General features: G+C 39.7%; 1 long non-coding RNA gene across 4 annotated transcripts, besides 1 other annotated feature; it reads right to left on the bottom strand.

Moving 5' to 3' along the window:
* Positions 8882 to 9417: an enhancer, noted in NCBI's record as "NANOG hESC enhancer chr15:94372653-94373188 (GRCh37/hg19 assembly coordinates)". NCBI's record gives its function as "activates a minimal SCP1, AML or CMV promoter by ChIP-STARR-seq in naive H9 embryonic stem cells {active_cell/tissue: H9 hESC(naive)}" and the evidence as "EXISTENCE:reporter gene assay evidence [ECO:0000049][PMID:30033119]".
* LOC107983974 (uncharacterized) lies at positions 77939 to 285505 on the bottom strand. 4 transcript variants are annotated; one of them, XR_001751681.2, is made up of 6 exons: positions 285081 to 285505; positions 281156 to 281369; positions 269321 to 269403; positions 250604 to 250761; positions 246108 to 246259; positions 77939 to 78174 (listed from the first exon to the last, which is right to left on the bottom strand). It is a non-coding gene; the product is annotated as an uncharacterized LOC107983974 (long non-coding RNA). The 4 variants fall into 4 exon arrangements; XR_007064771.1 differs by lacking the exon at positions 77939 to 78174 and adding an exon at positions 237898 to 245541; XR_001751679.2 differs by lacking the exon at positions 77939 to 78174 and having other exon boundaries at positions 237898 to 246259.
* Positions 285506 to 288358: the final 2853 nt, after the last annotated feature.

Genomic DNA, 288358 nt, shown 5'->3' with positions numbered 1-288358 from the left:
GGAAGGACTAGATAGGTTGAGTCTTCCAGCCTTCATCTTTCTCCCATGCTGGATGCTTCCTGCCCTCAAACACTGGACTCGAAGTTCTTCAGCTTTTGGACTCTTGTATATATAACAGTGGTTTGCCACGGGCTCATGGACCTTCAGCCACAGACTAAAGGCCGCACTTTTGGCTTCCCTACTTTTGAGGTTTTGGGATTCGGACTGGCTTCCTTGCTCCTCAGCTTGCAGAGGACCTATTGTGGGACTTCACCTTGTGATTGTGTGAGTCAATACTCCTTAATAAACGCCCTTTCAAATATACATCTATCCTATTAGTCCTGTCCCTCTAGAGAACCCTGACTAATACAATAGCTAAAAGAGACTAAGAAAGATATCCATTATCTACACAGTCAGTGAACAAGAAATCGAGCCCATGGCTAAGTGGCTTTATGTAAATACAGTTTCTACCCATTAGACGCCATTGCTGGCATAAGCATCATGGCGTCTGTCTGGAACAAGGCAGGGAATTCAGGGCATATCTACCCAAGCACTGGCAACTCTGACCATGAAGAAATCTATTTAACCTTTTCCACTCACTAGATACTATTTAAGCGTCATTCACATATCAAAGAGTAGCTTTCTGGGAAAATAATCCAAAGTGAGAAGAAGTGAGAAAGGGAGTTTTAAATCATTCTATGGATGACAATGGCAGGGATGTGTAATGAAGGGGCCAATCTTCCTGGGAGCCACTAGCAGTTGCAGCTGACTGCCTTTAACTTCAATCCACACATTCAAAACAATGGTTGCAAGGAGAGATGTCTGCAAGGCCAAGCATAGCAACACTGGCTTCCACCCTTGGTAAATGGTGGCAAAGACGGTGGTGGGGGAGAACAGTGTGAAAAGAATAAAAACTATATGGCAGCCAGATGTTCAACTCACAATAAGTAATTTTTCAGTGTCACTTTCACAGCTCACAGATCCTGGATCTTCTGCTTTGAAGAAAGTTTGGGCTTTGGCAGAATCGGGTGCTATTAGCCCAAAGAATGAAGCTCATGACTTAAGAGTTTCCATCACGACTCTTGTCAGGGGAAGCATTCTTTCCCAGGCACACCTCTCTTTGTCTCTGGGTTTCAGGAGCAAAAGTTCTGCAAGAGTCTCTAAGGTGAGTCAGTGCCTGTGAGCCCTGGTTGCTCTTCCAATTTAAGACCTCAGGGTTGAAATAAAGCCAGACTATGGAGCAAACCCTAATCCCTTGGAGTTTGGATGTTTGTTCATGCAGAATTTAGTGCTGTCTCAACAGACAGGCACAAACATGTTTCTTAAAGCAGGGGTGAAAGGCATGTGAGGCAGGAAGAAAATATCAAATTGAGCGCTTAGGAGAAGCTTCAGTTCCCTTCTCTAGTTCTACAAGAGTGTGTAGAAAACCAATATACATTGTAAACCAAAAATAAAATCCTACATCCCCCAAATGACTGAATGGACCCCTCTGGGCCAAGGGGAAGCTGAAAAACTGAATTCCTGACCATGATGGGAAAAGAGCTCAGACATACCTCATTATACCCCCTCACTTTTGGAATTTAGGCACAACTGACCAGCATTAACATTAAAATAGAGATCATGTAACTGCTAAAGCAGACTCTTTGTGTCAACAAGATACCAAATTCTAACCTGAATCTGGGATAGCATCACATGACACATCGCATGCCCTAAAGGAAATCAAAATATTTTACCCCAAAATATAATATAGTTATATAGTTCTCTGACATATATTTCTTTTTCTTTTTCTTTTTTTTTTTTTTTTTTTTTTTGAGACAGAGTCTCACGCTGTCACCCAGGCTGGAGTGCAGTGGTGCAATTTTGGCTCACCGCAACCTCCGCTTCCTGGGTTCAAGTGAGTGTCCTGGCTCAGCCTCCCAAGTAGCTGGGTTTATGGGCACCCGCCACCACGCCCAGCTAATTTTTTGTATATTTAATAGAGACGGGGTTTCACTATGTTGGCCAGGCTCATCTCGAGCTCCTGACCTCATGATTTACCCACCTGGGCTTCCCAAAGTGCTGGGATTACAGGCTGAGCCACCTCACCCGTCCTCTCTAACATATTTTTAAATGGCCCTGCAAAGCCCTCTCTTGTGGCAGAAATTAGCCTCTGTATAGAATCTCCTCTTACTAGGTCTTTACTGGATCCAGAAGAGATTTAACTGAGATTCCAAAACCTTTTAATGTCCAAAGAAAGGCATTTACCATCCTTTCTCTCTGAAGCCTGCTGCTTAGAGGTTTCATCTACGTAACAAGAACCTTGGCTTCTACAGCCTTCCCCATCTTAACTCAAGCATTTCTTTCTACTGAATTCAACTTTTTCGACAAAGCTTAACTCTTTCAAGCAATTACCAATCAGAAAATCTTTGAAATTACCTGTGACCTGTAAGCCCCACCCCCGCCAATTGCCAATCTGCACTTTCTGGGCTGAACCAATGTATACCTTACATGTATTAATTTATGTTTTTGCCTGTAACTTCAGTTTCCCTAAAATGTATAAAACCAAGCTGTAACCCAACCATCGCAGGCACATTTTCTCAGGACCTCTCAAGATTGTACCCCACGCCATGGTCAGTCATATTGGCTCAGATAACCTCTTCAAATATTTTACAGAGTTTGGCTTTTTTCATCAACATCAAACATAATTCTCTAAATAAGTTTTATACAGAATTTCCCAAGGTTTAATTCACTGTAAGAACACAGATTGAAATATAAAGCTTCTCTCTCTGAGTGGTGACATTACGGGCAATTCTACTTTTCCTTTGCATATGTATTTCTCAAGTTTTCTGCAATGATATTGCTTACAAGAGAATGACAGAGGAAGGAAGAATGGGAGGAAAATCAGATAACTTCAAACCTCACTATCTAGTACTGCTCAATTCTACCTTGGTAACTGAAGCTGGACATCCATTAGTATATTTTCCAAATATGCTTTTGTTGACAAGACACAAATTAAAATGTGACTATAAACTGGCATGGGAATCTGCACCTCAATTTTAATAGCAAGAAGAAAAACAAGGCGTTGAGCAAATGAAAGAGCATAAACACAAGGAAACATAGGGGAAAAAACAACCCCGGGAAGAGCATGGCAGAAATAATGGGACTCACCAGCATCCATTCCAGTCTCTAAGTCTAAACCAATCATAGCAGTTTCACCCGCTGTGTGTGACTGGTTCAGGAACGGGTCTCTAATCCCATTCTGACCTAAGAGACTGGAGTCTACCAGCCTGAGGGTGAAGATGACTCCCAGGCTGGCAGAGCAGAGGCCTCTAAAAAGCATGATGGTATCAGGAAAGCTCTGATCAGCCACTGCATTGTCTGCCCCTCTGTGATGTAAATAATGCTTGCCATCACTATTTGAAGCCAATTTGAGGTGTGTGTTCTGCTACTTACTACCCAACATGCCTTATTTGCACAAATGGCCATGCAGACTTCCTCTTCTTCACAATTTTACCTAAGGAATGAACTTATTTTGCAATCCTGTCACACTAGTAATCTTTTCTTTTGAAAAAAGTGGGGTATTGGTTACTCTGTCATGATGATTTGTGCCCTATTTTTTGTATTTGTCCTTTTTCTTCAATCTTGCATATGCATCTTGTTATGACATTCCACCTCCTGATTTTCTTATGATTGTTCATTGCGCATGGTAAAAACATAACAGTAATTTATTGCCTGTAACTGAAGAATTATGTACATAAAGCACACATTAACATGTTAACTTATTAGGACTAATATAGTCAATTAAAATGGAAATGTTCATTTATTCAAAGGATCATGTGTCAATCTTGCTTTGGAAAAAATACTGGCATGAAATCTAGCAATAAAGAAACACACACACACATACACAAATATTAACCACTTAATTAGTGCATTTATAGTTTCCTTGACAATCTTAAAATTCTGAATTACTTAGTAAAATACAAAAAGTACAAAAAATGTAAAATTTACTTGTGTACCAGAATTAACAAATATTAACATTTTGCCAATTTTTATTTCAAGCACTTTCTATTAAAAAAATAGGAGATTAAGGATGAAGTTGAAGTTTATTCCTCCCACAACTCGTTTCTCTATTTTCCTTCCTAAAAGTATCATGAAGTTTTTAAAAAATGTTTTAATATACACATTCATCCCAATGAACAAATTATAATATCACTTTATTTCTCCTTTTCTTCTTTTTAATTTTAATTTTTTTAGACAGAGTCTTGCTCTGTCGCCCAGGCTGGAGTACAGTGGCAAGATCTCAGTTCCCTACAACCTCCACCTCCAGAGTTCAAACAATTCTCCTGCCTCAGCCTCCCAAGTTGCTGGGATTACAGGCATGCACCATCACATCCAGCTAATTTTTGTATTTTGAGTAGAGACAGGGTTTCACCATCTTGGCCAGGCTTGTCTCGAACTCCTGACCTCAGGTAATCCACCAGCGTCAGCCTCCCAAAATGGGAGTAATGCCTGGGATTACAGGCATGAGCCACTGTGCCCAGTCCCTTTCTCCTTTTCTGATGGTTGTACAAAAATTCTTTCTATAGCGTGGATACGATCTTAAATCTGCTACATGTGTTGTAAATACATTCTCCCAGCCTCGTCTTTTAAATTTGATTATAATGTACTTCTTTCTTTCTCTTCTTTCCTTTGTTTTTGTTTTGATAGGGATGCTTTTCATTTGATTTAACTTATTTACCTTTTCATTTGTGTCTTGGGTTGTTTCTGTCTTAAGAAATTTTCTATTTTAAAACTATTTCGACTTTCATATTTTCTTACACATTTCTAGAGTATTTCCCTTGGGATTCGTGTGTGTATGGATATGTGTTTATTCTAAATGTCTTTTTGTAAAGTATTTTAACTATGAATTTATTGTTCATTTTTAATTTAACAGAATTGTGATCAGAGTATATAATGTGTATGATATTAATACTTTCAGTTTATCAAATTTTTTTATGGTCTCATGTGGTCAATATTTATTTTAAAAGTTACATATGGACTTGAATATAATGGTTTCTATTTGTTGGTTAAGATGTATATGTATGTATATAAACTGTGCATGTGTAATGGTTATGTATAGATACGTATAGTTAGGTAAAGTATATTTATATATTAATATATGTGTGTGGTATATATAATATATATAACATATTACATATACATACATATGTATTCATAGATACTACAATTATATACATGTGCACAAACACACACACACACACAGACATATAGAACACAGTTGTTAAAAGTGTCATTCAAATTTTTTACTATCCTACTAATTTTTTGTGTATTTCATCTGTCAGCTTCTGAGAGGTGTGAATTGAAATGTTCTTTACTGCAGATCTGTCAATTTCACCTTTTAATTCTGTAAGGCTTTCATTTCAATACCCATTTCTGTATTTTTGGGCATGCAATTTCGCATTTTCTATGTATCTCTGGGGATAAGCATCACTTTTATAGAGTATTCCTGTTTATATCTCTTGATGCTCTTTATCCTGAATAGATTTTCTCTAATATTATTACTATATCAGATTTTTATTAGTGCTTGTATAATACATACTTTCCTACAACTATATTTTCAACTGTCTGTTATTTTGCATCTAGTATTTCTCTTGCAGCAACATATAAGATTCAGATCTTACCCATTTTCCATGTAATTGTTCACCATTATTTTAGCCTCACCTGTTTACCTCTCTCAAAAGTCATTTTAGTTTTTATAGTCAATCAATGCTAGTTTACAGTTAACAACAATTTGTTCTTTTTATTTTTGTGTGCCAGTCTTCTATGTTAAATTTTCTTCTTTGAGAGATTGCATCTTATTGTCTAAAGGTGTCATTATTTTCCTCATTTTGTTGCAGGTTTTGTGATTCTAAGTTGATAGTTATTGATCTTCAAATCTCACCTGTCATATTAGACTATTGAACGGGAGTTGTGTCAGAGTCACTGGCAGGCAGTTTTGAATTTGCCTGAGCTGGAGGAACCTATGGGTTTCATTAAATCAGGAGCTTTTGTTGCAATTTTTTTTTTTTTTTTTTTTTGGCGACAGAGTTTTGCTCATGTTGCCCAGGCTGGAGTGCAGTGGTGCGATGTCGGCTCACTGCAACCTCTGCAACCCAGGTTCAAGCGATTCTCCTACCTCAGCCTCCTGAGTAGCTGGGATTACCGGCATGCGCCACCATGCCTGGCTAATTTTTGTATTTTTAGTAGAGACAGGGTTTCACCATGTTGGCCAGGCTGGTCTCGATCTCCTGACCTCTTCATCCACCTGCCTTGGCCTCCCAAAGTGCTGGGATTACAGGCGTGAACCACCACACCCAGCCTAATTTTTTTTTGGCTTGGTGTCACCATATCACATTAGAATCCTGGATTCAGAACTCACACCTACTTATGAAAGTGGCCAGGCCAACTTTTTTTCCGCACTGGTCCTTGGAAGACAGTAGCTTCATTTGCCAAGGACAGGAATCCCTTCTGTGGGCAGCAGTGGGACCTTAGCCCCCAGCCGTTGGAGCCTATGCCATTCCCTAGTTCCCCCATGAGCCTGCCGAGTGGCTTCAAGTCCCATGCACCATTGGCTTTGAGTTACTTATCCTTATTTTGTTTTTGGGTATTGCCTTCTTGGTGGGAGGCAGAGGGTTAAACATCTCTATACACTGAAATTTGTTTTTAAATTCGGCTTTTATAAGCGTTTGAAATGCGAAAGGAGATTTTCCCCAGCACCTTGGCCTGGTATCCTCCTTATTAGCCTATAGCTCTCCTAGAGCATGCCTCTGAATGGCGTGAATCTAAACAGCTAAATAGTGGGAGAGACTCTTATCACCTTGCAAACCATATAAGTGATTTTGATTAGAGGGATATAAAAAGATCAGTTCTGGTCATGGCTAATGTCCCCACAAGAGACTGGACTCTTGGGCTGTATGCCCACTATGAGAAACACTAGGTTATTATTGTATAGCACATGGAGAAGCTGGTATCAGCTGAGGCCTGTAGGCACTTCCAGCCTGAGCATGTTGGAGCCTGCAGAATACCATGGCCTCACCTTCTCCTTGCTTCAGCCAAACTCTACATGTGCAACAAAGTCCAGGCTCCTGTGTGTGGCATTCAAGAACCCTGATTAGCCCCTTTGGCCTATACAGAAGTTCTTATAGTCCTATGAACTAAATGTTTGCATCCCCCCAAATTCATACGTTGAAACTCTTATCCCCCCCCAATGTAATGGTATTTGGAGTTGTGACCTTTGGGAGGTGATTAGGTCATAAAAACAAATCTCTCATGAGTGGGATTAGTGCCCTTATAAGAAGAGATACTGTTTACCACAAGAGGACACAGCAAGAAGATGGCCATGTGTAAACTAAGAAGAAGGACCTCACCAGAACCCGACCACACCGGTACCCTGATCTCAGATTTCCAGTCTCCAGAACTGTGAAAAATAAATGTTTGTGTTTAAGCCACCCAGTCTACAGTAGCTCAAACTAAGACATCTAGTTTTCTGAAAGCAACATCCTCTTCTTCACCACTGTGCCTGTCCATGTGCTATTCTCTGTCCAGCTGACTTCCCCATCCCTGTCTTGGAAAACTTGCACTCATGCTCTGAGACAGACCTCAGGGATCACTGCATTTGTTAAGCTTTCCTGTCCTTTCACACTTCGACCCTGGCAGTGGTTAGCATTCCCTCCTGTCTAAGGCATCTTTGGCCTCTACAAAAGAGCTCATTGCAAAATGTATTCATAAACTTTTCCCTGCCTCCCTAACAACAATGTAAGCAATGAAAGGGAAATAATGTGTTTTACTTGGTTTTACATCCCAGGCATTTGACATGGTATCTGGTGCAAGACTGATGCTCAGTAAAGTAATGTTAAGTGAAAAGGGCATCTGTGCGAGCAAAGACTTCTAATTCCTTTCTGGTCTCAACTTGACCAGCCTTTTACACACAGGCCCCTGAATCCCTGCTTTCATCTTAGGGCTGAAACCCAGCCCTGAACCTCAGCTCAGTCAGCTACTAGCTCTAATCCTGAACTCCTCCTGGGAATGTGGCCCATGAGATAATTTATTGTCTTTGTGTATCTCAGCTTGAGCCTAGGCTATAGGCTTGTCTTTATATGTCAGGAGGCCCAGGGAGTAGGAACAGCCCAAGGTAAATTTATATTAGAGGGTGAGCAAACTCTTCTCAATGGAAGGAGTCAGGCACAAAGAGCCTCATCTTTTCCCAAAGCACAAATCTGCAAGGATGGACTTGATTCATTCAGTCAATGTTGTTTTCAGTGTCCACTGTATTCTGGAACTGTGCCCAGGAATGGGGTGTTGAAATGAGCAAGGCAGGTGTGATCTCTCACCTCCTGGATCCTGGATGAGAATCCATTAAAACAATTTAACTTCAATCTCCAGATCTCACCAACTGTGACTGCAAATATGTCACGTAACCTTTAGTATTCAAACCAAAGCAATCTGGAGCAGTCTACTTGGACAGATTTCCTAGAATCACACCTTGCCCTCAGGTTTGTTGTTCTCCAAGTTCCCTCACAATCTGTTCTCTGCCCTGCTCTGTGCCCCCAGGAGGGCTACTCACCCTCTACTCTCTAGATTTTAGCTAACAGCAGCCATAAGGAAGTACCTATGGGGTATTGGAGGACAGGAGGAGAGAGAGATAGGGTGGGTGGGGAAAGAGAGAAAGAGAGCAGGGAAGGGGTAAGAGAGAGAGGAGAGAGGGGGTGAGAAAGAGAGGAGACAGAAAGAGAGGGAGAGAGGAGAGAGAGAAGAGAGAGGAGAGAAAGGAGTAGGGAGAGAGGAAAGGGAGAAGAGGGGGAGAAAGGAGAGAGAGAGGGGCGTGTGTGTGTGTGTGTGTGTGTGTGTGTGTGTGTGTGTGTGTGTGTGTGTGTGTGTGAAGGTTCTTAATCCCCTTAGGCTTTTCCTGAGTCACTCAGTCCTCTGTTCCTCTAATTATGCTCATCTGATTCTGTTTAGCCTTAGGGATGGCACCTCCTTCCCCTTGGACCTGTAGCCCTAGTTTAGTAACAGCTTTTTTCTGTTGATAGCCCTGGGGTGCCTCATTATCCCTTGTTGACTGGCTGATAGCTGGGCTATCCAGGCATCTCGAGTTAGGCCTCACTGATAGAGCTTGTTGTGCTCTTGCCTAACTTGGTTTTCTCCCCACACTGGGTGAGATCATCTGCCAATAAGATAAGACTGGGGAGTGTAAAACTGTGACTCATTCATTGACAGTCTACAGTCAAACCCTGTGCTAGCACTTTATTCCTGCCTACGCCTCTGCAAAAAGTTGCTTCACTGGACACTCTCTAGTCATGCTTTTGAATGCACCATCAGTTTCCTGCTGAGACCGTGATTGACATATGCACCATGCTTCCCCCTCCCTCCTACACACACCCAGCATGTTCCCATGATCCTTGAAGATTCTCAGGTGAGTCACATTGTTCACAATGTCCTTGTCATTCGTGCTGTTGTAGGGTAAACATACCTGATAGCAATAACGCCAGCATAACCTTAGGATGACCCCGATGGCAGATGCACCTGAATGTGTGTTCTGAGCTAGGGGATGTGGGAGTGGCCAACCCAGAGCTTCATTTCTTGTCTATGAGTAACATTAAGCTCCAGGCCCAACCAATGGAACACGGGCTATACAACGCATTAAGGCCCTGAGTTTTGGATTAAATGAATGTTGCCCGGTGGAGGTCGTTAAGGGGAGGATGTTAAGTGAAAATGCTATATAAGCTGCAGGCTGCTTGCAAGCAGTTGCAGTTTTCCTCCCCAACCCGATACTATGGGGGCTGTGCGTTTATCTTGTTCAGCTCACGTCACTGGACCATAGGACTGTGGATATGTTGTCCAGCCTACTGCCACGGGGTCATTTCTGTAAGTAGGGTGGTTCTCCGGTCCAGCCTGCCACCCTGGACCCTCTCCCCTGTATGTAAGCCCCTAGTAAAACCCCATGTCCACTTCCTGGCTCTGGGTCTCTTCTTCTACCTCTTGAACCTGTTGCCTTCCCTACTGAGGTTAATAATGGAGGCTGGGCACAAAAACTGGTTTCTCTCACTTTATTGCAGAAGCTGGACTATCCAAGCATCTAAAATTTTGCCCTGTCGATACAGCTTTTTCTACTCTTAAAAACTTGGCTTTGATTCCTGTCATAGGTTGAATAATGGCCATCAAAAAGTATATGTTCAAGTCCTCATTTGTGGAACTTATAAATGTGACTTTATTTGGAAAATGGTCTGCAAGGCTCTTGCAGATTAAGGATCTTGAGATAGTTATTGTCCTAGGTTATCAATGTGGGCCTTAAATCCAATAGCAAGTGTCTTCAGAACAAGGAAGTGTTCTGGGCCTTGAACTCAATCTATCATAAGGTAATAGCACTGCTATTTACATTTGCCCCCCTTTCCCTACAACCTATAACCTTCCTATATTAATGGGCATGGAGATTGGGGTGGCAGGAACGCATTGGCCAGCACACGGTAGCCCCAGCACAAAGGGTGGTTACTGGCTATGGATTTATAAAACCAAAATATCTGTTCTGCTGCTTTTCTTAAAGGAAATTTGGAGAGATGAAGTTGACACTTCTATGGAGTTGTAAATGACACTACTGCAGTTTAGAAAACATGCCACAGAAAACCATGCAACTGAGATAAACATCCAGGAGGTCTAGAGTTAGTTGAAGTTGGAAAACTTGTTTGTTTCTTTGTTTTAGACAAAGTATCACTCTGTCGCCCAGACTGGAGTGCAGTGGCGCAATCTCAGCCCACTGCAACCTCTGCCTCCTGGGTTCAAGCAATTCTTAAGCCTCAGCTTCCGAAGTAGCTGGCATTACCGGCACCTGCCACCCTGCCCAGCTAATTTTTGTATTTTTAGTAGAAACAGGGCCTCACCATGTTGGCCAGGCTGGTCTCGAACTCCTGGGCTGAAGCGATCTGCCCGCCTTGGCCTCCCAAAATCCTAGATGACGGGCCTGAGCCACTGTGCACACCCAGAAAAACTTGTTTCTAAGCAAATGTCAGATATTTCCTGGGGGCTGCCCTGATAGGAAGGACACAAAGTCCAGCAGACTTGCATTAGGGGTATGTGGAAGTGGAGAGTCTTATTACATATAGTGAAGACTGGAAAAATGTGGGCCACACAATCATTGTTCCAACCAAATGTTTCTTGAGGACCTAACATGATTGGCATTTACCAGTGTCTAAAAGACAAATATATGCCCCATATACATAATTAGAACTGGTCTCTACCCTTAAAAATGGGGTCAGTAATTTGAACTATGAGTTACTAAATATTATAGATGTTATGCTAGAAGTCTCTATAGGGTACAGTGGGAATAAGATAAAAAGGAGGTAGAAAACTCAATGGGAGAATGACACTAGTTCCTGCATTCTCCATGGGGGTGGTATAGCCCCACAAGAGGGTGAAGATTGTTTCATGGGTGGATGTGGCAGCAAAAAACCATAATTGCATTTTAATAGCTTGTGGCTCTCCAAAGGGCTGCATTACATAAGCCAATATAAAGCACACCTGTGTTACTAAAATTTCATAGTGGCAGTTCCAAAAAGTCTTAAGTCTGCTGGGGGGTGTCAGTAATGAATAAAAGTGGTTGGGAAATCTTTAAAGAAGAGGGCTTATTCCCTAGACAATGGAGAGTGGGAAGAAGCAGCAACAGCATAGCACTGAGCAAGCCTAACTGAGGGCAATGGAACGGCATCACTGGGGCTAGGAGGGAGTGGGATTCTTCAGGAAGATTAGTCAGCCTGGAGAGGTGGGTTCAAAGAGACGGCAACAAGTGATAACCCTGGGGAGGCAGATGGACCTGATTCCACTCTGACATTTCTCAGAACAGCTGGGACTGCTATGTTGGATTCAAGGCTAAGACATGTGCTAACAAGAGCTGGGATTGTCAACAAGCCTTGCTGCCAAGGCTTTCCCTTTGGCTTTGACCCGTCTGACGTTGATATTGGCTGGTCCATACCAGATTAGCTCTGGACCCCTCCTGTCAACAGATCATTGTTTGTTTCCACCAGTTAACACTATTTGTTTCTGGACCAAAGTTGTCTCCCTCCTCTCTTTGCAGACCTTATGACTAGGGAGGCCAGCCATCCCATTCTGCCCAGGACATGGGACTTTGAGTGTTAAAACCAGGATGGTCCAGGGCAAACCGGGTGGCTGGGTTACCCTGCTTAGGACTGAGACTACATCCTTTTGTTCTGCAACAGGTCAGACGTTTGACAACCGAGCATCTTTTCCCTCATGTCCTACACCCCACCATTCAAGCCCTTGTCCTGTTGCTGCTTAGAGCAGCAATTCTCAACCACGGCTGCAAATGAGAATCACCTGGAGAACTTTTACAATCCCTGCTGCTTAGGGCACACCCTAGGACAATTAAATCAGCATGTCTTGGAGTAGAACCAGGCATCTATATTTTTTAAAAGCCTCCCAGATGATTCCCATATATAGCCAAGGTGGAAACCATTGGCTTAGAGCAGCAACAGTGATTAACTATTAATGTAAAATAACCATCACTGAGTTGACTCTAATTTGGAGGGACTGTCACTTTTTTAACCTTGGAGATTTAACACATATGCCTCAATATTAGGGTCATGAGTACATTGGTCTGTCAATACTTTGGAAATTAGTCATTAAGTCAATAGTTTAAACTGAAATTAGACATAGAAACACTTTTTTTCTAGTACCTATATGTCTGGTTTTTATCTCTGCATATATTCCTTTTTGGCAGGTTAGAATTAATGAAACAAGGCAGGCTCCTTTTGCAGGAGTTTACATCACATGAAAAGGATCTCAGATTTAAAATCAACCATAATACTTAAAACTAATGGTTTACTGCTGTTAGCAGCTGGTAGGCCTCTCTGAAGCTGGCATGAGTAATCTCTAATCATTCCCATCAATAACCTTCCCTGTGGTGGTGTCCCTGGGGATGCTGTCACCATTTGGAAAGATCGCCCATCTATTTGAATGGTTAGCATTCATGGAACCGCTTGCTAACATATGAAAGAAATAAAGGAATTAGTTTACAGCTGAAGCGCAGACTCACAAAACGTTAGCTTTGAGAACAGCTACTTAGGCATTGCACTAAAGCCCACTGAATATTCCTGGGACCTTCCATAAAGTCAATCTTATTAGCATGTTTTGTTTGTATTATCTAGCAACAACCTAAAACAAAGACAGAGAAACCTCAGCCCCTTGTAACTACAAGTGTATCTGATTTGAGCTTGAGTCTGATTCAGAGTATTTGAAAACGTTTTTCTTAAGGATTTTTTTTAAACCAATGGGATTTAAGTGGGAAATAAACATAGTAGTGTTTGTCTTCCTCTATGAAGAGGAAAAGCGTGACTATTTTGTAATGATAATATTTTGAAAACTATTCAACTATTGCATTTAATGGGAGCACATCCCTAGTCTCTGGCTGCCCCTTGGTTTCATGTGAACTAGTCTGAAGCACTCAAATTGTTCACCTATAAAGGAGAGAACATGAGGCCTCCACCCTGAGGAAAAAGAGCATCTCTCAATAGACTGGAAGAAACAGGTAGAGAATCTGACCCTGCTGATCACTGAATGTATAAAAAACAGAGACACCCTCTCTTCCTCCTCCACCATTGTGGTGTGCGCTTGACTCCGCTTCTCGCCATGTCTTCTCACAAGACTTTCTGGATTAAGAGATTCCTGGCCAAGAAACAAGCAAAATCATCCCATTCCCCAGTGGATTCGGACAAAAACTGGTAATAAAATCAGGTACAACTCCAGAAGGAGACTTTAGAGAAGAACCAAGCTGGGTCTATAAGGAACTGCACTGAAATGACACACGTATTTATGCTATCTGAAGTTCACAATCACGTTACCATATCAAGCTGAAAATACCACTATCTGAAGAGTTGGACATGTTTTATTGGGAGTATATGTTTTCAGTCTGAATCTGTTATGAATATGTTGGTTGGCTGGGTTCAGTAATAAATATGAGACCTTTCATTTAAAAAACAGATGAGGCAAAGAAAGGGGTCTCATGTCCTCATGGGTGTCTCTGGGCCAAAATCCTGGGAAGGGGTGGGGACTAGAAAGGGTCTGAGTATTCTAGTCATAGTACTTCCTTCAGAGTCTCATAGTCACTGTCCCTTCCAGGGTCCAATTAGCCCTGTGAATTGTGGATGACAAAGAGAGCGGGACAGTGCCAAGTGACTATGAAAAATCTTGGCCTTCATATGTTTTGGCTGATGTGAGCGGTTTGTGTAATAGAAGCCACATTGCTGATATTGGTTCATCAGAGCTGTATGTTGTGTGAGTCTCTATAGCCACTACAGTATATTAAATCCAGAGCATGGGGGCAGGACAAATATAATATAATATAATATAACATAAAGCAGTCCTGGCCCCTGTTCCACATGGGATGTGCACAGCAGCAGACGACAGAAGAATATCGTGATGGGGCAGATAAGGGACAACATATTGGAAACTAGCAGGCCCAGAAGACAGCACGGGGCCCCATGCACTGGAGCAAGGACATCATTCTCATCACTCCCAGGAGGTCAGTTGAGCCCCATCATGCGCCCTCAGGTCATCATTGGTAGAGCAATGGAAAGAGGAGGAAATGTAAAAGGCTGAGTAATTATCTGAAGGGAGACTGTGTTATCTTAATGACACGGTTTAACCAGAAGAAGTTGAAATACATTGACTAAGTTAGTGCTTCTCACCACCACTGCCCCTCCCTCTGCCCCAAACCCACCCCAGTCAGGACTCAGAGGAACATGAGAAAGGTTAGATCAGTTATACAGAAACGAAAACTACGTCTTCAACAGAATCAGCAGAAAATGAATTCTGTTTCTCACTATGTGACTGTGGGCAAGTCATGCATGTATTTACTCACAGGTACCCTGTACTTGGTATCAGACCAGGCGCTGGCAATACAGCGAAAAGTGTCTTTAGATAGGCCATCCACTGTCCCCACTTCCCTCGATCTCTCTCTCCTCTTTCAAAACCTAGGGCCTGGAGTCAATATTTCTTAAATCTTTTCTCTACCTCAAAAGCAGTTTTGTTTTTTTTTTTTCCTTTAACTTTTAAAAAAGGTATACTTAGGGAGGCCAAGGTGGGTGGATCACAAGGTCAAGAGATAGAGGCCATCCTGGCCAACATGGTGAAACCCTGTCTCTACTAAAAATACAAAAATTAGCTGGGCGTGGTGGCACATGCCTGTAGTCCCAGCTACTTGGGAGGCTGAGGCAGGAGAATCGCTTGAACCCAGGAGGTGGAGGTTGCAGTGGCTGAGATCGGGCCACTGCACTCTAGCCTGGGTGACAGAGCGAGATTCCATCTCAAAAAAAAAAGTATAAAATACATTTCACTCTTGAGGATTAAAGAGTGGATAATTATAGTTAAGACTACAGGTGTTCTGGTGAGTTTACTTTTTCTTCCCAAAAAAATCAAAAGTTTTTGAAATAAGCTCCCCTAGTATATATTAACCTCAATATTAGCATTTCCATCTCCCCAGTGTCACTTTCCTTGTCATATATCTGGGGGAAGGGAATCATCTCACTTTTTCCTCCTGCTTTGCTGGCTGCCTGTTTCATATGGTGGGCTTCTCTGCACCTTTACCTCAGTCTCACCCACGAACTGTCACTCATGTTTCTCAGTGTCCTTGTTTCTTAGATCATTTCCACTATCCCAAAGATCCCAAGTACCACTTACCCAAAAACGTGTGCAGTTTATATAATTCATTGCAAGACTTGAATAAATGAAAAGATTGGAGGGAGGACACTTAAGCATTTGATTAGACACCTGCTTACATTCACCCCCGCCCCATTACCATGAGCATTGCTTCTCTGTCTTGAAATCTACCTCATGCTCCCACTGCCAGAGAATCGTGATGCTCAAAGTTTACCTGTGAGATCTCTTAACCTCTTTAGAAAAGTTTTAGCCCCTATCCAGAGAGGCTTTTTTTTAAAAGATTCATTTTACTCTCCCAATCGGGGAATCTGGGACACTAAAATGCTCCCAAAATACATTTCCCCAATTGTGAATTATTCAGTGTGTTGTAATAAAATGTGCAAAAGGTTGGCCAAGAATAATATAAAGCACTTCAAGTCCAGCGGCACCTCCTAGGAAAATGTTTATGTTCTAGGGTTAAGCTTTCTACACCACTGTAATGTGGACATATATAGCCTTCTCTTCTTTTTCAGGAACTTTGTCAGATCGAAGACTTGTACTTCCATGGTAGCAACACGAAACAACAGGATGGGGAAAAAATATCAGTTATGTATAGTGCTATTAAAGAGTGGGGATTAAAGGAAGTCTTAATAAATTTCAGAGGATGACTTCTTCTTAGGCAAGAGAGACACATGGCAGTTTCAGTACCCGGGGGCAATAGTCCGATGTTCCCTAACAAAAATTTAACCTACCCAAATGCCCACTAGCAGGAGAATGCTTAAACACATCATGGTAAAATCATACCACGGAATATTATTCCATAATACAAAACAAAGTACTGATGCATGCGATGTTACAGATTAATCTCAAAACCATTATGCTGGGTGAAAGAAGTCAGACGTAAGAGTGTGTGCTGTAAAATTCCATTCTTTCTGAAATCGAGGAATAGATGAGTCTCCTTTATGTTCATAGAAATAAGAAGAGTAGTTGCCTATGTAACAGGGATGGACTGGAAGGAGGCTTGAGGGAACTTTCTCAGTTGATAGAATTGTTTCATATCTTGTTTGAGGTGTCATTGACACATGTATGCATTTGTCAAAGTGTCAAATCACAATAATGTGCATATCACTCTATATATAAATATATTGCATGTTTATTGTGCATTTCACTAAGTAAATTATACCTCAATTTCAAAGAATATATTTCAAAAATCATAACTTTTCCTTAGATATACAATGTCCTCTAAATTGCTTTTGAAAACATATTCTAGGTTGGGTGCGGTGGCTCATGCATGAAATCCCAGCACTTCGGGAGCTCCGAGGTGGGTGGATCACGAGGTCAGGAGTTCGAGACCAGCCTGACCAACATGGTGAAACCCCGTCTTTACTAAAAATACAAAAATTAGCTAGGCGTAGTGGCACGCGCCTGTAATCCCAGCTACTCAGGAGGCTGAGGCAGGAAAATCTCTTGAACCTGGGAGGCAGAGGTTGCAGTAAGCCAAGATTGCACCACTGCACCCCAGCATGGGTGACAGAGCAAGACTCCATCTCAAAAAAGTAAAAAACAAAAAAACCCGTATTCTTCATAACACTTTGCAGTGTTGTGAGAGGCCCATGATAAGCACTTAGCAGATGCATTTGAACACACAGAATCTGTAGCCTTTCTGGTCTGACATCTATGATGGCATTTCTGACCCCATGTCCTTATTCAGTGAACCCGTGTGATAGGGCCAGTGGGGGCAGTTCAAGGAGCACAGATGGGAAAAAGGCTACTGTCTGAGATGAAGCATGTCACTTATATGCCATACTATCTGCTGGCACATCCCTAGGTGTACATATTTGTTCATAATGGTAATCAAGGCTTAACAGGTGGAAGATTTTTACTACTCTTAAAACTCAGCTAAGAGTTAACTTTCCAAAACCCCAGCTTCCTGATCAGAGAGGCAAAGTCATCATAAGCTCAGATAAACCAACAGCCCGTGGACACTCCCTTGTTCTATAAAAACTCTAAATCTGATACAAATAATGAAACTGGATAGAGACATAAAGGTTAGTTGTTTCTTGATCAGCAAAACTAGACTCTGCTTTCTTTTCTGCTGTAGCCTTCTGGAGGTGAGACCCGGGAACACCAGGCAGAAAAAGCAGGAAGATCATTCTTCAGGGAGCTTGTGTGCCTGCCTGAAAAGCTGGCTAGGCATTCATCAATTGACAGGTACACTATTTCCTCTGTGAAAAGTAGCCCATAAATGCAATAAATCTTTTCTTAATGCAGTGACAAAGGGTTGAGAATGAACTTCAGTTTTCAGTCTCTGAAACAAAAGTTCACGGAATTCCATGTGGTCTAAGGGGAAGGAGTAGCGGTCAGGCAGGAGGTGAGGAGACATCTGTTGGGAATGTTTTTTCTCACTTGTCTGAGAGATTTTCCAGAAGTTAGTCTTTGTCTCATGCCCTGAACATCCAAATGCACAAGTATAAACTGGAAATGCTGCAGCCTTCGTGCTAAGCTTGAGACTAACATCAGTACAGGGAGGAAGATGCCATCCAGAGAAGCACAGAGAAACAGGCCAAGACCATTAGATTAGGTCTAACTTAGAGGCCACTCTTCCGACTCTCCAATCTTGTGAGCCAAAAACAGTCATTATTGTTTATGCAAATCTCAGCTTTTTTCTTCTTAGGTGCCAAAGAATCCCACCTCATATTGTACTGACTATGTATTTGTTGAAATCACATATGGTATTTTCCTGAAAATTCAGATACGTTTTGGAAAAGATTGATTATAATTGTTACATATGCTCTAAAGATGCTCTCCTCTATATTCTGTGAAAAGGTATTTTTAAGTCAACATATGGAACAATAATAACCTTGTGTTCAGAGTGAGCATGAGAAAGAATGTGAGGATTACTTCCTAAGTAGCTTATATTGTATAAGACTTTGCTAATGAGTTTGCCAGAATTACCTAAAACTATGTTAGTGATATCTAATCTGTAATTACAGTGTTCTTGGAGAGCCCTTGCGTGTCATACAAACTGGTCACTCACTGACTAGAATCATATGGTCTCTTTTTGAGCAACGGTTCTTCTTACAAATCCTACAGGATGAAGATAGCAGTGGGGATCAGGAAAACCCATCACCTTGGTGCATATGGAAGCTATCGCAGGCACCTCAACTGCAGTGCCTGTTTTTCACAGCATGAGTTCACTTCCCTTAATCATACTTTATGCTCTCCAAAAATAATGTGGAGGAAGCATACATTATGTACTTAAAGATACACCATCTGTTTTCTTTCTCTGCCAAGAGAGGAATTCCTTACTAAAATGAAAGCCTCGGGTCATCATAGGAAGCAGAAAGCTAAGATGAATGCCTTTTCTTTTTTTCACCACAAACATAAGTATAAACTCTTTCCCATGGCCATTCAATAAAACAGGTGAATATGCTTAACTTTCACACACAGGCCATTAACTAAAAGCAAACTCAAACAGCCAAAGATTCCATAACACAAAGGTCGTGCTTCTGACTGAACAACAGGAACAAAAACTGGAATTTTGAAATTACTGCTAATAGATTATGAGGTCCTCTAGGGCAAAAAGTAAGTCTTATTAATCTTTTTATCTCCCAAGCGTAGCTCTACCAGGCATGGAGCAGGTACAGTAAATGCTCAGCAAATGTATAAAAATACAAAGAACTACTTCTTTGGTGAAATAATATATTAGGCCAGTGATTTCAACTGCTGCACATTAAAATCATCTGAGTCACTGCTAAACTATAAAGGTGGCTAAGATTATTCCCAGACCAATTACATCAGAACACAATCTGCACAGGTGAGTCTTACAAGGTAGCCATCTTTATATTTAGCCTATATGAAGGAAATTTTCTAAAAAACTAGGTTCATGGGTCCATGTGCAGGTTTGTCATATAGGAAAATTATGTGTCACAGGAGTTTGACATACAGATTACTTCACCACCCAGGTAACCAGCATAGTACTTAAGAGGTAGACTTTTGATCCTTTCCCTCTTTACCCTCTATCCTCAAGTGGGTCTCAGTGTCTGTTGATCCCCTCTTTGTGTTCACGTGTTCTCATCATTTAGCTCCCACTTATAAGTGAGAACATGCAGTATTTGGTTTTCTGTTCCTGCATTAGTTCATTTAGGATTATACCCTCCAGCTCCATCTACATTCCTACCAAGGATATGATCTCATTATTTTTTATGGCTATATAATATTCCATAGTATATACATACCACATTTTCCTTATCCAGTCTACCATTAATGGGCATTTAGGTTGATTCTATAGCTTTGCTACTGTGAATAGTGCTGTAATGAACATTTGCTTGCATGTGTCTTTATGGTGGAAAGATTTGAATTCCTTTTGGTATGTACCCAGCAATGGGATTGCTGGGTTGAATGTTATTTCTGCTTCTAGATCTTTGAGGAATCACCACACTGTCTTCCATAATGGTTGAACTAATTTATATTCCCACCAGCATAGTTTAAGCATTCCCTTTTCTTCACAACCTCACCAGCATCTGTTATTTTTCGACTTTTTAATAATAGCCTTCCCCCTCTCAACGGGTGTGAGATGGTGTCTCATTGTGGTTTTGATTTCCATTTCTCTAATGATTAGTGATGAGAGTTTTTTCATATGCTTGTTGGCTGTAGGTATGTCTTCTTTTACAAGTGTCTGTTCATGCCCTTTGCCCACTTTTAATGGGGTTGTTTTTTACTTGTAAATTTGTTTAAGTTCCCTATAGATTCTGGATATTAGACCTCTGTTAGATACACAGTTCACAGATATTTTGTCCCATTCCGTGGGCTCTTTTCTCTGTTGATAGTTTCTTTTGCTGTGCAGAGGCTTTTTGGTTTAATTAGGCCCCATTTATCAATTTTTGTTTTTGTGGCAAATTTTGTTTTGTTTTGTTGCAATTGCAGTTGGCATCTTTGTCATATATTCTTTTCCAAGTCCTCTGCACGGAGAGATATTTCCTGGGTTATCTTCTGGAGTTTTTGTAGTTTTATGTTTTACATGTAAGTCTTTAATCTGTCTTCAGTTGATTTTTTTATGTGGTGTAAGGAAGGGGTGCAGTTTCAATCCTCTGCATAAGGCTAGCCAGTTATCCCAGCACCATTTGTTGAATAGGGAGTACTTTCCCCATTGTTGGTTTTGTTGACTTTGTTGAAGATCAGATGGTTGTAGATGTGTGGCTCTATTTCTGGGCTTTCTATTCTTTTCCCTTGGTCTATATGTCTGTTTTTGTACCAGCACCATGCTGTTTTAGTTTCTGTAGTCCTGTAATATGGTTCAAAGTCAGGTAACATGATGCCTCCAGCTTTGTTCTTTTTGCTTAGGATTGCCTTGGCTATTTGAGCTCTTTTTGATTCCATATGAGTTTTTAAATAGTTTTTTTCTAATTCTGTGAAGAATGTCATTGGTAGTAGGATAGGAACAGCATTAAATCTGTAAATTGCTTTGGGCAGTATGTCATTTAAAAAATATTGTTTCTTCGTATTCATGAGCATGGAATGTTTTTCCATTTGTTTGTGTTTTCTCCAATTTCTTTGAATAGTGTTTTGTATTTCTCATTGTAGAGGTCTTTTACCTCCCTGATTAGCTGTATTCCTAGGTATTAACTCTTCTTCTATCATAAATGGGATTGCATTCTTGATTGGGCTCTCTGCTTAACTGTAGTTGATGTGTAGAAATGCTACTGGTTTTCGTGCATTGATTTTACATCCTGACGCTTTGCTGAAGTAGTTTATCGGATCTAGGAGCTTTTGGGCGGAGACAATAGGGTTTTCTAAGAATAGAATAATATTATCTGCAAATAGAGATAGTTTGACTTCCTCCTCTCTTTTTATCTGGATGCTTTTTCTTTCTCTTGCCTGATTTCTTTGGGTAGGACTTCCAGTACTATGTTGAGTAAGAGTGATGAGAGTGGCCATCCTTGTCTTATTCCACTTCTCAAAGGGAATGCTTCTAACTTTTGTCCATTCAGTATGATGTTAGCTGTGGGTTTGTCATAGACAGCTCTTATTGAGTTACTTCAGTGCTTTCTTTGTTGAGGGTTGTTAACATGAAAGGATGTTGCATTTTATTGAAAGCCTTTTCTGCATCTATTGATATGATCCTGTGGTTTTTAAGTTCTGTTTATGTGGTAAATAACATATTGATTTGCATATGTATATTAAGCCAACTTTGCATCCCAGAAGTAAAGCCTACTTGATCATAGTGGATTAGCTTTCTGATGTGCTGCTGAATTCAGTTTACTAGTATTTTGTTCAAGGTTTTTGCATCTATGTTCATCAAAAATATTGGCCTGAAGTTTTCTTTTTTTGTTGTGTCTCTGCCAGGTTTTGGTATCAGGATGATGCTGGCCTCAGTAAGAGAGGAGTCCTTCCTCTTCTTTCTTTTCTTTCTTTCTTTCTTTCTTTTTTTTTTTTTTTTTTTTTTGGAATAGTTTCAGTGGGAATGTTACCAGCTCTTTTACAACAATTCAGCTATGAATCTGTCTGGTCCTGGGCTTTTCTGATTGGTAGGCTTTTTATTACAGATTCAGTTCTGAAACTAATTATTATTCTGTTCAAGGACTTAACTTCTTCCTGGTTCCATCTTAGGAGGTTATATGTTTCCAGGAATTTATCTATTTCTTCTAGATTTTCTAGCTTTTGTGTGTAGAGGTCCTCATAGGAGTTTGAGGGTTTTTGTATCTCTTTTGGGTCGCTGGTAACATCCCCTTTGGCATTTCTGACTGTGTTTATTTGGCTTCTGTCTCTTTTTTACTTTATCAGTCTGGCTAGCAGTCTATCAATCTTATTTACTTTTTCAATAACAAACTCTTGAATTTATTAATCTTTTGTATAGTTTTTGACATCTCACTTTCATTCAGGTCAGCTCTGATTTTGGTTATTTTTCTTCTATTAGCTTTTAGGTTGGTTTGCTCTTGTTTCTCTAGTTCCTCTAGGTGTGATGTCAGATTGTTAATTTGAGATATTTCTAACTTATTTTGGTGTGTAGTGCTGTAAACTTTCCTCTTAACAGTGTTTTAGCCATGTCCCATAAATTCTGGTATGTTGTATCTTCATTCTCATTAGTTTCAAAGAATTTCTTGATTTCTGCCTTAATTGTTTACCCAAAAGTCATTCAGGAGCATGTTTAATTTCCATGTAATTCTCTGGTTTTGAGCCATTTTCTTACCTATTGATTTCTATTTTTATTGCACTGTTGTCTGAGAGTGTGTTTAGTATAATTTCATTTTTTTTTTTAATTTGCTGAGGATTGTTTTATGGCCAATTGTGTGGTTAATTTCACAGTATATGTCATGTGCAAATGAGAAGAATGTATATTCTTTTGTTTTGGGGTGAAGAGTTCTGTAGATGTCTATTAGGCCCATTTGGTCAAATGTCAATTTCAGATTCTGAATATCTTTGTTAATTTTCTGCCCCAAACAATCTAATACTGTCTGTGGGGTGTTGAAGTCTCCTGCTACTATTGTCTGGTTATCTTAGTCTCTTCATAGGTTCCTAAGAATTTGTTTTACAAATCTAGGTGCTGCTGTGGTGAGTGAATATTTATTTAGGATAGTTAGGTCGTCTTGTTGAGTTGAACCCTTTATCATTATGTAATGTCCTTCTTTGACTTTTTTTATCTTTGTCAGTTTAAAGTCTGTCTGAAGTTAGAATAGCAGCCTCAGCCTTTTTGTTTTCTGTTTGCTTGGTAGATTTTTCTCCATCCCTTCACTTTTAGCCTATGGGTGTTACTGCATGTGAGATGGGTCTCTTGTAAACAGCATGCAGTTGGGTCTTACATCTTTATTCCACTTGCCACTCTGTGCCTTTTTATTGGGTCATTTAGCCCATTTACATTGAAGGTTAATATTGACATATGCAGGTTTGATTTTGTCATCATGTTATTAGCTAGTCATTAAGCAGATTTGGTTGTTTGGCTGCGTTATAGTGTCAATGGTATAGGTACTTAAGTGTGTTTTGTGGTGGCCAATAATGAAAATGGAAATATAGAAAATATCTTTCCTTTCCATATATAGCACTCCCTTAAGGATCACTTGTAAGGCAGGTGCGGTGGAAACAAATTCCCTTAGCATTTTCTTGTCTAGAAAAGGGTCTTATTTCTTCTTTGCTTATGAAGCATAGTTTGGCTGTATATGAAATTCTTGGTGGAAATTTCTTTTCCTTAATAATGCTGAATATTAAGGAAAAGAGCCCCCAGGCTCTTTTGGCTTGTAGGGTTTCTGCTGAAAGGTCCTCCACTGGTAGCCTGATAGAGTTCTCTTTGTAAGTGACCTGTCCCTTCTCTCTAGCTGCCTTTAATATTTTTTCTTTCATTTCAACCTTGAAGAATCTGAAGACTAGGTATCTTGTGAATGATCATCTTGTATAGTATCTCACAAGGGTTCTCTACATTTTCTGGATTTGAATGTTGGCCTCTCTAGCAAGGTTAGGTAAATTTTCATGGATGGATATCCTCAAATACATTTTTCAAGTAACTTGCGTTCTCTCCTCCTCTTTCAGGGATACCGATGAGTCACATATTTGGGCTTTTTAAATAATCTCATATTTCTTGGAGTTTTGCCCATTCTTCTTTGTTTTTTCTTTATTTTTTTCTGACTCAGTTATTTTGGGGAACCGGTCTTTAAGCTCTGAGATTCTTTCCTCAGCTTGGTCCATTCTGCTGTTAATGCTTCCAGTTGTGTTATGAAATTCTTAAAGTGAGTTTTTCATCTCTATCAATTCAGTTTGCTTCTTTCTTAAAATGGTCATTTTGTCTTTTTTTCTCCAGTATTGTTTTATTGTATTTCTTAGATTCTTCAGATTGGGTTTTGACTTTCTCCTGTCGATGATTTCATTCCTATCCATATTCTGAATTCTATTTCTGACCTTTCAGTTATTCCAGCCTGGTTAAGAACCATTGCTTGGGGACTAGTGCAGTTGTTTGGAGGTAAGAAGACACTCTGGCTTCTTTAGTTGCCAGAGTTCCTGTACTGGTTTTCTCTCATCTGTGTATGCTGACGTTCCTTCAATCTTCGAAGTTGGTGCTGTCCTTTGCTTTTTTTGTTGTTTGTTTTTATATTTTTTGATGCCCTTGGAGGTTAGGTTGTGGTATAGGGTAGGTTTAGTTGTCTGGCTTCGATTCTACTCCACTCCTATGTCTTAAAGGAGCCCTCTCCCATTACTATCTTTGTGCCCGTGTTTCTTTTATTGGCTGTTCTGGTCCATGTGGCTCTCTCAGGCAGGGGCTGCAGTTGGCAGATAACCTGTATCCTTGTTGGGTTAGCCCTAATCTTCTGTCCAAGTGCTTCCCAGAGAAACACAAGATTGTGCCAGCACACAGAGCTCAGGCAGTGGTAGGACTACGGGGCAGGAAGCTTTAGCAGGTGGGTCCCATCTGGCTACAAGAAGCAGGGGTGACTGAAGTTGCCTGCCCTGCCATCCAGGTGTTTCTGGGGAAACAGGAGGCTGTGCCCTTTAGCAAATTCAGGTAAATGCAGGGCTGCTGGGCTGAAAGTTTTAGCAGATGTGGCTTGTCCAGCTAGGAGAGGTGGGGGTAGGTAGAGTCACCCACCCTGCCATCTGGGTGTTTCCCAGGATAACAGGAGGCTGTGCCCACTGGATAAGTTCAGATAGAAGTGGGACCACTAAGTTGGAAGCTCTAGCAGGCATTGCCCTTCTGGCTACCAGCAGCAGGTATGGGTGGGGTCACCTGCCCTGCCATCCAGGTGCTTCCCAGGACAAAAGGAGGCTGTGCCCACTGGCTGAGTTTAGACAGAGGAGAGATTGCTGAGCTGGAAACTCTAGCAGGCATTGCCCACCTGGCTTCCAGCAGTGGGGGTGAGCAGGGCCACCTGCCCTGCTGCCTGGGTGTTTCCTGGTAAAACAGGGGGCTGCACCTACTAGCTGAGTTCAGAAAGAAGCAGGACCACTGAGCCAGAAGCTGGCACTGAGCCCCATCCGGCAAGAGGATGAAGCAATCTTACTGCCCCCAGGCACTATGACTGCAGCCTCTGCTGGGGCTGTGGCATTGGTGCTGGCCTGCTCAAGGGCCAAAGGCTTATAGGGGTCTTCCTGGACTCAGGACTTGTCCCTGCAAAATATCCAGGTAGCTCTCTGTCTCAGTCTAGAAGCAGAGTGGAGTCGTGGGGGTTGAGGGGCAGGGGTATTCTCCCATTTCCAGTCTTGTACAGGTTCCTGTGGACAGCACGAATTCCCCCAGGAGGCTCTCACTAACTCACCATTTCCTGTGTTGAAGAGGTTCTCCTGGCACCACGCTGAACACAGATAGGCTGGTGCCCAGCTTCTCTTCTCTCTGTTCTCTGGGTCCCCCTGTTGCCTTCATGGATCAAGATGTGGTTTCTCAGATGATCAGCCTGCAGGGTCACTGTTCACTAGCCCTTTTGTTTCCTCTTGGTAAGAGCATAAGAGCTGAGCACATGAGCCTACTTCCAGTCTGCCATCTTGGTCCCTCTCTCCAGGAAAATGTCTTAACAATTATGTCCTTTGTAGTTTATCTTAGTTTGTTTGTGCTGCTGTAGGAAAATACCATAAGACTGGCTAACTAATAAAGAATAGAAATCTATTTCTCAAGTTCTGGAGACCGGAGAGTCCAAGATCAAGGTGCCAGAAGGTTTTATGTCTGATGAGGACCTGGTCTTTGATTTCAAGAGGGCACCTTGTCGCTGTATCCTCTGGAGGGGATGAATGCTGTGTCTCCACATGGAAAAGTGAGGAAGGGACCAACAGCTCCCTCACACCTCTTTTATAAGGGTGCTAATTGCCTCCTAATACTTATCATCGCTTAATACTAACAAATTGGTGATTATGTTTCAATATATGTATTTTGAGGATATATTCAGACCATTGTAATCCCCTTCCAGTTCATGGCATCCATATCAAGAAAAATTTTTGGTTAAGTAATAGAACCAATTGTTAAATCAAAATTGGATATTAGTTATGAAATTTGAGAAATAATTTTGAAATTTTGAAATTTTGAAGTCCCTTAAATTAATCACAGCAAGCATTTCAGCAAAACTCCGGAATACTGTGAAAATCAATTGATTGCCATCCCTCTCAGATTAGACCAAACTTCATACATGGGATGTTTAATGAAAATAGTTGGTTTTATAGCATTTGCAGAACTTGAACGCTAACTCAGAGGATTTGTAGTCTTTCAAATTGCTGAGGTTCACCCATCCTGAAAATTATACTTTTTAATAAAACCTCTGAGAACAAATGCTGGTTTATTACAAAACACTAAACATACATATGAATCAGATCACTTTGTCCCTTTCCCTTAATATAAGTTTTAACTCCTGGTAAAATGTCTGAGAAGCCCTGTTCTAGACTAAGTAAATCCCGACCACTCACCATCTCAAGTTCTCTGTAGACCAGGTTCTGTGCACACAGAGGAATTGCGTTCATATGAATTGCTTGGAACTCAGCAAAAACTGCACTCAAATAGAAGCCCTTAAAATAAGAAATCTTTGCCTTTCCATCATCTGCCTTAAGAGTAGGCTTTATGGCAGAGGCTCACAATCCCCAAAACATTTCATGTCTCTGGAGAAGAAGACATCTTTCCCCGCCCCCGCCCCCCACCCCATTTTGCCTTTGGCTCAGGAGTGACTACCCTGCATTACGTTGTGTAAAGGTCTAGCATGTCAGGTGGGACTGAGAGCACAGCCCACGCTCCCAGTCATTGCTGAGTCTTCTTGCTCTGAAATGAATAAAGGGAGATACTCCCCTACATGAACTCATGGGAGAACTGACAAGTGCTTAGCCTGGAAACAGTTTTCCCTCTTTTTCAAGCTCTGAACTTGGCTCTTTTAGGGGATCTCCAGTAGAGGCAGCCCTATTAAGAAACATGCATTTCTAAGGTTAGCACGTTAATGAACCAATCTGTTCTGCTCTTCTCACCTTTCTAAGCCTTCTAAGAGAAATAAGAATTGTCTCTTCTGTACTCACCATTTTCTAATCCACCCCACAAAATCCCATTGTGAAATAGTTTTTGACAGCTCCCTGATATATTCAAGGTGTACTCTCTGTTCAGTTTTGGAATTTCACCTGCCAACTGGTATTTCTTTGGATTTTATAGGAATAGCCTCGAAATAGGTTTATGAACATTATATTAGGAAATTTGCATATTTCAACACAAAAGATAAATTCATCCAGGAAATATATACAGCAGAGCTTGTCTTTATATCCTCTGAGTATTCAGCTCCCCCAGCATTAAAGAGAATACTGCATAAACAGTGCAAGATGGAACAAAGAGACTTCAGCAGCTTGTATAACTCATTATACACAGATGCCCCATCACCCCCCAAAAAATTTGTCTTTACCTTATTAAGTCCAAACTTTTGTAATTAAAATATTTTTGGTTCTAAACATTAGTTAAAACATTTCTTCCTTTTCCCTCCATGCTTGTAATACGTACCAGTTAGGATTTTGGAGGAATGAGATATGTTGACAGCATGTCATGTTCCTACCATAGCTCCTGTATGTAGTTGGAGATCTATAAATGTTACCCTTCCCCTCCTGAAACATAGAGGATTGAGAAGAACTTCATAGAGGAAGGAGCATTTTAGTGGAACTTTAAAAGAAGTTCTTTTCTTGAAGTTGGAAATGGAGAGAATTCCATGTAGAGGCAAGAATTAAGCAAATTCAAATGCGTATGGAAGTAACCAGAAACAATAAGTATCATGTTGCAGGATACATCTAGAAATAGTGAGAAATGACTCTTGTAGGACAGGCTGCAGGTACTTTGTAATGAAAGTATCTCTTGCAATAAAGCAATCTTAATCTAACTTTAGAAGGATGAATTTTTTTTACATTCTAACAATATAGGTAATATTCTAAGTCCTTTCTTAGTACTATGAACATTTGTATTTGGAGATTTCTATTTGCCTAAGAAAATGAAGAACTGTTCTTTAGGATTGAGCAAGTCTATTCTGCAGTAAGGCAAATGACAGCCTTTTCAGGTCACCTTTCCATGGGCTTAGGTCTAAAAAATTGCAGCAATTATATCATTTCATCCCAAGATTGTTCTTTTTCACAAAGCTTGCTGCTGATGGGGAGATATGATTTCAAAAAATTTGAGACAGAATGAGTACTGGACTAGCACAGAGCAGGACCTAGCAGTTAGAAAGTCTTTAGTAATTTATTTTCTTTGACATAAAATTAATTGATTTTAGTCTTGCTCTAGCAGTTGTGGCCCATCCCTGCTACTAATTGTCTAAGTGCCTTTGGGTAAGTCTTGCAAAAATTCTTTAAGCCTCACTTTCCTCCTTTGGGAAAAAAAAAAAAAAACTGAGATTATAATAACAAAGATGCTGAGAGGTTAACATTGGAGGAAATATATGAAAGAACCAAGTCTAATCTCTGGCCATACAGAGCAGATAGATAACGAAAGGTGATTGGCTCACGAAAACTACAATCCATGATTCCAGGGTCAAGCAACACTGTGGATTGGAGCTCCTATTAGACCCCCTATGCCAAATCGCAACCAGATGGTCTTTAAGGATTCTGCCAAGGCAGTACATTTTCTTTTAATCATTTTCTTCCTTTTTTTTTTTTATTGGAGCTTAGTGATGAGTGTTCTTTATAAATTTATTCTTTCTGACCTGGCTCAGAGAAAGGAAATGAAGTAAAAATAACATAATACAATAAAAAATAACATAATAAAATTAAAATGTTAAAAATTAAACAAAAAAATAAAAAAACATACAACCACCTCTTCATTCTGTTGGGAAGATTTGTACCCTGGCCTCTATTCTCATCTGTAGAATGGAGAATATAATCAGGTGGGTGTCCAAGCATCTTTCCAGCTCTAATTCTCTGAACCACATTTTATAGTAAACAAGACAGGTACAGTTAACTCTTGATCAGCATGGGTTTGAACTGTGTGGGTCTACTTATATGCAAATTTTCCTCCACCTCTGCCACCCTTGAAACAGCAAAAGCAACCCTTCCTCTCCCTCCTCTTCCTCAGTCTACTCCATATGAAGATGATGAAGATGGAAGACCTTTATGATGATCCACTTCCACTTAATAAATTGTAAATATATATTCTCTTCCTTATGATTTTCCTAATAACATTTTCTGTCATCTAGCTTACTTTAATTTTAAGAATACAGTATATAGGCCGGGCGTGGTGGCTCACACCTGTAATTCCAACTCTTTGGGAGGCCAAGGCAGACGGATCACCTGAGGTCAGGAGTTTGAGACCAGCCTGGCCAACATGGTGAAACCCCATGTCTACTAAAAATACAAAAACTAGCCAGGCATGGTGGCATGTGCATGTAATCCCAGCTACTCGGGAGGCTGAGGCATGAGGATCACTTGAACCTGGGAGGCAGAAGTTGCAGTGAGCCGAGATCACACCATTGCACTCCAGCCTGGGCAACAGAGCAAGACTCTGTCTCAAAAAAAGAATACGGTATATAGTACATGCAACATACAAAATGTGTGTTAATCAACTGTTTATATTATCAGTAATGCTTCTGGTCAACAGCAGGCTATTACTAGTTAAGTTTTTGGGAAGTCAAAAGTTATACATGGATTTTGAACTGAGGGGAATCAGCAGCCTTAATCCCTGAGTTGTTCAAGAGTCAACTGTAAGGGAGCCAGAGGAGATGTATTCACATCTTTTTCTACCTCAGTTTATGTATTTTAAAAAATTAAATACATTTGAAAATATATTTTACTTTTTTACTTTAACTGTATGGTTTTCATCCTACAAAAACACTTTGAGGAGGGACTTGCAATCTCCACTTGTTTTTGAAAAAGGAATTGTGGCTCAGAGAGGTTAAATGACTTGCCTAAGGTCACACAGGGAATGAGCAACAGAGCAGAAACATGTATGCAGGTATTCTGATCAAATGTTTTTTTCTTTTTTTTTTTTTTTTGTCTTTTTTGAGATGGAGTCTCACTCTCTTACCCAGGCTGGAGTGCAGTGGCACGATCTCGGCCCAGTGCAACCTCTACCTCCTAGTTTCAAGCAATTCTCCTGCCTCAGCCTCCTGAGTAGCTGGGATTACAGGCACATGCCACCATGCCTGGCTAGGTTTTGTTTTTGTTTTGTTTTGTTTTGTTTTTCTTTTTTGGAACGGAGTCTCTCTGTGTTGCCCAGGCTAGAGTGCAGTGGCGCGATCTGGGCTCACTGCGACCTCCACCTCCCAGGTTCAAGCGATTCTCCTGCCTCGGTCTCCCGAGTAGCTGGGACTACAGGTGCCTGCCACCATGCCAAGCTAATTTTTGTATTTTTAATAGAGAGGGTGTTTCACCATATTGGCCAGGCTGGTCTCGAACTCCTGACCTCAAGTGATCCACCCACCTTGGCCTCCCAAAATGCTGGGATTACAGGTGTGAACCACCACGCCCAGCCAAATTTTTTCTTTTCTACAAAGTATTTCTGAAACTCAACTTTCCAGTACAATTTCTTTAGGAAACTTTTACGGTTTCAAAAATTGCTTTGGATGAGGAAAGAGTTCTCAGGTCTGCTTCTTGTGTTTGTGTATTTTTATATTTTTTCTCTCTTTCCTCCTGTTAAGCTGACAGTCATACTTTGTCTTTGTTATCAGTGTGTCCACGTGTAACAGTCTCCTCTGGCTAATCTTCTTTTTAAACTACTGTGGCTTTAAAGGCTGCAAAACAGAGGCTGTCAACAATGTGTGGAGAGTGCTGGATCTTGAAGAAGAGGGACCCAGGGTTTCTCTTGGAATAAATAACATAGGTGTGGGCTTCCTCAGACCTTTTTTGGGTAAACTATTTTCATTCCTTGGTGCTCAGAATAAATTAGACCAACAGATGGAATAATTACCGCTAAGTAAGGTTTTGTTGCAAATTTGTTAGTCCCAAGGTTGTTGGTTTTGTTTGTTTATTGGTTTTTTTTTTTTTAATTTTTATTTTTTGAGAGAGAGTTTCGCTCTTGGCTGGAGTGCAACGGCGCGATCTCGGCTCACTGCAACCTCTGTCTCCTGGGTTTAAGCGATTCTCCTGCCTCAGCCTCCCAAGTAGGTGGGACTACAGGTGTGTGCCACCACGCCCTGCTAATTCTTTTTGTATTTTTAGTAGAGACGGGGATTCACCATATTGGTCAGTCTGGTCTCAAACTCCTGACCTCTGGTGATCCACCTACCTCAGCCTCCCAAAGTGCTGGGATTACAGGCATGAGCCACAGTGCCCTGCCAGTTTTGTTTATTTTGTTACTGCTTTTTCCTCTCCCTCTGGAACCACTAGATTGTGAGTCATGCACAGCGTGTGTGTCTCTCTCATGCCCGCTATATAGTCACAGCAGCTGTTCTTTGATTCATTTGTTCATTCAACATATATACTTTGAGAGGCTGGCACAATGCCAGGCACTAAGTTTGATAGTGGAGACACACAAATTAAAAAGAGATTCATATCCTGACCTCAAGTTGATGACAATTTAGAAGGGCTATGCGTAGGAAAACAGAAAACTATAAGCAATAGACTCAGTGTCACGGTCCAGATATATCCAAGACACTTGGAGCACAGAGGGAGTCCTGCTCCAAGGGAGTCTTACGTCTTTTATTAGCCATAGATAGTTTCTAGAACACAATGTCAAAGATAATATTCCAGGCAGAAAGAGCATCGTATATAGACAGGAGGCATCAAAGAATGGGGATGGTCTAATTGAGAACTGCAACTCAGTTGCTATTGCTAGAGCATAGATCAATGGTGTACTGGCAACCTAAAATAAAACCCTGATTTGAAGTGTTTGCTGATAGCTTAGATGCAAATCCTCCCATCATACCCAATTTCCAGCTACTAGTGGCTTGACAACCACCTTGCAAAATTGCTGAATATTTAACAGTTGCCTCTCAAGAGTGGCTCCGGCACATGATTGAAACAGAATCACTCTCTCCAATGAGAATAAAATAACATTGTCCCAAACTGGCTATCCTGCATTCTCTGGAAAGTCCAATGACCTACCCTGGTTTATACTTCCCCCTCAGGATCTTGCACATTTATTGCCACACCTGCTTCATGACAACCCAACAAGAAACTTGGCCCTTTTCCTTGTTTTCCCCAAAACAACACTGTCATGGTGTAGAGATTTGCAATGACGATTTGGAATTCATGCAGCAGGAAAAGCAAATGGCCTAGAACAAGACATCTGACTTTGTTATTTACAAGTGTGTTGACCACTCTGCATGATGAGAGTGCAGGTATGTTTCTCTGTAGCCTCCAGGCACTTCTCCATCTCTCTCCAACCTCTTTCTGCAGGACCACACTGCTTCTTTCAGCTTCCTCGAGAAACTCAATCTCCCTAGGCTATCTACTAAAGCATTTTGCCTCCATACCTCCTGTGGATTTTCTGTGCATCCACAGGGGCTCAACTGTGAATTTTGCTAAACAAGGGATTTTTCTTTTGAATCTCACCATTCAGCAATACAGAAGCAAATATTTTGGAAATGCAACCTCTCCTTTCTTGTGCCTCCACCCATCTCTATACATGGAAGAGTGATTTTTTAAAAAAGAGCAGTTTCCTACTGATAAAAATGATGCCATACCTCACACCTTAGAAGACAGTAGCTATTACAGAGTATTTTATTTATAAGAGTACATTCTTAGCCATTGCAACAGAAGTAAGTTTTGTCAGCTGAAAGCATCTGTTAGGCAGGAGGAATAAGTTTTAGTGATAGACTGCTTTGCATAGTGACTATGGTTAATAATAATGTACATTTTAAAATTGCTAAAATAATAGATTTTGTTCTTACCACAAAAAAAGATAAGTGAGGTGATACGTTAATTAGCTTGATTTAATTATTTTACATGCATGTATCAAAACATCACATGGTATCCCATAAATAAATATAAATATGGATATATTTACACACACAATTATTATATATTTTATAAACAGTATAAGGAAAGAAGTACCAAAGGAGAGTGTGAACAGGTCTGTAAGACTATTGCAGACTTCAGTATTTGTTAAATCGATTACCCATTGAGGGATATATACCCTAAAGAGGGTCATACAAGGAAGCATAACTGTTAATTGAGCCAGTGCCTGTCCCATGAGTAGTTTCTATTTTTTTTTTATTTCATTTTGTCCTGGATACTCTCTATAGGTATAAGAGAAAGCACTGATTTGAAACCAATACTTTAATAAATCTTTTGCAATGTAGAATCTTCAATAAACTAATTTCCACACTTTTTTGTTCTGGAAAATCCGTTTTCACATGGTATAAAAAGTGTCCTGCCTCTCTCAGAGAACATCAGTGCAGCAAACAGCTATACAGTTTAATTAAAAGTATCTTTACTATATTACAAAATAGCTAGAAGAGAGGCTTCCCAATATCCTGAACAAACAGAAATGATAAATGCATGAGGTCATGGATACACTAACTACCCTGATTGGACCATTATACAACATAGATATGTATGGAAACCTCAGATTTAACCCCATAAATATGTACAATTACAATGTGTAAACAATTTTGAAAAACAGAATAAACAACTTGAAAACAGAGTGCTACGTATGCCAAGGGACATTTCCATTTTGCTTACAAAGAGATGGGACTTGATCGGAGGACAAAAGGGTTCTGTAGCAGGAAGAACTTAATTCAACAATCCCCAAAGCGGTGCTCAGTGAGATACTTTCACTGCCTTACATAATAACCTGTTGCTTCGGAGCCGGTAGAATGGATTGGTTTCTTCGCGGAATTTTCACATTTAGCAAATCCAAAGAGTAGGATAAATCCCAAATAAAATGAAAGGTGCGGTTGGGGGAGCTACCCGGGGATGTGTTGTAACATGTGTAGCTCAGCACTGCACGATGGTTCCACGTGACTTTTTTTTTTTTTTTTTTTTTTGAGACGGAGTCTCACTCTGTCCCCAGGCAGGAGTGCAGTGGTGCAATCTTGGCTCACTGCAACCTCCCCCTCCCGGGTGCAAGCGATTCTCCTGCCTCAGACTTCCCAGTAGCTGGAACTACAGGCACATGCCACCACACCCAGCTAATTTTTGTATTTTTAGTAGAGACGAGGTTTCACCATGTTAGCCAGGATGGTCTCGATCTTGACCTCGTGATCCGCCCGCCTCGGCCTCCCAAAGTGTTGGAATTACAGGCGTGAGCCACCCGCCCTGTCCCTCGTGACTTTTATGGAGCTAAGCCGAAAAGGGGTGGGGGACACTTAGAGATTGGGCCGGATATGCTTTGGGTGCCTGCCATGTGGGCCATGTCCAGTGCTTACACCCATAGGAGTGGCTATGTGCACACACATTTGTACACTCACCACCCCCACCACCACGTGCACGCACACACAGTCTTACAGAGTGCATTGAAAAATAAGGCTCTAGGTTTCATAAGGCACATAACGCGCTGGCTGCGGGAACCCCAGTGCAGAGCCAGGACTGCGCAGTTCAGATGGCTTTTCCTTCAGCCGGAGAAGCAATCCCTTCTAAATTAAATGCCAGGTGTGAAACAGGTTTCCTTGTCTCTGCTCCTCTGCTGTGAATAAACAGACATTCCTGCGCAAGTGCAAGGTAATCCATGCATAATTCATCCCGGGGCTCCGCTTTCCAGATGTGCAGCCACCCGTGGGTTCCGGTGGCCGCCTGGCTTTGTCTCCTGGAGAGGCAATATCGCCGGCAGCCAGATCTGATCTGACTCCGGCCAGCGGCCTCCCTGGCTGCAGCTGATCTGTGGCTGTCTTTGTGCCTGCCCGTGGCCCTGCCGCCCAAGCTCCCCGCCTGCTGCTGTCTGGGATCCCTTGTCGTTGGCTTACGTTGACTTCTCATACTTCACTTTTTATACTTCAAAGTTGAGATTGAATTTACCTTTATGAAGCAGACGTTTCTTGCTCAACGTGGAGGATTTATGGTTTCCTCTTGCTGGCCTGTTGGAAGGCCTTTTCCAAGACAGAAAGAACTTCTGGATGTTTAAAGATTATTGGTCCTTTTTATTGTGAGAGAAAGGAGCTAGAGAACTGGTTTCCATTGCCTCCTTTTGGGGGTGTGTGCCTTCTGCCGGCCAGGGACAGCTAAACATTTTACATGGGTCATTTACAGGTAATCTTTCAGGAAGACAAACATCAAATGCATATTCGGTGCTGCTCGGGACCTTATTCATCCCTTTGATGAATGTGCCTCAGAAAGGACGTGTGGAGGACATTGCAGCAGGCTGTGTGGGTTTATGTAGCCACCCTGTGTTCCCTAGCTTTGTGACTTCAGGAAGTTACCTTTCTTTCTCCTCACCTGTAACAGAGTTGCAAGGGTTGTTATAAGGGTCAAAAACAATACACGTCAAGTGCTTAAAATCATACCTGGCAACAATAAATGCTTCATAAATGTGCTCTTTTGCCATGTTATCCTGTTTAGTCAGCACTGAAGGCTGCCGTTTGTATCTTTATTTTTAGCTATAAAAACATTGAAGCTTGGACTCACCCCATGTCACAAACTAGGAATCCAGTAGCCCAGCTAAATTCACCGGCAGTATGTCTGAATTCAAACCCTGTGGACTCCATTTTATTCTGTACTACCCTTCTCTCTGGTTTTCCCTCCTGGAAATTAACCCCAGGATCCTGGATTTCCAAGTTGACAAGTAAAGCAACAACAACTAAAAGCTATACTCAGAAAATAAATTTTCACCACTGCAACCTGTCTCCTTAAAATGGGTGTGTGGTTATTCTTCTAATGTCTTGGCAATTTCAATGATATTTTGTTTGGATGAAACATTTCCATGTCTTCCCAAAGCAAGGTCAATCTTAGTAAAATTAGATTGTCTGCCTGGCCACGTTGTTCTTTATTCCACTTGGATATCACAGGTACCATTTTAAAGGGACACTAGCCTAGTGTAATTGTTTAGTTCCTGGAAACATTCACAGGTGTCAATTTGGCGATCCTGTCTTGATGACCATTTCTAATCTTTAACTTCCCTTCCCCAAACAGCCAACAATGACCTTCGCATTCTTGGTTCTGTAGCATTTATTTCAGATTTACTCTTTGGTTTTCCCAGCAACAGCGCATGAAAAGATATTGCATACAGAATGTCCGCTGAAAACCAATGAGGCCACCTACCATTACACCTCACAGACTGGTTTCACTTTAAATTGAGGACCCTGTGCTTCATATCATATGCAACACTGCCTGGCTATTTAATGCTACATAAATAGAACTTAGCAAAACTTAACATTATACAAAAAAATAATTTATAGGTCTCTGAATAAAAATGCACAGCAATGCATGATGTTTAATTTATTCCCATTCTATTAATTAGAAAGCTGAGGTTCAGAGACATTCCATGCACGGTCCACGGCTCCAGAGCTGCAGTGTGGCAGAGGAGACCCCATCAGTCTGACTCCAGTTCCACTCCCTCCCTTCGTATTACTAAGGTCATGGGCTTAACATAAGTTTTATCATTTCAGAACATGACAAGTGTTTGACTTTGTGAATGAGCAAAGTTAGAATTCCAAAACCTGTAAGAAATGAAGCAAGGGAAGCACTGCTCTCTTTTATTTTTCAGATGGTGAGAAAGGCTGACTCCTACTGCAGAGAAGAGGGAGGGGTAGAACCATATTTACAACCTCTTATTTTTCTTTTAATTCAGAGCTATGCTAACAAACACTGCCTTAATAAAATCAAATGAGGTGAATACTACAACACACAGGAAAGACCCTTGGCCTCTGGGCATGCAGAGCCTAAAATTTGGAGCCAGATGAACCTACCCACTGTGTGATTGCTACAAGTCAATGAGCCCCTCTGAGTTTCTCAATTACTTCATGTATAAAATGTGAGTAATACTACTTACCTCCAAGAATTCAGTGAAATAATGTGTAAAGTATGTGGCATAAAGTAGTCACTCAACATTTTTAACTTCTTGCCCCTGTGACTTCCCTAGAACCCTGAAGATGCTCCTGCAGAGGAGTCATCCAGGGCCCTGGACCATCAGATTGCCATTGGCCATGACTATTTGTCAACACTATGGTTTTGTTTGTGCAGAAGACTCTTCTTCTGGGAAATGATCCTTCCTCTACTCTAGCCTTTTTATATGAATGGGATATTCTAGATTGTCCCAAGAATGGGCATTTACTCAAATCAGAGCGATCCCTGGGATTTTGAACTTGGGGTCAGAAAGAACAAATCTCAGGCTATTGTTAAGCAAATCTCAGGCTGCTGCTGGCAGAGAGGAAGAAGGAAATGAAACTGCTGTCCCAACCTTTTCCCCCTTGTGGAGAAAGCAGGTCTGAGAGGTGAAAACAAGGGCCTATTAGAGAGATACCTTGAGTCCAGCTGCTCTCTACCCTTTGTTTTCCAGAACCTTCCAATACTTCACAGTTTCTTCTCCTCTCCTAAATCCTTGCATACTCTAGTTCAAATGTGGTGTGCTAGTCAGAGGCAGAGCCGGGATTCCTACACATGTCTCTTTGAAGGCAATTCCAGGCTGCTTTCACTCATGCTCAGGAACCCTACTGTTCACCAAGGGATCCCAGCCTGCTGGTCTTATCTGTATTCCCAGCCCCCAGGCTCCACCCTGATACAAGTCACATATTCCTGTGCCTGTTTATTACTCTGGTTGTGATGACTGGGCCAGCCTCACACCCAGTACCAGCCTCTCTATAACAGCTACGGATCTGTTCCAATGTGCCCATCTAACCAAGTTCACCTCTTCTCTGACAATGCCAGAGAGCTCCTTATTATGCTTGTCCTGAGGGTGGGGATGATCTGTTATTTATTTGTGCTTCTCTGGGGTCTGGCATATGTACTTGAGCCATAACTTTTGTTGCATGAAAGAATGCAAACCTGAGAGATGATGGACTGTGGAACTGAAGGCGGGGAAAAGATGCCTCTTCAATTCTCAGTAGTGAGGAATGATCTCTGGGAAGACTGTCTGCCCAAGGTAACAGAGCCCTGTTGTCAGGCATCTTTTTTCTTGTGCTCCCCACTATTCTCAACCCCTTCAGTCCAATGTTTCAGAAACTTCCAGCTACTTAGCTGTGTCTGAAAAGGCAAAGACTTTATTTATCTCAACTTCAAATTCCTATTCTACAAGAAAACCCCACTGTGACATTTTATTCTTCTTTATTTCTTCTCTGCATTACTACTTGTCCATGGGGCAGGTAGTGCAAAATAAGAACAGACTTATAGACAAACAAAGTTACTGTAAGGTTCCTGTACTGATAAGCAAGCGAAAGGCCTTTAACTGCCTGGGTGTTGAGTGTCCCTTGTGTATCCATTGTCTTGCCAATGATACATCTAACAAGCATTTTATGATCGCCACATGAAAGTTCTGGAGCACCACATACGAAGGCACTCAGAGGACAAGGAGAGGTCTTCTGCGGCTTGGAAGCCACATGCCTCACTGAGGGGACAGAACCAAAGCCAGGCTTCAGTTCACACTTGATGATGTCTTGCCTTTTGCTGCTTTGAGGCAGGCTCCCCAGCTAATACTGCCAGAGAAGGATGCAGCTTGGAACTGCAGCACCTTGTAGAGGCAGGTGTCTTCTCTCTGCACTCGTAGACTTCAACTTCATGGTGACCCGCTGGTGCTTGCTAGTGTGTGTCTGCAAGCTGCTCTCTTTATCTCAAGTACAGCTAATTCATCGCCCTGATATCAACACTGCCCTTGACACAAAATTTCAAGGGGAGAAAACTAAGAAGGGTGGATGGCGAAAGGGATGACATGACAAACTACACGCAGCTGACTCCTTGTTGAAAAGATGCCCCTGGAGGTAAATTTTAGATAGAAATCTATATAGTCTGGCATCAATGTGAACATACATCATTTTATAATTAATTTGGAGAGTTCAGAAGAAACATTAAGTATTGATTCCAATTAGCTTTGGGGTCTAAATTAATTGTTTTCTTACTTGAAAATTCCTCAGCTAATGGCTGGCGGGGAGGGGTAGAAAGAGCAATGCTAGGAACCCACAGCATGGAATTCTAGCATTAGCTCCGAGGATTCCTTTATCCGATCTTGCAACTGTTTTTTTCTGCCAACTCATTCCATGTTATTTCTTCAAAAAGTGCAAAAGTTTTAGAGCTCTTAGCCCATGTAGCTACCATAATCCCAGCCAAAAGCCAACATTTCAAAGTTCTTTAGAAGGTAGTAGGTTTTGCTATTTATAGAAAATTAGCATATGAAGGTTAGTGATCACTGCAATGAGATGTTTATGAAACACCCTTTATTATTTTGTATGGCCTGAAAAGTATTATATTTTGTGGATAATTTAGGTGTTCTCTTGAGGGCTGGTGTCCTTGATTTGTTCCTTTGCTTCCAAGTATGAAGTTCACCCTGCCCTCCAAAGCCCTTAGTTTTATTCACCCCTTCCTACAGCTGCTCCTGAGACCTAGTGACCTTAATATTTACCTCAGTGAGCCTCTTCCAAAGGGCTTTATTTATGGTTTACAAATGCATTCATTTCTCCTCTCCTGTTGAACCAGTCAGGGATCTTTTTCAGTTCTTTGCTGTCAAGAGAATAAATTCACACAAGACATAGAAAATAATCCGAGATGAGCACTTATTTGCAAATATTTAGCTTTGTTGAGGGAGAAATGGGTTTTTTGAGATGACGTCTTGCTGTATCGCCCAGGCTGGAGTGCAGTGGCATGATCTTGGTTCACTGCAAGCTCTGCCTCCTGGGTTCATGCCATTCTCTTGCCTCAGCCTCCCGAGTAGCTGGGACTACCAGCACACACCACCACACCTCACTAATTTTTTGTATTTTAGTAGAGATGGGGGTTCACCGTGTTAGCCAGGATGGTCTTGATCTCCTGACCTCGTGATCCGCCCACCTCAGCCTCCCAAAGTGACGAGATTATAGGCGTGAGCCACCACACACGGCCAAGAAAGAGTTTTCTTTTTTTTTTTTTAATTTAAGTTTTAGGGTACATGTGCACAACATGCAGGTTTGTTACATATGTATACATGTGCCATGCTGGTGTGCTGCACCCATTAACTCGTCATTTAACATTAGGTGTATCTCCTAATGCTATCCCTCCCCCCTCCCCCCACCCCACAACAGGCCCCGGTGTGTGATGTTCCCCTTCCTGTGTCCATGTGTTCTCATTGTTCAATTCCCACCTATGAGTGATAACATGCAGTGTTTGGTTTTTTGTCCTTGGTGATAGTTTGCTGAGAATGATGGTTTCCAGCTTCATCCATGTCCCTACAAAGGACATGAACTCATCCTTTTTTATGGCTGCATAGTATTCCATGGTGTATATGTGCCACATTTTCTTAATCCATTCTATCATTGTTGGACATTTGGGTTGGTTCCAAGTCTTTGCTATTCTGAATAGTGCCGCAATAAACATACGTGTGCATGTGTCTTTATAGCAGCAGGATTTATAATCCTTTAGGTATATACCCAGTAATGGGATGGCTGGGTCAAATGGCATTTCTAGTTCTAGATACCTGAGGAATCGCCACACTGACTTCCACAATGGTTGAACTAGTTTACAGTCCCACCAACAGTCTAAAAGTGTTCTTATTTCTCCACATCCTCTCCAGCACCTGTTGTTTCCTGACTTTTTAATGATTCCCATACTAACTGGTGTGAGATGGTATCTCATTGTGGTTTTGATTTGCGTTTCTCCGATGGCCAGTGATGATGAGCATTTTTTCATGTGTCTTTTGGCTGCATAAATGTCTTCTTTTGAGAAGTGTCTGTTCATATCCTTTGCCCACTTGTTGATGGGGTTGTTTTTTTCTTGTAAATTTGTTTGAGTTCATTGTAGATTCTGGATATTAGCCCTTTGTCAGCTGAGTAGATTGCAAAAATTTTCTCCCATTCTGTAGGTTGCCTGTTCACTCTGATGGTAGTTTCTTTTGCTGTGCAGAAGCTCTTTGGTTTAATCAGATCCCATTTGTCAATTTTGGCTTTTGTTGCCATTGCTTTTGGTGTTTTAGACATGAAGTCCTTGCCCATGCCTATGTCCTGAATGGTATTGCCTAGGTTTTCTTCTAGGGTTTTTATGGTTTTAGGCCTAACATTTAAGTCTTTAATTCATCTTGAATTAATTTTTGTGTAAAGTGTAAGAAAGGGATCCAGTTTCAGCTTTCTACATATGGCTAGCCAGTTTTCCCAGCACCATTTATTAAATAGGGAATCCTTTCCCCATTGCTTGTTTTTCTCAGGTTTGTCAAAGATCAGATAGTTGTAGATATGTGGCATTATTTCTGAGGGCTCTGTTCTGTTCCATTGGTCTATATCTCTGTTTTGGTACCAGTACCATGCTGTTTTGGTGACTGCAGCCTTGTAGTATAGTTTGAAGTCAGGTAGAGTGATGCCTCCAGCTTTGTTCTTTTGGCTTAGGATAGACTTGGCAATGTGGGCTCTTTTTTGGTTCCATCTGAACTTTAAAGTAGTTTTTTCCAATTCTGTGAAGAAAGTCATTGGTAGCTTGATGGGGATGGCATTGAATCTATAAATTACCTTGGGCAGTATGGCCATTTTCACAATATTGATTCTTCCTACCCAGGAGCATGGAATGTTCTTCCATTTGTTTGTATCCTCTTTTATTTCATTGAGCAGTGGTTTGTAGTTCTCCTTGAAGAGATCCTTCACATCCCTTGTTAATTGGATTCCTAAGTATTTTGTTTTCTTTGAAGCAATTGTTAATGGGAGTTCACTCATGATTTGGCTTTCTGTTTGTCTGTTATTGGTATATAAGAATGCTTGTGATTTTTGCACATTGATTTTATATCCTGAGACTTTGCTGAAGTTGCTTATCAGCTTAAGGAGATTTTGGGCTGAGACGATGGGGCTTTCTAGATATACATTCATGTCGTCTGCAAACAGGGACAATTTGACTTCCTCTTTTCCTAATTGAATACCCTTTATTTCCTTCTCCTGCCTGATTGCCCTGGCCAGAACTTCCAGCACTATGTTGAATAGGAGTGGTGAGAGAGGGCATCCCTGTCTTCTGCCAGTTTTCAAAGGGAATGCTTACAGTTTGTGCCCATTTGGTATGATATTGGCTGTGGGTTTGTCATAGATAGCTCTTATTATTTTGAGATACATCCCATCAATATCTAATTTATTGAGAGTTTTTAGCATGAAGAGTTGTTGAATTTTGTCAAAGGCCATTTCTGCATCTATTGACATAATCATGTGGTTTTTGTCATTTGTTCTGTTTATATGCTGGATTACATTTATTGATTTGCATATGTTGAACCAGCCTTGCATCCCAGGGATGAAGCCCACTTGATCATGGTGGATAAGCTTTTTGATGTGCTGCTGGATTCGGTTTGCCAGTATTTTATTGAGGATTTTTGCATCGATGTTCATCAGGGATATTGGTCTAAAATTCTCTTCTTTTGTTGTGTCTCTGCCAGGCTTTGGTATCAAGATGATGCTGGCCTCATAAAATGAGTTAGGGAGGATTCCCTCTTTTTCTATTGATTGGAATAGTTTCAGAAGGAATGGTACCAGCTCCTCCTTGTACCTCTGGTAGAATTCGGCTGTGAATCCATCTGGTCCTGGACTTTTCTTGGTTGGTAAGGTATTAATTATTGCCTCAATTTCAGAGCCTGTTATTGGTCTATTCAGAGATTCAACTTCTTCCTGGTTTAGTCTTGGGAGGGTGTATGTGTTGAGGAATTTATCCATTTCTTCTAGATTTTCTAGTTTATTTGCATAGAGGTGTTTATAGTATTCTCTGATGGTAGTTTGTATTTCTGTGGGATCGGTGGTGATATCCCCTTTATCATTTTTTATTGCGTCTATTTGAATCTTCTCTCTTTTCTTCTTTATTAGTCTGGCTAGCGGTCTATCAATTTTGTTGATCTTTTCAAAAAACCAGCTCCTGGATTCATTGATTTTTTGAAGGGTTTTTTGTGTCTCTATTTCCTTCAGTTCTGTTCTGATCTTAGTTATTTCTTGCCTTCTGCTAGGTTTTGAATGTGTTTGCTCTTGCTTCTCTAGTTCTTTTAATTGTGATGTTAGGGTGTCAATTTTAGATCTTTCCTGCTTTCTCTTGTGGGCATTTAGTGCTATAAATTTGCCTCTATACACTGCTTTGAATGTGTCCCAGAGATTCTGGTATGTTGTGTCTTTGTTCTCATTGGTTTCAAAGAACATCTTCATTTCTGCCTTCATTTCGTTACATACCCAGCTGTCATTCAGGAGCAGGTTGTTCATTTTCCATGTAGTTGAGTGGTTTTGAGTGAGTTTCTTAATCCTGAGTTCTAGCTTGATTGCACTGTGGTCTGAGAGACAGTTTATTATAATTTCTGTTCTTTTACACTTGCTGAGGAGTGCTTTACCTCCAACTATGTGGTGAATTTTGAAATAGGTGTGGCGTGGTGCTGGAAAGAATGTATATTCTGTTGATTTGGGGTGAAGAGTTCTGTAGATGTCTATTAGGTCCGCTTGGTGCAGAGCTGAGTTCAATTCCTGGATATCCTTGTTAACTTTCTGTCCCGTTGATCTATCTAATGTTGACAGTGGGGTGTTAAAGTCTCCCAGTATTATTGTGTGGGAGTCTAAGTCTCTTTGTAGGTCTCTAAGGACTTGCTTTATGAATCTAGGTGCTCCTGTTTTGGGTGCATATATATTTAGGATAGTTAGCTCTTCTTGTTGAATTGATCCCTTTACCATTATGTAATGGCCTTCTTTGTCTCTTTTGATCTTTGTTGGTTTAAAGTCTGTTTTATCAGAGACTAGGATTGCAACCCCTGCCTTTTTTTGTTTTCCATTTGCTTGGTAGATCTTCCTCCATCCCTTTATTTTGAGCCTGTGTGTGTCTCTGCACGTGAGATGGGTTTCCTGAATACAGCACACTGATGGGTCTTGATTCTTTGTCCAGTTTGCCAGTCTGTGTCTTTTAATTGGAGCATTTAGCCCATTTACATTTAAGGTTAATATTGTTATGTGTGAATTTGATCCTGTCATTATGATGTTAGCTGGTTATTTTGCTCATTAGTTGATGCAGTTTCTCCTTCCTAGCCTCAATGGTCTTTACAATTTGGCATGTTTTTGCAGTGGCTGGTACTGGTTGTTCCTTTCCATGTTTAGTGCTTCCTTCAGGAGCTCTTCAGGGTAGGCCTGGTGGTGACAAAATCTCTCAGCATTTGCTTGTCTGTAAGGAATTTTATGTCTCCTTCAGTTATGAAGCTTAGTTTGGCTGGATACGAAATTCTGGGTTGAAAATTATTTTCTTTAAGAATGTTGAATATTGGCCCCCACTCTCTTCTGGCTTGTGGAGTTTCTGCGGAGAGATCAGCTGTTAGTCTGATGCGCTTCCCTTTGTGGGTAACCTGACCTTTCTCTCTGGCTGCCCTTAACATTTTTTCCTTCATTTCAACTTTGGTGAATCTGACAATTATGTGTCTTGGAGTTGCTCTTCTTGAGGAGTATCTTTGCGGCATTCTCTGTATTTCCCGAATCTGAATGTTGGCCTGCCTTGCTAGATTGGGGAAGTTCTCCTGGATAATATCCTGCAGAGTGCTTTCCAACTTGGTTCCATTCTCCCCGTCACTTTCAGGTACACCAATCAGACATAGATTTAGTCTTTTCACATAGTCCCATATTTCTTGGAGGCTTTGTTTGTTTCTTTTTATTCTTTTTTCTCTAAACTTGTCTTCTCACTTCATTTCCTTCATTTGATCTTCCATCACTGATACCCTTTCTTCCAATTGATCGAATTGGCTACTGAGGCTTGTGCGTTTGTCACGTAGTTCTCATGCCTTGGTTTTCAGCTCCATCAGGTCTTTTAAGGACTTCTCTGCATTGGTTATTCTAGTAAGCCATTCGTCTAATCTTTTTTCAAGGTTTTTAACTTCTTTCTCATGGGTTCGAACTTCCTCCTTTAGCTCGGAGTAGTTTGATCATCTGAAGACTTCTTCTCTCAACTCATCAAAGTCATTCTCCGTCCAGCTTTTTACCGCTGCTGGTGAGGAGCTGCATTCCTTTGGAGGAGGAGAGGCGCTCTGATTTTTAGAATTTTCAGTTTTTCTGCTCTGTTTTTTCCCCATCTTTGTGGTTTTATCTACCTTTGGTCTTTGATGATGGTGACTTACAGATGGGGTTTTGGTGTGGATGTCCTTTCTGTTTGTTTGTTTTCTTCTAACAGTCAAGACCCTCAGCTGCAGGTCTGTTGGAGTTTGCTGGAGGTCCACTCCAGACCCTGTTTGCCTGGGTATCAGCAGCGGAGGCTGCAGAACAGCAGATATTGGTGAACAGCAAATGTTGCTGCCTGATCGTTCCTCTGGAAGTTTTGTCTCAGAGGAGTACACGGCCGTGTGAGGTGTCAGTCTACCCCTACTGGGGGTTGCCTCCCACTTAGGCTACTTGGGGGTCAGGGACCCACTTGAGGAGGCAGTGTGTCCATTTTCAGATCTCCAGCTGTGTGCTGGGAGAACCACTACTCCCGTCAAAGCTGTCAGACAGGGACATTGAAGTCTGCAGAGGTTTCTGCTGCCTTTTGTTTGGCTATGCCCTGCCCCCAGAGGTGCAGTCTACAGAGGCAGGCAGGCCTCCTTAAGTAGTGGTTGGCTCCACCCAGTTCGAGCTTCCTGGCTGCTTTGTTTACGTACTCAAGCCTCGGCAATGGTGGGTGCCCCTCCCCCAGCCTCGCTGCTGCCTTGCAGTCGCCTTGCAGTTTGATCTCAGACTGCTGTGCTAGCAATGAGCGAGGCTCCATGGGCGTAGGACCCTCTGAGCCAGGCGTGGGATACAATCTCCTGGTGTGCCGTTTGCTAAGACCATTGGAAAAGCACAGTATTAGGGTGGGAGTGACCTGATTTTCCAGGTGCCATCTGTCACCCCTTTCCTTGGCTAGGAAAGGGAATTCCCTGACCTCTTGTGCTTCCCGGGTGAGCAGATGCCTCGCCCTGCTTTGGCTCACACTCAGTGTGCTGCACCCACTGTCCTGCACCCACTGTCCGATAATCCCCAGTGAGATGAACCCGGTACCTCAGTTGGAAATGCAGAAATAATTCGTCTTCTGCGTCACTCATGCTGGGAGCTGTAGACTGGAGCTGTTCCTATTCGGCCATCTTGGCTCCACCCTCCACAAGGATCAAGAAAGGGTTTTCTTAGGGCTTCTAAGGCTGACCTTTTTATGTCAGGAGACAAGCCTAGCAAACTGGAACAAAGTAACTTGTTATATCCAAATGAATGAATCAGAGGAGAATGATATGTTAGAAAAGTTTCTCTACATTGGTGAAAGCCCTTCATGGCACTCAGTGGGAGACCCAGAGTCAGAGAGAGAGGGAAGAGGGCAATGGTTCTAAATGGAGTGTGCTGGTTTCTCCTCTAGAATTCAAGAACAGAAGGGAAGGGCCTTACTTCTTTCCTTGCGCATGGGCTGTCAATGGAGGCATAAAGACTTCCAGAAAGGCATGGTTCTACCTCCAACAGGGTACCCAGCGGAAATGTAACAATGACAAAGGAAGTTTGTTGGGATGGTCAGCCTTGAAACGGCAACATAATGTCCTGCTTGTTTCTCTATAATAGAGAAAAAATCATCCAGCGTTACTGGGACCCCAAGAGATACACAGAAGGGCTAAGCTGACCATGACCTGGAAGGGAACTCAAGTTGGAACAAGACCATAGAGCACAGGGACCTTGCAACCAAAGGCAGTAGCAAGAGCATCTGCCGTGAGTCGAAGTTGCTTACACGATGCCCAACTCCACATCAGCAGATAGAACCCAGATAAAGATTGAGAGCCAGAAATGAAGAGTGGGCAAAACAAACCAGCTCTCTTTTATGATGTTCAGGAACTTGGATCACCCCAGAAGAAAGGGCAGGAACACTAAAGAAACCCTTGAAGATTGAGTATTTATTACAAGTGACCAAAAATAGACCTGGACGGAGGCTGAGTTAATCATTTTAAGTTTCTGAACAATCCGCTCATCAGATGGAATAAACCAGAATGGGATAGATCAAGTTGTCTTATTCAAGAACATATATGCTGGAGGCTTGAGGGGAAGGTCAAACTCAGACACAGGAAGATTTACCAGGAAGACAATGATGCTTAACTCTCAAGACCTCTGCCTTGCATTGTGCTTGCCATTTTGTATTCTTTTTCCCCCAAGAGAATCTCACAAGATCAAGATCAGCCTCAGAGCTCAGATGCAGATATTAATGAACTTTGTAAAAAATCTGAGTTTCGATGTGTTAATTGAGACTTTCATTTCCTATCTGACATTTTATTGAGAATTTCAGGTTGTCATGGTTCCTGTACCATAAGCTTCGTGAAGTCAGAGACATGCCTACCTATTTCCTTATGCCTTACAAAATACACAATTCTCAGTACATAGTAGATGCTCAAATGAGTTTTAAATGAAGAAGCCAGGCTTGGGCAGAGCAGTCAGCAATGGTTTCTTGGAAGAGAAAGACTTAAATTGCTTTGATATTGACGTTCAGACACCTAAGAAGTAGCAAAAAACAAACCAGGTGACAAATAAATTTAAAGAAGGACCTGGGTATAAAACAACTGGCCAGAATGGAAGGTTCAAGAAGCCAAAATAGTGCAGTCTATATTAGTAGCCCTTAAATAAAAAACTCCTAATCACAAGAAGTGCTCTTAATGGTATATCATATTCTGAAACTTAATGTTGTCAGAAAGGAGGCTGGTCAAAGGACAGACCTATGCTATATATAATCTTTAATGTCCACTCAAATAAAGAAGTAAGATAATAGAGATGCTTTAAAATCTTGGTCTAGGTCGCTCTCTATTTGGACCACTCAGCTTTAACGAAATTTACTCAACATTATTTCCCCATGGAAGCAAAATTAAAAGGACAAATGAACAGCTACTTACAAATCTTTTAAAAAAGTGGACTTTGTTTTATTAAGGAAAAAAACAATGTGATGTATATAAAGCTGATATCTAGGTGACAGGTTCATGTTTCCTTCAAAGTTAGAAAATAACTGAAATTTAAAAGGATATGATATAGCTCAATATATTGATTAACTTCACTGACCATATGCTGGGGACTCATTGACATGTGTAAGAGGGTTCCTCAAGCTCTGTGGCACTGGTCAAGGCCAGGCAAGACCCCCTGAATGCAGAGCCAGACCCTGCCAGGGGCTTCCCCCAGGGGAAAACCCAGCCATCCTTTCACGCGCTTGGTTTTCTTCACCACCACACTATGTTATTTTCTGGGTCACATTAGCTAAGGCAACAAAAATAAAAAGGACTGTTGTTTAGGCAGATTTTCTCTAAAAGGGCAAGGAATAAACCTTTTGCTCCAACTCTTAAACGTACCTCAACTAACAATTTAGTTTGGCATAAATCCTGGGAGGTTTGAAAGGCATCTTTCAGGCCTAGCAGTAAGGTGCATTTCAGGAGATTACACAGTTAGGACTGAGATAGAAAAATGTTCCCAGCAGTGCAAATGGAGAAAAGTGTGTGTGATTTGTGCTTAAAGTCTACATGCCATGTCTAAGATGCATGTCATATATTTACTCGAAGGAACTCAGAGCAATCATTTTTTACTCTAGAAGAAAATACTGATACTTCATCCTGTTTCTAATATTACTAAACACTTCACATGTCACAGTTAGGGAAAAAATTTTAAAAAACAAGTTGCACTCTGAGGACTCTGAGACAAACCAAAAATAAAAGGGTCACGCTGACTGGCTCTGTTCCCACAAATCATAAACTTTTGAATATTTCCCATTAAGTCAGCTGCAATCATCATGTAAGATAGTTGCTGTTTTTCCACTATGAACAGACTAATATAAATTTAATAACCTTGGGAATTCCACTTTTTGTTTTCTTTAAATACTTGTTTTTCTTAGTTGGGGATGGAGGCTTTCAGTCCTTCAAAATCTTTCTCTCTTGCTCACACTGATGTCTTGATGTTTCTTTCTCTGAGTCTTCCTTTTTTAGTTATTCCTGGAGGTTCCATTGAGACAAAACTCAACCGAGTGTAACCTGTAACAATTTATTCTCTTTCCGATCAGAATATAAAATTGGGTACATGTGATTTATAAAATATAAGCAAGCCCAAAAGCTCATTTAATTAGGTTGTATATACTTGCTATTAAAAAATAAGGAATATGCTTCACAAGTAAAAATGATATCTACAAAGTCCTCCCAGTAAAAGTGGTCTAATACTAGCTCTAGGCTTATGAAATTTACTTAAGAAGATAAAGAATGTCATTACCTGCAAGCCCAGAAAATAAACAGGAAGGATATCCTATGAGCTTACATGTATGGTAGGTGCACCCTACAGAGGTTTCTAAGATGGTTCTTGGTTCTTAATCTCAATAGAGCTAATAAGGACAGTAAGATACTTCCGACACGTAAAAGTAAATTACAAACCCAGTGTCTTTTTAAAATTCCCGTCAGAAACTAATGTTTCAGTGTAACATCACGTGTCCCTACTTTTGTTAATTATACAAATAATGTACTTCAGTATTAATATCTCTTATGACACCTGCATACATAAACTATTTTTAAAACAACAATATCAAATTAGTGACACAAAAATCAGAAAATTTATTAGCAGCTTATCTGGCCAAATCCACATTTGATGGCAGGATATTGACTAGGAGAGAGAATTATAGAAGCAAAAAATGATACTTGTACCACTTCTAATATGACTAAGACCCTCACAAACCATAGGTAGACCATAGGCTTTGTACCTGAGATAAGACAGGTACAGCAGGTTCATCCTAACTTGGAATGGACCTCAAATAATGAAAGCTTCACTCATTCCCACACATCTGAACTCCTTTACAAAATCATTTATATTCTTGATCTTTGCTGTGCTGATGTCTGAAAGTATGTCTTGACATTTGTAAATATAATAGTATTAGACAACTGTTGTTTTTGCCTTCAACAGACAAATGTTACTTGGCAACCTTGGTATTTTTGCTTTTTTCTCCTTTAATTTCTGATTGCATTTTTTAAAATTTGGTAATCTAGTCCTTCTGCAGTCTGACTCCCTTATACTCATTTCCTTTATGAATGTTTCTGTCTCTGAGCCTTCCTTTGACAATCCACAATTACAAGCTCAAGTATTTCTTAAATGACTATTTAAATGAAAACCCACCTATTATCCACAGTCTAAAATAGTTACCTAAAGTAATTTCAGATTATACATTTTTTTATAGTGGAAGACCTTTATTTTTCTGATTAAAAACATCATGCAAGTACATTTTTAGAGAACAAAAAAATGAATAAAAAGCCTGTAAACCACCAACCAGAAAAAAACCTTACTCTAATATATAATCAGTGTGTGTGTGTGTGTGTGTGTGTGTGTGTGTGTGTGTGTGTGGTTTGTGTACTTATCAAATCCACACTGGTGTACATTTATGTTGTGTTTACATTTTTACCATAATAGGTTATTAATTCTTTTGTTCTCTACCATAATCCTGTTTTTCGTTTTTTTGTTTTGTTTTGTTTTGTTTTTGTTTTTTTGAGATGGAGTCTTGCCCTGTTGCCCAGGCTGGAGGGCAGTGGCGCAATCTGGGCTCACCACAAGCTCCGCCTCCTGGGTTCACGCCATTCTCCTGCCTCAGCCTCCCGAGTAGCTGGGACTACAGATGCCTGCCACCACGCCTGGCTCATTGTTTTTGTATTTTTATTAGAGACAGGGTTTCACCTTGTTAGCCAGGATGGTCTCGATCTCCTGACCTTGTGATCTGCCCACCACAGCCTCCCACAGTGCCGGGATTAATCCTGTTTTATTATAACTTAATTAGGAGGTATGATACCTTACCTGTTAAAAACTTAACCAGGCAGAATAATTTTGTAGAATATACACCAGAAGATAACCCTTAAATGCAAATTCTAGAGTAATGGATAGATACAGTTGTAAAAGTTCCCAAATTAAAGTGACCATTAAATGTTTTGGAAAATAAGTTTTATAATAACTGCTGTCAGGGGTGTAACTGGACACAACAAATTACGAAGGGTGATTTGATAGCATATTTTTAAAAGCCTTAAACATGGGGAGAGCTATCAACTTAGCAATTCTAAATCCAGGATATGTTCAGGCTTCTTCAAGGATGTTTGTGATAGCCTAAAAATTCACATGAGAAAAATATTTTTAAAAATATCCAACAAACGGCTATTATTAATTCTTATGCATCTGAAACTTTGTTCCCACTCCTCATCATTTTTAAGCTATAGTTCAAAAAAAGAGAATTGCTGAAAAAGTATTTCCAGAGTTAAAGCATTTGAAACATAGTCTCAAACTGTCCTGCATAAAGGTTGTACTAATGTATACAATTTATGAAATACTATACTTCCCTATCTTTGCCTTCATAGTATTAGAAAATTTCTTTTTCCCAATTATATGAAATCTGTCTAAATACATTAACCATGATATGAATTTTTAATGCTGGTATTTGGCCACATTGGAAAAAAAAATATGTATGTCTGGTTTTATTTACAAGTCTATTATCAACGTTTATTATAAATAAGTTCTCATACATGGCAGCGTTAGCACTCAAAAATACTGACTTTAGTATTCAAGATTTTATACTTTCGAATATACTTACAGAAATTCCGACATTTTTACTAAAAAAAAAGTTATAGCTACTGATAAGCACATTAAGTCACTGTGACTATCATTTAAGGAAACAATTATATTTGGAAATAGAAGTTTTAATCAAAACCACATGTGCAAATTTGCTAGCTATTCTTTCCTACTGTGTCCACTGATTGCCACTTGAGTTTTAGCTCTGATATATATTAGGCCTATGTATACTGCATGTATAAATATACAAACCATAGTCGTGGTAAAACCAAGTCAATCCTGAATTTTGATTTTCTAGGGATTTGGTTCTGGGGTCCATATTTGTGCTAAAGGTCATGCGAGTTATGGGATTGAGTAATAAATATTAACTCAATTTCCTGGTTGCTTCTCTTGTAGTAAAGACCTGTTGATAACTGGGCAATACAGAGGCGCCTCAGAGCTCTAATATTTCAGTAAGCCATGGTCCCTGCTCACTCATCCTATGCTAACACCTACAACACACTTTAAAATGAACCAGATGTAGAGTGCTCGGCTAGGGGCCTGTGCAGAGACTGCACATAGTGGAGGTTTGCTTCAGGGAGTGCCTTACAGTATTACAAGTGGCCAATTAATTTCCTTACAGTGCTATGCAAAATACTATGAAATACCAGGAAATCGGTTGGTTTTCTCTCCCTGTAATACTGGCAGGGGTGTAACTGGACACAACAAATTATGTTTTATTTCATAAAACATGTTCACATGTTTTATGAAATATGGCTTTAATAAAAAAACATGACAACGTAACAGCAGAGGTCAGTAAGGTCACCCACGTCATAGCGGGGTCATTCGGAATCCACGTTAGGAATTAATGTGGCCCATGTCATGGAATGGTGTGTGTTAGTGAGCACTTGGAGAAGCATGGCAGGATGAAGAGCTTGCAATGTCTTTGTTTACCCACTAATACTTGTAATCTTTTCAAAGCCCCCTAAGTGTTGTCCTAAAAATGCAAATAAAGTCACAAATTGAAACGTGAGAAGAACTCCAGAGGACACACCAAGAGGGTAGACTAAAGTAGTCACACTTGACTTCTAGGTGCCTCGTGCTGATTAATTAGCAGAAAAACAAATAAAACCTGATGATTGAGGAACACATAGGTTGCAACTGGAATGAAAGAGAGGGCATTCCTAGTTTGAAAAAACAAAACAGGGATTTATGCTCTTAACTGATAGAATTTTTGAAACAATTTTTATTTGTATTCTTTTTGAAAAAACCTTGTCTCTTATTTTGTCTCCATTTTATCTTCCCTGTGTGGCAAGTTTTCAATAAGGAATAAATTCTTCCCTTCTAGGTTTTGCAGAATATCCTTCCTTACTTTTTTTTATGTGTCTTTTAATTTTTCCCGGCTTCATTGAAGTATAATTGACAAAAAATTGTAAATATTTCAAGGATACAACGTGGTATTTTGATATAAGTATACATTGTGTAATGACTCCCACAATCAAATGTATTAGCATATCATCTGACATACCGTATACCGTGTGTGTGTGTGTGTGTGTACGCTAAAAGTTGATTCCCTTTAGCAAATTTCAAGTATTTTCAACAACATAGATGAACTTAGAGGGCATTATGCTAAGTGAAATAAGCCAGGCACAGAAAGACACATATTGCATGATCTCATGAATCTGTGGAACCTAAAAACGTTTAACTTAGAGAAAGAGCGTAGAATGATAATTGGCAGGTACTTAGGGGCAGGGGAAAAGGGATGTTGTTGGGCACAGGCTTTCAGTTAAACAATGAATAAATTCTAAAAAGGTAACATGCAGCATGGTTAATATAGTGAGTAATGATATGTTAGATGCTTCATGGGTTTAAAGACAGTGTTCATTCCCGCTTCCTATTCACAGGGGTTAGAAAGTCTCTTGAATAGCACACAAACACACACACACACACACACACATGCACACACCATTTGCTCCCTTATCTTTACTTGACATTGATTTGGAAAGCACTAGACATATTGTTTGCTCTTATGTGTTCTATAAAATAAACCAAGTGAGATTTCTTAAATTGTATTGACTAACATGAGGGCCTCCACTCTCCAAAGTAAGCTGCTAAGTCAGACATCCAAGATGCTCAGGATGGAGCCCTTAGGTGTTTCCAGAGTTGACTCTCAGCACCTGGCAGATCATGTACCCGGGTCATCTACACCGTAGCTCCTCCGCCACTCCTTACCCTGTTTTGATACAGTCGGTCTGGAAAGTCTTGATTCCTCCTGCCACAATACTCCTATGAAGCTTGTGCTTCTCAGGAGCTCCAGACTAATACCCCCAACTGCACACCTCATGTGCCAAGGCACCTCACCCTTGAGGAAAATTGTAACCTTCCCCCCAAGTCTGAGTGCACTCATCCATTCTCTGGTCCCTTACCTTAGTCCCCATGATCTGGCCCTGCCTCTTCCTCCAGGGGCCCTCCCTGCCACTTGTCCAGCCATTCTACCCTCCAGGCCTGCTGACATTCTGGATGTTCTTAGAATAGGTCCCTTGCTAGAGATGTCTGTGTTTCCTCCAGGGAATTTGCCCCTCCTCACAGTCCATGTGATGGGAAACGAGTGGCTATCTATCCCACTCTCCTCCAGGACTTCCTTAGCCTGTTCTTGATGAGTGGACTGAGCTTCCAACTCTACTTCGTATCTCACCTGGGACACAGCATGCCTTTGTTTGCATATTTCCATTACCCTCTGGGAAGTGATCACTGCAGGAGCCGACCGTGTCTGTCTTATTCATCTTTGTGCCTCAGTATCTAACCCAGTGCAGTCACTTAGATGATAATCCAACAGAATACATGCAGTCTTTCTTCCACCCTGTAATCTAAATTAATCTTTCCTTTAACTAGGCTCAAAGATGTAAGTCTGAGATCCTTAATATTCTCCGCACAACTGCCTTATATTAGACTTTATTGCATGCATGTTGGCTAAGAGAATATCAAACTCTTATAACAAAACTTAGCATGAGATATTGCATCTAGGAAGCACTCATCTGCAAAATGGTGGACTAAATAACAAGCACTGCATCAAACCATGGTTCTGTATATTAAAGAGAATAAAAATTGAAAAAACACATCTTGTAAATGTATTATAAACATTGATTAGTGATTAAATACTTAATTATTTAATGATTAAACTGCTAATTCATACTAAAATGCTTTATGAATTATCTTTATGATAGGATGTTATTACAGTGCTCCCAGAATTTATGTGGAAAATACTATTTGTTTTCAAATAGAAAACTTGAAGCTACCTATCATCATTCATCCAAAAGTTCTGGGTTTCTGTTAAGTGCCAGGATCTCTGCCAGACACTGGGAAACAGCAGTGAATAATTTAGACTCAGACCTTCTCCTAGGTCCAGGGAGACTGATTAGAAAACCAGGACATTAAAAGAGCATGTAGACTGATTAATGAAAGCAGAAAAAGTAGTCTGAACCTAGCCTTGGGTGGTCAGGGCAGGCACCGTCCAAGTAGAAGTGGCATTAAATCCTTGAAATATAGCAGGAAAATATCTTACTCTTGGGGAAAAAAAGCCAACTTTGGAGAAGTCCTAATCTCCAAGGTGACTGGGCCAACCTACATATGCTTCGGTGTGACTTTACAGCCCTTAAAGTAAGTCTAATCAGAGCAAACATGCAACAACAAATTAACACCTCATGTATGAGCCTGCTTGACTTCATATTTTTTGGGGTGAGTTTTTGTAGCACAATTACCTTTATACTTTGAAGAAACTAAAGGAAAAAAATCATATTTAAGAAATGCCATCTTCAATAAAATAGTATTAACATTTAAATCATTAGGGGATAAACGCCATATATTTTTGCATGAATTATTTCACCTGAATATTACAGCTCCATTTTACCATTTCAAAAATACCCTTTTCTAAGACGTAGGCCTTTCCAATCCCAAAGCCAGTGCCTTCAGTTTGCATACTATCTCCTTCCGGTGAATGGGAATTGTGACTTGCCCCCTCTCATTAAATGCACACTCAAGAATCAATAGTGCTAACAAAAAAGGTCAAGGTGTTTAAATATACATTTAATATTTAAAGAGAATATTAAAACAAGGCCTAAAATTTTTAAGACTTAAAATTTATAATTGGTTAACTCGATTTACATAGTCTTAATCTCAAATGTTTGCAATAAAAAACTCAAATACATACTACCTAGATGCAATTAAAGTTTGAAAACTTTTGGTATGTTGATCCAGAAAGCAAAGAGGATTGAAGCTATGAAAACAGAAGGAAAGGGTATTAACACAGGTAATGGTAAGTCCAGGGACAGGAGGAAAATGTTGAAAAGGAAGACTTCCTTTCACTTTCCAGTAAGATTTCACACACTCTAAGCAAAGAGTAAGTGATACATGCCTTCTATAAATATTCATCTTAAAATGTAGCATGTTGCTTTGGTCATAGGTCTATGCTTATTTTTGCATAATCTGAAGTTGATGAACCCTTTATTCAAGGTTGCTAATGTTTCATGTGTCCATTTATAAACTCTCTAAGTCCTAAAAGAGCATCTTTTAAAATGACTAGACAATGCTTCTTTCCAAGCCTTTCCAAGGCTAATTTAAAAAATGAAACCCATCATTTCTTCCTCAGAATATGTTTCTCCTTGCGATTGGGCTTAACATGGTAGCCCACATTGCTGTCACACAGACCCTTGCTTGCAAGTCATGAGTGGTTCCTATGTTCTTCCTTCCCCCAATGCCTACTTGGCTGCCAAGTCTGGCAGACATAACTTTGCAATACTCCAATACCCGCCAGCTGCCCCCTGGCTCAGGAGGCACCATCATCATTGCTTGATCCCCAGGGGAGAGCTTGATCATTTCTCCTGTTTCTCTGGATCTCAGGAAGAAAGGGACCCTCCAAACACTTAAGCTATCTCCACCCCTTTACTACACCTTTGCAGGTACATAGAGTGACTTTCTTGATTGGTACCTTTGGGAAGACTCAGCAGGCTTACATGGCTCAGTCCCGATTTCCTCTCCTGTGGAAGCAAGCTACTCTCCAGGCAGCCTTTGAGGTGTGTTCCACCTCTGCAGGGGATGCCTGTGCTGGTCCAGCACTGTGGAGACCAGGCTAAGTCCAACTGATGCTGGTCCTTCCCAGCCCACTCACCTGTCTCTCACACAAAACTGTATTCTCCAATGCAATTGTTATTAGGAAGAAAGGTGATTTGTCTAAATCTCCAATATGCCTTCTTGGTTTTGTTTTTTTCAATTTGTATTGAACTTGGACGTGAAGGTGGGTTCTCTTTTATTTATTGGGTACCATCTTAGAAATCCCAAACATCTCTATTTCTGTGAGAAAAATATTCAGTCTTCTTAAACTTTAACAACCTGAGAGGCACTAACATTATTAAAGAATGCATTCTCGGCCGGTCGCCGTGGCTCACGCCTGTAATCCCAGCACTTTGGGAGGCCGAGGCGGGCAGATCACGAGGTCAGGAGATCGAGACCATCCTGGCTAACATGGTGAAACCCCGTCTCTACTAAAAAAAAGTACAAAAAAATTAGCCAGGCACGGTGGCGGGCGCCTGTAGTCCCACCTACTCGGGAGGCTGAAGCAGGAGAATGGCATGAACCCGGGAGGCGGGGCTTGCAGTGAGCCGAGATCGCGCCACTACACTCCAGCCTTGGGCGACAGAGGGAGACTCCGTCTCAAAAAAAAAAAAAAAAAAAAAAAAAAAAAATGCATTCTCCGAGGTCAGTCAGACCAGGGTTTGATTGGAAGCACAATGACTTTGGACAAGTGGCTTGACCTCTTTAAGTGTCAGATTGGCATCTTTAAAATAAAAACCACCCACCACATAGGATTTAATGCAATAAAAGTCACACTGTGCTTAGCACAGTTCCTAATACATAATAAGCATTCTTTACATGATAACCAATAAATTAAAAATCAGCTTTTTAGTTTAATATTTATGACCTTCCAAAATATACTCCTAATCTATATATCCAGCCTCCTCCCCCACTAGTCCTTCACCAAGGCCATTCATTTAGGAACGATTCATCAGACACCTACTGTGTGTTTTGGTTTCAACAAGACCTTGAAAATATGGCAAATCAGACACAATCTCTGTTCTGAAAATGTTCTTTGGTTTGGTAAAGGGAAATACAGAAATAAATGTGTAAGAGCAAGCATTATATATACTTTCTAAATATACATATAGTATATGTCTGTATTTATATTTTAATGGAAGTATCATAATTTTATACTCACAGTAGAGAACAAAGGAGGGTAGAGTTCACATTAAATTAAACCAGAAGAAGGAAAAAGCAGAGGATGTGATACCAGAACAACATCTTGAAGATGCATAGGCATTCCTGAGGTATTCAAAGACATTCTAGCAAACAGCAGAATCAGCAGGCATAGAAACACACCCAGCTTGAGAGTTTGAAGAAATACAAGTAGTTCGTGGTCTCAAATTTTAATGTGCAAATGTGTCTCCTGTGTGTCTTGCTTAGTAATGTAGATTTTCAGTATACACACCCAGAAATTGACACAGTAGACCTAGGATAGGGCTTGAACATGACTAGTTTATGGTCATGACTATGTACAAATATACATAGTTATGGCCGGGCACGGTGGCTCATGCCTGTAATCCTAGGACTTTGGGAGGCCAAGGCAGGCAAATCACGAGATCAGGAGTTTGAGACCAACCTGGCCAACATGGTGAAACCCCATCTCTACTAAAATTACGAAACATTAGCTGGGCATGGTGGTGGGCGCCTGTAATCCCAGCTACTTGGCAGGCTGAGGCAGGAGAATCGCTGGAACCCAGGGGCAGAGGTTGCAGTGAACTGAGCTCATGCCATATATATATATATATACACACACACTATATATATATATAGTATAATTTACACACAATACAATGCACACATTTTAAATGTACTATTCAATGTGTTTCGGAAAATATTAACGTGTAGCCACTGCTCACTCACATTATAGAATTTTTCTAGCACCTGTATTTTTAACAGCAACTACATAGATGACACTGGAGTATAAGGCAATGAAGTTTATAGAGAACTTCAGATTGAAGGGATTGCAGAGGGCAGATTATGTGGGGACCCTGTATGCTCAGCTGAGGAATGTGGAAAGCCCTCCATGACCGTCCAGTGGAGATGCTTTCCAACCACATCTTAGGCTGCCCTGCTTTCACACTGATGATTATGGCAGTCCTCTACCTGAAACACTCATTGTCTCCTCCACCCACCTCTGCCTACGGGCAGACATGCTACCTATGCACAAGAACTGTATCAAATAACACATTTTGACAATAAAGAACAATGGGGAGGAGCTTTGAAGAGATGAATCACTGAGGAAAAAATACATATAATGGAGCTCTTAATTCTATGAAAAGATGTTCAATGTCACTCATTAGAAAAGAAAGATAATATGTTGTTGACAGCCGGGCACGGTGGCTCACGCCTGTAATCCCAGCACTTTGGGAGGATGAGACGGGCGGATCACATGAGGTCAGGAGCTCAAGACCAGCCTGGCCAATATGGTGAAACCTCGTCTCTAATAAAAACACAGAAATTAACTGAGCGTGGTGATGCATGCCTGTAATCTTGGCTACTCGGGAGGCTGAAGCAGGAGAATCGCTGGAACCCGGGAGTCGGAGGCTGCAGTGAGCCAAGATTGTGCCACTGTACTCTAGCCTGGGTGACAAAGCAAGACTCTGTCTCAAAAAAAAAAAAAAAAAAAAGTTGTTGAGATACCATTTCTCACCAAATAGGTGGAATCATCAAAAATTTAGAAGTTTGGCAATAAGCTTTGTGGCACATCTGTGGGGAAACAGGAACTCTCAAATATTCCTGAGGGAGATGCAAAATAGTACAACCACCATGGGCAGAAATTGGGTCATGTCTAGCAAAATTGTGATAGCAAGATTTTATAGACATGTATAGTTTGACCTACCCATCACCATTCTGGGACTATATCCAAAAATCCATTGCCAAAAATATATGAAACTTGCACACAGGTATTTGGTGCAGCATATTTATAACAAAAGACTGGAATTTTCTCCAATGTTCATTAATGGGGAGCAATAAAACCATGCCACAATTGCAAATGGACTACTATGCCATCAGGAAAAGGAATGAGGACTGCTTGTAGGCCCTTGTAGGAAATAACCTCTGAAACATATTGTTAAATGGAAAAACAAGGTGAAGGAAAACATTATAGTATAAAACTATCCATCTAAGAAAGGAAATAATAAAAATACACACATAGACATATTTTCTTATATTAACATAGTTCATAAATTATGTTTTTCTATAGTAAACCTAAAATACAAATATTTTCTTACATTAACATAAACATTTTTATACTCAAAATAATGAAAGGATAAAAAATTAATAAATTACTACCTTGAAAGGTAGAGAAACAAGTGAAGGAAACAGGGAAAAAAGCCAGATGTCTCTGTACCTTGTTTTGTAAATTTGATTTTAGAATCATTTAATATTTTATATAATTATGAAAATGGGAAGCAAAATTGGGTATCAATTTGGTAGTACAACTGCTCAGAAAGAATTTTTTTTTTTTTTTTTTGAGATGGAGTCTCACTCTGTTGCCCAGGCTGGAGTGCAGTGGCACAATCTTGGCTCACTGCAACCTCTGGCTCCCGGGTTCAAGTGATTCTCCTGCCTCAGCCTCCCAAGTAGATGGGATTACAGGTGCCTGCCACCACACCCAGCTAATTTTTTTTGTATTTTTAGTAGAGATGGGGTTTCACCATGTTGGCCAGGCTGGTCTCAAACTCCTAACCTCAGGTGATCCTCCCGTCTCAGCCTCCTAAAGTGCTAGGATTACACGGGTGAGCCACTGTGCCTGGCCCAGAAAGAAATTTGATTGACTATTCGTTCCTAGTGAGATATGCCCTAGGAACCAGGAAAAAAAATTTAACCTGTTTTCAGAAAACACTGCCACTGGTAGTATTTATGTTGTAATTTTGAGGCTGTTGAGTGCACTTCTTTGGATAAAAGAGATGAGAAACGATAGTGGTTTCTTCGATAGAGGGGATGTTCAGTGTGGGTGAACCTCGGTCTATTGAGGAAGTTAAGAAAAGCATCTGTGGTTCTGAATTTGAATTGAAGCATCAGTATGAACTTATGAAATATTTTATCTTAGAAACATTTCCTAGCTCAGCTAACTGATAAATCATAGAAAATCGAGACCAACTAAGTAGCAAAGATTACCCTTCTGTTTTCAAATGAGGTCTTTAAATAGGAAACCAGGGTTCCTTGTGTACACAACTAAGAATAACAAGATCTAAGAGAGGTATGTAAATGCGCATACACATACACACACACACATACACACATACACACACAATATGAAGACAAAAACAGGGATATAACTATAAGGGATATTTGTAAAATACCAGGAAAGAATATTCTTACCAATTATATGCCAATAATAGTTGAAGAAATTATACTTTACCAAAATACTCAGGTTATAAAAAGACTTTACTAGATTTTCAAAAAATACATTTTGTGTAGTCAAAACACAGCTATTCAAAACTATACGGATGTAACTTAAAATATAGATTATTCACCTCCACATGGTTAAAATTGTGGGTAATTTTTATATGCTTCTTCTTGCTTAGAAGCATTTTTAAATTCTTAAGTATACACATATATATGCAGTCAAAAATGAGTAAACCATTAGAAATTGACTTTTACAAATTTTGAAATATACAATACATTATTATTAACTGTGGTCACCAGGCAATTAATAAAAATTGAAAAATAGTAAAACAAAATAATACAAGTTATTTTTAAAAACCCATTTTTAGGATAGATTTTGTTCCTTAACTTTCTTAGCTTATATTAATGGTAATTTTTTTAATTTAATTTTTTTATTATACTTCAAGTTTTAGGGTACATGTGCACAATGTACAGGTTTGTTACATATGTATACATGTGCCATGTTGGTATGCTGCACCCATCAACTCGTCATTTAACATTAGGTATATCTCCTAATGCTACCCCTCCTGCCTCCCCCAACCCCACAACAGGCCCTGGTGTGTGATGTTCCCCTTCCTGTGTCCAAGTGTTCTCATTGTTCAATTCCCACCTATGAGTGAGAACATGCGGTGTTTGGTTTTTTGTCCTTGTGATAGTTTGCTGAGAATGATGGTTTCCAGCTTCATCCATGTCCCTACAAAGGACATGAACTCATCCTTTTTTATGGCTGCATAGTATTCCATGGTGTATATGTGCCACATTTTCTTAATCCAATCTATCATTGTAGGACATTTGGGTTGGTTCCAAGTCTTTGCTATTCTGAATAGTGCCGCAATAAACATACGTGTCCATGTGTCTTTATAGCAGCAGGATTTATAATCCTTTAGGTATATACCCAGTAATGGGATTGCTGGGTCAAATGGCATTTCTAGTTCTAGATACCTGAGGAATCGCCACACTGACTTCGACAATGGTTGAACTAGTTTACAGTCCCACCAACAGTGTAAAAGTGTTCCTATTTCTCCACATCCTCTCCAGCACCTGTTGTTTCCTGACTTTTTAATGATTGCCATTCTAACTGTATCTCATGGTGGTTTTGATTTGCATTTCTCTGATGACCAGTGATGATGAGCATTTTTTCATGTGTCTTTTGGCTGCATAAATGTCTATTAATGGTAATTCTACAGTTCTGCTCATGACAGCCTATTGCTGAGAATCACTCAATTTAACTTCTGGAGACTCAAGTGTACTTAAAGTACTGTCTGACAAGATTGCCCCACTTCACCCAGAAAATCCGGTTCCCGTTTGGCTTCGGTACCTAAAACACCTCACACAGCCTGCCCTCCCTCTTGCAGGTCTCCCTCCTCCTATGGCTCCTCACCAGTGTGTTCTGTTCCCCCTAAGCTGGAGAAGACACACTCTTCCACCTCGGCTCTTCTTTAGCAATGGGATCCTAGCCCAGCTGGCTCACTTGTCCAAACCTCAATTGCTTCAAAAGAGACAGCAACCTGGGGCGAAGCTTAAAGATGGAGTTTTCTGTAAAGCAACTAGCTGCCTTCCTGGCCCAAAGCAGATACTGAATACATTGTAGTTAATTTCACTGTTGGCTACAAAGGGGCATGGAAGAGCGTTTAGCACAGCTCCTCTGACCAGTCTCCCACTGAGCTAAGTGTCACAGAGACTAAAGTAAAAGTCACTGAAAAATATCGAAGCTGGAAGGGACACAGCTTTTCTTAGCACAATGGTGGAACTTCACCCCTTTGAAAGCCAGCAATGCATGGATTGCCATCCAGTGTGAGTGTGTGTATATGCCTGTGTGTATAAGTACATTATTTATGCCCAAGCATTGGGCTACAATTCCTGTCATCTTTTGCCTGGAATAGAGGAGAACATTGGGGGCCAGTGGTAAGTTGAGCCCACCCGCATTAAAAACATTTGACCCTGTCACAGTATCACCCAAATAAAACAACAGGAAAGGCCAGGCCCTTGCCTGCCATGTCTCTGGAGCTCCAGCCAAGCTGAGAATGGTAACACCGTTATAAAAAATTGACAGCACGCAACTCAGTAACAATAGTTCAGAGAAAATATCCCTTTCATAATAATCTTATTAGGGGAAGAAAGTATTTTTTTGTCTCTCCTTTGTGAGGAGCAATTTATTTTTATGGGTAGTGAAAGGAAATAAATTTTCCTAAAATGGTTCCTTTGTGGATCAGGGTCCACACAGCTCATTCTGCATTTATAGATAAGCAAAAGATCAATTGAATGGTATGTCATTTATATTGCTGCGTGCTTAGACATTGCACAGTGCAGTGTGGGGAGAGAACTGGCTGACTACTTCAACTCTTCTTCCAGCTATCTTTCCAGACTCGATTGAGGGCAGATTTCTGTGCCAGAGGCTGTCAGAGAAAACACCTATCAATCACCTGTCATAAGGCATTTGTTTTGCTGGTGGAATTTAATTCACTGTAGGAGATTAGAATGTGTTGCTTTTGTCACCATGCAAAATATACAGATAATTTTTCGGGCACACACTTGACAGGTTCCAAAGGAGTGGCATATGTGCCTGTGAATGATGTCTTGGTCCTGTGCTGCTGAGGCCATGTCAACAGTTCCTTAAACTTTAAGCAGAGACTTCTTGGGAGACAATGGAGAGAATTGAGGTCTACCACCCATTCTAGGGAAGAGACAGCGGGTTGTCAAACTCCGTTCTTCTCCAGACACCCACAGTGTGAAATCACAGCTGTCATGTAGGAGTTTCCTCGCTTTCCTGACCACATGGCTCATTTATTTAACAAATATTTAACTAGTAGACAGCATGCACAAGACTCTACATGCCAGACCCAGAAAGGACCCTGCCCTTAAAACGTTTAATTTCTAATAGAGGCAGGAGGGAGGATTAATTCAATAAGTGTGGAATGTCTTTTGTATGTGCACTTCGAGACTCTAGCAGGAAAAGCAACAAGAAAGGTCATTAATTCTGAGCAAGCACCTAGGATGGCTCAAGCAATATATGGTAACAGGCATCTGTACAACATTTTTTCATTTTATCTTCATAAATATTATCTCCATTTCTTCAGGTAAGAAAAACAAGACTCAAAGAGATCTTGGCCATAAGAGGCTATATCAGGATCTAAACCTGGATCGTCATATTTCAAATTCGAGGGCACTTTTTTGTGCCGCATGCTGCATTCAAAAGTAAAGTGAAAAAAAACAGGCATAGAATTTCTATGGGATGGGAGGCTGCCAGTGAGAGTTAGGGGAGGTGGGGTTAGGAGGTAGGTGTGGATGGGGGAGGAGGGGGGTGTGTGCACAGTGGGGAGTGGAAGGGATGTGGTGGGAGGTGGGAGAGGGCTGGGGTGGGAGGCAGGGCTGAGGCTGGGCATGCTCAGAGAGTTCAGAGGATGCAGCCGTTAATTTGAGTGCTAAAAAGTCACAGGATATAAAGGCAAACAGGTAGGTTCTGAGGATAAGGAAAGTGTAGGGCTGCTCTGTTGGACAGCAGTGACCCTCTCTGCACCCAGCCAGTGTTCTTGTTTTGTTTTGTTTTGTTTTGTTTGAGTTGGAGTCTCGCTCTGTCACACAGGCTGGAGTGCAATGGCACGATGTCGGCTCACTGCAACCTCCGCCTCTCGGGTTCAAATGATTCTCCTGCTTCAGCCTCCTGAGTAAATGGGATTACAGGCATGTGCCACCACACCCAGCTAATTTTTGTATTTTTAGTAGAGACAGGGTTTCACCATGTTGGCCAGGCTGGTCTCGAACTCTTGACCTCGTGATCCGCCCACCTCGGCCTCCCAAACTGCTGGGATTACAGGCGTGAGCCACCGCGCCCAGCCGCCAGTGTTCTTTTAATGTGGCAAAGAAACTAATGAAAGTGAGTACTTCTCTCCCTCCCGCTGAGACAGCCCAGCTCCTGGGAGGAGCACAGGGGTGGCAGGTGCCCCAGAACAGAAGGGCATGGCTGTCAGCTCTGACCAGTCCCAGCTCCTGAGTTCTCCCCATGATCCCTGTGCTTGAACCTCCCCGCTCCTCCTCCCCGCTCCTCCTCCCCGCTCCTTCATGCCCATCTCTCCACCTCCTACCTTGGGCCCCTGCAGCAGCCCTTTGCCTCTCTGCCCCTCACACTTTGTTCACCTCTCCCCAGGTGACCTTCCAAACTCTCTTCAGTCCTGACCTCTCCCTCCCGACCTTCTGAAATGTCACCTCTGACTATGAGTCACTGCTGTGAGTACTCCTCCTGTTTCCCCAGCTTAGTTCAAATCCAAATTTCATATCACCTGGCCTACAGTGGTCTCTTACTAGCTTCTCCTGGTTCACTCTTCAAGCCCATGCAAAGGTGTTGAAACTGTGTCCACATGCATTATGCATTTCCCTTATTGTTCTGTGAGGTCTTCTAGAGAGAGACCTGGTGTGGTTCATATTTGCAATCCAAGCATCTAGCACTCTAAGCTCTCAATGATGCCTGTGAGATGAATAATTTGTCCTGTGCCCTCAGCCTGTCCTGCACACAGCTGCAAATCCATTTTTTAACACCCTGCTGTAAAATCCGATGGCTGCCCATTGCAGAGAGTTTAGAGCTTAAATTCCATAGCCTTCCATTTGTAGACACTCACAAACTGTTCCTGGTGAACCCTTCCAGTCCTGTCTTCTACAACTTTCCAGAAGTAATTTTTTATTCCAGCAAATTCTGTCCCACCCTGCCCCATCACACTTCTACTTTCTTTTTTTTTTGAGAAGGAGTCCTATTCTGTCACCCAGGCTGGAATGCAGTGGCATGATCTCGGCTCACTGCAACCACCGCCTCCTGGGTTCAAGCCATTCTCCTGCCTCAGTCTCCTGAGTAGCTGGGACTACAAGCACGCATCACCATGCCCAGCTAATTTTTGTATTTTTAGTAGAGGCAGGGTTTCACCATGTTAGCCAGGCTGGTCTTGAACTCCCAACCTCAGGTGATCCTCCCGCCTCGGCCTTCCAAAGTGCTGGGATTACAGACGTGAGCCACTGCGCCCGGCCCATACCTCTCCTTTCTTGCCTGCCTTTACTGTGCCCTCTCCTCTTTTCTTCCTAATTCAATTTGTACCTCATTCCCAAGTCCTTACAGATTTCCGTAGCCTTAAGTCATTGCTCCCCTTCCTGAACTCTGTTGCCATTGAGGTCTAAAACACACACACATCTTTCACCAATTGCCTTTTCCCTTAAAACATCCTTGATGGGACTCAGGCTTTTCTCTGTCATTAGACTGTAAACACTCGTGAGGACCAGGCCCCTGTTCCACATGATCTTTGCATTTCCAGCGTGTTCTGCAGAATGCTCAATAAAGCTGTTATTCTATTATCACCTCCCAGAACTTACAAATCAGAATCATTCAAAATGCACCCTTTCTTTCTTGCATGAGTCAGATTCTGATCATTATTCAACAAGCACCACAATGCAAGTCAACTCAGATACAGCATGCCAAGGTTTTGTGAGGCTTCTTCTGAGCTGGCCATGTCTCCAGGGCACATACCTGCTCTGACTAGCAAACTTTGCTGGTGTATGGCATTGCAACAGTAGGGTCAGTCAGGGACTGTAATTCCATTACAGTGCTTGATATCTATAGTGGGAGCCACTTGTTCTTTTTGAGCAAATTTTTAAAAGTAGCTTTTTTGTCATTGGAAGAAGTTGCTGAGTCAGCAGTTGGTCCACTTTTCCATTTATGTCATTTCACTTCATATTAAAACTCATTTTATACTTTTGATACACGATGTCCCAGATAGTAAGTGGTCTATGCTAGAACATGCTGCCTGATGGATGGTACACTGACTTTCTCAGCTTAATTAAATATCTACCTCGAGGGATTAGAGCCAAGCAGCCACTGAAGCTTGAAATCCTACCCACCTGCTTCTGCATACTTTATGCACCTGAATGGCCAGACTGAAATGCCTCAAAGAAAGAAGGCTGTTGTTGTAAAAAGAGGTTGCATTACCTGCGCATCCAGTGGAATGGATTTTCATCATGCTGAAAATCTTAAGCTGGGCAAGACCTTAGGAACCTTGCAAGGGGAGAAAGGTGAATGGGAAGTTCCACTGACTTTGCAAACTAATCTCTTCCTGAACACTGATACTAGGGCAAACTCCCTGCTTCTTAACCATTTTAAAAAGAAATCCAGAAATTATGAAAGAGAATGGAATTTCAATCTCAGCCTCTTTTAACTCTTTAGACACCTGCACAATTCCTCCCAGACAATAACCTTGTGTTTTAGGGTCTCACACTAGTATCAGGTGTTCTTAAGTCCAAGATTTCCAGATGCATAAAAAGTGCTGACTAATACTAGTAAATCAGTCATGTTATTGCCCACGTTTCTCTAGCAGTGAGAAGAAGACAGCAGAGAGAGGAAATAGCTGAACATCCAGGGGTCCATGACACTTATGGTTTTCTAAACTGTATACTGGAAGCCTCTCTCTTATAGCCTGCTTTACCTTGGCAGTGGTTCATCCTTGCAATATCCCAATCTTAAAAAAAAAAAAAAAAAAAAAAAAAAAAAAACCGTGCAAGTAAAACCTTCAAAACTGGTCATCTCTTGGTTGAAGAAGAATATGACACTTCTGGGAGTGCATTTTCAAACATACACATTATTCTTTCCTCTGTGCTCTACACCACTTGGTGTATTGTGTAATCATGGCTTAATCGCTCTGAGTTCACAACATCTTGAGCTCAGGAATTATATCTAAAACCATTGTTGTACCCTTGGTTTAGTCTAGTGTTTGATACACAGTAGGTCTTCAATACCTATTTTTTTAATGCACTAATGGATTGATTTTTTGTTTGTTTTTTTGAGACAAAGTCTCTGTCGCGCAGGCTGGAGTGCAGTGGCGTGATCTCAGCTCACTGCAACCTCCACCTCCCAGGTTCAAGCGATTGTCCTGCCTCAGCCTCCCAAATAGCTGGGATTACAGGCGCCTGCCACCATGCCCAGCTAATTTTTGTGTTTTTAGTAGAGACGGGGTTGTACCATGTTGGCCAGGTTGGTCTCAATCTCCTGACCTCAGGTGATCCACCCGCCTCGGCCTCCCAAAGTGCTGGGATTACAGGCGTGAGCCACTGTGCCCGTCCACGGATTGATTTTTATAACTGAATTAGACAGGAGATAATTAGGAGTGAGACTTCAGGTTATTTGTAATACTTGCTCTTTTGTAATACTGAAGCACGGTGGATATCAGCTTTGAGGAACATGTCAAAGCATTTAAAAGGTTTTCTCAAATTTCTCTGATGATAAGAATCATTTACGATTTGAAGTATAAGTTAGATTAGACCATGTAAAATTGTTGTTTTCATAGATCATAAATAGCCATGTACTGGCAATTTCATATGGTTGAAACTATACAATTGAAGAGTTCCATTTTCATGTTTCTAGGACTCTCCCTCCCTAGAGACTTTGAGGTAGTGGATCTGGTTTGAGGCCCAGAAATGGATTCTCATTAATAAGATATTTTGGGAAACATCAAATTAGATATGTAAGAGTTATTTTTTAGGATTAATACAGCTGGATTTCTAAGGAATACAATGTTTAGGTCAATATTTTATTACCAGAGTGTAAAAAGGGCCAACGTCTTTCCCAAGAGTGATTGAATGCTGCCAGGACATGGTGAATGCCAGCGTGATGACTGGTTGAGTGAATCTGGGTATCTCATGTGGACTCTCTGAGCCTCAGTTCCTTTCCTGCAGAATTGGGACCAGAGAACCCACCTCCAAGGACAGTGAGGATACAGGATATGGACTATAGGCTCAGGGCCTAACATGCAGTGGATGCCCATGAGCAGCTCCAGAAGAGGCCTTGGGATCTGGGCTGCTCATTCTAAATGAGCCCCTGTGGCTGACCCAAGATTACTCACAGACCCTTGCTGGGAACCCACAGTAAGTTCCTTCCTACCCCAGAGTTGTACCTACTGCACCCGTCAACGTCTACTCCCCCTGTTATGCCCTGCCCACCCTTCCCCTGGGCTGCCTGTCTTAGTAACTGCCCCATTTTAACTCTGTCCTTTGGCTCCCACTGTTCATCTGCCCCCACTTCTACCCTCAAACTCTCTTTCTGCTGATAAGTTAAGATTCTGTTTTGCGTGCTTTTCTGTTTTAATCTTGGCATCCATCCAAGGGCATGGCTTTTGTATTTTCTTCTCTGGCTTCCTGTACCACAACCTTGGGTTATGGAGGGCCCCCTATTTGGATCCACTGGCCTTGCTTGCTAAGTCTGTGATATGGCTTGGATGTTTGTACCCTCCAAATCTCATGTTGAAATCTGACCTCCAATGTTGGAGGTGGGCCTGGCGGGAGGTGTTTGAGTCATAGAGGCTGATCCTCCTGAATGTCTTGGTGGTGTCCTTGCTGTAATGAGTGAGTTCTCACTCTATGAGTTCCCACAAGAGCTGGCTGTTTAAAAGGTCATAGTATTTCCTCCTCTTTCCCTCGTTCTCCCTCTCTTGCCATGTAACAGCTGCTCCCCCTTCACCTTCTGCCATGAGTAAAAGCTTCCTGAGGCCTCACCAGAGGGCAAGCAGATCCTGGCACCTTGCTTGTGTAGCCTGCAGAACCATGAGCCAAATAAACCTCTTTTCTTTATAAATTACCCAGCTTCACGTATTCCTTTTTTTTTTTTTTTTTTTTTGAGATGGAGTCTTGCTCTGTCTCCCAGGCTGGAGTGCAATGGCGTGGTGCAATCTCGGGTCACTGCAACCTCTGCCTCCCAGGTTCAAGCAATTCTCTGCCTCAGCCTCCTGAGTAGCTGTCACTACAGGCACCTGCCACTGCACCCAGCTAATTTTTGTATTTTTTAGTAGAGACAAGGTTTCGCCATGTTGGCCGGGCTAGTCCCAAACTACTGTCCTCAGGTGATCCACCTGCCTCAGCCTCCCAAAGTGCTGGGATTACAGGCATGAGCCACTGTGCCCAGCCTCAGGTATTCTAGGAACACAAAATGGACTGACACCATCTGCCTATTGCCTTATTCTCCCTCTCCTGGTTCAGGCAGGGACATCTTCCATGGGCTATGATTTTCCAAACAGATGACCCTGTGGTAACTGAGCCTGTCAACAGGATGCCAACCCCAAGAAGCTCTTTGAACTTAAATGGGAGAGAGGAGAGAGAGGCAAACCTCCAGGCTATGACATAGCAAAGGTGAAACTTGAAAGAAAAAGCTTTTAGTAGGAGATCCTCCTTGAGAGCTACTAGGGCTTACTTACTCACTTAAGATAACCCCTCCCAAGAACAGGAAGATATAGTTAGAGCCATTTCCAACCCTGGTTCCTGTGTACGTGGCTCCTTCCCAAAGATCCACATGCATGGACATGGGGAGATGATAAGAGCAGTACAGTGTTACTTTTAAGATTTATACTGCCTCAATACTTAGGCTGGCACCCCATGTACCAGCTGCATGACATTGGGCAAGCAAATTCACTACTCTGATCCACTCTGGACTTCAATAATTAGTGACTCCCCCATCCATCTGAAAGATGGGAATAATGGCCATCCTCATCTTGCAACATTATTGTAGGTGTTAAATAATGTCATAGACATAAGCTACTTAGAACAATGCCTGGCATACAGGAAGAACTCAATAAATATTAATGTATTATTATCACTCACATCTCTATAATTGCCAATTAATCTTTCTTTTCATATTTTTATACATCAAAATGATAAAAGCCAGAAAAAAGTGAATCTCCATGAAATCTCAGGATTCTTGTGGGTGACAATCTGAAGGGTCAGATATGGGACCTTGGTGAGACCTAGTAGACTAGACTAATTCTCCTTGTCTTGATTTCCCCTCCAGTAAAGGGAATAATAATAATCCATTGTGAAGTTATAAAATAAGATTGGAAAAACCTAGCCCAAAGAAGGTAACCAAACCCTGTTAATCCTCTCTCTTTCCCCAAGCTGGCATGTTCCCTGTGAAGGCCAACATGGTATCATCTCTCTCTCTCTCTCTCTGGTGCCCTTGAGACCTTCTTGCTGCAATCATCAGTGATTGTCCCTCGGTATCCTTGCTTCTCCTGCACTGCTGAACTAGGTCCAATCATGCTCTTTGTCCTCATGAGGCCTGCCACCACTGTCACTTGAGGCAGCATGGCCTTCATCACAGCTGGGGCTCTGAAGCTGCTGTTGCTTGGTTAGCAATAGTCTTTCTCCCCACCATTGCAGTTCTAATCACTTTCTCCACCAAGGTGACCACGTACTTGGTGCTTCCTATAGAAATCCCCGAATCCATCTTTATTAAGTGTGTTTTCCCAATATCGTACCATCTGTCCTCTCTGGGGGCTCAGGCCTTAGAGCTGAGAAGTAGACCTTCCTGGGTGGTGGCTCTCAGCATGGCAGTACCACACATCCTCAACTGTGCCTTCAACTTCCATAGTATAGTTTCCCCTGGGTATCTAGGTGAGGTCAAGGGCGGCCTGTCCTTATTTATTCATTCAATCTTCTTAATTGAAGGGCCAATCTCTAGTTCTCACATGAACATTTATTTTCCTTTCCAGAAGGCTGCTTGCAACAGCCTGGCCATGACAGCTTTCTTAGGGTGACATCCAAAGAGCTTGCTACCTTAAGAGGGGGCAATCAAATTTAATATCAAGATCTGTATTTACAACTCATCAAAGCTATGTAATCATGGTACTATTTCTAAACGAAAATTGTTTTCTCTCAAGTTACAAATTGTCCCCACATCTTACCAGGTATGCAAGTCTGTGACCATGAAATCTCTATCCTACATCTAACTTTACTGACGGCTCAATAATAATTTCGGCAAAGGCCATGAAGTTTGGGCTCCAATGAACCAGGGTCCAAATTGTAGATATTTAGGGGAGTTTCTTGATGTTTCTGAGCCTCCGTTTTCTCTTAATGGGGAAATAATACCTGGTTCCTGGGATTGTGTTGAGGATGATTGAGGGAGACCATGGTTTCAAAGGGCTTTGTGCCATGCCTGGCACATGGTAGGTGTTGAGTAAGTGGTACTTCATTTGTCCTTTCTTCTCCAGCAGTGAATTAGATGGTGTTCATATAATGCCAAAGTAGCTTGCTACTTTAGTTTGTCCACACTCCAATAATTTACTACCAATCAGTGACAAAAGGAAAAGTCATGGCTGGGGCTTAATACAGCTTATTCAGAATACAGTCATTTAAGTGTTGCCTGGTTGTGGTTATTGCATTAAGAGCAATATTTAGTGACTCCCACATTTGGTGGGAGTGAAGCGGTAGCTAAACAAAAAATAAAAGCCTTGCATTAAGTGCATTTATTCATTGAAGAAACGAGTGTTTTCTAAATCAGTGCACATGTGTGCTTATTCACCCTCCTTAATGTTATCACATCTGTCTTTCTCAATTGCTCAGCTGCAACATATTCTCAAATATTTTATGGTACTTAATTTCAAGAAAATCGTTTCACCATGGTAGCAAGATAACAACAAATGTAATGAAAAATGTATTAAATATAATTCCCCACCACATAGAAATTTATAAGTGCCATCAATATTTATACAACATTTAAGAGGAAAATCAAAGTTATCTGAGACTGAGGCAGAGAGCATATACACAGAGAGTCCCTTCCTGATAATGAGATTTTCCCTGCTTAGACTGGAGGAAAATATTCAGGGAGGTTTCTGTTATATAGCATTTTCTCCATTCTGTTTGAAAATTGTTCTCTAATATAAATGTATCCCAGTGATCTCGTCAGGTCAATTACTGTTATTTACCTTCTTAAAATGAGGATGCCTTTGGCCAAACTATTATGGTATAACAAATGTGACAAAGAAGGGGGTAGGGAGGAGTCAGACTGCAGATTAAAGCGTCTTATATAGGTATTCAGTTGTAATCACACAAGAGATCGCTCGGTAAAAAATGGAGTTCAACTTTTGTTGAGTCATGGGTTAGTAGGGTCTTTTTCATGGTAGCTATTAAGATCTAGCCGTGTTGTCATGAAACAGTATCTTTAAAATCATTGACTAAGGGGAAAGATGTGTTATTTTGATAATATTGTATTAAGCCACCATTGACATGCTATGCTCACATCAGGCGTCACAACCTCATGCCTTGACCTGGTTTGTGCTTGCCACTATGACACTTGTTTACTTTCACTTAAGACAGACAAGAAGCACATGTTCCTTTTCAATATCTAAATCACAAAGTGAATACTGAAACTCAAGTTTTTTCTTATCAATTGATTTTTAATTTGTTATTTGGAATTAAGGAAAACAAATAATGAGGTCACAACACATTGCCCAGTGGTGGTCAGTCCCTCTACTTCGAAAGGCGGGAGTGGTCACAGCATTAATTGGGCAGCAACTGTGCTTGGCATTTTCCACATGTCACTTCATTTCTTCCTCGCAACAGCTGTTTGAGATAAGTATTGCTGCACCATTTTACAGCTGAAAAAGCTGAAGCTTATCACTGCTATCCAACTTGTCAATGTGACACCAGAAGTGGCAGAACTGGGGTGCAGAGGCACGCTCAATTAGAGAGTCCTTGGTCTGTCTTCTCCATCATGTCACCCCTCACAGAATTATTATAATTGGCCTCATGTCAACAAAAGTTCCCCCAAATAGTTGGTGGTTTGTTTTCACCAGTGGCATTGCAGGAGATCTACCACAGAAATATTTTCAAAAGCAGAAACACATATAGAAAATAGATGGTATAAGCAATGTTTTTATTTTGGAGAATGAAAATTACAAGAGGCTTAATCTGCCATTCAAATCTGTAATTCTTTGTTTCACTGGTCTTGCCTTAAGTCTTTTTCCTCAACATAGGGAAATTCAGATTAGGCTATGAGCTCGGAAGCCACAGTTTTCCTAAAACAGTATCTTCTCAGAGAAGAGAAATCATATTGAATACTGCTGGCTGACATTAATCTAAGAACATGTACCTCAATTTCAATAGTTGCCAAAACAAGAAAGAAGAAATATGAAGAGGAGGCAGACTTTAAGGGAGAATGTCATCTCCAGTATTGCCAAGAGCTGCGTTAGCAAGCAATATTTATAAACAAGCTCAATTATGTTTTTTACCGCCTCTTCACAGCTGGGTCATCCTGAGTGCCATTCTCACAACCAGATGTGTTGAATCCCCAGTGCAATGTGCAGCTCACAGTGTATCTGACACACACATGTATTTAGTTTCAAGGGTCACCAGTCTCCCAGGTCAGCATTTTTCTCACTTTTCAAGTAAATCAAGCATGACAAACCACTGTGTAATCTGCTTTTCTCTCTCCCAAATATGCTGTTCAATCAATACAAATTCCCAAAGGGTTACAACAAAGGCGAGCGTTTTCACTGTGCGATGGTGTGCTCCCAGCCTGAGGCCTCAAGATGGTTGAACAACACTGAATGGACACATTGGAAATAACGTATCACCCCAAGATGGCACCCACCACCCTTAAAGTGCTACAAGACCAGAGAGGGCATGGTGGAGAGGCCCACACATTTACAATCCATTATTTTCCCACCTTGCTTTTCACAGGCCCTTGAAAATATTTCTCAACCAACCGGCTGTAATATGACATTTTTCAAAGTAGAAAGCACAGCAGAATATTGACTTGAAATTTTGTGAGGCAAATAAAACTGTATGACATCTAAATGAGAATCCCCTGATTATGGGAATATACTCATGATTGCCTCAGTCAATGTAAGTATCATGTATGTTTACCTATTAGCAACTGGCTTATTAAATCATTAAAACAGTCAGAAATTTTGTGCATTATATCTGCAACTAGTCCCAGGATCTGTCTTTTTAGCAGAATTGCAAATGATCACATGGTCACTTTTGCAAAGAAAACTCGTATCATTATATGTCTGTGTCCCTCCCTAAAATGTGTATGTTGAACCTGTAACTTCCAATATAATTATATCTGGAGATGAGGCTTTTGGCAGGTAATTATGGTAACATTAAGTCATCAGGGTGGGATCCTCGTGATGGAATTAGTGCCCTTATAAGGAGAAGAGAGAGAGCTCTCTCTCCATGTGCAAACACCTAAGAAAAGCCATGTGAAGATCTAGAGAGAAACCTGCAAGCCAGTAAGAGGACCCTCACCAAGAAATGAATTGGCTGGCACCTTGATCTTGGACTTCGCAGCCTCTAGAACTGAGAAATAAATCTCTGTTGTTTAAGCCTCTCAGTCTACGCTGTTTCGTTATGGCAGTCCAAACAGACTAAGACAGTTATAATATCAGTTCTAATCAAATGTAGCTAATAATGTTACCCAAAAATAAATTTAAAAATGTAGGAGCAATGGGATAAATTGCTGTGCAAAGTTGTGGTCTGGGTTAGGCCATCTTTAGAATGCTCTGTTCTTACCTAATCAGAACAGAACCTCTGAAGATGACTGTCACCATCTTCATCCCCAATTATATTTCTGAGCAAGAACAAATGTGATGGAGTTTGGATATAAATGTGTGTCCTGTGATTGCATGTTATGAAATGAAATTCAGAACACTTGGGTAGACAAGTGCACTTCTGGGAACTATAGGACAAAAAGATTAAGTTCAGGATAAGAATGCATAGCCACTGCAGTTATTATGCATGGAAAACATCTTCCCTTTTTCTTCCAAAGCACGTGTGTGAACAGGGTTGTCCTTAGCACTCTTTTGGTTGCAAGAAACTACAATGCATCCACAACTCCTTAAACCCCTGACCCAGGGGGCAGAAGTAGGGCTTCCTAGGCTGGGGCTGGGTGTTCTCTCCATGTCATTGGATGGCTGTTTCCCACCAGCCCACAGCTCTATTTCCCCGATGTTGGCTTTATTCTCAAGAGACTTCTTCCCCAGTTGGGAGAGAAGGACATCAAAAGCCCCTGGTCTATAATCCAGCCATCAGGGAGCCAGAGATTAGGGGCTGATGGTCACTGGGAAGGCTGGATCACATGCACCCTTGACTGAGCCTGAGTAACCATGGGCCAAACCTTAGACCTGCAACTACCCATGAGCCTGTAGTTTGAGGACAGCCATCCCCAAATCACAGCCTGAAGCCATAAGAAAGGTGTTTTTTCCAAAGAAATGTGATGCTATTCCCATGTGTGAGAGGAAAAGCAGCTGCAACAGCAGATGGCCTGTTGCTCACTCAGCCTCCTTCCATTTAGGCTGCTTTCTTCTGTTGCCTGGTGTGCATCGTCTCTGAGTTATGTGAGTTCTCCTAATAACAAATCTGTTGGGTAAAAACGTGCGCTGTGCTACAAACTCCACTCCAAATACATTAGCTTAGGGGCCATAATACAAACTCTGAAACATTTATTGAAAACTACTCAATTAAATGTTTTATATTTACACTTTTCTCATCAAAATATACAGCTTCCTACGTAAGTATATATGTATCTCTGTGTACATACATGTGCATGTGTATGCACATAAATACGCATTATGGTATTTACTATAAACCAACCTACCTCTCTCTCCACCATCTCTCCTGTTCTTCCTTCCTTCCTTCCTTTCCAGCCTGGCATTGTTCTAAAACTAGGAATACAGCATTGACCTAGAGATATCTGTTCCTTGCCTCATGAAACTTGCTTTATGGAGATTACAGGTGAGAGAGAAAATAAACAAGTAAATATGAGGAATGTCGTCCAGTGCTAGGTCAATCAGCTGAGAGATGGGTCTGCCCCTGTGGAGTTGGCATCTGGGCTTTTAAAGGATCAGGGCCTCACCCAGAAGCTGAGTTTCCTGCTTTACAGCTCCAGGGAGGCTCAATTGCTTGGAGACCTCGTGTGAGCTCTCCAGGCCTCTTCCTTTTCATCTCTTGCAGCTCCTCCTTTGAGGGAAGCTTCTCCCATGAAGGAAGAAGAGCCTGGAGAGGCTCCATGGACCCTTCCTCACCCTGCCCCACTATGGTCTTATTCTTTAAAAATTTAAAATTGTACACAAATAGAAACATATGATACACCTGGAGTTCTTTGCTGAATTCAAATCCCCTTTCGTGTTTGTGCATAATGTTACATATATCCTATAATGCCTCAAAGTATGATTTTTGATGCTTTTCTGTCTCAAATCATTGTGTCATTACATTTTAATCTCCAGGAGAGATTTAGACTCTCCAAGGAAAAAAGGGCACATAAAATGAGATAAGCCTCAGAACCCTGTGAGAGCTGCTATGTATGATTACCCCACAATACCAAAGTCTTCAGAGTAATGCAGCTAAGCCTTTATCAATTGCTTTTTCAGGTTTCTGCAGTTGGAGCGTAATCTCCCTGGAATGCTCTGAATCTTATCCTTCACGTGACCTTGTAAGAAACCAGAGTATGCACAGATTCAATATGGGAAGTGCTCAGCAACCTGTTTCAAAGCTCTCGGTAAAAGTTTGCAGGGATCAAAAGGAGTGGGTGACTTCAATTAAATCACCCTTGGAACCTGGTGTTATGTTCCTTAAGGATCAAGACATCTCAGCTGTTTTATTTTAAAAAAATGTATTTGGCATCTAACTAACAAGAGATAAAACCTGAGCAAGGAGACTCGCTCTCTGTCCCAACCTTGAGGCGTGGAGCCCAGTCTTTCAGATTATGTTCATCTAGGGCCATGCTGCATGGATTTTTACCCCAGTTGTGAGATCTTGGTGCAGTTACTATCTCAATTCTTCAGTTTCCACGTTGTAAAATGGGGTTGATAGCAGCATTCACCTGGGAGCACTGTCAGGAGAAAAGAAGAGGATTCACATAGTGAGCCTGCGCTGAGTCCACAGTAAGTCCATATTAAGTGCAAGCCTTCATACTTGTGATGAAAACATTTCCACTGCTCACAGAAATCATGTGCAGGGTTTGGGGTGAGGGAACAAGGAGGTTTTATGGGGAGAATAAGCTGGAAGTTGCATGCGATTAAAAACCTAAAAGTAATAATGTGGTGGCGAAAGAATTCTGGACCAGGAGTCAAGAGGTCTGGATTTAGTTCTGGCTCTGTATCCAATGAATTGTGTGACTTGGGCTGAACAAATACTTTCTGGGCACCTACCAATTGCCAGGTATTAGGATTCAGAGACCAATAAAACACTGTCCCTGTTTAACAGACATTCACAGACTTGTAGAAGAGAAAATTATGTGAACACAGTTATAAAACCCTGTGTGAACCACACCACAAAACAATTACAGAAAGGGGAATTCCTGTAATTTATATTCTCTGGAGGGTCAAAGAAGGCTTCCCAGAGGCAGGATTGAAGCAAGACTAGGAGTTAATAATGTGAGAACACAGTTGAGGAAGCTGAGTGAGACAGACTTGAGTTAAAAACTCAAACCAGCCTCTTGGAGTCAAGTAAAACTGGATAAGTTATTTACCCTGCTTTAGCCTCAGTTTCCTCCTCTGTGAACCACCTGTTTTGCTGGATTCTGAGAAGGATTAGAAATAATACATAAAAAGCATCCAGCCAGGATCATTCATGTTAGTTAAGTGTTATGCGCATGGTAAAACACACTTATATGTCCCTTTGCCCTCAAAAACCCTTTTCAGCCCTCACACTCTAAGCCTCTATGCATCAGACCCAAAGGAATGTTATGTTGTCACCTCCGGGTGCAGTTTTAAAGACTGCTATGAACTTTACTGGAACTGAAAGTTTAATGTGGAAAGTTTCACGAATGGTTGTTGGTTCAGGTAGAGAGCCTGAGTGAATAGAAACATGACTATATTTCTAAATTTCACCAGCTTTTCTGAGGGGCAAGGCAAAGGTTAGTCATTTATTCTGCCTTTTAGTTCTCTTTCATTTCTTGTGGGAAGCTGTTCCCAACTAACAAATTATCATTCATCCTATTCTCTCCTTTTTGATGGGCAAGACATACCACCCAACATTCTAAAACCAAAGGGAAAACATCTCTAGAGAAAATTTCATGCCTCTCACCGTACCCAAACCAAGAGAGACTTCCTTCCCTGGATTGAGAAGCCCGAATTGCAAACTGCAGTCTTATTCACAAACTTACTAGTTTGAGAACTCAACTGGATTGCAGAAATGAGCCCACATTCTACCATCAACTGTAAAGGAAGAAGGAAACTCAGAGATCAGAAACTCAGAGATCATTTAGCCCTTATTGTCCCTGCAAATGAGGAAACCCAGACTGTGACAGGTGCGGCAACTCACCAAGGTCCCAAGGCTAGCTTAGGAACAAAGTCAGGAAGAGAATTTTAATTCCAGACTCATAGACCAGTGCTCTTTTTCCCCTGCACAGTCAGTCTTTCCAAATAACCACCATGTTAATGTGCCTAGAAAACCCAAATGTAATCAAACACAGCCCTCAAATTGCATGTTTGGGAATCTTGATAAATACGATACTGACACAGCTGGAGAAAAGATGAAGATTAAAAGCATGCACAGGAGGTTAAGTCACGTGTTACATTCTAGCAAGATGCTTGCTATTTTTGATACCTTTCCATGGAGCCTGTGGAGATCATGGTATTTATGATTAGAAAAAATATTAACTATGAGAAAAGCTAAAGCATTTTGGGCTATTTTAAGAGGATAGTTATTTTCCTTAATTTCAATGTGAACATTAAAAAGGACATTAGGTAAAAACTAAAAAAAAAAAAATCTCAAGTATAAATTGTGTGACTTGGGCTGAACACATATTTTCTGGGCACCTACCAATTGCCAGGTATTTGTTCAGCCCAAGTCACACAATTGATCTCTGAACAATAAAACACTGTTCCTGTTCTACAGACATTCACAGACTTACAGAAAATTCTGTAAACACAGATATAAAGCCCTGTGTGCAATTCTTCTACATAGGAAATGTACCTACTTTTACCCATTTATTTATATTAGTATAAGGTATGAATTTTTCTTATACTCTGGGCTATATTTCAATACCACTTTATTTTGTTGCTCAAACCAGTCCAGATTTTGCCGTGGGGAGCTCATTCAGTTGACTTACAAAAGTCTTTTTTTACATACCCCCAAAATTATGTTTCTTCTTCTCCTTCTCCTGGTCCTTCTCCATCTCCTTCCTTCTTCCTTCTCCTTCCTCCTCCTTCTTTGTTTCTGTCCCTACTAGATGTTCTAGACTCATCTTGTATTATATTAGTACATGTCTTATTATAGGTACTAATATATAATTATATAATATATATGTACAATATATTAGTACATGTCTTAGTACATGCACTAAGTAGTATATTAGTACATGTACATGTAGTATATTGTACATGTAGTATATCAGTACATGTACATGTATATTGTACATGTAGTATAGTAGTATAATATACTATAGCATATAGTATAATATAGTATAATATACATTAGTATAATATACTACATGTACATGTAGTACATGTACATGTAGTATATTAGTATATGTCTTAGTACATGAATTTGCTATGTCTGGAAGAATCACTGGTCCTTTCACTGGAGAATAGTATTATAAACCAAGATCAGAGTATTAGGTGTATAATAAGTGGTGCATATATGCATATATATATATATATATATATATATATATATATATATATATATATACATATTTCCATAACCACTGTATCTCTGTTAAGCTAAACATGAGTTCATACTGAATGCTCCAATTCTAATTCTAACACAGTTCATTCTAGCCTGCTTCTTTTGCTTATTGGTAAACTGTCAGTGGAATGGTGAGAAACCCAGCTCCTACCATCTACAACCCATTTACTGAAATGTTCAATCCTAGGATACATTTATATACCAGTATCAAAATTGTTAACATCTATCCCTATGGAAAACAATTTATCAACTAGAGTACAGTGCTTATGCACAGTTTCATTTGCCTTTACTCTTACAGGTTTCACTCATTTTCAAAGTTATTTCGGTCAGCACCTGTTCTCCCACTACCCCCAGGGATATTGTTTCTCCAGCCTCACTGATGTTTATCTCAGTGAGGTTGTTGATTACACTTGTAATACAGTTAGATTCTTATGTTACTTTCTGAATTTAATCCTGGGATCCCTGGGCCTTCTACATGATTTATTTTTATGCTGCGTATATAAAGTTTCACTTCTTGTACTATAAATTTCTGTGGATTTTGACAGAAGTATTGGTGGCTTTATCACTCTACAAAATCTCTTGTGCTTCACCTATTCAACACTAGACCATGCACTGCTGAACTGAGAAAACCACTGATCTTGTAACTGCAGGAACGTGGATGGAGCTGGCAGACAACCTCAGCACACTGAAATTTTGCCTTTTCCAGATTGCCAAATAATTGAAACCATGGAACATGCAGCCTTTTCAAATTGGCTTCTTTCACTTAGCAATGTGCATTTAAGTTTCCTCCATGTGGCTTTTTGGGGAATGATTGCTTATTTTTTTAAATTACTGAATGCTACTACATTCTACAGGTATTTCAGTTTGTTCATTCATCTATTATATTAAAGATACTTTGGTTGTTTCCAGTTTGGGGCACATGAATAATGTTTCTATACATATTTATATACAGGTTTCTGTATGAGCATATGTTTTCTAGTCAGTTGGGTAAATACCAACGAGTGAGACACTAGATTGTATACTACAGTAATGACTCACATTATGAGAAAATGCCAAACTGTCTTTTTTTTCTTTTTTTTTTATTACACTTTAATTTTTAGGGTACATGTGCACAATGTGCAGGTTAGTTACATATGTATACATGTGCCATGTTGGTGTGCTGCACCCAGTAACTCGTCATTTAACATTAGGTATATCTCCAAATGCTATCCCTCCCCCGTCCTTCTACCCCCACAACAGGCCCCGGTGTGTGATGTTCCCCTTCCTATGTCCATGTGTTCTCATTGTTCAATCCTCACCTATGAATGAGAACATGCGGTGTTTGGTTTTTTGTCCTTGAGATAGTTTGCTGCGAATGATGGTTTCTAGCTTCATCCATGTCCCTACAAAGGACATGAACTCATCATTTTTTATGGCTGCATAGTATTCCATGGTATATATGTGCCACATTTTCTTAATCCAATCTATCATTGTTGGACATTTGGGTTGGTTCCAGGTCTTCGCTATTGTGAATAGTGCCACAGTAAACATACGTGTGCATGTGTCTTTATAGCAGTATGATTGATAATCCTTTGGGTATATACCCAGTAATGGGATTGCTGGGTCAAATGGTATTTCTGGTTCTAGATCCCTGAGGAATCACCACACTGACTTCCACAATTGTTGAACTAGTTTACAGTCTCACCAACAGTGTAAGTGTACCTATTTCTCCACATCCTCTCCAGCACCTGTTGTTTCCTGACTTTTTAATGATTCCCATTCTAACTGGTGTGAGATGGTATCTCATTGTGGTTTTGATTTGCATTTCTCTGATGGCCAGTAATGATGAGCATTTTTTCATGTGTCTATTGGCTGCATAAATGTCTTCTTTTGTGTCTGTTCATATCCTTCACCCACTTTTTGATGGGTTTGTTTTTTTCTTGTAAATTTGTTTGAGTTCATTGTAGATTCTGAATATTAGCCCTTTGTCAGCTGAGTAGATTGCAAAAATTTTCTCCCATTCTGTAGGTTGCCTGTTCACTCTGTTGGTAGTTGCTTTTGCTGTGCAGAAGCTCTTTAGTTTAATTAGATCCCATTTGTCAATTTTGGCTTTTGTTGCCATTGCTTTTGGTGTTTTAGACATGAAGTCCTTGTCCATGCCTATGTCCTGAATGGTATGCCTAGGTTTTCTTCTAGGGTTTTTATGGTTTTAGGTCTAACATTTAAGTCTTTAATCCATCTTGAATCGATTTTTGTATAGTGTGTAAGGAAGGGAACCAGTTTCAGCTTTCTACATATGGCTAGTCAGTTTTCCCAGCACCATTTATTAAATAGGGAATCCTTTCCCCATTGCTTGTTTTTGTCACGTTTGTCAAAGATCAGATGGTTGTAGATATGTGGCATTATTTCTGAGGGCTCTGTTCTGTTCCATTGGTCTATATCTCTATTTTGGTACCAGTACCATGCTGTTTTGGTTACTGTAGCCTTGTAGTAGAGTTTGAAATCAGGTAGAGTGATGCCTCCAGCTTTGTTCTTTTGGCTTAGGATTGACTTGGCAATGCAGGCTGTTTTTTGATTCCATATGAACTTTAAAGTAGTTTTTTCCAATTCTGTGAAGAAAGTCATTGGCAGCTTGCTGGGGGTGGCATTGAATCTATAAATTACCTTGGGCAGTATGGCCAATTTCATGATATTGATTCTTCCTACCCATGAGCATGGAATGTTCTTCCATTTGTTTGTATCCTCTTTTATTTCACTGAGCAGTGGTTTGTAGTTCTCCTTGAAGAGGTCCTGCTAGCAAGACTAATAAAGAAGAAAATAGAGAAGAATCAAATAGATGCAATAAAAAATGATAAAGGGGATATCACCACCAATCCCACAGAAATACAAACTACCATCAGAGAATACTATAAACACCTCTAGGCAAATAAACTGGAAAATCTAGAAGAAATGGATAAATTCCTCGACACATACACCCTCCCAAGACTAAACCAGGAAGAAGTTGAATCTCTGAATAGACCAATAACAGGAGCTGAAATTGAGGCAATATTCAATAGCTTACCAACCAAAAAAAGTCCAGGACCAGATGGATTCACAGCCGAATTCTACCAGAGGTACAAGGAGGAGTTGGTACCATTCCTTCTGAAACTATTCCAATCAATAGAGAAAGAGGGAATCCTCCCTAACTCATTTTATGAGACCAGCATCATCGTGATACCAAAGCCTGGCAGAGACTCAACAAAAAAGAGAATTTTAGACCAATATCCCTGATGAACAGCAATGCAAAAATCCTCAGTAAAATACTGGCAAACCGAATCCAGCAGCACATCAAAAAGCTTATCCACCATGATCAAGTGGGCTTTATCCCTGGGATGCAAGGCTGGTTCAACATATGCAAATCAATAAATGTAATCCAGCATATAAACAGAACCAAAGACAAAAACCATATGATTATCTCAATAGATGCAGAAAAGGCCTTTGACAAAATTCAACAACCCTTCATGCTAAAAACTCTCAATAAACTATGTATTGATGGGTCGTATCTCAAAATAATAAGAGCTATCTATGACAAACCCACAGCCAATATCATACTGAATGGGCAAAAACTGGAAGCATTCCCTTTGAAAACTGGCACAAGATAGGGATGCCCTCGCTCACCACTCCTATTCAACATAGTGTTGGAAGTTCTGGCCAGGGCAATCAGGCAAGAGAAGGAAATAAAGGGTATTCAATTAGGAAAAGAGGAAGTCAAATTGTCCATTTGCAGATAACATGATTGTATATCTAGAAAACCCCATCATCTCAGCCCCAAAATCTCCTTAAGCTGATAGGCAACTTCAGCAAAGTCTCAGGATACAAAATCAATGTGCAAAAATCACAAGCATCCTTATACACCAATAACAGACAAACAGAGAGCCAAATCATGAGTGAACTCCCATTCACAATTGCTTCAAAGAGAATAAAATACCTAGGAATCCAACTTACAAGGGATGTGAAGGACCTCTTCAAGGAGAACTACAAACCAAACTGTCTTTCAAAATGGCTATGCCATTTTGCACTCCTAGCAGCAATTAATACTTCCTTTTGCTTTGTGTCCTCTACCTTATTTGGCTTTATCAGTTTTTTCTATGTTAGCCAGTCTATTAATAATAGATATATAGTAAATAAGTTACTATTGTTTTAACTTGCAATTCCCTAATAAATGATAATTTGTGGTATTAATTTATAGATTAATTTCATTATTTTCTGAGAATTTGGTATCATTTCTACTTTTAAAATACTTTGTGTGCTTTATGCCTAGATTGGGTCTACTGGGTGAAGGTTCCATGAAAGCTTGAGAAGAATATGTATTTTGTTGTCAGATGGAATAGTCTATACATGTCAATTTGATAAAGTTGTATAATAGCACTGTTCAGGTTAACTATATCCTTACTGTTTTTCTGACTGCTTGAGCTATCAGTTACTGAAAAAGGAGTTATGAAATCTCCAGCTATAATAAGAAATTTTTCTGTTACTCCTCACCAATCTCAGTTTTTGCCTTATATATTTAGATTCTCTGTTGTTAGATGCATACATGTTTAGAACTATTTCCCGTTCTTGGAAAGTTAGTCCCTTTATCATTATGCAATGCCCCTCTTTATTTCTGTTAATTTTTCTGGTTCAGAAGTTTGCTTTGTCTGAAATTAACACAGCTACTCTGGCTTTTTTTTAAACTTAGTTTTAGCATGGTGTGTGTGTGTATATATATATATATATATAAAATTTACATATGTTATATATGTTACATATATAACATAATTTATATATGTAACATATATAACATAATTTATATACGTAATTTATATATATAATTTATATTATATATAATTTATATATTATGTATAAGTTTTTTTGTGTTTTCAGTAGAGACAGGGTTTCACCGTGTTAGCCAGGATGGTCTCGATCACTGACCTCGTGATCCGCCCACCTCAGCCTCCCAAAGTGCTGGGATTACAGGCGTTAGCCACCACGCCCAGCCAGCATCATGTATCTTTACCATGATATATCTTTCTACACCCCTTTTTTTTTAATCTTCAACTTTTAAGTTCAAGAGTACATGTGCAGGATGTGCAGGTTTGTTACATAGGTAAATGTGTGCCATGATGGTTTGCTGCACGGATTATCCCATCACCTATGTATTAAGCCCAGCATCTATAAACTATTCTTCCTAATGCTCTGCCTCCCTGGCCCCATGACAAGCCCCAGTATGTGTTGTTCCCCACGTCCCCCCTTCCCCCAGTGTGTCCACATGTTCCCATCATTGAGCTCCCATTTATAAGTGAGAACATGCAGTTTTTGGTTTTCTGTTCCTGCATTAGTTTGCTGAGGATAGTGGCATCTGAAAGCTCCATCCATGTCCCTGCAAAGGACATGATCTCATTCTATTTTATGGCTGCATAGTATTCCATGGTGTAAATGTACATTTTCTTTATCCAGTCTATCACTGATGGACATTTGGGTTGATTCTAAGTCTTTGCTATCATGAACAGTGCTGTAATGAACATATGCATGCATCTTTATAATAAAATGATTTATATTCCTTTGGGTATATACCCAGTAATGGGATTGCTGGGTCAAATGGTATTTCCACCTCCAGATCTTTGAGGAGTTGCCACACTGTCTTCCACAGTGGGTTGAACTCCCACCAACAGTGTAATAGCCTTCCTTTTTCTCTGCAACATCACAAGCATCTGCTGTTTTTTGACTTTTTAGTAACTGCCATTCTGACTAGCATAAGATGGTATCTCATTGTGGTTTTGATGTGCATTTTTTTAATGATCAGTGATGTTGAGCTTTTTTCATATATTTGTTGTCCACAAGTATGTCGTCTTTTGAGAAGTATCTGTTCACATCCTTTGCCCACTTTTTAATGGGGTTGTTTGTTTTGTTCCTGTCAATTTGTTTAAGTTCCTTGTAGACTCTCAGTATCAGACCTTTCTCAGATAGATAGATTGCAAAAAAAAAAAGTCTCCTATTCTGTAGGTTATCGGTTCATTCTTATGACAGTTTCTTTTTCTGTGCAGAAGCTCTTTAATTAGATCCCAATTGTCAATTTTTCCTTTTGTTGCAACTGCTTTTGTCATTTTTGTCATGAAATTTTTGCCTGTATCTATGTTCTGAATCATATTGCCAAGATTTTCTTCTAGGGTTTTTATAGTTTGGGGTTTCACATTTGTCTTTAATCCATCTTGAGGTAATTTTTGTATATGGTGTAAGGAAGGGGTCTAGTTTTAATCTTCTGCATATGGCTTGCCAGATATCGCATAACCATTTATTAAATAGGGAATCCTTTTGCCATTGCTTTTTTTGGTCAGGTTTGTCAAAGACCAGATGGTTACAGGTGTGAGTGGTTACTTCTGAGTTCTCTATTCTGTTTCATTGTTCTATGTGTCTGTTCTTGTACCAGTACATGCTGTTTTAGTTACTGTAGTCTTTTAGTATAGTTTAAAGTCAGGTAGCCTATCTCCAGGTTTGTCCTTTTTACTTAGGATTCCCTTGGCTATTAGGGCTCTTTTTAAGTTTCATACGAATTTAAAATTTTTTTTTCTAATTATGTGTAGTATTAGAAAGTATGTCAGTGGTAGTATAATAGCATTGAACCGATAAATTGCTTTAGGCAATATGGCTATTGTCACAATATTGATTCTTCCTATCCATAAGCATGTAATATTTTTCCATTTGTGTCATCACTGATTTCTTTGAGCAGTGTTTTGTAGTTTCCCTTAAAGATGTCCTTCACTTCCCTTGTTAGTTGTATTCCTAAGTATTTTATTCTCTTTGAAGCAATTGTGAATTGGACTTCATTCATGATTTGGATTTCTACTTGCCTGTTTTAGGTATATAGAAATGCTGGCAATTTTTGCACATTGATTTTTTATGCTGACACTTTGCTGAGGTTGCTTATCAGCTTAAGAAGCTTTTGGGCAGAGATGATGGAGTTTTCTAGATATAGGATCATGTCATCTGCAAACAGGGATATTTTGACTTTCTCTCTTCCTATCTGGATGCCTTTTATTTCTTTCTCTTACCTGGTTGTCCTGCCCAGAACTTCCAATACTGTGTTTAATAGGAGTGGTGAGAGAGGGCATCCTTGTCTTGTGCCAGTTTTCAAGGGGGAATGCTTCCAGCTTTGGCCCATTCAGTATGATACTGGCTATGGGTTTGCCATATATGGCTCTTATTATTTTGAGGTATGTGTCCTCCATACCTAGTTCATTGAGAGTTTTTAACATGAAGAGATGTTGAATTTTATCGAAGGCCTTTTCTGCATCTATTGAGATAATCATGTGGTTTTTATCTTTAGTTCTATTTATGAGATGAATAAAATTTATTGATTTGCATATGTTGAATCAACTTTGCATCCTGAAAATGAAGTCAACTTGATCATGTTAGATAAACTTTTTGATGTGCTGCTGCATTCAGTTTGCCAGTATTTTACTGAGAATTTTTGGTTCAATTTTCATCAGGGATATTGGCTTAAAGTTTTCTGTTGTTGTATCTCTGCCAGGTTTTGGTATCAAGATGATGCTGGCCTCATAGAATGAGTTAGGGAGGAGTCCTTCCTTCTCAGTTATTTGGAATAAATTCAGTAGAAATGGTACCAGCTATTCTTTGTACCTCTGGTAGAATTCAGCTGTGCATCCATTTGGTCCTGGGCTTTTTTTTGGTTGGTGGGCTGTTTATCACTGCCTATATTTTAGAACTCATTATTGGTCTATTTGGTTTCTTCCTGGTTCAGTCTTGGGACAGTGTATGTGTCCAAGAATTTATCCATTTAGTCTACATTTTTTAGTTTATGTTCATAGATGTGTTTGTAGTATTCTCCGATGGTTGGTTTATTTCTGCGGGGTCAGTGGTGATATCGCCCTTATCATTTCTGATTGTGTTTATTTCAGTCTTCTCTCATTTCTTCTTTATTAGTCTAAGCTAGCAGTCTATCTAATTTATGTATTTTTTTTATAAACCAACCCCTGGATTCTTTGATTTTTTTGAAGGGTTTTTTGTGTCTCTATCTCCTTCAATTCAGTTCTAATCTTGGTTATTTCTTGTCTTCTGCTAGCTTTGGTTTTTGTTTGCTCTTGGTTCTCTAGTTCTTTTAGTTGTGACGTTAGGTTGTTAACTTGAGATCTTTCTAGATTTTTGATGTGGGCATGTAGTGCTATAAATTTCCTTCTCAAAACCACTTTATAATCAAAGAGATTCTGTTACATTGTCTTTTGGTTCCTATTAGTTTCAAATAACTTCTTGATTTCTACCTGAATTTCATTATTTGCCCAGAATTCATTCAGTAGAAGGTTGTTCAATTTGCATGCAGTTGTGTGGTTTTGAATGAATTTATCTTGAGTTATAATTTGATTGCTCTGTGTTCTTAGAGACTGTCAGTTATGACTTCAGTTCTTTTACACTTGCTGAGAATGTTTTACTTCTGATTATGTGATCAATTTTAGAGTAAGTGCCATGTGGAATGAGAAGAATGTGTATTCTGTTGTTTCTGGGTGAAGAGTTCTGTAGGTATCTGTCAGGTCCACTCAATCCAGAGCTGAGTTCAGGTCCTGAATGTCTTTGCTAATTTTCTGTCTCCAATGATCTAATATGGTCAGTTGGGTGATCGAAGTTTCCCATTATTACTATGTGGGAGTCTAAGGCTCTTTGTAGGTCTCTAAGAACTTGCTTTATGAATCTGGCTGCTCCTGTATTGGGTGCATGTTTAGTTCAGACAGTTAGCTGTTCTTGTTGAATTGAACTTTTACCATTATGTAATGCCCTTGTCTTTTTAAATCTTTGTTGGCTTAAACTTTGTTTTATCAGAAACCAGAATTGCAATCCCTGTTTTCCACTTGCTTGGTAATTTTCTTCCATCCCTTTATTTTCAGCCTATGTGTGTCTTCACATGTGAGAGAGGTCTCTTGAATACAGCACACTGATGGGTCTTTACTCTTTATCCAGCTTGCCATTCTGTGTCTTTTAATTGAGGTCTTTATCCCATTTACATTTAAGGTTAATATTGTTATGTGTGTATTTGATCCTGTCATCATGGTGCTAGCTGGTTATTTTGCAGACTTGTTTTTGTAGGTGCTTCATAGTGTCACTGGTCTGTGTAATTCAGTGTGTTTTTGTAGTGGCTGGTAATGGTTTTTCCTTTCCATATTTAGTGCTTCCTTTAGAAGCCCTTGCAAGATATGCCTGAATTCCCTCAGCATTTGCTTGCCTGGAAAGGATTTATCTCTCCTTTGCTTATGAAGCTTAGTTTGGCCAGATATAAAATTTTGGGTTGAAAATTATTTTCTTTAAGAATGTGAAATATTGATCCCCAATCTCTTCTGGCTTGTAGGGTTTCCACTGAGAAGTCCACTATTAGTCTGATGGGCTTCCCTTTGTAGGTGACCTGGCCTTTCTCTCTAGCTTCCCTTAACATTTTTTTCTTTCATTATGACCTTGGAGAATCTGTTGATTCTGTGTCCTGGGGCTCATCTTCTCATGGAGTATCTTACTGGGGTTCTTTGAATTTCCTGAATTTGAATGTTGGCCTGACTTTCCAGGTTAAGGAAGTTCTCCTGGATGATATCCTGAAGTATGTTTTCCAGCTTGGTTCCATTCTCTCCATCACTTTCAGGTACCCCAAACAGTCATAGGTTTGGTCTTTTCACATAATACCATATTTCTCAGAGGTTTTGTTCATCATTATTTATTCTTTTTTCTCTATTCTTGTCTGCCTGTCTTGTTTAAGATAGTCTTCAAGCTCTGAGATTCTTTCCTTCACTTAGTCTATTCTTCAATTCATACTTTTGTGATTGCATTGTGAAGTTCTCTTGTCGTGTTTTTCAGCTCCATCAGGTCAGTTATGTTCCTCTCCAAACTTGCTATTCGGCATATCAGTTCCTCTAATGTTTGTTGTATCATGATTCTTAGCTTCTTTGTATTGGGTTACAACATGCATTGGGTTACAACATACAAGTTCATTATTACCCACATTCTGAAATCTATTTCTGTCAATTCAGCCATCTCAGTCTCAGCCCAGTTCTGTGCCCTTGCTGGAAAGGTGTTGCAGCCATTTAGAGGAGACGAGGCACTCTGGCTTTTTGAGTTTTCAGCATTTTTGCATAGATTTTTTTCTAATCTTTGTGATCTTATCTACCTTCAATCTTTGAGGTTGCTAACCTTTGAATAGGGTCTTTGTAGGGTCTTCTTTGTTGATGTTTGTTTTTTAACAGGCCACTGACTGTTAGCAACAATATGGTTACTATGGTTTTCTGGGGGTCTGCTCCAAACCCCAGTTGCCTCAGCTTTTCTCGTACCTGGAGGTATCACCAGTGAAGGCTGTGAAACAGCAAAGATGACAGTCTACTCCTTCCTCTGGAAGCTCTGTTCCAGTGGATACTGACCTGTTGCTGGTCTGAACACTCCTTTGGGTGGTGTCTGGAAACACCCCTGTTGGGATATGTCACCCAGTCTGAAGGAACGGGATCAGGGACCCACTTACAGAAGCTGTCTGGCTGTTTTTTGGTAGAACATGTGTGCTGCATTTGGGGGAACCCTTCCTTGTCTGGACAGCCCAGATTCTCCAGAGCCAGAAGGCTGGAACAGTCGAGTCAACTGAACCACAGAGATGGCAGCCATCCCTCCCCCAGGAGCTGCTTCCCAGGGCAAGTTCTGTCCATGTAAGCCTGGCCGGAGTGACTGAAGGCCCCCTGCAGGGAGGCCCCACCCAGTGAGGAGGAATTGTCTGGGGACCCACTTTAAAAATAAGTCTGGGCCAAATCTGGCAAAGCAGGTGTTCTGTGTTGGGGGAGGACCCTCCTTTTCTGGACTGCCTGGACTCCCCAGAACCAGCAGGCTGGTATACTGAGTCAATGAAACCACAGAAATTTCAGCTGCCCCTGCCTCCAGAAACTCTCCCACCAATTCAGGCAGACTCAACCTGCTGCCACTGGGTCCTAACCTGTAAGGTACCATGGAAGTGGGGCCCGCAGAATGACATTGCTTGGCTCCCTGGATTCAGCCCCCTTCCTAGGGAAATGTATGGATGGATCTTCCACCTCACTGGGGATCCTGGGGCCAGAGTATATAAAACTCCTGGGTCTCTGTGTGTGCCTGAGTGGCTGCTCACAGCTCTGTGCATAGGACCCAAGGCCCAGGTAGCGTGGGCTCAGGAGAGGATCTCCAGATCCATGGGAGAAGCATGGTTTCCCAGGGGGAATCACAGTCACTCACTGCCTCCCTTGGCTAGGGGTGGGGGTTCCTTTGGCTCCATGTTGCTCCGAGGTGTAGGCCATTGCCCCACCCTGCTTTTGTTTGCTCTCCCTGGGTGGAGCACTGCCTAGTTAGCCCCAGTGGGAGCAGAGGTTGCAGTGAGTGGAGATCATGGCATTGCACTCCAGCCTGGGCAAGAAGAACAAAACTCTGTATCAAAAAAGAAAAAAAAAAAAAAAAAACCCTGAGTACTTCAGTTGAAGGTGCCAAATTCACTTTTCACTTACTGCTCTCATTCCTCTTCATGAGTGCCACAGACTGCAACTGCCACTCACCCCTTTACTTTGAACATATCATCAGTGTCTTTATAGTTAAAGTGGGTTTCTTTTGTACACAACATGTAACTGAATCTTATTTTTTTATTCACTCTGAAAATCTGAGTCTGGTGCTTTTAGATGATTCACATTTTAAGTGATTATTGATACATTTGCATTAATATCTACCACGTTTGGCACTTTTCTATTAGTGATTATTTGTTCTTTGTTTTTCCCCGATTTACTGCCTTCTCTGATTTTACTTGAGCATTTAATATAATTCCATTTTATCTCTCCTTTTCCATATCTATTACACTTAAAAAATAGTGGTTACCCTAGTAGTTACACTATACATTTTATAACACTATATTACTTAACATATAGTATAGATATTTTATAACAAAGTATTCTTGATTCTTCTTTACTATCTCCTATGACACTGCTATAATTATTGTCACAATATTCTATATCCACCAAATACATCATTATTATTACTTCAAAAAGCAATTAACTTTTAAATCAATTAAAAATAAATCTCCTGAGGTTTGCTGTCTTAAGAATTCGTTCTATGTCCCTTCCCTTGAATTATTCATTTTGTTTTGTATAATAAACTTCGTTATCTCTTATTTCCAAGACCAGTTATGCTCTTTACCTTCTTTCACACGCTCAGTAACTTTGTTTGCTTGCTTTTTTGTTTTATAAGTCTTGAGTCTTCTCTAACCCCGGACATAATTTCCATGACCCAAAGCCCTAAACTAGTCCAGTCCAACCTGAAGTTAAGCAAAATCCTAAGATCCTTCCAAAAAAATTCTTAAAAGAAAGAAGATTAGAAGATTGGAAGAAGCCTGAACAAATGGTAATTTTCTAGTAAATTGCCTTCATTTAATGTATTTACTGTTAATTTAAATGTGTTAATATCTAAAAAGTGGTTTAAAAAATATAGGTAACAGTAAATTATTGGAGAGTTTACAAATTTCAACTGCCACTTGGATTCAGGGCAAATCAAAAATGTTCTGAAGCCTTCCCTGTTTTCTCCGTATGCATAATGACTACCATAATTCAACTTTCTGGCAGAACTGAATGCAGGATATGTGCTCAGTGAACATCAAAAGAATTATATGATTTAGTACTACTAGGCGGTCAATAAATATTTTGGATTATAAATCACTGAAACCGAAATCACTGAAACCTGGTAGATGACCAAACAATTATGAGAAATTAGGCTTCACCATAATTTAAGAATGCTGATCTTTGAATAGCACCATTAAGAAAATGAAAGACAAGACAAAGACTGGGTGAAAATATTTGCAAAACATATATCTGATAAAGATCCCTTAAATTAAAAGACTTTTCACCAAAAAATACATATGAGTCTCAAGCATGTAAAAAATGCTCAACATTAAGGGAAATGAAAATTAAAAAAGATGATGAAATATCACACCTACTAGAAAGGTTCAAATTAAAAAGATTCATAATATCAATACTGGTGAAGAAAAACAACAAGAACCCTTAAATATTGCTGGCGAGATGTGAAATAGTACAGTTGCTCTGAAAAAAAATTTGACGAATGTTCAAAGTAGTTTTAATCGTAAGAGCTAAAAACTGAAAATAATGCAAATATTCATCAATTGCCAAGGTTCAAACAAACTGTGGTATATTCACACAATTATATATGACTTTTAGCAATGAAAAGGGGAAAATTACTGATGCAAGCAAGATGGCTAAATCTTAAAATGTTTTGCTAGATGAAAGAAAATAGATAAAAAGGCCATATTCTGTATGGTTCTTCTATTTATGTGATCTTCTGGAAAAGGCAAAACTATAAGGGCAGAGATTCAATCATTTCAAGAGTTGGAGTGGAGGCAGTAAATTGATTTCAAAGGGGTATGGGGGAAATTTGATGGGACTATTCTGTATCTTGAGTGTGATTATGAGTGCACAACTATATACATTTCTCAAAACTCAATGAACTGTATACTTTAAAAAGGCAAATTTTACTTGTATAAATTATGACTTAATAAACCTGACTTGAAAAAGCCACACAGATAAATGTAATGCATTAGAAATAAAATAGACTTAGGTATCAAACATAATTGAGTGTGATTTCCAGCTTTTTTGTTTATGATGACCTTTGTGATTTAATCTTTGTTTATGACCGTTGTGATTTAATCATCTATTCATTGTACATCCATCCATTCAATCAAAATGCAAAAATATTCTAAATGATGAGGATGGTTAATTAGGACAGAGGAAATCATTGCCTCAGGATCCAGTATATTTGAACTGAGGCCCAAATAATAAAAAGGAGCAACATAGGGGCCATCTGGAAAAGACATTCTGGGGAAAGCAGAGGGAAAAAGTGAGAACCAGCATAGCATGTTTGAAAGTTGTATAGGGCACCAATGTGGCTGTAATATATAGTGAATGAGCTAAGAAGTAGGAGGAGGTGAGATCACAAAAGTGGGCAGTTACCAGACCATCATTGCATCTAGGGCTTCTGATAAGTTGTTGTTTTATTCTGAGAGCAATGATAAGTCACCAAAATATTTTAAGCAAGATAGTCACAAAGACATATTCAAAAATATGTTTTAAAAATGGACCATTCTAGCCAATGTATAGAAAACTGCCTGTGGCAGGTAGGCAAGACTTATGGTAAGAAATGGAAGTTAATGAATTGGACATGGTGAATAGAAATTAGAGAGGAACTCTTAGGATACTTTACTGAATCTACTGGAATCTTTTTGTTTTGTTTCTCTTAATTTTGAAAAGTGGGCCTAGTAATATATATTTCACAGATTTATTGAGACAGTTACCAGGAACAAATATGAGTAAAGCACTAATCATAGAATCCACAACAGATTAGGTACCCAGAAATTATTCACTAATTTTTTCTCCATCAATATTTTATGGATATGTGCTGGGCACAGTGGCTCATGCCTGTAACCCTAGGACTTTGGGAGGCTGAGGCAGGAGTGTCACCTGAGGTCAGGAGTTCAAGACCAGCCTGGCCAACATGGTGAAACCCTGTCTCTACTAAAAATACAAAAATTAGCAGGGCGTGGTGGCACCTGCCTGTAATCCCAGCTACTCAGGAGGCTGAGGCAGGAGAATCACTGGCACCCAAGAGACAGAGGCTGCAGGGAGCCGAGATCATGCCACTGCACTCCAGCACTCCAGCCTGGGTAACAGAGCAAGACTCTGTCTCAAAAAATATGTATTTTTTATTTTATGGATATGAATACCAGTATATTTCTCTGTCCCCCAAAAAGCAACAGAATCCCTACTGCTTTATTCACTGTCAAATATCAGATTATCTTGCCTTAGATCTAAATATCATCCAATTTGAAACAACCAAATAATAGGTGACAGAAATTAAAGATTAGCTTCTGGGTAGATGCTTTGAAAGGGCAAATATTCTTTGTATTGGTTCAGAAACGAAGGTCTTGTTTTTAGGAGATAAGGGTTATCTCATACAGCCCCACTTTTCACTTAAGACTTGTTAAAATATAACTGCTCCTCTAATATCTAATTCTTCCATGGAAAATATTGGTAAGTTAAACTTGGTACATGCGGAAAATAGTAACTAAATATTATCATTGTATCATGTAGTAGATATTCCCCTGAGAACACTTCACTTTTTAAAAAATATAAACCTTTATGCTTTCTAAAATTTATTTTAATTCCACAGAACCATAACCAGGTTCTGGTAATGTGATTTTCTGTGTAATAGCCTTATGATCATAATCAAGGACTTACCAATTTCTCCCCGACATGCTTGATTTACTCCCTAAATTTTCTGAAGCAACAGATGTCTTCAGTAATTTTCTACATATTTATTTATTTATGACTTCAATCCTGGTTCAATTTATAGGCTATTTTTGAGGGTCGGTAAAATGCTCCTCTAGGATGCCTACATCAATAAAACCTCAGGTACAAAATGGATATAATAAATGTTATATTACTTGAGTTGATGAAGAAAAAGCAAACTCGAAGACAGATTTATAAAGATTATGCCATCTGAAAAAAATGCAAAGAATAAAAAATGAACTGAGAATCAGAGAAATGGGATGGCATTAATCACACCAATGTACATGTAAAGAGAGTTGCAGGAGGGGAAGAAAGGAAAAAGCAGAAAAGAGATTTTAAAAGATAATGGCTGAAAATGTCTAAATCTGCTTCAAAAAGTATTACTCTGTAAATCCAAAAAGCTCAAACTCTAAGATAAATGTAAAAATATCTACACCCTGACACATTATAAAAGTATTGAAAGTCAAAGACAAGGAACAAATCTTGAAAAAAGCAAGAGAAAAATGATGAGGTTCACAAACGAGGGAGTTCATATACAAGGCAACTCCATCCAATAAGATGAACACCTGACTTTAACAATGCAGGTCAAAAGACAGATGACATAGCCAAAGTACTCAAGAAAATGAAAAACTCCCAACCAAGAATATTATTTACAGCAAAATAATATTTTTAAAATATTAAAACCAAATAAAGACATTCTGGGATAAATTAAAAACTAAGAAAATGCATCAGGGAGAGTGGCCAAGATGGCTGACCGGAAGCAGCAAATGTGTGTGACTCTCACGGAGAGGAGCAGAAGGGAAAAGTAAATACAGAACCTTCCACTGAAACATCCATGTACTCACATTGGGACTAATGAAGGAAACGACTTCACCCACAGAGAACAGGGGAAAGCAAGGCAGGATAACGGCCCACCCAGGACCAACATGGAGTGAAAGGAAGCTCATCTGCCCAGAGAAGAGGTGAGTGAATGTTCAACCCCAGGAACCCATGCTTCTGCCACGGATTTTTGCAACCCTTTGGGCAGGAGATCTCCTTGTGAACCCACTCCACCAAGGCCTTCAGTCTGACACACAGAGAGCTACATGGTGTCTCAGCAGAGCAGCTGCTCAGACATGCAAGGAGACCCAGGAGCTTTAGATACTCCAGATTTCCAGGTGCCCTGGCAAAATAGCTGCGACTCCAGTAAAGTGCAAGATTAGACCCCTGTACATACCCCTAGAAAGAGGTTGAATCCAGGGGGCCCAGGAGTGACGGTCTGCGGGCCCCACTTCCACAGCACCTCACAGGATAAGACCCACTGGCTTAGAATTCTAGCCAGCAGTTGATAGTAGTGTGCTTCCCTGTGATGGAGCTCCAGCGGGAGAGGCAGGCTGCCATCTCTACTGTTGGGGCATCTTAGCTGTTATGGCCTTCAGGCTTTGAAGAGTCCAAGTGAGGGCAGAAGGGATCCCTCAGAACAGTACAGCTGCTCTCCCAAAATGTGGCCAGACTACTTCTTTAAGTGGGTCCCTGATCCCATTCCTCCTCACTGAGCAGGACTCCCAACCAGGGCCTCCAGCCACCTGTGCTGGTGTTCTCCAGCCAACAGACTTGAAAACTCCCTGGGACAGAATTCTTAGAGGGAGACGTGGGCTGCATCTTTGGCGGCTGGGTGACTTAGCTGTTCCAGCCTTTGGGCTTTGGAGAGCCCAGGCCAACTGGAGGTGGAAGCGGTACCCCAGCACAACACAGCTGCCCTACAAAATGGTGACCCAACTGCTTTTTTAAGTGGGTCCCCAATCCTGATCCTCATCCCTGGCTGAAGCCTCTCGACTAGGGTCTCAGGCTACCCCCACCAGTGTTCTCCAGCTGATAGAGGTTTCAGGCCTCCCTGGGACAAAGATCCCAAGGAGAGGGACAGGCCACCATCTCTGCTGTTTGGGTGACTTAGCCATTCTACCCATGGGGCTTCAGAGGGTTCAAGGCAACCTGGGGCTGAAGTGGACCCCCCGCATGGCACATCTGCTCTATGGAAACATGGCCAGACTACATTTTTTTTTTCAGATGGAGTCTTACTCTGTCACCCACGGTGGAGTGCAGTGGCATGATCTCAGCTTACTGCAACCTCTGCCTCCCAGGTTCAAGTGATTCTCCTGCCTTAGCCACCTGAGTAGCTGGAATTACAGACACCTGCCACCACACCTAATTTGTAGGGTTTTTTTGTTGTTTTTTTTTTGTTTGTTTGTTTGTTTTTAGTAGAGACAAGGTTTCACTCTGTTGGCCAGGGTGGTCTTGAACTCCTGACCTCAAGTGATCCACCTTCCTTGGCCTCCCAAAGTGCTGGGATTACAGGCATGAGCCACTGCACCCAGCCAGACTACCTTTTAAAGCAAGTCTCTGATCTTGTTTCTCCTAGCTAGGCAAGACTTCCCAACCAGGTCTTCAGCTATCTCCTAGCTAAAGTGCATTTGGACAAGCAACAGGCCCATACCTCCCTGGGATGGAGCTCCCATAGGGAAGGACAGGCTGCCATCTTTGCTGTTTTGCAGGCTTCACTGGTGATACCTCCAGGTACTGGAAAATCCAAGGTGACTAGGGTCTGGAGCAGATCTCCAGCATACCATAGCAGCTGATGTGGTTTGGCTGTGTACCCACACAAATCTCAACTTGAATTTTATCTCCCAGAATTCCCACGTGTTGTGGGAGGGACCCAGGAGGAGGAATTGAATCATGGGGGCCACTCTTTCCCAGGCTATTCTCATGAAAGTAAGTCTCATGAGATCTGATGGGTTTATCAGGGGTTTCCACTTTTGCTTCTTCCTTATTTTCTCTTGCCACCACCGTGTAAGAAGTGCCTTTCACCTCATGCCATGATTCTGATGCCTCCCCAGCCATGTGGAACTGTAAATCCAACTGAACCCTTTTTTTCTTCCCAGTCTCAGATATGTCTTTATCAGCAGCATGAAAACAGACTAATACAGCAGCCCTATGGAAAAGTGGCCAGATTGTTAAAAGAAAAAAAAATCCAAAAGTCAGCAACCTCAAAGATTGAAGGCAAGTAAGCCCACAAAGATGAGAAAGAATCAGCACAAGACTGCTGAAAAAAAACCAGACTACCTTCTTTCCTCAAAATGACCACATCAACTCTCTAGCAAGGGTTCAGAACCAGCTTGAGGCTGAGATGGCTAAACTGACAGAAGTAGAATTCAGAATATAGATAGAAACATAGTTCACTGAGTTACAGGAGCACATTGTAACCAATGCAGGGAAGATAAAAGTCATGACAAAACATTGCAGGAGCTGACAAAATGGCCAGTAAGAAGAAGAACATAACCTGATAGAGCTGAAAAACACACTACAAGAATTTCATAATATAATCACAAGTATTCATAACAAAATAGACCTGGCAGAGGAAATAATCTTAGAGCTTGAAGACTGGCTTTCTGAAATAAGAAGGCAGAGAAGAGAGAAAAAATAATGAAAATGAATGAATAAAACTTCTGAGAAATATGGGATTATGTCAAGAGACTAAATCTACGACTAACTGGTATACCTGAAAGAGATGGGGAGAATGGAACCAACTTAGAAAACATATTTCAGGATATCATCCATGAGAACTTCCCCAACCTACCTAGAGATGCCAACATTTAAATTCAGGAGATGCAGGGAATCCCAGTAAGATACTCCACGATAAATTATCCAAAGACGAAATGAAAGAAAAAATATCAAAGGCAAATAGAGAGAAAGGCCAGGTTGCTTACAAAGTGAAGCCCATCAGACTGACAATGGGCCTCTCAGCTGAAACCCTACAAGCTAGAAGAGATTGGGGGACAATAGTCAACATTCTTAAAAAAGAAATTCCAACCCAGAATTCCAGATCCAGCCTAACTAAGCTTCATAAGTGAATGCTGAAGAAATTTGTTACCACCAGACCTGCCTTACAAGAACTCCTTAAGGAAGCACTAAATATGGAAAGAAAAGACTATTATCAGCCACTAAGAAAACACACTGAACTACACAACCCAGTGATACTATAAAGCAACCACATAAACAAGTATGCAAAATAACCAGCTAACATCATGATGACAGGATCAAATCCACACATATAAATACTAATCTTAAATGAAAATGGGTTAATATCACAATTAAAAGACACAGAGTGATAAGCTGAGTAAAGAACCAACCTATTGGTATGCTGTCTTCAAGAGACCCATCTCAGAGGCAACAAAACACAGGCTGAAAATAAAGGGATGGAGAAAAATCTACCAAGCAAATGGAAAACAGAAAAAAGCAGGGGTTAAAATTCTAGTTTCTGCCAAAACAGACTTTAAACCAACAAAGATTAAAAAAAGACAAAGAAGGGCATTACATAATGGTAAAAGGTTCAATTCAACCAGAAATATAACTATCTATCTTAAATATATATGCACCCAATAGAAGAGCACCCGGATTCACAAAGCAAGTTCTTAGAGACTTCAAAGAGATTTAGACTTCCTCACAATAATAGTGGGAGACTTTAACACCCAACTGACAATATTAGACAGATCACCAAGACACAAAGTTAACAAGGATATTCAGGACCTGAATTCAGCACTGAATCAAATTGACCTGATAGATATTTTCAGAACTCTCTATCCCAAAACAATTGAAAATATATTATTCTGATTGCACATGGCACATACTCTGAAATCAATCACATAATCTGATGTCAAACACTCCTCAGCAAATGCAAAAGAATTGAAATCATAACAGACCACAGGGCAATCAAATTAGAAATCAAGACTAAGAAATTCATTCAAAACCATATAATTACATGGAAATTAAATAATGTGCTCCTGAATTACTTTTGGGTAAACAAGGCAGAAATCAAGAAGTGTTTTGAAACTAATGAGAACAAAGATACAACATACCAGAATCTCTGGGACACAGCTAAGGCAGTGATAAAAGAGAAATGTATAGCACTAAATCCCCACATCAAAAAGTTAGAAAAATCTCAAGTTAACTACCTAATATCACAACTAAAAGAACTAGAGAACCAAGAGCAAACAAATCCCAAAGCCAACAGAAGACAAGAAATAACCAAAATCAGAGCTGAACTGAAGGAGATAGAGACATGAAAAACCATTCAAAAGATCATTGAACCCAGGAGCTGTTTGTTTGTTTTTTTTTTTTGAAAAAAAATAGACCACTAGCTAGACTAATAAAAAGAGAAAAGATTCAAATAAACACAATCAGAAATGACTAGGGGAATATTACCACTTACCCCACAGAAATACAAGTAACCATCAGAGAAAATTATGAACCCTCTGTGCACATAAACCAGAAAATCTAGAAGAAATGGATAAATTCCTGGACATATACACCATCCCAAGACTTAACCGGGAAGAAACTGAATCCCTGAAGAAACCATTAATGAGCTCTGAAATTGAAAAAGTAATCAATACCTTACCAACCAAAAAAAAAAAAAAAAAATACAACCCAGGACCAAATGGAGTCACAGCTGAATTCCTGAATTCTACCAGATGCACAAAGAAGAGCCAGTACCATTCCTACTGAAAATATTCCAGAAGATTGAGGAGGAGGGACCCCTCCCTAACTCATTCTATGAGGTGAACATCATCCTGACACCAAAACCTGGCAGATACACAAGAAAAAAAGGAAACTTCAGATCAATATCATCGATGCCCAAAACAACGCCATTAACTCATAGGCAAAAAGACATGAACAGACACGTTTCAAAAAATACATGCAGCCAACAATCACATGAAAAGAAGCTCAACATCACCGATCATTAGAGAAACACAAATCAAAACCACAAGGAGATACCATCTCATACCAGTCAGAAGGGCTACTATTAAAAAGTCAAAAAATAACAGATGCTGGCAAGGTTGAGGATAAAAAAGAATGCTCCTACACTGTTGATGGGCATGTAAGTTAGTTCAACTATTAAGGAAGACAGTGTAGTGATTCCTCAAAGACCTAAAGACAGAAAGACCATTCAACCCAGCAATCCCATTACTGGGAACACTCAAAGGAATATACATAATTCTATTATAAAAGACACATGTATGTGTATAATCATTGCAACAGTATTCACAATAGCAAAGATATGGAATCAAACTAAATGCCCATCAGTGATAGACTGGATAAAGAAAATGTGGTACTTATATACCACGGAACACTAGGTAGCCATACAAAAGAATGAGATCATATCCTTTGCAGGGACATGGATGAAGGTGGAGGCCATTATCCTTAGCAAACTAACACAGTAACAGAAAACCAAATACCTCATGTTCTGTTATAAGTGGGAAATAAACGATGAGAACACATGGACACATAGAGGGGGACAACACACAATGGGGCCTGTTGGTGGGTGGAGGCTAGGAAGAGGAAGAGGATCAGGAAAACATAACTAATGGGTACTAGGTTTAATATCTAGGTGATGAAATAATCTGTACAACGAACCCCCATGACACAAGTTTACCTATATAACAAACTTGCACTTGTACCCCTGAATTTAAAATGCATCAGTAGCATACCAATCTTACAAGAAATACTAAAACAACCTCTTCATGCTGAAAGCAAGTGACACCAGAGAGAAATCTGAATCAATATAAAGAAAGAAAGTACATCAGCTAAAGTGTCTGTGTAGGTAATTGTAAAAGACACTATGATTGCATATTTATTCTTTTTCTGACCTGATTTAATAAGTATTAATAGTTACCTTAAACAATATGTATATATTTGTATAAAAGTGCTAAGAAGATAGATGAGAACAAATATGTTTGACCCTAAGAAAATTATACCTTATGGTAACTGAGATTCACAAGAAGAAATAAGAGAATCATGAAACATAATAAGATAAATACAACTATCACGTGAAATTCACCCCCGATATTTCATGTAGGTTCTTTTCTATTTTCCCTAAGTGTCAGCCTGTCTGAGAAATAAAGGAATAGAGTACAAAAGACAGAAATTTTAAAGCTGGGTGTCCGGGGGAGACATCACATGTCGGCAGTTTCTGCGATGCCCCCTGAGCCGTAAAACCAGCAAGTTTTTATTAGTGATTTTCAAAAGGGGAGGGAGTGTACGAATAGGGTGTGGGTCACAGAGGTCACATGCTTCACAAGGTAATAAGATATCACAAGGCAAATGGAGGCAGGGCGAGATCACAGGACCACAGGACTGGGGCAAAATTAAAATTGCTAATGAAGTTTCGGGCACACATTGTCATTGATAACATCTTATCAGGAGACAGAGTTTGAGAGCAGACAACCAGTCTGACCAAAATTTATTAGGCAGGAATTTCCTCGTCCTAATAAGCCTGGGAGTGCTACAGGAGATCAGGGCTTATTTCATCCTACAGCTACAACCGTAAAAGACAGCCGCCCCCAAAGCGGCCATTTTAGAGGCCTCCCCTCAGGGACGCATTCTCTTCCTCAGGAATGTTCCTTGCTGAGAAAAAGAATTCAGCGATATTTCTCCTATTTGCTTTTGAAAGAAGAGAAATATGGCTCTGTTCCGCCTGGCTCACCAGCCATCAGAGTTTAAGGTTATCTCCCTTGTTCCCTGAACATTGCTGTTATCCTGTTCTTTTTTCAAGGTGCCCAGATTTCATATTGTTCAAACACACATGCTCTATAAACAATTTGTGCAGTTAACGCAATCATCACAGGGTCCTGAGGTGACGTACATCCTCCTCAGCTTATGAAGATGATGTGATTAAGAGATTAAAGTAAAGACAGGCATAGGAAATCACAAAGGTATTGATTAGGGAAGTGATAAGTGTCCATGAAATCTTCACAACTTATGTTCAGAGACTGCAGTAAAGACAGGTGTAAGAAATTATAAAAGTATTAATTTGGGGAACTAATAAATGTCCATGAAATCTTCACAATTTATGTTCTTCTGTCATGGCATCAGCTGGTCCCTCCATTTGGGGTCCCTGACTTCCCACAACATATAACAACCTCTATAAAAATGCAGCGATAGAAATGGGAGAAAAAAAATACACTTTAAAATATTTACAAAGGTCATTTGAGAAAAGAATATTTATAATTTATAAAGCAAATCAACCTAGAAGATATAACACTTATATGTGTATATGCATATAAAAGAGGCCCCAAAATACATAAAGTAAAAACTGAGTTGAAAAAAATTGAAAATTCAACAATAATAGATACTTAAATACCTGACATTCAATATGTATTGAGCGACTACACAGAAAATTAAGGAAATGGAAGACTAAGAAAACCCTATAAACCAACTAGACATAATACAAGTATATTAAAATACTATACCAAAATCACCGGACTATGTATTATCCTCAAGTGTATTGAGAACATCCTTCAGGATAGCCCATAATCTGGGACATAAAATAATTCTCAGTAAATTTTAAGATTAAAACTGTTCAACATACATTCTTCTTTCACAATGAAATTAAATTGGAAATGCATGATGGGGCTCAACTGTACAGCCTCTCAGTGTGAGGTGTTCTAAAGACCCACTCCCTAGTAAATCTGGTGAAAATTATTATTTTAAAATATTTTCAAATCTCTCAAATTGGTCCTAACACATATAGAATATGAAAAAAGCTTTCAAGAAAATTGACTAAAATTCAGTAAGAACAGCAAGAATCTGTGATATTTGATGAGAGACCCACTCGCTCCCTAACCCCTTCCAATTCAGTAAGATGTAAACCCTACTTCATACAGGTGTACCCAAGAACAGAGAGCTCCCTCAAACTCCAGATCTCACAGAGCTATTTTCCCAAGAGAGGCAGGATATCAGCGTTTCTCATTCTACCCCAGCTTCCTGCTGCTGCAGCCAAGTTCTAGGTGGATGCAGCTGAGAAATGAAATAATTTCAAAATGCCTATCAGTCTGAAATTTTATTCCCATAAAAGCTATCGTTTAAGAGTGAGGGAGTGACTTTTTTTTGGCCAAAAACAAACAAATGAGACAGTTTTTCTATCAACAGATGTCTACTAAAGGGAGTTGTAGAGGACTGACTTTTACATAAAAGGAAAACGATTCTTATAGAAAAGCTTGAATCTCAGCAAGGTATGATAAAAAATGTGAACATAGTTTGTACAATTTTAATCTTTTAAAATTGATTGAGACTTATGTTTTATGCTAAATGTGTAGGTAAATGTCAACAAAAAGTTATAGTGTAACAATAATCTCATATAATTTGCAGTTAAAAAAACATGATAGGACAAACATTTTGAAAAATAATAGCAATAAGGGTAGGTATTTGGAATTATAGCCTTGTAAGATTATTTTCTTGTTTGGAAGAAGAACATAATACTGTTAAATTTTAGACTTTGTGAAGTTAAATATTTACGTTAACATTCCTAGAGTAATAAATAAAAGAATAGAAATAGAGCCTGAAACGGTCAACCAGTAAAGAAAAACAATGACAAAAGGAGGAAGAAAAACTAATCTAAAAGAACTCAAGAAAAGAAATTTTTAAAAGACAACTAGAAGATTGATATAGCATAAAAGAATTCAAACATAATCACAATCAACACAAATGGACTAAATATCCTATTATAATTAAGAATTATGGGCCAGGCACAGTGGCTCACACCTGTAATCTCAGCAATTTTGGAGACCAAGGTGGGAGGATCCCAGGTGTTTAAGACCAGGCCCAGCAACATAGTGAGACCCCATCTCCACAAAAAATTTAAAAAATTAGCTCAGCATGATGGCATATGTATGTAGTCCCAATTACTCAGGAGGCTGAGATGGGAGAATCACTTGAGCCTAGAAAGTCAAGGCTGCAGTGAGCCACAGTTGTGCCACTGCACTTCAGCCTATGCAACAGAATGATGCCCTGTCTAAAGAAAAAAATTATAAAAAATAAATTGACAAGAAATATAACTACATTGTTTTGAAAATAGACATATTGACAATAAGGAAATACAAAGTTTGATATTAAAGCTTGAAAAAGTGCACCAAGAAAATAGTAAACAAATGGAAGTTGGGATGGTTATATTAGCATCAAATAAAATAGTCTTGTGGCCAAAAGGAGGACCAGAGATAAAAGCAGCTATGATGGCTAAATAGATGGACCCAGCATTTTCCTCCTTCACAAAGAAATATCAAAACAGTAAGTAGATAAACACACATCAAATGGACTAAGTGAAAAGAATAAAATTCAGTAAAGAAGTAATGAAGACTCTCTGAGACATGAAGACTTGCAATGGCAGCATAGAGAAGGAAGAGAAAGCCAGAATTGACTTAGAGCCAGGAGGGACTTCCCACTGTGGGAAAAAAGTAAGCAGAAGATCCCCAGGATTCCACATTTCCACCATGAATACTTGTGATCCTGGCTATAGGAGAGATCCATAGCCCTTGGAAGACAGTCCAGTCTTGGGAGCTGCCTGGAGTCCAGGTTACTTCATTATTCCTGGGAAATAATTCACACTGCATCCCCCTGACCTCCAAAGACACAGGCAGTAACAGAACCTCACCATTTTCAGAGTAAGCCCACGACCAGAGTGCATCCTAACCTGTAGTCCAAAAGCATCCCTGGGGTGGTACCAACATCTCATGACATCTACCCAAAGGGCTACAGTGTCATGACACCTGTTGGACCCAGCAGTAAAGCAGTGATCCTGGAATTGAAGCCCATGCAGTGCCCTATGCCCCAGGTCAAAGGAGGTCCAGCACACAGCAAGCAGGCTACCCCCAGGACTGAAGGAGATGACATACTCAGTCCCCAGAACCTGAGATCTGCCTAGCTAAGGCCTGCTGCTGCTACTAGCAACCCTATGTCCCATCAGAGCTGAGCTGCCCTGAACTCATGCATGCCTTCTAATGCCTTGAGAACCAGCCTGCCTGACATCACTGCCACCAGCAGAGCTATGCCATAGCTTTCACGAACAACAGCCTGTGACAGAAGGCACTCACAGACACCACTGACATTAATTACAGCAGAAAAAATCATATGAAGACTACATTACTGTGCCCACCCTCAACCAAAGCCAAAGCACCCTACCCAAGCAACACTGTAGGACATATCTATAGGAAAAAAAAGTGTTTCCTTATGAAGGCTATTCCATGCAATTGGAAAGGGTGAGTGTTCCACCACAGGTGCGAATATAAAAAAAAAAAGGGACATAAGAAATGTGAAAAAGCAAGGAAACATGACCTTCAAAGGTAGATAATAATTATTCTGTAACAATCAAAGAAGAAAGGAGGTTGCTTCCAAGATGGCCAAATAGGAACAGCTCCAATCTGCAGCTCCCAGAGAGATCGACGCAGAAGACAGGTGATTTCTGCATTTCCAACAGAGGTACCTGGTTCATCTCATTGGGACTGGTTGGACGATGGGTGCAGCCCACAGAGGGTGAGCCAAAGCAGGGCAGGGCATCACCTCAACCGGGAAGTGCAAGGAGTCGGGGGATTTCCCTTTCCTAGACAAGGGAAGCCGTGACAGACTATACCTGGAGGAACAGTACACTGCCGCCCAAATACTGTGCTTTTCCCACAGTCTTAGCAAACGGCAGACCAAGGGATTCCCTCCCGTGCCTGGCTCAGTGGGTCCCACACCCATGGAGTCTTGCTCACTGCTAGCGTAGCAGTTGGAGATCAACCTGTGAGGCTGCAGGCTGGCAGGGGGAGGGGCGTCCGCCATTGCTGAGGCTTGAGTAGGTAAACAAAGCGGCTGAGAAGCTTGAACTGGGCGGAGCCCACCACAGCTCAGTAAGGCCTACTGCCACTCTAGACTCCCCCTCTGTGGGCAGGGCATAGCTGAACAAATAAAAACGCAATAAAAAAATGCAATAAAAAACGATAAAGGGGATATCACCACTGATCCCACAGAAATACAAACTAGCATCAGAGAATACTATAAATACCTCTACACAAATAAACTAGAAAATCTAAAAGAAATGTATAAATTCTGGGACACATACACCCTCCCAAGACTAAACAAGGAAGAAGTTGAATCTCTGAATAGAGCAATAACAGGCTCTGAAATCGAAGCAATAATTAGTAGCTTACCAACCAAAAAAGTCCAGGACCAGAAGGATTCACAGCCAAATTCCACCAGAGGTACAAAGAGGAGCTGGGACCATTCATTCTGAAATTATTCCAATGAATAGAAAAAGAGGGAATCCTCCCTAGCTCATTTTATGAGGCCAACATCATCCTGATACCAAAGCCCGGCAGAGACACAACAAAAAAAAAAAAAAAAAAAGAGGATTTTAGGCCAACATACCTGATGAACGTCAATGCAAAAGTTCTCAATAAAATACTGGCAAACCGAATCCAGTAGCACATCAAAAAGCTTATCCACCATGATCAAGTCAGCTTCATCCCTGGGATGCAAGGCTGGTTCAACATATGCAAATCAATAAACATAATCCATCACATAAACAGAACCAACGACAAAAACCACGATTATCTCAATAGATGCAGAAAAGGCCTTTGACAAAATTCAACAGCGCTTCATGCTAAAAACTCTCAATAAACTAGGTATTGATGGAACACATCTCAAAATAATAAGAGCTATTTATGACAAACCCACAGCCAATAACATATGGAATGGGCAAAAACTGGAAGCATTCCCTTTGAAAACTGGCACAAGACAGGATGCCCTCTCTCACCACTCCTATTCAACATAGTGTTGGAAGTTCTGGTTAGAGCAATCAGGCAAGAGAAAGAAATAAAGGGTATTCAATTAGGAAATGAGGAAGTCAAATTGTCCCTGTTTACAGATGACATGATTGTATATTTAGAAAACCCCATCATCTCAGCCAAAAATCTCCTTAAGCTGATAAGCAACTTCAGCAGTCTCAGGATACAACATCAATGTGCAAAAATCACAAGCATTCCTATACACCAATAACAGACAAACAGAGAGCCAAATCGTGAGTGAACTCCCATTCACAATTGCTACAAACAGAATAAAATACCTAGGAATCCAACTTACAAGGGATATGAAGGACCTCTTCAAGGAGAACTATAAACCGCTGCTCAACGAAATAAAAGAGGACACAAACAAATGGAAGGATATTCCATGCTCATGGATAGAAAGAATCAATATTGTGAAAATGGCCATACTGTCCAAAGTAATTTATAGATTCAATGCCATCCCCATCAAGCTACCAATGACTTTCTTCACAGAATTGGAAAAAACTACTTTAAAGTTCAAATGGAACCAAAAAAAGAGCCTGCATTGCCAAGACAATCCTAAACCAAAAGAACAAAGCTGGAGGCATCATGCTACCTGACTTCAAACTATACTACAAGGCTACAGTAACCAAAACTGCATGGTACTGGTACCAAAACCAGATATACAGACCAATGGAACAGAACAGAGCTCTCAGAAATAACATCACACATCTACAATCATCTGATGTTTGACAAACCTGACAAAAACAAGCAATGGGGAAAGGATTCCCTATTTAATAAATGGTGCTGGGAAAACTGGCTAACTATATGTAGAAAGCTGAAACTGGATCACTTCCTTACACCTTATACAAAAATTAATTCAAGATAAATTAAAGACTTAAATGTTAGATCTAAAGCCATAAAAGCCCTAGAAGAAAACCTAGGCAATACTATTCAGGACATAGGCATGGGCAAAGACTTCATGACTAAAACACCAAAAGCAATGGTAACAAAAGCCAAAATTGACAAATGGGATCTAATTAAACTAAAGAGCTTCTTCATGGCAAAAGAAACTCTCACGCCAATTAGAATGGCAATCATTAGAAAGTCAGGAAACAACAGATGCTGGAGAGGATATGGAGAAATAGGAACGCTTTTACACTGTTGGTGGGAGTGTAAATTAATTCAACCATTGTGGAAGACAGTGTGGCAATTCCTCAGGGATCTAGAACTAGAATTACCATTTGACCCAGCAATCCCATTACTGGGTATATACCCAAAGGATTATCAATCATGCTACTATAAAGACACATGTACACGTATGTTTACTGCGGCACTATTCACAATAGCAAAGACTTGGAACCAACCCAAATGTCCATCGATGATAGGCTGGATTAAGAAAATGTGGCACATATACACCATGGAATACTATGCAGCCATAAAAAAGGATGGGTTCACATCCTTTGTAGGGACATGGATGAAGCTGGAAACCATCATTCTCAGCAACCTATCACAAGGACAGAAAACCAAACGTCACATGTTCTCACTCATAGGTGGGAATTGAACAATGAGATCACTTAGACACAGGGTGGGGGACATCACACACTGGGGCCTGTCAGGGGGAGGATAGCATTAGGAGAAATACCTAATGTAAATGATGAATTGATGGGTGAAGCAAACCAACATGGCACATGTATACCTATGTATCAAACCTGCATGTTGTGTACATGTACCCTAGAACTTAAAGTATAATAAAAAAAAAAAAAAAGAAAGAAAGAAAAAGAAGTAATTCAGCAATGGAAAATCTTGTGCTAAAGATTTAGCACTTAGCACATACCAGGAATGAAGGACACAGTGCCTGCAAGGGTGTCCCAGCGCCTGTGCTCAGACTGCCCACACCCAGGGGACTCAGAGGCTGACTCCTGCAGTGGGCTTCATTTTGGTTTTCTGTTTGTTGGTAGTCTCCACACGACTCACTTGCATTTTCTGCCCCTCTGCCCAGTTTTTCCCAAGGCTGCTTTCTTCCTGTCATTCTCTGCTCATCCTCATCTTCCATTTCAGTTTTCACTCTCTAACAGCCTGTTCCTCACAGCTACCCCTAGGCAGAGATGTGGCCTCTCTCTACCTTTAGACTAGACAGAGACCTTGTCCTGACAAATCCATACAAAATGTCCACTCCTGCTCCGTGTTATGTGAATGCCCCACAGGTTGCCATTGTTCGAAGGCTAATTTGGCAGCAGCTTATATGTTACATCTCCACTCTGATGTGTCATAGGCACAAAAAGTCCACATTATGAATGAAAAGGTAAGATACATGTTCCAGAATAAGAGTTTAAAGAGACATTAGAAGCAAATGCAACGTGTGAACTTTGATGGGATTCTGGCTCAGAAAACCCAAATATGTAAAACGTATTTTGGGAATAATTGGAAATTTGAATGAAGACTAAGTCAGCTTGTACTATAGAATTGCAATAATTTTATGTAAACGTATTAACAGTATGGTTGCAAACTATGTAAAGAATGTCAATTTAGGAGATAAATGGTTAAGTTTTTAGGGGTGAGGTGCCATGATGTCTTCAACATACTTTTACAAGGTTTAGCCACCTTGTGATCAACAGGTATGAATAGAAAGAGAAATGTAAAGCACATATAACAAAATGTTTACAATTGTTAATCTAGGAGTAGGGCATGTGGGAATTCATTCTACTTTTTATTTTTCTAAATTGTCTGTACATTTGGAGATTTCCATAATAAAAAGTTGAGAAAACATACTTTGAAATAAAAAATAAATCACAAAAGAGATTAGAAAAAAAATACTTAGAGCTGAATCATATTGAAAGCAATATAGAGTGGTAGGGATTAATCAGAAGAGTGTTGATCCCCTGCAGTATGGTGTCTCAGAACAGAGGCTGGTCTCTAGCAAAGCTCAAGGAAACCACATTGAGTAAGCCAGGGTCCTTGATTGTGTCCAAGGAAGAGCTAGTGCTTACCCAACCAGGAACATGGAACTGTCAAACCAGACACAATTGCAATAATATGCAGGGTCTTGCTGCATATTGTTGCAGTTATATCTCAGCCCCTGATATAACCAGGGAAAGAGTCAATGCTGTTCTAGTTTGCATATTCAAGAGTTGAGTTTCCCCTCTCCAAGTATGACATCTGACCTTTCTAGACTAAGCAGCCCTAGACAGGGAATAGAATAATGAAGGACCTACACACCTGACCCTACTCTGTCGTCATGACTTTTTGCATACAGTTCCTGCAACCTGGCATACATGCCGCTTGGCCATTGTTGCATGATGGATATGACAAATGCGGGACAGAGCTAATGCAATATTTAAAGGAAAATGTATGGCTTGAGCAGATTATATTTAAATAAAGCTTGATAATTAATGATTTAGACAACACAAATTAAGAAAGCAAAAATAAAAACAAAACACAAAAAGGTAGGCAAAAGCAAATAAGATGAGAGAAGATATTAATAAAAAGAAAACACACATACAATATAGGGGATTAACAATGTCCAAGTTGTTTCTTTGAGAAGGTTAATAAAATACAGAAACCCCTCCAGAAGTGATTAATAAGAAATGGGATTCATAAATAAAAATTTTAAAATTAGATTTATAGATATAGTAGAAATTAGTAAGATAAAACACTTTTTACAACTCCATGCCAATGAAGTTTACTACTTACATAAATGGACAAATCCCTTGAATTATATGATTTATCAACATCACCTAAGAAATATTTTAAAGGAAAATAATATTATAGTCTTTAAATAAGTCAAATCATCATGGATTTTATGTGATAGGCTAGATAATATTAGAAAGTGTTCTTTTAAATATTCAAGAGACAAAAAAATTTCAATATTATTTGAAATCTTTCAGAAAAGTTTAAGAGATTAAAAATTCGTTATCCTCTTATTAGCTGTGGAAGAGCCATTGGTAAAATTTGACAACCACTTCTAACAAATCTCTTAACAAACTAGGAATAAAAGGGGATCCATCATAAATCTATAGCAAATATCTGAGCCAATGATTAAACATTAAAAGCACTCCTTTTACAATCATATAAAATAAAAAGCTGCTATTATGCCTTCTATTCCAAATAATACTGAAAGTCTTAAATAATGTGATAAGACAAAAAGCAACAAAACATACAGAGATTGAAAAGTTAGAAACGAAACTGTCATTATTGCATATGATTACTCATGTAGGGAAACCTCCAATGAAAATATTTAAGTTCAAATTACTACAATGTATAAGAGATTAGACAGATTGCTTAATATAAAGTCTGCTGCATTTTTTCAAAGGCAAAAGAGAATCAGAAAATTCAATTTTAAATAAAGCAGCATTTATCAGAGCAAGATTGAATAGGTAATTAAGAATAAATCTAATGTAGGATGTGTGTGCAAGACCTCTTTGAGGAAAATTACAAAGCTTTATTAAAGGACATTTAAAATACTTAGGCTAAGTTCGTGGTTATACAGCCTCAATACAATAAAAATGTTGGTTCTCCCGAATTGAATTCAATGCAATTCCAATAGATAGCCCAATATGTTTCTTTTTCAGGAATCTTAGTAATCTCAAATGTATATCAAGGAGCACAGAGTCAAGATTAGCAAGATAACCCTCCCTAAAAGAAGAGTAAAGTGGAGAAAATTTTGCTATCAGTAATCAAGACTTTTTATAAAACTATTGTCAAAAAAACACATTATGTGTACAGGAATATAAAAATAGGCCAATGGAAAATAACAGCCTCAAAACACACACACACACACACACACACACACACACACACACACACACAGAGAGAGAGAGAGAATCTGATTTATGATGCAGTGAAATTGAAAATAGGAAAAATCAATTATTTGATAAACAATGCTGAGACAAATTATCCATGTGAAGAAAATTGGGCCCCTACTTTATAGCATGCATAATTATGGTTTTAGTTAGAATTCTAGTACTTCACATATTACCCTTTTTTTTTTTTTGAGATGGAGTCTCGCTTTGTCACCCAGGCTGGAGTGCGGTGGCGCGATCTCGGCTCTCTGCAAGCTCCGCCTCCCGGGTTCACGCCATTCTGCTGCCTCAGCCTCCTGAGTAGCTGGGACTACAGGCATGCGCCACCTCACCCGGCTAATTTTTTGTATTTTTAGTAGAGACGGGGTTTCACCGTGTTAGCCAGGATGGTTTCGATCTCTTGACCTCGTGATCGGCCTGCCTCGGCCTCCCAAAGTGTTGGGATTACAGGCATGAGCCACCGCTCCCAGCCTAACTTATTTTTAACTCGAAACTGCAAAATTATAGAGACTTTCTTTTTACATTATCCTTAGAGATGATAAAACTGAGACACAGAGAGGTTGAATCCAAGTTAAAAAAGTTGAAATATCCACAGGGGAAATTTACCAAGTAACTGATAAAAGGTGGAGTTCAAAACTCAGATGGTCTGAGGTTAAAATCCTTGCTCCTAACCACTACTCCAACTGTTTTTTAAAATAATTCCAGATAGATGAAACACTTAAATGGAAAATCTAACTTTGTAACTTTTAGAAAAAAATCAACAAAAATACCTTCATAATTATTTGGTAGTAAAAAATTTCTAACCAAGGTGCTAAAAGCACACACCACAATGGACAAGATAAATTCACCAGCAATAAACTCCACTTCATCAAAGACTCTATAGAAAGACAAAACTTTGAGCCACAAAACTGGGAGATGATATATAAAATATTTATAACCCACAAAGAATAAGTATTCAGAATTTTTTAAAAATTATTTTAAGACAATAATGAAAAAATTAAAAAATTTATTTCAAAGAACAAAAGATATAACAGGCATTTCTTGTACAAGCATTTCACAAAAGATGAACCAAGAATTGCCAAAATACTCAAACTTGATATCCTCCAACTCATCAGTAGTCAGGAAAATGCAAAGTAAAGCCAAAATTAGATTCCATTCCATACCCGTCAGATTGGCAAAAATAAAATACAATGATAACACCAAGTATTGGCAAAGACATAGAATGGTAGAATCTCCATACACCACCGGCCAGAATATAACTCTGGCCAACTACTTTAGATAGAATTCACGTTACCGAATAAGGGGGAAAATACACATTGCTGTCTATACAACAGTCCCACTTGTAAGCCATACACAATATTCTTGGCAGCATTGTTTATAATCCTCCCCCAAATGTTTTAAACTGCACATATGTTTTTCAACAATAAAGCAGATATATAAATATAGATGTGTTTGTACCATTAAATATCATCTAGCAGTGGAAATAAATAAAATAGGTCTATACATCAACATCAACAAACATTTATTTTTCATTTAATTTGTTTATCAAAAGCTTAAATTTAACATTAAAGAAAACAAATAGAACATATACTGCATGATGCCATAAAGGTCAAAAATAGGCAAAACTAAATAATGTATGGCTTAGGGATACACACATATGTAGCAAAACTATAAAGGAAACCAAGGGAGTTATTTTTTAAAAAAGATAAAATGTTGCTAATGTGAGAAAGGGAGGATTACAAATTGGAGAAGGGCACAGCAGACTACTGATGTTTGCGGGATGCCCTTTCTCAAATTGCATGTTAGATACCAGCATGATCATTTTATCATTATCCTCCAAACAATAAACACACATCAGATATACTTTTAAAAATATATGATACACATTTAAAGTACATGATTGATATTTAAAAGAGTTTTCAAAAAGGAATGTAAGAAATCAGCCTAGTCTGCAATGAGGCAAAGAAAATGGTCAAGAGCTTCTTACTGCCTTCATGTGTATTTGAAGGTCAGAGGAGAGAACCCACATTTTGTTTCTTTTCTTTTACACTGTTTTTTTTGCTTTCATTTTTGTTTCTACCAGTCACATATTAGTTCTGAATTTAAAATAAGAGCAATAATAATGTTTCAATGGAACTCTTTATGCTTAAAATAAATTTTTAAGAGTTTCAAGATATAGTAAGTAAAATAAAACAAACAAAATGTTCTTCAACGGGTATATAAATAAACAGTGGAATATCCACAGCGAATACTGCTCAGTTTAAAGAAAAAAGGGATTGATAGGCATTGATACACACAACAACTCAATGGCCGTATGCTGAAAAAAATAAGCCAGTCTCCAAAGGTTACACACTGCATGATTCCATTTTTATGACATTCTCAAAAAGACAAAACTATAGTGAGGGAGAACAAATCAGTGATTGCCATGGGGAATGGAGGGAGATGTTCAGGGAGATGAAACTTTTCTGTATGCTGATCATGGTGGTAACTTCATAAATCCATCCATGTAAAAAATCATAAAACCATACATCCCCCCAATACGCACACAACAATTAAGGGAAGGAAAGAAGGAAGAAAGGAAGGGAGGAAGGGAGGGAGAGAGGGAGGGAAGGAGGGAGGAAGGGAGGGAGGGAGGAAGGGAGGGAGGGAGGAAGGGAGGGAGGGAGGAAGGGAGGGAGGAAGGGAGGAAGGGAGGGAGGGAAGAAGGGAGGGAAGGAAGTTATTCATCTTGCAATGCAATGTGGTATTCTAGATTGGAGCCAGAAACAGAAAATGAACATTAGTGAGAAAAAAAAAAAATGACTGACATCCAAATAAAGTCTGTAGTTTCATTAATAGTAATGTACTGGTTTAAATTTCTTAGTTTTGACAAATGCACTACAGAAATGTAAGATGTTCATATTAGGAGAAACTGGACAAGGGTATATAGAAACCCTTTGTATTATCTTTGCAACTTTTCTGTGAATCTAAAATTCTTTCCCCTAAATGTTTGGTTAAAAAAATTCCAAGAACAATGTAAATGCTATAATTTTTATTTTAAACATGGAAGAAGGAACATATCTGTGTTTTTGTTTAATCCATAGATGTCTCTAGAATAATATACAAAATACCAGTTGCTTCTCAGGAGAGAAAATGGGTCTCTAGAGGACAAAAGTATGAAAGATATTTCTAAATTATGCACTTTTATATTTTCAATTTTGTATCATGTGAATATATTTACTATTTGAAATGAAATTAATTTTTTAAAAAATCCCATGTGTGGAATTGGTTGGCCAAAGGCTGTGTATCTTTTACTTTTTGATACAGCCAGATGGCCTGGGGAGAATTTTCTCATGAAGGGATAAGAAAATAGCCCCAGGCTCATTTGTGAGAATCTCCTTAGTTCATGGTAACAGTCCTGCAATTCATTATTAATCTTTAGTTGTTTCAATGATTCTAGCAGCTTCTAATCACTAAACTCTGTACCATGCTCAGCCCAGAGCAGTCCTGTCACCAGAACTCAGGTTGCAAAATGGAAGGTGAATGTTGGGTTTCATCGAGTTATGCTTTGAGGACCCCAAGGACAGACTCTGCCCTGTCATAAAATAAAGACCATCTGCCCCTGTGGATGGCAGTTTGTCATTAACCAGAGACACCCACAGGAAAAAAAAAAATCACAAATCCTTTTCTATGCTTCTGTGGAAACAATGGACTCTTCTTACAGAAGCTCCAGAGGGGAAGAGCCCAGTGGGTGAACCTAGCCTTGCAATCATCAGTCCTTCCTGCAAGAGATGTGTCCCCCGCTGGGCAAATTATTTGATATATTTCCTCTGTCTATGGATATCAATTCATATTTCATATTCGCCTTAGAAAAAAAGAAAAAAAATTACTGACAGTTATCTCCAAAAGTGGTTTTATTATTCACTTTTTAAATCTTCACTTTTGACAGAACCATCCATAAGTTTCGAGTGCTAGAGAGTGACTAAATAGCCTTTAAATACCTTTTCCTTATCTCTGAAAGTGGAATATAAATGAGACATTTTTTGCTGCTTATAAAGCAGCCCAGACTTGTTACCTCTGTGGGGAATTAACTGCACACCTGCTGGGGGTTTCACTCAAAGGGACCAGGAAATCATCATCCCTTCATTTCTAATATATATTTTTTAATGTTTTTTACTCCATGAGGCTGCTGCCCGGAGCTGAGCTGGCTGTGCACCAGCAAACCTCCAGGAAGGATCCTTCACCAAGACTAGGATATGAATAGCACCCCCAAGAATTGTGGGAAAAGACAACCCTATTACCTGTGCTCATTGCCCCAGAACAAACAGTGAAATTATTACAAAATGTATTATTACATCATCCATGTCCTGCTTTATACGGTGAGTGACACAAACAAACCTGGACACACATGGAACAATTCTCAGGGCAATTGTTCTGAAAAACAGGATACTTTTTCCATTGATCAAATGGAAACAGTGAGGAGCAACGTGATTCATTTTGAGGATAATCCTCATACCTTTTATTTCTTTCAAAGGTTACACATAAAGTCGGGCACTGCTTAATGACAGGGATGTGTTCTTTGAAATGCATCACTACATGATTTTGTCCTTGTGGGAACATCTTAGAGTGTACTTACACAAACCTAGATGGTATATCTCATTACACACCTAGGCCACATGGTGTAGCCTATGGCTGCCCAGCTAAAAACCCGTACAACATGCTACTTTGCTGAATACGGTAGATGATTGTCACACAGTGGTATTTGTGTATATCTAAGATAGAAAATGTACAGTAAAAATATGGTACTAAAAAAATGGTCCACCTTTTTAGGGCACTTACTATGAATGGAGCTTGAAGGACCGGAAGTTACTCTGGGTGAGTCAGTGAGTGAGTGGTGAGTGAATGTGAAGGCCTAGGACATTACTGTACACTACTGTAGACTATAAACACTGAACATATAGACCACACCAAACTTATTTAAAAATAAAGTAATTGCACTGACCATGTCACTAGGCCACAGGAATTTTCCAGCTCCATTATAATCTTATAGAGTCACCATGATATATGTAGTTCATCATCGACAAAAATATCATTATGCAGTGTGTGACTGTATTTCAAATGAATCTTCTCAGACTGCTTTCAGGATTCCTATGTAGAAGTTACAGAATGACTATATCTCTTGTTAATTCACCACTGCTGTAAAAAGAGAATCACCTAGCTTGCCACAAAAATTCTTTGGCGATTGTTACAAAACAGACTTTCCTGAAATCATGTGGTATTCAAGAAGCTCTTTGTAGCAAAGGAATAGATAAGACAAAAGCACATGTGGAAGGCAGATACACCTCGCTAATGGAACAGGCATCTTGCTGGACTGTGGGGGGAGGAGTGTGTTACTGAAGGAGGAGCTTTCATCAGGAAGTAGTCGTCCCTCATTATCCATAAGGGATTGGTTCCAGGAACCCCAGGGATACCAAAATCCTCAGATGCTCAAGTCCCTGATATAAAAGGGGGCAGTATTTGCATAGAATCTATGCATATCTTCCTGTATACTTTAAATCATTTCTACATTACTTATAATATCAAATATAATGTAAATGTTATGCAAATAGTTAACTTATATTGTTTAGGGAATATATTTCCCTAACTTTTTTTCAACAAGGAAAAAAGTATGTACATATGTACTACAGATGCATTTTTTTTCACCGAATATTTTCAATCCTTGGTTGGTTGAATCTACAGATGCAGAACCCATGGATACAAAGTGTTGACTGTATGGCATTCAAAGGGATACAGAGAAAAGAGAGAAGTAGAACATACTGATAGAGGTTAGAAGATTATTTTAAAGAAAGACCAGAAGAGTGGACAACTAGCAACTTCTTTAGGAAGAGCCAGACTGCCTGTGAAGGTATAAATTTAACCTGAAGCCAACTGGAATCTTGAGACTCAGGAAGAAAAGAACCTGTGTTCTTAATCACATGCAAGACAGACAGGTTCCAAGTCATTACTAGAAGGCTATTGGGCAGGCAGGGAGGCTGGAAGACCTGGCTTGCAAGATGAACTTGAAGGCTGTACATCAGATGCAGAGTCAAGACCACAGAAGCAGAGTGGCTAGAATGATGTCACCAGCACCAGTGGCCTGCTCGCTCAGTGCTGCTTGGGCTGTGCTCTTGGTGTCCCCATTTCTACTGGGCGTATTAGGGCCCAATACCTGTGTTTTGTGCGAGTTGCTTAAGAATCACTATCCCAGAAGAAAACATCCAATGGGCTAACCACAGACTATGAGAACATGTTCTAGCTTCCAGGGGACAGCAAAAGAGAGAAATGGAGTCTTTGGGCATCGGTACAGAGAGGTAGGCCTCTGCCTTCTGCCAAGACTTTCAATCAAGAATCTCCCAGAGAAGGAGAGGTGTTTGGTTGCTGGATGTCCTCAACAAACAAATGAGCAACAAACCAATACCCATAAAGACCTGCACTATTTTGTAGAAAAATAGGAGACGTGAGCAACTTATCAATGTCAAAGAGTGTATATGTAGACCATGGCCTTGAATGTCCATGATCTCTGTATAGCAGCACAGGACAATTAACAATGAGATAATTAACAAGAGACAATTAACAATGGTCTGTTAATGGTATAGACCTCTTACCCCTATACCGATAGTTTGTGGCCTTGATCTCCTGGTACCATAGGGTACACAGGGAGGAAGAAATATTGCCTAAGGAAGTAATTAGAAAGGATGGGGGACTTGAGATGTGAATTTTCATTCTCCCTCATGGTAGCAATGGAAAGTTACTCAGAGAAACAGCAGTGACCACCAGGTTGAGCTGGTCCTCTGTTAGCCATTCTGTTTTGCCAGAACCCATCCAATCACAGTAATGGTCAGAAAGGGAACTAAAGAATCATAGCTTCTGGAACTTCCTGATATCTTGTCATCATGAAGACCACATACATTTTAGGTGAGAGGATCCCTTTTTGACTTCACGGACTTTAGTGTGTGGAGGAAAAACCTTGTTCTTCGTGTACTCTATTGTTTTGGGCAAAAGTAGAGGAAAGAGAAGCTTGCCCGTTTCTATTTCTTTCTTTCAGATTCCTTCTTTCTTCTTCCTTCTCCCCATCTTCCTCATTCCCCTCTCCTCTGTGGTAACATAGCACTCAGGTACATTAGCCTGGAAGGTTCAGTTGAAGCTGTGCATCTTGTTTTTGCCGTCTAATTCATGCCCAGATATCATGACATTACCATTTACATTCTAGTGACATTTCCTTCTCAATTTCCTTTATAAATAAGGCTTGTGTAAAGCACGTGTATTCACAGGACTAAGTCTGTGCAACATGGGTCCCATAAGAGGCTCTCTACTGCACATCCACTGCATATACATATCGTTTTAAGCTTTATCTGGTTGCCTGTTTGGCAAGATCTCTCAGCTTGCAGAGATTTGTGAAGGAAGGATTTACCCTGAATGTGAAAAGAGTTGAGATGCACACACCTTATTCAAAAATAAGGTTGTCATGGGGAGAAACCGGTTCTGAGACCACTAGTGCACAGACTGTTTAGACTCTCCTACAGCATGTGACACTCGATGAACGTTTGAAGCCCTCTTCTCCCTGGGCTTCCAGGCCCAGCTTACCTGGATCCATGTGTGCACTTCTGACCTTTGCAACTCATTCTCCTTTATGGACTCTCCAAGTTCCTTAATGTCCTAAGTATGCAATGGGTCTGCACCGCCAGAACCATTTATAAATCTGGCTGTGGCTGAGGTTTGTTCACTTCAGCCTCCGTGTTAGGCTTTAGAGGTAGATTTCGTAGTATCCTTCCTTAGAGATAAAAATAAATACATATTTGATTTGTTTCTATCCACGGATAGAAACAGAAATGGGCAAGCTTCTCTTTCCTCTGCTTTTGCCCAAAACAACAGAGTACACAAAGGACAAGGTTTTCCCTCCACACACTAAAATGCAATTGTTTCTTCAAATTATTCAGATCTCAGAAAGGGAACAGCAGACTCTTTAATGGCACTGCTCCTCAGAAGAGCCCTGTACTGGGTGGTGAAACCACTGACTGGCAGTATGCATTATTCATCAGGTCTGGAGAGAGCCTAATCATCCGTTCTGTTGTTAATGGCCTGTAAATAGTTGCTTTTGACAAGAACATTTAACACCGGCAAGAACAGAGTCAGAGGAGGGAGGAGAGCTCAGAACTTGAAATAATAGAGTTGAGAAACAGTCTGGAGCATACTTATTATGGCAGCTGGAAGCTGGTGCTGGAAAGACAGCCTTTCAGCTTAACGCTCATGGCAGATCAGGTGTCTGGGTGTCCTTGAAGAGCACAGGGAGAACTAATCAAACCACAAGTAGAAAATGAGAATGTCTACAACGATGCCTGGTGGGGGACAGGTGTAAAAACCACCAGCCTTCATCTCGCACTGACTCTGAGCCCAACCCTCCCTCTCTGCTCCTCTCTCCCTCTCATCTCCCTTGAGCTCCTATAAAGTAGACTTTTTCCTTTCAAATTTTCCTGTAACCTCCAGCACTCCAACTATGTACAGTAGGATGCAGAGGTCTGAGACCTAGGTTTGCTCCAGAGCCATCGCTGGTCAGCGCGTGTCAGAAAAGTGTTTCAGAGCCTCAGCTTTCATTTTTGGTCAGGGGATTAAATAATACCTACCTTTCGAGATGATCATAAGGCCTAAATGGGAAAAAGCAGGTGAATTTTCTGATACAGTGTCCAGAAAATATTCAGTTCTTAATAAGTGTTCATTTCCTTGCCCTTTTCTCTCATCTTAACAATTACAGCACCTGTCTGAGGTGTGCAGTGAAGGTCAGAGGCGATGATGTTTGAGAGCAACAGAGCATTTGTTTAGGCAAAGTAGGTTATTTTTTATGATAAGAATAGACATTTGTTAGAAACAGAGTTCTCTACATTGGTTTCTCTGAAATCGCAAAAAGACGATGACTGGATATATGGAATTAACACGTGGCATGCAAAGTCCTGGTTAGAAACAGAAAGTAACCAGCATTCTCCGGGGCATTGTCGGTTTGTAGAGCATTGGCATGGAATCATCCATGCTTCCCTGGTGTGTGACTCCTGCCTAGAGGTGGCAGGACCTCCAACTCCCAGGCCTTTCTCGCCATTTCTGGGAGGTCCTCAGATTGCTGCACATGTATGCACAAATCTTCCATGGTCTGCCACAGGCCTCTTGCTGATGTCACTTCCTGAGATCCTAGGATCTTTCTTGAGAAAACTGACCTCTGTGCCAGAGGTGCCGTTGCTTGGATCTCCCAAAGTCACCAACCCAAACAGCTATTCCTCCCCTTTGGTTATCGCCGTACCAGAGACAAACTATGTTCCAAGAAGAAGAGAGAATACTGCCTTCTCAACTCTATGTCACATTCTCTCATCTGGACCCACAGCAGGTCCCAAGTCTCACAGGGTCCCTAGGGAAAAATGTTTCACCTTCGTCTCCTGCCCACCTTGGCTTCCTGCAAAGGCTCAACCTCTATCCAAGGAGATCTTCCTGAAAATAGACAGAGTCCAGGGCTCTGCACCTCCCCAGCACTGCCCCACCCACTCCCCATAGCTTTGCCTTCAAGCTTTTACGAATAACGTTCCTTGTAGGGTCTCCCCTCCCCACTGTACACACACACCATTAAACCAATCCATGCAGATAGTGCCTACAGATTAACCGTGCTACCGGCTCACAAATATCCAAACACGATTCGGCAGCTACAACCACAACACCACAACACACACACACACACACACACACACACACACGCTTGATTTAAACCCATGTCAACAATTGATTCATATCCACTGTCACCCCTCCCCCAGGAGATTCTTCCTCTATTAGCCCATTTTCACCTTATTTGCTATTAAACTGTCATTCAGGTGAAGTGTCTCTCTCTTTCCCTACAATGAAGACTGGTCTGTTTCAAATAAAGCAAAGTTAAATCTATGTGTAATTTATTTTCAAAACGATAGCTACTTAGCACTCCTCACTTACTATTGGCTTCACAGGTGCCAGATATAGATGCATTAAAACTACTTCATTCAGTTCCTTAGCATTAGGGGATCATCTTAATATGTAGTGCCTAGGACAGTCCAGACCTACAAAAAAAAGACAGCCAATCTGCTACTCCTAATTTACATCTTTTTCAGCTAAACCAAGCAAAAACGGGCTTGGTGCCTACTTGACTCAGAGAATTGCAATATCATGGACCTGGCAACCAAAGCTAATTGGAGCTGAATGGTTCCCTAGGGAGATAGAACCAAGGGAAAAATCAAAAAGCAAAAATTGTAGAATTTAGATCCATCTGCTTAATCACCAGTTCTAGTTCCTTGGTGCATGAAAGTAATAGACACCTCGTGGTATTCATGTATTTATTTGTATTCACTGCTTTATCTCTCTTCATCTACGTTAGATGTCGGCTCACAATTTCTTCTCTTGCAATACCTGCACTGTGAGAAAGCCTTATTGCAGGCATCCCCTTTCAAGGTTGCATCAGATCATTTAAATGAAAAACACTCCATAAAAACAGAGGTTGTGTTCTGCACAAATACTTTTCTCCAAACAGTTTACATTTTGCTCATTATGATACCTTCAGGTTCAGTAATTGGAGGACAAATGCTTTTTTAAAAAAAGGGAGATTCTTGGCTGGGCGCGGTGGCTCACACCTGTAATCCCAGCACTTCGGGAAGCCGAGGCGGGTGGATCACGAGGTGAAGAGCTTGAGACCATCCTGGTCAACATGGTGAAACCCCGTCTCTACTAAAAATACAAAAATTGGCTGGGCATGGTGGTGTGTAGTTCCAGCTATTTGGGAGGCTGAGGCGGGAGAATCACTTGAACCCAGGAGGCAGAGGTTGCAGTGAGCCAAGATCGTGCCACTGTACTCCACCTGGTGACAGAGCAAGTCTCCGTCTCAAAAATAAATCAATAAATAATACAACAAACATTTTTAAAAGGAAGATTCTTAATCAGCCTTTCAGATAGAAAATTTGCCTCTGGAAGGGTTTTACAATAAAAATAATAACGAGTTCTGAGATGGGAAAGATGAATGTGCTTATTTGACCTTCTCTTTGAAGCAAAATGCTATTTAATTTCTTCTGACTCTCAAATATTGTGCTTGTGTCCTTGGCCTTCATAAACAATCTCTCACTTTACTAGTGAACCTATATAGAAAAAATCACATTTGTTCATTGCAGTAAAATAGAATATGAAATTTACCATTTCAACCATCTTTAAGTGTACAATTCAGTAGCATGAAGTACATCCATGCTGTTGTGCAACTATCACCAACACCCATCTCCAGAATATTTTCATCTTGTCCAACTGAAACTCTGCAACTATTAAACAATAGCCACCTCTCCCTGTCTCCCCAGCCCCCAGCAACCAGCCTTCTGTTTTCTGTCTCTATGAATTTGACTACTCATAGGTACCTCACGCAGTAGAATCATACAGTGTTTGTCCTTCTGTTTCTAGCTTATTTCAAAAATTGCAACTTTTAAATTGAGGGCAACACAGTAGAAGGAAATGGCTGGTATTTTTAAAGACACGGCCCTCAGTTCATGACCCACTTCTGCCACTTACTCCCTCTGAGTTTTCAGGGAAAGTCCTCTAAACCTATTTTCTCATCAGCCCCAAACAATGGTATAAAATGTGGGTTGTGTGACTGTCCCGAGGACTGCTGTGTCCTCAGCATGGTATATGATATCAACTGATTGCTCAACGGATAGCATTTCCTCTCCTAGCTACCAAACCTGAGGAATTTGAAATAAGTGCAGATGTCTAGCTTTCAAGTTACTGAAATCTTAAACTACTGCTTATGCACCTATCAGATATGAACTCGAACAGACTCTTGTTAAAATGGGATGAATAAGAATATCTTCCTCAAAGGTTTATTGTGGTAATAAAATAAGATTAAATATGAGACTTTGATGCATCAAATTCAATAACTGTTGATCCAATCTCGATGAGAGGGATTCCAGCCGGGCATCAGAAGATCTGGGATCCACATGATGAAAGCGATACGGTTGTTAGCCTCCCCAAGATAAGAGAGAAGGAAAGATGATGTAGTATTCATAGCCTAAAAGGAGAGGACTATGGCCCCATAAAAAGCCTTATATTTCCTGCAATAAAAATAGTATTGAATAGAAACATATGCTTGATAGAATTTTTTATTTTATTGTTGGGATAAAAACTAAAGCTCACCTACATCAATATTATCATTTCATGAAGCTGGTAATGGCTCTTACCTCATATCCCCAACTCCTTTTCACCAAATAGACTGCTATTTGCTTTACTATATCCCTGGAAAATTATCCTTATCTTGCCTTTCAGCCAAGGTAATGAAGCTTTATCTTGCACTAGTATATTATTATTATTATTATTATTATTATTATTATTATTATTAAGCTCCATTCTGCTTCTACCATTTCCAAGAGGGCTTGATCCCTAAGAAATTAGGCTGAGTTGTGGAGTCAGCTGAACCTAACTTGTAACTCACAGAGTTACAAGATGTTGGACCTGTTCCCAGTGACAGGGGAAAGGCAAGATATCTGAGTTTTTAGCCTGAGTACCTGAAGTAAATGTATCTACAACAAAGGGCACACTGAAGCCAATCAATAAAAATATTTAATGTTACATATATTTAAAAGTTTTAGATGAAATGACACATAAAATCATAGAACACACACACACGTCTAAGTCAGACCCTAAGACAAAAGTCAGGAACTCAGCAGTGTGGTGGGCTGGATAGTGGTCCCCAGTTACATCGGGTCCCAATCTCTGGAACCTGCCAATGCTACTTTACATGAAAAAGGAGACTTTGCAGATGTAATTAAATTAAAAATACTGACATGTGGAGCTTACTCTGTAATCACATGTTGCCTGATAAGAAAGAGGCTGAGGGAGATCTGACACAGAGAAAAAAAAAGGTAACATGAAGACAGAACGGAGAAAGATTTGAAGATGCTGGCCTTGAGGATCAGAATGATGCAGCCACAAACCAAGGAAAGCTTGCAGCCAAAAGAAGCGAGAAGAGGTAAGACAAGTATTCTCCCCTAAACCCCTGAATGAGGTGCAGCCCTACTGATACTTTGATTTCAACCTGGTGATACTGATTTTGGACTTCCAGCCTTTAGAGCTATGGAAGAACAAATTTCTGTTGCTTAAGCTACCAAGTCAACGATAATATGTTTCAGTAGCAATAGAAAACTAATACAATCTCTTCTCTCATGGATCTGACAGTCTAGAAGAGAAGACAGAAAGTTGCATACTGACAGTAACATATGATGGTTGATAGGATATGAAAGAAAAAGGTGCTTTGAGAACATATTACCAGGAGGCCTAATCAAGCATTGGAGGTCAGAGAGTACCATACTGAAGGTGCTTAACATGAGATCCAAAGATTTGAAGTTAGTAGCAGTTACATGACAAGGTACAGGGTAATCATGGAAGTATGTTCCACTCAGTGCAAGGTCCATAGAGAGCACTGCATATTCTAGCCCTGAAGCTATCCCAGTGGGCCAGATCCTGGAGCAAATTGAGTGGGAGAGAATGAGGTGCAAAGGCAGACAGACTATATAATGCAAGGACTAGTAACCGTGCCGAGGGACTTAGAGATCATCTGAAAAGCAATGGAAAGCCACTCAAGGTTTTCAAGTCAGGAGATGATGTATCAGATTTCAGTTTTTAAGGTAGGTAATTTTTATTTCAATGCAAAGAATTTCTGGAATTGAACTGGAACAAAACCAATTGGAGAGACTGTGGCTGTTATTCAGGCAAAAGATCATTGTGGCTTGTACCAAGACAAAGGACAATGACAGTGAGGCTAGAGAGGAGGAGTGAATACTTGCAAGAAATCTTTAGGCAATAAGATGTTTAGTTGGTAGAACAGAACTCTGTGGTTGATTGGATATGGGATCTGTGAGAAAGCAAAGACTCAAGGGGGCTTTATTTACTGAGGTATGGAATGCTGAGATTTCAGGATGGTAACTATGAGTTTGATTTTAGATGCATTGTGATTGACATAGCGGTAGAAAATAAAAATGGAAATATTGAGATGGCAACTGGAAATAAAGATATGAAACACAGAGTGTCAGTCTGACCTAAAGAGGTAGAAGTGGGATTTACTGTCTAGAAGGGGAAAAAGAGGAAAAGGGACAGAATAGAGACCAGAGACACACTCAGGAAATGTCAGTCCTTGCAATGCATCCCCAAGATGAGACTCTGTATCCATCAGACAGCTCTCCATTATTCAAAACCTTCGCAGTGCTGGGATTACTTTTTTATTTCCAAAAGTTTCTTAAAGAACATGCTTACACGGTGCCTCACAAGTAAACTTATTCTTTTCGTTCAACAATGAGATGATAGATATTGCAGAAATAAAAAGATGAACATAAAATGGTAACTGCCTCCATTGTTCACAGTATTAGAAATAGATACGCTAGATATTGTACATAGGTAGAATAATACCCATGTGAATGATGTGGCTAGCATTTATTAAGTGCCTGTTACATGTCGTTAGGTGTTTTGTTTGGCCTTTAAATTGGAGCAGTGATGAAAACAGAGAAGGACCTTGTACTCAAGGAGTATATCTTCTAAACAAAGTACTTTGAGAGTAGAGAGATGAGAGTAGATACTGGGTAATGTGCATTGGAAGATAAAGGGAGTCATATCTTCTCCCAGGCCAGGGGAGTGGATGGCAAAATTGAAGAAGGCTGCTAAGGCAAGGTGACTTGTGACTTGAAGTTTGACAAATGAAGAGGAATTCATCAGCTAATGGGGAGGGAAGGGCATAGAGAGCAGGGCACGTAAAATAATGATTCAGAGATGAAAAAGTACATAACATCATCAGAGAATGGGGAACAATTTATGTAGCGGAAGCCTTGTAAATTGGAGCCCGATTCTGAAGAATCTTGAATGCCATGCAAAGCAATTTGAGCTCCAAATATTTTTAGCCAACCAGGTATAACCTTTATTTTTTTCTGGTCCAGTTAAATCTGTTAATACCCACAGACAGCAGAACACTCAGCATATTATAGGTCACTTGATTAATCCAGTGTAAGCCATGCTCCATCTCCACAATGAACAATTAAAATACATAAAATGGTTTTATGCTGTGGGATAAGACTCACTCTTTAAAAATTTTCTAGCTAGTAATCAGGTATACCAGGGGACAAAGTTGATTCTCTATCCTTGAGTTCTTAGGGTGTTGAGACAGTTTCAGGCCAGTCTTGTCTAGACCTGTGAAGCCAACCTGTATGACCACTCTAGTCTGTTCTGGAACTCAGGATTTTTATGATTGTGAAATCTTGCAGCACATTTAAAGGACAAGCTGACAATAAATTGCTGGAGTAAAACTAAAACAATGCAAGGATTTCATTTCATATTTATGTCCACCTTTACGGTGCTTTTAAAATCTGTGACTTTTCCTTTGCTGTGCAAAAGCTTTTGCAGCACCTTGGCATCAGGCAAAAATAAGATACCTTTTGTGGTTCCCTAACTAATAATTTTATCAGCCATTTAGCAATTCAGCTTCAAGCTTCTGCAATATACTTGCTAACCTTTAATTAATAGGAAGCCTTTACCTTTATTCTCACAATGAAAGATAAGATCATTGTCACATGTCAAACAATAGAAAGTTAATTCTGTTTGTCACTGTTTTCTGTTAGAGTGAATATTGCATTTCTTTCCAAGTAGAATATTTATATGGGAATAATTTTACAGCTACATATAACCACAATCTTTCTTCAAAATGATGAATTTCGAAGGCCAAGACTTGTATGATAAAATCTCACTATATAATTTAATGATCTAGAAGAATGGTTGGACCGTTGTTGAATTTATGGACTCTTTGTGTATTAAAAAGTAGACATGAGCTCAGACTTCTCCAGTGATGAATAGGTACAGGGGCATGAACAGCAACTATTCATATAAGGTCAGGGTCTCTTCAAATCATTCCATCTTTGGGTCAAGATGTACACAGACTATTGCAAATTCTCTCATCACCTATTAAAAATGTAAACACTATGAGGTGGTAAAGCCCATTGCTTAAAAGAAAAGTTTCATGGCTTCTTGCCCTTAGCCTGCAGACCTCTTGTGGGATGATGTAGTCCTGGGCACAAACTGGCTTTTAATGTGATGTAGGTCACACTTCAAGCAGACTCGGGAGAGGCCCAAGGGCACGGGCTATCTTTCACTGTGAAAGCTAGGTTCAGGCTTGATAGCATGACCAGCATGAATGACTATGGAACTTTGGGCAAGAACAACAGCCAGCCATGCGCAACTGCACCTGAGAGCTGTTTTAAATTCAGGGATACTGTCCTTGACTTTGAGAAAATATCAGATCCCTCTTTTTCATTCCACGATGACTTTCTTTTTTTCTTTTTTTCTGGTGAACAGGGTGAAAACAAAGTAACATAACACTGCATCAAGATGCGCAGCTTGTGAAAGAAAGAGCCAATAAATCAGATGATTTGCTGTATCTACACAAGGTCAAATTGCAAAACAGATTGACTTTTCTCCACTAAACCGTCCAGCTTGGGACTTATAACAGCTGAACGCTTGGGGAGTTATTTTCAGTCTTTACAACAGAAAATAATTAAAACATTAAATCTCTAAACAGGCTGAAAATAAAGTAACCAAAGACCAAAAATCAAAAAACCAAAAAGCAAACACCAACAAATGTCCTCTCAAATGGTACTTAAAGTAGAATTTTCTTCCTTATTTTTGTAACTTCAACAAAAGGTATCAGGAAAGCTGTGCAGGTAAGTGAAGTTTGGACCAAAACCAAGGGAAATACAGGTAAGATAAGCAAAGTGAATATAATAGAACTGGCATTTATTACGCAGCAAGCATGTGCCAATGAATATGCCAGGTCCTCCACATAGTATCTCAACTTTACACATACAACAGTTCCATGAGATGGATATTTTAATCTTTGTATTACAAATTAAAACTTGAAGTATAGCAAAGTTATATAATTTATGCAACAATGCACAGATACTAAGGATTCAGACGCAGCTGTGGGAAAGCCCTTGTTGTTTTCCCGGGGGTTTCATGCTGCCTCCTCCATCATCTTGTCATCTGATATCCAATCCCACTCTCATCCCAGTGTCCAAAACCTAAGTGAGCACAAATTGCAAATGATTGTTGGACTTTAAGCTTCAAAGGGGGATGCAGGAGAGCCAGAGATGTGGGTGGGTGGGGTTGCCGAGAAGATCTACTAAATGCAAACTCCATTTCTCATCTGCCAGGTTACATCTGGCCAGCATCCAGCGACGCTTTCCCCCACACTCTCCCTCTAACATTTCACAGGACCCATCTCTGAGCCCTTGCCAGAGTCCTTTGCTCCTCCATGAGGCCTCTACAGAGCACAGTCAGCTGGGGCAGAAAAGGAGGTGAGGGAATGGAGAGACTGTGCTGGGTTCCGCACACTGCCAGCGGGCTAGAACTAAAGACATTTTCATGCTTACCAAAAATCCCAAACTTTCTCAAGTTTGGTTAAAAAAACAAATTTGAAGAAAAACAGAATCCCTGGAGACAAGATGACTTGTTTTAGAAAATGCTTTCAGAATTTATATTTTTCAATAAATGAACCAAGAATTCTATAAAGCAAGACTTTCTCAAACTGAAAGGAATGCCCCACAACGTTAGCAGTTTTATCTCTGGGTTAACAAAAGCACTAATTATTCTTTTCCAAATGCTGTCAATTTTATGTTTTCTAAAATGAGGACTTATTGTTATCCAATGGAAAAAATAAGAATAATTTTCACTTGAAAAAGCAATAGTTAAAAGTTTCCCCTCTGACAATTTCACTCTGAAAGTACTTTTAGGGAACACGGTGATATACACGCTGTGCAATATTGCTTTTGAGATTATCTTAAAATCTTAAAGTGGATTGAGATGGAGATTGAGTTTCCTTGGTCAATAAATTTCAGTTCAGGGAGGAATTTTCCTCAAGGCTTCTTGGCAGGAATCTTACATACTTTTCACCTTTTCTTGGGAGAGTCCTGGGCAGGGTTCTTCCTCATATGTTCCTATCTATCAATTTCTCACATTTGACAGAAATACCACAGGACAAGAATTCAGCTTTTCAACCCAAAATGCCTGAAGCCAGCACACGCAGCTCCTCCTAAATCACAGAAAAATGCCTGAAAAAGTCAACAAGAATTCAAATTAAGGGACAGAGAGTGAATCACCCAGAGAAAAATGTAAATAGCTATTATGTCAATTATGTTTAATTTTTTCTTAATTTTAGAATAGTTTTACATTTGTAGAAAAATTACAAAGAGGATACAGAGTTCTCACATAGCCTACACCCAGCTTCCCTTATTATCCATCTGATATCCAATCCCACTCTCACCCCAGTGTCCAAACCTAAGTGAGCACAAATTGCAAATTACTGTTGGACTTTAAGCTTCAAGGGCGATGCAGGAGAGCCAGAGACGTGTGTGGGTAGGGTTGCCGAGAAGATCTACTAAATGCAAGCTCCATTTCTCATCTGCGAGGTTACATTTGGTCAGCAGCCAGCGATGCTGCACTTTCCCCCACACTCTCCCTCTACCACTTCACAGGACCCATCTCTGAGCCCTTCGCAGAGTCCTTTTATATTTACATTAGGGTGGTACATTTGTCACAATAAATGAAACAATATGTATATATTATAATGATCTAAAGTCCATATTTTTTCCAGATTTCCTTCATTTTTTACTGAAGATTCTTTTCTTTCCCAGGATCTCACACACAGTCCGCACTACATTTTATCCTCGTGTCTCCTGAGCCTCTGCTTGGCTGGGACTGTGTGTCAATTACATTTTAACCTTTTGAAATCTGGAAGAGCTAAAGGGATGTTGATGTTGTTGTTGTTAAACACTTTACAGACTTATGTATGACTAGACATTCTCAGGAAGGTATCTGAATCCCTAAGACATATGTAAGTTACCAATATCCACGTAAGTGCTAAGCAAATTAGAAAACAAAAGAAACGTCCAGCATATTCACAGATCAATGAGTGTGCTTTATTTCATGCAGCTGTCTGATAACTTTTAGGTGGAGAAGCCCATCTGGTTAAATCTGGTTGACATCCAGTGCATTTTAAAAAGCAGAATTCAAAGACAGCGCTGGTCTGCCCCACAGGAGAAAACAGAAATCTGTCAAAGGCCTACTGTCGTAAAGGAAACAGGATATACAGTGTCATCTGACACACAGCACCTAGCATAGTGCCTGGCACATGTGTTGAAGGAATAAATATAAATGAATAAATGCAGTCTTAGAGGTGACTGTGGAGAGGGCCCCCACAGCAGAACTTAATTTCAAAGGCTGAGATGATTCACGTGCAAAGTGAAATCTACCATCAACTCTAGAAGAGCAGAACCTCAGGGGACTGTGATTTTTTTTTTTTTTTAGCTTATGATTTTAAAAAGACACACACCACAGAGGTGAAGGGCATATCATAAATTGCTTCTGCTTACTAGATGTGGAGCCTTTAGGAGAGTTATTTAAACTCTTCGAGAGTTAGTTTTCTCATTTGCATAATGCAGATGGTAATAGTTCCTAAGCAGACTTGCTGAGAGAATTAAAGAAGAAAATGTCCAATTTAAGAGTAGCTGCTTGAGTAAAATGGCAAAAGATACCTTCATCATCATTATCATTATCTTCATCATCATCTTTGCTAACGTCTTTGTCAAAGATGAGAAAACACTCACTTTAATTGCTACTCAAGGCTATCACATGCAAAGTAGGGACTATTTTCTAATCGCTTTCTCTTGACCATCATCTCTCTCCAGCACAGAATTTTCACTTCTGAAGCAACTACATAATATCCTGTCATCTGTCTGGCAAATTTTTAACCATCCTTTGAAGTGCACGCAAAAAGCATCTCTTCTGAAAAGCTTTCGTATGCCCCTCTTTTGGGGCTCCCTAACACCAAGTTAGTATCTCCATAAAACTCTTAGATTTTTTTTTTTTTTTTTTTTTTTTTTTTTGAGACGGAGTCGCTCTGTCTCCCAGGCTGGAATGTAGTGGTGCGAACTCGGCTCACTGCAAGCTCCGCCTCCCAGGTTCATGCCATTCTCCTGCCTCAGCCTCCCTAGTAGCTGGGACTACAGGCGCTCGCCATCACGCCCAGCTCATTTTTTGTGTGTTTTTTAGTAGAGACGGGGTTTCACCGTGTTAGCCAGGATGGTCTCGATCTCCTGACCTCATGATCCACCCACCTCGGCCTCCCAAAGTCCTGGGATTACAGGCGTGAGCCACCGCACCCGGCCTTACTTTAGATATGTAAATTCTGCCTCACATCTATGCCTCTGACCACTTGGTTGGGAGCTACTGAAGAACAGGGATGGAAATGTGTTCATCTCAGTACAGCCAGCACCCTGCATACCGTCTCTATTAGTTTTCTAGGACTGCTGTAACAACGTACCACAAACTGGATGGCTTGAAACAACAGAAATTTATTGTCTCATAGTTCAAGTCTCAAGTCTAAAACCATGATGTCGGCAGGACCATATTTCTGAAGTCTTGGGAAAGAATATTTCTATGGCTCTTTCTGTTTTATGGCGTTGCAGGCAATCCTTGGCATTTCTTTCTTTCTTTCTTTTTTAGATGGAGTCACACTTTAGGCTGGAGTGCAGTGGCGCAATCTCGGCTCACTGCAACCTCTGCCTCCCGGGTTCACACCATTCTCCTGCCTCAGCCTCTCGAGTAGCTGGGACTCCAGGTGCCCGCCACCACGCCCAGCTAATTTTTTGTATTTTTAGTAGAGACAGGGTTTCACCTTGTTAGCCAAGATGGTCTCGATCTCCTGACCTCGTGATCTGCCCGCCTCGGCCTCCCAAAGTGCTGGGATTACAGGCGTGAGCCACCACACCCAGCCTTTTTTTCTTTTCTTTTCTTTTTTTCGCGACAGTCTCACTCTGTTGCCCAGGCTGGAGTGCAATGGCTTGATCTTGGCTCACTGCCTCCCAGGTCAAAGTGATTCTTCCGCCTCTGCCTCCTGAGTAGCTGGGATTACAGGCATGCACCACCACACACGGCTTATTTTTGTATTTTTAGTAGAGACAGGATTTCACTGTGTTCGTCAGGCTGGTCTCAAACTCCTGACCTCAGGTGATCCACCGGCTTCTGCCTCCCAAATTGCTGGGATTACAGGCGTGAGCCACCACGCCTGGCCAATCCTTGGCATTTCTTAACTTCCAGCTGCATAACTCCAACCTCTGCCTATGTTTTCGCAAGGTGTTCTTCCCTCTTTGTGCCTGTGTCTTCACATGGCGTTTTCCTCTCTGGTTGTCTGGTCCAAGAGTGCTTCTCCTTTTCTTATCAGGTCACCAGTTATATCGCATTAAGGGCCGACCCTATACCAGTACAACCTCACCTTACCTTACATCTCAATTACATTTTCAAAGACCCTATTTCTAAATGAGATCACATTCTCAAGGACCAAGGGTTCTTTAACTATCAACCCACAACACTGTCTAACACACAGCAGGTGCTATGTGATGTCCTAATAAAAGAGTGGATGGATCCATGACTAAATAAACAAACCTAGCCTTCTGATAACCAGATACAGACATTCAGGTGGTAGCTCATTCTTCTGTAACCACAGCTATGCTTTAAAATCCTGTGGTTTCTTGGCACTCACAGAAGTCTGCCATTTAAAATCTATGATTAGATAATCCTGTAATAAATCTCTCAGTAATTCCCTTCCAGGGTCCTGTATTTGTATCCAATTATGAAAAACCCAAGCCAGGGCCTCAAAGGCATAATTTTAAACCCATTTTTTTTCTTTCTGAGTTAGCTACTGCAGAGAGCATACTAATTATATAAGTCTCCTTTCACCTGTAGAACGTTCTGACTTGAAGACAAACCACTTCTTTGTAACCACATCCAATTTGGAGAGCAGAAGAAACTGACAAGATTCAAGACAGAAGCCTGCTATTAGCTTTTCTCAGTTCTTAACTTTTTAACGTATGTAATTAGCTTCTTCATTTTTCTCACCTTTTCCACCATAATAGATGAAAATGAAAGGAAGTACTGCAAATTGTACAAAAACCTAAGGTTTATGATACACTGGATTTTGACTTGCACATTTCCATTTCTTTCATCTCACTTCAAAATCATCAGGTGGTGGCAATGGCTTCCAAGGTATTGAGCCCAAACTCCTATTAGATGTTGCATTTCCTTGGCCAGCATTTGCCCTTTCCTCAACCCTTACTGACTTACACCCCTTCCCCCCACACAAGATTTTCCTCAAGCCAGTAAATGAAGAGCACATGCAGTCAGCTGTTTTTTCTTTTTTTCTTTTTGAGACGGAGTCTCGCTTTGTCGCCCAGGCTGGAGTGCAGTGGCGCAATCTTGGCTCACTGCAAGCTCCGCCTCCCGGGTTCACGCCATTCTCCTGCCTCAGCCTCCTGAGTAGCTGGGACTACAGGCGCATGCCACCATGCCCGGCTAATTTTTTGTATTTTTAGTAAAGAGGGGGTTTCACCGCGTTAGCCAGGATGATCTCGATCTCCTGACCTCGTGATCCGCCCACCTCGGCCTCCCAAAGTGCTGGGATTACGGGCCTGAGCCACCGCGCCCGGCCTTCAGCTTTCTAAATCTCCTATTCTTCAACCCACTTAGCCAGCATGTTATGCTAGATTAGGTTATCTTTTTGCAGCCCAGGGAAACATGAAAAAAAGTATCAATATTGGGATTAAATAAATGATTAATGTCGCAGGCAACTTTATGCACGTTTACTTGTACTTACAAAAACAGCAAAGCATGACATCCTAAAAACTGTTTGCAACTCTTCTACTAAGGCAGAGATACACAAGTGGAGCAGAGTAAGGAATGATGCCAGCATTTGGAAAACAAAACAAAACAAACCAAAACATAATTCTGATAGATCCTTTCTGCAGAATGTGAAATTCTAGTGTTTCTTAGAATGCGTTATGGCTTGACCCAACCTCGTCTAAAGAGACTGGTTCTTGGTCCAAAATATAAGCTGACGGCTTAGCTCCATCACTTTGCTGGATTTAAAAATAAGCAAGATGGATAATACATTTCTAGAAGAAAATATAACTGGGAATAGCATCATTTAAGAATTAAAATAGCAGCTCCTGCTCTTTTTTTGGAACACTGATTATATGTCAGACTCTGGGCTTAAGATTTTATGTACAATATTCATTTGCTTCTGTGAAATAGGTTATTTTTTAAGTTACATTGTACAGATGAGAAAACCAGATTTCAGATAATTTAATTACTTTGTGCAAAATGACACAGATAAGTGGATGAGCCCAATTTCTAATCCACATTTATCTGATCCAAACGCTCATGTTCTTAAGAATTTGCCATATATAATATACATTCCCATGGCTCAGAAGGCTAAGGACAGGATGACCACAATAAGCAACCCTATTCAGAAAGGGAAGAGTGAGAGACACACAGCAGAACTAATTCTGCTGTCAGATTGAGCACCTGTTACGTTGAGCCTTGGTGAGGGGTTGTGGATGTTCCTAGGATTTGCCCGTTCTTCTCTCTGGGAGGGACTCTCCAGTCTCTTGCTTTTCTTGGTCTTCCGCTCTTCTGAGAAATTTTCCCTTTTCTATTATCTTCCATAACAACATCCTAAGTAGGCATTGGAAACTCAGCCCTCCCAGGGGTTAAGCATCTTCCTCAGTCAGCTTTCTAATCAAAGGATCTAGGCATTCAAGGCCTGTTTTCAATATCAAATAATCCAACATCTTAGTCCACATCATAAGAATGTAATTCACTTATAGAAATACTAGTGTTGAATCTACTGATTCTGACTCTAGTCAATTCCATGTGACAACATTCACACCCATAGTTCTTCTTTATACATATTTTAATGTTCGTTCTATTTTTTTCACCACCAGTCCTTGCCCTCATCTAATGCAAAGTACCACAAATTTACAAGACTTTAATGAGGAAGTCACACATTTACTATTGAGACATTTTGTCTAGATAGAAGGTTAAAGTGCACACCACCTCTTCATTGAATTTTTACTCTTATTAAACCTTAGTCACTGATTTGTCTCTTGTTAACAGGTTGAGTTTTAATTGGCCACTTTTGACTCTATGTCTTATCTTTTACCATATGAGGCTTAAAAATTCACTTCTTACTGCCCCATAAAGCTCTGAAATATCTCTGTTCCATTTTATTCTTGCTTGTATACTGGCCACTTTTTCCTAAGCTCATCCCTTCTCATAATAACTCAAAAGCAGTCAACAGCACCCAACCTCTTCTGCTACAGCTACAATTCTGTTATGTGATTTGTCTTCAAGTTATCAAGGGCAACAATTTCAGCAAACTTTCACCATTGCCTAGCTCATCATCTTTCAAGCTTCAAATACAGTTGTTGTTGGGTTTTGTTTGTTTGTTTTTGTTTTTTTGTGAACAGCCAAATAGTCACGGTGCCAATACCTCAAATTTTAGATTTCTGTGATGGTGGTGTCTCATTTCTAAGTACTAGTTATTCCTTCAACAGGACTGACAAATCAGGTCTTGATTCTTAAAGCATGGCTCCGGAAATATGTATCACTTATGTTTGCACTTCAATGATCAAAGCAAGTCATATGGGCCACACCTAATAGATAGGAAAGTGAAATACTACCCACCATGTGCCCAAGAAGAGAGCCAGAAATAATTGGAAGATAGCACTAACGTCTACAAAAACACTTGAGAAAATTAACAACAACTATCTATTATCATCTAAAATCCAATCTATTCTGTTTGGTTGTTCTTTTTGTCTATCCTTACAGTTATAACGTATTGTCTTAATTACTATAGCTTCTAATGATTTCTGATGTTCAGTAAAGTAAGTCTTCAGATTTTGTGGAATCTTTGCTATTCTTGGCACTTTTCAGTTTTATATAACTTTTAAAGTCAACTTGCCAAGTTTCATATGAAAAAAATCAGTCTGTTGGGATTTCAATACAGTTTATATTAAATCTTTAGACTGGGTTAGGGAGAAATAATATCTTTACAATACTGAGTCTTCAGTTTCATTAATATAGCATGTTCTTCCATTTATTTTTCTTTATCTTAATGATGTTTTATATCTTCTATATAAAGTTATGCATGTTTGATAGATTGTTTATATGTATTTGAAATTTTTCATGTTACTATGCATTATATCCTAAATGGAAATAGTACATTTTATTTCTAATTTGTTGTTGATGACTTCGAAACAGAATTGGTTCTTGTATGTCAAATCTGTATCTAGCAACCTCGGAAAATCCCCTTAGTAATTATTTTTATATTTAGATTATTTTGGATTGTCTATACATCTCATCTGTGAATAACAGTTTTAATTTTTATTTTCAAGCTTTATAACTTTTGTTTTGTTTTCTATTATCGAGCTGACTAGGTACTAGAGTCCAATGATGAATTGAAATGTCTAAAAGAGCCATCCTGTCTCTCAGTCTCAGGGGAAAGCTTTCAACATTTCAACATTATGTACAATGATGATTCTTAGTTTTTTGTAGACAACTTCTAACAGATTAAATAAGTTCCTTTCCATTATTACTTCATCAGAGTATATATTATAAATTATACATTGAATGTTATCAAATGATAACATTCCTAGAATTAACTAAACCTGGTTTTCAAGTAATATTCTTTTATATATTACTGAATTCATTTTGTTAATATTTTACGAATTTTCGTGCACTGGTTTGTGAGAGAAAATGAACTATATAGAACTATGCATAAATAATATGCATAACTACATAAAAATAATATAACAATAAAAAATTTTTTAGAATATTTATTTTATTATGGTATTCTTGTTAGGATTTGGTATCAGGCTTAAGTTGGCCTTATTAAATGGGGTAGGAAATATTTTCCCTTTTCTTATTTTCTGGAATATTTTCTATGATATTGGAGCCATTTCCCAAATAAATGTTTGATACATATTCCAGTGAATCTCTCTGGTTTGTAATTTTCTCAGTGGGAGAATTTGAAATTACTGATTCAGTTTCTCCATGGGTATTAGACAATGCAGATGTTCCCTTTATATGTTTATTCATTTAGGCTGGGTGCAGTGGCTCACACCTGTAATCCCAGCACTTTGGGAGGCTGAGGCAGGAGGATCACTTGAGCCCAGGAGGTCAAGACCAGCCTAGACAACACAGCGAGACCTTTTCTCAAAAAAGAAAAATAAATAAGTTAATTAAATAAAACGTTTACTCATTTAATCAAAATGTTCAAATATATTAAAATATAGTTAATTATGTCATCTAATAGTTTTTCTTCTAATGAACTTTAAATGTCTGCAACATCTGTAATAGAAATATTCCCTTTTTATTGTTGACATTGGTTGTTTTTGCCTTATCTATTTTTTCTTGATCATTCTTGTCACAGAGTTATTAATTGTGTTAGTCTTCTTAATGCACCAATGTTTGACTTTGTTGACTCTCTTTAATGTATGTTAGTTTTCTATTTTATTATTTTGTCTTACGATCTTCATGCTTCTACATTTTAAAAAATTAAATTTGCAGATCTTTTTCTACAATCTTGAGACAGATGATTGGATAATTAATTTTTAGACTTTTAAAAATATTTTCAGCAAAGGCTATGTATTTCCCTCTCTATGAACATTTGGCTGCATCCTATCATTTTTATAGTATTCCATTCAAAATATTTTCTAATTTCCACTTTGGTCCACAAGTTATTTCAAGTGTATTTTTTAATCCAAAAACATTAGTTATTTTCTTTTTGTTGTTGATTTTTAGCTTATTTTCACTGTGGTAAGATAAAATATTCTAAAAGATTTCAATTCTTGGTTGTTGAGACTTGTTTTGTGGCTCAAAATAATTTTTTAATAGGTGAGCATTGTCTCTGTTCTTGAAAAGACTATGTATTTTGCAGTTCATTGGTTGCAGTATTTTATGTGTATAAATTAGATTCCATTTGATAATCATGTTATCCAAATATTCATGCTTAGTAATTTTTTGTGTGCTTTTTCTGTTAATTACTGAGGGAACTGTGTTAAAAATCTCTTAACATGATTATAAATCATTTTTTATCATCTTAGTTATGCTTAAAGTATTTTGAACCTTTGCCATTAAGACATACATATTTAGAGTATTTAGGTCTCCCTGGTAAATTTAAGATTTTATTATTAAGAAATATCACTTGATCTTTAAAAATATTCACCTTAAATCCTATATTGTATGATATTAACATTGTTATACCAGCTTTCTTATTATTAAGCTTTGCATAAAATATTTTTTCTCTTTACTTCCTGAATTCTTAATTTTAATGTATCTCCTATAATAATCACATAATCCTGTTTTAGTCTACCTAAAATATTGCATTCTAATTGAAATATTTCATCTATTTTCATTTAAGGAAAGTACTGATACACTTGATTTTAAATTTACCACTTTATTCTTATTATTTGTCTTACCTGTTCTATATTACTACTTTCTCCCATTTTTCTGTCTCTTCTGGATTGAGTGGTTTTTATTATTCTACTACTCTAATAACTCATTTGTTTAACATTATTTTACTACTATTTAAAGAGCTACCTGGAGATTTCAAAAAATACTCTTGGTTAATTATAGTCTAGTATAAATTAGTATTTTAATTTCATCCTAATAATTCCAGAAACTTGAACCCCATTTTTCTTATCCCAATATGTGTAGTATATTTTTGTTTGTATATACTGTAGCCCTAACAAGACATTATATTATCTTTGATTTATAAACTCAATATTTCATTAAGATATAATTGTATATTTATTCTTTCTTTTGCTCTTTATTCTTTTTTCATCTCCAGGTTTCCATATGGTATTATTTTCCTTCTGATTGAAGATGCATTAGTATTTTCTTTAGTAAGTCAAGCAAATACCTTTTCACCCTATTCCATATCTCCTTAGCCCACTCCTGATTTTAGGTCTACCTGTACTGAACAGGTTTGCACACAATGACAACATCCCATCTCCAGTGTCAGCTATGTCTCTGTACTTTCAGAGTCAGTGCATTTGCTAAAGTCAAGGGTGCTTACTCAGCCTACCTGCAGAACAGCCCCAGGTATGACCATGGAGGCTACCCTCATCAATTCTCTGTCAACTTTTTCTTTATGTAATTTGAAACAATGATATTAAATATATACTATTAGATTTATATATCCTCTTGAATTTATCCCTTTAGCATTATGAAAATGGCGGTCATTATCATCAGTATTCTTTTTACTAGTATTTGCACTATTTGTCATTTTAATGCTTTTAATTACAACCTTTGTTTTTATATTTGAATTTTGTTTTTTATAAACAACAGATAGTTGAGTCTCTTTAACTTTTGCATTTTGTGGTTTTACGATGATACATTTAGGTCAAGATTGCCTCTCCATTTATTCTACTCAGATTCCACTGGGCTATCTAAATTTAAAGTTTGTTTTCTTTGAACAATTTTGAGAAATATTTAGTCATTATCTTTTTGAATATTGATTTTTCTCCCATTCCTTTTCTTAATTCCTTCTGTAACTCTTATTAGAAATGCTGTGTATCTTTTATATAGTCCTCTGTATATTTTTATGCCTATTTAATGTACTTAATCTCTACATTTCTTTGACTGCCTTCTTGACAAGACTGAAATTATCTTCCAGTTTACTAATTCTCTCTTCAGTTGTGTTAAATCTTCTCTGTAATTAATCAATTTTGTTTTTTGACATTTTATTTGTATTGTCATACTGGAGGTTCTATCTTATTATTTCTAAAACTTATTTTGTTTTTATAGACCTTTGTTCCTTTTTCATGTTTTCATTTATTTAAACATTAAACATCATTATTTTATTTTGCGCCTCTGATATTTCTATTAACTAATTCTGTAGAGTGTGCTCTTTCTGCTAGCTTTGCCTCATGGTGGCTTATTTACTTGTGTGTTTTCTGATATTTTTTGTGAGCTCCTCATCTTTCTTGGAACTTTGTCTATGGGAACACCTTGAAGCACACTTTGAATTTGCTTTCCTTCAAAAAGCATTTAATGATTGACTTGCTGATCACATATTTTTTCATCATGTGTGTAGTGGAAGAATTTTTTTCTCTCTTCTGTCAACGAGTTCAAGATGGTCAAATCCCTTGGATGTCTCCTTCTATGTATCAGGTTTTCCCTTTTTTTTTTTTCCTTATTTATCCTTCCCTTAAGGATGTAGCTCTCTTGGGCTCAACTTGATGCTAGTGTCTCTTACTGGATTCTCCATACCGAGTAAGCCCTAGGATTTATCACGGTAATGTACTTTTCGAGGTGAAAGTACAAGGCTCTTAGTGTTTGGCAAGGTCATCATCTGTCTACTGGAATCAAGGGTGTACAAAATGTTTGGCTCATCCTGGTGATGTTAACACCCACTGATATTCTTTGCCTAGATCAATTTATTCATTAAAATTCACGGAAGAGTGGTATTTTTATAGTAACATTGTTTACTCCTTCTTTCACTGTAACATTTCTATAAGGAGAAAATGCTCCCTCATCAATCCTACTTCATTACCCTGAATAGAGTTGCCAGACTTATCAAACCAACAGGATGCCTAGTTGTTTAAGTTTCAGACAAACCACAAGTAATTGTTTAGTGTTAAGTACAATATTTGGGACATACTTACACTAAAAATTTGTTAGTTGCTTATCTAGGCATTCTGAATTTTATCTGTCAAACCAAACTCTGACATTCATACATTTCACGTATTTTTTAGAAACAGGATAAGTGCTTGATTCTCTTACTTCATTTACCAGTTACGATGATAATAAAAATGAGTTGGTTGGAAATGATGTGGAATTCTCAATGTATCCTCTTTTAAAAAGTTATTATAAATAGAATATTCACAAAAATGGATATATTATTTCATTAAAATAGACAAACCCTAAAAATTTGAAATAACAAAACTGCATTTCTAATAAGTTAAAATAAAGCTAGAAATTAATAATGAAATCGGAAACAAAAAACCCAGGCACAGCCAAGCTCAGTGGCTCATGCCTGTAATCCCAGCACTTTGGGAGGCCAAGGCAGACGGATCACAGGAGGTCAGGAGTTCGAGAACAGCCTGGCCAACGTGGGGAAACCCCATCGCTACTAAAAATACAAAAATGAAGGCATAGGAATGACACAATGGACTTTGGGGATTCAGGGGGAAAGAGTGGGAAGAGGGTAAGGGATGAAGACTACAAATTTTGTGCAGTGTGTACTGCTCAGGTAATGGGTGCACCAAAATCTCACAAATCACCACTAAAGAACTTACTCATGTAACCGAATACCACCTGTTCCCCAGTAACCTATGAAAATAAAAAAATATTTAAAAAAATTAGCCAGGCATGGTGGTGGGTGCCTGTAATCCCAGCTACTCAGGAGGCTGAGGCAGGAGAATCACTTGAACCCGGGAGGCGGAAGTTGCAGTGAGTCGAAATCACGCCACTGCACTCCAGCCTCGGCAACAGAGAGAGAACCTCCGTAAAAAAAAAAAAAAAAAAAAGGCAGCTGAACATCAATATTTTCTTAAAGAATAAAGATTTGCTATGAAAGAATGTATATAAGTCACAAGAAAAAAATTACTACACAGAAAACTTAGGAAATGTAGCCAAAGTTGTAAATCAGAAGATAATCCATAGCCTAAGAAACCAAAGTTTGCCAAATTTATTTGACTACAAAACTTATGTTTTTCGCTATTATGTACTCACATCTCATAAAATTAATGCTTCACAATAAAATTACTTTGTGCAATTAAAGAAGACCAGAGTTTGGGTTGAGGGAGTGAAATAAACGCAGGATTTAATATAGTTTTTATTGGTTTGTTTTAGGCTTACACTGAATAACATTCACACAAAATTCCTAAGCCAACTGTAATGTGCAAAATAAAAGAGGAAATGACTCCATGTTATGTGCTCATTGCACAGTGAATGAATGAATATCCACCCAGTAATACTGGGAAAACCTGCTACTTAGGGGAAAATGGCATTCCTCTGACACTATTAGCACATTTTTATGTAGTTTGTGGTTGAACTCTGATAAATTTGTTGACATATCTAAGCATTGCAAAGTGATGTCAATCCAAGAGCAGAAAAAGTTATGATTTTTGTGAAATCCTTCTGCTTAAACCCCTCCAATAACTTGCCATTTCACGTGGAGTAAAAGCAAGTCTTTTCAGTATCCTTCATGGACAAACCTACGTGATCTCCCAGCCCCCGACCATTCAGGCCACTCATCTTTCCTCATGCATCTCCTATTTGTTGCCACTTGCCCACTCTTTTACAAGGACACTAGCTTTCTTGCTGTTTCTAAAACATGATAAGTGCTCAGCTACCTTGGGGCTTTTACACTGCCTATTCCCTCTGCTTGGAACACCCTTCCCCTCAATAATCACGTGACGAATGCCCTAAACTCTTTCAAGCACTTGATCGAAGGTCATCTTCACAGTGAGGCTTATCCTGCTGTAGTATTTAAAGTTAAAAATTCTTTACTTGGCACTCCTCATCTCTTTTTCCTGTTCTGATTTTTACTTTTATATAGTATTTACACCTTTTACCATTGCATATAATTCATTATTTTGCAGCTATTTTCTGCCTCCTCCTGTAGATAGTCTATAAGAGCCAGATTTCTATTTGATTTACTAAAGTATCCATGTGCCTAGAATACTGCCTGGCACATGAGAGATAGGCATTCATTTTACAATGTTCAATAAATACATGGATAATGAACATGCAGTTTGTATTAAGAATGTGAGGGAGAATGGATTAAATAAACTCACACCATGTTTTTCATTTTAGAATCTGTGTTATTTTGAGTTAACATGCTCCACGACCAGATACAAAGGCATGGCCACTGATCCATGGGTGGGAATTCACTTCCACAGCCATCAGGGAAAAGGGAAAAAGAAAAGTATTTTTAACAGTTTGTCACCCTAGGGGATCTCTAAAATCCAGTTTTGATGAAAATCAAATTTCAATAGCACGAGACACCATCTACAATTCTCAGGATCCAGGGATGTTTAAGGCAAATTAATTTGATACAAAATAAAAACAAGACACTACTTGGAATGATCCTCATTAAATAATGTTCCAACCTATTTCCCACAGCTCTTTAGTTTTTCAGAGAAGATTCTCTTTTGCATATTCCAGTTTCCTAAAGGTTATTCTTTCTATTTCCTCTTCTCCAATGCCTCTGGCCAGATTAGAAAGTGATGACCGAAGGACCTTTACAATTCAAAGAATAAATCAAAAATGTCATGCGCATCTGAATTCACCCTGTTAGCCCATCTCTCTTATCAGACCCCATATCCTTGGGAATGAAATAGCTGGAGCCAACCCCATGGGAACCACGCATGTCCATCGGTCTCTGATTCGCCAGGCTGCTGGAGCAGCGGCTGTTAGCCTGCCATGAATAATGTAGTAGGTGCATGTCTCTGATTTGCTCCTTTATTAGCACTTGAAGGTGAATAGCAAATTTGTTTAATGTCATTTACCATTCTATTCTAAATTTGAGAGAAGTATATAGAATCATTGCATATCTGTGCTTCCAGGAATGTGCTTTTAAAAAATAAACCAGTAATCATTTGTGTAAATTAATATAACTGCTCTGTTAACGCTTCCCCCTTTAATATGTAGCACAGGGTTCTAGGGCTGTCTTCCATCTGTACCTGAAAAGGCAGCAAAATGCCATCGTGGTAAAGGTAACGGAAGGTAAGGTAAAGCGGTAGAAAGACAATAATAATGCTTGCTCTACAGAGCGAGGAGCCACTCTGTGCCAGCCCATTACTGGGAGTTTTCATAAATTATTTTCTTTAAAAATAGAGAATATAAACATACCCCAGAATGTTGATGCACTCAAAGTGATCTTAAATAATATATTACCAAACACATCAAAGAGGCCCTGGGAAGAGAGTCTTCCTCATGTTATGGCTACAGGGGATACTACAGGGGATGAGAGAAACATGGAGGCTCTTGAAAAGCAAAGCTAGGGGGGATTCTGAAGGAGGAGCAAGTCACAAAGCAAGAGGGGCCCATTGTTCATTGTTCTGAGAACTATTTTCTCAATGACATGTCTCTTTCTCCAGTCAAAAAGGTTAAAAAAAAAAAAAAAAAAAAGGAGGGAAGGGAGGAGAGAGGAAAGAAAAAGGGAGGGTAAGGCAGGCAGGGAGGGAGGGAGGAAGGGAAGGAGGGGAAAAGCCAACTCAAATTGAGCCCAGTACCATGCAGATGTTTTGCACAGATTATTTCATTTACCTGCATAGTTACCTTGTAATATCAATACTATGATTGTCCTCACTTATCTGACAAAGGAACCACAGCTTGCTGAGGTTAAGTATTTGGCCCAGGATCACATAGCTAGTTAGTGAGGATGCCCATATTTGAATCAAGATCGGTTTGATCTGAATGTAGAACTCTTCCTTGTTCTAAGTGCTACAAACAAGGGAACGCATTGAGCATAACCTAGTGCCCTCCTCCCTCAGTTAATCCTCTCCTTGGGGCACAAACCTTAATCAGTTGCATAGAGATCAATGCAACAGCTCTGGTTTCCACACACAGTGCTGTCAAAAGCCCTATTCCTTCAGAGAGTTACAGGATGCTTTTAATTTTCCTCCTCACTGGGAAAGCCAGGATGCTTAGAACCAAGTGTTACCTTCAAGTAAACTCACTGGTTTGACCTTTAGGGTTAGTAGGCTGTGTATCTTCTTTTTTCTTATAATTATTTCTATTTTATATTCCTTTCATATTAGTTTTATTATTCTGCCTGTTCAAGTGTCTTTCTGCATGCATGCTCCCTGATCATGAGACACAGCAAACACTGCTAGTTTGGGCTTACTTTGGACTATTCCATTATCACCTGAGCACTTGTGGAAATAACTGAAATATCAGACAAACACTGTGTATCACAATTTTGTCATCACATGGTGTGTAATAAATAGACAGTATTATATAATACATGGATAAATACTGTTTGCAAGTAGCATGAAGACAGTGTCAATTCCTATGTGAGTTCAGCCGTTAAGTGCTCAATCAGATCCCTGATTGGCATGAGATTTCTGCTTCTTCCCAAACCTAGGTGGAGGGGACACAGTAGTATATGAGTGTATCAGTTACGATAGGTCAGGTTATTCCATGGTAACAAGTAACCCCAATTTCCCAATGGCTTTACCAACAAAGGCTCATTTCTCTTCCATACCACATATTCATCACGGGTTCTCTGGGAGCTCTGTTTCCTATTACCCTACTCTTTAACCCAGGCTAACAAAGGAGCCACCATTGGAGACACTGCCCATCAATATACTGGAGGAAAAGGGAGAGTTTCTGACTAGATATAAAACATGTTACCTTCTCTCACATTTCACTGGCAAGTCACTCAACCACCAATATCTCCAAAGAGATGAAGTGCAGTCCTACCAGAGGCCCAAGAGAAGAACTGGAAGAATTTGGTGGGATGATTGTCCCATTACATGAGTTCAGTCTTTGTCCTATCTTTTATGGCAATTGTCAGTTTCCTGGCTCTTTTCCCCTTTGATCCACTTGACATAGCTCCCTGAATTAGTTTGCTAGGTCTGCCATAACAAAATACCACAGACCAAGTGTCTTAAACAGCAGACATTTATTGTCTCACAGGTTTAGAGACTGGAATTCCAACATCCAGGTGTCAGCAGAATTGGTTTCTTCTAAGTCCTCCATTCTACTCTTGTAGATGACCACCCTGTCCCTCCCTATGTCTTCATATGGTCTTTCCTCTGGGTGTGTGTGTGTGTGTCTGGGTTCTAATCTCCTTTTCTTGCAAGGACACTACTTATATTTGATTAGGACTCAACCCTTAGGGGTTCCCTAATCAAATATAAGTAGTGTCCTTGCAAGAAGTTATTTTAACCTAAACATGTCTATAAAGATGCTACTTCCAAATACAGTCACATTCTGAGGTACTGGGGGTTAGGACTTCAAAATGTGAGTTTGGAAAGGACACAGTTGAGCCCATACCAATGTCTTACTCGCCATCATTGTGTAGTCTCTACAGGTCAAGGCCTGCCTTCTCTTTCTCCAATCTGTTTTCTACACAACCACCAATGGGACTGTGTTGCATAGGGCTCAGGAAAACACCTACAAGCATCACTTGGTGCAAGGTGAAACTGCCAGAAGTGCTGACAAAGTGCACAGGTCTCCCATTCTCCTGCCATATTGAGGAAAAGCGTGTTGGGACTAGACATGGCTGGACACAGTGGCTTCCCTTTTTATGGAACGATTGTGAGAACATCCTTGCACAAGGGGACTCAAAATTATGGTTTATGCACTAAGTAGTTTGGACTTACATGCCAGATGTTTAGAGGAGTGTTAGGAAGTACCAGAAGCAAAGCAACTGGAGAGTTTGCAATCCATTAGTCCTAGTGGAAAGGAGAGCCCTGTTCCCTCTAGGCTCCAAGGGCATCTGATAGACAGTCTCTGGTTCACTTCATAGCCGTCTGGTTGGAAACACAAATTTAATTCCATTCTGTTTCCCAAAACATGCCAAAGGTTTCACATTGCTCATAGGATAAAGCCAAACTCCTAACCGTGACCTTCAAAGCCCTGCATAAACTGTCCCCTGTTCACCTCTCCAACCTCCTCTTGAGCCTCTCTCCTCTTGTTCATTATGGTCCAGCCACACTAGTCTCCTTCAGTTTCCTTGAACACCCGGCATTCTGCCCTGCTTTGATGCCATCATACATAGTGGTTGCTAGACCTGGAATGCTCCCCCAATACTCTTTAAATTGCTAATTCCTTCTCATGCTTCAGAGTTAGGTTTATGTCACTTCCTTAGAGATCCGTCTACATCTTCAATGTGAATAATGTCCCCTCAAATTAGCCTTGTTAATTTTTAATCACCCTATTTGTTAGATTTATGGCACTTATCACTATTATACCAGCGGTTATATTTGCACACACACAGACATATACTTGTGTGTTATATAATTTTCTCCCTAATATTTTGCTCGTCACTATACCCCAGCATACAGCAAAGCACCTGGCTTATGTGGTAAGCAATAAATAGAATGGGATTGTTGGAACATTTGATGTTTATGGAATCCCTTTTGAAAGAATATAAAACGTCATGCAGACATCAGCTGGTATTATTCCTGTTAATCATATGAGCCATATTTGCTTAACGGCATTTCCAGAATAGGGAGAGTGAAGGGAAGTGGTAAAAACAGAAAGGCAAGGCTGGGCACAGAATTATCCACTGATGCAACCCCTCACTTACTCCATCCAATTCTTCCCTAAGGAGTAAGTTAAGGAGGCTGTGTTATCTGGTAGCCAAAGCACTGATGTCCACAGTGTTCTCAAGCCAAAGGCCATTCACTGCTGGCATTTACTAGATACTTATGGCTGAAAGGAATCTGCAGCTTTGTCAAGGAGAAGGAGGAGAGTGAGGAACCAAGATGTTATAGATGCCTGCTAGGTGATACTACTTCACCCCATCCTTAGCCACAGGAGCTAAAGATTACCCATTTTACTGATGAGGAAACTAAGACATAGTAAGAAGCCTTGCCTTCGAACACTCATGCAGGTTATAATAGAGTCACAACCTAAACCCAGGTCTCTGTGATGTAAAAACCCACATTCTCCCTGGTGCTTTTCAATCCTCAAAATATCTGGCGGTGCTTTGGTTTAGAAACCACATCCACATTCATTATCCAAGTTCAATCTCAACATGATCTTCCAGCCCAAAAATTATTCTTTCACATGAAGAAAAAGAATATGTACAACAGACAGACTTGAATGAATGAATGAATGGATGGATTCATCTTCTAGAAGGTGAATTGAAAGGACTAAAACTGAAATACACATCACCTAGCTTCAGATCCAGTCCTCTTGCACTGTATTTGAGTTTTGGATGGAGAAAATAGCCAAAGAATCCCTTTTGGTCACAAACTGCTAAGTAAGGGGATAGACAATTTGCTCCACAAATATTTATTTTTGATTTTATTTTTCAACTTTTATTTTAGATTTAAGGAGTACCTGTGTGGGTTTGTTACCTGTGTATATTGCATGATGCTGAGGTTCGAGGTACAAATGATCCCATTACTCAAGTAAGTATAGTACCCACTCGTTTTTTAACCCTTGCCCTTCTCTTCCCTCTAGTAGTCCCCAGTTTCTATTGTTGCCATCTTTATAAGTACCCCATATTTGGCTCCCACTTATTGACAACATGCGGTATTTGGTTTTCTGATTCTATATTAATTCACTTAGGATAATGGCCTCCAGCTCCATTTATGTTGCCGCAAAAGACATGATCTCATTCTTTGTTATGGCTGTATGGTATTCCATGGTATATATGTACCATATTTTCTTTATCCATTCCACCATTGATGGGCACCTAGATTGAGTCCATGTCTTTGCTATTGAAAATAGCGCTATGATGAACATATGAATGCAGGTGTCTTTTTGGTAGAATGATTTGTTTTCTTTTGAATATATACCCAGTAATGGGATTGCTGGGTTGAATGGCAGTTCTGTTTTTGGTTCCTTGAGAAATCCCCAAACTGCGCAGCAGCTGAATTAATTTACACTCCCACCAACAGTGTGTAAGTGTTCTCTTTTCTCTGCAGACTCACCAGTATCGGTTGTTTTTTTGAATTTTTAATAATAGCCATTCTGACTGGTGTGAAATGGTGTCTCATGGTGGTTTTGATTTGCATGTCTTTGATGATTAGCGATGTGGAGCATTGTTTCATATATTTGTTGGCCGATTATATGTCTTCTCTTCTTCTTTTGAGTAGTATCTGTTCACATCTTTTGCCCATTTTTTAGTGGAATCATTTGGGATTTGCTTGATTATTTGTTTAAGTTCCTTATACATTCTGGACATTAGAGCTTTGTCAGATGTGTAGCTTGTGAATATTTTCTCCCATTCTGTTGATTGCCCTGTTTACTCTGTTGATAGCTTATTTTGCTGTGCAGAAGCTCGTTGGTTTAATTAGGTCCAACTCATCAATTTTTGTTTTTGTTGCAATTGCTTTTGAGGACTTAGTCATAAATTCTTTCCTAAGGACAATGTCCAAAATGGTGTTTCTAGGTTTTCTCTTAGATTCTTATAGTTTGAGGTCTTACATTTAAATCTTCAATCCATCTTGAGTTAATTTTTGTATATGGTAAAAGGTAGAGTTCCAGTTTTATTCATCTGCATATGGCTGGCCAGCTATCCCAGCACCACTTATTGACTAGGTAATCCTTTTCTCATTGTTTATTTTTGTTGGCTTTGTCAAAAGTCAGATTGTAATAAGTATTTGGCTTTATTTCTGGGTTCTCTTTTCCATTCCACAGGTCTATGTGTCTGTTTTTGTACCAGTACCATGCTGTTTTGATTACTGTAACCTTATAGTATAGTTTAAGGTCAGATAATGTGATGCATCTGGCTTTGTTCTTTTTGCTTAGGATTACTTTGACGATTCAGGCTCTTTTTTGGTTCTGTGAAATTTTCAAATAGTTTTTCTAGTTCTGTGAAAAATAACATTGGTAGCTTGATAGGAATAGCATTGTTTGTAGATTGTTTTGGGCAGTATGGCCATTTTAATGATATTAATTCTTTCACTCCATGAGCATGAAATATTTTTCCATTTGTTTGTATCATCTATGACTCCTTTTAGCAGTATTTTGTAGTTCTCCTTATAGAGATCTTTTACCTCTTTGGTTAGATGTATTCCTAGTATTTTATTTTTTTTGTGGCTATTGTAAGTGGGATTGAGTTTTTTATTTGTCTCTCAGCTTGAAAGTTATTGGCATATGGAAATGCTACTGATTTTTGTTCATTGGTTTTGTATTGTGAAAGTTACTGAAGCCATTTATATGTTCCAGAAGGCTTTTGGTGGAATCTTTGGGGTTTTCTAGGTATAGAATAACATTATCAGTGAAGATAAATGGTTTGACTTCTTTTCCTATTTGGATGTGTTTTGTTTCTTTCTCTTGCCCAATTGCTCTGGCTAGCACTTCCAGGATTATGTTGAATAGGAATTGTGTGAGTAGGCATGCTTGTCTTATTCCAGTTCTCATGAGGAAAGCTTCCAGTTTTTGCCCATTCAGTATGGTATTGTCTGTGGGTTTGCGACAGATGGGTGTTATTATTTTGAGGTATGTTCCTTTGATGCCTAGTTTCTTGAGGGTTTTTATCATGAAGGAATGTTTGGATTCTATCAAAAGCCTTTTCTGCATCCATTGAGATGATCATATGATTTTTTTATTTTTGTTTTATGTGCTGAATCACACTTACAAATTTGTATAGGTTGAACCAATCCTGCATCCCAGGAATGAAGTCAATTGATTGTGGCAAATTAACTTTTTGATGTGCTGCTGGATTCTGCTTGCTAGTATTTTGTTGAGGACTTTTGTGTCTATATTCATTAGGGATATTGGCCTATAGTTTTTGTTGTTGTTAGGTCTTTGCCAGGTTTTGATATCAGTGTTATATTGGCTTCATAGAATGAGTTCTAAGACGTTCATAGGACTATTTCTTTATTTTTGTCTGACTGGGTTAGTTCAAAAGGTCAGTCTTCAAGCTCTGAAATTTTTCCTTCTGCTTGGTCTGGTCTATTGATAAAACTTTCAATTGTGTTTCGAAATTCTTTAAGTAAGTTTGTCAATTCTAGAAGCTCTGATTGATTTCTTTTTAAAATGTTTATCTCTTCCTTCATTTCCTGGATTGCTTTAGAAGTTTCTTTGTGTAGATTTTCAACCTTGTTTTGTATCTTGCTATGCTTCCTTGCAATCAACGCTTTGAATTCTTCATCTGTCATTTTTCAGTTTCCATTTTGTTTTGGGACCATTGCTGGAGAGCTACTGTGATCTTTTGGTGGCATCACTATAGATTTTTCATGGTGCCAGAATTTTTGTGCTGCTTCCTTCTCATCTGAAGATGGTGGTACTTCTAATTTTTGTAATTACTTTTGTACAGGAAAGATTTTTTGTTTGCTTTCTTCCCCTACAATATTATTGGGTTTTTGTTTTGTTTCCCTTTCCCCCTCTCCCCAGAGGGTGTGATTGCAGAGAAGCCTGGGTAGAATTTTGTGGCTTTGCTTTTATATCCCTACACACTTCTTTTGGCAGGTTTTACATTGGGCTGTGCAGTTTGACCTACAAGCCAGTAAATGATGCATAGAGTTGGGAGCCAGCTGCAGCCCATGTGGCTAGGTATCTACTTGATCCTTGTGTACTGGCAGAAGCTCTCCATCGCCTCAGGCAATGGGCTGATTCATGGAATGCACAGTAGTCTGTGCTCCACACTCAGCCCCAGGGGTGAGGGGGACATCATGGTCCGGGCTGGACCAGGTAGGCCCACTTACAGCTCCCTCAGTGGCAGGTGCAAGCACCTATACAAAGGGAGAATCCAGCAGTGGCCACTAAGCTCCCAGAAGTGTGCCTAGCCATGAAGCTGGGAAACCTCCCCAGCCCCAAGTTCTCTCCATAAGGATGGAGCAGCCTAAACTACTAATCCAGGAGAATGAGTGCTCCAGATCCCCAGAGACCTGCCTGGGTGTGAAGATGAGAGACCCCCCTGCACTAAGATCTCTGTACAGGAAGAGTGAGGTAACTCAAGCTGCTGTACCAAAAAAGTAGGTGCTCTGAATTCCTAGAGATCAGCCTGAGCATGGTGTGGATACAGCCCCACTGCACCAGAATCTATGCCCAGGAAGGGTTGAGCAGCTCAGGCTGCTGAATCTGGTGAATGGGTTCTCTAAATGCCTGGAGATCTGCCTGGGTATGGAGCAGAGAGGGTCCCACTACACCACAATCTCAGAGGAGCAGGATGAGGCACTCTACAATGGCACCTGCAGACCAGTTCCAGTTCACCAAGCTGACCTTGGCTGCAAGTCTCACTGCCCAGAAGAAACTGCAGCTGTAGCAGTTCTCCTCCTGCCCTAGGCCTGCAATGGGGGAAGAGCACAATTCCAGCACCTACTGCTGAGATGCTTTCCACAGTTCTGACTGTGAAGGTCTCTACCTGACTCCAGAATGAGTGCTCCAATCTCTGGCCCAAGACTAAAATGCCTGTGTAGCCACACTGCCAGGTCGCTGAACAATGGCCAACTTTATATGTATCCCCACTAAAAATGGAATCCTGCTCTTGGTTCTGCATCTGGATAAATGTCTGCAGCCTTTCCTGGTATCTTTCCTTCACAGTGTCTTCGACATCTCCCCAGGGATTGGGAGACACAAAGTGCTCTCCCTCAGCCTGGGTTGCTAGGATCCCCAGTGAAAAGGTGAGTCACAGAGGGAGACAGTCTGCCTCTCTCTGGTAGCCAGCAGAGCTGAGGAAAGCTAGTCTTTGAGCCAAAGAAAACATAGAAAAATAGACCCATCAGAGAGTTGGAGAGCCTGGGATGGAGTAGATGTTATGGAAGTGATTAGAGGACACTCTGGAATGAAACAGACCAGCAAAGCCAAGGGATGGTCCTATAGGCAGGCATTTTTCACAATGACTAATCTAGGTATTGAAAGTATATGTTAGTTGACTGCATGCAGGGATCTCTAAAAAGATGTATCTTTAAGATAACAGAGACACTCAGTACCAATACAGATATCTTTCTATATTATCCTTATCTTTATCATCAAGTAAATTTTTTAATTATATAAACTTCTGTTTATGCCCTTCTTTCAAGACACTGCCTCCAAAACCCAACTTCTGGAGAGGCCAGGAGCATTTGTTGTAGGCATGGAGCTCACTGCACTATTTACTGTATGTATTCAGGGTCCTCCAGCCCCCTGCCACCACCCAGCCTTCTTAATGTAACATCTAACCTGTAACTGTTTCTGGAGCCAACACATCCTCAGTTTTGAGCTTTGGCAAAAAAAGTGATACTGAAATCAATAACTTGCCCTGAACTTTCTAACCTCTCTTCCCACTTGCAGATGTTTGCTTTTCACATAAGGATGATCTCTTTTGTAACTGTGATCTGTTTTCACCCTTGACCAGCTTATGCTGTTCTTGACAGCATCTTCTCACTCACACATCATAAGAAGGAGGAAGAAAAAAAAAGGAGGAAGAAGAGAAGAGGAGGAGGAGAGGGAAAGGGAGGAGGAGAGAAAAGAGAGATAAAATTAAAAAGCTTCCCAGGGACTGAGGAAAATCTCCCTGGTTAAATTTCTCAAGAAAACTTTAAACCAGTTCAGTTTCAAAAATAAGGTTAATGTTACGGTCTTTGGAATTGGAAGATGTTTCCTTAAGGAATGAGGGAAGGAACAAATCTCCACCTCATCATTTGTGCAGACAGTTGTTTCTTCAGGAAATACCTCTTTAGGTAGCTCCCCATTCCCTACCCTCAGGATGGACCCTACATCCTGTCTCTCACTAGTCAGTGGACTGGAGCAGAAGTTGACCATGAGGCACTGATTAAGCTGACTGAGTCCTCTCTTCCAGCTATCTAGAATTGAGATTGATGTTAGCCTGTACCTGTTGCTGCCTGAACTAAGGAAACCTGCTGGGAGGCCTGAAGTAGCCACATTCTTACACACACACACACCAAAAAGTGGATGGATTATTATGCAGAGAAGAAAGTTGAAGATGTTGTGCCAAAAGAATAATAGATAAGAGACCCCAGAGAAGTGAACCCAGAAAAAGGCAAAGATAGCCCAGAGAGAGGCAGAAATGGGCACACCTGACTAAACTGTCTGCCACAAGACAGACTTGCACTTCCAATTATATTTCCCTTTGGCTCAACTAGGTTTTGTATTTCTTCTTTCTCTCCATGAAAGCATCCCCTACTACGTTTTAAAGTGGCAGCCATTCCCTAGGGTGTACTCACTGTTCAGCTACAGACACCTTTTCCTGAAAATGTTAGCACCCAGTTTAGGTAAACACTCCTCCTCCATGGTTTTCAACCAGATTATGAGCAGCCTGAACACAGCTATTAAGTCCTTTTCACATCAAGACCAGCATAGTGCTCAGTAGTGTCCTTGCGGCTTAATTCAGTTGCAATGATGGGTTTACAACTCCTCAGGGTCAGAAGAGGCAATTGCAGGTCTCAACATACCCCAGAGTCATTTGCCTTCTAATTAAAGTGTGAACTAAAGGATATCTTCCCTATGCTTTAATAGAAAAGGAGCTATTTTGATAATTTATATATCAAAATAATTAGGAGAAGTAAATCTTTCTCTAGGACACATGAGTAATCAAGTAAACACCATAGCTTTCTTAGAGGCAATAGTTATTCCTATAATTTTTCTGTCAACTTATTCCTTCTTTGGAATTTGGCTATGCTATTAGCAATGAAAGAAGTATTAGAATTGGATAAGATTTAAAAAAATTTTAAAAACCTTTAAGTGTGAGTGAATCGATATTATTATGAAAAAACTGGTATTTTTTAACAAAACCATTCTGTAACATTGCGTGATAAATGAACATGAAGTACCACTGTTACTTTCTCTCAGAGTTTTCCAGTGCCAGTCTCTCATAGAAAATTCACATTGTGTTTCATGCTATATATGGCAAAAAGAGATAGAAGATTTTTTTTTCTCTTGAAAGTCACTGTTCCACAGAAAAAGCACCAACATAATCAAAATTCACTTTACAGTTGCTTTTCAACCCCTGCCTCTCTGCTTCCCTGGCTCATGGCAGCTGCAGCCTCATCCTGACATTTTCTTGCAGTTTTGTTTTTCATCCTGTCTCCTGAAAAGACAGGAGACACACATACTGCCAGTATTCTTACATGTACTGCATGGGCGTGTTGTATGCAAACTTCATTGTACATAAATATTTGTGTTTTCTTTTTTTTTCATTTGTTATTTTTTTATTATTATAGTTTAAGTTTTAGGGTACATGTGCACATTGTGCAGGTTAGTTACATATGTATACATGTGCCATGCTGGTGCGCTGCACCCACTAACTCGTCATCTAGCATTAGGTATATCTCCCAATGCTATCCCTCCCCCCTCCCCCCACCCCACCACAGTCCCCAGAGTGTGATATTCCCCTTCCTGTGTCCATGTGATCTCATTGTTCAATTCCCACCTATGAGTGAGAATATGCGGTGTTTGGTTTTTTGATCTTGCGATAGTTTACTGAGAATGATGATTTCCAATTTCATCCATGTCCCTACAAAGGACATGAACTCATCATTTTTTATGGCTGCATAGTATTCCATGGTGTATATGTGCCACATTTTCTTAATCCAGTCTATCATTGTTGGACATTTGGGTTGGTTCCAAGTCTTTGCTATTGTGAATAATGCCGCAATAAACATACGTGTGCATGTGTCTTTATAGCAGCATGATTTATAGTCCTTTGGGTATATACCCAGTAATGGGATGGCTGGGTCCAATGGTATTTCTAGTTCTAGATCCCTGAGGAATCGCCACACTGACTTCCACAATGGTTGAACTAGTTTACACTCCCACCAACAGTGTAAAAGTGTTCCTATTTCTCCACATCCTCTCCAGCACCTGTTGTTTCCTGACTTTTTAATGATTGCCATTCTAACTGGTGTGAGATGGTATCTCATGGTGGTTTTGATTTGCATTTCTCTGATGGCCAGTGATGATGAGCATTTTTTCATGTGTTTTTTGGCTGCATAAATGTCTTCTTTTGAGAAGTGTCTGTTCATGTCCTTCGCCCACTTTTTGATGGGGTTGTTTGTTTTTTTCTTGTAAATTTGTTTGAGTTCATTGTAGATTCTGGATATTAGCCCTTTGTCAGATGAGTAGGTTGCAAAAATTTTCTCCCATGTTGTAGGTTGCCTGTTCACTCTGATGGTAGTTTCTTTTGCTGTGCAGAAGCTCTTTAGTTTAATTAGATCCCATTTGTCAATGTTGTCTTTTGTTGCCATTGCTTTTGGTGTTTGGGACACGAAGTCCTTGCCCATGCCTATGTCCTGAATGGTAATGCCTAGGTTTTCTTCTAGGGTTTTTATGGTTTTAGGTCTAACATTTAAATCTTTAATCCATCTTGAATTGATTTTTGTATAAGGTGCAAGGAAGGGATCCAGTTTCAGCTTCCTACATATGGCTAGCCAGTTTTCCCAGCACCATTTATTAAATAGGGAATCCTTTCCCCATTGCTTGTTTTTCTCAGGTTTGTCAAAGATCAGATAGTTGTAGGTATGCGGCGTTATTTCTGAGGGCTCTGTTCTGTTCCATTGATCTATATCTCCGTTTTGGTACCAGTACCATGCTGTTTTGGTTACTGTAGCCTTGTAGTATAGTTTGAAGTTAGGTAGCGTGATGCCTCCAGCTTTGTTCTTTTGGCTTAGGATTGCCTTGGCAATGCAGGCTCTTTTTTGGTTCCATATGAACTTTAAAGTAGTTTTTTCCAATTCTGTGAAGAAAGTCATTGGTAGCTTGATGGGGATGGCATTGAATCTGTAAATTACCTTGGGCAGTATGGCCATTTTCACGATATTGATTCTTCCTACCCATGAGCATGGAATGTTCTTCCATTTGTTTGTATCCTCTTTTATTTCCTTGAGCAGTGGTTTGTAGTTCTCCTTGAAGAGGTCCTTCACATCCCTTGTAAGTTGGATTCCTAGGTATTTTATTCTCTTTGAAGCAATTGTGAATGGGAGTTCACTCATGATTTGGCTCTCTGTTTGTCTGTTGTTGGTGTATAAGAATGCTTGTGATTTTTGTACATTGATTTTGTATCCTGAGACTTTGCTGAAGTTGCTTATCAGCTTAAGGAGATTTTGGGCTGAGACAGTGGGGTTTTCTAGATATACAATCATGTCGTCTGCAAACAGGGACAATTTGACTTCCTCTTTTCCTAATTGAATACCCTTTATTTCCTTCTCCTGCCTAATTGCCCTGGCCAGAACTTCCAACACTATGTTGAATAGGAGTGGTGAGAGAGGGCATCCCTGTCTTGTGCCAGTTTTCAAAGGGAATGCTTCCAGTTTTTGCCCATTCAGTATGATATTGGCTGTGGGTTTGTCATAGATACCTCTTATTATTTTGAAATACGTCCCATCAATACCTAATTTATTGAGAGTTTTTAGCATGAAGGGTTGTTGAATTTTGTCAAAGGCTTTTTCTGCATCTATTGAGATAATCATGTGGTTTTTGTCTTTGGTTCTGTTTATATGCTGGATTACATTTATTGATTTGCGTATATTGAACCAGCCTTGCATCCCAGGGATGAAGCCCACTTGATCATGGTGGATAAGCTTTTTGATGTGCTGCTGGATTCGGTTTGCCAGTATTTTATTGAGGATTTTTGCATCAATGTTCATCAAGGATATTGGTCTAAAATTCTCTTTTTTGGTTGTGTCTCTGCCCGGCTTTGGTATCAGAATGATGCTGGCCTCATAAAATGAGTTAGGGAGGATTCCCTCTTTTTCTATTGATTGGAATAGTTTCAGAAGGAATGGTACCAGTTCCTCCTTGTACCTCTGGTAGAATTTGGCTGTGAATCCATCTGGTCCTGGACTCTTTTTGGTTGGTAAGCTATTGATTATTGCCACAATTTCAGATCCTGTTATTGGTCTATTCAGAGATTCAACTTCTTCCTGGTTTAGTCTTGGGAGGGTGTATGTGTCAAGGAATTTATCCATTTCTTCTAGATTTTCTAGTTTATTTGCGTAGAGGTGTTTGTAGTATTCTCTGATGGTAGTTTGTATTTCTGTGGGATCGGTGGTGATATCCCCATTATCATTTTTTATTGTGTCTATTTGATTCTTCTCTCTTTTTTTCTTTATTAGTCTTGCTAGCGGTCTATCAATTTTGTTGATCCTTTCAAAAAACCAGCTCCTGGATTCATTGATTTTTTGAAGGGTTTTTTGTGTCTCTATTTCCTTCAGTTCTGCTCTGATTTTAGTTATTTCTTGCCTTCTGCTAGCTTTTGAATGTGTTTGCTCTTGCTTTTCTAGTTCTTTTAATTGTGATGTTAGGGTGTCAATTTTGGATCTTTCCTGCTTTCTCTTGTGGGCATTTAGTGCTATAAATTTCCCTCTACACACCGCTTTGAATGCGTCCCAGAGATTCTGGTATGTTGTGTCTTTGTTCTCGTTGGTTTCAAAGAACATCTTTATTTCTGCCTTCATTTTGTTATGTACCCAGTAGTCATTCAGGAGCAGGTTGTTCGGTTTCCATGTAGTTGAGCGGCTTTGAGTGGGATTCTTAATCCTGAGTTCTAGTTTGATTGCACTGTGGTCTGAAAGATAGTTTGTTATAATTTCTGTTCTTTTACATTTGCTGAGGAGAGCTTTACTTCCAACTATGTGGTCAATTTTGGAATAGGTGTGGTGTGGTGCTGAAAAAAATGTATATTCTCTTGATTTGGGGTGGAGAGTTCTGTACATGTCTATTAGGTCCGCTTGGTGCAGAGCTGAGTTCAATTCCTGGGTATCCTTGTTGACTTTCTGTCTCGTTGATCTGTCTAATGTTGACAGTGGGGTGTTAAAGTCTCCCATTATTAATGTGTGGGAGTCTAAGTCTCTTTGTAGGTCACTCAGGACTTGCTTTATGTATCTGGGTGCTCCCGTATTGGGTGCATATATATTTAGGATAGTTAGCTCTTCTTGTTGAATTGATCCCTTTACCATTATGTAATGGCCTTCTTTGTCTCTTTTGATCTTTGTTGGTTTAAAGTCTGTTTTATCAGAGACTAGGATTGCAACCCCTGCCTTTTTTTGTTTTCCATTTGCTTGGTAGATCTTCCTCCATCCTTTTATTTTGAGCCTATGTGTGTCTCTGCATGTGAGATGGGTTTCCTGAATACAGCACACTGATGGGTCTTGACTCTTTATCCAATTTGCCAGTCTGTGTCTTTTAATTGGAGAATTTAGTCCATTTATATTTAAAGTTAATATTGTTATGTGTGAATTTGATCCTGTCATTATGATGTTAGCTGGTGATTTTGCTCGTTAGTTGATGCAGTTTCTTCCTAGTCTCGATGGTCTTTACATTTTGGCATGATTTTGCAGCGGCTGGTACCGGTTGTTCCTTTCCATGTTTAGCGCTTCCTTCAGGAGCTCTTTTAGGGCAGGCTTGGTGGTGACAAAATCGGTCAGCATTTGCTTGTCTGTAAAGTATTTTATTTCTCCTTCACTTATGAAGCTTAGTTTGGCTGGATATGAAATTCTGGGTTGAAAATTCTTTTCTTTAAGAATGTTGAATATTGGCCCCCACTCTCTTCTGGCTTGTAGGGTTTCTGCCGAGAGATCCGCTGTTAGTCTGATGGGCTTCCCTTTGAGGGTAACCCGACCTTTCTCTCTGGCTGCCCTTAACATTTTTTCCTTCATTTCAACTTTGGTGAATCTGACAATTATGTGTCTTGGAGTTGCTCTTCTCGAGGAGTATCTTTGTGGCATTCTCTGTATTTCCTGAATCTGAACGTTGGCCTGCCTTGCTAGATTGGGGAAGTTCTCCTGGATAGTATCCTGCAGAGTGTTTTCCAACTTGGTTCCATTCTCCCCATCACTTTCAGGTACACCAATCAGAGGTAGATTTGGTCTTTTCACATAGTCCCATATTTCTTGGAGGCTTTGCTCATTTCTTTTTATTCTTTTTTCTCTAAACTTCCCTTCTTGCTTCATTTCATTCATTTCATCTTCCATTGCTGATACCCTTTCTTCCAGTTGATCGCATCGGCTCCTGAGGCTTCTGCATTCTTCACATAGTTCTCGAGCCTTGGTTTTCAGCTCCATCAGCTCCTTTAAGCACTTCTCTGTATTGGTTATTCTAGTTATACATTCTTCTAAATTTTTTTCAAAGTTTTCAACTTCTTTGCCTTTGGTTTGAATGTCCTCCCGTAGCTCAGAGTAATTTGATCGTCTGAAGCCTTCTTCTCTCAGCTCATCAAAGTCATTCTCCATCCAGCTTTGTTCTGTTGCTGGTGAGGAACTGCGTTCCTTTGGAGGAGGAGAGACGCTCTGTATTTTAGAGTTTCCAGTTTTTCTGTTCTGTTTTTTCCCCATCTTTGTGGTTTTATCTACTTTTGGTCTTTGATGATGGTGATGTACAGATGGGTTTTCGGTGTGGATGTCCTTTCTGTTTGTTAGTTTTCCTTCTAACAGACAGGACCCTCAGCTGCAGGTCTGTTGGAATACCCGGCCGTGTGAGGTGTCAGTGTGCCCCTGCTGGGGGGTGCCTCCCAGTTAGGCTGCTCGGGGGTCAGGGGTCAGGGACCCACTTGAGGAGGCAGTCTGCCCGTTCTCAGATCTCCAGCTGCGTGCTGGGAGAACCACTGCTCTCTTCAAAGCTGTCAGACAGGGACATTTAAGTCTGCAGAGGTTACTGCTGTCTTTTTGTTTGTCTGTGCCCTGCCGCCAGAGGTGGAGCCTACAGAGGCAGGCAGGTCTCCTTGAGCTGTGGTGGGCTCCGCCCAGTTCGAGCTTCCCGGCTGCTTTGTTTACCTAAGCAAGCCTGGGCAATGGCGGGCGCCCCTCCCCCAGCCTCGCTGCCGCCTTGCAGTTTGATCTCAGACTGCTGTGCTAGCAATCAGCGAGACTCCGTGGGCGTAGGACCCTCCGAGACAGGTGCGGCATATAGTCTCGTGGTGCGCCGTTTTTTAAGCCGGTCTGAAAAGCGCAATATTCGGGTGGGAGTGACCCGATTTTCCAGGTGCGTCCGTCACCCCTTTCTTTGACTCGCAAAGGGAACTCCCTGACCCCTTGCGCTTCCCAGGTGAGGCAATGCCTCGCCCTGCTTCGGCTCGCGCACGGTGCGCACACCCACTGGCCTGCGCCCACTGTCTGGCACTCCCTAGTGAGATGCACCCGGTACCTCAGATGGAAATGCAGAAATCACCCGTCTTCTGCGTCGCTCACGCTGGGAGCTGTAGACCGGAGCTGTTCCTATTCGGCCATCTTGGCTCCTCCTCCAATATTTGTGTTTTCATGGGCTGAGTTTCCACACTTTGCATCAGAATCTTAACTAATAATAATTGCCAACATTTACTTCAAAATTAGCACACACCAAGCACTAAGCACTTTACATATGTTACCTTGTTTAATCTTCAAAGTATTCCTACAGATAAGTATTATTATTATGTCCATTTTGTAGGGAAGGAAACTAAAACATAAAAAAGTTAGTAACTTAAGAAAAGTACAAACAAGGCTTGACAGTGCTGAATCCAGAATAGAAACCCCAGCAGTCTGACACCTCACCCCAGGCTATATTTTGAATGACTTGGCTTTTTCTGGCTTCCTTAAAGGGTCCCTGATATACAATTAAAATATCAAAGCAGACCTGGAATTTGGAGCTGCCAGGCCTGACCTCTTGCCAATGATAGGACACTCAAATCACAGCTTTGCCTTTTCTTCTTTTTTACACGCACACACATGTGCAAATACATACACAGGCACTCGTAATAAAATGTGCCTTCACTAACACAATGCTAATTCATGACTTCTGGATTTATTTCTGTGAAATGATGAGTTTAAGGCCATACATTGAATTGATGGTTTTGTCTAGGTGCTTACAGGGATTTTTAATAGTTATAATGAATTTCATATGAATGATTAGAACCTTGATTACCTTCTTGAATCAGAAGTAACTTAATATTTGGAATAAACTCTAGAGTGTTAGTTCAAAGAAATACTTATTCTGTCATTAAAAGTTATACTCTGAAGAACTGTTTGCTCCTATAAGAAATGTTCTTGGTATCTTTATAGGTATGGAGAAAAAGCAGGACATGAAAATTATTTGCCTAGCATCATTTTATCAAATTATTAAACTAAAAAGAAAATATGTTTACGTAAGAAATCTTGAAGACTGAAAAATGCAAATTTTTTCTGTATCTATCTTAAAAGATGTAATAAAGTATAGCATATTTCAGGACATAAGTGTGTAGATGAAAGACTGGTAAATGTTTCCTACCTAAAAAAAACTGATTCTGGTTATCAGATAGTGACAGATGCTGAGCCCAACAATTTTACATTTATCAATTTACCTAAGTCTCATACAATCCTATGGGGCAGGTATTAGTTTTCTCCTTTTATAAATGAGGGAAAAAAAAGACCCAGAAAATAAAAGGCTTGTACATTATCACTCAGCTGCAATAGAGACCTCTCTTAACTTCAAAGCTTTAAATAAGGTTGACACATCCAAGTTCCTCCCACTAAGCAAATGGCAATTCCCACACTGCCGGCAACCTGGTAGCACCCGCCTCAAGATCTCAACAAGCTCTAACCTTGCTCCGACCACCTAAGTACTCACGAGACCAAGATTCCCCTCTAGCCCCCCAGCATCTTCCGTGGCCCAGATCCAGCTGGTCAAGACCCAGTTTTCCCCGCTCAGATCACCCCAGTCATAGCAATCAATCTGCTTAGAACCCCTCCTTCTCCCATGAAGGGCTTTCCAAAAGTGACTGTTTTTTGTTTGTTTGTTTTTTTAAACAAGTCTCACATCTTTCTCCAAGAACTCTCCTAGATACTTACATAATGTTTGCTACGGGCTCAGGAGCATAACCCAGGGTGCAGCTGATCTGTGATAGACTCCCAACTGCTATTATTCTATTTTCTAGCTGTCACAGTACCTCACATTGCCCAGGTGACAGGAAGTTTCTAGAGACATGTATTCTTCAGGTTCCTCTTGCCATCAATAAATACTCTCCCTCTTGAACTGATGGCTAAATTAATACCAGTTTGCTATGAGAGACAGAGAGAGAGATGGAGAAGGAGAAGGAGGAGGAGGAAGACAAGAAGAAGGAAGAAGAGGAGGCAAAGGAACAAGAAGAAGGAGAAGAGGAGGAAGGGGAAGGAAAAGGGAAGGAAGGAGGAGTGCAGTGGCAAAATGATGGCTCACTGCAGCCTAGAACTCCTGAGTTCAAGCAGTCCTCCTACCTAGGCCTCCTGAGTCACTGGGATTACAGGTCACTAGCTTTCTTCATTAGACTTTTATTTGGGGAAGGGGGCAATCACTTAACAAGCAGAGTCTGACATTTGCTTGCTAGATACTTAGAGAAAATTCATTCATCTGAAGAAAGCTCAACCAATCGCTTCCCCCATTACGTCAACATCAGTGCAGATATAATTGTCATCCTTACAGTTTATTCAGGGACCAGAAAGGTATCTGGCACAGTTACCCCCTTTATAAAATCATATTTTATATTGCTTTTATAATATTCTGCGCTGGTGAAAATCAGCACTTGCATTTGTGGACATAAATCAGCTAGATAATTGAGATCTGAAAAACAGGCTTTGGACCTTGCCAAATCAATCAGTAACTGAGACTCAAGGTATGCTTTGGGATCATTTGTCTGGGTAATTCTAACAAAAGCAACAAAATCCAAACAGATCGCAGGGAAGTTAATAAAGAACTCAAAGTGGGCCTATCCATGCACCATGGAACCAACCACAACCAAAAATAAAAAGTCAAATGAAACAGAATAAGATAAAGGAACAAGAACTCCAGCTCCAACAAAGGCAAACATCTTAGGATTCTGGTGCATGTCTGTCCCATCTTTCCTGCCTCACTGCAGCATCTACATAGTTTCTGACTCCCTTAGATCTCCCTCTCATTCTCTGTCATACACTTGGTTTTTCTACTTGAAGACACAAAGGTGGTGTTCCCAGTTTTGGCCTTTGATGCTCTTTACATAGAAATTTTACAAATTTTCCGAATTTTCAAGTCTGTAGTTATTCCCAGTAACCCCCCGCCCCCCACCCCCACCCCTTGATGTGACCTCACTCCCTTCAACTCCAGGAATCTCCAGGGGGATCACCTCCTCCATCAGTGTTCCTCTATCAAGCTACTGTCAAGCCATATTCCAGCCTTAGTTTACAACTTACCCATAATAGGGGATGAATAAAGCTGCTTAAAATATTCTAGACCTAAGGTACTGGGGGCTATGTGAATGATTAATGTGGCACAATAAGATAATGGCTTATTCAGACTTAGCATTTGGATTCTGTTCTCAGCCAAGAACTACCTCCTGTTTGTTCCCACTAAATGTCCATTGTAATTTCTGAACATCGTGGAAAACTCAGGTTTTTCTAGGATACGTGTATAGCCTAGAAGCCACAGAACATTTATCCACTAAATCAGCCATGGCCGCATTAATCACACTGTCTCTCAAGAAACCCTAAGAACACCTTACACCGAATACATTTGGAAGGCATGGCACCAACTATTTTATGCCACCTCTGCTTCAAATCTAGTCCAAGGCATCTTGCCAAGTGGTGCTGGAAAAGGTATTCCACAACCAGGGATTGCTTTGCACGCTCAACTCTGAGAAGGAAAATTTGAAACTGCAGGAGCCACTTAGGAAAGCAGATCTAACTGGGAGACCTGAAATGTGGCCAGGTCAACTGTGCCATTCCCAAGGCTCAAGAACGCTGGCTTCATTCTCATCCAACTGGCACCAGCTCACAGAAGACAGGCCACTTACCAGCAAATAAAGGAACAGATTTATTCTTCCTGCCCCCTAAGAGGAACAGCTGCACCTGAACAAACTTGCAAGGTTAGGTTCGCATGTGGTTTATGAAAACCTTCCCCGACTCCCACTCCTAACAAAGGCTGAAGACAAATCTAAGCCAGGCTTTCTGGCTTTGGCCCACTGCTCCATGTGACAGCTCCTTGCACCTGGTTCTCTAACCTCATCATTTAACGGCCCCAACAAGGTCCACTTCAGGACAGGAAAAAGAAGTTCTCACACATCTCTCGTTGCATCGATGCTAGTTCCTTTTGCACCTGGGATCTCCTTAGGGGCCTCTTAATCGAAGTCTGACTAAGCCTGACCTTGCCTTGGTTTATGAGGGTAATGAAATTACAGCCCCAGGTGGGACGGCTGCAGGTGCACGTGCTCGGCCATTCGGAGCCTTGTTATTTCTGTAATTTGTCACATGCTGTCTCCTGCTCGAGGTTGTACTTAACAACCTAATGAATTCGTTCTCTTATTAAGACAAATCTTGTCCTTGCCATTCCAATTAAATCTATAAAATTAGCCTGGAAATTTTAGAAAAGTGGGCTGCAATGCAGCTGCTTTTCTTTCTTTCCTTCTTTTTCTCTATTTTAAGTTGTTGGACCAGGACTGATTACGATCTGGAAAGCGGGTGGAAAGAACAACTAGCTGGGGGACAGAAGACCTAGGTTTTATTCCAATTCTGTTACGTGATCTTGAACACGTTTCCCCTCCTCCATGGGTGTTGGTCCCTTGACAATAAAATTAATGGTTTGAACATATCAGTGTGGATAATACTTTTTCATTTATTGAGTTACCTTACTACATGCCAAACATCTGCATGAAAACTTGCAAGGTGGACGGAATTGTGTAGATTGTATGAATACAGTCATCACACTTCAGAAAACGTGAATGTTGCACCTAAGGCCAAACAGTGAAGATGGTGATATATGACTCCAAAGCCCATTCATACACTTCCAAACAGACAGCCTACACTCTTTTACAGACTATGAATCTTGGGGTAAAATTTGTAAGTGGCTGAAGTTAGTTACAGGTCACAAGGCTGAGTTCCATGTATAGCTCAGTTACTGACTCAGAGATCCTAGACAAGTTTATTAACTCATTGTCAACCACTGCCGTAGCTAATCTTTCCTTCTCACTCAGTGCTCAGAGAATGCAAGTTAACATGAAGGGTGTACTTTAAACTCTGCCAAAACATAGGCACAAGAAAAACTGACATAGAGAAAAATGTTATACTTTCATCTAAAAGGGAGGAGAAAAATAATGGGTTTTCTGAATACAAAATACTGATCCCCGATGTGAACCTCACACTGCTGTTAATAATATCTACCAAGCTCTGGGTTTCACCAGTGTTTATGAAGAAATTTTTTCAATGAAAAATGGGATCATAGGTAAACTTGAGAATCAGCAAATGGAGAGCTTGGTGTATATTCTCAGTGAAAATACATTTTTCTGGTGGGTTCCCCATAGCAGATTAAAATTCCATTCGATATCTAATAAAATTATAAGTCTAATGTAGAAACACAGAAATCAGTTCTTTCATTTTCAGAGAGGTTTCTTTTAGCAATTATTTGTTCAAAGATTTAATTCAAACAACAAGTTACTATTACTTGAAGAAAAATGAAGTGATCTATCCTTGGGTAGGGCATTTGTCTGCCTATGTGGAAACAATAACAAAATATCAGTTTCTTTCTTTACTTATTTCTTATGCCTTTACTCTGGTGAAACAACACATACAGAAAAGTACCCCAAAAATGTTCAGATCTATAATTTCTAAAACCACCACACAGATTAGGAAATAAATGGAACATTACCAACATTCTTGAAGCCTCCATATACTTAATCCCAGTAAACAGCCCCTCCCTGCCCTCCAAAAGTAACCAATATATTTTCTTTTTAAAGTAACATTTACTAGCAACTTTCCAGTTTACTGCCCAAAGCATGCCATTCCCTGTTTTCGTGAACTTCATATAAATGGGCTCATATAGTATATATTCTTTTATACCCGAACTCTTCAATAAAAAATGTGTTCGTGATATATACCCATGTTGTATGATGCTGTATTTTGTTCATTTTCATTTCTCTGTAGTGTTACATTGTATGTATATATACTATATGCATAAATAAACCAAATGTACCTCTCTACTGTTGATAAACATTGGAGTTATTTGTACATTGGGCTTTTATAATGTTTCAATAAGCAGTCTTGCATGTTTCTCTTGCGTACCTTGGTATATATTTATGTTCATATCTAAAAGTAAAATTGCTAGGTCATAGGATTTACATATCTTAACTTTAATAAAGACTGCCAAAACATTTTCAATACCAACTTAACTCCTACTGACAATGAATGATTGAAAGTTCTCCTTGTTCCACATGCCCAATATATGGTATTATCTATCTTTTGCATGTTCACCATTCTGGCAGCTGTGTAGTGACATCCTATACTTTAAATAAGCATTTTCCTGAAAACTAATGAAGTTGAGAAACTTTTTATGTATTTGCTGGCCATTTGGATGCCTATGATCCACCTGAAATTAATTGTTGTATATGTCCTAAGATAGAGATAAATTTCTTTCTTATAAACATCCACTTACTTTGACAGCATTTATTGAAAAGATCCTTTCTCCACTGTTCTAAAGTGATACCTTTACTATGAACCATTTGTCCATATACATATGGGTCTATTCCTGGGATTTCTTTTATATACCATTGGCTGACTTGTCTATCCTCCTATTATTGCATCGGTATCTCAGTGTTTCATTTACTATATAATTATAATGACCTTTGATAAGTGGTAGAGCAAATCCCCCTACTTGTTTTTATCCTTTAAGCTTTGACTATTCATAGCCCTTTGCAAGAACTGTCTTATCAAGTGCCACTAAAACCAAATAAAATCTGATAAAATTTTGAGTGGGATTGCATTGATCTAGCATCAACTATCCAGAATTAGTTTAGGGACTATTAGAACCTGGAACTTCCTGGCAAGTTCATCACTCTTTAATTTCTGTCAGAAATGTTTTATAGTTTTCTGTGTAGTGATGTTGGCTGTATGTTCAATTTACTCCAAGGTAGATAATCTTTTGATACATGTAGAATGCATCTTTTAAATTTTTGCATTTTCTGTTGTTATAATATAGAAATGCAATTTCTACATTGGCCTTTCATTTAGCAAATGTGCTAAGCTCAGTTATTAATCTTATGAAATCCTTTCACACCACCCACTGTCCACAGCAAGGAACCTCCTAGCTGTAGTTCTGAAAGAGGTCCCAAATACTAGGCTCAGTTCTCTGGGCTTCCATCTTTCTCCAAGTCCTGGCCCTCACTGCCAATGTTTGTCAGTGTTTATCAATTCCTTCCAATAAACTTTTTTTAAAGCATTATATAGCTTTTCTGCTTGCCCTCAGTAAGATGGTTAATCTGAATTATCTAACTTTTTATTGCTAAAATTAATATCAAGTTTTCAACACAAAACATTTCAAACGTAAACACAGAAAGGTTCTTCTCATTAAACTACTCTTAAGGTTAAATTCTCCCTTAGGTCTAAAGTTTGTTGAAATGGGAGATGGGTGGAAAAAAATGGAGAATGAAGTCAAAACTTTTAAATCAGTTTCCGTGCTATTTACAATAGATTAAAAGGAAAAATCATTACATAAAAGGAAACCATTTTTGCTAGTTTGTGACATGTTATTTTAATCAATAAAAACATAAAACTACTGTGTTAATAAAATAAATATCAATTAATAAAAGATTAATTGTTCTAAATTAAAATTGCTATTCATATACATTTGGGTATAGAGCCAGTGATTCAATCTCTCTCTCCCTCTCTCTCCTCTCCCTCCCTCTCTCTCTGTGTATATAATATGTATATAGACACACACACATATACAGTGTCATTTGATATATATACACACACATACATATAAGATGTATATTATATATGCACACATTATATAATGATCTTTCTGTGTGTGTATATAGTGTATATATAGAATGTGTGTATATACACAGTATCTATACATACAGTGTGTGTATACACAGTGTATGTGGGTGTGTGTAAATGTATACACACATATAAATACATACAAAATTTTTTGATATGTTTACCAACTTAAGAGGCATGGGATATGGTCTGACTTTATTTCTTAAAAATATTCATTGTTATGCCCTATAGTTATGTCAAATGACACGTTGCTGTTAATATGAAGAGCAGAGTAGTCCAATAATACGCATAAACATACTCAAGGGATTAGGAGGAATCCTACTATACTTATTTTCCTTCTTGGCTTAGGTTTTTTGATTCAGATTTTCAACATCAAAAGGGCAATTCCATTTCTGTGATTATTTCTGAGCAAAATAGTAATTATACAAGCCAGATTTTACCTGAGAAAATTTGTAGAAAATTTAATATTACTATTTAGATCCTGAATGCTTGACTTAATATTACTAGTTAGATCCTGAATGCTCAAAATGTAGCTGGTTTCTTTAAAGCATGGAGCATAAGTAAGTAATTATAAGGGACATTTCTAAAATGAGAAATTTTCAAAAATCATTTCTTTTGTCATGCCCTACTACTTTAAAATGTGCCAAAAATCCAAAAGCAATTGATTAAAGAGGCAGAATATGAACATTAAGGACAAATAGGAATTTGGTGGGCCTTTAGGACCAAAGAAATTTTAATAAATTGTCTTTTGTTAAAGAAGTTGAAGAAATAAATAAAAATAAGCTTCCTAAGGGATAAATGAGAAATACAAAGGTTCAATAATTGGGAGAAAATAGAGCTATGCAAGGACTGGGATTCCTGATGAAGCTAAAGAATGGCTGTAGTGTAGGAGGCTGAAGAAGATACCAGCCAGGCACAGTGACTCACGCCTGTAATCCCAGCAGTTTGGGAGGCCAAGGCGGGTGGATCACCTGAGGTCGAGAGTTCGACACCAGCCTGACCAATGTGGAGAAACCCCCACCTTTAATAAAAATACAAAATTAGCTGGGCGTGGTGGTGCATGCCTGTAATCCCAGCTACTTGGGAGGCTGAGGCAGGAGAATCACTTGAACCCAGGAGGCGGAGGTTGCGGTGAACCGAGATTGCACCATTGCACTCCAACCTGGGCAAAAAGAGTGAAACTCTGCCTCAAAAAAAAACAAAAGAAGATACCTGGGACAAAGGGAGCTGTGGGCCAAGCACGGGCTCATTGAATGTTGCCCACGGAGGTGAGACAGCTGTGGATGATGAGGGCCAAGGCATGATGGGGGTACAGGTGCAATGCAGAAGGTCAAAGACATGAGAGACCATGCTGTGGAGTTACCCAGTTAATTATCATGGCAGGGACTAGGGAAGAAAGATTTTGAGTCAGGTGCCAAATTCCCCAATACATGAGTGAGGACAACAAAAGGGCTGGAAAATAACAGTAAAGCTACAAAGAGGTAGTTATAACTCAATGGCCTAAGCCCCCAGAAATAAAACTAAGATTTTGTTTATATTCTTAAATATTTTCTCAATGCAATAAAAAATGTCTAAATTTAGGCAAGACATTCTCCCAAAGTGAGTACTAGTTGAGGAAAATACTGCCTGCTCTAAAATAGTTTCTCCCACAATCACATGGTAGAAAAGATGTTTAACAAGCTGGTCACATTAAGGAATGTACCAGAGGCTGCTGGTATACCAACAGCAAACCAGGCCAATGGCAGCAACCCACCTCATATGTCAGCAATAATACAACATAAAGCTTTACTGACAAAATCAGGAGAGGGGCTGGATTTGACCCGTGGGCCATAGTTTGTCAAACCCTGATCTCACTTGTCATTAGATGTCCCAACTCAGGTTTTACAAGAATCTATGCAGAAGTTTCATCTTCTCTTATAGCCACTTTGTAAGTGAAGGAAATGGAGCTATTTCTCTTATGTCTAAATAAATTATAGGTTTAGGCCGGGCATGGTGACTCACACCTATAATCCCAGCACTTTGTGAGGCCAAGATGGGTGGATCACTTGAGGCCAGGAGTTCAAGACCACCCTGGCCAACATGGCAAAGCCCTGTCTCTATTAAAAATGCAAAAAAAAAATTAGCTAGGAGTGGTGGTGCATGCCTGCAATCTCAGCTACTTGGGAGGCTAAGGCAGGAGAACTGCCTGAACCCAGGAGACAGAGGTTCCAGTGAGCCAAGATTGCACCATTGCACTCCAGCCTGGGTGACAGAGTAAGAGTCTGTCTCAAAAAAATAAAATAATACGTTTAGATAATCCAATCAATCAACTAATAGGGTTTTTGGGAAAAAAGAAACCTGCAAAGTGGGCAGACATAAGTTGAATCCCAAAGCTGAATTTGAATTTTGAGTTTTTCCGGTGACTACAGTGTCCTTAAATGTAATGCCCAAGAGATTTAGTGTGGTGGTGAATGTCAAATCACAGCTTTCAAGCAAACAACTCTTCACACCTGTATTTCTTGTTGTATACTAATCTTCCCAGTCTAGAAAATGATTCCTTAAGACAGTTGGTGTTTCACTGAGGCTCTTAGCTTCTTGTCTTCGGATAGAAGCTAAGTCCTTGCATATCTGAGGGTGTCACCTTCTACCTGGAAACCAGGGCTGGTTAGAAGGCTCCCAGTCTTGTTGCTTTGGGGTATCAGTTCTAAATGCTTAAACAAATGGGTCATGAGACTGAAATGAGGTCTGTAACATCTTTGGAGGCACACTCCCTTCTGATAGATGAGCTGAAATGAAAATCATTTTAGAGCCTCCTTTCAGCAGAATAATAAATTCTGTGTTTCCAATCATGAAAATTGAAATTATAATAGATAGCATTCTGTCCCACTGTTCATGAGATTTAACTCTTCAGAGGGCGCAATAAATATAGCCCATTAAATAATACAGGCCAGACAATGCTGACTTATTAAAACTGAAATGTCACTTTGGGTTTGAATTGATTTTTTTTTTATTTGAGGACCTCTTAGGCTTGCAAATCAGAACTGCCTGCTATTCGCAAGTCTGAAGGAGCTTGACTTTCTCAGGGTTAGTTTTATAAATGCAGATTGATGGGGAGGGTTAGTGTTGGGTCGGGATCGAATGGCCTTCTCTAGGGACTTGAATTATTCATGAATATCCATGTGTTTTGCATTTCTTGCTTAACACCATGGAAGGTGGGGACAGGAGGAAAATGTAGCCAGCTGTGAACACAGACTGCATTCTTGAACAGGGTTAGCAGTTAGAGGAGGGTAGGGGTGGACAAGGGTGGGGGCTGAATCTAATTTTATAGGAATTTAAATCAATAAACCTTGAAACTAAACAACTGGCCAATAGCTGACAATACCAAGTCTTATGGTACCTACTGTTTATTTTTGACAAGTTGTGTACTCTATGCAAAGGCAAAAAACAATAAGTGAATTGCCTATCTTCTGACTGTAAATATAGCTGGTTTTGGCTGCCCCTGCAATGACCTTGAGGTTGACTGACTATTTGGAGATGGGGAAGTGTGCAACTGGCACTTGAATGTAGGACCCAAGAGAGCCTATGTCCACTCCCAGCTCACCTTCCTCTTAGCTCTGTGACTCCCAGAATGTTCTCTACCATTTCTGAGCTGCAGATTCCTCATCTGTAAAATGATGCATTTTAAACCTCTTCAGTGTTTTCAAGTTTTTTTTTTTAGATACAGAGCACTTTATTCAAACAAAACATTTCCCGCAAGTCACACACACAGTATAGATCAAAGCAAGGCTATTTAGACTGAAGTGGGGGCAGGGGCAGATGAGATGGACAGGCAAGGAGATACCAAAATTCTCATTTTCCTAACTGGGTAGAATTGGCAATTTCTAGATATTTTTCCTGGTCTCATTTCCCAAAATACCAGGCCTAGGAAATCGGGATGAACATAGAGCCAGCTCTTTTCCTAATTCCCAAAATACCAGGCCTAGGAAATCGGGACGGACATAGAGCCAGCTCTGTTTCTAATTCCCAAAACAGGCCTAGGAAATCGGGACGGACATAGAGCCAGCTCTTTTCCTAATTCCCAAAATACCAGGCCTAGGAAATCGGGATGAACATAGAGCCAGCTCTTTTCCTAATTCCCAAAATACCAGGCCTAGGAAATCGGGACGGACATAGAGCCAGCTCTGTTTCCAGTTCCCCGGTTGGCTTCTCACTGGCCCTTGTCCCTCTTCCCAGGATTTACAGGCTTTGTGTCTTACAAAATTCCTCAGCTTGAGCACTGGGAATGGTCATCTACTCAAGAGACTCAGAATCAGAATGAACCACACTAAAAAGAGACTATCTTCAGGTTCCTCCTCTGACTTCACAGGAATCCTGTGTGCGTACTCTATTTTGAGAGCAGTTAGAGAAAGAAGGAATGAAGAATGATGAAAAGTAAATAAAAGAAAAGATTCTGGGGTTAATGCTACAGTATTGCACCCGGCGGGCTACAGCTAAAACTCACATAGTAATTTAGAGGAAAAATCAGCCACATCAGACTATACCAATATGTGACAGCCAAAGGCAAAATTTCTCTGTCTTTATTTTCCCTACCAGATAAATGCCTGTGAGGAACCAGCTGGTTCCCCTATGGCTACTGTAACCTTATTATTGTAGAGGTATATTCTGGGGTCAAAGAGAAGTTGTCCTTTGTCATCTGAGCCCTCATTTTGGTCTCAGCTCTGGATAATAAAACCATTTTATAATATTATTTTTCTGACAAACAGAAAATGCACCACCTTTTACCAGAATGCAAACTTCATCTAGAGAAGTGAGCCAAGAAAGATATCCAGGGAAAACCCTGCTTTGGCCTCAAAACTATGTGACCTCAATGCTAAATGCAAAAAGGCAACCTCAAACCCCACCACCCCCACCCCCCCCCCCGAAAAAAAAACTGTCTTAATTTATTTTTCTTGATGTTAATTAAGGCTATCAGAACAGTGACCTTAAAAGTGTAACATCTCTTTAAATAAGGAGACGAAATAATGACCTGCCCTAAAGATCACCATGGAATGGATAAAATATGAATTGATTATGCATGCAATTACCCCAAAATTTGTTATTTTACAAAATTGAATTCTTTCTTGCTGAAGTCCAGTGCTGGGTAATTAAATGCAGACTGTACTTAATTTTGTCACAGTACAAATAGAGAGGTTATGGAAAGTGTATGGCTTCATCGTCATTAATATTCCACTGGTGTTGGAATAGATTAGCAAGTGAAGACCACAGCAGGTTAGGATTATGTGAATCTATTCAAACCCCACATAATGAATGTGGAGAAGAGTGATTTGAATGTCTAATATCAGTCACTCAGTGAAACAAAAAAAATTCTCATCCTCACTCCCAAGTTTTGAAAGAGCTATTTCATGAATTTTTACTCATAATTATAATCAGAACTACCAAAGTAAATTGTTAACAATTGCCAAGCTAAAGGGACTTTTTTTTTTTTTTCTCTAGAAAATTTCTCAATTTCCCATGCTGTTGAATCCCTATTTTGTAGCTCTTTCAACTACAAGGATTCAGAGCAATTGCCAGCCAGGGGGATTCAGATATGCTTCCATTTTAACCCTCTCCTACACTCACCCCTCCTGAGACTCATATTTGTCCCTCTTGAATTCAACAGCCAGATGTGGTTATTTTCACTTTCTACTGGGGATGGCTAAAGTGCACAGCCATTTGCATTGCTCTTCAATGAATTAGTCTAGGTAAAGTTATTCCAAAGAAGGAATTAGATGCTATAATTAAGGGACTAAGGGAGGAAAGAAAAATGTCCCAATTCCAAGATGAAACAAACAGTATCCAGAATCCTTGACGGTGGAGATAGGGAATCAAACAACAAATTTTAGGGAAAAAGATTGGCAGAAAATAGCAAAATTAATCATGAGCTCTGGTGGAGAGTAAGAAAGGAAAATGAAGTGTTACAGGATGAAAGAGTCACAGGGAGTCAACTACAACTATGGGAAGGTCCTGTAGTATCTCCCCTGCAGCCTCAGGAGATTTTCTCCCCGATGATGGCACCATAATTACAGGGAAACAGAAACAGATTTATCAGTAATTTTACCCAAGACTCTCTGAAGGGGCTTGACAACTATCATCATTTTCTACTAAGTCAAAGCTTCAACACTTCTTAGAATGTGAATACAGATAGAAAATATATATATATTTATACATATATTTTACATATTTTTATATATTTATATATTTTTATATATTTTATATATTTATATATTTTTATATATATCTTTTACATATATATCTTTTATATATATTTATATATATCTTTTATATATATTTATATATATGTATATATATGAGTGACAAAGTTTCTTTCAAAGCAAGAGTCACTCATTTTTGACTCAACATTTTTGATGTTGCCAAAGCCACCATCTTGACATTCCAAATAAATATAAGTAAAACCGTCCTTCATCTGCTGGACAATAGCACCAAGTGAAAAGCTCTCTGTATGTTGAAAATACTGATACCAAAATATAACATATTTTTTTTTTGAGATGGAGTCTCGCTGTGTCTCCCAGGTTGGAGTGCAGCGGCGTGATCTCGGCTCACTGCAAGCTCTGCCTCCCGGGTTCACACCATTCTCCTGCCTCAGCCTCCTGAGTAGCTGGGACTACAGGCGCCCGCCACCACGCCCAGGGTTTCACCATGTTAGCCAGGATGGTCTCGATCTCCTGACCTCGTGATCTGCCTGCCTCGGCCTCCCAAAGTGCTGGGATAATAATAATTTTTAAGAAGGGGATGAGAGAGGAGAAAAGTTGCCTTGAGTTTGTTGAGTCTATCCACCTGCAAGCTCATATGGGAACTGGGTTTCTCATCCAGACTTTGCTGGCTCTTGCTTCCCCCTGCTCATATAGGGAACTCTGCTCTCTGTTAAACCTCCCCTCTGTCACCCATAGTTTTTAGGAGTTCCCAGTGGGTGCCTCTCATGTCCTCTTAGACATAGCTAACAGCATGCTTGGATTATCACTGCCAAATCCACAGGGAACGCACATCTCTGCTAGGTACCACTGCTACTGTCATCCATCTACCACCAATTTTGGCTGGCAACATTTGCCACACACAGCCACTGCTATGGGCTTTTGCCATTAGTGCTCAGAAATTTCTGCCATCTTCCTGCACATGTTGCAGAATTTCATTGAATGACGTGGATGGAACTGGATGTCATTATGTTCAGTGAAGGAAGCCAGGCAGAGAAAGACAAATATCACATGTTCTCACTCACATGTGGGAGATAACAAAGTGGATCTCATGGAGGTAGAGAGCAGACTGGTGGTTATTGCAGTCTGGGAAGGGAAAAGGGAAGGGGAGGATGAAGAAAAGTTGGTTAAGGGATACAAAAATATAGTTAGATAGAAGAAATAAGTTCTACTATTCCATAGTATGATAGAAAAATTATAGTTTACAATAACTTATTGTATATTTCAAAACAGCTAGAAGAGAAGAGTTTCAATGTTCCCAACACAAAGAAAAGATAAATGTTCGAGGTGATGGATATCCTAATTACCCTGATTTGATCATTACACATTATATGCATATATCAAAATATCACTTGCACTCCAAGAATATTTACAACAGCTACATATCAATAAAAATTTTTAAAACAAGAATTGCATTAAATGTAGCTGCCACTTCCACTACCTCCTCCTCGATAGCGCCCCAATGATCAGGCCCCCATGATGCCGAAGCTGGATAGTGATTTAGGGGAAAATTTTTCTTCTTCCTCTTTACCCTCTGATAAGGCAGTATCGGCTTACCTAATATACATGTTTTTGGTGAAATAGTATTGCCATATTTTATTTTAAATCCTTTGTCAGCTTATGACCAAGACAAGGGTCATTCTTTGGTTGCTGAGCTGGAGTCTAACTCAAGTGTTACGTATCACTCAGTGCTCTCATCACTCTGCTCCTGCCTTCTGGCTGTAAGGGGTGTTGTGCTCGACTCTCTTTTTCCCTTAAAATAAGTTCTTATCTGGGATACTCTCATGCAAACAAATTCCTGATGGATCTGCTCCACTAGTCCATCAGACTTGCCCAGCCTAGTATTCAGGTGTAAAGACAACATAGACCCAACCAGGGATTCCACAACAAACACTAGCAAGAACAATTCTTCACATCCACCTAGCATGTTTATCTTTTTAAACATATGTCCACATTATTCTCTATTAATCCTTTTGTACTGCAGCATAGCTCAGGGTTGCAATTACTGGAACACTCTCTAATTCTAGAGAACTGGCCTCATGGGATGTTTCTGGGCATCTGAGTAAATAGAATCCAGTGCTAATGCAAGAACTGATTTGCAATCTTGGGCTTTTAAATTGTAGCTCTCAGCCACATGCTAAAGCACCATTCTATAAATACTGAAGGATATTTCTCTTGTTTTCTGCAGGGTGATAACACTAAAATCCCCATCCAATCTGGCCACGGGGTGGTTAAAAGCAAAGAGAGAAAACCTCTGAGCTCCAGGGCATATCTAGCTGCCCTGTTACCTCAGGTACTATACTGTACTGTAATTTATATTATACATATCTCTGTTCCCCACCAGCTCAGGGCTCATGTCTATCTTGTTCATCATGATATCCCCAGCACCTAGCCTCATATCTGACACACAATACTCACAATACATATTTTTGAATGAATGACTTTAAGATCTTCTGAAGTTTGAGTTACAAGAGTCTTTCCTTATTCATTTTTGTTTTACCTCCACCGTCTTCCTTTTGTGTGAAACTTACAAATGGCAGGTACTAAATAAATGATAACAGAATTCTATTTATTTCTCTGGATCTGACACATATACAGAAAAACACTGATTTGCTTTTCCATTGGACTGACAACATAAAGATATTCATATACCTTACATAGGGAGCTACAATTCCAAACAGGATATATCTTTAGAATTTAGGAACAAAGAGATTAATTATCATGCTTTCAATACTCAAGTCTTAAATATAAAATGAATGAGTTTTGACAAAGAAGTAGCCCCCACCAGAAGGATAGTTTTCAGATGTGCCAGTGTAGGACTAGGGTGTTTCCCAGGCCTCCATCTATAAAGTCAAGGTGTTAACACTAATCTAATTATGGAGTCCTTTTAGGGAAAAAAAAAATGACTAGAATGATGCTGTAAACTTCATCAAGGAGGAAATGTCCTTTGCAAATTAGCAGGCTGGCTCTCCAGCCAAGTAGATGTTCTGTGCATAGTGTGAGTCAGTCTCTGGAGTTCAATCATCTCTGAGGAGCCTCTGTAGAGCACAGGGGCTATATCCATTAAGAAGCCAATCCACCATGACGCCCAGAAGCAGCTGACAGCTCCTCTTCATGTCTGTGTAGCTGCAAAATCATTGCCTATGTGCAATGATGCCTCCTGCCTTTCTTTTTCTCAAGTGTTATGACCTCGGGCCATGTTTATCCATAAAGCTCCTGTTTCCTCATCGCAAAATAGCAGTTACACTCAAAACTATGCCCCCCTTACAGCCTAAATTTGTGACATTGCATTAAATCTCTTGTCTGAAACTCTTCCTTTGGAGGTCAGTCAAATGTGAATCTATAATTCTATGATTCTGATTACACCCAATATTGAAAGAAAGTCCTATCAGAGAGCCTCACCTGTATCCATCAAACATATTGCTTCGCGCGTCTGGAGGAGTTCCAAATCTGAGTGCTGACATCTCTGTGGCTGCGTGTGCTGTTGGCCAGGAGTGTCAGGGAACTGACACCTTATAGGAGCAGCCCACAACCAACGAATGACTCTCAAGAGTTGGAGTATAAATTCCCCAGTCCTCTTGCCCTCAGCTGGGTTCATTTCAAGTCCAAGTCTTGGGTTCAACACCATGTTCTATACTCTCCTTTCAGGATCAACTACCAGAAGCCCACAGTGGCAGCTAACTTTACAGAGCACACTCTATTTTCTGCCTTTTCTTCCCTGTATCACTCCCCACGCTCTCCACAGCCCCAATAAATTATTCGTACCTAAATTATGTCTCAGGGTCTGTTTTTAGGGGAATCTGAACTAACACACATACATATTGAACTAAATTGAAAGTAATGTTTCAAGAATTTGAGTCTTTTTCTGTTTTCTCTCTTAACCTCCAGAGAAGAGAAGGGATGAAGAGTCACTATCGTAGGAGGTGCCTATATGAATTGGATGTTATTACCTGGCTGCCTTCCCTGCAGGGTAAACAGCCTAACACAGCAGTGTGTAAAACTATCTGATCCTGAGGCTGCCCCGTGCACCCAACAAAATGTTCTCTCTCTATATTCACATCAGCGTGTGATGTCATTCCAGACGCCTTCAGAAAAGCTGTAGTTTGTGATTAACACAGCAAAGGCAGCCTTACAGCTCCTAAATAGGTGGGAAGAAATACAAAGCAAAGAGAAATATCCAGAGATTAATAATAATAACGAAAGAACGCATCCGGCCGGGTGCAGTGGCTCAGGCCTGTAATCCCAGCACTTTGGGAGGCCGAGGCGGGCGGATCACAAGGTCAGGAGATGGAGACCATCCTGGCTAACACGGTGAAACCCCGTCTCTACTAAAAATACAAAAAATTAGCCGGGCGCGGTGGCGGGCGCCTGTAGTCCCAGCTACTCGGGAGGCTGAGGCAGGAGAATGGCGTGTACCCAGGAGACGTAGCTTGCAGTGAGCCAAGATCACACCACTGCACTCCAGCCTGGGCAACAGAGCGAGACTCCATCTCAAAAAAAAAAAAAAGAAAAAAGAAAAGAATGCATCCTTAATTTTTATAAAAATAATCCTGGATTATTATTAAGTAATCCCTGATTATTTAATTATTTACTTAAATATTTAATTATTATTTAATTATTTAATTATTATTTAATTAAATAATCCTATTATTAAATAATCCCTGGTTCATAATTTATTTGTAAACTTATATAATTTATACATTTAGTCAGGATGGTGTGGACCTGCATTGTCCAATACAGCACCACCCAAATAGTCACCTGTAGAGTGTGAGCGAGCCCTGGAAATGTGTCTGATGCAAAATGAGATGAGGTGTAAGGATGAAATACACATCTGGCTTCAAAGACTTAGTATAATGAAAAAGAACTTAAGATATCTCATTAGTGATTATATTAATTACGTGTTTAAATGATAATATTTTGGATATGTGACATTAAATATTAAAATTAATGTCACCTGGTTCTCTTCACTTTTGTAATGTGGCTACTAGACAATTTATAATTACTTAAATGATTCACATTATATTTTTATTAGATGGCACTGGTCCAAATTATATTGTGGTAACAAACTCTGAATTCTCAGCAGTAAATAATACAAGAAAGATGAATTTCTTAGTCATGGTCCATATAAAAAATCGTACAAAATGGTACATATACAATCTCAGTGAGGTGCTCTGCTCCAGGAAATCTCTCAGGGAACTAGGATGTTGGAGAGACGGCCATTTTGATGAGATAAATGAAAATGAAACTTACTCTGTTGCCCCTGAAGAGGAAGGGAGTTCTGGAGGATTTTGCTTTAGCACAAAATATTTTGTCTCAGAAGGTACAGATATCATTTTTACTCAGGCCATTGTCAGAACTTGTCACAAAACTCCAACTGCAAAGGGGACAGAGAAATGTCACTCTCCCATGCTTCAGAAGATGAGTCAGAGTAAACAAGAGTGCACACCCGAAGTGTCTACTACAATGTGCATAGCTTGTTGATGTCGAAACTTCCAGTGTTATTCATTCTAGGCCATAGTATAACAATGTGAACATGGCAAAATGATATTGTAAAATATCAGTCATTTACACCTTGACAAAGCCACTTAAGCATCTTTTCCCAAGGAAGATTTTGCAAACTGGCAGAAATGCATTTTCAGGTGAGGAAAAGAGCCTGGGGATGAGGAATTGTCATAGAACTTATATGTTAGAAGTATAGAAGACAAACTTGCCTGGCCACTCAATTTTTTTCTAGCAGTGTCCTGTGCTTTGACATAGATCACAGGTGAATAAAATCAGATCAAATATCACCTAATGCAAGCCAGACAGTGGCTCAGACAGAACATGCAAGGTGAACTCACCACAGTCCCAAATCTAGCTATCATGTAGAACTTGTTGGAACACTGAGAGTGGCTTCATCTCTCAGGAACAAAGTCATATTTAAACAGGATTCTAGAATTCCAAAAATTCATTAATGATACTTGAGAAACTTCCACATTCTGTGGAAATAATTTAGTCAAGGAGAACATGCTGATTACGTCGCTTGACTGAGCTCAGCTAACTATTAGGTGTAGACATATAATACTGCCCATGACCTAGTACTCTTCTTACTTTGTGCTTTCATGACTGAAACCATCTATTTCCACAGGTTTTCTCCAAACAGAATACGCACAAGTAATGAGATTTCGGATGGCTAAATTGCATTTGTATCCACTCCATACTGCCTCTGTGAGATGACTTCCAGAAAACCTTGATTATAGTTTTGAATATTGCCCCCTTGTATTAGTCTGTTCTCACACTGCTAATAAAGACATACCTGAGATTGGGTAATTTATAAAGCAAAGACATTTAATTGACTCACAGTTCCACACGGGTGGGGAGGCCTCACAATCATGGCAGAAGGCAAAGGAGAAGCAAAGGCACATCTTATTTACATGGCAGCAGCCAAGAGAGCATGTGCAGGGGAACTGCCCTTTATAAAACATCAGATCTTGTGAGACTTACTCACTATCACGAGAACAGCATGGGAATGACCTGCCCCCATGATTCAATTACCTCCCACCAGGCCCCTCCCATGACATGTGGGAATTATGAAAGCTAAAATTCAAGATGAGATTTGGGCCAAACCATATCACTCCTCCTTCAACACATATTCATTCACATGACTATATCTCCTCACTTATGATACAAAGACTTTTGCCAATATAATGTTCAGAGGGTGCTGACACTGATAAGTTCTCAAGGACACCCCTGCGGTCACCATGAAATAAAATGCTGTCTGATTTGAGTTAATGCAGTGACTTTATTTTCTATGGCAAATTATGTCACATTTGGCTTAAAGATTTGGTACTCCGACTAGAAAGGGAAAATTGAAAATTAGGCCCAATAATTCTAGAATGTATGAAAGATCTCATCAAGCCAATGATCTGCCTCTTATTTTAAAAAAATTTGATGAAACTGGCTTTACCGTCCAAGTTTTTTCTTCAAATACTAATTCATTTTTACTGAAAGGTATTAAGATATCTAAATACAACAAATTAATTAAATGTTTGATGAGAAGCATCTGTCACACATACATCTTCTACAAGCATTAAAGAAAATGCACTATGTTTATAGAGACACATTTTCTGCTGTTACTGAGAGGTTTTCAATATGATGCTCAGGACAGGCCAACATAATCCCCACTGTGTTGGCCCTGGGAAGGTTGCAGAATGACAGGTATACCAAGGACAAGTACAGTCAATAGTCAGGTTTACAGATAAAGCAGATGGTTTATTACACTGCATGATTCCAAAAGTGATAGATATAGCCCCCCTGAAAAAAATGCATTCTGGACTGAAGTGCAACCATATCTGATGTTCCAGTCTTTTAATATTCTTGGAAGGTTAGAGTTAAAGGGATCTTAGCAGTTGATATAGTTTGGATATGTGTGCCTTCCAAACCTCATGTTGAAATGTGATCCACAATGTTGGAGGTAGAGCCTAATGGTAGGTGTTTGGGTCACACAGCAGCAGATCTCTCATGAGTGGCTTGGTGTCTTTCCCTCAGTAATGAGTGAGTTCCCACTTGGTTAGTTCACACGAGAGCTGGTCATTTAAAAGAGCATGACCCTTCCCCACTCTCTCTTGCACCCTCTCTCACCAGGCGATACCTGTTCTCTTTTGCTTTCTGCCATGTTGGAAGTTTCCTGAGCCTCAAACTAGAAGTAGATGCTGGCGTCACACTTCCCTCTTTTCACACTATCCCTCTTTTCTTGATCAATTACCCAGTCTCATATTCCTTTATATCAATGCAAAATGGACTAATATAGCAGTCTACTCCTATTCTCAACCTTTTGGGTTAAGCATTACCCTTTATAACTCTTTCTATTTAAAAATGCAAATGATACTAAGAGTGGCAGCAAATCAAGACAATAGTGTTTTAATTAGTGCACACCTAGGACCAGAAAACCTGAGTACATAAAATTATTAGATGCCTCAGGAGAGGCATAGCAAATGCAGTCGGACAGAAGTAGTATGACATTATGAATAATGTGTCATAAAAAGGAGACAAGTGGTCATCATAATTTTATTCAGTGTTCTTACTAAGCAAAATATAATTTACAAGCTTTAAGCTATGCATTTATATCCCTTTGATTCCCCACAGCCTCTCATAGGGTGCCTTAAAGATGTAAAAGATTCGATAAATGCTTATTCATTTAATATGTATAATTTTTCACTAACTGCATCCTTGTCACTGATCTATGTTCTAAATGTATGTCACAAACAAAATAGTCTCTGCTTCAAGGGGCTTAGTGCCTATATGGGCTTTCCAAACAATAAAATATATCATTAAAATTCGCTGTAGGTACAAGAGCAAAATACAAAAATCAGTTATATTTCTACACACTAAAATAAATAAAAATAAAATTTTAAAAATTATTTACAATATCAAAAACAAGAAAATACTTAGGAATAAATTTAAGCAAAAAAGTATAAGACTTGTAATCTGGAAAATAAAAAACATTTTGAAGAAAAAAACTAAAGATATATGTACATGAAGAGAACTTTCTTGTTCATGAATCAGACAACTTAATATTGTTAAGATGGCAATAATCATCAAATTGATCTGCTGATTCAACATAATCCCTATAACAGATTACTTTTTTTCAGAAATTGACAAGCTGATCCTAAAATTCATTTGGGAATTCAAGAAATGAAAAACAGCCAAAACAATCTAGAAAAAGATAAACAAAGCTGAACAACTCATCCTTTGCTATTTCAAAATTTACTATAAAGCTATAATAATCAAGCCAGCATGGTGTTAGCAAGAAGTAGATACGCAGGTGAATAGAACAGAATTGATGATCCAGAAATTCACCTTCACAATTATGGACAAAGGAGCTGCAGAGTGAGTATTCCAAAGAAGATATACACATGGAAAATAAACACACGAAAAGATGCTTAACATCATTTGTCATTAAGGAAATGCAAATTAAAATGACCATGAGATACCAGTTCACTCACTGGGAGGGCTGGACTAAAAAAGGCAGATAATAACAAGTGTTGGCGGAACTGTGGAGAAATTGGAACCCTCATACATTGCCGGTGGGGACGGAAAATAAGGAAGCCACTTTAGTAAGCAGTTTGCTGACTCCTCAAAAGGTTAAACATAGAATTACCACTTATGATCCACTACTCAGTATATATCCAAGAGAATTAAAAACATATGTCCACTCAAAAACGTATGCATGAATGTTCATAGTAGCACTATTCATAATAGCTGATTGTGGAAACAGTCTAAATGTTTATCAGCTGATCAACAGATAAACAAAATAGTATATATCCACACAATGGAATATTATTCAGTCACAAAAAGGAATGAAGTTCTGATCCATGACAGCACATGGATGAACCTTGGAAGCGTTATGCTATGTGAAAGAAGCCAGGCACAAAGAACCCCATATTGTTTGATTCCATTTATATAAAATGTCCAGAATAGGCAATTTCATAGAGACAGAAAATGTATTAGTGGTTGCCAGGGGCTGCAGGTGAGAGGGAAGAGGGAATGGGGAGGGGGTACATAGATCCTCTCGGGGGTGATTAAAAAGTTCTGAAATTAAATAGTAGTAATTCACACACAACTTTGTACATATACTAAAAATCGCCAAATAATACTTTTAAAAGGTGAACTTTGTGGTATATAAATATGCAAAGGAATTTAGACAAACTACACAGTCTAAGGAAATAGTCCCCCAAAGATTGTTCTCACTTCAGACGCCGCCACAAATTTGGGGGTCCCCAAGGCTGCCCTCACAGAGCAGCTGGCTACAAATTAGGGGGTTTCCTGTGATTATCCTCAGGTTTGATAATTCACTAGAATGACTCACAGAACTGAAGAAAGCATTATACTTATTGTTTTATTATAATAAATGAATACAAATTAGAACCAGCCAAAGGAAGAGAAGAAGCAGGGTGATATCTGGGAGACTTCTAAAGGTGGTGCTTTCATTGTCCTCAGAAATGTGTTACCTTCCTACCTTCGATGTGTTACCACACACATGTTGTACTGCCAGCCTGAGAAGTTCACCCAAGATTAGGTGTCCAGAATTTTTATTGGAGCTTTATTATGTCAGCATAATCGATTGAATCATTTTTCATATGGTTGAACTCAATCTCCAGCTCTGCTTCCCTTCCAGAGATGGGGTTAATATCGCACAGTTCAGATCCTTGACCCTCTCATCACTTGGTTGGACTTTCTGGCATGACCACACTTCACCCTGAGTCACACTTCACCTTAGCATAAACCATCAGACCCACCACGAATAGACTTATCACTCCAGTTTTAGACAGTACCTCCCAGGACCCAGGACAAAATTCAGACCTTCCTTTAGGTGAGGCCAAATTCCTTACTACACAAAACTGTATCTCAATAAAGCTGTTACTAAAGAAATAAACAAACAAAAAAAACCCTCAGAATATTGAATCCAATGCATGATACTCCCTACCTGTATATAAAATAAATACAGAAATTTAAGTCATATTAAACATTTTTAGCCAGATTTGTTAGAGGGGTAATATGTTTAAATATGATTACTGGTATTGAAATAATGCCAAAACAAAGGAAATTTTAAATACCTGGGAATAAAATGGAATTTGCTGTGGAAGTGCTGTGATGGAAGTAAATACGGGCAACTGTGGAACAAGTAAGACATGCAGACACTACAGAAGAAATCAAGAGATGCTCCTAGAAAGCACTAACTTCAGGAAGTTTCTATGGAGTGCAGTGGTGAATTATGTGAACACAGCAAAGCAATGAAATCTTTGAAGAAGCCAAGACCACACTGGACCTCAATGTCAAGAAAATCCAAATGGAAAGCTTGACTTAGTTCCGGGGTCCAGAGTGATGGATTAGAGCTCTTTATGCCTCTACTCCTCAAAGAAAGGATTTATCTCAGAGTCTAGGCAGGACCATGTCTTCAGCTGAGGACCAAGGGGCCCCAGATGTCCTAAGAAAAGAGGAATGTAGAGGGCATGGCTCAGGGGGTCAACATGAAACCCACAACTGCAATGAATCTATTTGGGACCATTGCGTGGCTCCAAAGGCATTGATGTTAATCTTTGTTTTGCCACACAAATAAGCCATGTGAGGAACATCCTAGAACAATGGCTTAGTGTAGACCCTTCCCAAGGACAGAACTTCTGAAGACAAACTTCAGTTAGGAAATTACAAGAACCCTGTTTTTATGCGATGCCAAAACAAGGATCATAAGTTAAAATATATATTAAATAATGTTACAATAAAGTTGATTGTTTCGTTTATCCAATGTATACACCTTTGAACATTTGCTGACCATTTATTTATTCATATAACAGGTATTTATTGGCTGCATTTTAGTCTTTGATGATACAGAAGTAAACAAGCCAAATAAGATAGAGTTCTAAACTCAGAGATCTTAGATCTTAGAGGGAGCACAAGTAACAAATTTACAAATATACACACATGTAATAACATAGATATATACATAAGAAAGATAATTCATACAGTGACAAGTACACTAAAGAAAATACAAGAGAGAAATGAGATTAAGAGTGTCTGGGAAGGGGAATTCTAATTCCAGTATGTTAGATCACAGAAAGCCTTGCTAAGGCAGCGACATTTGGATGACATTTTGCATGGACAACAGCCAGTCAAAATCTGGAGGAAGAGTTCCCAGCGGAGAAAACATCAAGTAGAAAGGGCCAGAAGTGAAAATATGCCAGGGATTGAGGCACAGAAAGAGGGATAGGATGGAAAGGATGGGCCAATTTACATGGCGCCTCAGAGGCCCCGGGGAGGAGTGTGGATTTAACTATAAGTGCCATATAGTAGACCGTGTGGATGACACAGTCATGCTCTCTGCCCTCCTGAGACTTCCAGGCTAAGCTATAGGACACAAACAGTAAACAGCCACAAAATCAAACATAGATTGAGACATGTTGCAGCGCAAAAGCTCCAGCTCACCATGGGTCTCCAGAACCAGAAAACCTGATTTAACATGGGGGTAAGGAGGGCTTCTCGGAGAAAGTAGCCTTCGTGGAGAAATTCCAAGGGAAGTTACAGAAGCATAACTTGTTATATTAATCTATTATTTTAAAACATATGTATTAGTATTCACAGGATTCATTCGCTTTAATTAAAATTTTAAAATGGTGACCCTAAAGAGGCTGCTGATGAAAAAGAATGACAAATTTTCAGTCAAACAGAATACATCCCATCAGACAAGAAAATTTTATTATCTTTGCAATGACAGATTGATTCACTATACAGGACTTCATAATGTTTGAAATTAGGAATATGGCATTAAAGTTCACGAACTGATTACCATAATTACAGTTCATTTGATCTTGATTGCTTTTGTAGGGACTCCTGATTCAATCTGTCTGCCCTTGTAATTTCTAAAGCTTGTTTCTTGCAAAGGTAAGAATTTCTTAAGATAATAATTCAGTGTTTCCTTTTCAGCCCTTCCCCTCTTCCCATACTATATTGTGACAGTTGGTTCTATTGTAAATATATATTTTAAAAACATAGAGTTTTATTAGTCCATTAGTACTTACGGTTAGAAAAGATTTTCAGGGACTCAAAACAACTGAGAAGAGGCAAGCATTATTGATTCTATTTTACAGGTGAGGAGGTATAGGATCATCAAGGCAAAGTGAACTATCCCAAGTCACGTAACCAGTAAGGGGCAAAGCTGGGGCTGGGACACAGGTCATTTTTTTTTTTTTTTTTTGAGACAGAGTCTCACTCTGTCGCCCAAGCTGGGATACAGTGGCATGATCTTGGCTCACTGCAACCTCCGCCTCCCGGGTTCAAGTGATTCTCCTGCCTCAGCCTCCCAAGTAGCTGGGATCACAGGTGCCTGCCACCAGGCCCAGCTAATTTTTGTATTTTTAGTGAGACAGGGTTTCACCATGTTGGTCAGGCTGGTCTTGAACTCCTGACCCCGTGATCAGCTGCCTCAGCTTCCCAAAGTGCTGGGATTACAGGCAAGAGCCACCGTGCCCAGCCAGGTCTTCTTACTGTACTTTTATTTATTTTTTGAGATGGAGTCTCTCTCTGTCGTCCAAGCTGGAGTGCAACAGCACGATCTCAGCTCACTGCAACCTCCGCCTCCCAGGTTCAAGTGATTCTCCTGCCTCAGTCTCCTGAGTAGCTGGGACTACAGGCACACGCCACCACACCCAGATGATTTTTGTGTTTTTAGTAGAGATGGGGTTTCACCATGTCAGCCAGGATGGTCTCAATCTCCTGACCTCGTGATCCGCCCGCCTCGGCCTCCCAAAGTGCTGGGATTACAGACGTGCCCTACTATGCCCTACCCTTACTGTTATTTTCTATTCTTCAAGTTGCCAGATAGTTCTAAGATACTGGACCCACACAGGCAGAGTGCCATCCCCACATTGTTATTCACCAACAAGGAAATGCATGTGACAGTTTGCCTGCTTTGTTTTTTTGTTTGTTTCTGAGACAGGGTCTCACTCTGTCACCCACGCTAGAGTGCACTGGAGCCATCTCAGCTCACTGTAGCCTCGAGCTTCTGGCCTCAAGTGATGCTCCCACTTCAGCCTCCCTTGTAGCTGGGACTACATATAGGCCTGTGCCACCCAAGCCTGGCTTATTATTTTTATTATTATTGAGATAGAGTCTCACTCTGTCGCCCAGGCTGGAGTGCAGTGGCGCGATCTCGGCTCACTGCAGCCTCAAACTTTGGGGCTCAAGCAATCCAAAGTGCTGGGATTACAGGTGTGAGCCACTGCATGCAGCCTGTCTTTGCTTCTTTAGTAAAAAATAGTGGAGAGGGTAAAATGAAGCAGAGAACAGAAGGTAAGTTTATATTTAAAAGCAAACCGTTTTTGATCCAAACTCCCCTGACAACTTTCTGATTTCTTGGCTTATACTTTAGAACTAGGATCCTGGAAGCCAAAGGACAAACCAGTATCGACTCCCTGAGGCATGGGAAGTGGCTGGCAGTAGAGGAAATTTGTTCCTCCACAGACAGCGAGCCCTGAAGAAGATTGCTAGATCTGGAACCCAGCCCTGGTCCAGCCAAGAGTGTGTGGGCTTAGCAGGACACCGAGGAAGCCAAGGCTTCCAACATGGGAGTATTGACTGGTGGCTGCTATTCGGATGACTTGGCCATGGGAGGTAAAAGAGGCTGAGAACATAGGAATAAGCCCCAGAAAGGTAATAGTGAGCATTAATTGGCCACCAGAAAGCCCCCCAAAATAACTGGGGCCTCAAAAGAAGAAACTTGCCCCCAGACAAGACCATGAGATAAAAGCTCAGTTGTAGGGAGAGAGTTGAGCTGGTATGGGGAGAAACACAGTGATAGTTGTGTCTCAAGGATAAAGTGAGGGCTGTGGAATTATCCCAAAGGACCAAGCCCAACTCCTTATATCAACACAGACTTGAGAGAGAGGGAGAAAAGAAGAAGACCAATAGGTATTGTTTGAGGATGAACTGTGTCTCTTCCAAAATTCGTTTGTTGAAGTCCTAACCCCTAGTGCCTCAGGATGTGACTATATTTTGAGATAGAATCTCTAAAAAGGTAATTAAGTTAAAATGAAATCATTAGGTTGGGCCCTCATCCAATATGACTAGTATCCTTATAAGGAGGGGTGATGAGGACACAGATGGATACCAAGGGAAGACTATGTAAAGACATAGGGAGAAGGAGCCATCTACAAGCCAAGGAGAGAGGTCTCAGAAGAAATCCACTGCACTGTCCCTTTCAAACTTTCTTTTCTTTTCTTTCCTTTTTATTTATTTTTTTGACACGAAGTCTCATTCTGTCGCCCAGGCTGGAGTGCACTGGCGTGATCTTAGCTCGCTGCAACCTCCGTTTCCCAGGTTCAAGCAATTTTCCTGCCTCAGCCTCATGAGTAGCTGGGATTACAGGTGCATGCCGCCATGCCCAGCTAATTTTTGTATTTTGGGTAGAGAGAAGGTTTCACCATGTAGGCCAGGCTGGTCTCAAACGCCTGACCTCAGGTGATCTGCCCGCCTCGGCCTCTCAAAGTGTTGGGATTACAGGTGTGAGCCACCGCACCCGTCCGGTACTGACCCTTTCGTCTTGGAATTCCAGTCCCCAGAAATGTGAGAAAATAAATCTGTTGTTGAAGCCACTCAGGCTGTGGTACTCTGTTAGGGCTGCCCTAGAAAGAATACATATTTTTCTTCTAAGCCCCACACTTCTCTGGGGTAGGGAGAGTGTTTTACAACATGCACCCAGCCCTAAGGGGATTGACTGAAAAAGTGAAAGGAGTCAGAGGGTTTTCAGCAAATCTGTCTGTGGGGAGATAAGAGAGGGAGTTTCTGGGAAACGAGGAAGGAGGTGCTCTCTCCCTCCACTATCCCTATGAATTGCTCAACGAGAGCAGTAAAAGCAGCTGGCAAACACAACACACAAAGGGCCACCCCACTTCTCAGAATGAACCATTTCATTGGGATTTATGGAATAAAAGAAAGGTTGTTAAAGTCTTCACAAAAATCCTTGGCACAGATAGGAAAGAATCTAGAAGAAGAATATCAAGATTTGATGGGTAAGTCTTTCCAATAGTTCCTCTTTTGACATTCTACTATTTCCTTTTCTTTCTTTCTATTCTTTTTGTATTCAGTCATAGCCACTGTGGTTTATGCAGTTCTCAACTTGCCTTGATTATACTTTAGATTTGAAAAAGGTATAGAAAATCATTCAAATATGACATAGTAAATGAGATATGAAAAGAGAGTGAGTTACTCAAAGCCCTAAAGGGAAGCTAAGGCCCTCGGTGCTGCTGGGAACCCAGGCTGCAGGGCACTGGAGCAGCACTGTGGTTAAAAGCACCCCCACTGGCAGCACTTTGGGTCTGATAATTCCCTCCAGGTCTCCCGAAAGCCATCCTAAGCTGAGCACTCAGGTGGCGGAGGCGGAATGGAGCTTCCCCTCTGGGGAGATGGGAGCCCTTCCTACGCCCTTGACCAGCTGATCTTAATTATGCCGCACCAGAGGAATCAGCAAGGCCATCACTTGAAGATTTAATTATCTTTTCTTTACTCAAATCTTATAATGAATGATTCCAGGAGGTTATTAATTTTTCATTCCAGAATGAGCACATGAAGGCGGCCTAGTAGGAGGTTCTGCTGCCTTTGAAAAATTCCATTCATGCCTTGCGTCTGTGCCATGAATGAACTGTACATCCTCCTGATTAAGGTGCTGAGTTGTACTGGACCTTACTGGCAAGGGCTTAAGGCAAGGTCACACTTGGATTCACCGAAACATCTGTTAACCTCAATCTTGCTAAACCCATACTGCCTTCACCAAAGGCCACAGCACATTACACTACAGAACAGACTTTTCCAGCCAGAATCCCAGAGCCTCTTACATCTAACACCTTTCACTCCGTCCCCTCTGCTGCATTTCCCTGGCCTCTCATTTCGTTCAGGATTCATCTTCTTTCACTTGGACAATAAAGTTAGCCTTCATCTTTCTCTCCCAGCCCCTTCTCCTATACCCAACCATACCAAACTACCTGCAGTTGCTTGGACATACAATATCAGCATACCTCAGTGCCTTGTATGTTCTTTTTTTTCTTTTGCCAAGAAAGCCCTTCTGAACTTGTCCCACCTGGCTAACTTCTACTCCTTCAAAAAGCCACTCCAAGGGTCATGCCCTCTAGGAAAGCTCCCTACCTTCCCACAGACACATCATCATTGCCTCCTCTGGACTGGATCCTTCCTTATACAGAATGATTCAAAGAGAATTGAACACTTGTCAAAATATATTACTCAATAACTGGGTTATATATGAATATTTAGCATACAGCAAATTGTAGTGACCCTGATATTTCTCAATTTTCTTAATAACTATAGCACAAGACTGCCTTGGCCTAGTGCCCAGTCAGGCAGTATCCCCTTAGGCCCCTTAAATCATGAAAGAGGGACCTCTGCTCTATAGCCTGTTCTTCAGAGGGATCCACATGTTACAAACACACCCAAAACCATATTTGTTACAAAATACACAGTTATCTTTGCCACTTGGATCTGGCACTCAGCATTTGCACAGACAAACTCATAACTCTAATATCCACTCACAAATGACTTACACCATTTGGGTTCAAGAAAAATGCTTTTTCACATCTCTTATTCCATGTCCTGGACAAAAAGGACCTGCTTATAAACACTGTGAAACTTTTTGGGTTACATCATTCCTGAAGCTGGAGATGCACTGCTTTGGAGTATGGAGAAGAATTGACAGGCAGGAACACTTGGGTAAAGGGAAAGACAAAATAATTAACTTGTCTCTTCTGTCTTCTCAGATATGAATGCAATGGGCTCTTGCATATATATGAGTTGTCATTTTCTAATAATGCCATGTCCAATTTTTTGCTTCTTTTTGGTCTTGATGTTTTATTCCAGCAGCTTTTACAAATTAATGTAGTGTTCACAACAGCTGTACATGTTGGCTGAGCAACTTTTTGCAAAATTAAACAATTGCTTATGCAAACATCACTAGCCCATCAAAACAACACCTACATACATGCAATAATTAAGTTTAGTTGTATTGGATATTTTGTCAACTTTGAGTCAAATAAAAACATAGCTGCGCACATATTTCATCAAAATGATGGCATATTTGTCAAATTTGTTACTGTAATATATAACTTGTTGATAATCAGACATATGGATTGTGGGACTCTATCTTCTTGCCCCAAATGTTCAGGCCAACCCTGCACCTTGAGGCCCAGATATCAGCTACATCAACTTATTCTTAGGAAGAAATATCAGGATCCTCAAGTTTGGACCATTCTTTCGTTATTGCCTTGAGGAAATGAATTTGTACATTATGATGCTGTTGACTGCCAGAAGCTACAGAAGTTCCCTGATATTTTAGGAAAGATGCATTAGGCTTCTGGATTCATGTGATTATGAGCACGATGCATTTATACTATTACACCAGTAGCTGTAATTCCTTCCTGACAAGTTGGTTGTGACAACAGTTCACGTATACCCCAGTTCTACATTTATAATTTTTGAGAGTGTTCAATTCTTTTTGCATCTCCTGTGTACAGCTCTCATTTGTTATTTTGCAATTATGATTTTGTGTAACTGATTCAACTCCCAGAAGACAGGGTCTTCTTACATGTGCAGAACCTGATGTGTATGACTGTGTTTAATAAAATTTCTTACTGTTTGTCTTTCTTGAGAAAAGAATGAAGACATTTGTTAGAGGAAAGTTCTTAATCTTTGAAAAGAGATTACAGCTAATCAAGGGCTCTTCAGCAATATCGGCTTTTTCCCAGCTTTTTATTTTCATTTTATGGTTGGTGTTCCACAAACACACATGAGTAACAGACACCTTGGCAGCAGCCACCTGCTCTGGAGAGTGACATCTGTTCCCTACTCTTAAATTTCTTTATCACATCAAGGTTTTATTTCTTATAGCATTTAGTTCACAATTATTTATTTAGCATCTACTAGGTGCTCTAAATTGTTTTACTTATGCATTTACTTGTATGTTCAGCCAACCTTTTTTTGTATGTTCAACCAACATACAAATAAACGTATAAATAAGATAACTTAGAGCACCCTAGTTGATGCTAAAATTTATATTTATTTAATTTATAAATACTGGTTGAACCAATATTGTATATTTGTTCCTCATTGTTTTTCTTCCTCAGTGGACTCAACTCCATGAAAGTAGAGACCTGTCTGTCTTACTTACTATAAGACCTTCAGCACCTGGAAATAGCAGGTGTTAAATATACCTGTACTGAATGGATGAATGTGTAAATATGTATCTACAATCTCAACAACTGATTTTTTTTTTTGGTATTTTTCCCCTATTCTTACTTTAGTCAAACAATACCAAGGAGTAATACCTATTGGTTTTAAAACAACAACTACCCAAAAAAAATGTTTGAAAGGACTCTGAAATTAGCCCTTTCTTGATGGTAATTGATGGACTGGCGTTTTCAGTTTTTCACCTCTCATTTCTCTCCTAAGCCACTCTTCGTTCTAATATAGACTGTACACTGATGCGTGCTCCTGCAGCGGGTGCTGTAACTGCTCTGGGTACGATACCGCAGGGCCCCTTTCTCCCAGCAAAATCTGTGTCCCACAGCCACACATTCATTCTTCAGAGCCAAGAAGAGGATTTTTTTCAGTCAAATTTCATTTGCTTGGGATAAATCTCATAGGCTATTAAATCTGATTTGCTGATCCCTGCTAACAGAGCATTTGAAGAACCATCAAAAGGACACTGAAAGTGTCACAGGTATTACAGTAAGCCCTTGATAGTGGCTTTTAGTGTGTTGTATGACGGGGAATGCAGTCCAAAGATAAGAATAGGCAGACAGGGAGGAATCCAGCCCAATCGAGTTCATTTCACACATGTACAGCCACTGACATGTCTGCAATAAGACTAGACAATGCCGTTGTTGGCAAGCTTGTTAGAACTTTTTTCACATAACAAACTCTAATTAGTTTTTGGTGTATCTTCAGTGCAACTAAGCAGATGAAAGAAAGAACAAATATGGGTTGATTCTGAAGGAGCTCTGTTCTTTAAAAAAGCATACCCATGAAGCAGATCAATATCAGATCAAAACATGCATGAAAGAAGGATTCACAGTAATTTCATACAAAAATAGTTGGAGGAGGAGGTAAGCAACATAGTCCAAAAGCTGTTGTCAATCCCTTTCTCCTTTCTGTCTTCACAACTAAAAGGAAAACTGTAAGTTTCTTGTAAGCTCTCTATTAAACCAGAATGTATTTTTCATGCAAAATGTTAAACCTCCAGCTAATGCTTGGTGCATTTTTCTGACACAAGCAAGCCTGACTTAGGACAGGAAGCACTAAATAAAAATAGCTCTGTTAGGCCGGGCGCGGCGGCTCACGCCTGTAATCCCAGCACTTTGGAAGGCCGAGGCGGGCGGATCACGAGGTCAGGAGATTGAGACCATCGTGGCTAACATGGTGAAACCCTGTCTCTACTAAAAATACAAAAAATTAGCCAGGTGTGGCGGCATGCCCCTGTAGTCCCAGCTACTCAGAAGGCTGAGGTAGGAGAATTGCTTGAACCTGGGAGGCAGAGGTTGCAGTGAGCCAAGATCGCACCACTGCACTCCAGCCTGGGCAACAGAGCGAGACTCTGTCTCAAAAAAAAAAAAAATGCCCTGTTATATACTATCTGTGATCCTGATGATGTCAGAGCCAAGATACAGAAAAACAAGGCTGGAGACACTGTGCCACCAGCAGAATACACTCTCCTGCTTCCAGGTAAAACGAGACGCAAAGAAAGCCATCCATTTCCTGGAAACTGCTGTTCTAGAACAAATGTACATATATAGGAAATGCCCTGGAAAGAAAAGACAGGATGTAGTGGGCACATTTACAAGGCATGTCAAATGTAGCTCTCAAAATGATTGGATGGGTTGAGATGGGAAGTGCTGAGAAGAGGGCAGGGTTGAGGCTGAGAACACTCAGTCCTGCCGTAAGTCGGCAGGTGACACCAAAGTGTTAACATGGATTCTGGTGTGTGCATTTCTGCACTGATACTGTGAAATGTGTGTTCTTCTTTCATATAGTAGAAAAAAAATCAGGTCTTGAAAAATATAGTTATTTTAGCTGTTTCAATACTGGAATGCTTGAATATGATATATTTGCTAATTTAATTCTAAGTATTTGTTGCATATCCCCTCATTAAGTCATAGAAAACTGGAGGCAGTCACAACAGGGATACAGGCAGAGATGCCTGCTTTTACCAATGCCTAAATTTCATGCCAGCTGAGAATATCCCTGTGTCTAATGGGAGAGGTGCTGTGAAAACTGAATACAGCATTATCTTGCTTTATAACTGTGTTCCCTAATAACAGAAAGAGGGCTTTGGGCCATAATTAATAGCCATTCTTACAGATCTTTTAACTCCCCACAATCTCCAAGGAGCTTGCTTTCCATTAACATTTCCAGAAATAGCTTACTTTACATTATTAACGTGCTGCAAATGATAGCTTCCAAATTATTCCTAAGCTAATTATTAAAAAATGATTACACGAAAAGCTTTTCCCACTTTAAGTTGTACCTTTGAGTGCCTTGCAGTAAATATGAAGATAGAGCCGTGGCCCACTGGAAGATTCTCTCCTTGTAATGTAGTCAATTCCATTAAGTCAATCTCCAGTGTACTCTAAAATGTGTTTTCATTACAAGTTATGGTGCTGAATACCATGGGAAATGATATGCAAATAAGCAATATTAACTATGCCAGTTAAGACAAGCCAAACTAACTTAACGAAGGGGATATAGCCACTATAAAGTTATGTTTTCCTTTTTTTAAGGTTAATTAGACAGCCTAATTATCCCAGACGAGAGCATATTATTCTCTTGGAAAAGCAAGCATAATTAACTTAGAGAGTCTTCCTCCATAAGCAAAAACAAGTAAACAGAAAAATTCCAATGCAAAGTGGTTTACTTCTATTGAAATCCAAAGGGTGGCTCGATATGTAAATAAGAAGAAAAAGAGAGAGAGACACACCCACAAACACACATAATAGTAGTTGTTAAATGTGAACCATCCTAAGAGTTTATGAGATTTATGGAAGAGTTGCCTGGACTAGGATATATGGAAGAGTTTATATATATTCATAATATCTCATGTACAGAAAATATGCTTCTCAAGAAGAGAAAAGAAAATACTCCCTAGGGAAGATGTAAGTGTTAGACACTTGTTACTTTTGGCCATCCAGCAATCATCCCACTTTCTTCTGGTGATGCGACCCTGATTTTCCTTCTGGGGTACTACCTGTTGCACCTGCATTGCAGTTCCAACCTCTCTCCTCACTCAATCCTACTTCCCTCACTTCCTCACAGGTAACATTGCTGGGAGGATGCCCCATAATTCAACCACACACAAATGTTTATTTCAGAGTCTTAGGGAAGAGTCCTTTTCCCAGGGAAGCCAATATAGCATTGGTGCCAAGATCAGTCCTAGGAAGCAGAATCTAAAATGGGATTTTAGAGTTGCATCGCTTGCCAGCCAGCTGACAATGAGGATCACATACTGGTAGTTGGGGTGGAACTGGTAGCCCCCTATAGGCTATGGCAGGATAATTGTTAAAACTTTCACTGGGGCCGGGCAAGGTGGTTCACACCTTTAATCTCAGCACTTTGGGAGGCCAAGGTGGGCAGATCACTTGAGGTCAGGAGTTTGAGACCAGCCTGGCCGACATGGTGAAACCCTGTCTCTGCTAAAAATACAAAAATTAGCTGGGCATGGTGGCAGGTGCCTGTAATCCCAGCTACTCAGGAGGCTGAGGCAGGAGAATCACTTGAACCTGGGAGGCGGAGGTTGCAGTGAGCCGAGATGGCACCATTGCACTCCAGCCTGGGCGACAGAGCGAGACTCTGTCACGGAAAAAGAAAAAAAAAAAAAAACACAAAAACTTTCACTGGTGATAAATTGGAATAGAGCACAGATGGAAAGGAATTACCGGTGGGCATATTAACACAGGTATTTGAGGGTTTCAGGAAAAATAGCAAACATAAAGACAACTAAGTTGAAAATTGTTGCTGAGACTCCTGATGCATCAGAGTAAGACAAGAAAAAGCTGACAATAATTTAATTACTAATTTATGACAAATTATGGAAGCCTAAGGGCCCTCTTGGCAGCATATAAAGAGATGCTCATCTCCTATAGCCATAGGGAAGGAAACGCTGAGGTTCAGGCTCAAATCAATTATAATTGCAGTGGCGCCCCAGAGAAGGTTGAAACCCAACCCTGGAAAGCCTGTTAAACTAAATCCAGGACACTGATTGGAAAGGGGTAAGACCCTGCAATTTACATTTTCTTCTTAAATGCTAGGGGAAGCTTGTATGAATATGGCAGTGGCAAATGCCTGGGCTAGTTGGTTGGGAACCCACTGACATGTGAATGAACCTATGGGATTGGACACAGAGTGAGATCTGTGTATTGCAGATTAATTCTCAGCAAAAACCTTCCATCATGGAAGACACTAAACAACCAAATGGGCAAAAATTGTCCATTTGATGTAAGCCAGTTGATTTGATGCCAGTTGATATAAGCTAGCTTCAGTCATCCACCAACTATCCCTGTGCTGGCACAATGGCTAAATGAAGACAGCAGTCAAAATGGCAGGAATGGAAACTCTGCATGGGTCCACCAGCATGGGCTGCCACTCACTACTGCTATTCTTGCTACAGTTACTGGGGAATGTTTAATCTGCTGGCTACAGAGACCGATGCTGAACTCCCAAGATGGCACCATTACTCAAAGAGACCAACTAGCCACTTGGTAGCAAGCTGATGACATTGGGCCTCTTTCATTCTAGAAGGGACAGCAGTTTATGTTAAGTGAAGGTGACACATTCTGAGTATGGGTTTGTCCTTCTACACTGCAGGGTCTCAGCAGCATCAGTATATGGAGGGCTAATTCAGTATTTGGCCCACAAATACAGGATCTTCATCAAGGTTTTATTAAACCAAGAGCCCCATTTTACAGCAAAGGAGGCAAGGCAGTTGATCCATAGTCATAGTACCTATGCATCTTACACCACACCACCTAGAAAACACTGGCATAATAGAGCTATCGAAAAACCTTTTGAAGGCCCAGCAAATGGTTTGGAAATGACACCCACAAAAACGGGCACTGCGCTCCAAGACCTAGTACGCGCTCTAAATCCATTGCATGGTTATGTGTTCCAATAGGCAGAGTAAGTCTGAGAACTAAAAAACAGAAGGAACAAATTTACTTATCACTCCCAGGGAGATACGTGAGGAGTTTTTCCCTTCCATATTCACAAATAAATGCTCTTGGGCCTAAAAGTCCTGGTTCCCCGAGGAAGGATGCTTCTACCTGAGGATGCAGCAGAGACCCATTAAACTCTAAGCTCTGTTTGATCTTTCAGACATGGGTCTTTGTACTGCCAGCAGCCCAGGTCTATGTCCTGCTGACAGCTCACCTGTGATTTCTCCAGGAGTTGCTCTCAGCCCTCTAGATCTTGCTCTTGTCACATTATGCTCTGTCTCAAAGATAGCCTTTCCCAGCAACTAGTCAACGTGGGGGCGCAAAGGCCTATGTCTGAAAGATCACCCCAGCTTCAGAGCTGCCATCGAGTACCACGAGACCATGCAAATTGAGGACATGGTTCTGACAGTTACATATTTCAGTTAACATGTACTGTGCAAACAAAGCAAACGCTCTCTGTAACATATATGTATGTTTATAAATTTGGTTTTTTCTTAGCTTTAGGAAAATAATTTGCCACAGGACTCCTGTATTTAAGTGAGCTTTCATGCAAAAATTTTCATGAGTTATGTAAACATAAGGCAAGAATAATTTATTTCCTGGGAAGGAGTTTATATAGAGATCTTATTCTTCTCTATTTGTATCCAAGAAAGTCTTTTGCAATTACAAAAAGAAGAAAGAGGAGGAGAAAAAAGAAGAGGGAGAAAATCAAGATAAGGAGGAGAAGAAAGAGGAGGAGTATAATAAGAAGAATTTCAAGATTCTAAGTTTAGCAGCATATAAGAAGGCAGAATGACAATTACTAAAAAGTCAAGAAACAACAGATGCTGGTGAGGCTGTGGAGAGACAGGAACACCTTTACACTGTTGGTGGGATTGCAAATTAGTTCAACTATTGTGGAAGACAGTGTGGTGATTCCTCAAAGACCCAAACCAGAAATACTACTTGAGCCAGCAATCCCATTACTGGGTATATACCCAAAGGAACATAGATCATTCTATTATACAGATACATGCACGCATATGTTCACTGCAGCACTATTCACAAGAGCAAAGACATGGAATCAACCCAAATGCCCACCAACGATACACTGAATAAAGAAAATGTGGTACATACACACCATGGAATATTACAGAGCCATAAAGAGGGACGAGATCATGTCCTTTGCAGGAACATGGATGAAGCTGGAAACCATTATCCTCAGCAAACTAATGCAGGAAGAGAAAACCAAACATCACTTGTTCTTGCTTGTAAGTGGGAGCTGAACAATGAGAACACACAGACACGGGGAGGGGAACAACACACACTGGGGCCTGTCGGGTGTGGGGAAGGGGGAGGGAAAGCATCAGGAATAATAGCTAATACATGTGGGGCTTAATACCTAGGTGAGGGGTTGATAGGTACAGCAAACCACCATGGTACACACTTACCTATGTAACAAACCTGCATGTCCTGCACATGTACCCTGGAACTTAAAATAATTTTTTTTTAAAAGATGCCTATTCTCACTTGCTATTAACTTATCCCATTCAACAATCTGTCCCGGAAAACCCAGCAGTCCTTAGCTCTCTAACAATTTGCCCAAAATAGATAAATACTGAAATTATTGCCTGTGCCCAAACTCCTCCATCATCAACCTGTAACAGAGAGCTACATGGCTCTTGCCCCTGCCTGTTGGGTGCCTAAAGCATTATGTCCTACCTGGTTAAGGACTGCAAATGCAACATTGGCATTGGGTCCTGAGACATTCACAAAGACTCAGATGTAAGCATGGTTCAGCAAGCCTAGAGAAGGATTTTAGGGAGAACTGTAACAACACTGAAGTAAACTCTGAGTTTTGGTTTCCTCATCTGAGAGAACAGTTAGTTCTCCTAGACTTTCTGTCTGCTCCCTTCCAGAATGACTTTGCCAAGTTTCTGTGGTCCCCACAGACAGAGGAAGACTCGGGTGTTTGCATCTCCCGTTCAGAGGGCAGTAGCTCACCTTCCAGCTCTCCACTGTCAGTCAGCAGAACAGCCATGGCTTCTTTGTGCACCTTTCACATAGGCTGGGGAATATTACAATTTTCCAAGATTGACCCTAACTCCCTCCCCTTTCCTTAGCACAGTGCCATTTTCCACCTGGGAGAATTCTTTCCCTCACGTGGAACAACTCGCCTCGCCCTCTACGTCCTCTTTCTTTAGAGACTAGCTCCCTGGCCCTCATTATTTACCTCACTAAACTAAGAATGACATCAGAAATTGAAGAAATTAAGGTAACCATTTCTACTGTCAGAGTTCAGAAGCTGCTTGAAGCCAAATGTTCCGGAAGCATGTGAGGCCAGGGAAAAGTAATTTAGTTCTCACAACATTTTATCGGGGAGTCAAGTGGAGTCACCCCATGAAAGTAAGTCATCTGTTACACTTTTCCTCATTGAGCTGATCTCCTCAGTGAACACAGCCTTGCTCTGTAAGAGTGGTCCCCAAAGGGCCCATCTTAGAATCTCCTGGAAAGATTCTTAAAATGCAAATCCTGGGCCCCAACTTCTGAACCTCTGATTCAGTAATTAGGGGAAAACCTAAGGGTGTGCATATTTTTGTTTGTTTGTTTGTTTGTTTTGAGACAGAGTCTCACTCTGTCACCCAGGTTGGAGTGCAGTGGCGCAATTTCTGCCCACTGCAAGCTCCGCCTCCCGGGTTCACTCCATTCTCCTGCCTCAGCCTCCCAAGTAGCTGGGACTACAGGCGCCCGCCACCACGCCTGGCTAATTTTTTTTTGTATTTTTAGTAGAGACGGGATTTCACCATGTTAGCCAGGATGGCCTCGATCTCCTGACCTCGTGATCTGCCTGCCTTGGCCTCCCAAAGTGCTGGGATTACAGGCGTGAGCCACCACGCCCAGCCAAGGGTGTGCATTTCTAACAGGCTTCCAGGGAGTGCTGACCTGGCTGGCCCAGGACCCCCACTTTGCAAACCACTACTGTATACCACACTAAGTCCCTACCGTGATTGTAGGCACAACAGGTAGCCCCAAAATGGCTCCACCTTCAGTCTGCTTGGAATGGGAGTTCAGAAGAAGAGTATATCTGGATCATATTTAAGATCAGACATCACCTCTTAGAGATGCCGATTCAAATAGACCATGGTGGCAAAATCAATATGAAGAGAAATAAATGAGTACGGGGAAGAAAACTGTGGCCCTATGATATTGGCTTTCTGATCTCATCCCTGATCCACATCAAACCAATGAGCCAATTTCAAAGGGGACACTGATGGTGAGGGTGAAGAAAATCTCCAATTAGCACATCTGCAAACAGAGATTGTTGCCTGAATATTACTTTGGTTCAATAAGCTTATCAGCTGGACCCTGGAAGCCCAGCCAGTGAAAGGCTTGTAATTGTTTTTATCTACTCAGAAAACTAAATGCTGGTTCAGATGAGAATTCAATTGATTTTCAAACAGTGTTTACCTCCTTTCCCTGTCATCACACAGACAGCCAATTAATGACATGAAAGATTAATTAATGGAGAAGCTTGTGCACCGGCTGCCAAAGAGAGGATTAAATTTGGAGGTCTATGCTTTCTTCCCAGTCAGAGAGGAAAATATCCTTCAGTAATTAAAGGTTCAGTGGCAACTTTTGTCCTGGGTATTGAGACCATCCAAGTGAGGAGAAGAAAAGTTTTTTAAAAGCTGACTGGGGAGACGGAAGCTGGTAGCCAAGTCTCAGCCACCCAGTGGCACTAATCAGTGAATCCTGTGAGTCAGAGAGCAGCTCACCTTGCCAGGGATATGGGAGACATCACACAGACCCTAGGTGCACCTTCTCTCCACGTGGAGCTGAAGCAGGAAATGTAAAAAAAAAAAAAAAAAAAAAGAAAGAAAGAAAGATAAGTTCTCTGTGCTGGGCTAACTCGCTCCAAGGCCCAGTGATAAGCAGGGCTCCTGCGACAGAGCAGCAGCAACACAACTGGCTCTCCATCCCTAAGCTCCTATTCCCTCCAAAATTCTCTTAATCCACTTGTTCTTCTAAAATAAATCAATCAATAAATAAAGGTTGGCATCAAAAGTAAGATTCAATCATCTTAAAAATGCAAATTAAACAGAAAGTTTAACTGAGATTGGGAGAAAGGTGTAATCTCACCAGAACACCCTAGACTACTGCAGATAGCTTACACCAGACAGCATTTCACAGTTCACAATGTGTTCTTTCATTTGCTTTCTCTCCCATGAAACACTTCCAGTGGCCTTGAGAAGTGGGCTTCATTGGAAACTGAGGCTAGGAGAGATAAACAACTCTTGCTAATTTTTCTTGCTAAAGAATGGAGAGCTGGGCTTTAAAAGACAGACATGCGGCATCTAAGATCTTTAATTTTCATAGTGCTTCAAAGGTTCTACATATTCGTGGTCATTTAAGGTAAAATATACTTACAGGAATTAATAACAATTTGATAAGTGATGGTAAATTGAGCATTTTGAATCAGCTGGTAGGAAAACTTTATTACCATTCAAAATCACCAATGCCAAATCTACTCTCAATCCTATCTATAGGCAATGAGGCTAAGGTTGAGTGCGGTCATGAATGAGACAGGATGCCTACCAGGGAGCATAACTCATCAATTCAATCCATTCAGCAAACGTTAATTGGGCTCTTTGTCTACACCTTGCACTGTGCTCAGCACTAGGGATAGAAGAGTTACAAAAAATACCCAGACCTCTGACCTCAGCAAGTTACAGACTAGTGAGGATGATCTACTCTAATCAATAGTCATACAGCCTGTGGCACCACTAACAAGTGTACAGAGGAGGGGTGCTTGCAACCACAAGCACCAACAACAGAAATACTTTACTGTTTTTAGGTGGGCCAAGAAAAGGTTCTTAAGATTCTTGACTCTTAAACTAAAAAGAGGAGGATGAAAAATTAATTGGGAAAAGATGAGAAGGGACAAAGTTCTAGGTAGAGAGGACAGATGTGTAAATATCCAGTGGCAGAAATTCAGAAGGCAAGTGGTAGAAGGAAAGGTAGAGAGTACAAGGAGCTGAAAGGAAGCCAGTGTCTGCAGAGAAGAGAGAGTTTGGCACCAAACCATGTCAGTCCTGTGAGCCACAACCTTTTAAGCAAGGAGAAATTAGTGAACATTTTAAGCAAGAGACTGGGAAATAAGGAATGGTTAGTCAATATTTTGTTGCAAGACAACCTCAAAATCTCAGTGACTTAAAACTGAAAACTTAATTTTCATGCTCACATGCCTACAGGTTGGTTGCAGTTCAGCTGACTTAGGCTGAACCAGTTGGTTTCGAATCAGCTTTAGTGTTTTTATTTTGGGTCCAGAGTGGAGAGGTAGGCAGGCTTTCCTCACGGCATTTCATAAGAGTGGAAAAGGCAAGCAAACCACACAAGCATGGTGAATCGACATGCAGAGGCACACTAGTGTGACACGAACCCCAGCAAGATACATGGAGGAAATCAACATCAATGGAGCCGGTAAATGAGCTAACTCTAGCGGAAGTTCCTACAAAGCTCCAGGGCCAAGGATGTGGCTGTGTAATTCTGTAACAGGAAGGAAGTGAAAAATGGCCATGATGATGTAATGTACCATAAATGAAGAACGTGATCAATGTACAATTCAAAAAGCTCCACTCTGTCAATAGGATAAACTATTAGAGGGATCCAGGGTGGGTATCTCTGGGAAAGAGTCCAGAGATGGAAGCATCAAAGTTTACCTCAAGGGTGCTGAAATATGCAACTGAATAGCTGCGGGCTTCTGTAATTTATAATACAGAGGGAATAAGCGCCTTGCTGTGTGACCCAGAGAGGTGAGTCATGAAAATCTCACACCAAGAGGGCCTATGGAATGACATAACTTCCAACTCTACAATATGCAACTTACCAACTAAACAATACTGTAAAATAAAGGCTACAGCTCATGCATCAGGGAAGTGACCATGTGACACAGCTGCAACCCAGGACAATTTCAAGGGTGATAGGAAACAAATAGGAACACGTGGTCACCTCATGATTAGCAAAATGCTTCACAAACAAATCCCCATGGTTATTTCAAAAACTTTAGATTTTTGCTATTCTGAGTATTGCTATCATGGGTAGCTTGGAGACTCATGATGCTGTACAGCTGACCGTTGAACCACATGAGTTTGAACTGGATGAGTCCACTTATGTGTGGGTTTTTTCAATAGCTATATTGAAAAATATTTTGTAGGTTTGTGACAATTTTAAAAAATTCAGATTCATTGCACAGCCTAGAAATATCAAAAAAGTAAGAAAAAGTTAGATATGTCATGAATGAATGAAATACAGGTAGACACTAGCCTATTTTATCTAAAGCTGGAGACTCTGATGCCAGGAAAGGATGGTTTGATAATTTCAGAAAGACATTTGCCTTTAAAAAAAATGTCAAGATAAGCTTCTGCCAACCAAGAGTCATTAGATGAGTTTCTAGATGTCATTAAGAAAATCACTGAGGTGAAATGATATCTGCCTGAACAGGTTTTTAATGCACATCAAGGTACCCTATCTGGAAAAAACAAAATGCCACAATGGATACTTAACAGGAAGAGAAACAAATTCCAGGATTTAAGGCAGGAAAGGATAGGCTCTCTACTGTTTTGTGAAAACGCAATAGGGTTGATGATCAGGACTGCCATTATCTCTTATATAAAGTGCTAACCCCTGAGCACTGAAGAAGAAAGATAAACAACAGCTGCCCATCTTTTGGTTGTACAATAAGAAGGACTGGACAATTAGAATCCTTTTTCTGGATTGGTTCCATTGATGCTTTGTCTCTGAAGTCAGGAAGTACCTTGGCAGTAAGAGATTGCCTTTTTCAATATTAACTTTAAATGTAAATGGACTAAATGCTCCAATTAAAAGACACAGACTGGCAAATTGGATAAAGAGTCAAGACCCATCAGTGTGCTGTATTCAGGAAACCCATCTCACATGCAGAGACACACATAGGCTCAAAATAAAAGGATGGAGGAAGATCTACCAAGCAAATGGAAAACAAAAAAAGGCAGGGGTTGCAATCCTAGTCTCTGATAAAACAGACTTTAAACCAACAAAGATCAAAAGAGACAAAGAAGGCCATTACATAATGGTAAGGGATCAATGCAACAAGAAGAGCTAACTATCCTAAATATATATGCACCCAATACAGGAGCACCCAGATTCATAAAGCAAGTCCTGAGGGACCTACAAAAAGACTTAGACTCCCACACAATAATAATGGGAGACTTTAACACCCCACTGTCAACATTAGACAGATCAACGAGACAGAAAGTTAACAAGGATACCCAGGAATTGAACTCAGCTCTGCACCGAGCGGACCTAATAGACATCTACAGAACTCTCCACCCCAAATCAACAGAATATACATTTTCTTCAGCACCATACCACACCTATTCCAAAATTGACCACATAGTTGGAAGTAAAGCTCTCCTCAGCAAATGTAAAAGATCAGACATTATAACAAACTGTCTCTCAGACCACAGTGCAATCAAACTAGAACTCAGGATTAAGAATCTCACTCAAAACTGCTCAACTACATGGAAACTAAACAAGCTGCTCCTGAATGACTACTGGGTACATAACGAAATGAAGGCAGAAATAAAGATGTTCTTTGAAACCAACGAGAACAAAGACACAACATACCAGAATCTCTGGGACACACTCAAAGCAGTGTGTAGAGGGAAATTTGTAGCACTAAATGCCCACAAGAGAAAGCAGGAAAGATCCAAAATTGACACCCTAACATCACAATTAAAAGAACCAGAAAAGCAAGAGCAAACACATTCAAAAGCTAGCAGAAGGCAAGAAATAACTAAAATCAGAGCAGAACTGAAGGAAATAGAGACACAAAAAACCCTTCAAAAAATTAATGAATCCAGGAACTGGTTTTTTGAAAGGATCAACAAAATTGATAGACCACTAGCAAGACTAATAAAGAAGAAAAGAGAGAAGAATCAAATAGACGAAATAAAAAATGATAAAGGGGATATCACCACCAATCCCACAGAAATACAAACTACCGACAGAGAATACTACAAACACCTCTACACAAATAAACTAGAAAATCTAGAAGAAATGGATAAATTCCTTGACACATACACCCTCCCAAGACTAAACCAGGAAGAAGTTGAATCTCTGAATAGACCAGTAACAGGCTCTGAAATTGTGGCAATAATCAATAGCTTACCAACCAAAAAGAGTCCAGGACCAGATGGATTCACAGCCGAATTCTACCAGAGGTACAAGGAAGAACCGGTACCATTCCTTCTGAAACTATTCCAATCAATAGAAAAAGAGGGAATCCTCCCTAACTCATTTTATGAGGCCAGCATCATCCTGATACCAAAGCCGGGCAGAGACACAACCAAAAAAGAGAATTTTAGACCAATATCCTTGATGAACATTGATGCAAAAATCCTCAATAAAATACTGGCAAACCGAATCCAGCAGCACCTCAAAAAGCTTATCCACCATGATTAAGTGGGCTTCATCCCTGGGATGCAAGGCTGGTTCAATATATGAAAATCAATAAATGTAATCCAGCATATAAACAGAACCAAAGACAGAAACCACATGATTATCTCAATAGATGCAGAAAAGGCCTTTGACAAAATTCAACAACGCTTCATGCTAAAAACTCTCAATAAATTAGGTATTGATGGGATGTATCTCAAAATAATAAGAGCTATTTATGACAAACCCACAGCCAATATCATACTGAATGGGCAAAAACTGGAAGCATTCCCTTTGAAAACTGGCACAAGACAGGGATGCCCTCTCTCACCACTCCTATTCAACATAGTGTTGGAAGTTCTGGCCAGGGCAATTAGGCAGGAGAAGGAAATAAAGGTTATTCAATTAGGAAAAGAGGAAACCAAATTGTCCCTGTTTACAGACGACATGATTGTATATCTAGAAAACCCCATTGTCTCAGCCCAAAATCTCCTTAAGCTGACAAGCAACTTCAGCAAAGTCTCAGGATACAAAATCAATGTACAAAAATCACACGCATTCTTATACACCAATAACAGACAAACAGAGAGCCAAATCATGAGTGAACTCCCATTCACAATTGCTACAAAGAGAATAAAATATCTAGGAATCCAACTTACAAGGGACATGAAGGACTTCTTCAAGGAGAACTACAAACCACTGCTCAATGAAATAAAAGAGGATACAAACAAATGGAAGAACATTCCATGCTCATGGGTAGGAAGAATCAATATCATGAAAATGGCCATACTGCCCAAGGTAATTTATAGATTCAATGCCATCCCCATCAAGCTACCAATGACTTTCTTCACAGAATTGGAAAATACTACTTTAAAGTTCAGATGGAACCAAAAAAGAGCCCGCATCGCCAAGTCGATCCTAAGCCAAAAGAATAAAGCTGGAGGCATCACGCTACCTAACTTCAAACTATACTACAAGGCTACAGTAACCAAAACAGCATGGTACTGGTACCAAAACAGAGATATAGACCAATGGAACAGAACAGAGCACTCAGAAATAACACCGCATATCTACAACTACCTGATCTTTGACAAACCTGACAAAAACAAGCAATGGGGAAAGGATTCCCTATTTCATAAATGGTGCTGGGAAAACTGACTAGCCATATGTAGAAAGCTGAAACTGGATCCATTCCTTACACCTTATACAAAAATTAATTCAAGATGGATTAAAGACTTAAACATTAGACCTAAAACCATAAAAACCCTAGAAGAAAACCTAGGCATTACCATTCAGGACATAGGCATGGGCAAGGACTTCGTGTCCAAAACACCAAAAGCAATGGCAACAAAAGACAACATTGACAAATGGGATCTAATTAAACTAAAGAGCTTCTGCACAGCAAAAGAAACTACCATCAGAGTGAACAGGCAACCTACAACATGGGAGAAAATTTTTGCAACCTACTCATCTGACAAAGGGCTAATATCCAGAATCTACAATGAACTCAAACAAATTTACAAGAAAAAAACAAACAACCCCATCAAAAAGTGGGCGAAGGACATGAACAGACACTTCTCAAAAGAAGACATTTATGCAGCCAAAAAACACATGAAAAAATGCTCACCATCACTGGCTATCAGAGAAATCCAAATCAAAACCACAATGAGATACCATCTCACACCAGTTAGAATGGCAATCATTAAAAAGTCAGGAAACAACAGGTGCTGGAGAGGATGTGGAGAAATAGGAACACTTTTACACTGTTGGTGGGACTGTAAACTAGTTCAACCATTGTGGAAGTCAGTGTGGCGATTCCTCAGGGATCTAGAACTAGAAATACCATTGGACCCAGCCATCCCATTACTGGTTATATACCCAAAGGACTATAAATCATGCTGCTATAAAGACACATGCACACGTATGTTTACTGCGGCTCTATTCACAATAGCAAAGACTTGGAACCAACCCAAATGTCCAACAATGATAGACTGGATTAAGAAAATGTGGCACGCATACACCATGGAATACTATGCAGCCATAAAAAATGATGAGTTCATGTCCTTTGTAGGGATATGGATGAAGCTGGAAACCATCATTCTCAGTAAACTATCCCAAGAACAAAAAACCAAACACCGCATATTCTCACTCATAGGTGGGAATTGAACAATGAGAACACATGGACACAGGGAGGGGAACATCACACTCTGGGGACTGTTGTGGGGTGGGGGGAGGGGGGAGGGATAGCTTTAGGAAATATACGTAATGCTAAATGACAAGTTAATGGGTGCAGCACACCAGCATGGCACATGTGTACATATGTAACTAACCTGCACATTGTACACATGCACCCTAAAACTTAAAGTATAATAATAAAAAAATAAAAAATAAATAAATAAATAAATAAAGTTCTTTTGATATTGGACAATACCCCTGGCCACTCAGCACCTCATGAGTTCAACACTGAAAGCGTTGAAGTGGTATACTTGGTCCCAAACACAATGTATCTAATTCAGCCTCTATATCAGGGGACCATAAAGACTTTTAAGGTTTATAACATATGAAACTCTGTGGAAAAGATTGTCAATACTATGAAAAAGAACTCTGATAGAGAGAACATCATGGAAGTCTGAAATGATTGCACCATTGAAGTTGACATTGTTGTTTTAGAAAATCATGAAAGTCATCAGGCCCAAAACTATAAATTCCTGCTAGAGAAATGTATTTTCCAGATGTTGTACATGACCTCACAGGATTTATGACAAAGCCAATCAAGAAAATCATGAAAGAGATTGTGGCTACGACAAAAAAGGTGGGGAGTGAAGAGTTTCAAGATACAGATCTTGGAGAAATTTAAGAGCTAACAGACACCAAACCAGAGGAATTTACAGAAGAGGACTTGAGAGAGTTAACTGCTTCAGAACCAGTGCCAGACGATGAGGAGGAAGACGTAGAAGAAGCAGTGCCGGAAAACACATTGACATTAGACAATCTGGCAGAAGGGTACTAATTATTCAATACTGCTTTTGGTTTCTTTTACTACATGAACGCTTCAACGATACAGGGACTATAACTGCAGCAAACTGTGGAAGAATTGGTATCATATAGAAACATTTTCAGAGATATGAAAAAGCAAAAAAGTCAGACAGAAATTGCTACATATTTCTTTTTTTTTTCTTCTGTTTCTTCAATCATTATTCCTTTTTTTTTATTATACTTTAAGTTTCAGGGTACATGTGCACATTGTGCAGGTTAGTTACATATGTATACATGTGCCATGCTGGTGCGCTGCACCCACTAACTCGTCATCTAGCATTAGGTATACCTCCCAATGCTATCCCTCCCCACTCCCCCCACCCCACAACAGTCCCCAGAGTGTGATGTTCCCCTTCCTGTGTCCATGTGATCTCATTGTTCAATTCCCACCTATGAGTGAGAATATGCGGTGTTTGGTTTTTTAGTCAGGAAAAAAAGTCATTAAAAAGCTACATATTTCTTTAAAGTATGTCAGGCATGCTTGCCTCTCCTGTGTCCCCTTCTGTTTTTTGTTTTTGTTTTTGTTTTTGTTTTTGTTTTTAAGACAGAGTCTCACTCTGTCACCCAGGCTGGAGTGCAGTGGCGCAATCTCGGCTCACTGCAACCTCCACCTCCCAGGTTCAAGCAATTCTCTGCCTCAGCCTCCCAAGTAGCTGGGATTACAGGCACCCACTACGACGCCCAGATAATTTTTGTATTTTTAGTAGAGATGGAGTTTCACCATCTTGGCTAGCCTGGTCTTGAACTCCTGACCTTGTAATCCACCCGCTTCAGCCTCCCAATCCTGTGTCCCCTTCTACCTCCTCTCCTACTTCTGCCTCTCCTGAGATAAAACCAACCATTCCTCTTCCTCCCCCTCAGCCTACTCAACATGAAGATGATAGGGATAAAGACCTTTATGATGATCCACTTCCGCTTAGTAAATAGTAAATATATTTTCTATTCCTTATGATTTTCTTAACATTTTCATTTCTTTGGCTTCCTTTATTGTAAAAATACAGTATACAATACATATAACATACAAAATATGTGTCAATCGACTGTTTAGGTTATCAGGAAGGCTTTCACTCAACAGTAGGCTATTAGTAATTAAGTTTTTGGAGAGTCAAAAGTTAGACACATATTTTTGGCTGCATAGGGGATCAGTGCCTTAACCCCCACATTGTAAAAGGGTCAACTGTACCGGAAATGTATGATGTGTTTAGGCAACACAAACTTCCTACATGTTTTTGCCCAGAAAAGATTCGTCAATGAATTTTTTTTTTTTTTTTTTTTTTTAGTTCTTGGAAGAGCTATATAATTTTAAGGGAAAAAGAAACTAACTCCAGTTGAAGTACTGAAGAAAAATTTCTGGAGAAGGTGACATTTGAATTGAACTATGAACAGCCAGTAGACAACATAAAGAAAAAGAGCATTTTGAGGTCCAGGGAAGTACGTGAACAAATAATAAACCAAGACAATATTATGGAGGTAGGAAATGGCATATCGTGCTTGGGAAACAGTAAGTAGTCTTGACTCTAATGGCAATTTCTATGTGTTTTCTTCAATTTAATTTTTTTCCTCTCAAGGAATAAATGAATGCAGATTTCACAGAAAGTTTATTTATGTACCATGTTATCTTATTTAGCAATGGCAATTTTCCGAAGAAGGTAAATATTTATGAAGTTGTAGTTCACTGTAGATAAAAGACAAAACTTGTTCTAAGAAACATTCAGTGTAAGAATTATAGTGGTGATTTAAAAAACCATTGGCTGCAATGCTTGATAACATTCGATGTAATTATCAAAAAGGTTACTGAGTCAGCAGAAGACACTGCGAATCAGTAAAAGCCTAGAATTGGAAATGGCTCGGAACTGATAAATACAGTTCAGGGAATAGAAGAAAAAGTAAACATCTCCATGCAAATCAACAGATAACAGTGCCTTTCTTATACAGTTAAATGTGAAAGTTGCCATATTTAATTCTCCAGTTGAGTTCATTATGCAGAAAAGTAGTTAATGTGACAAGTAGCCTGGGTTTCCAAGCCTGTGTGATTGCCTGATGCTAAGAAAATATCTCAGGGATACTGACATCACAGGAGTAAAGGACTTAACGAGAATCTTGCAACACCCACTCGATGTATATTGAATGAATGCAGAAATTAGTGAATCTAAAAACACAGTGCTTGAAGGAGACAGAAGTGTATGTATTAGGCTCTGAGAAGAAGAAACAGTTGAGGTTATTAGTGTAAAGATATGAGAATTGAAATAATTCAGTTCATGCAATAACAACATAACAATAAGGACCACCTACAATTCATTCATTCTGTAAATTTTTGTTGAATACTTACTACATAACCAGAGACTCTAAAAGTAAATAAATTTTCTGCCCTCTGGGAGGAAGATAATAAACATGCATAAATCAATTTCCGTAGTGATAAATACTATGAATAAAAATAAAGCAGGGTAGGAGAGCAATAGTCATGCTAGTTTAGACGAGGAAAAGTTTCTCTTACATTTGAATCATTACTCAGTTTACGATGCACTTCCATAGACTTGGTTATTTCACTTAACCTTTAAAACAGAATGTAATTTAGATCCTGTTTATACTTTTAAAAATGAGAAGACCTAGAGAAGTTTACAGAATCGCCCAGTGTGAGTGCTTTACAAATACCATCTCATACAGTCTTCACATGATGTTTCAGCAGGCTTCTTCTCTTAAAAATTCCTGCCTTAGGTTTGAAGTTGTTGTTAAAATTATAAAGTTACAAGTTATTGTAAATACAAAATTATAATTTTATAGATAATATACATTATATTATATATTAGATTTTGTCTTTATAATGTAAATTATATATTATATAATATGTAATTTAATTTTAAAAGCATAAGTTATTATACAAATTCCTGCTATACATTTGAAGGTTAAAAGTCAGTAAATGGCAGAGTCAGACACAGTGTGGTGATGCCAAAACCTTGCCCATCCTGCTGCATAGGAGCTTCTTGGCTTCTTCATCTTGGGCCAGGACATTTAAAAAATCTCTAAGTTGCCTCTCCCTTCGCAGAGTAGGGAAGGGTAGTGGCTGAGGAGTTAAGTGGAGAAGCACTGTATATCTGTAAATTATTTATAACGTGGTACTCAAATTATTGTCATGTTCTTCCTTTGTTGAAAACACTGGAAGTTCACTGAAAAGAAAACTGGGAGAGATTCCAAATTTCCCCCAATACTACAAATTTTAACATTTACTCCAGCCTGATTTCTATAACACAAATAGATTTTTGTGTACTGATTTCTGTAGTATCAGTGTCTCTTTTCTAATTGCCATCATGGATTCTTTACATATACATTTTTCATTGAATAACTTTCCATTTCTACCTTTCTATGGGAAGGAGCAATCGTGTGAGGGGAAGAAAGGGAGAGAGAAAAAAACAAAATGATCCTACTACTCAAACGAGTTGACACTCCAAAATTACAAAACATATAAAATATACAAGAAAATATATTTAACAGAAACAACTAATGGAATACGAACAAATTCAAAGTTAAATGCTCTACCAAAGAGTTTAAAATAAGTATTTTAATCTGATCAAAGAGAAAAATGAAGGGATAATATCCAAAAAAAACCCCAGAAATTATTAAACAAAGACAATCACATAGAAATAATTAGAACTCTTTGAACTAGAAACTATAGTAATCAAACTAAAAAACAAAACTCCATAGGCAAGATAATGGCTATAATCAACACAATTGTGTTTAAATAAAAGCCTGTACTTTTGTTTCTACTCCGCAGTTTTGAACAAAAATGCCTCTGAAAATTGTTAAATCTATAATTCAAAATGAACCATTGTTTATTCTTCAACATCCTCAAATTGATAAGAGACAACCTTCCAGGAGAGTAAGAAACATATATGAAGTGACAATGCAAAGAGAAAACCCAAATCATCAGTAAATATATGAAAACTTGCTAAATCTCATTCTTCAACAAGGAAATGCAATTTAAAATAATAGGGTTTCATTTCACAGACATGAGATCAGAAAAATTTAAAGCATCTAACAGAAACAGTCATTGGTGAGGATGTGACTAGGGGAAGTCCCATACTATACTGATGAGCATAAATTGGTACATCTAATTTGGAGAGTAATTTGCAATATCTATAAAAGTTGAAGGTACAAATATACTTCAGCCTGCCATTTTTCTTTCTAGATCACCACCTTTGAAAGAGCTCATACATAAGGAGATGCATATGATAATTTTTGGTACAGCATTGTCTGTAATAGTCAAACATAGTTAAAACACACTAATTGTTTATTAAGAATAGAAAAGCTGGCCAGGTGCAATAGCTCACGCCTAAAATCCCAGCACTTTGGGAGACTGAGGCGGGTGGATCACCTGAGGTCAGGAGTTCGAGAAAAGTCTGGCCAACATGGTGAAACGCTGTCTCTACTAAAAATACAAAAATTAGCCAGGTGTGGTGGTGGGCACCTATAATCCCAGCTACTTGGGAGGCTGAAGCACGAGAATTGCTTGAACCTGGGAGGCAGAGGTTGAAGTGAGCCAAGATTGTGCCACTGCACTCTAGCCTGGATGACACAGTGAGACTCCATCTCAAAAAAAAAAAAAAAAGAAAAGAAAAGAGAGAAAAGCTAAAGAGACAATAAGTGCTATATTCATTTACTGCAGTATATATGAGTTAAAATTTAAATGAATGAAAAAGAGCATCTATCAACATAGTTATATCTCAAATGATTATGTTGACATAAAATAGCAAGTCAAAAAAGATATTACATGCATAATACCACATTACAAACTTTAAATCATATAAAACAATATGATATTTGTATGGACACATATATATGTATGGTAAAAATGTAATTACCCATGGGAATAAAGTTCAGGATCATGGATAACTATTAAAAGAGAAGGTAAGAAATTAGTTAATATGGGGACATGAGATTTTAACTGCATCTGTAATATTTTCTCTCATTTAAAAAAACTGGCTGGGCACTGTGGCTCACGCCTGTAATCCCAGCACTTTGGGAGGCCGAGGCGGGCGGATCACGAGGTCAGGAGATTGAGGCCATCCTGGCTAACACGGTGAAACCCCGTCTCTACTAAAAATACAAAAAAATTAGCTGGACATGGTGGCGGGCACCTGTAGTCCCAGCTACTTGGGAGGCTGAGGCAGGAGACTACATGAACCCGGGAGGCAGAGCTTGCAGTGAGCCAAGATGGCGCCACTGCACTCCAGCCTGGGTGACAGAGGGAGACGCTGTCTCAAAAAAAAAAAAAAAAAAAAAAAAAAAAAACTGGAGGGTGATAAATAGAATAGTGGAGCAGAACAGAGATCCCAGAAATCAATACAAACATTTACGGTAACTCGATTTAGTACAAAGGAGACACTGCCATGCTGTGGGTAAAAGATGATTTTTTTTATACATAGTACTGGATATTGACAGCCATGAGGAAGACAGTGAATCTTGAACCCGACCTAATACTAGACACAAAAGTCAACTCACAATAAATTATAGACCTAAATATGAAAACAAAAGCAATAGAATTTTCAGAGGAAAACATGTTTATGACCATAGGGTAGGTAAACATTTCTAAGCATGATATAAAAACCCTAAGCATAGAAAAAATAAGATAAATTGGACTAGAAATTTATGTTCAGAACAAAACATTATTAAGGGATTGAAAAGGCAAATCATAGAGCCAGAGAGGATAATTGAAATGCATATATTTACATATATTGAATATATGCATACATTGAAATACGTATATCTGACAAAGGACTCATCCAAAAAATATAAGATTGACAATTAAACAATTTTTGAAAAGATAAATAACCTCATTGAAAAAAATGGAAAAAGAGCTTGAACAGGTACTTTACTATATTGAGGTGGTCAATAAATATGTAAAAAGGAATCAGATTTATTAATCATTAGGAAAATACAAGTGAAAACCATAGGGAGTACTACTTTATACACATCAGAATGCCTAATTTAAAACGACACTATATCCAATGCTTGGAGTGATATGAAGAAGCAGGAGCTTTATACTCTGCTGATGGGAGTGCAAATTGTTTCAACCACTTTGGCAAATTTGTTAGCAGAATCTATTCAAGCTAAACATACCTTAGGACCCAGCAATTCCACTCCTAGGTATGTACCCAACAGAAATGCAACAACATCTTCACTTAAAAACATGTAAATAAACATTCGTAGCTGTTTTATTCATAATAGCCAAAAAGTGGAAACAACTCAAATGTGCATCAACTGTAGAATGTTAAATAGGCTGTGGTACATTCATACGATGGAGCTCCACAGAGCAATGAGAGGACACGAACTATTACTACATACAGCAACCACTGGGAAGGGAGGGGACCTGTGGAGTGTTCTGGTCCAGGTGAAAGCGCACTCTTTCTCTCTCTCCCTCTCTCAATCTCTGTCTCCGTCTAGGTACAGACAGATTACATGGGTGAGTTCACCTTGTGAAAATTTGTTGGTGATATTGTATGTCAATAAAAATTTTTTTAATTTTTCAGGAAAATGAAAATAGGGATAAAAACCCATGGAAACACAGGAGGGAATAATGCAGGCTGGATTCTGTGAGAACTGAAACCAAAAGGCAAGCCCAGGGACCTTCCGCATTTGCAGGTCTGTTCGTCTATGGGCTCCCATGCTGGCTCTCTCTTGGAGCTCCCAGCGGATAGAAAGAGCAGGCTTTAAGCTCATCACAAGACTAAAGGATTTTAAGCTCCACGTGTTCCTTAAGTAAACTTGATATTTTTATTTGATGCAGGCAAAGTCTTTATGTTCAAAGCTCCTTTCATGTTCTGTACTGACAGAGGCATGTGGTTCTTTCTGTTGATACTGAAATATCGCCTTGGTTTTGTCTTGCCCTCAAAGGAGGTATTTTAAATTGTTCAGCTGCAAAATGGAAAGCTCTACAGGTTGAGTTGCTAAAGCTCTATTTGGAATTCACCAAAGAAGCTGATTCTTACTCTACACAGAATTCCCCTCCAAAGCTGACCCCCTGCTGCATAGTTTTGTCTGTGTGTTGGTTTGGGCAAAGCACTAAAACCAAAATTTTCACTGCAGCTCCTTTGCTGTCTTACAAAAAGGTCTTGAGGCAATTTGCAGGATCCTTACATTCACTGTAAGCACAATTTGAAAGCCACCGACATAAATCGACCACAGTATTTGACAGATGCACACACTTATTTGTTAACTTCAGCAAACATCTGCTGAATGCTTCATATACTGGTTATCTACTAGGTAACTCAGTGTTGTACACTACATGGCTTATAGCACAAACATTTGTACCCGGGGCCCTTGCCCTCTTATGTGGTGCCATTTCCACTCCCTATGTCTCCTCCACGCCTCTGAAATCCAGGGTACCTTCTTAAGCCGCTTCAAACTGTTCAACATAAAGGAAAAAGTTCCAGGAAAGACTCCTCATCTATTTGCCAAGAGGATTAAGATCTGGACAAGACAGGAGCCAGATAATGTGTTGATGAATATTGTCTTTCCTTCACAACAAGGAGAAGGTAAAAAAAAGAAGGTTTCCTACCATTCTTCACCTCCAAAATGGAGATCAGATCCCCATGATTGGCACCAGGAAAGAATCAAAGTAATATTTTTTGCTTTCGAAGGAAAGATAAACCAGAAAGCAGTAATGTTAAATGTTCACTCTCTTAGACTTTAACTTTCTCCAACCAGGACAAATGTATTTTCCAGTGCATGGTAAGTTTCAGTAAGGCATTCTCACCTATTAAATTGATAATTGGGATGCCAGGGATGCACTTGGCAGACAGATACATTGTCACCTTGGAGGACCTTTTCATTGCACAAAACCCTCTCTATAATAAACCCGAAAAGTGATTGTGCCATTGTTGAACAAAATTTGTTCACAGAAAATTCTCTAGTAAATTAAGCCAAAAGGTCCCTCTCTGCAATTTTTGTCATTCAAAATTGGTTTCACAAAAACTGTCTAGTAAATTAAGCCAAAAAGTCCCTCTGTGTAATATTTCTCATTCTGAATTTTGCCTTTGGGAAGAGCATATTACAAGTTTAATCCCTCTTTACTTTGACAGTTCTTCAAGGATTTAAAAACCACAAGCATATTACCCACCATAAGCCTTTTCTTGTCAAAATTAGAAAAGATCTAGCTTTTATTTTTAGATTATAAAATCAATATAAGTTCTTATAAAAATAAGTTTAAAATCAAAATATTAATATGAAAACTTTAAAAATTACCATTATCCAGAAAATAACCATTGCTAATATTTTGTTGTATATTTCTTTAAACTAATTTTTATGCCTAAATATAATCTGCATGTTTAAAAATGGGTTCATGCTATATATAGTGTTTCAAACTTTAGAAGTTCACATAATATATAATGAACATTTCTCCTTATCAAAAGTAGATAGACCTCCAGTTCTAGAAAAAGATAACCCAGATTTGCTTTTCCTTCACCTAAGTACAACTAAATACACTGGAAATTATTCAACAGGTAACAATAAAGGGACTGTGGGAACTGGAAAGAAGGCAGACTTGTTAGAGATCTTAGGACCTGAGGAACATCGATGTTGTAAGGTTTCTGGTTATTGTCTTACCGCCCACATGCCCCAGACTAGGCTCTGGAGAGATCTGCAACCCCAAACCACCAAAAAGCATAGACAAAAACAAGCAAGCAAAATATGAAGCAAACAAAAAAAGCCTAGTCTCTAGGGCTAAAGGACTGGGAAGTCAGGGAAGCTCAACTTCTGCTCCACAACCAGCAGGTGGTCTCACTCACCTGCCCCAGAGCAGCAAACCTCCTGCACAATTAGGGCACTGGTGGGCAGCCTGCTCTGCTGACAGTGGCAGCAGCAGTGAAACCCAGTGTCTCCCTGCTCTCCACCCAGTGACATGAGTCTCAGGCTTGGTGTCTCCTGACCCTGTCCTTCTATAGAAAGTGGACCAGTGACACCAGGCAACCCAGGGAAGTGCCTTCCACTCTTGTAGTTGTCATCAGTGGGGACTGTGAAGTTCCAGCTGCACCAGAAAAACACAGCACCCCAGAAGAGCATTGCCAGGGCTCTGAACACTACTATCATTGGAATTAAAGCTCACAGAATGAGCCTAGAACCTGTGATAAACCTAAACAAAGCCACTGCTTGCTAAAATCAAAGATTTAAATAGGATCAAGAGCCTCCTAACATAATGAAGTGTTCAAGATAAAATAAAAATCTGTTGTGCCAGGAACCAGGAATACCACAATTTGAATTAGAAAAGACAGTCAATTGATAGCTATACGGAGATCAGATGTTAAAATTATCTGCTAAAAGTACCCACTGTAAAAAGGTTTCAACAATCAATTACAAATTATCCTGGGAAAAAGGAAAAAATGTAGCAAATCTCAGAAAAGAAATAGAAATTATAAAAAGGAATAAAATGAAAATTACAGAACTAAAAACTTTCAAAATTTAAACTTGCTGAATGGACTTAATAGAGTGAAGATAATAAAAGTTAGAATTAGTGAACTCAAATCAGAGAGATTAATAGAATTTACTCAATCTGAACAGAGAAAATAGACTGGAAATAAAAAATGAACAGAGCTTCGGAGATCTGCGGGACAATAACAAAAGATCCCAGAAGGAGAAGAGAAGAGAAAGGCTATAAAATGGAAAAGATTAAGAAAAAAAGAAAGGCTAAAAATTTCCCAAAAGAAGCAAAGGCATAACCTACAGGTTCAAGAAGCCAGATGAATCCCAAACAAATTAAAACTAAAGAAATTTATACCAAGACACAACATAAACTTCTGAAAACTAAAGAAAAAAATCTTAAAAACAGCCAGAGAGAAAAGACATATTATACAGAATTTAATTCAGATGACAGCAGATTTATCATCTAAAATCACGGAGTTAAGAGGGAAGAGGCAAAACATTTTTTTTCAGCTGAAGAACGAAAAGAATCATCAACTCTGCATTCAATGCCTGTCAAAACTGTCCCTTGGGAAGAGGGAAATTAAGATAGTCTCAAATTAAGGAAAACTAAGAGAATTTATTGCTAGCACACCTACCCTTAAAGAAGCTCTCCAACAGAAAGATAATGATAACATTAAGTAGGCTATGGCATTCAGAATAGAAAGGATTAAAAATAAAGGTAAACATAGTAGGATATCCTTCACTTAATGAGTTTCTTGAGTTATATTTTACATTCCTATTACTTATAACAATACACAGTATGTGCTCAATGTACGTAGAAGGGTAGAAGGAATACTTGAGACAATTATATGAAAACGTAGGGAGGTATAGAGACCTAAATAAAAGTACATTGTCTATACTTGAAATGGATAAAACATCAATACCAGTAGCCTGTACTGAGATATATATATGTTAATACCTAGAGCAATCACTGAGAAAGCTGTATAAGGTAATATGGTGAAAATATTATTTAAAAAACAAAATAGAACTCAAACTTTTTTTTGAGTAGCCCATAGGAAGGCGAGAAAAAAGATACAGAAACAAGAAACAGAGGAAATGGAAAACAATAAACAGACTTAAGCCCCAATATATCTGCAATTATTTTAAGTGAAGAGATGTTGTTTCCATTCCCAAAAGGAAGAAAATGAATTCTGAAAATAATAGACTGCTTAGCTTCATGATTATCCTGGCCAAAAACTCTATAATGAAATAATTACATGTTAAGTCAACCCAATGGAGCAGGGGGTGAGGAATTACATGGTACGTGGTGATACAGTCCATTTTGTGAAATCCTGTGGATGTGTATCAAGTTAGAAATTATTAATAACTGCATTTTGATGACATAAACTATATAGCAGTAATGGACTAGTTAACTCGCTAACCCCCAAAGGCTTTACATACTTTCCAAACATGTATATAGGTAAAGTAGTAACTAATGTTCACAAACATTTGTAACTTATAAACTTTTTATATTTTTTTAGCCACAGAGCAAAACTATAAACTAGGTATTATTATCCACAAACAAATTTTGAAGAAACCACAGCTGAGATTGGCTCGACTAAGGTCATGCTGCCAGCAAGTAAGAGCACTGAGACCCCAATCTAGATCTTCTGACTGCAAATGCCATCATTTTCCCACCTTATCTTGCACTTCCCCAAGGGTTCCAGGGAGTATGGTTACTCTCAGCATTTCTCACAAGACTCACAAGATGTGAGAAACAGGGACGTAGAGTTTATGATGTTATAAACATGAATCTCACAGGTGGGATTAAGCCAGACTGAGAGAATAAAATCTTCTAATTTTGGAGATAAATTTTCTCAATATCCTAAGTTCAACAGAAGAGCTTTCACTAACCCTTAAAATAGGCCATTCTGAACATTTAATACACCTTTACTGAACATTTACTACATGTAAAGAACAGTGCAGGACCTCATGTGGAACAACAGAGTTCCTTCCCCAAATAAGGAACTGAATGAGATGAGCAAATGCATAGTTCTCTGCAATAGTATGAGTCGGGAATCAGTCAGGGAAGGACAGCCACTAGAAGTGCTACAGGCTGAGTGGTTCGTGGCAGGACTTAGACCTTCACAAATGTGGGAGCTGCCGAGGGAAATGAAGGTCTGGAGCGGACACTGGAGGATCAGAGAAAACATCACTAAGCAGTCTGCCTGAAGCCTTAGAAGGGTGGGCAAATCAGAAGCGGTGTATGTGAGGGAACATGGGCCTGTGAAGGGAGCGTTTATGAAGAAGGCTTTGGGAAGCCGTGGCCTCTGGGGAACCGTGGCCTCTGCAGATCCATCACTAAGCATGTGGCGGTGAGCCTGGGGTCACTGTTGGTCAGCAGGCTTGGTAGTCAGGAAGAAAGCCAAGTTCACAGCAGTGGAGAGCAAGGACAAGCTGGAACCCGCAAATCTCAGCCTCAGTCTGGTCACCACATTTTACCAAGATATTCACAGAATAATAACAGCTGCTCTCTTCCCACCTCCCAAATCCATTACAAATTCCTCTTTTGGCCAACTCTAACTTGGAACAAAACAAGGAAAGAGATTCTGGGAAACAATGGTCCCACCCCAGTGTAACTGTGTTGACAATAAAACTGCAGTACAACCAGTTATATCGTGCACTATAGCTGTGGTACAAACAACATACAATAGGCAGAGGAAAGGGGGAGCGTGGCAGGGACCTCCGGGGGCCCGGTCTTGGGGAAACCCAGCCTCCACATTTCTCTCTTCTCTTTATTAAAACACTCCAATCTAATGGGAATTATGCTGGTTCCAGAAGTTGAGTCTTTATCAGCATTTAACTGCATAATTCTCTAATATGAGACACAATTTCCTAATTTATAAATGAAGAATAATAAGTCATACCTCAAAGAATCCTGCAAATCACATGAGAAATTATAAGCCAAAGCTCCCGGTAGACAACAGATACTCAACTAATGTTGCCCGCCCTCTCTCCCACCTCCCTCCTCTCCTCCAGCCCTTGTGCTTCGGAGACTAATATTAATTTTTCGGCCAAGTGTCACCCCTGGTCTCCACCAATGACCTGCTAAACACATAGAATCTTGCTAAATGCCCCAATAAAACAATTCTTAAATACACCATGCCCTCTATATTTGCCCTTTAAATAATGGAAACCATGTTTTCAAAGCATTCCAATACTCCTTTTCTAAAGTAGTATCTAAAATGTATCAGCTCTCAGAAGGTGCCAAGATCTGTAGGATATATATGAGTATAAAACTTAGGGACTTAAATGTTCCATTCCAGGTGTCCATCGAGGAATGATTTTCCTATTCTTTTTACGTGAACTCTTTGTTCACCATTGAGGTTTGCATTTTTACATTGAATCCTTGGGAAATCTCCTCCACCTAGTCCTGAACTATTCAAGATGTCTGGCAAAAAGACTTCCAAGTGTAGGTGCACATAATTAGGATCAGGTGGGTTGTCCTCTTTATTCACCCCTTTTTCCATCTGTTTAGTTCCTTTCTTGTCATGTATCATGCTACATAATTGATTCCAGATTGAAGTAGTTTTCTCTCGCATCTCCCCCACCATAGGCAGAAACTGAGAAACCAGCTTACACTGGCTTTATTTTTCTCTCTCTCTCTATTCCATTTTATATTATGACCACTGTACTCCTTTGGGATAAGTCAACTGTAATCATAAATAGCATATTTTTAAATGGGAATAGGGAACGTGGGACTGGGGAGGGCACATGATGGGAAATATTAGCCCATATGCAGCAGACCAGTTAGAGAATATTGCCTAGCCCCATTCAGCCAAGTTGAAGGGAACTAAGCAAGGGATTCCAACTGGCCAGATTTCTCCTGGAATCCATAAAAATTCAAACATGACATTTTATGCATGGGCTGAGTAATTCACAAGTCAGAGCAAAGGATGCATTTGTAAGTGCAGTATTTTGTGGCTGCAAAGTCATGCTCTTAGAACAACTGTGCATCAAAGGTTTGTTGTGATAGAAGAAATAAGATGCACAAGGCCCTTGAAAAAAGAGGACGAGCCCAGGGACTTTTCAAAGCCCTTACCCTATATTTTTCTACATTAAAAATCAAGTCTACTGATGTAGAGGTCTCAGAGAATCATATAAAACAACATATGTAAGAATAATTTTAAAATAATACATTATTATAGAACTCTAGGGCATTTTTATTACACAAGATGGTTTAAATTATTTACTCATTATTGAAGTTATTATTCAATCACTAGTATTTAGGAGATTTAGAAAAGAAATCTATTAACAGGAATGACAAGCTGTGTTTAAATGTTACCTTTTTGCATCTATCCATAATTAGGCTAAAGTCAAGTTGAATAAATCTAGTTCCTTCTCTCCAGAATAATGCAATTTAAACTAAATCCGGTAGCGTAGACAAACATATAATTAGGACTATAACTGTACAAATAGCTGTGGTGACTTAAATAATGAAGTATTTGCTGATTTGTTTTCATCTCAGCACCCCCAAACTACAGCAGCTTGCCAAGTACCTACCCTCTCCACTCCCCCATTCCCTTGCCAATTCCTCAGCTCAAATTTTAAATGAGGAAATATCATAAAAATGGGCCGGTGATGAACAACCTGGCTTCTGGGCCCTGCCATATCATGCCGACATTAAAAAAAAAAAAAAAATCCATAATTGGCCGGGCGCGGTGGTTCACACCTGTAATCCCAGCACTTTGGGAGGCTGAGGCAGGCGGATCACAAGGTCAGGAGATCGAGACCATCCTCACCAACACGGTGAAACCCCGTCTCTACTAAAAATACAAAAAATTAGTCGGGCGTGGTAGTGGGTGCCTGTGGTCCCAGCTACTTGGGAGGCTGAGGCAGGAGAATGGCGTGAACCTGGGAGGTGGAGCTTGCAGTGAGCCGAGATCGCGCCACTGTACTTCAGCCTGGGCGACAGAGCAAGACTCTGTCTCAAAAAAAAAAAAAAAAAAAACTATAATTAATGTCTCTAAGAACAGGATGAAGATTAGCAAAGTAGAACCAAATTTAAGTTTCCATTGATATTTTATTGGCCAAAATCAGACAACAAATGATTTCTCATGATTGCTTCTGTTATGGTCATGCACTTTTTATATTTCATTTCTAAATTATGCAAACAGGTGTTCTCACCTCCAAACTATCAGTCAATTGCCCATTTCCTGCTTTCTGCATTCCCCCAAATTGGGTACTGCTGGCCTCCCTCAATTGAAGGACAGTGGTTTCTAGAAGCCTCTCAAAAGTCCTTGCTGATTAACAAGAAGAGTTCCACATACAAAGTCTAATCATTGAGTTGAAAAATTAAGCGTTTCTTTCTCTACACTATCCACCAATGTTGTCTTTTTAAAAATCATATTATGACATCCTTTGCCTTAATATTCTTTGCTAGTTCTAAGAAAGGGTTCAAGGTATTCAGCACAGCATGCAAAGCCCTTTTTGACTTGGCTCCCGTATGCCACCTCTCCTAGCTCTCCCTATTCTCTCATGCACACCCTAAGTTCTAGCTCTATTCAATTAAGTTTGTTGCCATTACCCAAATCCTTATCTCTTTGCTCATGTCTAGAAGTTTCCCTCCACTTCATCACTTGGAAAATACTATACCTACCCAATTTTTAAGACTCTGATTTAGGTAGCATGCCCTGGCCATCACAGGGGTTGAAATAAGTATCCCCATATTTGACACTGTCTTCTCTCATACTTCTATTTACACTTTCTAGTAATCTGTCGTTGTAACCGCTCAATGGATTCACCTTGCCCACTGCCTAGACAGAGCCGATTTCTCAAGACAGTGGAATTGCAATAGAGAATGACTAATTCATGCGGGAGACCAGAGTTTTGTTATGACTCAAATCAGTCTCCCTGAAAACTTGAGGACTGGAGTTTTTAAGGATAATTTGGTAGGCAGGGGGCCAGTGAGCCGAGAGTGCTGATTAGTCAGGTCGGAGATGAAATCATAGGGAGTCAAAGCTGCCCTGTTGTGCTAAGCCAGATCCTGGGTGGGGGCCATAAAACCAGATGAGCCAGTTTATCGATCTTGGTGGTGCCAGCTGATCCTTCGAGTGCAGGGTCTGCAAAATATCTCAAGCACTGATTTTAGGTGTTACAATAATAATGTTATCCCTAGAAGCAATTTGGAGAGGTTTAGAATCTTGCAGCCTCCAGCTGCGTAACTCCTAAACCATAGTTTCTAATCTTGTGGCTAATTTGTTAGTCCTGCAAAGGCAGTCTAGTCCCCAGGCAGGAAGGAGGTTTGTTTCGAGAAAGGGCTGTCATTGTCTTTCTTTCAAAGCTAAACTACAAGCTAAGTTCCTCCCAAAGTTAGTTTAACCTATGCCTAGGAATGGGCAAGGAGAGTTTGGAGGTTACAAACAAGATGGAGTCGGTTAGGTCAGATCTCTTTTGCTGTAAAAATTTTCTCAGTTATAATTTGTGCAAAGGTGGTTTCATTGTTGTTATCGTTTCCCTTATCTGTCTGCTTCACTAGACTGGGAGGTTCCCGAGACTAAGACCTTTGTCATACATTTTGGTATTTTGGTAATGGTAAAGCTTGCCCTGTCCCTGACATGTAGTAAACACTTAATACATATTTATTAAAGAACTGAATTAATGAATAGACAGATAGACGGATGATAGCAAAGCTACCATATCTATTTCCAAGCCAGTCTCCATCTGCCTCTGACAGTAAAGTGGCCATTGTCTTATAATGTACTGTGTCAAATGTGTTCAAGGTCCTTCCATTCCCCTGTTTCCCCTCCACCTTAGAGGTGTGTTCTCTTGGACACCTTAGGTAAGAGGTATAACAATTTGAGACCCCGAAATAAAAATCCAAATAAAATCAAAGCAGCAATCTCCTCAAATGTAAAAATGTTGCTTCTATGGTTGTATTGTCATAAGAATAAAAAACCACCATTGATGGTTTAAAATTCAAAATATGCTATATATATTTTTAAGTGTTGTTTTTATTTCTACTTCTGCTTATGGAGTGAAGAAATACAATTACTTCCATTATTACTAAGTATCTTCCCTGAAAACGGATGCCAAGCAGCTTGGGATGTCTCTGCTCAGCCTTTCTCTTTCACAGAAAGACTTAATCTGTAGGAAAATATATTCAGCAGCCATCATCAACGTATAAGCCACGTTAAATTTTGAAGAAATCAAGTATTCCTTTGTCATTCAGAGGATATCATTAGAGTTAATATTTTAGTATAGCTAAACCAATGTGAATCTTTATATTAAAAAACAAAGTCAAAGACTATTCAGGCAGGAAGGTACTGAAACATTTTAGTACAGTGCCTTAATAGACTGCCCGAATTTGCCCTCCATGCCTTCCAGGTTATTTAACGTCTCTGAGCCTGAGCATCCTCCTCTACAGAATTGGAAATAATTGTAGTAACTGGCTCGTAGGATGACTTGCAGATTGAATGGGACAACGTATATACGAATGTAGAGTATTTTGGTCATTCTTGGCACACAGGAAGCCTTTACGAAATTCTCACAGTTGACAAAAGGGGGACATGCCTTCATTACACAGGCAAGCAATCTGAGGACATGAGAAATGATGTGAATTACTTAAGTTTATGATAGGATGCATCTTAAATAGCTCGTAGTTATCTCTAACTTAAACTGTTTATTCTTGAGCCTACAAATTTTAAGATCAAAACAAGGCAAAACAAACAACAACAAAAAAGTATGCCGGTAATATTAAAACTGAGGATAAATGAGTAGAAAGCCAACAGTCGGCCCTGTTAGAATCAGCTTGGCTGCAAAGCCCTATCAAACATAAAGAAAATATTGTACAGAAAAAGCAATATTAGAAAGTGCTTTTCAAAAGCTCACTTAAGCCTGCAGTTTATAGCAGGCCTTCTATCCAATTAGAGAAGGAAAAAAAAAAAAAAAAGAAAAAGGCAAATCTGAAATTTCAGAGGACAGGTTTGTAAATACAAGTTTGTAAAAATCTTAAATGGGGTTATTGTCAGGTTCTGATACCCTGTTTTCCTCTGACCTTGGTTCAGCCAGTAATACCCGCTCTGGCTTCTTCACAAGTACATACTTACCACAAGAATCTCTACATTTTCAGTTCAGAGTCCTCACAGGTCAGCAAATTTGGAGGCTTAATGGTTTTCTTATAAGCTTTCCCACACTCTTTGCCTTGGCTCAAACCTCAATGTAGTATCATTTATCATAAGTTAACTATGTGACCTTCAAATTTAAAGCAGGACCTGGCAATGCAGCCACACTACAATGGCAAGAGAAGCTGAGAGCCTTGCTTTTCTCAAAAAAAAAAAAAAAAAGGCTCATTTGTTGGTGCTTAAATTTCTTTTTAAGCAAAGACAGAAATCGATTTGAATTTTATTGGCCTTAAACGTCTTCTCTAGGACAATGAATAGATTGGCTAAATTACTCTGGTTTTATTTTGTCCATTTAATATTTCTGCATTTTAAAAAAGAGAAGCTCACTAATGTTCTAAATGTCTGATCAAAAACACTCCGGAGACAGAGACCTAACTCTAGAATTAATACAACGTGTATAATGTGTTCCTCCTGGGAGAGGACTGAGAAAGGGATGAGGTGCCTGATAATCCTGGAGCAAGGTCTACATCCCATCATCCCATCACAAGGAGTTGGGGGGCAGACAAGCAGCAAGGCTGGAGGGGGACCCCAGGCCACTCCAGCTGAGGATGAAGCTGGCAATGATCATCCAGGTGCCGGAAAGAAACAAGAGCTATTTTTTACTGAGCAGCATGTGCAGCTTTGGCAGAGGAACCAAAGCCCAGACCTGGAGATTTGGATTCGGTCTGAATGTCCCAAATAGCAAGATCCTAACTTCGAGAGCCTTTGTTCTGGCAGCTCAAAGTAGAAAGGACCCTTGCTGCATAACCCTTCCCATAGACTACCTTATCCCCCACCGTGAGCATCTTGATTTGGCTGAGAAGGGCTCTGAAAGAGCAGAAACAGACACAGTAATTGTTTCCTCATGAGTTGTCATGGAAATCCAGTCAGACAGTGTATGTCTGATAGATACTCTGAGTATCTATCGGAGTACGTAGCCCTAAGTGACTACTTACCTGTTAGTTCTCTTCCTTGCAATATATCATTGTATGCTTTCTGTTATTTTAACATCAGATAAAGTCCAAACAATTAATTTCTGAGAAGTTCCTAAGAATAATACATGGCAAACTCCAAAAACCATGCTGCATTTTAGATGCCTTAACTCTGAGTACACCTGCTTTCAAAGAAATAGCTTTTCTATATCCACCTCCAGTGGGCATGACCCGGATGCCAGGGAGCATCATTTTTTGCCTTCCCATCATATTACTAAGCTTACCAGGGCATACATATACCCAGAGTAAACTAAGTTAGAACATAGAAGTCCCAATTAAACTGAATTAAAATAAAGGAAAATGTGTTAATGCCATCCTAGTTTACATACTGTTTTGTATAGCATTCAGGGGAATGAGAGAACAATGGATGTAATAGGAAGATTATTCCAAGGATTGAATTTCACATGAATCATTTGATATTCTATCTGTGCCATGAGCAAGTCATGTTGCATTAGATCAAATTCTGATTTCGTTTCATTGCCAAGTATCCCATCATTACAACCTTGCCTTTTGCCTCTTCATTACAGGGATGTAATCGAAGGACGAATCCCTGAGAGCTTGTTGCTTAACTGCCCATGTGTGCACATTTCACAACCTGCCATTGTTATAAGACACTCTGGTTAATAAGCAGATAATAGGATATGCAAATGGCATATACCTGATGAGGAAGGAAAACTATGCCTTCTCACCTTTGCATAAATACTAGCTGACTTCTCTGTCACCATGGAAGCATCTTGCTCTGGGTAATTTATGGAACATTTTGTCCAGGCAGGAAGAAATGTCCCTCTGCCTTGGGAAATACAGGCAATGGAATAGTTTTCTTGCATTTTATAGGACTTGGAGTGTGGGCAACTCAGAGAGGTCTTTGGACAGGAGAATCTTTTTTAAATGGGCACAGTAAGCCATTAAATAAAACAAGCCTCACATTGTGGAACGTTTTTAAGCAGCCCCAAAAGAGTTTATAAAATACGACGCCAGAGCTTACATCGCCTCGGAGATGCTCACAAGAGGTCAGATTGATACTGAAACTCACCAAAGGCAGACACTATAGTGATTCAGCCCTGATACCAAAGAAAATACGGAGGCGATTTAGAGATATTTTAAAATCTTGGGAGCTAGTTGAGTTTTTAATGATTCCTCTCTGGGCTATGCACCATCGGGCATGGTATTGTAATGAAGTGGCCCACCAACTCATTGTCCTGAAGCAGAGGAGACAGCACAGCGTTTGTAGAAAAAAAGATATGAGTTTAATGTCTTTGACAGGACGGGATTATCTCTTAGCCTCAGTTTCCTTATTTACAAATGGAGATAGTAACTGTGCAGCTTTTTCATAAGATCACTGTAAGGTTCAAAAGTTGGCATGATTATGGCAATTGTCTGCTGGGTTGCTTCCCTCTGTCCCTGTGATCCCCTCTCTATACTTCCCCAGCTTCCTCTCTGCCCTGAGGTACCCACCTGGATACCTGGATAGATTCCACATCCACTGGGCTCCATACACTGACTTCAGGTTAGATTTGGCCATGAAGAGCACTAGCAGGAGAACAAGAGGAGGAGCGAGAGTGGGGCTGGGAGTGTATTCCTTTGGCTCCCACCTGGCAAGCTCACCCCAGGCTAGCTATGTCCTTTGCCCTGAGGTGGTAGTACCCGCAGGTCACCAAGTCCACCTACCCTCTATGGCGGTTTCCAGGAACTGTTAGCTCCCCTCAGCCCTTTTTGCCTGAGGATGGTAATGGTGTCCCCCACTTTATGACTAGCTCAGGGTCCTGCTTCATCCTTTGTGGTTTTTCCATGTCCTGCTCACACCATCTTAAGAGGCCTTTTATTAAACACTACTCAAATCATCCTAATTTGAATGTACCATCTGTTTCTTCTGGCCACCTGAATAATACACACTCTAAAAATATTCTATTGGCTAATACATGTCAGAGGTGTAATTTATTCATTTTATTTATTTATTTATTTATTTTGAGACAGGGTCTCACTCTGTCACCCAGGCTGGAGTGCAGTGGCATGATCACAGCTCACTGCAGCCTTGACCTCCTAGGCTCAAGCCATCCTCCCACCACCACCTCCAGAGTAGCTGGGACTACAGGGGAATAGCACCATGCCTGGCTAATTTCTGTATTTTTTGTAGAGACAGGGTTTCACCACATTGCCCAGGATGGTGTCAAACTCCCAGGCTCAAGCAATCTGCCCACCTCGGCCTCCCAAAGTGCTGAGTTTACAGACATGCGCCACTGTGCCCAGCCTTAACTTAAAATAACAAAAGAATTTTAAAGCCAACTGTCAATTTCCCCTTTATAATTCCTCATTTATGATTTACCTATTACAGTTAAATAAAATTCTTAAAATATAAACAAAACATCCTGCAGTCCAGTAACAATTGTATGTAGGAGAGCAATCAAATGAATCATTTCCACTGTCTCGCTGTTTGGATGCTAAAATCCATATCACTCAGTAAATATAACATACGTCTATAGTTCACTTGTTATCAAATATTGTCAGCAAATGTCCCTAGAAGGATCAAGCAGGGACCCTTCAATGTTGCACAGACCATTTGGATGAAGACCCCCTAACTTCCTGTAAGACATATGATTGCCTTCCCCACCACAGGTATAACAGATCCTTGGACCAAATGTGACCACAATTACAGTGGGGTATGGTCCTCTGCTTAAACACTGGCTTTTGCCAGCCTCACTGGAAAGCTATGATGACCCTGTATCTGAATCCTTTTACCCAGGATCTAAACTGGCATAGTGGGTGGGCTTCGGGCTAGACCTTGCTCTTCTTTCTACCTGGTCCTGGCTGCAGGGACAGACATCTGCCTCTGGCCTGAAACTGGAGTTATCACACACAAGAAATTCTCCCAATTGGCCTGAGAGCTCTGAGGCTACTGAAGATGAAAATAAAAAATTAGGAAGCCCAGTCATCTTTCATCCACCAGAGATGAGATGTGGCAGTTTTCAGTAGTTGGTGATGGGCTAATTCAGAACTTGACTTTCACATAGAGATAACATGAGAATGAAAATACCACCATTGTACAGATAAAAACAAAATATTTTTAAAAAGGTGACAGTGCAATGTGCCCTATGTTTAGGGTCAGGACTCCTGAGTTTGAGAGCTCAGCTCTATCTCTGATTACCTGTGTCACTTTAGGCCGGCCACCTGTGCAGCTTTCCCAGCCTATTGTTTTTAAGTGAAACTTAGACATACCAACACCTTTCCCAACAGATTCCACAGGGATTTGTAATGATTAGCAAATGTGATAATACCAGAAAACATTCTGCAAAACAAAATTGTATGCAAATGTGCTGTTTTGTTACAAATGAAAACATGAAGACAAGCGTGTAAAAATGAATGGAGACTGGAGGAAGCCTCAGGGGCTCACAGCAACAACGTTCCTGGAAGGCAAAAGGCTTCAAGTGTTCTTCAGTGTTAAACACTTGGGATAGATTCAGGAGAAGGGCATTCAAAGTCGTCTCTTTTTGGGGAGGTGGGAAGGCAGATGGGGACCACCAGGAGGAAAGAATGCAGCTGAAGAAATTTACACAAGAAGGAGCCAAATGAACTGCTTTAAAACCTTCCTTACGGTGGCTCTCCCTATATGGACAGTGATCAAACTTCCCAGTTTGCCCAGACCTGAGGGGTTTTCTGGAACCTGGAATTTTCAATACTAAAACCAGGACAGTTCCAGGCAGCCAAGATGAATTGGTCAGCCTACTATACTTACCCCGCTCCTGTTGGTGAAATCCCTGTACCCTTCATTCTTGGGGTGTGGTGGTATTTCTCTACCAAACTACACTTTGTCTTCTCTCTTTTTAAAGCTGTTTCATCTTTTTCACTTGTCTAATGTTTCCACCGAGCATGCAGAGGGATAGGAAAAACCAAGTGGCCTCTGTTTCTTAGTAGTCTGCTGGTGCCTATAGAAATATTTTGTTTCTATTAAGCTTTTCTCCAGTTTACTTCTAAAGGAAAGTAGCAGAACAAGGCAGCCCACCCCAAAATGAGAGTTTTACCATTTCATTCCACATGCTCCCAATAGACACTGTTTTTAGGAGAAAATATGCTTTCTCCTGATTCTACAAACATGATGGGAAATGTTTCTCTCTGAATAGCTGCTGTGGCCTGGATCTGCTGGTGATGTTATCTGCTTAAACAATTACTTTTGCTGGAAGGAGAGTTGATTGGGTGCATAAAGATACTTCAGATAGGCTTTTGGTTCTTGAAAACCAGTGGTCATGGCCATCTCCTTAGCCAGCTAAGGGCACTGGATGTCCCTCTCCAGAGCCCACCGTGCAACAGCAGAAGGGATACAGCCAAGCCGAATTACAGCAATTACTCTCCATTTTTACTCAAATGTAATTTACCTCCACTCACATTCATCAGCTTTGACAAACAAACCACTGTTCTTCATCTCTGAGCGATCAGAGCCTGTTGGGGAGAGGAAGAGAGACACCTTCCCCTCCACACATACCCATAATTAACCAGTTAAGGCAGACAGTGGCGGGCTATAGAATTTTGCTACTGAAGTGTGGTCCCTAAGGACAGCATCAGCATCATTTGGATGCTTCCTAGACATGCATTGTCTCCAGCCCACCCCAGATCGAGTCAGAATCTGCATTTCAACATGCTCTGCAGGTGATTCCTGTTCACTCTAAAGTCTGAGAAGCACAGAAAATGGGAAATCAATGTGCTTGCACTGGGAAGGAGGAATACATGCTAGCGGGGAGGAGCCTTCCTGAAGGATGGATGAAGGAACCCCAAAAGCAGTGACGTGATCCCAGGGGAATAGCAGATGGTCACAGAGAGCAGGGAAACGCCTGAAAGAACTGGAGCTTAGGGTCGAGACTGAGATGAGTATGAGACCAGGTTCATTAAACGGGTTAAATGCCCAGCTGGCAATCTGGACTTAGTCTGAAGAAATAAGGAAAAAAATCAGTGACTGTTTTGAGGAAGAAATGCTGTGTTCAGCTCTGTGCTTTAAAAGTGCAACCCCAGCTACTGCGTGAAGGAGGGGAGAAGGGAAGTGAGGGGAGAAAAGAGAAGCATCAAGACAAGCACTTTGAAATAGCATCATACTCTACTCCCCACCAAGGGAGTCTGCAAGTAGTATAGATCCCTAAGTGCCCCCTGGACCTACCCACCAAATAAGCTGCAGCCCACTAACGCCTAGGAACACTACTGAGAGAATGATTAATCGTTAAGCCCAGCATATTGGTGTTTATCTTTAAGGATAAAATTACCATTTCTTTCCCTTGAGGCAGCTCTGATTCAGGAACTTAGTGGGTTGAATGGTGTCTCCCAGAAAGATAAGTCCACGTGCTAACCCTGGAAACTGTGTATATAACCTTACTTGGAAAACAGGTCTTTGTAGATGTAATTATCCTGGATTATAAGATGAACCCTGAATCCAGTGATGTGTCCTTATGAAAGACAGAAAAGAAATGTCCTTATAAAAGATAGAAAAATAAATAAATGAATAAATAAAAGATAGAAAAGAAGTGTCCTTATAAAAGATAGAAAAGAAGCGTCCTTGTAAAAGACAGAAAAGAAGACGTGAACATAGAGTGAGAAAAGAAGGAAGCCATGCGAGGGTAGAGGCAGAACTTAGAGTTATGCAGCCACAAGCCCTCAGAAGCTGGAAGAGAGAGGGAAGGATTCTCTTGTAGAGGCTGCAAAGGGAAGATGGCCCTACCGACACCATGATTTTTGACTTCTGCCCTCCAGAACCGTGGCAGGATATGTTTCTGTTATAAGCCCCCAATCTGTATTAATTTGTTATGGCAGCCCTACAAAACTACCACAGGGAATGACTGAGGCTTTTGGATTTCATGTGCAAATGATACTTAAAAATTAGCCCTGTCTAAACGATGACAATGATAACAGTGGTGAACGACAACAGTTCAAATTATAATAATGGTGCCCATACTTGGGCTTAGCATGCTTCTGTATCTATCTCTGTCCTGAGCCACTTTTTCACAGTTATGATTGCACAGAACCATCTGTGTTCTCTTTCCTTCCTTGTTCCTCCTAACACGTGGCTAATGATGCATCATCGGTCAGCATTTCCCAACTGATAGGCAAAAGAATGCACATCCCCCTCCCCACATATCTACATCCTCATCCCAGAACCTGTGACTGTGTTACCTGTTATGGCAAAAGAATGTTGCCTGTGTAAGACTTTGAGATGGGAGAAATTATCCTGCATTATCCACTAATGTAACACTAGTAGCACTAATGTAATTATAGGGGCTTTCTAAAGAAACGGAGAAACAGGAGATGTACGACTGAAGCAGAAATTAGAATAATGCTAAGTTCTGATCCAAGAACTGTGGCAGCTTCTAGAAGGTGGAAAGGGCCAGGAAATGAATTCTCCCTTAAAACCTCCAGAAGGCCTGCAGCTCTGCCAACTCATTTGGGCTTCTGACCCTCCAGAACCATAAGATAATAAATGTGTGTTGCTTCAAGTCACAAAGTTTGTGGCAATTTTTTATGCAACAATGCCCTGTAGTCCTAGCTATTGGGGAGGCTGAGGTAGGATAATCACTTGAGTCTAGGAGTTCAAGGCTGCCATGAGCTGTGATTGAGTCACTGCACTCCATGCTGTGGATGGGGACAAAGCAAGACCCTATCTCAAAAAAAAAAAAAAAAAGAAAAAGAAAAGAAAAGAAAACATATATATACCATTTTTTTCACTGTGCCTCCTTAATGGAAAAAAAAATTTTTTTTTTTTTGAGACAGAGTCTCACACTGTCACCCAGACTGGAGTGCAGTGGTGCCATCTCAGCTCACTGCAACCTCCATCTCCCAGGTACAAGCAATTCTCCTGCCTCAGCCTCCCCAGTAGCTGGGATTACGGTGCCCACCACCACAACCAGCTAGTTTTTGTATTTTTAGTAGAGACAGGGTTTTACCATGTTGGCCAGGCTGGTCTCGAACTCCTGACCTCAAGTGATCCGACCTTCTCAGCCTCCCAAAGTGCTGGGATTACAGATGTGAGCCACCGTCCCTGGCCAAGGAAACTTTTTAGAGCATTTCCCTAACCACTCTCCTTCCAGCATGAAATATTAATATCAAAGATATACTGTATGTCTGTCTATGTACTGTGGCTCTGAGGAGGGTCACAAACAATTTGAATAGCCAAGATTTTTTCACCCTCCAAGAACCGATTTCATTCCCTTAGGGCAATGTCACCATGTTGAAAATGCATGAACTAAGTCCTATCTGTCCGTCCTTCCTGGCACAGCTCCATTTTTATCTCCCCCATGAAGCTTCCTCAAATCAGCTAAGCAATTTTGAGTTATAGGAACATTTTATGATCTCTTCTCCTGTTGCCCACCGTGTGGTTTTAACGAACCATATGGCTTAGGTTTAAACATCTCCTTTATCAGTCAACCCTTTTCCAAAGATGAAGTGTCCAATGGCTAAGCTCTGTTCGAATGTTTTCCACACATTGAGCTGAAATCTGTCGTTCTGCAACTTCCACCCGCTGGTCTTAACCCTATCCTTTGGAAGATTCACATAAAATGCAGCTGATTCCTTTTTTTTTTTTTATTCTCCCAACATCCCTTACTTGAGGATGTTCGTCTCCTTCCCAGTCATCCTTTTTTACAGGATGAAAATCACAAGTTCCTTAAATGAGTCCTTAGGTGACGTAGCTTGTGAGCATTTTCACTGCTCTGATAATGCCATGAATGTACTCTGTTTCACTGCGGAGGCTGAATTTTGGGTAGTGGATTCCAGAATGCATCATTTTATCTCTTAAAGCTTGATACTCAGACTGGAACTAAGTTGTCTTGGTAAAGTTTGACCAGAACAGGGAAGAGCAAGATCTTACCTCCCTTTTTCTAACGTATTCCTCTACATGCAACTTTTGGCAATAATATTAATAAGTGTAATGTGGCTGACAAATTATTAAGTTTACTTACTGCGAACTAAAATGCTCAACATTAACTAGTGCTAATCCTGTGATATTTGGAGGAAAATTTTAGAACCGCATACTTATTCCTATTAATTTCTATTACATTAGTCTCTCTAATCTTTTTGATGTTTATTTAGAACCAGATTCTCACATACAACATAGGCACAGTCCCCCCTCCTAGCTTTTGAACATTTATAAATATGAATATGCCTTTATATTTCACCATGTCATTAATAAAATAATACTGAACTATCAGGATAGGACAAAGGTCAAATCCCTGAAGCACACTACTAGAATCCTCTTCAGGTAGACATTAATCAATTAACTGACTTAGCTGGGGCCACTCAACAGCCATCTAAAAATACCTACAACTCATTGATCTTTCTTGTATTTTTTCATCTAGTCGACAAGGCTTCAAAAGATATCATGCCCTTCTCTTTTCTCCTAGAGGTACCTCATTTTCTGAATCTTCAGCATAGTAGCTCTCAAAAGCACTGAATGAGACGAGTCTGATACAATTTGTTTTCAGCGTACCCAGTCCACCTTATCATTTCCTTCTCTCTACTCATGACCAGGACGTGGTATTCCATTTTAGAATTTTACCCCAGGGACTGGAAAGATGCATCCTCGGTATATGGACAAGGAGCTAGACTGGGAGAGAGCTTCCTGGGGGGACCCCTCTCTCCTTATATTGCTCTGAGTGAAGTCCCACCTGCTCTAAGTCTGAAGATTGGTAGAGCAGATGCTCCAGTCAAAGGCCACAGTAGCCATGGGGCAGCTCTTGAGCCTGAATGGATTGGAGACCAACACCAAAACATGAAGGCGGCCTGATCAGAATCTGAGACTTCTCTTCATATTTTTCAGTTTATGGCTAAGAAATTACAATTTCATAGAGCAGTACCTAGGACAGAGATACTGGGAGTTTTCCTGGGGAGGCAAAGGATGCTATCGAAAAGGGAAGGGGTGCAGGAGGCAGACGGTAGTAGATTCCAGAATGCAAAGGGAGGCCTTATACCCTTACAACCTCCAAGTCTCCAACCCTTAAACTCCCTGAGCAACATCCAGGCTTTCTGTCCTCCCCAAAGGTAGCTGGAACAGTAAGGAAAGCTCCAGGCAATATAAATGACCTCCCACGGAAAAATTATATGACACTTAAAGGGCCAAGAGTTACAAGAAAAAGACAATAAAAATCGCAATGTAACACAGCAGAAGCAGAGTTAATGATACAAGAAAATAGTAACTCAAAATAAGCTTAATAAATAGGGTTGAGGTATTCAACGAGAATTCTTACCAATATGAAGCATGAACAAGCATTAGGATGAACCAACCAGAGACATTTGCCATTAAAAATATAATTGCTGAAATAAAGAACTCAGAGGATGATTTTAATAACAGAATGGACTCAACTGAAGAAAGAACTAGAGAACTAGGGGATTTTCAGAAACTCCCCATAGGACATTGAATAAGATTAAGGGAGGTCAGAAAGAGTAAAAGTAGGAGTACTGGATGATAAAAGTAGAAATTTCAATATCCAACTAAGTGCAATTATAGGGTAAAAAGAAAAGGTAAAATGAGTGTGGGCTATACTTGAAGAAATTATATTTAATTACGTCCCACAGCTTAAAAAGATTCAAGATCTTAGACTGAAAGGGCACAAAGGGAGCCAAACAGTACCAATAAGAAAACATATTTTCCCAGTGCTACTTTATATCTCATTGGCTGGAACTGCCCCATGTAATATAGGAATGAGTCTTTATTAACTTACATCAATCGGTATTTTACCTGTGAAGCTGGTAGACGAACCTACTTTCCAAGGGCTCTGCACCTGACAACTGAACAAAATTAGGTCTCTGTTGGCAAGCCAGGACATCAAAATAAGATGAAAGTGATATTTGGCTATTGAGCAATAAATAATGTCAGCTACAGGTATTAATTGTAAAAAAAAAAAAAAAAGTTTCTGAATTATCCATTTTTAAAAATTTTTACAGCAATCATGAACTAAATATATGATACCAACATGGTGGAGATGAGGAAGATGAGGAAGAGAAAGAAAATAATATGCACATCTTAGTAGAAAGTTTTAAATACTGATTAGCTCTAGATAGCATACTAGCTTTCTATTCTGTATAACAAATAGTCACAAACTTAATAGCTTAAAACAGGATTAATTTATCACTTGCAGTAATAAGTGAGTCTGACCTCTAAAGGCCAGAGCTCAGGCAGAGCTCTGTCAGGTTCTCTCCTCAGGGTTTCACAAGGCTGAAATCAAGGTGTCACCCAAGCTGCATTCTCAGCTGGAGGCTTGACTCAGGAAGTATCTGTCTTTAAGCAATCTCTGGTTGTTGGCAGAATTAATGGCTTTGTAGCAGTAATATTCATGGAAACTTTCTTCTTCAAAGCCAGCAATAAAAAGAATCTCTGCTGCTTCAAGATTCTGATGTCTAGATGCTCTTTGCAAAAGCTCATCTGATAGATCAGGTCCATCCAAGATCATCTCCCTTTTGAGTGACTCAAAGCCAACTAACTAAGGACATTAATTCAGCTGTAAAATTCCTTACAAAACCTTAGTAATTAAAAAGGTATCATTGTGGCATAGGAACATTCAAGGAAAGCAACTGAACATGATAGAGAGGTTAGCCACTCATGTATATGTGGGAACATAATATGTGAGAGGGTTTGCATCACGAATCAGTAGAAAAAAAGAAAAAACTGATTTTACACAAAGTGTTAGAATATTTGACTCAGACCATATGGAGTAATATGTTTAAAAGAAGTTGTAATGAAATCATCCAACAGAGAAAATCAACTTGGATTAGAGTCCTAATTATGAAACATACACTATAAAACTAATTAAAAATGACTTTTTTTTATCTCAGAGGAAAAGGATTTCATAAGGAAAACCTCTAAAAGCACATAAGATTAAGGGAGGTCAGAAAGAGTAAAGGTAGGAGTACTGGATGATAAAAGTAGAAATTTCAATATCTTCTTCAAAGCATATACTATATGGGAAAAATTGGTGAGTTTGACTCTACCAAAGTGTCATAGTCCATTTTGTGTTGCTGTAACAGAATACCTGACACCAGATAATTTATTTTAAAAAGAGGTTTATTGGGCTTATGATTCTGGTGGCTGGAAAGTTCAAGAGAATGGCACCAGCATCTGCTCAGGCTCTGGTAAGGGCCTCACGCTGTCTCGCAACACGGCAGACAAGCATAAAAGCAAGTGAGCGGCTGGATGCGGTGGCTCACGCTTGTAATCCCAGCACTTTGGGAGGTTGAGGCGGGCGGATCATGAGGTCAGGAGATCGAGACCATCTTGCCTAACACAGTGAAACCCCGTCTCTACTAAAGATACAAAAAAAATTAGCCAGGCGTGGTGGTGGGCGCCTGTAGTCCCAGCTACTCAGGAGGCTGAGGCAGGAAAATGGCGTGAACCTGGGAGGCGGAGCTTGCAGTGAGCCAAGATGCACCACTGCACTCCAGCCTGGTCAACAGAGCAAGACTCCATCTCAAAAAAAAAAAAAAAAAAAGCAAGTGAGCATGTGCAAAAAGACCCAACACAAGAGGCAGTCTCACTTATAACAACCTGCTTTGGTGGGAACTACTCTGTGTCCAAAAGAGCAAGAACTCACTGATTCCAGAGAGACAATAGAGCCCTCAGAAATAATACCACACATCTACAACCATCTGATATTTGACAAACCTGACAAAAACAAGAAATGGGGAAAGAAGTACCATGCTGTTTTGGTTACTGTAGCCTTGCAGTATAGTTTGAAGTCAGGTAGCGTGATGCCCCCAGCTTTGTTCTTTTGGCTTAGGATTGTCTTGGCAATGTGGGCTCTTTTTTGGTTCCAAGACACATAATTGTCAGATTCACCAAAGTTGAAACACAGGAAGAAATGTTAAGGGCAGCCAGAGAGAAAGGTCGGGTTACCCACAAAGGGAAGCCCATCAGACTAACAGCGGATCTTTCAGCAGAAACTCTAAAAGCCGGAAGAGAGTGGGGGCCAATATTCAACATTCTTAAATAAAAGAATTTTCTTTCTATACTATAAGGCTACAGTAACCAAAACAGCATGGTACTGGTACCAAAACAGAGATATAGACCAATGGAATAGACTAGAGCCCTCGGAAATAATACCACACATCTACAACCATCTGATCTTTGACAAACCTGACAAAAACAAGCAATGGGGAAAGGATTCCCTATTTAATAAATGGTGCTGGGAAAACTGGCTAGCCATGTGTAGAAAGCTGAAACTGGATCCCTTACTTAAACCTTATACAAAAATTAATTCAAGATGGATTAAAGACTTAAACATTAGACCTAAAACCATAAAAACCCTAGAAGAAAACCTAGGCAATACCATTCAGGACATAGGCATGGACAAGGACTTCATGACTAAAACACCAAAAGCAATGGCAACAGAAGCCAAAATTGACAAATGGGATCTAATTAAACTAAAGAGCTTCTGCACAGCAAACGAAACTACCTTCAGGGTAAACAGGCAACCTACAGAATGGGAGAAAAATTTTACAATTTACCCATCTGACAACGGGCTAATATCCAGAATCTATAAAGAACTTAAACAAATTTACAAGAAAAAATCAAACAACCCCATCAAAAAGTGGGTGAAGGATATCAACAGACATTGCTCAAAAGAAGACATTTATGCAGCCAACAGACACATGAAAAAATGCTCATCATCACTGGCCATCAGAGAAATGCAAATCAAAACCACCATGAGATGCCATCTCACATCAGTTAGAATGGCGATCATTAAAAAGTCGGGAAACAACAGGTGCTGGAGAGGATGTGGAGAAATGGGAACACTTTTACACTGTTGGTGGGACTGTAAACTAGTTCAACCATTGTGGAAGACAGTGTGGCGATTCCTCAAGGATCTAGAACTAGAAATACCATTTGACCCAGCCATCTCATTACTGGGTATATACCCAAAGGATTTAAATCATGCTGCTATAAAGACACATGCATGCTTATGTTTATTGTGGCACTATTCACAATAGCAAAGACTTGGAACCAACCCAAATGTCCATCAATGATAGACTGGATTAAGGAAATGTGGCACATATACATCATGGAATACTATGTAGCCATAAAAAAGGATGAGTTCATGTCCTTTGTAGGGACATGAATGAAGCTGGAAACCATCATTCTCAGCAAACTATCACAAGGACAAAAAACCAAACACCGCATGTTCTCACTCATAAGTGGCAATTGAACAATAAGAACACATGGACACAGTGTGGGAAACATCACACACCGGGGCCTGTTGTGGGGTGGGGGGAGGGGGGAGGGATAGTATTAGGAGATATACCTAATGTAAATGACGAGTTACTGGGTGCAGCACACCAATATGGCACATGTATACATATGTAACAAACCTGCACGTTGTGCACATGGACCCTAGAACCTAAAGTAAAATAAATAAATAAATAAATAAATCCAGCAGAAATATATTCAGAGAACATGCAATTTACATAATGGAACAAAAATATCTAACAAATATAAAAACACAAGTTAACTTATAAAACTGATTTTCAGGGAAGTTAGGACATCAAACAGTATTACATATCCACAAAATCACAAACTAGTAAATGACAGCAAGGATTCAAAAGATGTCCCGTTTTATTCAAAAGCCCAATATATCTTCATTGCACTATGATGTTTAACAAGAAAAAACAATTTTTTTCATCCCAATAAGTTGAACTCAATTCTCTGCAGCAGATCCAGGACGAGGGTGAGACAAGGAAGGCACTAGCCTTGGGCTAATTTAAGAGGGTGCCAAAAATCAGTAATGAAGATAAATAATATTTTAATGAATTTTTAAAAACAATGGAAAAATGTTCATGAACAAAATATCAAGATTTTTAAATAAATGATGTAGCCCAACAATACCTTGTCAATCTTTATCGAAGCCTAAGGCAAAACTGAAAATGTCTACCTGATATACGTATATCTTTATATATATTTTTGTAGTTCTTTTTTTATGGGCCATTGAAGAAGTTGAGAAATTATTGAAAAATTGAAAGACCAGTGTATTAAAGCTCACATTATTTTATGTTGAAGTATTTCTTCATACCTAAAATTGGATCTACTATAATTTTACTTTCCTGGCTTTCATAGAAGCAAATGCATCAACAATATTTTCAACTGAAAATGAGATAAGCCAGGAAGTCAATTTTGCTCATCTGTGACCGGCTCTGAGTGGAGGCAGTGCTGCCCAGGAAAAAGGATTGCCTACACATTTGATTCTAATCTGCACCTTATTATTCGACTTGTTTAAAATGAGAAGTACCTCCTTTGGCACTTCTTGGAGGCACCAGTGGGTAATACTGATTGCTTCTCCCTTTCTCTTTAAACAGCTTTGTTGGCTGCAGAACTTCAGAGCAGGTGTGCCTCCTGTTCATGAACTATGCAGTACCTGCCCATCTGCAAGTCAGCATTTGCTTGCAAAACTTTCCTTTTTATTCACCTAGAACACAAAATTCACTGCTGAAGCTGGGTCCACAGCAACTTTTTTGAAATGCCCTTTGTGAGTCATATAAATCATCCACTTAGAACATCTGATTAACTTAAAGTAGGTGATTGATTTTAGGCAGGTTTCTTCTTACCTATTTGTAGTAAACTGGTCTTTTAGGCAGTAACTTTGGCTTCCACCAAAGGCATCCTCCCTGAGCAAGGAGGACATTAGAATTAAAGGCAAAAATCCAGGCACTGGCCGAGCATTTAAAGAAAGATTAGAAAGAAACACTCGACCTATACATTTTCCAATTAATTCTAAGATAAAAATGAAACTGAGCTGGATTATCATTCCTGTTCTCCATTAGTCATTGATTTTCTACTGCTTCAAACTCTGGTAGACTGCTTTATAATGACAAGATTGTCTGCTTATTGGAGCAGCTAGGTACTACAGTAGTGGGTCTCACTACCACAGCCCATCAGAATTATCTGGAACGCTGGTCAAGACACAGACTTTGAGCCCCAGTCCCAGAGTTTCTGATTCAGTAGGTCTGGGGTGTGGCCAGAGAATTTGCATCTCTAACAGATTCCCAAGTGAGGCTGATACTTCCAGTCCGTGGACCACACTTTGAGAACCGCTGTACCATAGTAATGTGTCTAAATACAGATATCTTGCCAAACAATAAGATGTAGCCAAGAAGGAATGAATATGTCTGTTGCTGTATCACAACTAAATGGACACCTGTAATCGGGTAAAACCAAAAAGCACCACACTTACCTTGTTGGTCTGGTTATTTGGAGCAATACTCAATCCTTCATGTGCACTCACCCCTCGGGAGCTTGTGAAACTGCAGATACTGATCCATGTGAGGGAAGACCCCACGTTTTTCATTTCTCACCCATGATGATGCTGCCAGTCCACAGACCACACTTTTAATAGCAAAAAGCAAAAATAAACCCCATTTAATACAGCTTTTCATTAAGTTACTTACCACTAATTCAGAACAGAAGGCTATTGTTCTTGTAAACAGCTTTTTAAACATGCTTCAGTCCAGAAGCAGGTTTTTTGTCAGTGGTATTGGATTTATCAAAAAATAAATTTTTACTCTACAGCTTTGTAGGAGACAAATTCCTTAGAATTGCAGGGAGGAAAGTACTTATTCCTCTCAGTAAGGAAGATGCAGGAAAATAGAGGATATGGGATAGTAGAAGATGTGGTCTCATTTGCAGCTCTTTGGCCTCGGGGTCTCCTATAGCTTTATTTTGACCTGGTGCTAAGCTTCAGTGATGTTCTGGCTTGTCATCCAGATTCTATACTCCGAAAAGAAAGACTTTGATTGGGCAGGTTTGCCACGATGTAGAAAAAGCAACCCTATTGGAAAGCGTTTGCCCTTAAACAGAAGAGTCACCATTGCCTTCAGCTGGTATACTACTATGGGCAATGAATCGTAATGAAGCTCAGCTGCCAGTGCAACTGGTTTCAGCATCACCTGCAAGCATTTGTAGAGCTGTTTCTATCTAAGCAGAGACAGTCCCAAATACGCATATATTGGTTCACTGGTTACATTGGTTCTTTGATTCAATAGTATCAATGTTAATGTCTTGATTTTTATAACTGTACTGTTGTTATGTAGGAAGATGTCCTCATTCGTAGGAAATATAAAGTAAGAGAAAAGGGACAACATACTTGCAATTTACTCTCAAATGTTTCATAAAAAATAATGTACTCAAACACATATAGAGTGAAAAAAAGAATTTTTTTAAAAGTAAATGTGTTAAGATTTTCACAACTGGCCAGGCACAGTGGCTCACGCCTGTAATCCCAGCGCTTTGGGAGGCTGAGGCAGGCAGATCATTTGAGGTCAGGAGTTCGAGTCCAGCCTGACCAACATGGTGAAACCCCATCTCTACTAAAAATACAAAAAATCAGCCGGGCGTGGTGGTACGTGTCTGTAATCCCAGCTACTCAGGAGGTTGAGGCGGGAGAATCGCTTGAACCCAGGAGGCAGAGGGAGGTTGCAGTGAGCAGAGATTGTGCCATTGCACTCCAGCCTGAGCAACAGAGTGAGACTCCGTCTCAAAAATTAAAAAAAAAAAATAACTACTGAGGAATGTGGATGAAGGATAATCAGAAGTCTTTGGTATTATTCTTACAATTTTTCTGTAAGTCTGGAATTATCTAACGTACAAAGTAAAATATTTTTAACCATATGTATCAGTGCCTGGCCAGACCAGTTACTCAAATCTCTGAGTGGGGACTATATATCAGTGTTTTAAAACTCCCCAATTAAGTATACAGTACAAGGGTTGAGAATCTTTGCTAATCACTCAATGCCTGTTTTTCCCAATATAATTTATTTATGTATGCTCTAGATGCTTGTCAAATAATATAGATGCTTTTGACTGTGTTTCCTCATTCTGGTGCATGTGGTCTACCATTAGTTTTGGTACGAAATGTCTAGTAGCTTTCTGGAGGGAGCTGCTGTGTGAGCATAGAGAGACGGGTGCACATTACCTGAGAGCAGCCCCTTTGTATAGGTACAAGGGAAACTAACGCTGAGCTAGAAAAAGGTGTAGATTTGTGTTTCAGATAAAATATTACCTTGTTAACATATTTGCATATTTACGTGCATATATGTATATATATGGCTATTTTTTTGTTTTGTTTTGTTTTGTTTTTGAGATGGAGTCTCGCTCTGTCACCCAGGCTGGAGTGCAGTGGCACGATCTCGGCTCACTGCAAGCTCCGTCTCCCGGGTTCACGCCATTCTCCTGCCTCAGCCTCCTGAGTAGCTGGGACTACAGGCGCCCGCCACCACGCCCAGCTAATTTTTTGTATTTTTAGTAGAGACGGAGTTTCATCTTGTTAGCCAGGATGGTCCCGATCTCCTGACCTCGTGATCTGCCCACCTCGGCCTCCCAAAGTGCTGGGATTACAGGCGTGAGCCACCGCGCCTGGCCGCATATATATTTTATACAGGTGTTTCTGCATGTATCTATACTAATATAAAAAGCACACTTTCTGGACTCCTGGGTAATTTTAAGTAAGGAGGGATTCTTTTCTTTTTGATAATAGACTGGGTCTCTCTGCCTGTCCAGGCTCTTCAGAATCATGCTTTTGTTCAGTCTGACTTCCTTGTTCTCCTGTTCTCCCTTAAGCTACCGTTCTACCCAAAACTGGCTAGAAGGCCTTTCTGTTTTCCCTTTCTGTGTGGTAGAGACTTCACTTAAATCATAAACTCAATGTCTTTATATCTCCTCAACCTCACTAGCACAGATCCCCAAGGCTTTACTCAATAGGTAAAGGGAAGCTTCTAGAATTTAGAAAACTTTTTAAACTAATAAAACGTGAATTTTGTGCTTAGCTTTGGCATCAATGAGTCTCAAAATATCACATGAAATTCTGAACTTGTTCTAAGCAGTATGGCCCATTCCTTCAAATAATGAACATTATTGAGTCAATTGGTCAGGAAATGTGTGGGACACAACTCTATTAGAGATTTGGGGGGAGCAAAAAGTCATTGCTTTAATACCTCAAAACTATTATCTGAATTTCACAGGTAAAACATAATCATGAGCAACAGCTACTATTTCTTCAAGACACTTCTTACTCAAACCCTCTTCTTTGCTTGCTTTGTCCTAACTGTCCCTAGCTCTCTTTCTTTCCCCTCTACCCTTCTGATTCTAACACCCCTCACCGTGTGCTCAATCTCTTGCTCTACTGACTCACACTGGATAAGATTCTTCTATTTTAATCTTCATTAATCAGTCTCAAACACAGCTGGCTCCATGCTCAGGTATAGCGGAGGAGGGAAGCTCGACTATGTACTAAGAAATTGGGGAGCAGCTTCCACGTGTTGAGTAAAGTTTACGGTCAGACAAAAGAGCATGAGTCTTAATTCATGACCAGGCTGAAAAATGTCCCAAGTTGCTGAAAATTGATTCTGGATGATATTTGGCAAGGTAACTTCTTCAATCATATGTCAAAATGAGTTACTGATGGAAAGCTAAGTGATCAAATCTCAATAAAGAAGCTGGATGGCCCATATTGAATACTGGTTATAGAAGACAAGAAGTGCAGGTATCAGCCAGAGTTTTCTAGAACACTTAAAATTCCGATCCCAGATATTTCGACCTAAGACAGTATGATGTATCCATTTTCTCCACCATGCCAGCAGGCTTAATGAATATAGATGGTTCACCTGGGCTCTGAAGTGGCAAACAGCAGTCACCCCTCCACAAAATCAATGAAAGCCCTGCAGAGCTGGACTCCCAACTGCATTTGTCACAAGGAGGCAACCAGCATTCATCGAAGACACCCAGAAATCCCAGCACCTCCTCATTTTTTCTAAGGTAAAGCCAACTTTTCAATGATGTTTTACTTCTTACCATTTAAGAACTTTATAGCACATCTTATAGTTTCAGGCTTATTATGTACTTAGATTCTGCAGCAAATTGGTAGGAGGTTGGGGAGAAGAGAAATTATGCCACAATGGTATTTGACAGAAGACATATCTCTGAGCTATCTGCTGCCTGATTAAAAAAAAAAAAAAGATTTTGCCAAGATAATCCATATTTACACTGGAGAGTTTGAAATAACTGTGTTACACCTGTAGATTAAACTAAGCCATCAAGAAGCCACATTAACTTGCAGAAAACTGCCCAGGCTCTCACAGTACTCCTACTAGGTTACATGTATCCTCAACATTTCCTGAGAATACTACAGAATCAAAGTTGTTAAAACCAATATCTTTTTTTAATACAGTCATTTCCTTACATACCCTACATGCTGCCTGGGCTCTTATAACCTATAGAGTCACAGATGGGAATTTTCAGCATAAGTGCCAAGAATAGTTTTACTTTTCTATGTGGTCAAAGGGACCCATGCAACTGTGATTATTCTCTTTTGCTTGGACCTAAGAACCTCAAAGACAAATTTTCAATTCAACTTTAATAACAATATTCAAGCCTGTGGGCCACCTGTATTGTGATCTTACATATTGCTTTTCTGGCTTGTTTTTTGGTTGGTTGTGATTTTCTATTTACTCCTTAGGGTTGTCTAAGGTAAGGAAGGATTGCTCTTCTGGTTTGTTTTCTTGCTGGTTGTGATTTTTTATTTACTGCTTAGGTTGTCTAAGGTAAGGAAGGAAAAAAAGAAAGAAGGGAGGGAAGAATAGAAGTAGGAAGGAAGGAAAAAATGAAAGAAGGGAGGGAAGAATAGAAGTAGGAAGGAAGGAATTTGCTGAAATGAGATTAGACTATTTAAGGACTCACCAATGGAGAGTATATCCTTTTCTCCTGCTTGATGTCACTGGAGAACAAAAAACTTTGATCACTTTCATGGGCACCAAATTCTTCTTAAAGAAATAAAAAAGATTCTTCAACACAAGCTATGTGGCTTATTTTAGCCAAATAGTAACAGTAGGCTTCACCTGCACAAAGGAGAAAAGTGAAAGCTAGGTGACCAGGAGAAAGACATTGGCCAAACCAACATAAGAGTTGCTCTCTTCTAAGCAGAACTGCAAAACTCTGCATAGTGCATGCTCACAGGACAAGGACCCTTTAGCCCCCTCTGGACCTACACCATCAGCTCTCACACAAGCCATAAGGAGTGACAGCAAGGGACAGTGCTGCTGTGTTAGATACACTTCCCTGGTGCTGCCCACCCCACCACTCAAATGGTATATCAAATGCCCCAAGTGTCTCAGCTCCCACCCAGCTGTGTGGCTATCCCTCTGGGACACTCTTTCTCTGTGATATCCTTACAACTTTAAGTGAAAGCAACAGAATCCTAGTAGAGCATAATGAAACATAGATTTAGAAACATATTGGAGTACATGAAACTTTAGTAGGCTCCTGAGAGATATAAACAGAACAAATAGCATGGTTTTTTGCAGAGCCATGGTTGAGATGGGTAGAAAAATCCCCATGGAATTTGAATAATATCCATTTGCATGTAGGCTTTCATGGGAATATTCCCACAGTTGTCAGAGTTCTATCCAGATTATAAACCACTGTAATAAATTAAATTTTTAAAAAGAAAGAAACAAGAGCCACAGTCCCTGGGTAGAGTTGATTGCTACCATTTTGTAAAGGCAGCCACAGCTGCAGGATGCCAAAGCCAAGAGGAGAGTTAGACCAACAACAATGTGATTCCCATGGGTCTGCATCTGCTTGTTCCTTCAGCTGGTGTGTTATCTCCCTCCAACAGGAACATAAATAAATGTTGCCTCAGACAGAAACTGCAGCATCAAATATAAAAGCTGTGTATTTGAAATTAATTGCTTTTTGGCACAATTCCCTAAAAAATGACATGCTTTCAGTTGAAGTGCTTCCATGTAAGGCCAATTAAACAAGAGGGGCAACAACTGGGCTGAGGTCAATAAGGGATGTTGGTGATTGTTCAGCAATGAGACAGGCTGTTCTGGTCACCATCTGTGGAAGAAAGCTAGGATGCCGTTTTCAACAGAGGTTGCCAGTTCCTGCAGGAAGCAAGATAACAAAAGGAAGCTCTGGTTAGAGCTTCAGAAGACAATTTTCCCTTTCTTCTAGTTCTGTCTTCTTTATTCATTCATCAGAGTTACCTCTATTCTTCCCAAGTCCTAATCCTGGGGAGAATCGGTCATTTGACATATTGAGAGACCTTGGTGTGAGCATGGTTCTAGGTTTATTCTGCCCAAGAATAGCTGTCAGTAAATCATACTTGATTTTAACAATTTAAAGTATAATTTGCATATCATAAAATTCACTCATTTAGAATATACAATTCAATAATTATAATATCACCACAGTACAGTTTTGGAATATTTTCATCACCCCCGAAAGATGCCTCATGCCCGCTTACATTTAGTCAATCGTAGTTCCCACTGCCAGTCTCATACAACCACTAGTGTACTTTCTGTATTTATATATTTATATACAATTTGGACATTTTATACAAATGGAATTATGCTGGGAAGGCAGGTAACTAACAAGTATCCACTATTCCAGGTAAAGAAAAATTAAGTATATAAACAAATTCTCCCCCTCTTTCCTTTTAGACTTGTAAGGGATTTTTCACATTTAAATCTTTGGTCCATTTGAAATTTATCCACAGTAAAGCTCCAGCTTTTTTCCAGATGTGGCCCAATTGTTTTAGTTTACTTTATGAAATGGACATATTTTTCCTATTGGTTTCAGATGCTACCTTTATTGAATAGTGAATTCCTATACGTTTTTGCTTTTAGTTTCCTATTGTAATTTTTTTTCCTATTTCTTTATATTCCATCAGTCTCTCTTTATGTGCCATTGCCACATCTTTAAAATTGTTTTTATACCTGGTAGTACTATCCGCACTGTTAGCTCTTATTTTAAAAATTGATTCTTGCCATTTGTATTCACCTATTTTTTTCACAATGAACTTTATCCTTGGTGGGGAAAACCTTTGTAATGCCACCCAAAATGCAGAAATCATTAATACCACGATATGTTTGTCTACATGAAATTAAGTTCTTCTGAAAGATGAACTAAAACAAATAAAAATCCATAAACGGAGTCAAAGTCAAAAGACAGTGCATCTTTTCAATAAACATTCTGCAACTCATATCATTGATGATGGGCTAATAATGCTGATGTACAAGGAGTTCCTAGAAATAAAAAGACCAAAAACTCAACAGAAAATAAGCAAAAATATATTAATGTATAATTCGCAGAACAAGCCTGTTCTTACCCGCCGTTAGACAGCCTCACATTCAGTCTTGCTTTTTCTTCTCTGGATGGTGGCCCTAACCAAGATAACTGTAAACAAATTCAACATGCTTTAGGTGAAGGAAGAAAATAGACAATCTCTGCTCTATTTTCAGATAGAAAATACGGCATGTGGGGTAGTGGAAGCCCACATACCAAGACCACTAAAGAAATCCACGGATGGTTGTAAACTATGATAGTATCTCAAATGAGGAATTAAGAAAGGGAAGTTATAGACTGGTTTTAGGATAATTATTAATCAAGACCTGGGCAGGGACTATTCAGAACTTATAAATCAGATGATTTGCTGGAATGAGCAATGGTTCTATCTTTGAAACACATGGATTCCTGCAGAGTTACTGTTAAAACGGTTTTTTTATGCTCTAAGCTTAGAACATACGAGTCTGAAGGTACTGGTATTCCAACAACTGGAGTTTTGATCGTTCTGTTGCATGTCATCATTTGAAGCATTTTATCTGTTTTGTGAGTCATAGTGCAGGATTACAGATTGTGATTCCTGTTTTCATTTCTCATGGTTTATATGGCACTTGGATATCCCCCATAACTAATCCATTAGGTATATACTATAATCTTCATTTTATTGATGAGAAAAGTGATGCAACAAGATTTTAAGTATTTTTGTCTAGAGTCTCAAGTTACTAAGTAGCAGAATTGGATTTTAAACCCATGTTTGTATGTCTCCAAAGCCTGCTTTGAACATTTATCCACATGCCACTAACACAGGGATTCTTTACTTGGTGTACATGAAATATCTCCAAGATGCTTCATAATTTCTGCAATATTGGATGCTAATTTTGGAATGTGTGTATTTGTTGGGGGGAAGGGAGATAATCCATTTATCCATCCAATTCTCAATGGATGGTTAGGTCAACTAACAAAAAAGTCTAAAAAAATCTTTGCCCTAGAGAAACTGTCTCCCTAAACTGAGGACAGCTCAGCCCCACCTTAGGGTAGGGAGAGGACATCTATTTATTTTAAACAGCAGAGTGAGCAGAGTGACCTCGTTCAGAGCTATTGAATGGGTTGGGTTTCTCATTTGTAGCTCTGCTGGAATAAAATAAAGAGCTGAGGGGAAGCAGACAACGACCTTGGATTGGGAACCAACAGAAAAGAGAATCCACGGTTTCTATCTAACCAGGGAAATTGCCTTGGGAAAGTCATGCAATACATCTGAAAGTCACCCAGTGCCTCTGGCTCTCTAAATCAAGTTCATCTATCCCAGACAGATCCAAAAAGAAAGTGATTTCAACAGAATTAATATATTCTCTATGTGGTTCATGCAAATTTGAAATAAAAACTAGACTTTCTAGTTTCTTCCAAGCAAGGTCTCTCAGAAGTCTGCCTTTTTAAAATGAAAAAAAAAAGAAATTAAATTCATAGTGTAATAGGTGAGCTTGTTTTCTCAAGAACAAGAAAAATTACTTTAACTCATTTGTTCATGTGACTAAGTTTTTCAAGTACTAATAGAAAAGGAGTTGAGAATTAACAAAAGAGGAGGTGATAGCTCACGCACGCGCACACACACACACACACACACACACACACCCCTCCATGAGCTCCTCCCTCATGGCTTGTTGCCAGCTATGATCTCCAGAACAAAGCATATAAAATTTCTTGAGAAGAGAGATTATAAAGTAACAGCAATGGCAAAAATATGCTTATAAAGATAAGGATTCAGCATTAAAACTGCCAAGCAGCTCAAAGGATGCTGCCAAAGTGAATTGTCTCTAGTTTGTGAATCGTCTCTATTTTGTGGAATCTGAATATTCTCTAGGTTTCTTTTAAGGCTTCATTTCAGGCTTTTCTTTTCTTCTGCTTATCACAATTGCATCCAACCTGCAGCTGTTATGCACATTTCAGAATAATTGTTTATTTCTAATAATGTATTGTTTGTCTAAATGGAGAAGGGAGAGATCAAACTCTTTCTGTCCATCTGGAGCTGGCGAGCAGCTGGATAAAATCAGGGAGTTGATATACTTCGTTCTCTAAGTAGCTCACCACCTTAACACTCCAGCCCAGCCAGAGCTGTTTCCCTGGATGTACGCTGGTCTGTGTCATCTCATCTTCTCCATTATTCTTCAGCCTTCTGGCTGGGGGCTTGGAATTTTCACCTCCTATGAAACAAGTGTCTGAGAATTCATGAGAAGAGACTGCCACACTAGGGCAGAGCACCTTCAATAGTCAGAGACTGAAATTAACCATAACCAGACAGCCTGCATGCCTGCAGTCAAATTATTCATATTATAGAGGAAACACAACAGCAATTTTGTGACTGAAAAAGATTGCTTAGATCACGCCTTGGCAAAACCATAAACAAGAATTAGGAACAAACAAAAAACAAAACAAAACAAACACAGTGCGCTTTATAGCCCTCAGGATGTTCAGCTGGTGGTGGCTCACATCTGGACTGTATGCCACCAAGAAACATTGAAATGAGTCTTTGCTAGAGGCTCTCTCTGAGAGCCAAAAGATGAACTAGTAACTTCGGAAATGTGCAAATGTGTATCTAATGTGAGCATTCTAAAGCTTGTCTGAGGAAAAGTACTTAAATTGGATACCTATGTTGTCCCAAGGTTTTATAATATACAGTTGACTCCTGAATAATGTGAAGATAATGGGTGCAGATCTGCCACACAGGCAGAAACGTGTTTACGTTTGACTCCCAAAAAACTTGACTATTAGGTTGGTGCAAAAGTAACTGCAGTTTTTGCCATTAAAAGTAATTAAAAGTAATGGCAAAAACTGCAGTTGCTTTTGCACCAACCTAATACTAACAGCCTACTGTTGACTAGAAACCTTACTGATAATATGAACAGTCAATTAACACATACTTTATATGTTGTATGAATTATGTACTGTATTCTTGCAATAAAGTAAGCTAGAGAAAAGTAATGTTATTTTTAAATTATAAGAAAGAGAAGATACATTTACTATTCACTAAGTGGAAGTGGATCATGATAAAGTTCTTCATCCTTGTGGTCTTCACATTTAGTAGGTTGAGGAGGAGGAAGAAGAAGAGGGATTTATCTTGTTCTTTAAGAGGCGGCAGAGGCAGAAGAAAATCCACATATAAGTGGACCTGCATAGTTCAAACCTGTGTTGTTCAAAGGTCAACTGTACAGTTAGTTCGTTTATTTTATTGTGCTGTGACATTAATATATGTAATCAAAAAATAGTAAATCTAGATATAACAAATAGTCTCAAGTTGGGATCATAACCATCCAAATTACTACATTGTTTGTCCATAAATTCCAAGAAGTCCAGGTTTCAAAGTCATTTCTTTATGGTCATTATGGCCTTCCAAGTTTGCTTATTCCCACATTTGGTACATGATCTGTGAAGTTATTGGGGCACTCTATTAGTCCATTTTCACGCTGCTGATAAAGACATACCTGAGTCTGGGTAATTTACTGAGGAAAAGAGGCTTAATGGACTCACAGTTCCACGTGGCTGGGGAGGCCTTACAATCATGGTGGAAGGCATCAGGCACATCTTACACGGCAGCAGACAAGAAAGAATGAGAACCAAGTGAAAGGGGTTTCCCCTTACAAAAAAATCAGATGCCTCAAGAACAGTATGGGGGAAACCACCCCCATGATCCAATTATCTCCCACCGCATCCCTCCCACAACATGTGGGAATTATGTGAGCTACAATTCAAGATGAGATTTGGTGGGGACACAGCCAAACTATATCAATCACCATAGTTTATAAAATACTTAAGAATCTAAGTTTCAGGGACTACAATCAATACAAATACAACCAGACTTTATATTTCTGGGGAAAATTGTTAGACTATCACTCTAAGACTAGCTTACTATCTTTCACCAGTCTGGGAAAAAATGGAAATAAAATCTTAGTACATCATACAGGACTAAGGTCAAATCAAAAATAGATAAGGCCTAATAAGTCCTGAAACTCAACTTTGATTAAATCATGGTTATTGGCCAATATCCTGCTTGGCCAACAGAAATATGTTAAATTCTTAATGTGGGAAGATAACGTCATCCAGAGACTCTAAAATGTTTTATAAGCAATGCCTGGCATTCAATGAAAATTACCAAACATGAAAAGAACAAGAACACATGAGCAAAAACAGACAACAGAAATAGACTCAAATGTGAAGCAGATATTAAAACAATTAGACAAGGACAGCGAAAAATCTATAATTAATATAATTAACACAATCAAGAAGTAGGTGCAGAATTTTACCTGGGAACTGGTATTTATAAGAAAGAATCAAAGGAATTTCAGAACTGAGAAAATATTGGCTAAAACTAAATTAATTCAGAAGATGAGTTTAACAAAGAATAAAGAACTAGTATATTCAAATCAAGAGATGAATTACACTGAGTATTAAAATGTATGGGACACAGTGGAAAGTTCTAATGTACATGTAATTAAAGAACCAGAAAGATGGAGAAGTATGAAGCAATATTTGAATACATAACACCTAAGAAACTTCTAAAACAGAAATAAGGCATCAAGCCATAGACTCAAGAAACTCTGTTAAAACCAATCAGGATTAACCTAAAGACAACCAAACCTAGAAACTTTATAGTAAAACAGCTCAAACTGAAGACAAAGACAAAATCCCAAAAGCAGCTGGATTACGCATTTCTATCAAAACCTACAGATATCACCAAACTAAAGGATGAAACTTTAGAATGATCTTTAATGCAGTGAAGGACAAGACGAAGGTTCCCAGTTTTTCAACAGTTCATTAATTCCAAGTCTTTTCTTTATGATCTTTATGGCCTTCCAGGTTTTTTTGTTGTTGTTATTCAGGTTTTTTGCTTCACATTTTAGGGATGGTTTTAGAAGCTAGAATTATGTAAGTGTCTACCCAAAGAAGCCATGATGAGTACAAATACAAACAGGTATTGTTGCCAGCCAATACAATGATATGAAAAAGAAATACATTTTAAGCATTTGAAAGATTTAGATTATTCTCCTTATTTAGATGCTGTTAATCTATTGGCAAAATATTATGACCGATTATAGAGAATAAGATTAATATACAAAACTTCATACTCTTCCTAAACACCACTAACTGAATAATAACAAAATTTCTGTGGAACTTGACAAGCTTTGATAAGTTGTATATCTTCTGCAAAATTAATCTTATTTTTGGCATTTTCATATCATTGATATGAAACAGCAAAGGCCAAAAATAACTTAAGATTAATTTTGCAGAAAAAATACAAAGCATAGGAATATGATATTAATACATACTACAAAGCATAGTGATTAATATTAATGCATGTGGTATAAATAAATATAATATGAAAAAAATAAATAGTACTTGCTATAGTTTGGATATTTGACCCCTCCAAACCTCATATTGAAATGTGATCCACAATGCTGGAGGTGGGGCCTATTGGGAGGTGTTTGGATCATGGGGCAAATCCCACATAAATGGCTTGCTGCCATTCTTACAATAGTGAGTTCTCACTCTATTCATCTTCATGACAGCTGGTTGTTGAAAAATATCTTAGCATCTTCCCCCTTTCTTGTACACAGCAGCTTGATTTCACCTTCCCCATGTGTGGAACCAGCCTGAAGCCCTTAACAGAAGCAGACACTGGTGCCATGTTTCTTGTATAGCAGGGGTGTCCAATCTTTTGGCTTCCCTGGGCCACATTGGAAGAAGAAGGATTGTCTTGGGCCATACAGAAAACACACTAACGATAGCTAATGAGCTTTAAAAAATTGCAAAAAAAAAAAAAACAACAAAACTCATATGGTTTTAAGAAAGTTTATGAATTTGTGTTGGGCTGCATTCAAAGCCATCCTGGGCTGCATGTGGCCTGCAGGCTGCAGGCTGGTCAAGCTTGCTGTACAGCCTGCAGAATTGTAATACAAATAAACCTCTTTTTTTAATAAATTAAATTACTCAGCCTTAAGTGTTCCTTAGCAACACTAAATGGACTATGAAAGTACTAAAAATAATTCATAAGAATTAAAATCTTCTATGTATTTGCTGTTTTTAGCATTTTGATTATTTTATGGTTAGAGATGGTTTTCTTAGAGTTTATCCTTCTTGGTGTTTATTGAACTTCTCAGACTTGTGAGTTGCTCTTTTTCATCAAATTTGGAAAATTCTTGGCCATTATCTCTTCAAATTCTTTTTGTCCTAATGTCTCCCCTATTCCTCCTGGACCCCAAGTACAATCCTATTAAACAGCTTATTATTGTCCCATGAGTCACCAATGCACTCTCTCATATTTTTTTCAGCAAGTTTCCCTCTGTGTGTTATGCTTTATAGTTTTTGTTGCTATGTCTTTAAGTCCATTGATTTTTTTTCTATATAATCCAATCTGCTGTTAATGTCATCAATATTCCCCAATCTGTTTGCTCATTGTGTTATCTTTTTCTTTAAATTTCAGGCATACTATAACTTTTTAAAGTCCTTGCCTGCTAACTCCAACATATCTTCTATCCCAGCCTTTTCCTGTTTGTCAGGTTTTTCTTCTGGTTGTAGCTCACACTTTCTTATTTCTTCCCATATCTAGTAATTTTTCTTTGTATACTAGACATTGTATATGTTACATAGTTGAGAACCTAATTTTTTGTGTGTTCCATTAAAGAATGTTAAGGTTTATTCTGGCAGGTAATTGACTGGAAGATAAGCTTGATCTTGCCATGGCTTACTGTTAGTACTTCTTAGTATAGGTCCAGAGTAACCCTTATTCTAAAATAAGGTGTAACCCTACTCGAAGACAGAGTTTTTGGCATCTCAGCTAAATGCGTGGCTGAGATGCCCAAAGCTGCCTGATCAGAAATTTAACATCTCTCAAAACTGAATGATATCTAAAATACTAGTTCAGCTTGTGGTGCCCTGCAGCATTTCTCTGTCACAACTGAAGAAATTGCATGCCATGCCAGTATAGTTTAGTATTAAGCCAAGAGTTAAGGGGTACCTATGCAGATTTATAAAATTCCTTCTCTGAATATATGTTTTCTCCAGTACCATACTCTGTACATTTCAGCCTTGCAGCATCCCCAAACTCTGATCTCTGTTTCTTCTACCCAGAAGGACAGTTACTTTCTGCTTGTTCCAATTCCCTGTGCAATTGTTTGGAACAAGCACCAGCCAGAAATCCAGGGTGAATGTTGAGCTCTCCTTGAGTATTTCCATTTGCTCAAGGATCAAAGCCTTGCACTACCTATTGTTCAATATCTGAAACCAGTTGCTTCAAATATTTAATCCAGTTCTATAATTGTTTATAGCAGGAGATTAACCCTATAACTATCACTCCATCAAGGAAAGAACAGGTAGTCTATCTAATTCTTTTAGCCTCTTCCACATTTCAGTTTTACATTTATCTTTGTCTCTCTATTATCCTCTCCATTGCATCTATTCATCCTTGCGTTCCTCATAATTTATCTTTTATTCTTAAATGGTTTTTGTCTTTTTCTTCCATTTCCTTTCTGAGCTCTACCAACTTTTGTTTTATACTTCCCTGTTTTTGATTTTTTCTACTCTGAGTCATGTACGCTTTCACATATGCAATTGCTCATTTAACAATATTTAACTCATAAACAGTATTTGTTACAATGTTCTTCATTTTCATGACTTTTTGGCAACATTTTAATATGCTAAAGGTTTTGATACTAATTTACATTTTCTTATAATAACTTTACACAGGTGCTGGTTTCTTATGTTTGTATTATTATTATATCAGATTTTTGCAATACCAGGAATGTGGACATTCACAATACCAGGAAATTCCATGGGGAGAGGAGTTTTATAAGTAGGGAAAGGGAGGGCAAGTGGTTTCATAATTCAGAAGTCAGAATTGCCATATTCAGTTTCTACAGTGAAAAACAGGGTTTTTCTCCCTCTTTTTTCCCCCTCTTTTTTTCCCTTATTTTGGAAAACTATTTTGTTTCAGTAGGTTCTTTATCTGAAATAGGAAGCCTAAAGAGACACCAACAGCCTCAAGGTACCAGTAATTCCCCAAAAGAGGGACTTACCAGACTTCCACTTCCTTTTGACTTCCCAGTGACTCTGATCCACTAGATTACAGATATCTTCTTAGGATTTGCCAACCACAGTGGGACCTTTTTCTACTAGAGGTAAAATAGTTAATGTGGGGAGTTATGGTTTCTGCTTGAACATGTAAATAGCTTGGAAGTCATCACCTCCATCTTTACAAGGGAAATCTGAATAAACTAAAAATCAAAGACTTTTCTTGGACCCACCAAGAGAATTGAGGTCATGGGGCAAACCAACTCCCAAATATGGAGAGAGGTACATGCAGAAAGATACAGCAACCAATATCTTACTTGGAGCAGAAGCTTCTAGAGACATAAACTGGTATAAACACTTAAATGGTGACTTTGATGAATTTCTGGAGGCTAAGTGTTTACTAGCATGAGATTGAGAAGGAGTTCCCACACTTTTGTGGTCCTTCTCTTCAGTAGTTCCACTAGGTTGACATTGTATGTATCTCAAAAATATGTCCTCATGGCTCTTTTAAGTGGAGTGGAAGAACAGCCAGTGTAAAATATGCCAGCTGTTTCTAAAGGAAAAAAAAAAAAGCCCACTTGCCAGGAAAAAGAAGATGGCCAGCACTCAATTCTGAACCCTTACTCCAGAAAGAGAAGAGAAATTCTTCCAGCTCAAGTCTCCAGTTTTCCTACGTCACCTAAAGCAGTAGAAAACACACTAGTTCACAGAGATTAGAGTTCAAATAAATAGATTAGGAATATTGCAGCCAGAAAGGTAGGAGGGACAAAGAGACAAAAGCTACACCACTGGAGAAACACTGGTGAAGATCACAGCCTCAAACACCGAGGTAATAGAAGGCTGAGACTTAATCAGAAGATTATACAGGGGGCCAGTGTAATAACTGTGCTTGCAGCTGTAAGAACTGCAGGAGAAAAATGTTCTTTAAGGAATAGAACATAGAAAAACCTACAATCAAGAAGTGAAACAAAAACAAGGATGCTAGAGGAGATTGAAATGTTTGGTGCCTACATCTATGAGCAACACTAAACACGACCCAACTCCTAACCAGAATAACGTAAGTCCTCAATTTACCTGTTTCCCATTACTCAATATAAAAAAGCAGAAGACATGCCAGAAGAAGAACATACACAATCTGAAAAGATAAAGCAAGCATTAGAATAAAACATATGACACAGGTGTTGGAATTATCAGACAGCACATTTAAAATAACTATGATTAATATGTTAAGAGTGCTAATGGTAAAAGTAGCCTAAGCAAAAGCTTTAAGAAAAAATCAAAATGAAATGCTAGAAATAAAAAAACACAATAACAAAAATGAAGAATACTAATATACACTAATTATAGGCTCATTAGTATACTTAGCACAACTGAGGAAAGAATAGATAAACTTGTTGACAGGTCAATAGAAACCTCTTGAACCAAAATAAAAATAAAAGACTGAAAATTTAAAAATAGAACAGAACATCCAAGAACTGTGGGACAATTTCAAAAGATGTAACATACACATAATTAGAATGCCAGAAGGTAAAGAAAGTAAGAGCAAAGGAGAAAAAATATTTGATGTAATATTGGCCAACAATTTGCCAAAGTTAATAACAGGTATTACTTAGGTAATGTTGAAAGAAAAAAAAAATCAACTCAGAATTCAGACCTAACAACTAGGAACATTAACCTTCAAAAGTGAAGGAAAAATAAATAATTTCTCAGGCAAACAAAAACTAAGGGAATTCATTAAGGGAAGAACTTCCCTGCCAAAAATTTAATAAATATAAAAAGAAGTTTTTCAGTGATAAGGAAAATAATATAGGGCAGAAACTTAGATCAACATAAAGAGTATCTGTATGAAATATATGAAGGCAAAGTAAATCTTTATTTTCCTATTCTCAAATAAGCTAAAAGATAACTGTTTAAAGCAAACATATTAACAGTTTTAAAAGAAGTATAATTGCTATCCTAAGAGAGGAGATAAAATAGAAACATAAAAAATACTCAGTAAGACTAGAAAGGACAGAAAAAGTCAGAATAAAATAAATAAATGACAAATGTAATAAATAAAAGTTCCAAAGATGGTAGATGTCAATGTAACTGTAGCTATAATCACTTTAAATGTGAATGGACTAAATATACCAATTAAAATACAAAGATTGTCAGGGTAAATATTTTTTTAAAGACCCAACTCTATATTGTCTACAAGAAACTCACTTTAAGTACAAAGCCTCTAATAGGCTAAAGTAAAAGAATGGAGAAACATATACCATGCTAACACTAATCAAGAGAAAGCTTGGCAGATTATTAATTTTAGACAAAGCAAACTTCAAGGTAAAGAAGATTATCAAGCATAAAAAAAGGCATAACTTAGTAATAAAAGAGTTGGTTCTTTAAGACATAATTTTAAATGTATAAGCACCTATCAAAAGAGTATCCAAATACATGAGACAAAAACTGATAGAACTGCAATGAGAAATAGACAAATCCACTACACTTTCAGTAATGCATAGATCAAGAAGGGAGAAAGTCAGTAAGGGCACAAATGGTTTGAACAGCATTATCAATCAATTGAAACTAATAAACATTTATAGGGTACTCCAGCAACAGCAGAATACACATTCTTCTCAGGTTCATAAGAACATTCACCAAGATAAACCACATTCTAGCCCGTAAAACACAATGAATTTTTTAAAATATAAATTATATGAAGAATGCTCTCAGAACACAATAAAAATCAATAACAGAATGATAGCTAAAACATTCCCAACAGTTTGGATTAAACAACACTTCTAATAAGCTATGGGTCAAAGAAGAACTCTCGAGAAATTTAACAATATTTTGAACTAAATGAAAATGAAAATTTATGGAATGCAGTGAAAGCTGTGCTTACAGGAAAATGGATGGCATTCAATGCATATACTAGAAAAGAAGAAATTCAGTAACCTAAGCTCCTCCCTTAGTAAACTAGAGGACGAAGAGCCCATTATACCTAAAGTAAACAGGAAAAAAGGAAATAATGAAAACTATAGCAGAAATCAATAAAATTATAAACAAGAAAATAATAGAGAAAGCAATAAAATCAAAGACTCATTCTTTAAAAAGATTAATAGCATTGAAAAACCATTTGCCAGACTAACCAAGAAAAAAAGGGGAAGTCACAAATTATCAATATCAGAAATGAGGGAGCAGTCATCACTACCAATCCCATGGATATTCGAGGAATAAGAAAGAAATGCTACCAATAACTCAATGCACACGTATTTGATAACTTAAATGAAATGAACCAACCCTTTGAAAGATACAAACTACCAAGTTACAAAAGGAGAAAGAGCTAACTTATATAGTTCTACATCTATTATGAAATTGAATCAACAATTTAAAACATTTCTAAAAACAAGGAATCTGGCCCAACTTGTTTTACTGGTGAATTCTACCAAATATTTAAAGAAGAAATAATACCAATCTCTTTCAGTAAACAGAAACAGTGTTAAATTGCTGTAACTTATAATAAAATATTTCCTTAAGTAAAATGTATTTAACACCGTATAAGAGTTGTCAAATAAGCATTAGCATACAAATTTAAGATAACAGAAACTTGTTCAGATTCAAGTTGAGTGCAGATCTCTACTTCTCAGAGACAAGTTGGGGAGTCTTTGCATGGTTTCCTGGATGGCCTATCTCGCTTTCACTGCAGCTGTATGCAAGAAAAGGATCACGAGAGAGGTGAGTGGTGCACTGGAGCAAAAAGTCAGGTTCTCCATTTAATGCATTTATCAGCAAGGCAAGATAAATAAACTCCTCAGTTGTCTACAAAAGGGAGCTAAGAGAGTTAGGGAAGAAATCTGAAGAATTTTAATAATTATCTACTGGGAAATTATGAAATGTTCTTACTTTATGATAAAGATTTATACTGAGTCTGAGAGACTATCCTCAAATTTGGGAATTAAGCAAATTTTAGGAAGAATTGATCAGTGATAGTTTCATTAGTGAGAAAACCTAATAGTTTCTTCTTATTATTATTTTTACTATTACTACTCTAAAAACATATATAAATGTGGTATTGTTTAATGTTTCTGTGCCGGATATTTAATGAAATAATATGATTCATTTTTAAAAGAGAGTACTACTTGAATTATGAAAAAAGGAATAACTAACATTGAATGAGGAGGTCTAATAAGTACTGGATGTGAAGTTTGGCATAAAAATATGACCTCACCAAAGAAACTCAATTATATGTTGGCAGCATACTATAATTGTGAGCAAAATGCTAAAAAGAAAATTTATAACTCCTAAAGTGAGATAATCACATCAAAGATTTTAAAATATTGACAATGCTTTTATGACATTCCCTCATTCATTAGCCTAGAGTTCAGTGAAGTTTTACATTTTTGAAATAGCATCGAATCTCTTAAATATTGTTTTGTTTGTTTTCATGAAAAGAATATAGGAATATTGGCCAGGCACGGTGGTTCACACCTGTAATCCCAGCATTTTGGGAGACCAAGGCAGGTGGATCACCTGAGGTCAGGAATTGGAGACCAGCCTGGCCAACATGGAGAAACCTCACCTCTGCTAAAAATACAAAAATTAGTTGGGCATGATGGCACACACCTGTAATCCCAACTACTCGGGAGGAAGAGGCCCAAGAATCGCTTGAACCCAGGAGGTGGATGTTGCAGTGAGCTGAGATTGCGCCACTGCACTCCAGCCTGGGTGACAGAGCGAGACTTTGTCTCAAAAAAAAAAAAGAAGAATATAGGGAATATTGTACCAGATATTATTAAGAGACTTCCAGACGTTTCATTGCTTAATACTTTCTTTCTTCAAGTAACAGACAATGAGTATAAATAAAGAAATGATATAAAATGTTATATATCATAATTACCTGGGGATATTTTTCTACATGTTCTTGCTCCTTTCTCCACTCCACAAAGAAAGAAAGAGAGGGAGGGAGGGAGGGAGGAAGGGAGGAAAGTAGTTCCTCTGGGTATTTCTGAAAATCCCTCAAGCACTATCATTATCAAAAAGAAAACACTGGGATGGGAGCATGTCAAAATATTAAGTAACCCAAGGAACACAGGGCAAAGCCAGACAAGCAGCCAGTAGGCAAGGACCACCCAGAGCCAGAGGAGAAACAGGGTGGCATTGGAGGGCCAGGAAAGGGCTGGAGAGGGGCAGCAGACACACCAGTTGAGACATAAAGGGAACCTGGAAACACAGGCAACACCTGCCTCAGACAAGGAGCTCCCTATTCTTCTTCTCCTGCATAAACCAATGACTCTGACCTCCCTGAGCACAACTAGTAGTTGAATTAACAGGAGCTAGTAGTTGAATTCATAGGAGCTAGTAGTTGAATTAACAGGAGCTATGTGCTATGACAAAGAGAACATGGTTAACTTTTGGAAGGGGTCCGAACCCAACTGAGTGGGAGGTGGGTGTCAATGCTGTCATTATGAGGCACACAGACAAACCGAGGGCATCAGATGCAAATGCGCGGGTTTACGAAGGAGCTTAAAATTCCAACGTGCAAAGACTAGATGCACTAACTGGACATCAATCAAGGAAAGCAGAAGTCTCGGAGTTTCTGAAATCTGTGCTATGGGAGAATACTCAGAAGATTCTTCTCCATGACTCCAGATGGCAGGGGCAATATTTATGAAGGACCAGGAGGCAGGTTTGGCCTTAACATAGAGACAGCCCTTCTAACAGGTAAAGATGGAACTGCATAAATTAAACCGCAAGATGTTCAGAGAGTACACGGCTACTTGGTGGGAATGTCGAAGAAGGAATCGAAGCATAAGATTTAGATACCAAGGCATTCCTTGCCCTTACCGGGATACCCTGACTTTATATCAGACGCAGAATACCACAGTGAGTGAAAATCAGCCTGTTCAAATCCTGGTTCCACCACTCAGCCCAGGAGATCCGGGCTAACTACTTTCAGCTTCAGTTTCTTCATCTGTTTAAAGGAACTAGGGACAGTACTTATCTCACAGGGTTGTGAGCTTCTTTAAATAAGATGATAAATATCACCTGCTTACCTTGAGCCTAGCACTGTCAGAACCTAATAATGTTTGCTACGACCATCATTTAGAAATGAATGAGGGCAATGTGCAGCAATTCAGTTTGTCTGCACCATGCAGATACAGGCAATGCTGGGAAGATTCAACCGATGTTCCATGAGTTTCTCCCATGTGTGGACGTGGTGCAGTTAGAGAGAAAGAAAATCCCCAACTCCAGTACCATATGGTAGGCGCTCCAGAAGTGAGAAAAACACATCAGTCAGTAATCGATTTTAAGGAATGATTGCCAAGTTTATCCCTGTAAACAATAACTACAGTTGCTCGGTGTCTGTAGGGGATTGATTTCAGGACCCTCTGCAGATACAAAAACCCACACATACTCAAGCTTCAGAGCTGGCTCCACAGAACCCACGTATCACAAAAAGTCAGCCCTTCATATCCGCAGGTTGTGCACTGAGGGAATACTACTATATAATCTGCTGTTGGTTGCCGATGCAAAACTCCCAGATACAAAGGGCCGGCTCCATTGATTGAAAAACATCTGTTTATAAATGGCCTGTGCAGTTCAAACACATTGTTCAAGGGTCTACTTTATTTGCAAGAGGAGCTGAAATAGAAAAGTTCCATTTTAAAAATAAGCGTACAGAAGTATAATCTTGACAGAAAATTTGTGACACCCTTACAAAGAGAAGTCATACATCAGATCTATAGATAAGGAGAGACAGGCAGAGAAGGATGGACCTGCCCCAGATATTACAGCATGTCAGGAATGGAGGGCACATGAAAACTTGTAACCAGAGGCAGTGGGGTATGGTGGGGAAAACTGCATGACTTGGACCTGCACAAATGTATTTTGGACTCACTTCTGCCACTAAGTATCATTATTTCTCAAGGAAATTGCCAGGAAACTCCAGGCTATCTCAATTAATCTCTTGGAGTCTTCGTTCCATCCACTACGACATAAAATGGTACCGCTGGATGGCCTCCAGGGTCTCTTCTGGCTCTGTGCCCGTAAAACCATAAACCACAACAAATCACCGTTAAGTTTCCAATTCTACAGGAATCCAACATTTTGAGGAACAACCTATACAACTCCAGCAAAGAAGCACGTTTCTTTTTGTCTCTGGCATACATGGTTGGCATCAACCCGGAAACATCATGAGCAAAAATGCATGCAAAATTAAATCATTCTAACATGGGAAAAAAGATTATAGAAATACCCTAAAAGGAGAAAAAAAGGGGCAGTCAGCTGCTTCTGGATGCTGGGTAAAGAGGTTTAAACACATCCCCTGAATCCTTGTCAATTGCCTATAATTACAGAATAATTTTTGCATTATTTATGCCTTCCCTTTTCAAATGCATAATCAATTCCGTAATTTTGGCTGAATGAGCAGTCAAAATCCAATTCAAATTTAATTATTATAAATAAAGATGCCAGAAAGAGGGGCTATTTAAAAAAAAAACACTAATATAGTATCACCCTATGCTTAGCTTCCTTTATCATTGTTGACACTTCAAGTATAACTGTTGGGGGAAGCATGCTGTGTCATGATAGCTCTCTGGTCCCTTTAATAACTGGGATCACACCAATAATGAGGGCCAGTGAACCCTGAAATAAGCCTCACCAAAGCAGGAAGATGGTCAGTGATTCGATTCTTCTGGAAACTTTAGGAGATATATCTCTGATATGAATTAGAAGTGCCTTTACTGTTTGGGCGCTGGCTGGCGCTGCCTTCAGAGTGATGTGACTTGTATTTGAGCCCTTATTTTAACATTTACCGCCCTGTTAATGCAAAAGCCAGTTAACCTCTCTGCACCTAGAATAATTAAACTGCAAAATCAGAATAATAATTCAGGCTTCATAAAGTTGTCATGAATACTAAATGAGGATTTACACCAAAATGCTTGGATAAATCAGCTTGTAAAATTAAAATGCTGCTATGATTTTGCCTAAATTAATTTTAGTATTTTGCATTCCTAATAGTCTGCAAAGAAGCCCAATGCCCTGACTTCATTTCAAATTTCAGTTCAGAGGCTTATTTTATTGTTGATTCCAAAGATTGCTGTGAACATCTTATTTGAACTTTCTAGAAATGAGTTCTGTTGGTTTCACTTGAGTTTCAACTCTACCTATGTGATATTGGGAAGGTCATTTAAGATTCTTAATTTATTCAAATGAAAATGTGAGAGTTGGAGCAGGTAATCTGCAAGGTTCTTTCCAGCATTAATTCTTATATCATGTAATCCCATAAATTACCTGGGTCATGAGATGTCATTTCTCCATTTGCTTTCTTCCTTGTTGCTACCATCCATCGACTGAACGAGGTCTCTCCATTTGTTCTGAAAGTAAGGGAGTCAAAATCTTAGTTACAATGCAAATGTACAATATTAGGTTGGCAGGATTGTTCAGAAGAGGGCATCTGTTGAAAAAGATGGAGGAAGTGTAACAAAATATGTTAATAGAAATAAAATGTAGGCAAATGTACAGATCACAAGAGACAGACAAAGCTGCAGACATAAGGAACAATTGGCATAATTTCAACTCCTGGTGGCGGAAGGGGCACCTAGCACACAATGGGGTTTTGATCAAGTAGCCTGAAGATTTCCCAGTGGCCCAGACACTCCTACCCTCACCTTTTGATGGTAATATTATAAAAGGTGTGAATTGCATGAAAATGCAAGAATCAGCACTGTAGAGACATTTGTCACATGGCTCGTCTACCTCGGAGGAGTCCGGAAATTATGCCACGCAAAGAATGAGCTCATGACGGAAAGAATCTATGTTTTGTATAAAATTATTGAATCGAGATTGCACATGACCAAGAGCAGACCTGCTCTTTCTTCCTCTGGTTCCATGGCCACAGGTGTATAAAGAATCCCTTATCTGCCCCTATCTGTGTGCTCATGTTCCTGCTGTCTTGTTACCAGTGACTTCACTGCCTGGAGGTGCCCTGGGCTGAGAAAGTGAAAAGGCAGAATCTGGTGGCAATCCAGGGTGGCCACTGCATAGATGTCCTCTCTGCCCTTGCTGTCACCCATGGCAGTAGACACTTAGTATGCCGAAATGTCACATTATTTTTTAAAAAGTGAACTCAATTAGCCCTGGATCCCCAGTTTTTCTGAGGACAAAATCAAAACCAAAATGAAACCCTCCTTACTCAAGACTTTAAAGTATTAGCCCTTTCCAGTTCAAACAAGCTCATTCTTCATAATTAGTTCTCATTACTAAGTCAAATTCAAGTTTAAAATGTGGTCTGTTACAGATTCTTCCAGTCCCCTTTTCTCAGTCCGGTCTGCTGGTACAGAAAATATATTGTATTTTTCTTGAGAGGCCTCAATAATCTTGCCTCACTCATTAAACCCTGCCTTGGTTAGCATTAGTGATGGTCATTCCTTTAACCCGGTCCCCAGCTTAAACCCTGTATTAGTCTGTTTTCACACTGCTGTTAAGATACTACCCAAAACTGGGTCATTTATAAAGGAAAGAGGTTTAATTGACTCACAGTTCCACATGGCTTGGGAGGCCTGAGGAAACTTTACAATCATAGTTAAGGCGAAGGGGAAGCAAGGACTTTCTTCACATGATGGCAGGAGAGAGAAGTGACAGCAAATTGGGGAAAGCCCCTTATAAAACCATCAAATCTCATGAGAACTCACCATCGCAAGGACAGCAGAGGGGAAGCCACCTCCTTGATCCAATCACCTCTCTCTCTCGACATGTGGGGATTACAATTCAAGATGAGATTTGGGTGAGGACACAGAGCCAAACCATATCAGAGCCTTTACATCAATAAATGAAAAATAAATTTGATAATATTTCAAATATTATTGATATTATTCACCACGATGCTTATCAATCTTTGTTTGAATAAAGCCATATTTTATTATGAATACTCAAGAAATTAAGATTAGAAAATAAAAAAAAGTAGAATGGGAAACGGAAGTGAGCAGGCAACTTCTGCCATTTCCATCTGCACACCTTGATTTATTGCATCCTGATTTATTAATGGCATTTTTCTTGGTTCAAATTTTTCACACTAATGAATAACCATATATATCTATTCTTAAATATGCAAGTATTTCTATAACTATTAGAAGTAGAATTGCTGGATCAAAGGGGCAAGTGCATGTAAACTTTAAATAGATGATGGCTTTTTTTCCATCCAAATAAGTTATACTAAAAAGCAGATTTCCCAGGGACAATCACAGCTACTTAAGCTCCCGAGATTGAACCAGCAGGAGAGCAGCAGGAAAATAGATATTTTGAAAAAGTTCTTGAGATATTTGTGTTGGGTTTTCATGAAGGTCAGAAAGCCCTTTCGCTCCCAGGTGGCCTGGTGAGACTGGCATCTCATCTGCAGAAGGAGTGCATTTGTAGGCCCAACTTTTATCTTCTGGGTCTGCATGTACACGTTGCACCTGGCCCTCCATTCAGAACAGCATGCTGAGGCTCTCCCGTTGACACAACTATTGAAGGTAGAAACTTTCTAAGCCAGGCCTTTCAGACTTGGCTCCTTTAAATAAGGAACTGAGCAGAATGGGCTGTGACCAGTGATGTCATCCAAGGCAAATGATTCTTTGATACACACAGATAAATGTCTCCTTAGAAACATGCCCCTTGGAAAAGCAAAAACCAGCCTCCAGTTGAGGCATGTGCACAGTCAGCATGAGTTACAGGAACAGGGACAGTAAATTCATTTCTTTACTTACCACCTACTGAGTCAGGCTTACAGAGAGCCCTGGATTAACAAGCACTGTATGGCCAACAGAGGGCTTTTATGCTGCAAGATAAACATGTGCTTTCTCAGGTTATAGCATGTTCAGGATATCCTCCCAGTTCAGGGAACTCACTCAGCAAGGATTTGCCACTTCCTGTTGACTCAGGGGACCACTCCAACATACTTAGACTGATGACGACCTCATTGCACCCAGAGGAAGACAGGATCACGTGTAAGGGTGAAACAGGGCTGGGAATGACCACACCCTGTACAACGGCAATAGTGTTTTCTCTGGTTGAGAGCAAAGACATCAGAGCCAATAAGGGAGGCTACAAATTTCCACCTCTTGAATTCAACCCAATCCAGCCAGTGGAGCAAGCTGGTGTGTGTGTTGGGGGACGGAGGGGCGGGGAGGGGTGGTGGTGTATGTTGAGAATAAAAAAAATGCAAAAATAGTCCCAGTGATGACTTTGACTCTCCTTTAATCCCATACCCAGGTACTTACTTCCTTGGATTTCCTCCATCCACACATCTACTAACCTAGTTCAGTCTGCCCTGCCCAATATGGAAGCCACTAGTAACATGAGGCTATGTAAATTTAAATGGATTAAAATTAAGTAGAATTTAAAATTGTATTCTTCAGTCATACTGACCATATTTTGAATACTCAACAGCCACTTGTCGCCCATGGCTATGATAATGGACAGCACAAATACAGAACATGCCCATCGCTGCAGAAGTTTCTGTCGGGCAATACTGATTTCCTGAGACCTTATGTATTTTGGTCTCTATGGTAGGCTCTGTCTTCTAGAAGCATGCAGCCCAGTAGAGAGACAGACATTAACCAAGAACTCTCTCAAATAAATCAGCAATAACAGTTTGGGATAGTGCTACAAAGGAAGGTCTTGGAGAGAATACAGCATCGAGTATTTTTCTTGCCTACATGATCCCAGACAACTGCGTTGAGGAGTGAGGTTAGAGAGAAGGTCTGAAGAATCTGAAAGAATCGCTTCCCACTAGAATGTGTGTATCTGTGGCATGGTGCAGGATGGGATGGGGATAAAGGCATTCAACACGCAGACAGAAGAAGAAAGAGCAACAGAAAATAAGGGTCCAGAATGTCTCCGGGCTTTTCAGTCTCTGCTTTGTTTTCAACCTCAAACAGATTCTGCTGTCTGATTCATCCTGCCCCCTGATACATCCCCAGGCACCCAGTAGAAATAAGGTTTTACCCAAGATATTAGTAACTCAGACTGGGAAAAATAAGGACTTTTAATTCCTAAAATTTAAATGAAATTAAAACTGCCATCCTCTGCACATCTCTAGGAAAATGTCAGGCTCAATTTGCCAACTGCCATCCTAGCTAAGGAGGAAAGGAGAGGGCAGTGCACTTTTGCAGGCAGATCCAGGCAAACACAGAGAGAGAACCATGGAGTCTACAGTGACCTATGGTACACAGAGGAAGGAGAGGAAACATTAGGAAAAATCTGACTGCCCCTGGGCAGAGGAAAATAAGGACAGGAGAAAGGAAACCAAACGCAAGTGAAATTAATTAAACAGAATATTTGTAGCAGGGCTCTAAAATTAGGCCGAGATGGAAAAGTTTTCATCTGAACATCATTTGTGGAATTATCTTACGATTTACATGTTTCCTCCCTAAACAGATGTTTTGAGAAAAAAATTGTAAAGGAAAGCCAGCATTTATAACAAAATTTCCAAATAATATGCTAGTTTGCTTAACTGAAAGAATAAGTACAAGGGTAGAACTGAATGTTTAATTTTAATACACAAAAGGCTCAAGTTGGAAAACAGCTACTATTTAATGTTCCCTTCTAAAGTAGTCGAATGAAAATGAACTTTAAGCTTGCTGTTCTAATGAGAGAAACAAATGATTAAAAGAAGATTCTTAAAATAATCCCAAACTTTGTTTTAATCATTGGTTTAGGAGAAATTTGCACAAGGAATTGTTGAGTAAGAAAACAAAGAAGCAGATAAAGATGTGTGTCGTTTTTAAAGAGCAAACAATGAGAAAAACCTACAAAAGTCGGTAGAAAGACTGTAAAAGATGGGTACCCGTAAGATACAATAATTCTATTTTGGTAAACATCAAACAAACAGAAGCCATACATTGTGTATGTTTGTGTAACTGGCTTATCAGTTATTTCTCTTTTATTGCATTTCCCATATTGTATTGGAGTTATGTGTATATAGTTGGTTTTTTCTGTGAAATCAAGTTTCTGCCCTCATCTCTGTATTTCCACTACCCAGTGACAATCTGTGGCACACAGGAAACATGGACTGAATTGTTGTTGCATGAACAACACCAACTAGACCAAATGGCACAACTGGGGGAGAGCTACATGGGAAGGAACAGGAAAGCATAGGGCTTAGGATCAGAGAACAGTGACTAGGGCATGAGGGGAGGTGGCCACATGGTTGTAAAGGCTCTTTATGTGACTCAGATGCTACACCAAATACAGGACTGACTCCATAATCTGCAGATCTCAGCGCAAAACAGTGACTACAGAACGATAAACCAGGCATGGGGCCCTTCTAAGCCCACGGGTCCTATACAAGTGCTCATGTTACACGCCTTTGGAGCCAGCCCTGCAGACAGGCACTAAAGGGTCCCTGATAGACTTTAAACAGGAGCAAGCTGATGAGATTTAAGAAAGGGCTTTAAGAAAAATCACTGCAGGCTGGACACGGTGGCTCACGCCTGTCATCCTAGCACTTTGGGAGGCTAAGGCAGGAGGATTGCTTGAGCTCAGGAGTTCAAGACCAGCCTAGGCAACATGGCAAAATTTTGTCTCTCCTAAAAATAACAAGCCAGGTGTGGCGGCATGTGCCTATAGTTCCACTACGCAGGAGACTGAGATGGGAGGATCGCTTTTGTCCAGGAGTTAGAGGCCACAGTGAGCTGTGACGGTGCCACTGCACTCTAGCCTGGGTGACAGAGTGAGACCCTGTTTCAAAAAAATAATAATAATAAAAATAAATAAATAAAAATATCTACAGAGGCATTATAGATCATTGTTAGCAGGAGGCCTGGAAAAGCCTCTTAGAAGAAAATTGCACCAGCCATAATGATTAGAAGAGCCTGAACAAACCAGTCAGTAGCAATAGAGCTGGAAAGGTACAGACGGGTCCAAGAGAAAACTAAGGAATTAGGAATCATTATGCAAATTGCACTGTGATCGGGGATTTGGGAGGAAAGTTAAGGGCAGAGGAAAAGGAAGGACAGCAGAAAGAAAACCAGATGCAAGTGAAATGAATCACATAGAACACTTGTAACGTGGCTCTAAAAATGGACAGGAAAAAAACACTTGCAAGCTTCTTTCTCTGGCAACCAGGTAGATGAAGGTGCAATAGAGCCAGCCCACAGCTAGTATGCTCTTGAGAACAATAATAAAATGTGCAAAGCAGTAGCATGGATATTGCCATGAAAGAATAGAGATAACACGTTAACAAGCTTGAAGGAGACAAACCATTTCCTTCAAAGAACCTGGGAGAAAAACAGGAATTTTCGTATGGCAAAACTGGCACCTGTGCTGCCTCTCGAAATGCTATTGATTTTTGTAGAAAGCGTGGTGCAGGGAGGACAGGCCAGGAGTACAGTCAGGCATGCAGGGAGGAACAGGGCATGCAGAAGGAACGGCTGGTGTTCTGGATCAAAGCACTTCTGTGAGCCACGTGAGCCTTGTTTCCAGGTGATTAAAGTGGGGCGTAAGGAAGTGAAGTGAATTTTCCAAGTCACAAAGAGAACTAGAAAATAATATTGCCAGACTCCTTATCCAGGGTTTTCTCTAGCAGGCCACGTTTAAAATCTTCAGTTGTTTAGGCTGTGTTAATAACCGATTGAATTGTGAAACTGGCAAATTCAACAGCATAGGTGCCAAGCATTAAGACCACCAAGAATCTGAACAGTAAACAGTTGGAAATGAGCTGAGCTCCAGAGTTACTTTACTCAGGGTAACAACAGGTTTCTGCCAAAGACTTGCCTCCTGACTTTTTAGATCAAGGCGAATCACTGGGCCAAACGCATTGCACAAGTGCTCACAAATCCGTGGAAAGATTTTTCTCAAGTTATGCGTGAATGTTCAGTATTGTCATGAGAAAGTGCTTGTTGCAACATTTGCTTCTTTCTTATTGATGAGCAGCTGTGGATGACAGAAACATAAGACTCAGAAGTTTCTGTCCCTCAGTCTCTCCAGTCCATTCTGGTTTAAGATGATTACACAGCGATTTTACATAACAAGAGGCAGTCGAATGGGAGAGACAAATGGTTTTATTTCTCAAATCAGTTTCATTAAGGATTACTCAAAGCATCATCTCATCTGTCTTTGCACAGTTTTATGTTCCTTGGAGGCTGGAAGTGGGAAGTCATTTTTCATAAGGCTGATCTTTAACTAGTTAGCAATGGAACTGTTAACATGAGTACATCCTGTAAAACTGGACATCCATTATCTGGCCCTCCAGCCTTCGCTGCCCTGCATGTTTCCATTCATCATAGCAACCCCTTGGATAGCCCAGCTGTTGCTGCACCAGAGGCCTTCACAATGAAACCCCGACCCTGAGCAAGAAATGGTCAAGGCAACTACTTCCCAGGATCCTTCAAAAGGAGCCAAAGCCCCTATTCCTGGGAGGAGATACCTGTTACTAGGATGACCATGTACTGTATCATCCGAACACTTCTTACCATCTCCTGGAACTCTTTGGAGGGTACAAGCAAGTTTTATTAATAATTGCATCAAGTCAGCAGATATAAATTAAACCTAAAAGAGAAAAACTAAAATGTATGTTCACTCTACCTCTTATCAATGTAGTTTCAAAGATCAGCCTGCAAACCTTTCCTGCTGGGATAAGCACCTTGCATCATATATGCAACAAATGCTATGTGTGTGTGTGTGTGTGTGTGTGTGTGTATATATATATGCACATGTATATATGAGATAGGCAATATGTGTTCAATTTATGTTTATAAATATATGTTCACTGGAGGTAGAAATAAAATATATCAGCCAACTGACAACAGAATCTTTTTTTTTTTTTTTTGAGACAGGGTCTCACTTTGTTGGCCAGGCTGGGGTGCAGTGGTAAGATCACAGTTCAATGCAGCTTCAGCCTCCTAGACTCAAGGCATCCTCCCACATCAACCCCCCAAGTAACAGAATCTTATGTTGATAGTTTTTTCCTCCATAAGTTTGATTTAGTTGACTCTCAAAAGAGAGTTCTTTGACTGAAAGTCAAAGGCACTTAAGTTCCAGGAAGAAATTACCCTAGCAAGTAAATATGTTTTATGCTAGCTCATTCCATTTATCATATCTAAAATTAAATATTAATTGAATAAATAAATGAGATGATCAGTTAATTTCATTAAATACTCATCTGGTTGCCTCTGATGTTCTCCAAATGCTATGTTGAAAAACAGATTGGCAGTGATCGTAATTATAAGCACTTCAGTGTAGGAAAGGGGGAAGAAAATGACCATTTTAATACTTACTACATGCTAGGCAGCATTCAAGACTCTTTTTATATAAGCTCTCAATTTGAATCCTCAAAACAATCCTACTAGAGAGGTGTTGTCATCCTGATCTCACAATTGAGAAAACAAAAGTTCAAGTTAGTTAAGAAATTAAACAGAACAATTGTGTGATTGCAATTCCATGTTTGTAATGTCCATATCCTTGGCTGTTTGATTCCACAACCCTACCCTTTTCCTATTTTTTTTTTTTTTTTTTTTGACAGAGTCTCACTCTGTCACCCAGGCTGGAGTGCAGTAGCACAATCTCGGCTCACTGCAACCTCCGCCTCCCAGGTTCAAGGGATTCTCCTGCCTCAGCCTCCCAAGAAGCTGGGACTACATCTGCCCACCACCACACCCAGCTAATTTTTGTATTTTTAGTAGAGATGGGGTTTCACCATGTTGACTAGGCTGGTCTCAAACTCCTGACCTCAAGTGACCTGCCCACTTAGGCCTCCCAAAGTGCTGAGATTACAGGTGTGAGCTATCACACCCAGCCTCTTTTTCCTTTTCCATAATATTTACAACTATGTATTGATCACCAAAGTTTAAATTCTTTGCATTCCTAGAGAATTAAAAATATTACAAAATAAGTGTATTAATCTATTCTCATGCTATTAATAAAGGCATACCCAAGAATGGGTAATTTATAAAGGAAAGAGGTTTAATGGACTCACAGTTCCATGTGGCTGGGGAGCCCTCACAGTCATGGTAGAAGGAGAAGGAAGAGCGAAGGCATGTCTTACATGGTGGCAGGCAAGAGAGCGTGTCCATGGGAACTGCCCTTTATAAAGCCAGTGGATCTCATGAGACTTATTCTCTATCACAAGAATAGCACAGGAAAAACCTGCCCCCATGATTCAATTACCTCCCACTGGGTCCCTCCCACGACATGTGGGAATTATGGGAGCTACAATTCAAGATGAAATTTGGGTGGGGACACAGCCGAACCATATCAATAGGTAAGAGTATTAAGGTTATAGGAGGATAAAAATCAATTAAAATGCTCTATATAAAAATAAAACAAAAAAACTACTCATTATGTTAGGATCTTTTTTTTTCTTTTTTCTTTTTTTAGACAGGCTGGAGTGCGGTATTACAATCACAGCTCACTGCAGCCTCCACCTTCTGGACTCAAGTGATCATTCCACCTCGACCTCCCCATTAGCTAAGACTATAGACTACATTCATGTGCCACTACGCTGAGCTAATGTTTATATTTCTGTAAAGACAAGGTCTCACCAGTTGCCCAGGCTGGTCTTGAACTCCTGGGCTCAAGCAATCTGCCCGCTGTGGCCTTCCAAAGTACTGGGATTATAGGCATGAGCTACCACCCCCAGCCTACGTTTGGGTCTTAAAAACGCATCTGTCTCAATCTTATTATAGTCTTGTTCATCAAAGAGTATATTAGGTGTGAGTTCCAAGGTGCTTTGCAGTGTCACTCACGTGCCCTGTTCTTTTGAGCGTTCCATCCCTGTGTATCAGATCAATGAGAAGAAATCATTTTCACAGCTCAAGAAATCTACTAATCAGTGAATGATGAGACATGGTCTCAATAGCGTCCCTGTGGATTCCTACAAAAACTTTTAATAAAAGCAGCTAGAATTTAATCCCAGCTCAAAAGCTTTTGTTCTGTGCCCTCAAGAACTTTAAACTTTTTTTTAATTATTTACTATTAGTACTAAATATCAGAGTCTTGAAAATACTAAAACAAATAAAAATTAAAAAACTGTCTTCCTTTCATTGCTTTCCCTTCTCAAATTCCTTTTTCAAATGTGTTTTGAGCTCAGTATTCCTCAGGCACACTTCTTTACAGTTATTGAAATGAGTGTTTCCCTGTGACGATGTTTGGTCATGAATGCCACAAGGCCACTAAGATTTAAGGCATGTTGCCGATTGGAAGTTCCTCTGAGTACCATCGCCCTTTCCTTATCTATTGCAAACCCAGAGTAGGGAGACAGGGAACCAGCAATGTCAGAAGGAGCTGATATTTTGCATGGAGCTAAGGCTTCTGCTCATCATTTCTCCTCTAGGAAGCAGGAAGCCATTGAAATCCATCCCTAATGTATCCCAAATGTCCACTTGCTGAGGGCAGGATTGCACAAGCAACAATCTTTTGCTCGTGAAGCTTAGGGAGCACTGTCCCAGGGTATCAATTGGCCCAAAGCTGGTCTCTTCCTACAGACCATGCGGCAAATCAGAACATAAGAGGACTTGAGGCCCACAGCCCTGAGTTTCAATTCCAGTTCTGTATTTTAGGTCTGTGTTCGTAATTAGTATCATAATTAACTGAGAAGGTTATTTAGATTTATTGAGCCTCTTTTTTGTAAAATGGACTATTCATATACAACTGCAGAAAAACCAAATCCCCCCAAAAAACCCTTGCTACTTAATACAAAAACCTAACTGCAGGCACTTCTACTTTGCGTGGTTGACAGAATAACCCATCACTATCACCACCAAAACAAACACCCCAGATCCGTGGTGGTATTAAAGAGAATGCTGGAATCTCTGCGCAGATGAGCTGCCAAGCCCACTTTGGGATATTAAAGTGTACAGGACTTGAGGACAGCTGAGTGACACTCCTCACAAGGTGACAGCAAGAATTAAATGACTTAGCACAGAGGAAGCTTCTGGCTCACAACCCTTGTCCTTTTCTCAGACCTCTCCTCTGTCTCTCCCTTCCCTCTCATTTCTCATTTTGCTCACTCTGAGGGTCTCTTTGCCTCCCTTTTCTGGGCTCAAATGCCCAAGGAGAATAAAAATGTTCAACCAATTAATTTCTGATTTTCTAATCATCTACTGGACGGTTGGTCTCTTCTTGGAGATGTTGTAAAGACAAATTTATTTCCCCCATCTTCAAAGAAGCCTTGGATTAATTGCAGATCCATAAAGTTTATAAAATTTGCAGAAAAAAGCCTTCATATTTTAAGGAAGCCTATTGGCAGATGAAGAATAATGAACAGTTGTCTATCTCCTCACAGTCTGCAATGAGTGTTCTCATCCTTCTAACCTCCCTAATGTGATTTGATTCTTACAAGTACTCCAGTGATGCAATATTATTGGTGGATCTCAGTCCTAGGTCCTTGCATGCAGCTTTCATTCCACTGCAATTGAAGTGGCATGAGTTTCTAGATATGCTCCACTTTTAGATCATATGCATTAGCCTCTCTAGCTCAATGGAAAACTGGAATAGAGTACAAAATTAGACAAAAACAAAAAACAGGAAGCAAAAGGCTATGCATTTGAAGCGTCTCCATTTGCCTTTCTGAGCCCCACTTGTAAATAGGTCACATTTTCTCCTCTCCCTCCACCTCTGGTATCCTTATGTGTCTGGCAATGCTGGGTCAGTCCACAATGAGTCTAACTGTGGGCATGAACTAGTGAGGCAGTGATTCTGAGAAAGTGCTCCTCCTTGTTAAACCTTCTGGGAAAATACATCAGAATTTCCTGTTTGAGGTCAATGGCTTTATTTCCAAGGCTTTTCTGTCTTCTAGAGGTATAAGTTCACCTTCATCATATGAAATTTGCAATGGTTCCACAGGCATCCACAATAATCAATTCAGGGTTAAGCTCTTGACTGGAGAAACCAAAGAAGCAGGAGGCCCTTTGGTAGTCTCAGAGAGCTCCAGATGTGGTTAGCATAAGAAGGCAAGCAACTAAACATTTGACAGCTGTGCAAAAATCAAAGAACTCTTCTAGATGACAGAGAAGATGCCACAAAGTTTTTAAAATCTCATCTTGCTGGGCTGCTAAAGACAAATTGCAGAATGTATGCCCCTTGTGCCACTTACATCAATGTCTTTGAACTAGTAGTTTTTTCAGCTAACGGAAAATGAAAAGCGGTTACCTGGCTCCATATACAGTTGTGAACTCCTTCCTGACGATGGCCCATTAATTTCAGCATGCTTGGGGTGGCCTTGGCCTTTCCGTCTAAGAGCAGGAAAATGCTGATGAACACTTGCAATGGTCAGTCTGTCCTCTGCCTGAGTAGGCAAAGGCATTAATCCCATCTCAATGGATTTGAAGTCTCTAGAATGGTTCAATGATCTGGTCATGGGAGCCTGAATAAATACAAACATATCCCCAAATGAATTCTTGTTAAGAAACTTTCTTCATCTGAGTTCATCGAAAAATAGGAATGTAAATTAGTACAACCTCTGTGGAAAACAGTATGACAATTTCTCAAATAACTAAAAATAGATCTACCATTTGATCCAGCAATCCCACTACTGGGTATCTACCCAAAGGAAAAGAAATCACTATATAATAAAGATACCTGTACTTGTATGTTTATCACAGCACTATTCACAATAGCAAAGATTTGGAATCAACCTAAGTGTTCATCAACAGATTATTGAATAAAGAAAATGTGATATCTATCTATCTACCTACCTACCTACCTACCTACCTATATACTCTGGAATACTACTCAGCCATAAAAAATAATGAAATTGTATCTTTTACAGCAACATTGATGGAACCGGAGGTCCTTTTCTTCAGTGAAATAACTCAGAAACAGAAAGTCAGATACCACATGTTCTCACTTAGAAGTGGGAGCTAAATAATGTGTACACATGGACCTAGAAAGTAGAAAGATAGGCACTGGAGACTCAGAAAGGTGGGAGGGTGTCAGGGGGGTGGTAGATGAGAAATTGATGGGTACCATATATACTATTCAGGTGATGGTTACACTAAAAGCCCAGATTTCACCAAAATACAATATATCCATGTAGCAAAACTACTTGTACTCTCTAAATCTATAAAAATAAAACAAAAATTAATTCATTAATTTTTTGAAAAGGTTAATAGATAGTAATTCAGGCCATATACTTACATTTTAGGCAAAGCAAAGGATGTTTATGAAAACTGAAAAGAGTTGCTCTACAAACAATTGTCAGGGAGGGAGCCAGGAGGGAAGGGCAGAAAAAGGGGAAAAGAATGACAGATTAAGTGTAATAAATATGCACAGATTAACTTGTCCCTCTAGAACTGTACCTCTCTCTACCCCAGACAACACTGTGACCACCTGCATGCATGCATGACTATGTATATGAGTGTCTGAGTACATCCTATGGGTCTGCATGTAGTGGTATGCATGTGGGATGAGGGAGAACATGTAATAGCACATAAGAGTGGGGTATGTGGGGGTGTGTACAGATGTGCAAGATGTGTATTTATGAAGGATGTAAGGGGTACATGAATAAGGGGTGGAGGCCGTGGCCATGGAGAGAGATTAGAGAGAGAACATGTATGGGGGTATACGGGCTCTGTGTGTAAAATACAGAGGGGGTATATTTATCAGGGTGGTAGATGCAGGTGTATGCACATCAGATGGGAGGTGTGTGCATGGAGCTGTCTATGTGTGCACATGGGGTACATGTATAATGTGAGGATATGTGTTTACGGACTGCATGTGGGTATGGTGTATAAAAGCTGGGAGGAGTGTCTGCACAATCAAAGTGACATGTGAGATTCTCTGAATAGCAAATCAAGCTTTTCCTTTAGCTCAGCGGCTTCAATGCAAGAGTGACTTCTTGCAGAGATGACTTCTTACAGAGAACTTCTTACAGAGATACGAAGCTCTTAGCATTCAATCCCCTGGAGCTTCTGAACCCCAGCTACACGTGGAATTCCACACCTGTGTCTCCTTTGCTGGGACTCAGCGGACTGATTTGCTGTGATGTGTCAGGCTATAGACCTTCATTTCCCCACAGGACTGATTGGGGAAACATATATCTGGGTTAGAATGTCTGCTGATAAATCATCATGATCATCATGATCATCACCGCCACTGTCATCCATCCCACGCACAGCACTTGGCAGTTTTCAAAATACATCCTCATACATCATCTCATTGCACTACTATATAGTAACTAAGCTAACAATGCAGCGTCCTTTTTGAAAGGCTAATTCTATAATATAAAATCCAGCTGGCTGAGAGATTCGTGCTCGTCAAGAAAAGACTGTCCACAATTAGCCTGAGGAGAACTCAAGACCTTCAAATCAAACATACAACCTCCATTTCTTGACCAAAGCTTCAATCTATTCACAGATCTTGTGTGTTTCTCCTCTTGCATGAAAATTTTCAACAGCTTCCATTTCTGTACCTGTTCTATGACCCCACTAAAGTGCAAAATTGCAAATCCATAACACTTCTCCGGATGGCCAAGTAGATAAATATTACTTTTTTGCTGCCAGTTTGAAAACAGACTAAGTTGCCACGCTGCTAATGATAATAATACTACCAACGCCATGCCTCCAGGTTCCTGAATGGAACCCCACAGAGAACAATTTGTTCCATCATTTTTCTCAAGGATATAGCAGAAATGTTCATGGGCATCCACATTTCTCATACTAAACTTCATTCCCAGGAAAGCAAAACTGGAATTACTCAAGAGCAGCAAATAACAGCAGCAATGGGGTAATTTGCATTTAAAGATATTGCCAGTGGACCAAACCTTTGATATTGAAGGCAGGGTTCAGTCTCTTTAGAGAAGGGAGCCAATGGTATCTTATGGTTTCACATGGTATTTTTTTCACGCACACTGTGTCTGGAGTTTGTTCCTTCCGGTGGGTTCAAGGTCTCACTGACTTCAAGAATGGAGCCGCAGACCTTCGCAGTGAGTGTTACAACTCTCAAAGGTGGCACAGACCCAAAGAGTGAAGGGTAGCAAGATTTATTGGAAAGAGCAAAAGAACAAAGCTTCCAAACCGTGGAAAGGGACGCGACCGTGTTGTTGCTGCTGCTGGCTGGGGTGGCCAGCTTTTATTCCCTTATTTGTCCCCACCCATGTCCTGCTGATTGGTCCATTTTACAGAGTGCTGATTGGTCTGTTTTACAGAGTGCTGATTGGTCCATTTTACAAACCTCTAGCTAGCCACAGAGTGCTGATTGCTGCGTTTTTACAGGGCACTGATTGGTGCATTTTACAAACCGCTAGCTAGCCACAGGGCGCTGATTGGTGCGTTTTTACAGAGCACTGATTGGTGCATTTTACAAACCTCTTGTAAGACAAAAAAGTTCTTCAAGTCCTCACCCGACCCAGAAGTCCAGCTGGCTTCACCTCTCAACAGGAGAAAGGAAAGTGTCTGTGAGGGGTGTACACTGCCTCTATTTGTGCAGTGAAGTTTTCTCAGACTGTAGTGGAGTAACAAGGTGGAAGTTTATTCAAACACTCAGATAATTCAGTTCTCATTTTTTATGGTCCAGTGAGGTATGTATCCTTCTGAATGAGGAATAGAGGTGACACGTATCCCCATAACCTGCATCTCAAGTCTTCCATCCAAGTCTTCACTGGAAGGAGAGCAGCTCTGATACCTTGAGCCAAAGGGTTCAGTGTGCAGACCCAATGCAGCCGCTGGCCAGCAAAATGTGGGCAAAAAATTCACCAGAGCCCATACATTCATGCCATCCATACATTCATTCATTCATCCCCTCAGCAAGCCTTTGTTGAGAGCCTGCAATGGCCAAGCGTGGTTCTCAGAGTGGGGAATCCAGAGATGACTCTACAAGACTCTGCACACTCAAGGTCACAGTCTACAGACAATTCCACCAACAATTAACAAGCACAGGTAAATGCTTCAAATGCAGCCGAAGGAGCAAAGTTGGGGGCACTGGGTAGAGCCTTCATGGGGCAGGAAGGGCCAGAGAGCTGAAGGCCCCTTGAAGTTATGACATGTGAGCTGAGTCATGAAAGATGAGCAGGAGCTGTCCTGGCAGATGGTGACAATTCTCCATCTGTAGAGCAAGTGCTTCCAGAATATCTACTTACATGATCACCAGAGCAGGAAGGGGTTACGGAATGTTTGGCCCAATGTTTCACAGAGGAATCATTTAGAGGCCTGGCTTTGCAATGTCTCTTTGTAGACCTCTTAGAAGATGCTACATCAAACCCACACACATCAATGGTGTGCTTTGCTTCTTCTTCCTAGAAAGCAGAGAGCAAATATCGTGGGGGAAATGAGGTGAGATTTAGTCTGCTCTTTGAAAAATAATACTTTTTTTTTTTTGGTCTATTGGTGCCCATCCCAAGGATGTACAGCTGCATAATTCTGTTAGGTTTTCCTGGGAAACAAAATCACCTAAAGTCCCTGTGAAATCTTGCATTGAATTGCATTACATTACTTTCCAAGGGATTAAGCCCCATCCTGTTTACAGGGGCATACATCCTGTCAGTCCTACATTTTGCATCTGTTATTAAATTCACTACCCTGTGCCAGCTACAGTTCTAAACAGACACAGATCTACTTCAGATTTAGTGTGGATGACAGATACGCAGCAGCAAACTGCCATGCAGAGTACAGAAACCCAGAAATACATGGGAATTCCTTGCCTTCATCAGGCCTAATTGGTTATCAAGACATTTACTCATAATGACCATAACATATGAGTACCTCTTAATTCTAAAAGATGGCATCAATGTCAAACTTCCCTGTGCTTGCACCCAGCTAAACCCTTCCACCCATCAAAGGCCAATTTAAATTCTCTTTAACAAGTCCTTTTTTTTTTTTTTTTTTTAACAGAGTCTCACTCTGTCACCCAGGCTGGAGTGTAGCAGTGAGATCTTGGCTCACTGAAACCTCCGCCTCCTGGGTTCAAGCAATTGCCCTGCCTCAGCCTCCCGAGTAGCTGGGACTATAGGTGTGCACCACCATGCCAAGCTAATTTTTGTATTTTTAGTAGAGACAGGGTTTCACCCTGTTGGCTAGGATGGTCTTGATCTCCTGACTTTGTGATCCACCCACCTCGGCCTCCCAAAGTGCTGGGATTTCAGGCATGGACCACCATGACCAGCCCCAACAAGTCCTTAATCTCCTTTTTTCCTAAATGCTCACAACACTGGAAATGTGTCATGCCAAGTCAGCTCTAAATTATATTCTCTACATTACTGTTGCCTATAAGGTGTCACCTTGACCTCACAAATATATTTTAAGCCCCCAAGCAAACAAAAATAAAACTATATTTTATAAAGCATCTGTATATCACATGCTATTAAGAGTTGTTCTTCCTCATTTCTTTTCAAAAATTTTTTATTTTTAATATTTGTGGGTACATAATAGGTGTATATATGTATGGGGTATATGAGATGTTTTGATATAGGAATATAATACATAATAATCACATTATGGAGAACAGGGTATCCATTCCCTCAAGTATTTATGCTTTGTGTTACAAACAAGCTAATTATACTTTTATTTGTTTAAAAATATAAAATTAAATTATTATTGACTATTCTCACCCTGTTGTACTATCAAATACCAGGTCTTATTCATTCTTTCTCACTATTTTTTGTACCTATTAAGCATTTCCACCTTCTGATTTATAATGGCCTATTGCTTTGCTTTGCTTTTTTTTTTTTTTATACTTTAAGTTCTGGGACACATGTGCAGAACGTGCAGGTTTGTTACATAGGTATACACGTGCCATGGTGGTTTGCTGCACCCATCAGCCCATCATCTACATTAGGCATTTCTAATGCTATCCCTCCCCAAACCCCCCAACCCCCAACAGGCCCCAGTGTGTGATGTTCCCCTCCCTGTGTCCATGTATTCTCATTGTTCAACTCCCACTTATGAGTGAGAACAAGGGGTGTTTGGTTTTCTGTTCTTGTGTTACTTTGCTGAGAATGATGGTTTCCAGCTTCATCCATGTCCCTGCAAAGGACATGAACTCATCCTTTTTATGGCTGCATAGTGTTCCATGGTGTACATGTGCCACATTTTCTTTATCTATTCTATCATTGATGGGCATTTGGGTTGGTTCCAAGTCTTTGCTATTGTGAACAGTGCCACAATAAACACACATGCCCTGTTTTTTCTATCTGGCCATTGGAGTTCCCCAGACAGATGTTCAAAGAAAACCATAATCTAAATATGCCTAAAGTTGAAATCATCTTTCAACCCGAAGTCCTCTTTACTGGCTGCCTTATTTCTTTGAAATTCTGACTTTTCTTTCTGTTAGCCTACCCGTGCTGACATAAGTCACATCATTATCTCTCTCTCTCTCCTCCCATCTCTCACATTCATTTCTTCCTTTCCATGATTAATGTCATTACATTGGTTCTGACCCTTGTAATCTCCCATCAAGATAACCGCAGAACCTTCTAATTAATCTATACTTAACCCTTCCCGTCCAAATCCAGTCACTCATACAACTCAGTCATATTAAAATTCATGTACATCGGCTGGCCGCAGTGGCTCACGCCTGTAATCCCAGCAATTTGGGAGGCCAAGGCGTGTGGATCATGAGGTCAGGAGATCAAGACCATCCTGGTTAACACGGTGAAACCCCGTCTCTACTAAAAATACAAAAAAAAAAAAAAAATTAGCCGGGTGTGGTGGCGGACACCAGTAGTCCCAGCTACTTGGGAGGCTGAGGCAGGAGAATGGCATGAACCCGGGAGGCAGAAATTGCAGTGAGCCGAGATCACACCACTGCACTCCAGCCTGGGTAACAGAGCGAGACTCCGTGTCAAAAAAAAAAAAAAATTCATGTACATTACATGAATGATGTCACTCCTATGGCTTCTCACTGTCCACTTCATAAAACACGTAACTGTCTTCATCTGGGGTAAAAAAAAGCCCTGCAAAATCTGGTGACTATTTTTCTAGCCATGTATTTTACTACCTCTCAGCGGAAGTTCCCTTTATTCTAGCACAGCTATTTCTGCTGCCTGAAACTTCCCAAAGCCACACCTTAGCCCTGGCTACTACTTTTACATTTTAAAACTTTTTTCCAACTCTCATAATCTGGCTCTGTCTTCAAGGTGTATTCAACATGCTACATAATCTATGAACTCTTCCTAAATGAACTGCGTCAGGAATTAGGCATTGTGTTCTTTTCTGAGGGCATTTATAATTCAATGTGATTTTATAATGCACCCAATGCATTAAGGTACTGTGCTAGATATTGGAGGATTCATCTAGAAAGCTCAGTTTCCATGCAGTTAGAGTTCTAAAGCATATATTAATCAATTAATGTCATTAAAAATGTCCTTGATGTGAAGAAAGTCATGGCTCTTTACACTGAAAAGCACAATGAATAATAAGT

The sequence above is a fragment of the Homo sapiens genome, chromosome 15 (assembly GCF_000001405.40).
Source record: "Homo sapiens chromosome 15, GRCh38.p14 Primary Assembly".
In the NCBI taxonomy this organism is placed as follows: domain Eukaryota; kingdom Metazoa; phylum Chordata; class Mammalia; order Primates; family Hominidae; genus Homo; species Homo sapiens.
The sequence above is the reverse complement of the archived record's forward strand: the minus strand, read 5'-3'. Positions and strand labels throughout refer to the sequence as shown.